Raw genomic sequence first — 288,358 nt, 5'->3', positions numbered from 1 at the left:
GAAATACTGGCACTCAACCTCAGTTTGCACCTTAGCCACTCCCAGGCACCTCCTGCCCAGAACAAGTAGAAACCATTTGAAGATCACTTTGTAGCTCATACCAAGTGACCACAGGCAGAGTATAGGCAATGGTTGAACTTGTTCTGCACTAGAGCCCCTCCCAGAAGTCCCAGTGCAAACATACCCTGTGGCCAGCTTTAGAACACACTGGAGCACCATGCAACTACATCCTCAAACAACACACCCTAAGGGCTGACTAAACTGGCACAAGAGCACCACTAAGCAAATCTTTCACTGAAAGGTCAGAACCATGCAAAACAGCTGATCCATTGTAGTCACCACTGGTCCTCAGAAACAATTAACCTGAGAGTCAATCCCTCCAATTGATGTGCCAACTTCAATCAAGACTCAACTGCAACAGGAGGGCACAAACAAACCACACAAGAAATTAACCTGGAGCACCTGATTTAAGTGACCAGGGAGACTGCACCACAGGGCCCTATAGGACACCTGCTACATAAGGTTATTCTACCAAGACCAGGAGACATAGCAGCTCATAATAAACATGGAAACAAACACAGGGAGGTATCCAAAATGAGGAGATGAAGCAATATGTCCCAAATGAAAGAGCAAGACAAAACTCTAGAAAAAGAACTAAACAAAATTGACACAAGCAAATTTACCAGATGCAGAGTTCAAACACTGGTTATAAGGATGTTGAATGAATGAGCTGAGGGGAAGACTAGAGGAACTTAAGTAGAATTTCAAAAAAGAGATACAAAACATAACAAAATGATAAAAAACATTAAAACAAACAGAAAAGATTTAAAAAGTAACTGAAATGATGAATACATTAGAGGGGATTGACAGTAGTTTGTAGGAAGCAGAAGATCAAATCGGTGATTTTGAAGACAAGGTAGAAGAAAATACCCAATCAGAACAGAAAAAAAAAAAAAAAAGAATCCAAAAGATGGGGATACTTTAAGGTGTAGATCTGGGACAACATTAAGCATACCAACATTTGCATCATACTGATACCAGAAGTAGAAGAAAGAGAGCAAGGAAATAAAAATGTTTTTAAAAAATGATGGAGACCTTTTGTAACCTGGAAAAGGAAATAGACATATAATATTCAAGAAGTAGAGAGTCTCAAAGTGAACCTAAAGAGGCCCAGACCAATACACATCATAATTAAAACTCCAAAGGTTAAAAACAAAAAGAGAAGATTAAAAGGAGCCAAAGAAAGCAGTTAGCTACATATAAGGGAGATTTCATAAGACTGCTTTATCAACAGAAACTTTTCAGGTCAGAATGTATTGGCATAAAATACTCAAAGTGATGAAAAGCAAAACCTATAAAAAATAACAAAAATTATTCTACACAATAAAGCTAGCATTTAGAATTGAGGAAAGATAAAGAGCTTCACAGACAAGAAAAAGATAAACTAATTCAACATCAAATGAGTATTACAAGAAACATTAAAAAGATTCTTTAAGGAAAAAAAATAGATTTAAAAATATGAATAATAATGCTTGTTTCAGCAGTGCATACACTAAAATAAGAAAGATACAGAGGAGATTAGCATGGCCACTGAAGAAGGATGACACACAAATTCATGAAGCGTTTCATATTTTTAAATTAATGAGAAACACAAGACACTTAATGGGAAGATCCAGGAACTTAGTGAAAACATGAAAAAGGAGGTAGTTATGATGAATAAGAACCAGGCAGAAATGAAGAATACTATATCTAATATCAAGAATAAGCTGGAAGGAATTAAAAGCAGGCTCACTGAAGCAGAAGATAGAATAAGTGACTTAGAAGATAAGGTAGAAAAAAACACTGAAAGTAGCAAAAAGAAAAAACTTTAAAAAGCATGAGGACAGTCTAAGGGAGCTTTGGGACAACATGAAGTGAAACATTTGCATCATAAGGCTGGCAGAGGGGGAGGAAAGAGAGCAATGGATAGAAAAATTGGTGGAGAAAATAATGACAGAAAACTTCCCTATGCTGGTGAGGGAGAAAGTCATACAAGTTCAGGAAGTACAGAGGATTCCAAACAAGAGAAACCCAAAGAAATGCACTCCAAGAGACATCATAATTAAAATGGTAAATGTTAAGGACAAAGGTAAGGGCTGCAAGAGAGAGACAAGCAGTGATCTACAAGGGAACCCCAATAAGGCTGGCATCAGATCTCCCAACAGAAACTCTTCATGCCAGGAGGGAGTGGGGTGAAGTTCTCAAAGTAATGAAAACCAAGAACATGCAACCAAGATTGCTTTATCCAGCGAGGCTATCATTTAAAATTGCAAGTGACCCTGCTGGGCGTGGCGCAGCGCTTGAGCATCAACCTAGGATCAAAGAGATTGGGGTTCGATTCCCGGTCAGGGCACATACCCGGGTTGCAGGCTAGCCGATCAATGACTCTCTCATCATTGATGTTTCTCTCTCTCTCTCTCCCCCTCCTTTCCTCTCTCTGAAATCAATAAAGATATATTTTTTAAAAAAAACTTGAAAGTGAAATAAAGAACTTCCCAGACAAAAAAAGGTTAAAGGAGTTCAGTACCACGGAACAAGCGTTACAAGAAATGCTAAAAGGACTACTCTGAAAAAAAGAAGAAATAATGAGAGAAAGGTACATCAGTATAAGTGGGGAAAATGGCATTAAATAAGTATATGTATCAATAATAACCTTAAGTATAAACAGAATAAATGGTCCAATCAAAAGACATAGGGTAGCTGAATGGGTAAGAAAACAAGATCCAAATATATGCTATCTACAAGAGACCCAATTGAGAACAAAAGATTAACAAAGACTAAAAGTGAAGGGATGGAATAAAATATACTATGCAAATGGGGGAAAAATGCTGAAGTAGCAATACTTATTTCTGATAAAATAGAATTCAACATAAAGACCATAACAAGAGGCAAAGATGGTCACTACATAATATTAAAGGGATCAATCCAACAGGAGGATATAACCTTCATAAATACATATGTAAGTGAGGGAAGGTGGCAGCACTGTCAGAAGAAGCAGAGCACATCGCTCTCCCAGCCACAGACTCAATTTACTCCTAAAATACTTATTAAGGATTGGAAAAACCAGAGAAACATACCTGAGCGGACATATTGCAAGTAGGGAACACTGAAGAAATATCATAGAGTTTCATAAGGGGGGGGGTGTTGAAAGGGGGAGTCCCCCCTGAAGCCTGTGCTGGGCTCCGAGCCCCAAGGCTTAGGGGCTGCAAAGTTCCCTCCCTTCGGGAGTTTGGACCAGCATTCAAAAGCAGGAATCTCAAAGTAGAAACAGAGGAGAGAGGAAGGAGTTCCTTGAGCAGAGGGCAGAGGGACCCAAGAGATGGTGCCTTCCTAGCAAAAGAAAGCTTCTAATGGTAGCTGCAACCAGTTTCTAATGCTTTGGGTGCCAATCTTAAGAAAGGCTATCCCAAAGTGTGTGGCATCCAAGTAGTAAGGACCCTAAGGTCTACACTGAGCAGCCCCATACAGGGACCCTCTGCCCTCCTGTAAGGCATAGTGTTGAATCCCAGAAAGCATTTAATTCTGTGGCCCGGGGAAGGGGAGGAGAGCCCTCCTGCCTTGACATCCCAGTGGGGAAAGTTTGGGATTTTGGACCAGCCCTGAGGGGTGCCCTGGTGGCGCACATGGAGCCGCCCCAGCTTCACTGAGATCAATGGTACAGGGGAGCTGTGTGGACTTGACTTTGTGTCCCCTCCTGCTGAGTGCTTTCACTTGCTGGAGGCAGGACCTTGCAGGATGGACTCTCTGCTTGTGTGTTGCTTTGTGATCACTGAACTGGCTCCTACCTTCTTAGAGCGCACTGGGAGGACAGACCAGCCAAAGCTAGGATTTGGGTCTGCATAGCAGACTGACCAAGGGGCACGACTGGTGTGACCAGACAACCAGATATGGGAAGGGATGGGCAGAGCATGCCTGCTTCTCCTGCAGCCTGGGAGCACCGCCCCCAACAGGAAAGGGGCTAGTTCAACTCACTGAAGCCCCAGATATCCCCCACAGGGCACAGTCCTAAGGGGGAAGGGAGAACAGCTCACAGGAGGACATTACAAGAATAAGACACTAAGGGACTGTTGTTTGGGAACTGGAGGAAAAGCTTAAAACCCATGCTGGGGGCTGGGCAGCAAAAGAGCTCACTGGAATGTTTTTTAATTGAACCAACCAAGCATAGGCAGCTGAAACTGCCCATACAGAAAAGGCAACAGACTGAAATCAATCTGAAGCTGCAGCAGGCCAGTGCATGTGGAACTAGAATCAGAGGACAGGGTAGGGACTGAGGAGCTGACTGTGGAGCAGAGAATAACTCCCTCACAGTGAAATCTCTAAGTAAGTAAGTGATATTCTGATCTACACTAGCCATCCTGCACCCTAAAGACTCTACAGAAGACTCTGGAGTAGGTCCAGGCAACTACAAAGTTGCAAAATAGCTGACAAGAGGAGGTGGTCCACAGACAGCCTCAGATCAACCAGCTACCTAAGAACACCAGAGCCAGGCCTAGGCAGCTCCTCACATTGGCTGATACACAAGTACCTCCCAGGAGAAAAGAAATCAGCACACAAAAGAGAGAGCTTCCGGCAACATTAGCTGCCCAGAAGAAACTCACCTGATTGAATTTTTTGTTTGCTGGTTTCTTACTGTTGTTGTTTTTTCTTCTCTTTTCCCCTTAGTAAGAGAAAGGAGAAATAATTTATAATTTTTCTTCTTTTTAAATTTTATAACTTTTTTTGTAATTTAAAAAAAAAAAATTTAATTTTTTTTTAAAGAATTTTCTTTTGCTAAGTTTATTTTTTGTTTTGTTTCTCTGTTTTGTTTTGTATATTTGCTTTACATTGTTTTATCCTTGCTTCTACTATCAAGACTTTCTTGATATTCCCTGCTTAATTGCTGGGGCTTTATCAATATAATCAACAAGTTTACTGCTTTTCTCTATAGTTTCCCCCAAATCTCTTACTGGATTCCTTCCCTGCCTGGGCTTTATCTCTCTCTCTTCTCTCGATCCATTTGCATAACTTTGTTTCTTCTTCTTCTTTTCTTTCTTTCTTTTGTTTTCCTCCCTTTTATCTTCCTGTCTTTTATTTTGATTATTAGTTTCTCTTATTCTCTTTATTGTATTGTATTGTTTCCTGGAAGTTTAGTTTTGTATTGTCCTGCCTTACCAGCACCCATACAACAGCTTACATGATGAGGTTGGGGCTGAGACACACAGTTAGCCAACCTGAAATGAGAGTCTCCCCAAGGACTGGTCAACAACAATCTAGACCAAACAACAGGAGAGCCTAAAAAACCCACAAAAGGGAAATGCTTTGAGCAAAGAGCTCGGAAGAATAAAGAAAACACACCTCTGGGCTACACTGCAATCACAATACATAACCCCTCCTTGTAAGACTGGGAAACAACAAATATATATAAAATATAGATACAAACAATAAGAGCCACCAAAATGGGGAGACAAAGAAAAAACCCCCAAATTAAAGAAAAGAAAAAAAATCAACAGAAAAATACTTTGCTGAGACGGACTTAAGCAAGTTATTGGAAACAGAGTTCAGAGTAACGATTATAAATATGGTCAAGGAAATTAATGAGAAAAACAAGGTACTAAATGGTAAGATCGAAGATCTTAGTGAAAACAAGAGAAAAGAGATACATAACATAAACAAAAAATCAGACAGAAATAAAGAATGCTGTATCTGATATCAAGAATGCACTGGAAGGAATTAAAAGCAGGCTCAATGAAGCAGAGGATAGAATAAGTGAATTAGAAGACAAGGTAGAAAAAAATCACACAATCAGAGCAGCAAAAAGAAAAAACACTTAAAAAGCATGAGGACAGTCTAAGGGAGCTTTGGGACAACATGAAGGGAAACAACATTTGCATTATAGAAATGCCAGAGGGGGAGGAAAGAGAGCAAGGGATAGAGAATTTGATGGAGGAAATAATGACAGAAAACTTCCCTATGCTGGTGAGGGAGGAAGCCACATAAGTTTAGAAAGCACAGAGGGTTCCAAACAAGAGGGACCCAAAGAGACCCAGTCCAGGACACATCATAATTGAAATGGCAAATGTCAAGGACAAAGAAAGAATATTAAGGGCTGCAAGAGAGACAAGCAGTGACCTACAAGAAAACTCCCATAAGGCTGACATCAGATCTCTCAACAGAAACTCTTTAGGCCAGAAGGGAGTGGCATGAAATTCTCAAAATAATGAAAAGCAAGAACATGCAACCAACACTGCTTTATCCAGCAAGGGTATCATTTAAAATTGAAGGTGAAATAAAGAGCTTCTCAGACAAAAAAAAAAAAAAAGGCTAAAGGAGTTCAGTAACACCAAACCAGGATTACAAGTAATGCTAAAAGGACGGCTCTAAGAAAACAAAAGAATAGTGAGAGAAAGGTACATCAGCATAAAGGGAAAAAATGGCATTGAGTAGATATCAATAGTAGCTTTAAATGTAAACAGAATAAATGGTCTAATCAAAAGACATAGAATAGCTGAATGAATAAGAAAACAGGAGCCAAATTTATGCTGTCTACAAGAGACGCACCTGAAAGCAAAAGATTCACGAAGGATAAAAATGAAGGGATGGAATAAAATATTCCATGCAAATAGAAAGGGGAAAAAAAGCTGGAGTAGCAATACTTATTTCTGACAAAATAGACTTCAAAATAAAGGCCATAACAAGAGACAAAGATGGTCACTACATAATACTAAAGGGATCAATCCAACAGGAGGAAATAACCCTTATAAACATTTTTGCACCAATATAGGAGCACCTAAATATATAAAACTTTTCTCCATGGACTTTAAGGGAGAGATTGACAACATCACAATCATAGTGGGGGACTTTAACACCCCACTGTCAGCATTAAACAAATCATCAAGACAAAAAAACAACAGGGAAACACAAACCTTAAATGACTAACTAGACCTAATGGATTTAATGGACATTTACAGAACATTTCATCCCAAAGAAGCAGAATACACATTCTTCTCAAGTGCACATGGAACATTCTCAAAAATAGACCACACGTTAGGGCACAAGGCAAACCTCTACAAATTCAGGAAGATTGAAAGCCTTTCAAGCATCTTCTCAGATCACAATGCCATGAAACTAGAAATCAAGCAGTATAAAAAAACTCACAAATTTTCAAACACATGGAAGCTAAATAGAATGCTATTAAAGAATGAATGGGTTACCAATGAGATCAAGGAAGAAATCAAACACTTCATGGAAAGAAAAAATGAACAGAAACAACCCAAAACCTATGGGACACAGTGAAAGCAGTCTTGAAAGGAAAATTCATAGCTTTACAGGCCTATCTCAAGAAACAAGCAAAAGCTCTAATGAACCATCTAACACAACAACTAAAAGAACTACAACGAGAACAGCAAGAAAAGCCCAGAGGAAGTAGAAGGAAGGAAATAGTAAAGATCAGAGCAGAAATTAATGACATAGAGACTAAAAAAATAGTACAAAAAAAACAATGAAACCAAGAGCTGATTCTTTAAAAAAATAAATAAGACAAACAAAGAGAGAGGACCCAAATAAATATAATCAGAAATGAAAGAGGCAATATAACAGCCAACCCAACAGACATACAAAGAATTGTAAGAAAATACTACCAGCAACTATATGCCAACAAACTGGACAACATGGGGGAAATGGACAAATTTCTAGAAGAATACAACCTTCCAAAGCTGAATCAAGAAGAGGCAAAAAACCTGAATAGGCTGATAACAACTAATGAAATTGAAGCAGTAATCAAAAACTCCCAGCAAACAAAAGTCCTGGACCAGATAGATTTACAGGAGAGTTTTACCAAACATTCAAAGAAGAATTAACACCTATTCTATTCAAACTATTCCAGAAAATTCAAGAGGAGGGAAAACTCCCAAACTCTTTTTATGACGCCAGCATCATCCTAATCCCAAAACGAGATAAAAAGTGTACAAGGAAAGAAAATTACAGGCCAATATCTCTGATGAACATAGATGCTAAAATCCTAAGATACTAACAAACCGGATCCATCAATACATTAAAAAGATCATACTCCAAGACCAAGTGGGATTTATTCCAGAGATGCAAGGCTGGTATAACATCTGCAAATCAATAAATGTGATATGTCACATAAACAAAATGAAGGACAAAAATTATATGATCATATCAGTAGGTGCAGAAAAAGCACCTATTTGTGATAAAAAAAAATCTCAGCAAAGTCACAATAGAGGGATCACACCTCAATATATTCAAGGTCATATTTGCCAAACCTTCAGTCAACTTCATACTCAATGGTCAAAAACTATAACCACTTCCCTTAAAAACAGGAACAAGACAAGGATGTTCACTTTCACCACTCTTATTCAACATAGTACTGGAAGTCCTTGCCACAGCCATCAGACACGAAGAAAACATAAAAGGTATGCAAATTGGAAAGGAGGGAGTAAAACTGTCATTATTTGCAGATGACATGATATTGTACATAAAAAACCCTAAAGACTTTATCAAAGTACTACTAGATTTGATAAACAAATTTTGCAAGATAGCTGGGTACAAAATCAACATCCAGAAATCAATGTCATTCTTATATAGCAACAGTGAACTTTCAGAGAGAGCAGCTAAAACAACGATACCATTTACCATTGCAACTAAAAAAATAGGATACCTAGGAATTAACTTAACCAAGCATGTAAAAGACCCATACTCGGAAAACTCTGGGACACTGAAAAAAGAAATAGAGAAAGATATAAACAAGTGGAAGAATATACCATGCTCATAAATTAGAAGAATTAATATTAAAATATCCATACTACCCAAAGAAACTTATAAATCCAATGCGATCTCTATTAAAATACCACCAGCATATTTCACAGATCTAGAACAATCATTTCAAAAATTTATATGGAACCAAAAAAGACCCTGAATAGCCGCAGCCATCTTGAGAAAAAAGAACAGAGTGGGAGGGATCACGTTGCTGGACTTCAAACTGTACTACAAAGCCATTGTAATTAAAATAGCCTGGTATTGCTACAACAACAGACATATAGATCAATGGAACAGAACAGAGACCCGAGAAATAAACCCATTCCAATCACGGTGAGTTAATATTTGACAAAGGAGGGAAGAGCATACCATGGCATTAAGACAGTCTCTTAAATAAGTCGTGCTGGGAAAACTGGACAGATACACGCCAAAAAAATGAAGCTAGACCACCAACTTTCACCATACACAAAAATAAACTCAAAATGGATAAAAGACTTAAGTGTAAGTCACAAAACTATAAAAATCCTGGAAGAAAACATAGGCAGTAAAGTCACAGACATCCCACGTAGTGGAATTTTTACTGATACATCTCTTAGGGCAAGAGAAACAAAAGAAAAAATAAACATATGGGACTATCTCAAACTAAAAAGCTTCTGCACAGCAAAAGAAAACAGCCTCAAAATAGAAAGGAATGAACCTCACATCTATGAAAACATATTTGCCAAGGATATATCTGTTAAGAGGCTAATTTTCAATGTGTACAAAGAACACATACTACTTGGCAAGTGGAAGATAAACAATCCAATTAAAAAATGGCCAAAGGACCTGAATAGACACTTCTCCAAAGAGGACATGCCGTGGCCAAGAGACATACAAGAAAATGCTCAAGATAGCTAATCATCAGAGAGATGCAAATTAAAACCACAATGAGGTATCACTTCACACCTGTCAGAATGGCTGCCATCAACAAATCAACAAACATGACATGTGCTGGCGAGGGTGTGGAGAAAGGGGAACCCTAGTACACTGCTGGTGGGAATGCAGACTGGTGCAACCACTATGGAAAACAGTATGGAAGTTCCTTAAAAAATTAGTAATGGAGCTGCGTTTTAACCCAGTGATTCCACTTCTAGGAATATATCCTAAGAATCCTGAAACACTAATCAGAAGGAATATATGCACCCCTATGTTCATAGCAGCTCAATTTACAATAACTAAAATCTGGAAACAGCCCAAGTGCCCATCAGTAGATGACTGCATAAAAACGTGTGGGACATTTACACCATGGAATATTATGCAGCTGTAAAGAAGACAGACCTCAAACTCTTTGGGACAGTACGGGTGGACCTGGAGAATATTATGCTAAGTGAAATAAGCCAGGCAGAGAAAGACAAACATCACAGGGTCTTACTTATATGAGGAATCTAAAGAACTTAATAAACTAATGAACAAAATAGGTTCAGTGACATGGAAGCACTGCCAGACTGACAAATTTCAGAGGGAAGGTGGGGGTGGGTGGGGAGAGATTAACTCCCCAAAGAATTTATATGCATAACCCAAGGACATAGACAATAGTGTTGTGATGGACTGGGGAGAAGAATGAGTATGGGGTGGAAGGGGTCAATGGGGAGAAAGGGGGACATTTGTAATAGTTTGAACAACAGCAACAAAAAAAGATATACCCATAGTGCGGTTAGCCAGAATAGGAAAAATTCAGTATTACTCTCTTGTATTAGCCATAGGAAAGAGATTGGCCCTGCTACACAACAGCATACAATGGAAACAGTCTCAGTGAAATCATGTATACTCATACAAGATGACTTGTCTAATTTTGTCCCCATGTTATGGATTGTATTGTGTATGCACAACATTCATATGCCAAAGTAGTAAACCCTAGCACCTCTGAATGTGATTGTATTGGCAATAGAGCCTTTTAAGAGGTGATTAAGTTAAAATGAGGGCATCAAGATGGGCCTTAATTTAATCTGACTGGTATCCTTATAAGAAGAGAAAAGTTGGACACACAAGGGATGTGTGTACAAGGAAGAAATACATGTGAGAACACAGCAAGGAGTTGGCTATTTTCAAGCCAAGAGGAGAGTCCTCAGAAGAAACTAAACCTTCCAACACCTTGACCTTCCAGCCTCCAGAACTTTGAGAAAATAAATTTCTGTTGCTTAAGACACTCAGTATTTTGTTATGACAGCCATAGCAAACTAATATACCATGTGATTTAGAACATAGAAATAACCCAATCCTGGCCAATGGTGATACCTGTCTATAATAATATCTGATATATGGGCAAAGGTCAATTACATTGGGAAGATATGATAAATCTCTAATTCTTATTGACTTGTGGAACGAAACAGAACTGTACTATAACTATAGTGTGATATGGTATATTTTGGCATTGCTGATAAGATTCAATTACCTTACATAAATAATTCCTATAATATAAATATTAATAATTTATATTTATTCAGAAATTGAATTAAAGCCTCCTCAGTGTATGATATCAATGGAAAATGGTTGGTAGTAGGAGGAATTATATCTAGTTAATATCAATGAATTAATATGTTAAATAGAGTAGTCTCGGCCCTTATCCATAGTTTTGCTTTCAATGGTTTCAGTTACCACGATCAACTGCCATCCAAAAATATTAAATAGAAAATCCCCAAAATAACAATTCATGAGTTTTAGGTTGCAAGCCATTCTAAGTAGTGTAATAAAATCTTGCCATCCTGCTTTGGACATAAAGCATCCCTTTGCCTAAGGTATCCCTGCAGTATGCACTACCTGTCCATTAGTCACTTAGTATCCATCTCAGTTTTCATATTGTTGTGGTATTGCAATGCTTATGTTCAAGTCACCCTTACTTTACTCAATACTGGCCCCAAAGTGCAAGAGAATTGATGTTGGCAATTCTGATATGCCAAAGAGAAGCCATGAAGTGCTTCCTTTAAGTGAAAGGTGAAAGTTCACAGAAAAAAGTTGTATGCTGAGGTTGCTAAGATCTATGGTAATAACAAATCTTCTACCCATGAAATTGTAAAGGAAGAAAAAGAAATTCATGGTAGTTTTGCTGTCACATCTCAAACTGTAAAAGTTATGGCCATAGTGTGTAATAAATGCTTAGTTAAGATGAAAAAGGCATTAAATTTGTGGGTGGAAGATGTGAACAGAAACCATGTTCCAATTAATGACAATGTGTTGTGTCAAAAAACACTGAGTGTATTATGAAGACTTAAGCAAGGGATCCCCTAAAATGAGTGGCATTAAACCATTTACCATAAGGAATGGTAATACAAATTCAGGAATAAGTTTGGAATGACAAACAATAATTACTGGAAAGGTTGCATCTGCCTATGAGGATGCCACTGACACAATTCTTACAAAGTTGAAAAAGTTAAGGAAAAATGATACTATTCAAAACAAGTCTTCAATCGTGATGAAACTGGGCTCATCTGGAAGATGCCCAAGAGAACCCACATTCATAAAAATGGGAAGGAGGCACCAAAGCATAAAACAAGGAAGAACAGATTAATTTTGGTACTATGTGGTGACACTGCAGGGCATACAATAAAGCCCTTCATAATGTACAAAGAACCCATTTGCTTTCAAAAACAAAAATTATATGCCTGTGTTCTAGCAACACAATCAGAAAGCATGAGTGACAGCTATCTTGTTTATGGAATCGTTCCACCAAAGTTTCATCTTAGAAGAGAAAGGGTTGGGTTTTAGAGTCCTGTTAATAGCAGACAATTTACCTGATCATCCTGAATTTGTTTGTTATGAAAAGGAAAATGTCAAAGTTGTATTTTTACCTCCAAATACAACCTCATTGTTTGAGCCCCTTTAACCAGGGCATGACTGTCAAGGCCACATACACACACCTGAGATCTGATTGCATTCAATCAGCAATTAATGGATATCCTAATCCTAACATAATGTAGTACAAGAATTCATTCAAAAATGCTGATGCAGTAACATTCACCAAAGCTGCAATGAAGGAATTAAAGTGGAAAACTGTAAATGCCTCCTGGAAGAACAGGGACTGATGGAGAAATTAGGAAAATCATTCACAAAGCAAGACAAGTTGGTGGAGAAAATTTGCCGATATGTTTGATGAAGTTGAAGAACATATTGAAGGCCATCAAGTGTTAACAAATGAGGATTTGTAAGAACTTGTTGAGTCATCTACAGAAGAGAAAGAGCAATATGAGGAAACTGAAGCAGAACCAGCAATGTGGACATTGCCAACATTTGCTGAAGTGTTTCTAATTGCAGATATTAAAGGACAAAATTAAAGAATACGACCTTCAGATGGAACTCAGCATTAAAATCACCCACATGATCGCCAAAAGATTACCTGGGCAGCAACACTTTTATGAGTTAAAAGAAAAAGACAACTTAAGATTGCAATGATCTTCAAAAGATTTCAGGAAAAAACCTTCAAATATTGAAAATGCCCAACCATCGACATCATCTGCTTCTGATATGCATCGATGTCATGGCTCAGTGATCCAAGATCACTTAAAACAAATGGTTCTCCTTCTGATATATTGTCAGGTCAATAGTAGTCTAACACTACAACACAGTGTCTACATCATTCACCTCACTTCATCTCATCACATAGGCATTTTATCATCCCACATCATAAGAAGGGTCAGTACAATAAAGTATTTATGAGAAACTACATTAACATAACTTTTATTACAGTATAGTTATAGTTGTTCTATTTTATTAGTTATTGTTGTTAATCTCTTATTGTGCCTAATTTATAAATTAAATTTTATCATAGGTATGTATGTATAGGAAAAAACATGTATACAGGGTTTGGTGCTATTGGTGATTTCAGGCATCCACTGGGAGTCTTGGAAAGTATCCGCTATGGATAAGGGGAACCTACTATACTTCTATCACAGTTTATCATAAAGCACAAAAACTACAGATGAAGTGTAAATTAACAAAAATATGGAGACATACATAATGACTTTATAGTATGTATTAATTGCTACTTCATGTCTATCCCTATGCAGCACTGGCTCCTCCAAATGCTGGGCATACTCATGTTGATATTATTACTATATCTGTTATATAAATCCTATACTAAATGTAGGTGCTCAGAGAAATATAATTGTTTTCTTGTCAGAGAGCCTGGGTGAAAGGCCAGACAAGTGAATTGTGCAGGAAAGATTTGACTTAGCAGGTCTAAGTTGTTCATACCTTACACATTCCTAGAAGAGTCTATTTTCATGAATGGCCTTTGTCTAACAGCTAGACATTGAGCTCTTGGAATGTTTTAACTCATAAAAGATTTTTCACACACTTGGAGCTTCTTTGAACCACACTGTCTAGATAATGTGTGTAAATAATGTGATTTATGGTGAACATTTGCTTTCCTTAAGGTGGTTTGTTTTGATAACTGTGCCCTATCATGCAGGCAGTATGCCTTTGTGACCAAACCCAAATAAAAACTCTGGAATATTAGGCTAAAGCGAACTTCCTTGGTAGACTACACTTCACACCTATTGCTAGACATTCTAAGTAGAAGAACTAAGTATATCCTGTGTAGCTCCACTAGAAGAAGACTCTTGGAAGATTGTGCTGGTTTTCTCCAGATTTTGCCCTATGCACGTAATTCCCTTTGCTGATATTTTTTGTATCCTTTAGCTATAATAAATCATAACCATAAATATAATGAATTCTGAGTCATATTGAGTCCTGGGAGTGGTCATTGGGATCCCTAACACAAGTACACTACAAAATATTCAATTACCATGAAAGAAAGCAGCAATGGACAAATAGAGGAATGAAACAGGCATGTAAGACATAAAAATAGCAAAATTGCAGGTGTAAATCCTACTTTATCAGTAATTAAATGTAAATAAATAAATAACAGGAGAATTATCAAAAACATCCAACAAAGACAGTGGAACAATGTCTTTAAAGTACTGAAAGAAAAAAAGCTGACAACCTAGAATTCTATACTGATCATATGTCTTTCAAAAGTAGAGGTGAAATAAAGACTTTTGCTGACACAAAAGCTGAAAGACTCCATTACTAGGAAACGTGCACCATAAGAAATGTTAAAGGAAGTAACATGAGTAGAAGGAACATAATACCTAATGTAAATCTGGATCTACACAAAGAAAAGCACCAAAAAGATAAATAATAAAAACTTATTTCTTATTTTTTATATCTCTTTAATAGCACAAAGGCTGAGGGTGTGTGTGTGTGTGTGTGTGTGTGTGGAAAGATATTGTTTAAATTCTTACATTATACACGAAATAGACTGGGATAAGTTAAAGGTGTACTATAAACCCCCAAAAAAACCCCCAAAACCCCCACTAAAAACAAAGTATAATACTTAATAAGCCATTAAGCGATAAAATGGAATCATAAATAATATTCAATCCAAAAGAAGGTGGAAAAAGAGAATAAAGAACAAATGGGCCTAACAGAAGGCAAATACAAATAGCAAGATGGTAAGTTCAAAACCATTCATAACAATAATCACATTAAATTAAAATGATCTAAACATCCCAATTAAAAAGCAGACTGTCGAGAGAGGTAACAGCTGTACCTGCCACCTCCTGCAACGACATCAAAATTGCAACTAAAATACAGAAACATCATCACTCAGAAACTCCTGAAATCTGCCTAAACAGAAGCCCTAGAACCAGAGAACTGAAAAAGCATTGAGATCCGTAGGAGGGGCAAAGCTGGGGGCAGATCTGGGCTGAATCACGGAGACGTGGATGTAGGCCCACACCCAGTGCACAGTTTAAACATGGGAGGGATATCATAGCAGTGGAGGTTTCCAGGAGGAATGAGGGGGCCCACCCCAAAACAGGCCCCCAGCCCAGGGCTCCAGGGCTGGGAAGAGAAATCCCCACAAATTCAGGCTGTGAAAAACAGTGGGGACTGTCCCTGAGGGTCCTGGAGGATGCGAGAGTTCCAGACTTTCCTCTTAAAGGGCCAGTGCACCGACTCACTCAGACACACTCCCTCTAAGCTCCAGCACCAGGCTGCAGCTTGAAAGGAACCTGGGACATTTGGGGAGAAACTAACCTGCCTGAACTTGGGGCAAAAGGTGGAGGGGTGGCTTTCTCCCAAACAGAACTGACAGAGGCCATTGCTCCTTTGGCAAGCCCTCCCCCACAGTGCTGGCAGGGAGACACAATATTTAAATTTGCAGCATCTGACTCACACCTTTGGCCCCACCTCAGTGATTCGCAGAGGCCCCGCCCCTCCCTACCTGCAAGCTCATCCAAGCCATTTCCAGTGGCTTTTCCGTGCAAGTAGCATCTCTAGCCTTATGCCGACTTTTCTAAAATCTCTCAAACAAGCAGTAGTGTGCCTCATACGGCTTCATAAGTGGCCCCAGGCCTGGCACTAGTGGCAGCCTGCATTGGCTCATAGCCTGGCCTCTCCTAGACAACGCCAAGCCCAGCACAAGTAGCAGCCAACTACGGTTTGCTGTGTAGCTCATGCTGGGTGGCCCTGGGCAAGGTACTGACACAGGCTGACTTTGCACATCCTGGGAGGCCCCAGAGACAGTGCACCTGGTGGTCAGACTTGACCATGATGGATTACAACCCTACCACATCCACAAGTGACACTCAAGGGGCGCACTTGGTAAACACCAAACCTCCACTGAAGTAAATCATGCTCCATAGGGGTGTCTCCCGGACAGCAGCTCTTTGGCTATAGCTGCAGCTGGTCCTCACAGCCAATTGGCTTGAGGGTCAATTCCTCACAATGACACCAACAGCAACCAAGGCTGAACTACAACAGGACAGCGCACAAAGCCCGCACAGGGGAGCACCTAGAAGGCCCAGCTCAGGTGACTGGGGATACTGAGCCATTGGACCCTACAGGACACCTACTACACAAAGCCACTCTACCAATTCCAGGAGACATAGCAGCTCTACCTAATTCATAGAAAAAAACACCTGGAAGCAGCCAAAATGTGGAGGCAAAGAGACATGTCACAAAGGAAAGAACAGAAGAAATCTCTAGAAGAGGAATTAAATGAAATAGAACCAAGCAAGATAACATATACAGAGTTCAGAATTTTGTTTTCAAGGATGCTCAAGCATATTAGTAAGAGTATTACGAAAACAATTAAGACCATCGATGACATAATAAAGTACCAATTTGAAATGAAAGCTACATGGGCTGAAACAAAGAATAATTTACAAGGAATCAATAGAGTAGAGGACACTGAGAATCAAATCAGCAATTTGGAACATGAGGAAACAAAAAGCACCCAACCAGAAGAGAGAGAGAAAAGAAAAAGGAATCCAGAAATAAGAAGATTGTATACAGATCCTCTGGGACAACTTCAAGCGGCTCAACATTTGAATTATTGGGGTCCCAGGAGGACAAGAAAGAGAGCAAGAAATTGAAAATCTATTTGAAAAAATGGCAGAAAACTTCCTCTACCTGGGGAAAGAAATAGACTCACAAGTCTAGGAAGTACAGAGGGTCCCAAACAAGAGGAACCCAAAGAGGCCCACAGCAAGACACATCATAATTAAAATGGAAAACTGAATAAAAAAGCAAGACCCAACTCTAAGCTGCCTATAAGAAACAGGATAAATATGAATCCAAATACGTTAAAAATAAAAGGATGAAAAAAGACATGCCATACTAAACTATCAAGAAAAAAGCTATCTCTATGCCATATACCTGAAACTAATAGAAAATAATGTTGAATGTAATCTGTAACTGAAAACTAAGAAAAAAAGAAAGAAGTGAAAATAAATGCAGGGAAAAGATAATTTTTTAATTATTTTAATAAAATGGTAAACTTGGTTTGAAAACCATAGCTGGAATGTTTATATTAATTTCAGCCAAAGTAGATTTCAGAACAAAGAATATTACCAGGGATGAAAGAAAATATTTGGTAACAATACAGGGTCAATCTATCAGTCCTAAAAGTTTATGCACCTGATGTGAGCAGAGTAGGGGGATATTGCTCGCAAGGCCTCCCATAACCAAAGTGGAAGTTACCGTTAAATGGGAAAAATCACCCTGAAATACTAACTGGAATCTATCCAAAGAGGTGACATTTTTGTTCGTTTGTTTGTTGGTTTAAAAACTTAGAGATGTCCCTTTGTCTCCACAACGACCCATTCTACCCCATCCCACCCACCTCCCCAGTCCCTCTCCATATCATTGTCCATGTCCTTGGGTTGTGCAGATATGTGTATAAGTTCTTTGGTTAATCTCTTTACAGATACATCCTTGACAAATGTTTTCCCAGACTGAGGGGTTCCTTTATATTTTGAGGCTGTTTTCTTTTGCTGTGCAGCAGCTTTTTAGTTTGATGCAGTCCTATAAGTTTTTTTTTCTTTTGTTTCTCTTGCCATAGGATATGTATCAGTGAAAATTCCACTACGTCGGATGTCTGTGACTTTACTGCCTATGTTTTCTTCCAGGAGTTTTATAGTTTCGGGATTTACATTTAAGTCTTTTATCCATTTTGAGTTTATTTTTGTGTATGGTGAAAGTTGGTGGTCTAGTTTCATTTTTTTGCACATACCTGTCCAATTTCCCCAGCACCACTTATTGAAGAGACTGTCTTTACTCCATTGTATTGTCTTGCTTCCTTTGTCAAATATTAACTGACCATAATGGCTTTGGTCTATTCCTGGGGTCTCAGTTCAGTTCCAATGATTTATATGTCTGGTGCTGCACCAATACCAGGCTGTTTTGATTACAATGACTTTGTAGTACAGTTTGATATATGGTAAAGTGATTCCTCACAAGCTGATTTTTTCCCTCAAGATGACTGGAGCTATTCGGGGTCTTTTTGGTTCCATATAAATTTTTGAAATGTTTGTTCTAGGTCTGTGAAATATGCTGTTGGTATTTTAATAGGACTTGCATTGAATCTATAAATTGCTTTGGGTAGAATGGACATTTTATTGGCATTAATTATTCTAATCCATGAGCATGGTATATTCTCCCACTTGTTTATATCTTCCTGTATTTCTTTTTTCAGTGTTCCATAGTTTTCCAGGTATGGGTCTTTTACATCTTTGGTTAAGTTTATTCCTAGATAACTTATTTTTTTAGTTGCAATGGTAAATGGCATTGCTTTTTTAATTTCTCTCTTTAAATGTTCACTCTTGGTGAATAAGAATGCCATTGATTTCTGGATGTTGATTTCGTATCCAGCTACCTTGCCAAATTAGTTTATGAAATCTAGTAGTACTTTGATGGAGTCTTTACGGTTTTCTATGTACAATATCCTGTCATCTGCAAATAAAGACAGTTTTACTTCCTCCTTTTCAAATTAGATACCTTTTATGTTTTCTTCTTGTCTGATGGCTGTGGCAAGGATTTCCAGTACTATGTTGAATAAAAGTGTTGAAAATGGACATCCCTGTCATGTTTCTGTTTTTAAGGGAAATAGTCGTAGTTTTTGACCATTGAGTATGATGTTGTCTGTAGGTTTGTCATATATGGCCTTTATTATGTTGAGTGATGATCCCTCTATTCCCACTTTGCTGAGAGTTTTTATCAGAAATAGGTGCTGGATTTTGTAGAATGCTTTTTGTGCATCTATTGATATGATCATATGATTTTTGTTATTCCTTTTGTTCCTGTGATATATTAATTGATTTGTGGATGTTATACCAGCCTTGCGTCTCCAAAATAAATCTCTCTTGGTCATAGAGTATGATCTTTTTAATGTATTGCTGGATACGGTTTGAGAGTACCTTAGGGAGGATTTTAGCATGAATGTTCATCAGGGATATTGGTCTGTAATTTTCTTTCTTTGTAGTGTCTTTATCTGCGTTTGGGATTAGGATGATGGTGGGCTACATCAAAAGAGTTTGGGAGATTTCCCGCCTCTTGAATTTTCGGCAATAGTTTGAATAGAATAAGTGTCAATTTTTCTGTGAATGTTTGGTAAAACTCATCTTAATTCCATCTGGACCAGGACTTTTGTTTGCTGAGACTTTTTTGATTACTGCTTCAATTTCATTAGTTGTTATCGGCCTATTCAGGTTTTCTGCCTCTTCTTGATTCAGCTTTGGAAGATTGTATGCTTCTAGGGATTTGTCCATTTCACCCAGGTTGACCAGTTTGTTGGCAAATAGTTGCTGGTAATATTTTCTTGCAATCCTTTGTATTTCTGTTGGATCAGTTGTTATATTGCCTCTTTCGTTTCTGATTTTATTTGAGTCTTCTCTGTTTCTTAGTGAGTGTTGCTAAAGGTGCATCAATCTTATTTATCTTTACAAAGAACCAGCTCTTGGTTTCATTATTTTTTTTTGTATTTTTTTTAGTCCCTATGTCAGTAATTTCTGCTCTGATCTTTATTATTTCCCTCCCCTCTACTTCCTCGGGGACTTTCTTGCTATTCTTGTTCTAGTTCTTTTAGTTGTTGTGTTAGATGGTTCATTAGAGCTTTTTCTTGTCACTTAAAATAGCATGATACTAAACAATGATTGAGTTACCAATGAGATCAAGGAAGAAATCAAATACTTTATGGAAAAAAACAAAAATGGACAACAACCCCAATCTATGGGATACAGCAAAAGCAGTCCTGAGAGGAAAATTCATAGCATTACAGGCCTATCTGAAGAGCTGACTTTTAAACTAGTACTGCTGCAGCCACTTCAAGAATAAGGAAAGGCAGAGTTACGAAAAGTACCTACCCCACTTCCAAGGGTAGCAGGCTAGGCTAAAGACAGAAACCTCAGCTGCAGAAAGTTCCTCCTGAGAAGCAAGAAGCCTAGTCCCCACAGTGTGGTTTCCCCATTCCGAAGCCTGAAACAGGCACCCATATCTAGGTGCGAAAAGCACTGTGGTTATTGTCTGCAAAGGGAAGGTGAAGTGTCTGAAGTCTTAGCCATCCATTTAAAGGGCCAACACAAAAATATTTATTTGCAGACACTCACCTGGGGCACAGGAGGAGGCAGGGTGGTGAGGACTGGAGTCACCTGAGAGTTCGGGGTTGCTAGCATTGGGGAGAGGTCTAGGGGTGTACCCACCAGGAGCCTGGTGCTAGATCAGCCTCTGATACTGCAGCAGCCATTTTTCTTGGGATGAATAATAAATCGACTCCATGTGGCATCAGCCTAGGAAAAAGCAACTACCCCATTATGCTTGCCAAGTCTTCCAGAATCCTCATCACCCCACTTTTCATTTTAAGACCTGTTCAGGAGTCAGTAGCACAGGTTAAGGCTTAGAAAGTTGAGTGGTCTCAAGGGTTGTCAGTGACTTGCGTTGGGATGGGGCCATTCCTCTCACTTTCCAGAGAACCTTACCAGAGATCCAATAGAAACAACACCCTCAGCCTTTCTCAGATGAAACTTCTGGGTTTGTGGGTTCAACTCACCTGGCTACAAGGGGCTCTGCCCTACTGACGTCAGGGAAATATCCAGGGCAGACTCAGTCTGTGGCTGGAGGGAGAAGAAACACATCTACCATCTTCCCTGAAGATGCCACCTCCTCATTATGGGAAATACAGTGGCTCTATCATCCTGATTCCACCAGAGGCTCTTTCAGAGGCCTTTTCAGTGTCTAAGCGTAGCAGCTGTTCAGTAGAGAGAGACAGGCACAGACAGATCCCTGGGAGGCTTGAGATATTTGCTGGCATACCACAGGCCCCTGTACTGCTAAAAACCAGCCTTATAATGCAGCTTGTTTTTTCCTGAACATAGCAAAACCCAGCAGAGACAGCCACACAATGAGGATTGCTTGTAGCCGCGGACAGGTTACCAGGAGGCCAGGAACCTATTAACCAAGTGGTCGACTTTGGACAGCATTGGGGCAAAATCTAACAAGCTTCACTTTTTTATTTATATTTATTTTAATTTTTTAAACTTGTTTCTTTTCTTTTTTTTAAAAAAAATGTATCTATTGATTTCAGAGAGAGAAAGGGAGAGGGAGAGAGAAAAACATCAATGATGAGAAAGTCATTGATTGGCTACCTCCTGCATGCCCCCAACTGGGGATTGAGCCTGCAAACTGGGCATATGCCCTGACTGGGAATCAAACCGCTATCTCCTGGATCATAGGTCGATGCTCCACCGCTGAACCATGCCCAGCCAGGCTTCTGTTTTCTTTAGATTTCATATTTCCCTTTCCGTTTCTAATTCTATTAGCTTTTCGTTTATACATTTTTTTCTGGTTTTCTTTTCCTAATCTTTTTTTGTTCTTTTTTGTTTTCTTATTTTCTTCTTTTTTTTTCTCTTTTCATATATTTTCTCTTCTTATTTTTTTTTCTTTGACTTATTCTGTATTTCTTTTTTCTATTTTCCCTTCTTACTCTTTTTGTTGATGCTGTTGGTGGTGTGCTTTTGTTGTTTTTGTCTTGTTTTTTGTTTTCCTTTGTTTTGTTTTGTTCTGAGAACACCTGTGCACCAACTTGTACAACATGGTTGGAATTGAGCCTCACAGTCAGCCAGCCTGAGGGTTGATCTTACAAATGAACAAGCCAACAACAGCAACCAGCACCCAATTAAAAGAGGAGGGCTCACATAATCCACACAAGGGACATTCCTAGATCATCCAGCTCAGGAGATAAAGGAGATAGTGCCACTGGGTCCCACAGGACACTTACTACATAAGGCCGCCATACAAAGACTGGGAGACATAGCAGTCTACCTAATACATAAAAACAAAAACAAAGGCCTTGGCTGGTTTGGCCCACAGACTGAGGGGTCCTGGGTTCAATTCTGGCCAAGGCCATGTGCCTGGGTTGCGGGCTTGATCCCTTCCACTGGTCAGGGCATGTGCAGGAGGTGGTAAATCGATGTTTCTCTTTCACATTGATGTTTCTATCTCTCTCTCTCTCTCTCTCCCCCTTCCACTTGCTCTGAAAAGCAATGGAAAAGATATCCTTGAATGAGGATGAAAAACAAACAAGCAAACACAAAGAGACAACTAAAATGGGGAGACAAAGAAACAACACCCAAATGAAAGAAAAGGAACAATCTCCATAAAAAGCGATAAATGAAATAGAGGCAAGCAAGCAATCAGATATAGAGTTCAAAGTAATGGTTATAAGGATACTCAATAAACTTACTAAGAATTATAAGAAACTTAGTGGGAACTACAACAGCATGAAAAACTAAATAGAAACCATGAACCAGTCAGAAATGAAGAATACCATACTGACATTAAGAACACAATAGAAGGAACTGAAAGAAGATTGAAGTGGAGGATCACACCTGTGATTTGGAAGAGAAGGTAAAAATAAAAACACAATTACAGCAGCAAAAATAATTAAAAATCAGGATATAGTTTGAGGGAACTTAGGGACAACATGAAATATAACACCATGAAATATAAAACCACACAACTTCAAGAAGCACAGATAGTCCCAAGCAAGATGAACACAAAGACATGCAACAAGACATGTCATAATTAAAATGACAAATGTAAAGACAAAGAAAGAAGCTTAAAGGCAGCAAGAGAGACAGAGCATTATCTACATGGCAGTTCCCATTAGACTGTCAGCTGACTTCTCATCATAAACACTTTAGGCCAGAGAGACTGGCATAAAGTATTCAGAGTAATGAAAAACAAGGACCTGAATCTAAGATTACTCTATCCAGCAAGACTATCATTTAAAATTGAAGGCAACATAAAGTCTTTCCAAGAAAAAAATAGGCTAAAGGACTACATTACTAACAAGCCAGCATTGCAAGAAATGTTAAAGGGACTGCATTAAGAAGAGGAAGAAATCAAGAGAGACAGGAACATAGGTATAAAAAAAAAAAGAAGCAATTTATAAGTGCATATCAATAATAACCTTAAATGTAATGGGATTAAATGCTCCAATCAAAGGACTTAAGGAAGCTGAATGGACAAGAAAACATAACCCATATATATGCCACCTACAGGAGACCTACCCCAGAACAAAAGATTCACACAGACTGAAAGTAAAAGGATGTAAGAAAAATAGTTCATGCAAATGGAAGAGAGAAAAGTCTGGGGTAGCAATACTCATAGCTGACAAGATGGAGTTCAAAATAAAGGCCATAACATGAGAAACACAAGGTCACTGCATAATACTAAAGGGATCGATCCAACAAGAAAATATTACCCTTGTAAACACATATGCACCCAATATAGGAGCACCTAAAAATAAAAAACTTTTGGACTTTAAGGGAGAGATTGACAACAATATGGTCATAGCAGGGGTTTTAACACTGCACTGACATCACTGGATAGATTTCTAGAAAAAAACAACAACAAGGAAACAAAGGCCTTAAACAACTCACTACATCAGATGGATTTAATTGATATTTACATAACATTTCATTTCAAAGCTTCAGAATATACATTCTTCTCAAGTGCACAGGGAACATTCTCAAAGACAGACCACATGCTAGGACAAAAAGTCATAAAAAATTTAAAATGGAAATCATACCAAGCATCTCAGATCACAATGGCATGAAACTAGAAATCAACAAAACCCACAAAAACATTCAAGCACATGGACGTTAAACAGCATGTTATTAAACAATAAATGGGTTACCAATGAGATTAAGGAAGAAATCAAACACTTCATGGAAACAAGTGAAAATGAACAGAAACAACTCAAAATCTATGGGACAAAGCAATAGCAGTCCTACAAGGGTAGTTCAAAGCACTAAAGGCCTACATAAAAAAACAAAAAGAAAAATTCTAATAAACTATGTAACACTACAACTTAAAGAATAAGAAAGAGTACAACAAGCAAAGTCCAGAGTAATTAGAAGGAAGGAAATAATAAAGGACAGAGCGGAAATAATGACCTAGAGACTTAAAAAGCCATATAAAAGATCAATAAAACCAAGAGCTGGTTCTTTGATAAGATAAAAAAGATTGATAAATCTTTAGTCAGACTTATCAAGAAAAAAGAGAGAGGACCCAAATAAAAAATAAAAAAAATAAAAAAAATGAAAGTGGCGAAGTAACAACTGACATCACAGGAATACAAAGGATTGTAAGAAAATACTGTGAACAACTATAAGCCAACAAAATGGACAACCTGGGTAAAATGGACAAATTCCTAGAAACATATGGTCTTCCAAAATTCAATCAGGATGAATCAGAAAACCTAAATAGGCAGCTAACAATTAATGAAATTGAAGCAGTAATCAAAAAACTCCCAGCAAACAAAAGTCTTGGACCAGATAGCTTCACAGGGGAGTTCTACCAAACATTCAAAGAACTAACACCTATCCTCAAACTATTCCAAAAAAATTCAAGAGGAAGGAAAACTTCCAAGCTCTTTTTACGAGGACAGCATTATCTTAATTCCAAAACAAAATAAAGAAACTACAAAGAAAGAAAATAAGAGGCAAATATCTCTGATAAACACAGATGCTAAATTCTTCAATAAAATATTAGTAAATCGGATCCAGCAATATATTAAAAAGATCACACACGAAAACTAAGTGGGATATATATTCAGGGATGGAAGGTTCGTACAATATTTACAAATCAATAAATGTGATTTTTATATCACAGAAAAAAGGAAGGATAAAATTCACATGATCATATCAACGGATGCAGAAAAAGCATTAAAGAAAATACAGCACTAATTTCTGATAGAAATCTCAGCAAAGTGGGAACAAATTGTTCATACGTCAATATTATAAAGGCCATATATGACAAACCTATGGCCCAGATCATATTCAATGGGCAAAATCTAAAAGTGTTTCCCTTAAAATCAAAAACAAGACATGGAATTCTGCTTTCACCACTCTATTCAACATAATAGTGGAAGTTCTAGCCACAGCAATCAGACAAGAAAAAATAAAAGGCATCAAATTGGATGACATGATATTGTACAAAGAAATCCCTAAAGTCTCCATCAAAAATCCACAAGATTTATAAAAGAGACTCATCTCAGAACAAGAGACTCACACAGGATAAAAAACAAACAAACAAACAATTATAAAACAAACAAACAAAAAACTTCTGGAGGACTTTAAAGGAGAGATAGACAGCAATACATTCACAGTAGGGGACTTTAACAACCCACTGACTTTACAGGATAGATCTTCCAGACAAAAAATCAACAAGGAAACAGTGATTCTAAATGACACACTAGATAGGATGGATTTAATTGACATTTACAGAATGTTTCACCCCAACACTGCAGAATATACATTCTCCTCAAGTGCACATGGGACATTATCAAAGATAGACCACATGTTAGGAGACAAACAAGTCCCTACAAGTAAAAGAAGATTGAAATCATATCAAGCATCTTCTCAGATATTCACACCACGGAATACTATGCAGCTGTAATAACGAAGAATCACTTTCCCTTTGAGAGAGCATGGTGGGACCTGGAGAGTATTATGCTAAGCAAAATAAGCCAGTAAGAGCAAGACAAGTATCACATGATCTTACTCATTTATGGAATCTAATGAACAAAATAGATCCAGAGACATAGAAGCAGACTGACAAATCTCAGAGGAAAGGCAGGGGTGGGTGGGTGGGGAAAGATAAATCTAAGAACTTATATGCATATATGTATGACCCATGGACAGAAACAATAGTGTGGTGAAGGCCTGGGGGAGGGGTGCCGGGGGGAGTGAATCAATGGGGAAAAAGGAGACATTTGTAATACTTTCAACAATAAAGATAAATTTTTAAAAATCCACTAGATTTAAAAAATGAATTGGGCAAATGAGCAGAATACAAAATTAACATCCAGAAATCAATGGCATTTTTATACACCAATAATAAACTCTCAAAAAGAAAAACTAAAAAAACAGTACTATTTACCACTGCAACAACAAAAATAAGATACCTAGAAATAAACTTAATCAAAGGGGTAAAAGTCCTGTACTCAGAAACCTATAGGATAGTGAAAAGAGAAATAAAGGAAGATATAAACAAGTGGAAGCATATACTATGCTAATGGAATGGAAGAATTAACATCATTAAACTGTCCATAGTTCCCAAAGAAATCTACAGATTCAACACAATCTTGATTAAAATACCAATGACATTTTTTCACAGATCTAAAACAAATTTTCCAATAATTTACACGAAACCAAAAAATACTCTGAATAGCCACAGCAATCTTGAGAAAGAAGAACAAAGTTGGAGGTATCACAATACTGGATATCAACCTAATCTACAAAGCCACTGTAATCAAAACAGCCTGGTACTGGCACAAGCACAAGCACTTAGACAAATAGTACAGAACAGATACCCCAGAAATTGACCCATGCCAATATGGTCAATTAATATTTGACAAAGGAGGCAAGTGCATACAATGGAGTAAATACATTCTCTTCAGTAAATGGTGTTGGGAAAATTGGACAGGTACATGCAAAAAAATGAAACTAGACCATCAACTTACACCACACACAAGAATAAACTCAAAATGGATAAGACTTAAGTTGCAAAACCATAAAAATCCTAGAAAAAAAACATAAGCAGTAAAATCTCAGACATCTCACATAGTAGTATTTTCACTGAAACATCTCCTAGGGCAAGAGAAACAAAGAAAAAATGAGCAAATGGGACTGCATCCCACTAAAAAGCTTCCGCACAGCAAAACAAACCATCAACAAAATGAAAAGGGAGTCCCACTGTATGGTAGAATATATTCACCACTGATGCATCTGATAAGGGGTTATTTTCCAAAATATATAAAGAACTCATACAACTTAACAAAAGGAAGACAAACAATCCATTAAAAAATGGACAAAGGACCTAAACAGACACTTCTCCAAAGAGGACATATAGATGGACAAGAGACCTATGAAAAAATGCTAAATCAGCCCTGGCTGGTGTGGCTTGGTGATTAGTTTCAGCCCACACACCTAAGGGACATAGGTTCAATTCCTGGTCAAGGGCATGTACCTGGGTTACTGTTCATTCCCCAGCACGGTCAGGGTGCATGCGGCAGGCAACCAATTAATGTGTCTCTCTTACATCAATGTTTCTCTCTCCCTCCCTCCTTTCCACTCTATCTAAAAGCAAAGGAAAAATATCTTCAGGTGAGTATTATCAAAAAAATGCTAAATCATCAGAAAGATGCAAATTAAAACTATGAGTTATCACCTCACACCTGCCAGAATGGCTACCAACAATAAATCAACAAACAATAATTGCTGGCAAGGATGTGGAGAAAAGGGAGAGTGGTACCCTGCTGGTGGGAATGCAAGCTAGTGCAGACATTGTGAAAAACAGTACAGAATTTCCTCAAAAAATTAAAAATGGAACTGCCATTTGAGCCAGCAATACCACTTCTGGGAATATATCCTTAGAATCTGAAACACTAATCAGAAAGAATATATGCATACCTTTGTTCATAGCAGTGTCATTTACAATAGCTAAGATCTGGAAACAGCCCAAGTGCCCATCAGTAGATGACTGGATAAAAAAGCTGTGGTACATTTACATAATAGAATACTACGCAGCTATAAAAAAGAAGGGTATTTTACCGTTTTGGACAGCATGGATGGACCTCGACATTATGCTAAGAGAAATAATCCTGACAGAGAAAGACAAATATCGCATGATCTCACTTATAGGTAGACTCTAATGAACAAAAAATACTGACAAACTAAATCAATCCAGAGGCATGGATGTATGGAACAGACTGACAGACCTTAAGATCGGCAGGTAGCAAAGAGATTAACCAAAGGACATATATGCATAGTCCATGGATACAGACAATAGTGCAGTTAAGGCCTGGGGAGGGGAGGTGGCTTGGTGGAACATGGTAAAGGGGAAAAAACAGGGGACATTTGTAATACTGTCAACAATAAAAAATAGTTTATGCACCTAACAACAGAACTGAGAGGAGAAACAGACAAATCCAAAATTTTAGTCTGAGATTTCAACACCCTTCTCTCAACAATTAAGACAACAACAAAAAGCCCCAGAAAATCTGTAAAGGAATAAAACATTTGTTGATAGTGAACAACACTATCAACCAACCAAATGAACCTAACTAACATTTATAGAACACTTCACCCATCAACAGTAGGATAAGCATACTTTTTAAGTGCACAGGGAAGATTTACTAAGAGAGGATATATTCTGGGCCATAAAACAAATCTCAATAAATTTAAAATAATTCAAATTATATAAAGTATATTTTCTTCATTAAATTAAGAATCAATACCAAAAACGAATCTATAAATGCTATAAATAAGTGGAAAATAAATAAAACATTTAAATAACTCTAAATAGAAGAAATCAAAAGGGAAATGAGAAAGCATTTTGACCCAAAAGAAAACAAAAATACAACATATAAAAATTTGAGGATTACAACTAAATCAGTATTTACAAGGAAATTTGTATCATTCAGTCTTTACATTATAAAAGAATGTCTGAAATCAAAGTATGGCCACCAGACCAGCACCATGAACATCACCTGGGAACTCAGAAATATATGTCGTCAGTCCCTACTCCAGACCTACTGAATCAGGAACTATAGGGATGAGGCCTAGTCATCTGTCACCCCCTAAGTGATTGTGATCAACATTCAAGTTTTAGAAACACTGATACAGATTTATTTAGACTTGATGTGTCTTTGCTCCTTTTCATCATTTAACATGATGGGAAGTTTACTGTATTTGGTTCCCACATGTAGGGAATTCCTGTAAACAGGAATTATTCAACAGTAAGAATTATAAAAATAATTTGCTTAAAATATGATTTTATACCTACACTTGACTATGTACTTGCCTGATGTTCTAGAAAGCCACTTCAAAGGAAATACTGAAGCCCTAACATCAGCACTAACTCAGTTGCACTGACTACTATAGTGGTAGATATCACTTTTCTAACTAACTCTATGTATCAATCTAAAGCAAATCCAGTCTCTATCTAATTTACTGGCTCACATCTTTCCTGGGACAGGGAGGTAACGATTTTGGTTTCAATGGGCTTCAGTTACAGCTTCTGCTAACCAGGAATAAACAAAATCAACATACGTAGCAAATATAAATGATAATTTCAATAACATGAAAGCAACATTTGCCATGGAATAACTACAATATGGGTAATCTATCAATTAATCTCACTTTATTATGGCAGTGTCTTCAAACATAAAAGAAAAAATATAGTGAAGTCCTTCTAGTATGCCTAGGCTCCAAAGGGAAAATGCAGTCGATTCCATTCTACACTAGCTTTCTTTCTTTACCTCAATCTTTGCTGACTTTCATCAGCTTTGGTTCTTTCAAACATACTGCCATCTGCTGTTTTCTGTTTTTGTTTTTCTTTTAAACAGAATTCAACAAAAGCGGTATATGGGGCTATGAGAGAGTATAATTAATCAAATAATCAGCCAGCAGCCACTGTTAAAATATTTTAATATCAATGTAAAATGAGACCACAGTTTCACAAGCAAATTTCAAAACAGAAACACCGATTTTGAAAAAGATTTATCTTCCTTTCAGAAACCTAAATATGAATACATAAAGTTTAGGGATTTTAAAAAATACCATGGTATCTTCCCCATGTTAATTTGTCTACAGTTGACAAATATGCAAAAAAAACTAACTTCCAAATCAAAAGCCTCTAGTAGAAACATGCAAATTAAAAATCAAGCATTTTAATTTAATTTTTGGCCATAAAACCCAGCAAGAAACCAGGCTTTCCTCCCCCAACTCTTTCTAGGACATTGATGGCATTAACAGTACTTAGCCCTCCCTTGTCTGCATCCAGACATCCCTAGTTTGACCTATGTAAGTTAATGTTACAGTTCCAGTTGCAGGAAATGCCCTATTTTTTCCCCCACTGCATTACACTTGGTAAGGCACCCACCAGCACTATACAGAGTAGGAAATGAGTCAGGAAGAACATAATAGCTTGACTGAAAAGCTACATATAATTTATATATATCCTGGGTCTGCCAATTGAGTGAGGATATTAAGTTACCAGAATGTATAGTACTAGGAAGTAAATAGTAGAGGAAGGTGAAAACAGTCACATAAATGAAAACTCCCTAGAACTTAAAGCAAACTACACAAAATGCAAACTACAGTGGGCCAAATAACTTAGCCCCATTTGGGTTTATTTGTGGCTGAAAGACAGGTTCATAAATTAGGGGACAGTTTCAATGTAATGAGGGATCAGCAACTGGAATAAGATATTATTAAAATATTTTCTAAGAGTTGTGTGCTTCATTGTTGAATTTGGTGCCAACAGTCAAAAAATAACCAAATAAAATAAATAAACCTCAAACATTTTCTTTTTACTATACCCTCTTCCAAAAGTTACAAAGCATCTTTAACACAATTTTCTCTGCCAGTCCTTAAGTGAATCAGTAAAACAAATAGAATTTCAAAATATAACTGTAACATTACACAAGATAATTAATTTTCCTTTAATAACTTAGTCTGTTCCAAAGTATTTTTGTCCAAAATGTGTAGGTGCAACAGGATGAACTTCAGTAGTTAAAATTGTGATCTCTGGGAACTCCTGAATGATTGATTTGGCACCTTCAAAAAAATAAAAGGAAGAAAATTATTAATGCAGGATTTTTGGTAACATTAATTTGAATTCAGGAATTTTATGGTCAGTCACTAGGACTCATATTGACAGAGGACAGAGCAATGACCTTTGAGTACCTAGTGAGACTTGGTTAATCTTTTAGTTTTTAAATGTCTGATATCTGAAAAGCTTTAGTAGTCAGATTACACTCCCGCCCACTCACTAATAAATTCTTACAGTCAACTGTTTTATACCCATGATTTGAAAAATATATTCAGTTATAGCAACTTTCCCCTGCCAGAGTATTTTGTTTTATTTTAAAGGCATCTGGAATAGAGAAAATAGTTCTTTCTGACAACAGGATCATACATAAGATGATGGTTTCTCAACTGGAACATTGTGAAAGAAGTACAAAGACTTCTTTGTTATGTTAGAGCAAACTAGCTTTTAAGAAATTAGTACTCTAGCTTTTGCAGGGGAGGGTGTGGGAGCAGGGAAAGAGAATAGCTAGTACTCCACTCAAACTAAAAAGCCATAGCAAGGCTGCCAAAGAATATGATATTTTCATCTATACTGTCAAGGAATAGTATAATATTATAATGTATAGTATTAGAACTAACACAGTTTCTTTTCTACTCCCAAAGGCAGACAAGCCAATAATTACTTGTTTATCTCAATGTTTACAATGCCACCTGTTATATAAAAATGGATGACCAAGCAAATCACCCTTTGTCACCATCAATGTCTGAACTACAGGCAATTTCTTTTATTATGAAACAGCAAAATAATCAATGAACATAGCCTACTGAACACAGCCCTCCCAAAATGGTTATTGTGTAGCCAATTCAGGGTTGGATGAAACTTGGAACCTTTGGAAATGAGGAAATGTCCTAACTAGAAGCCATATATTTCTCTTTCTTTTCAATTATGAAACAAATAAAAATTCACTGTAGAATATTTTGAAAATATAAAAAATTTTCAAAACAAAATAAGTCACTTAGAATCCTACCATCCTAAGATAACTATTATTAATATTGTATGTGTATTTTAAAATGAAAATTGAAATAGTATTATGCATATGTTTAGCCTCTCTTGCTGAAGAAGGATTTATTAGGTTTCATGTTAAATCCAAGTCTGATTTTGGTAGTCATAATAGTCATAATTTGTATTAGTCATTTCTGAACTTGGTAATAACATTTAACACTATTTTAATGCTGTTATTTTTTTATCCTGCTCTTTTACATTCACCACATAGATTTTTTGATGTCATTATTTTTTGAAAACATGATTTAACAGTTAAATAATATTACATCCTTTGAATATACATATTTGTTTAAGCATTTCTTTATTGTAAGTCATTTACTTACATACATTCAAATTTTTTCTTATGCTACATAATTCTATATGCATCATACTTTCAGGATTGTACTAGTTTGCAAGGCAAAAAAAAGTAGGGTCTTAAATTAGGCTTACCTTCCTCAGGAAGTGGAGAACAGACAGTTTTCTCACAAGGCCCTTTGAACAGACAGTCTAACTTCAAAATTTTTTGCTCTGCTTCACACTGCAAAGCTTACTTAAGACCACAGGGCTAGCTAGAATCTCTAATTTATTGCTGCTTGGGAGCAGTTCTTGGGCTCAGATGAGGAAACAGGAGAAACAGAGAACTTTTGGCGATTTACTGCTTTACGCAAAAAGAGCCACCAAGAAAACAATCTCAATACCTTTCCATGGGGTTAGTTCATACTTTTCCATTTGAATTTAAACAACATCAGAATGGTGTTAAATATTATCACTAGGCTTACAGATAAAAAACACAAGTTTTAACTACAAAAATCAGGTTTAGATTTAATGTGGAAGCAAATGAACTTTTTGTCAGGATGAGAGGCTGGACAGATGCACACTTACCCACCCAATGACCACCATCCAGAGCCCCAGTTACTGGCTCATGCTGAACTTACCACGAGGAGTGGAGAACAGACTGAGTAGGATGATAACACTGGGTTGAACTCCATGTTCTATAAGAACCTTTACAGCTTCAATTACAGTATTTCCAGTGCCTGAAATCAAATGACAACCAATTAAATTGCCAACTTCATTTATCTCAAAATGTATTTGATGCTTATTTGAAGTAAAGGCACTTTAGTAATCTAACATAAGACGCCACTAGGCAAAGCTTCATTATTTTCAATAATGGACACGAAACATAAACTTTACAGTTTTCAAAGGCACAACAAGCCCAAAATTCATTCAGTATTTGGGATATCAAATTTAACACCCATCCTCCACACCCAAGCCCAGGAGACCATGCCAAGTATAATCTGAGTAAGCTTAGATAAAAAAATACAATGAGAAAAAAATTACCTCTGGAGATGATACATACTTGAGAAAATTATTGCTATAACTCATTGGGCTACAGAGGGGACATATTTCAATATATTTTCTGTGTTTTATACATATTGCCTCATTAAATTCTTTGCTTCAATGGGTTCATTTTAAGAAAGAAGTTCTTTGGAATTGATAAAGTTTGACAAATGTATATTCTCTTATTACTCAATAAAATTCTCCAGTGAACTGCCCAGGGTAACTCCAAACTCAAGTAAGAAAAAAAATTTAGAAACAGTTTCACCTTATAAACGGTATGCAGAAGGCAGGCACTAAGTTGAATTTAAATTCTAACCAAAGGTTACAAATTAAACTCAAGCCACTCACTGAGAATTGGGTACATCAGAAGGACTTTTCTCCTATAAATGTCTGGAGGGAACTTAGCATAATATACTTTGGCTCTCTGTGTCTCCTCATCACTCTGAATCAGGATCTTTCCAATACGTATGGATCGACAACAATCTCGTAAACCTTGTTCCATCGCCTCACCTTGAAAATGATAATAAAAAAGAAGAAAAAAAGGGTTAGGGGAGATAAAGTGATTATCCGAGACTAGGCCAAAGCAGTATTTGTGACTGTTATTAATATAAAAAAGGGCATTGTCAAGATGGAAGCAATTCTTCTTAAACTAACAGATTTAATTCTGATACGTTTATATTTTATACTTAGTGCAGGTAAATGAAACTAGGCTAAAAGCTAGTCAATGAAACTAGAATAAGCTAGTTTTATTGCTGTACTGAAAATTTTAGAGCTGTCATGCTTACATGATTACAGGGGGGAAAAAAGTGTTTTGTTAAGCTGCTCCCTGAGCTTCTCCAACATCAGGAACATTTTACTCTTATTACTTGAGGGAGCCATTAAACCACTTAAAGTTGTTACTTTCATCTGAAAAAAATATAAAGGGTTTATGGAAGAATGAAGGCTACAGACCAAAGGATATACATTTAAATCAAGGTGGCATCAGGAGACATGACTTAGCCCCAGCAATGACTTCAGTGGCAAAGGTTTTGCTGGCAAATATTGAAAAATAGTGTATTGTTACCTCTCACCCCAGAGACCACAATCAACAACACCGCCCGCCCCCCCCCTTGGTTTCAAAACATGGAGCTATTCTGAGTCTGAATTCTTTTAAGGAAGTGTTTGACAAAAGTCAATCATTGTCATACCACCTTCATGATTTTAAGCTACAACAGAATTTTATTTGTATTACTATTTACTCAATATTTTTCTTTAATCATTTTTGTTTACACTATACTTTAAGAAGAAACCTTATCACTACTGTAAACATAGGAACACATTATAATATATATTAAAATTGACCAATAGCTCTTAAGGTTAAAAACAAGGCTGTCTATGTATCACCCCATGCTCATCTGGTATACACTAGGCATCCGAGGACCATGCTGATGCCTTTAGGGCAGGAGTAGAACTGAAACAGAAGAAATTCTAACTAAAAATCCTATCTACATTGTCTTACCCAATTTTAAAAGGTTGAACAAGAGATTCCAAGATGGTGGCGGAATAAGTGGAAGCTACACTGAGACACTCCCAGGAATTACAACTAAAACATAGAAAAACCATCCTGAATAATCAACTGCAACTGAAGACTAGCTGGGGAGCACCCTCACATCCAAGAACATAAAGTGGAGACCACATAGAGACTGGTAGGAAGTGTGGAGATTCTAAAGGGCTGGCTGGGCTCCCACAGGCGGCAGCTGAAGGTCCGGAGGGATATCTCAGCTGTGGGCGGTTCCCACTGAGAACTCTGGGAACTAAATCCCAAGCTGGGCTCCCCAGCCCAGAGCACCAGAAGGGAGAAAGATGCTGACATTAACAATGGGCTGGGAAAAGCCCATTAACAATGGGCTGGGAAAAGCAGGGTTTTTATCTAACAGGAAGAGACTGCTGGAAATGCAGGCACCATCTTAAAGGGAAAATGAACAAAATTTTGTCTGGAGCCACTCACCTTGGGCTCCAGAGGAGGGTGGGTAGAGTGGACTACAGCTATGTGAGGAGAACCCAGAGTTGTTGGCTCTAGGGATATAGCTCGGAGGGCACCTGCCTGGATTCCTATGGTGAGTCATTCACCCAGAGTGCAGAGGACATATTTCTCAGGTAGACATTTGCCAGTGAGGCACCTTTTGCCTGGGGGGAGAGCAACTGCCCCACCTGTTAGAAAACCTCTCACTCCAACCTGTGGAGTTTCCACAATGCTGTGGTCTGTAGCTTGAGGCTCATTAAGAGACTGAGAATAAAAATCAACCTGCAGGCAGAGGCAGATTTCTGGGTGCTTTGTCTTTTCCTGATCTGATGTAACTGCGGCTAGGAAAAGTAGACCTTAGTGGGCATCCTGGTCCTTTCCAAATGCACCAAGGCCCAGCAGAGGGGACCACAGCTGTGAATTGCTGATAGGTCTAAACAGGTTACTCAAGGCCAGTAACAAACAACATCTGATACTGTCCTGAACCAGAGGACCTCCAAAAAGACTAAGAGTCATATGAGATCTACTTAGTACATAGAAACAAACCCTAAAAAGCAGCCAAAAAGGGCAGAAAAAGAAAATAAGCCCCAAATGAAAGAAGAGAATTCTCCAGAAGGACAGGTAAATGAAATGGAGATAAGCAATGTACCAAATATAGAGTTAACAAGAATAATTATAAGGATGCTCAAAAACATGAGAAAAGTTACAGAAACTATGAAAAATAACCAGTCGGAAATGAAGAATGAAATACCAGTAATAAAGAATATATTGGAAGGAATAAACAGCAGTTTAGAGTAAGCCAAGAATTGGATCAGCGAGTTAGAAAAGAGGGTAGAAAAAAAAAATCACTCAGAGAACTAAAAATAAAAAAACAATTGAAAAAAAAAAAGACAGTTTAAGGGAGCTGTGGGAAAACATATATAATGTAACAATATCCACATCATAGGAAATCATAAGGTGAAGAAAGTGAGCAAGGCACGGAAAACCTGTTTGAAAAAATAATGGCAGAAAACTTCCCTAACATGGTGAAGGAAAATGTCACACAAGTACAGGAGGCACAGAGAGTCACAAGCAAAAAGAACCCGAAGTTCGTGCTCAGACACATCATAATTAAAATGCTAAATATTAAGGACAAATGGAGAATCTTAAAAGCAGCAAGAGAAAAGCAATATGTGACCTACAAATGAGTTCGCATAAAGCTATCAGCTAATTTCTCATCAGAAATTCTACAGGCCAGGCCCAGCTGGGCGTGGCTCAGCGGTTGAGCATCAACCTGGGATCCAGGTGATCAGGGTTTGATTCCCGGTCGGGGCACATGCCCAGGTTGTGGGCTCGATCAATGACTCTCTCATCATTGATGTTTCTCTCTCTCTCCCTCTCCTTTCCTTTCTCTGAAATCAATAAAGATATCTTTAAAATAAAATAAAAAGAAATTCTACAGGCCAGAAGGGAATGGCATGAAGTATTCAAGGTAATGCAAAACAAAGATCTGAAACCAAGAATACTCTATCCAGCAAGGCTATCATTGAAGATAGATGATGAAATAAAGAGCTTCCCAGACAAAAAGGGTTAAAGGAGTTTATAACCACCAAACTAGCATTGCAAGAAATGTTAAAGAGACTGCAGTCATAATAAGAAGAAATAGAGAAAGAGAGAAACGTAGGCATGAAGAATTGACAGGGCAATAAATAAGTACCTATCAATAATAACCTTAAATGTAAACGGATTAAATGCTTCACCAAGACATAAGGTAGCTAAATGGATAAGGAAATGTGACAAAATACATGCTGTCTACATGAGACCCACCAAAAAACAAAAGACTAACACAGGATGAGAGCAAAGGAATGGGAAAAAAATTTCCATGCAAATAGAAATGAAAAAATGCAGGGGTACCAATACTCATATCTGACAAAATAGACTTCAAAATGAAGGCGATCCCAAGACACAATGAAGGTCACTACATAATACTACAGGGATTGATCCAACAAGAGGCTATAACCCTGGTAAACATATGTGTACCCAATATAGAATCACCTAAATATATATATTAAAAAACCTTCTGGAGTACTTAAGAAAGAAACTGACACGAATACAGTCACAGTAGGGTATTTTAACACCTCAGTGACATTACTGGATGGATCTTCCAGACAAAAAAAATCAACATAAAACAATGACTGTAAATTACGAACTAGATCAGATGGATTTAATCGACATTTACAGAACATTTCGCCCAAAAGCTGCAGAGTATACATTCTTCTAAAGTGCACATGGGAAACTCTCAAAGACCACCTGTTAACACACAAAACAAGAATCTACAAGTTCAAGAAGACTGAAATTATATCAAGGACCTTCTCAAATCACAAGGGCATAAAATTAGAAATCAACTACAATAAAAACACTCAAAACCATTCAAACACATGGAGGCTAAATAGCATGGTTACCAATGAGATCATGGAAGAAATAAAAAACTACCTGGAAACAAATTAAAATGAGCACAAAGCAACCCAAATCTATGGGACACAGTAAAAACAGTCCTAAGAGGGAAGTTCATAGCACTACAGCCCTACCTCAAAAAACAAGAAATTGTGGACAAAATGGACAAATTTGTAGAAAAATACAGTCTTCCAAAACTGAATCAGGAAGAATCAGAAAACCTGAATAGACCAATAACAACTGATGCAATTGACGCAGTAATTAAAACACTCCAAAAAAACGAAAGCCCTGGTCCAGACGGATTCACAGGGGAGTTTTTCCAAACATTCAAAGAACTAACATGTAAACTCCTCAAACTATTCCAAAACATCCAAGAGGAATGAACACTTCCAAGCTCTTTTTATGCGGCAAGCATTATCCTAACTCCAAAACTAGATAAAGGCACTAATAAAGAAAGAGAATTACAGGCCAATATCTTTGATGAACATAGATGCTAAAATCCTCAACAAAATATTACCAAATTGGATCCTGGAAAATATTAAAAAGATCATACATCATAACCAAGTGGGATTTATTCCAGGCATGCAAGGCTGGTACAACATGCACAAATTAATAAATGTGATACATCACATAAACAAACTGAAAGACAAAAATCACATGATCATATCAACAGATGCAGAAAAAGCATTTAAAAAAATCATCAACCATTTCTGATAAAAACTCTCAGCAAAGTGGGCACAAAAGGATCATACTTCAACATAATAAAGGCCATATATGACAAATATACAGTCAACATCATACTCGGGCAAAAAATTAAAACCATTTCCCCTAAGAACTGGAACAAGATAGGGGTGTCTGCCTTCACTGTCCTTATTCAACATAGTACCAGAAGTCTTAGCCACGGTGATCAGACAAGAAGAAAAAATAAAAGGCATCCAATTTGGAAAGGAGGAAGTAAAACTGTTATTATTCACAGATGACATTATACTGTACATAGAAAACCCTAGAGAGTCCACCAAAAAACTACTAGATTTAATAACTGAATTCAGTAACGTAGCAGGATACAAAATTTATACCCAGAAATCTATGGTATTTTTATACAGCAATAATGAATTTTCAAAAAGAGAAATTAAAAAATAGTTCCATTTACCATTGGGAATAAACTTAACCAAGGAGGCAAAAGACCTGTTCTCGGAAAACTACAGGACATTAAAAAAAGAGACAGAGGAAGACATAAACAAGTGGAAGAATATACCATATTCCTGGATTGGTAGAATTAACAACATTAAAATGTCCATACTACCCAAAGCAATCTATAAATTCAAAGCAATCCCTATTATAATAACTACGGCACACTTCACAGATTTAGAACAAACACTCCAAAAATTTATATAGAAGCAAAAAGACGCAAAATAGCCACAGCATTCTTAAGAAAGAACAAAGTTGGAGGGATGATAATACCAGATATTAAGTTATACAACACAAAGCCACTGTAATCAAAACAGCCTGGTACTGGCACAAGAACAGACATATAGATCAGTGGAACAGAACAGAGAACCCAGAAATCAACCCAAGCCGTAACGTTCAATTAATATTTGACAAAGGAGGAAAGAACATATGCTGGAGTAAAGATAGTCTCTTCAATAAATAGTGCTGGGAAAATTGGACAGGTACATGTCAAAATATGAAACTAATCTATCAACTCACACCATACACAAGAATAAACTCAAAATGTATAAAAGACTTAAATGTAAGTCATAAAACCATAAAAATCTTAGAAGAACAATAGGAAGCAAAATCTCAGGTGTCTCTCATAGCAATATGTTTGTTCACACATTTTCTAGGGCAAGGGAAACAAAAGAGAAAATAAACAAATGGGACTACGTCAAAATAAAAAGCATCTGCATAGCAAAAGAAACCATCAACAAAATGAAAGGGGAGCCCACTGTATGGGAGAACATATTTGTCAATGATACATGTAATAAAAGGTTAATTTCCAAAATATATAAGGAACTCATACAACTTTAGAAAAGGAAGTAGGATGGTGGCGTAGGTAACAGCTGAACCCACTGCCTCCCGCAAACACATCAAAATCACAACCAAAACACGGAACAACCATCACTCAGAGCCTCCTGAAATGTGGCTGAACAGAAGCCCTACAACCAGGGAACTGAAAGAGCATGGAGAGCAATAGGAGGGGCAGAGACGCAGGCGGATCTGGGCTGAATCTCGGAGATGCGGTCGCGGGCCCACACCTGGTGCCACAGTTGAAACCTGGGAGGGACATCTCGGAGGTGGGGGTCTTCCGGAGGAGTGAGGGGTCCCAGCCCCACAGCAGGCCCCAGCCCAGGGCTCCAGGACCGTGAAGAGATGTTCCCACAACTCCGGACTGTGAAACCAGCGGGGACTGTCCCTGAGGGTCGCAGAGGCTGTGGAAGCCCCAGGCAGCTCCTCTTAAAGGGTGGGCGCATGGAATCACTCAGACAAGCTCCGTCTGAGCCCCAGCGCCAGGAACCAGCTTGAAAGAAACCTGGGACACTTGGGAAGAAATTAACCTGCCTGAAATCCAGGAGAGAGGTGGAAGGGTAGCTTTCTCCCAGGCAGAAGAGCTGGCAGAGGCCATTGCTCTTTTGGCGAGTCCTCTCCACAAACAGCCGGCAGGCAGGTGCCATATTTGAATCACCAGCACCTGACCCACACCTTTGGAACCGCCCTGGTGATTCCTGGGGGCCCCGCCCCTCCCTACTTGCAAGATCATTTCCAGTGGCTTTTCTGTAAACGTGGCCTCTCGAGTCTCATGCTTAGGACTTTCCTAAAAGTGTGCCCCACACGGCTTCATAAGTGGCCCTAGGCCTGATACTGGCAGCAGCCTGCATTGGCTCACAGCTTGGCCTCTCCTGGACACCTCCAAGCCCAGCACAAGTAGCAGCCAACTACGGTTTGCTGTGAAGCTCATGATGGGTGGCCCTGGGCAAGGCACTGGCAGAGGCTGACTTTGCACCTCACTGGAGCCCACAGAGACAGTGCACTGGGTGGTCAGACTCGACCATGCTGGACGACAACCCTACCACATCCACGAGTGACACACTCAAGGAGCGCACTTGGTGAACACCAAAGCTCCACTGAAGAAAATCCTGCTCCACAGGGGTGTCTGCACCACAGCAGCTCTCTGGCTGTATTTACAGCTGGTCCTCACAGCTGATTGGCCTGGAGGTCAATTCCTTCAGTGACACCAACAGCAACCAAGGCTGAACTACAACAGGACAGTGCACACAGCCCACACAGGGGAGCACCTAGAAGGCCCAACTCAGGTGACTGGGGAGGCTGAGCCACTGGACCCTACAGGACACCTACTACACAAAGACACTCTACAAATTCCAGGAGACATAGCAGCTCTACCTAATACATAGAAACAAATACCTGGAAGCAGCCAAAATGTGGAGGCAAAGAAACATGTCACAAAGGAAAGAACAGAAGAAATCTCCAGAAAAGGAACTAAATGAAATAGATCCAAGCAAGCTAACAGATAGAGTTCAGAATCATGGTTATAAGGATGCTCAAGGATATTAGTAAGAGTATGAAGAAAATAATTGAGAAAATCAATGACATAATAAAGTACCAATTTGAAATGAAGGCTACATGAACTGAAATGAAGAATAATTTACAGGGAATCAACAGTAGAGTAGAGGATGCTGAGAATCAAATCAGCAATTTGGAACATGAAGAAACAAAAACACCCAACCAGAGAGCAAAAAAAAAAAAAAAAAGAATCTAGAAATATGAAGATAGCATACGGAGCCTCTGGGACAACTTCAAGAGGCCCATCATTCATATTATTGGGGTGCCAGAAGGAGAGGAAAGAGAGCAAGAAATTGAAAACCTATTTGAAAAAATAATTACATAAAACTTCCCGTACCTGGGGAAAGAAAAAGACTTACAAGTCCAGGAAGCACAGAGGGCCCCAAACAAGAGGAATCCAAAGAGGCCCACAGCAAGACACATCATAATTAAAATGCCAAAGGTTAAAGACAAAGAGAATCTTAAAAGCAGCAAGAGAAAAGCAATTAGTTACCTACAAGGGAGCACCCATACGACTGTCAGCTGATTTCTCAACAGAAACTTTGCAGGCCAGAAGGGAGTGGCAAGAAATATTCAGCCCAGCCGGGCGTGGCTCAGAGCTTGAGCATGGACCTAGGATCCAGGTGATCAGGGTGCGATTCCCGGTCAGGGCACATGCATGGGTTGCGGGTTGCAGCCGATCAATGACTCTCTCATCATTGATGTTTCTATCTCTCTCTCCTTCTCCCTTCCTCTCTCTGAAATCAATAAAGATATATTTAAAAAAAAAGAAAAAAGAAAAAGAAATATTCACAGTGAGGAAAAACATGGAACTACAGCCAAGATTACTCTACCCAGCAAAGCTATCATTTAGAATTGAAGGTCAGATAAAGAGCTTTTCAGACAAGGAAAAGCTAAAGGATTTCATTACCACCAAACCAGCAACTACAGGAAATGTTGAAGGGTCTTTAACAAGAAGCTAATGAACAAAAGAATCTGATGAACTAAATAGATCCAGAGACATTGACGCATGTAACAGATGATCATATTTCAGAGGGAAGAGAGAAGGGGGTTGGAGGGTGGGAAGAAATTAACCAAAGAAGGAAAATTCATATATGCATAACCCATGGACACAGACAATGACGGGGTGAAAGCCTGGGGATGGGGTGGGAGCGAGGTGGAGGGGGTCAATTGGGGGGAAAAATGGAACACCTGTAATACTTTCAACAATAAAGATAAATTTAAAAAAAAGAAAGAAAAGGAAGACAAATAATCCAATTAAAAAATGGGCAAAGGACCTTAATAGATACTTCTCCAAAGTGGACATATAGATGGCCAAGAGACATATGAAAAAATGCTAAAAGTCACTAATCAGCAGAGATGCAAATTAATACCACAGAATGGCTGTCAGAATGGCTACCATCAACAAATCAACAAATGACAAGTGCTAGCAAGGATGTTGAGAAATGGGAACCCTAGTACACTGCTGGTGGGAATGCAGACTGCTGCAGCCACTATGGAAAACAGTATGGAGCTGCCTCAAAAAATGAAAGGTGGAACAGCCATTTGACCCAGTGATCACACTTCTAAGAATTCTGAAACACCAATCAGAAAGAATGTATGCACCCCAACGTTCATAGCAGCATTACTTGCAATAGTTAAGATCTGGAAACAGCCCAAGTGCCCATCAGTAGATGAGCGGATAAAAAAGTTGTGGTACATTTATAGCATGGAATTCTATGTAGCTGTAAAAAAAAACGATCTCTTGCCCGTTGAGACAGCATGGATGGAACTAGAAAGTATTACTCAAAGTGAAATAAACCAGTCAGAGAAAAACAAATATCACATGATCTGACTCATATGTTGAAACTAATGAATAAAATAAAGGGATGAACAAAATAGAGCCAAAGACATAGAAGCATGCAACAGACTGATGAATCTCAGAGGGAATGGCAAGGTGGGGGATTGGTTGGGGAGAGATTAATCAAAGAACTTATATGCATAACCCATGGACACAGACAATAGTGTGGTGATGGCCTGAGGAGGGAGGGCTTGAGGTGGAAGGGGTCAATGGAGGAAAAGAGGGGATACCTATAATAGTTTCAACAATAAAGATAAATTAAAATAAATAAATAAATAAAATGTTGAACAATATTGTCTTGAAAACCTATCAGTGTTTAAGAGCTACCTTCTAATGCAAAGGGATCTTAAAGCTCCTATTTTACTTCAAGTATTCTGTTATTCACAAACAGAACATAAGGAGAAAAGAGAATGTTTATATGTTTTAAAGAAATTAATAGTCCATCTGTTTCCAGTGCAAGCAAATGGGGTTCCCACTGTACCCTGGATCTTGTGAAAAAAAATAATTAAGTTGCTGAATAGAAATAATCATCCCTATATAACACATATAGGTTCTAATTATAGGCGTTTGGTTTTGCTGCACAACGGTTACTTTAGAAGGGTAATCAGTTGGAATCAAACACAATACAAAATTTATGTGACCAGCAACTGGAAATACCTAGAGTTAATGACAGTTAAGTGCTTTTGCTTACATGGTCACATACTCATCTAATATAAAACTAAAATTATCAAACAGGTCATTCAGTCCAGCTCAAAAGAAATAAAAACAGAACAAATATTTTCTCCAGACAGGTATGCAGAGGTCTGCAGGCCTGAACTTTCGCCATATTCCCTCAGTCTTCAAGCTGCCCTGTTCTCCCCAAGACACATTATCGCATCCTCCTATCCTCCTTTGAATCTTTTTTTAAAATATTTACTGTTGAGAGTACTACAGATATCTCCCTCTTTTTACCCCTTGCCCCACCCCACCCGGCTCCCACCCTGCCCCAGGCCTTCACCACCCTATTGTCTGTGTCCACGGGCAATGCATATATGCATATAAATTCTTTGGTTAATCTCTCCCCGTCCCTCCTACCCCTCACCCCTCTGAGATTTATCAGTCTGTTCCATGTATCCATGCCTCTGGTTCTACTTTATTCATCAGTTTACTGTGTTCATTAGATCCCACATATACGTGAGATCATGTGATATTTGTCTTTCTCTGACTGGCTTATTTTGCTTAGCATAATCATCTCCAGGTCGATCCATGGTCTCTCAAACGGCAAGAGATCCTTCTTTTTCACAGCTGCATAGAATTCCATGGTATAAATTTCCTACAGCTTTATAATCCATTCATCTACTGATGGGCACTTGGGCTATTTCCAGATCTTAGCTATTGTAAATTGCGCTGCTAGGAACATAGGGGTGCATATATTCCCTCTGATTGGTGTTTTGGGTTTCTTAGAATATATTCATAGAAGTGGAATCACTGGGTCAAATGGATGTCCCATCTTTAATTTTTTGAGGCAACTCCATACTGTTTTCCATACTGGCCACACCAGTCTGCATTCCCACCAGCTGTCTTGCCCATGGGTCAGGCCACTAGGAAAGATGCTCTGCTGTTAAAACTAGCCAAACTCAGTAACACACATGCCACAGTTCCAATTCACCATGAGGATAAACAACACAGGTAGTGAGATTTAAGCTAAAGCAGGCTGTAATTATGACAGGCAAGCTCACTTCTCTCCTGGGAAACAACTGTTTCTATGCATGCAAAAACAGTATCACACATATGAGAACCTACCGCTTCTCATTATGCTGACGCCACAGTTTCCCTTCTCAAATTTCACTCCTTCATATTTGTACCCTGTTGAAAAACAAATCCAAAGAATGTATCTTTCATCATTGGAACAACCTACTTATTTTATAAAGTGCCTATTATTTAAAGTAGATGGGTACTGAGCAACCCTTGTCCAGACACACTATATAATGTCTTATGTTCCCTGTGAAAGTAATGCAAAGAATCAAGATGTTTCATAGTTATTTCTTAATTCTTCATAAGAAACTTGTGTGGATAATTGGGAGAGGTGGACTTCATTCATCAAGTGGGAACAGAACATATGATAGCATGATATTCATAAACATATTTCTCAAATTGAATTCAGAGAATTACTGCACTTGGAGAATGCTATAAACACCATCAATTCAAACTAGCTCCCAATGTAAGCCACAGCAGAGAGCCTTCTCATTCTGTCCCTTTTATGAACCTCCATTCTGCCTTAAAAAGCAAAAGAAAGAGATTGAAGTAGTTACCAAGATAGATTCAACTCTTGGTCTCATCCCGAATTTATTTCAATTATGCAGTAAACTCAGCTCCCAATTTAAAGTATCAAACTTTGAATAGAACAGCTTCCATTATTTACTAAAAAACAAAATCATAGTTTCAAATCCCTGAAACACAGATCTTTGGCTGCTTTCTGTTTGAGTACTACAAAGCACGTTCTCCAATTCTCATCATTTTTAGTTTTTGTTTTCTTTTTTACTTTTCACCCTTTTATTTGGAGTTTGAATGCCAGACCAGCCCACCCATTTGCTTCCTCACAGAGGTGAAGATATACTGCCAGTAATTCTTAACTCTGGTCCCAGTGAGCTGTCATCAAAAGCATCACCGGCATGGAGAAGAACATTTGTTCATCTTTAATTTGAATTGACAAGCAAGCCATTAACAAAAAGTCATCCATATAAATTTCTTCACTAAATGTCTCTAGGTTTATTAAGCTGTTTAAAACAACAGCTCCACCTAGACTCCACATTCTGCATACTAATTTATGCAGATTGCTTTCTTGCCATTTCCCAGAAATTCTAACTCAGAATTTTTATGAGAAAAATATGACAGTAACAGCTCCGGTTACCTGTTGGAGTTGTCACCATGCATTCTTTATATGGCAGCTGATTCAATCCCTCTTCCACAACAAGTCTGATCTAGAAAGTAAAATGAAATAATAAGATGAAAATCTGCTAAGATTCATACATTACTTGTTAGCTTCCAGAGCTGAACACTAGGAAAAATTCAGTAACACACTAAGCAAGGATTTTACTCATGGAGGAAGGAAGGGGGCCCCTATCATGTGTCAGATACAGAGATCGATCCAAATGCCAGGCTGCTTAACTCTTGGTTAAGCACCTGATTGCCAAAAAATAAAAAACTCAAGTATGCCTTATGATTCTCATTCAGTCAATTCAGGCTATATTCAAAGAGATGTAAAACTACAGTAAGTGACAAGAGTCATGATAGACAGCCTTGGAAGTAATAAACTTCTGGTTACTCTGGAAATAGTACCCTGAGGGAACTTCTTTGTCTTGTTCGGTACTTTGATATTGTTTAGTTAGATTGTTTTTAACACGGCCCACCAAAGTGCAAATAAAGCCTGAGACTTCTTAGTAAGAAATAAATGAGTGGATAGGGTTAAACCAATGAATGGTAGGAAGCAGGTGGAAGTACTGGGGCTTCTCAGCTAAACAACAAAGGCTCCTAATGATCTTAATGTGTGGTACAGAAGAAAGAATCCATCATAACTACAAGAAACAGCCTCCCAAAACCAGACATGGTATTCCTTCCTATGAGCACCTGGAGTCTACTACCATAAAGGCAGTGCTGAGCCTTGCAATGTACATTTTCTACAATCAAGAGTACATTACTGACTGAAAATCAGGAACAGCAGGGAGAGACGGCAGGCCCGTCTTCTGTTATCACAATACAACACTGTTGTCAAAAAAATGATCAATGCTAAATGAGCCAGTACTTTGTCAGCCTGCAGCACCACACAGAGGGTACAGGAACCTCATGAATACTGTGCGTGTGCACACTTACTTCTAACCACGAGCAAATTGCAAATTGTTATGAGAAAATTGCAAGGGAAGAAGAGGGTCTTTGATTTTGAAGAGCCAAGATCTCCTCCTAGAAACATTCCTCTAAAGAATCTTACTTCTGCAACCCTGAGACTGAAATTTGTGTGTCCAAGCCTTATACAAGAACATAAAACCGGAAGAAGGGTGACTAAAATACAAAGAATACAAGATCTGAGTGCCAGGGAAGCCAATCCTGATAAATTCATGATAGAATTAATGTCAACTATAATGGGATCTTTATCCTAGATGAGACAGTGTACTAGAAATCCTCAACACTAGAAACCTAAACAGCTTCAGACCCTACCACAACCACACAGATCCTCTACCACCCACCTCCCAATATCAGGACCTACACAGCCAATTGCAGAGAAGAGAGAGGACCCAATTATCATCCCTTCAGGTGAGTTTTGCCCTTGGTATTATCTCCTTTGATTGAGATATACTGCCTGATCTTCTAGGCAAAGATTTTATAATAAGCAGAAACTTAACTCCTATTTTCTGTAGAAAAGAAGCATAAGAAAAGCAAAAAAAGACAGAGAATGGGTCCCAGGAGTGGATTTTTGCTCTATGAACAGTGATGCTACATACATTCTTACACATATGTGGGGACCATGCTTTTCTTCTCTGTATCATTCCAAATTTAATATGTGTTATGCCAGATTCCAAGATGGCGGCAGATTAAGTGGAAGTTACGCTGATACTCTCCCAGAGCCAAACGGAAATTACATCTAAAATATAGAAAAACCATTGAGAAAACTCAACTGAAGACTAGCTGGAGAAACCCTTCATAACCAAGGACCTAAAGCAGAGAATGCATAGAGACTGGTAGGAAATGCGGAGGCAGGAGAGGGCTGGCTGGGCACCCACAGACAGGGAGCTCTCCAAATAGTCTTCAGTTGATTATTCTATGTGGTTTACCTATATTTCAGTTATAATTCCCATTTCATCCTGGAAGAGTCCCAGTGTAGATTCCACTCAATATGCCGCCATTGTTCTATCACCTGATTTCTCATCAGAAACTACGGGCCAGAAGGGAACGCCATGAAGTATTCAAGGTAATGCAAAGGAAGGATATGAAACCATGAATACTCTATCAAGGTGGGCTATCATACAAAACAGAAGGTGAGAGGAGGGAAGATGGTGGCACTATACAAGAAGCAGAGAGCCTTTGCTCCCAACCACAGACTGGATTTGTCACTAAAATACTACGTAAACAGCTTAGAAAAAAAATATCTGAGTGGAAATATTTTGAGTAAGGAGCACAAAAGAAACAGTAGTCTGGTAAGAGAGGGGAGCACATAAAAAGGGGAAGACCCCCTTGAAGCCAGTGCTGGGTTGCGAGGCTCAAGGTTTAGAGGCTACAAAGGTTTCATCCCTTGGGATTGTGGCCTGGCATCCAAAAGCTGTGATCTCAAACGCACAACAGAAGAGAAGGGAAGGAGAGCATATGCAAGGGGATGCAGGGAAGTAGTGTGGCTGTGAGGAGGAGACTACACCTTGTCAGTGAAACAATGAGCCTAATGGTGGTAGTCCGGAGAGGGGACTTTCACTTCAAGTGCTGACCCCAGGAAAGGTTGTTCCAAAAGGTGTGGCTTCCAAATAAGATAGGAGTAGAGGGCTGCTCTCACCAGCCACCTACAGGGACCCTATGCTTTCCTGTAAAGCATTGTGTAGAAACCCAGAAAGCATTTGATGCTCAATAAGAGCACCCAAAAGAAAAAAAACAGTTAAAGAGCATGAGGATAGTTTAAGGGAACTTTGGGACAACATGAAGGAAAACAACATTTGCATCATAGTGGTCCCAGATGGGGAGGAAAGTCAGCAAGGAATAGAGAACCTGGTGGAAGAAATAATGACAGAAAACTTACTTAACCTGGTGAAGGAGAGAGCCAAACAAGTTCAGGAAGAAAAGAGGATTCTAAACAAGAGGAACCCAAAGACACCCACTCCAAGACACATCATAATTAAAATGGTAAATGTTAAGGACAAAGAGAGAATATCAACGGCTGCAAGAGACAAGCAGTGACCTACCAGGGAGCCCCCATAAGGCTGAAATCAGATTTCTCGACACAAACACTTCAAGCCCGAAGGGAGTGGCATGAAGTTCTCAAGGTAATGAAAGCAAGAACCTGCAACCAAGACTGCTTTATTCGGGAAGGCTATCATTTAAAATTGAAGGTGAAATAAAGAGCTTCCCAGACAAAGGAAGGATAAAGGAGTTCAGTACCACCAAACCAGCATTGAAATAAATTCTCAAAGGACTGCTTTAAGAAGAAGAATGAATATTGAGAGAAAGGTACATCAAGGTAAAGGGGAAAATAGCATTAAGTAAGTATATATTTATCAACAACAACATTAGCCGGGCCAGGCAAGGTTCAGCAGTTGAGCATCAACCTAGGATCCAGGAGGTCGAGATTCGATTCCTGGTTGGGGCACGTGCCCAGGTTGCGGGCTTGATCCCCAGTCAGGGGCTTGCAGGAGGCAGCCGATCAATGAATCTCTCATCATCGATGTTTCCCTCCCTCCCTCCCTCCCTCTCCCTCCCTCTCTCTCTCCCTCTCTCTCTCTCTCTCCTTTCCTTTCTCTGAAATCAATAAAGATATAATATAAAAGGTAATAATAATAACCTTAAATGTAAATGGATTAACTGCTCAAATCAAAAGACATGAGGTAGCTGAATGGATAAAAAAAAAAAAAGGATCCAAATATATGCTGTCTACAGTTGACCTCCCTGAGTCCTCCCTGAAGCTGAAAGTGAAGGGATAGAAAAATATATTCCATGCAAACGGAAATGAAAAAAAAGCTAGAGTAGCAGTACTTACTTAAAACAAAATAGACTTCAAAATCAACACCATGACAAGAAACAAAGAAGGTGACTACATAATGCTAAAGGGATAAATCCAACAGGAGGAATTAACCCTATAAATATATATGCACCAATATTGGAGCACCTAGATATATAAAAAATTTCTTAGTGGAATTTAAGAGGGAGATAGATAGCAACACAATCAGATTGGGGACTTAAACACCCCACTGTCATCATTAGACAGATTATCAAAACAAAAAATCAACAGGGAAACAGAGACCTTAAATAACACACTGTATCTAATGGATTTAATTGACATTAACAGAACATTTCATCCTAAAGAAGCAGAATACACATTCTACTCAAGTGCACATGGAACATTATCAAAAGTAGTCCACATGTTAAGGCAGAAGACAAGTCTCCAGAAGTTCAAGCATCATATCATATCATAATAGCATGAAAATAGAAATCAACCACTATAAAAAGACTGAAAAGTATTCAAATACATGGAGGCTAAAAAGGAGGTTATTAAACAATGAATGGGTTACCAATGTGATCAAGGAAGAAATAAAAAACTTACTGGAAATCAAACAAACAAACGAAAAAAACAGACAATAACAGAAAACAGTCCTGGACACAGCGAAAACAGTCCTGAGGGGAAAGTACATAGCATGACAGGCATATCTCTCAAAACAGAAAAAGCTCTAATAAACCACCTAAGAAAACAATTAAAACAATTAGAAAGAGAAGAGCAAGAAAAGCCCTGAGGAAGTAGAAGAAAGGAAATAATAAAGATCAGAGCAGAAATTAATGACATAGAAACTAAAAAAATAATACAAAAGATCAATGAAACCAAGAGCTCGTTTTTTCAAAAGATAAATTAGATTGATGAACCTTTAGCCAGATTCACCAAGAAACAAAGAGGTGGACCCAGAAAAAGAAAATGAGAAATGAAAGCACCTATATAACAACTGAACCAACAATCATACAAGGGATTGTAAGAAAATATTATGAGCAAATATATGCCAACAAACTGGAAACCTAAGTGAAACGGAGCAGTTCCTAGAAGCATACATTCTTCAAAAGCAGAATCAGAAAACATGAATAGATCGATAACAACTAATGAAATTGAAGCAGTAATAAAAAAACTCGCAGCAAACAAAAGTCCATGACCAGATGGATTTACAAATGAGTTTTACCAAACATTCAAAGAATTAACACCTATTGTCCTCAAACTATTCCACAAAATTCTAGAGGAGGGAATAATTCCTAAGCTCTTTTCATGGGGCCACCATCATCCTAATCCCCAAACCAGATAAAGACACTACAAATAAAGAGAATTACAGGCCAATATCCCTGATGAGCATAGATGCTAAAATCCTCAACAAAAAAATAGCAAACCAGACCCAACAATACATTAAAAATATCAACCACAACCAAGTGGGATTTATTCCGGGGATGCAAAGCTGCTATAATATACACAAATCAATAAATGTGATACATCACATAAACAAAATGAAGGACAAAAATCAAATGATCATATCAATTCATGCAGAAAAAGCTCTGAACAAAATCCAGCACCCATTTTTGATAAAAACTTTCAACAGTGTGGGAATAGAGGGAATATACCTCAACATAATAAAGGCCGTATGTGTCAAACCTACTACCTACATTATACTAAACGGTGAAAAACTACAACCATTTCCCTTAAAAACATGGACAAGACAGGGTTGTCTGCTTTCACCCTTCTTATTCAACATAGTACTGGAGGTCCTTGCCACAGCCATCAGACAGAAAGAAAACATAAAATGTATCCAAATTGGACAGAAGGAAGTAAAACTGTTAATACTGGCAAATGACATGATATTGTATATAGAAAACCCTAAAGACTCCACCAGAGTACTACTAGATTTGATCAATGAATTCAGCAACACAGCAAGATACAAAATTAACACCCCAAAATCGACAAATTTTTATACACCAACAATGAACTATCCGGAAGAGAAACTAAAAAAACAATACCATGTACCATTGTGACTAAAAAATAAGATACCTAGGAATAAACTTAACCGAGGATATACAAGATCAGTACTCGGAAAACTACAGAACACTGAAAAAAGAAACAGAAGATATAAACAAGTGAAAGAATATACCATGTTCATGGATTGTAAGAATTAAAATCATTAAAATGTCCATACTACCCAAAGGAATCTATACATTCAATGCAATTCCTATTAAAATACCAAGAGCATATTTCACAGATCTAGAACAAACATTTCGAAAATTTATATGGAACCAAAAAAGACCCCGAATAGCTGCAGCCATCTTGAGAAAAAAGAACAGAGTGGGAGAGATCACTTCACTGGATATCAAAACCTACTACAAAGCCTTTGTAATCAAAACAGCCTGGTATTGGTACAACACCATACATACAGATAAACGCAACAGAACAGAGACTCCAGAAATAGATCCACGCCATTATGGTCAGTTAATATTTCACAAAGGAGTCAAGAGCATACAATGGAGTAAAGACAGTATCTTCAATAAATGGTGCTGGGAAAACTGGACAGATACATGCAAAAAAATGAAACTCGATCACCAACTTACTCCATACACAAGAATAAAATCAAAATGGATAAAAGACTTAAAAGTAAGCGGTGAAACCATAAAAACAGCAAAAGAAATCAGCCTCGAAATACAAATAAACCCCACTGTATAGGCAAACATATTTGCCAAGGATGTATCTGATAAGGGGATAAGATTCAAAGTGTACAAAGAATTCATACAACACAACAAGAAGACAATCCAATTAAAAAATGGGCAAAGGACCTAAACAGACACTTCTCCAATGGGGACATACAGATGGACAAGAGACATATGAAAAAATGATAATCATCAGAGAAATGCAAATGAAAACCACAAGGAGGTATCACTTCACACCTGTCTGAATGGCTACCATCAACAAATCAACAAATGACATGTGCTGGTGAGGATGTAGAGAAAAAGGAACCTTGGTACATTGCTAAAGGGAATGCATACTGGTGCAGCCACTATGGAAAACAGTATGGAGGTTCCTCAGAAAATTAAAAATGGAACTGCGTTTTGAACCAGTGATCCCACTTGTAGGAATATATCCTTAGAATCCTAAAACACTAATCAGAAAGAATATATGCACCCCTATGTTCATAGCAGTGCAATTTACAATAGCTAAGATCTTGAAACAGCCCAAGTGCTCATCAGTAGATGACTGGATAAAAACGCTGTGGGACATTTACACCATGGAATACTATGCAGCTGTGAAGAAGGATCCCGTGCCCTTATGGAAAGTATGGATGAACCTGGAGAATATTATGCTAAATGAAATAAGCCAGGCAGAGAAAGACAAATATCAGATGACCTCACTTATATGTGGAATCTAAAGAATATAATAAACTGATGAACAAAATAGATTCAGTGATATTGATTAATGGAACAGATCGACAAATCTCAGAGGGAAGTCAGGGATGGGTGGGTGGGGAAATATTAACCAAAGAATTTATATGTATACATGCAAAACCCATGGACACAGACAATAGTGTGGTGGAGGCCTGGGGCAGGGAGTGGGTGTGGGGTGGAAGGGGTCAATGGGGGAAAAAAGGGGACATCTGTAATATTTTGAACAATAAAAAAATAAAAAATAAATAGATGGTGAAATAAAGAGCTTCCCAGACAAAAAAAAAAGGCTAAAGGAGTTTATCACCACCAAATCAGCATTGCAAGAAATGTTAAAGAGACTGCTGTACTAAGAAGTAGAAATATGTAGAGAGAGAAACAGGCATGAAGAATTGGCATGGCAATAGATACGTACCTTTCAATAAGAACTTTATATAAATGGATTAAATACTTCAAACGAAAGACAGTGGGTAGCTGAATGGATAAGAAAACATGACCTAAATATATGATGTCTACAAGAGACCCACCTCAGAAAAAAAGACTCACACAGAATGAGAGTAAAGGGATGGAAAAAAAATTCCATAGAAATGGAAATAAAAAAATCTGGGGTTGCAATATTCATATTTGACAAAATAAGACTTCAAACTGAAGGGTATAACGAGAGACAATAAAGGTCACTACATAATACTAAAAGAATTTATCCAAAAAGATGATATAACCCTGGTAAGCGTATATGCACCCAATATAGGAACACCTGCATACATAAAAAAACTTTTGGAGAACTTTAAGGAAGACATGGACAACAATACAGTCATAGTAGGGGACTGTAACACCCCCTGATTTCACTGGATAGATTTCCAGACAAAAAATCAACATGGAATCAGTGTCCCTAAAAGACACACTCGATCACATGGATTTAATTGACATTTACAGAACATTTTACCCCATAGATGCGGAATATGCATTCTTCTCAAGTGCACATGGGACATTCTCAAATATGGACCACATATTAGGACACTCAACAAGTCTCTACAAGTTCAAGAAGATTCAGATCATATCTCGGATATGATTCTGAGATCACAATGGCATGAAATTAGAAATCAACAAGAGTAAAATCACTCAAAAATATTCAAGCACGTGGAGGCTCAATGGCATGTTCAAACAATGAATGGGTTTACCAATGACTTCAAGGATTAAATTAAAAACTTCCTGGAAACAAATGAAAATGAACACAAGCAACCCAAAATATATAGGACACAGAGAAAGCAGTCTTGAGAGGGAAGTTCATAGCACGACAGGTCTACGTGAAAAAACAAGAAAAACTTTTAATAAACTATCTGACCCTGCAATTTATAGACTTAGAGAACGACAAGAAAATCCCAGAGTAAGTAGAGGGAAGGAAATAATTAAAATCAGAGGAGAAATACATGACATAGTGACTAAAGAAACAATACAAAAGATCAGTGAAACCTACTTCAAAAATTTATATGGAACCAAAAAAGACCTCGAATAGCAATGGCAATCTTGAGAAGAAAGAACAAAATTGGACGGATCACAATACCAGATATCAAGTTATACTACAAAGCCACTGTAATTAAAACAGCCTGGTAATGGCACAAGAACAGGCATATAATCAATGGAACAGAGTAGAGAACCCAGAAATGGACCCAAGCCATTATGCTCAATTAATATTTGACAATGGAGGCAAGAGCATACAGTGGAGTAAAAACAGTCCCTTCAATAAATGGTGTTGGGAAAATTGACAGGTAAATGCACAAAAATGAAACTAGACCGCCAACTTACACCATATACAAGAATAAGCTCAAAAATGGATAAAAGACTTAAATATAAGCTGTGAAACCATAAAAATCCTAGAAGAAACCATAGGCAGCAAAATCTCAGTCATGTCTCATAGCAGTATGTTTGCTAATACATCTCCTAGGGCAATGAAAACAAAGGAGAAAATAAGCAAATGGGACTACATAAAAAAAGAGGCTCATTCATATAACTCAACAAGAGGAAGACAAACAATCCAATTAAGAAATGGGCAAAGGATCTAAATAGATGCTTCTCTAAAGAGGGCATACAGATAGCCAAGAGACATGAAAAAATGCTCAAAGTCATTAATCATCAGAGATGCAAATTAAAAACACAATGAGATATCCCCTCACACCTGCCAGGATGGCTGCCATTAACAAATCAACAAATGACACGTGCTGGCGAAGATGCAGAGAAAAGGAAACCCTAGTACACTGCTGGTGGGAATGCAGACTGGTTCAGCCACTATGGAAAACAGTATGGAGGTTCCTCAAAAAATTAAATATGAAACTGCCATTTGACCCAGTGATCACACTTCTAGGAATATATCCTAAAAAACCCAAAATACCAAGCAAGAAAAATTTATGTACCCCTATGTTCATAGCAACGCAATTTACAAAAGCTAAGATCTGGAAACAGCCCAAGTGCCCATCATTAGATGAGTGGATAAAAACACTGTGGTACATTTACACCATGGAATTCTATGCAGCTGTAAAAAAGAAGGATCTCTTACCCCCTGAGAGAGGGAACTGGAAAGGATTATCCTAAGCGAAATAAGCCAGTCAGAGAAAGTCAAGTATCACATGATCTTACTTATACGTGGAATCTAATGAACAAAATAAACTGATGAACAAAAATAGACGCAGAGACATAGAAGCATGAAACAGTCTGAGGAATCTCAGAGGGAAGGTGCAGGTGGGGGTTAAAGTGGAGAGAGAGAGATTTATCAAAGAACTTATATGCATAATGCATAACCTATAGACACAGACAATAGTGTGGAAAAGGCCTGGGGTGGCGCGAATGTGGGGTGGAGGAGATCAATGGGGGGAAAATAGGGACATTTGTAATACTTTCAACAATAAAGATAAAGTTAAAAAATAAAAATAAAGAAAGAAAGCAGGAGGAAGCATTTTCTACCAATGAACACCGACACTTCTGTTTTCCCCACAGCAGCCACTGACACAAGTTCCTTCCTCCTTGAACCTACTCCTTTAGGTTGATAAAAGCATAATGACATAATGACCTAACCAGCACTCCAGGAATGTCAATTACATTTATCTTCATGAAATCCAAGGGTTATTATTGCCCTTACAAACTCAAATAACTGTAAATAGAAGTTGCCTCTGAACCAAGAATATTTAAAGCCAAAAGTAGAATAGTTGTCTACACTCTTTTGACATAAATATTTTCCCATGAAAACTCTAAATGAAAAGTAATAAAGCACTTTTCTCTCTTTTCCAAACTAACTACTAACAACATTATTTAGATTGCAAATTCCATGAGAGCAGGGATCATGTGTCTGTATTATTTACTGCTGGGAGATCCCAAGATGGCCACAGATTAAATGGAAACTACAGTGACCTTCTCCCAGGTCCAAACTAGAATTACAACTAAAACATAGAAAAATCATCCTGAATAAGCAACTAAAGACTAGCTGGAGAGAACCCTTGTATTCTTTACTGCTATATCTCCTCCCCCAGCAACACAGCCTAGCACATGAATGGATGAACATTAATGATCACAGCAGAAAATTTGTCAACCTCATTGTAAGCACTGAGCACACTTAGATATAAACACAAAAAGGAAACACAGTGTTTACCCTGAAGACAACACAATCTGGTCTGAGATCCTATTGGATCACACTAACTAAAAAGAATTGAGCTTGGTCAAGCCTTAACAGAAAATCCCTGAGCAAATCGTAGGTAGTCAGACTTAATATTTGACATGTGAGGATAGTACAGAAGAGGCAAAATAAATACCTTCCATGTAATCTACAAGAGTTATTAAGATTTGTGCATTAGATGTTTATCACAGGGTAACTACTAGGTCTTCTAAAACCATCTTGGTTTTCTTTTACTGTACTTCACTGCCCTAACATGAGGCATTTAAGGGTTACTTATGACCAGGTTACTGAGATCCATTTGAGAGGTAGGTATATCTGAAAGCTACAGAAAATGAGTTTGTGGGCAATGCTTTGAGGTGAAAGGGATTGAGACAGAACTTTAATACAACAGTAGAAACAATACTTCAGAAGTTTAGCAAGGTGATGGTTACTTGGTATAATCTCTCTCACCCCCAGAATGCTCAAAATAAAATAAAAAAACCCTTGGCCTACTATGGTTATATCGCTAAGCACAACAATGAAATAAAAATGGAAAGCCTCCACCTACCAAACGATCCGCAGAAAACATGAAGTCCCCTCTACTGGCTGTCCTAAAAAATAAAAATAAAATAAAAAAATAAAATAAAAAATAGTAGTACAAGTTTTAGTCTAGATTAAGAGCTTTAAGGTAAAATATTACTCATTACATATAGCAACACTGATATTACAACCTATTACATACTAAAAGTTTAAAAGTTTACATGTACAGACATTTTTCACTAGGAGCTTTAATGGAACGACTTGGTAAGTATTATTGAGAATACTTATTTGATATCAACATTAGAGTTAGGGATTAGAAAGATTATGCAGTTACCCACTGAGCTTCCCAAATATGTTGTTATTCAACTAGAATGATGAACAAGACGGCAGCAGGCCCACAACTTAAGAAAAAACTTTGTAGTAAGAAAATCAGGTTCTCCCTTTCCTCCCCTTCCATTCATCTTGCCTTATTACCAAGATAAGTAACCCATCTACGTTATCTCTAATCCTTTTTGGAAAGAGAATGGTACAAACAAATAAGCCCTATACTTTTGCCACTGCTTTCAAGAATGCATAACTTAATTTCTAAGATCTCTTTCCCAAATTATTGACTGGTAATTTGTTCCTTTTGCCTATTTTTCAATCAAATATTTTGTTCCGTAGATCTTTCTGCCATTTTCCTGTACATTTCTTTCTGGTCAATCCTTTCATATCTTGAGGTATCCAAGTAATAATAATCCAGGATTGCACCTTCCCACAAGTGTTAACTGGTCAAAAAAGGGAATGTTAAAAGGCTGACTTTTTTTTCAGCACATAAAAATCAAGTATTGTTCCTCCTCCTTCTCCCATACAAGTTAAATGATTTGACTGAACAGACTGAGTTACAGTTTATGTACTTAAAAATCCCCATCTGCGTATACATAGCATACCTAAAACATTCCCCAACACAGCATCAAAATGGCATATGCAAACATATATTATCTCAGTATACCATTAACCATGACTTTTTTTTTCAAATTGCATTTACTTTCTCTGAAAGGAAAAAGCAATGAAATATTCCTAGTACAATTCCTAAGTTTCTTAGAGTAACCAGAGTTCTATCATATTATAATAATAATGAAACAGCAAATCATAATAGACTAGATATATTAGAATATAGCTTTTAGTTAAAATGATTAAATTAGTCCTTCTCAAGAGACATAGTTGCACTGGAATGCAGTCATGTTTTGGGTCCTGCAGGCCTATAAAGCAAGTTTCAGAAAGTATTCTCTACTTAAGATAACAGAATAATGTAGCCTGGTAAGCATGAAATATATAGCTTTGTTCTTTGCTTTCTGCTCTTAAGACAATGTAACTGACACACAATCAATCACATGATGTTTTACAGAACTCTCTGTTCAAGACCACCTGGTCATAGTTAAGTAGACCAGGACAAGATGCTGCCAGGAGCTGAATAAATCAGACTGCTGAAGCTTGCATAAGAATTGACCAATCAACAGAGCCCATGACCCTGAACCCCTTACTCCTGACTTTTGCCCTTAAAATCCCTTAAAGTCATTGGGGAGTTACGGCTTTAATATAGCTTCCCATTCTCCTTGCTTAGCGTTCTGCAAAAAAAGTGACTGTGCTTTCTCTACTGCAAAACTGGGTGTTTGGCTCTGCTGCGTGCCAAGAGGGATGAACTCTTGTCCTGTTCAGTTACATTAATTCTCTAAAATATGAACCATAATTGAGCAATAGCAAGAATATAGGTCTATATTCTTTATATATAAATATTCCTTAAATTCAGAAAACCCTATTCACACACACCTACTACATACACAGAGAGCCCACTTAAAACAGGCTCTATATTATGTACTGTGGTTTTCAAATGAAACCATACTATTACACTAGCACCTTCCATTTCTGTAACTAATGTTCACAACAATGCTTGCCAAGAGAGAAAAAATTAGTGAACTATAAAAGAAATACTGAAGCCTACTGCCCTGTTTGCTAGACCTGTACAAAGTTGTTTGTGTCTACGCAGCCAGAACACAGTTTTTCAATAGGGAAGAAAAGTCTTATTGGTCTTAAAGAAATATCCAGTAACATATCTTGGGAACACATCTGCAATATTTGGTTTTAATTTTTGAACAGTTACACATAAATGTATTACACAGAGTTGACCAAATCTGTTACTTTATTTTGGAATTACATTTTAGCACCTTTCACATTCTCCCCCAAAATATCATCTTCGGCTGATAACTTTCACATAATTACCTTCTCTACATTCCTAAAAAGGTACACATTATGAACTAATATGAACTGCCATCTCTTTATAGCTATTTGACTTCCAATTAAAGCATTCATTGCTCCAAATCATCTACTACAAGCAGTAATTACTAACATATCTCCTGCTATTTTAGACAGATTTCAGACTCAAACTATTTAATTTAAATCAATTTTGAAATTAAAGTACAGCCAGAATACAGTAAGTTGGTTGAATTTTTTTAAAAAATGCACAGTGGTTTTCAATAGCCACATCTAAATCCTTAACGCTATTTAACACTAGTTTCGTAAAGCAGATATTTACTTGTTAGATCAATCAAGTTACACATTTTCTCCAAGTCCCTAATTTAGGCCCAACATTGGACTAAAGTATTTGTTAATAAAGGTGTTTTACTGTAAACTAGACCTCAGGTTTTATTAATCCCATGCAATTTATTTCACATCATATCTTTATTCACTTTTGTCTTAAAACCATTTTTAAAAAATATCTCATATTAAAAACAAAGCTTTGAGAGACATTTTAACCACCCTCTATCTAATAACAGTCCCAAATTAAAATCTAATGTAAAATTATTACAAAGCAACAAACACGCCAACACACATCTCTGGAATATTCTAAAATATATATATACATGTGACCAAATGTCAAATATTTAAAAAGTGATATACAGACACTCGTAATTCAGAGCATGAAAATCTAATTAATGTTAAGCTGAGCATCTTTTAAATTGTACAAACTCCAAACGGGATTAACGATGCAGACTTAACCCTCTCTGAGAACATAACTTTTCTTGACATTCCCCCCAAATATGTCACACATCTGTAGCAACAAAATGAAAGCCAAAGGCAGCCATTAAAAAAAAAATGACCTTCACACTGAAACAACAAAAGAATGAGAATCATACTGGAAGTTAAATCATTTTAATGCGGACTTGATCAAACTAAGTTTGTACGGGTCCAGCAAACAGGGTAGTAGGCTTCAGCATTTTCTGTTGTTCACTGACTTTTCCCTACCTAAGAATGTCTATAAAGCAGTTCAAAATTCTCAGAGAGGCTTCAGCAATATTTAGAAACATGTATATCGCAATCCAAACCCCAACCAAGATGAAAAACCTTGAATTTCACTGACCTTTCTTTCAAATGGTTAATAGGTATTTACTTATCATCCATAAGATATAGAAATATAAGAGAGGAATGTTTTTATAATATTAACAATTTAAGATTTTAGATAGATTCTTTCCCCTTTTTCTTTCTAGGCCTCACTGCTGCTGCTGCTAGAGGGATCCCCTAGTTGGTAAAAGACACTGTTGACCTTAAACAAATAGATAATTCTCCAGCAAAATGGGTTTATTTGGGAACAAGAAAGAATTGCAATTTAGGACATGTGATCCAAGGGTGAACCATGGCAAGCCCAGAGAAGAAAGGAGAGGAACTTTTTTTATAGAGAAAAATGGGGGAGGGGATGGAGTTCAGAGGGGCGTTGTAAATAAAGAGTCCATTGGAGGAAACTGGGAGTTCAAAGTGTAGTGACTTTTTACTGGCTGAGTCTTTCATTGGCTAAGTGGGTGCCTGGGAGAAGATCCTCCTTCTTTGTAATGGTGTAGTAGAGTAGAAAAACATCTTCCTATTGGAGATGGGAAGTACATCTTTGCAAGTTTGAGGTAATTGACACTGAGTGGTAGGGCATAAGTGCTCCATTTACAAGCCCTCCCAACTGAAATTTAAAAGACATTTCTGTTCATTAATCTTCACAACATCCTCCCCTGGGACAATTACAACTTGAATTTCTACAGCAGAAATGCCCACTTGATCACTCTCTGCTACTTCTCTCTATTCAGAATGAACTTGACAATCCTTCCTTTTTTCCTACAAAAAATATTTTTATAACTCTTGCTCTCTCTATTTATATATACATATATATGCCAAGTGTACAAAGATTTAACTATAAAGCTTTTCTAAAGAGGTCCAAAAGTTACAGCAGGTAACTAATATTATACATATATTACTCCCTTCTTTCCCACAGGTCACCATTTATTAAAAGCCTCCTTGGTGCCAAGTAATAAGCACTTTTGGTGCATTACCTCATCCAATCCTCACAAAACCTTAAGAGGTAGATTCTGCTATTATCACCATTAAAGTGATAAAAATATGGAGGCTTACATAGGTAGAGTATTTCAAAGTTCTTCCCAGCCTGAAGCTGTCTGACTTGAAGTCCTTGAGTAAAGCAATTATTTATATTTGCTCTAATAAGGGAATGTTTACTAAAATGTAACCAATTTTTAGATGTAATTTAATGATATTTCTCTCACTGTGAATCATACTGGCATGTACATACAATGCAAATAATAAAATAAAGTCTAGAAGCAAATAAAACATGAAATGTTCCTTCTGAAGAGGGAGCACCTAACACTATAATATGGCTTGTAAATAGTATATACTAAGGTTAATGCATACAGGAATACAGCCTTTCCAAAGATGATTACATGAAAGCTTCTGTTCCATTATTTAAAACAATTTAATTTAAATAAAATCCCAGTAGCACTGAATTAGGTGACATTTCAAAAATGAGGATTATGACTCAAGGAGTGTTTTCGGCATTTGGTGTGGGAGGAATTAGGGTTGGGCCTAGGGTTGCCAGATTTAGCAAAGAAAAATTCAGGAAACCTAGTTAAATTTATATTTCAGAAATATGTCCCATTCAAAGTTTAGGATATACTTATATGAAAAAAGAATTCACTGTTTATCTGAATTCACATTTAATTGAGTATCCTGTATTTTACCTGGCATCCAGAGTAAAGGAGGAAGAAGTAAACAGACTCAAATTCAGCTCTAATATGTTTTATTTGTTACTTGGTATTTTTTTGCATATTTTTAAAAACATTTATTTATAAACACATACAAATGTAGGCAGAACAGAATAATGATTTCCCTTTTCAACTCTCTTCCAAAATGATGAACTAATGGCCAATCTTGTTTCATAAATTTCCCTACTCAATCTCACTCCATTTCCAGTTTACTTTTTAAGTCAAGTTTATTTAAGTATAATTTGCATACAATAAAACCCATTACTTTAGGCAAGGCTTACAGTTGTGTAATCTACACTACTATCAAGATATAGAATTTTCAAGGGTGGAGAAGATGGCAGTAGATTAAGTGGAAGCTACACTGACATTCTCCCAGCATGAAACTAGAACTATAACTAAAATATAAAAAAATTATTCTTAAGAACCAGCTGAAGTCTAGCTGGAGAGAACTCTTATAGCCAAGGATGTAAAGAGGAGACCACATCGAGAGTGGCAGGAATTATGGAGGCATGAAGGAGCTGGCTGGGCTCCCGCAGGCAACAACTGAAGTTTTGGAGGGATATCTCAACTGCGGGGGTTCCTACTGAGAAGTCTGGAGTCTAAACCCCAAACAGCGATCCCCAGCCCATAGCACCAAAACTGGTAAAGGTGCCCACATGACATCTGGTTGTGAAAAGCACCAAGGGTTCTGTCAGGCAGGGACAGATGACTAGATACACAGACATTCCCTTAAAGAGCCAATGCACTGAATTTAATTTGCAGCAACTCATCTTGGGCTCTGGCAGGGGGAGGGCAGAGTGGACTATTGTTGTTTGAGGAGAATCTGGGGTAGGTGGCTTGGTGAGGAGAGCTGAGAGGATAACCATCAGGGTCCCTGTGCTGAGTCATTGCTCCATACTGCAGAAAGCATCTTTTTCAGGCTGCATCCCATCAATGCAGCTTTTGCTGGGGGGAAGAAATATCCCCACCCACTGGAAACCTTCTCTTCCCACCCTATGAAGTTTATACCCAGCTGAGCTCTACAGTCTGAGGCTCATTAAGTGACTGAGACTAACAATCAGGCTGCAGGCAGAGGCAGATCTCTGGATGCTTTGAGTCTTTGCCTGACCTGCCTCTGGGCCGAAAGAACGGAAAAGCAGACCTTCTTGCAGAGCTGGGTCCTTCCCAAATGCATTCAGCCCCAGCAGAGCGATCCACTGTGGATAGTTGATACCTCTAAACAGGGTACTCAAGGCCAGTCACAAACAGTCTGATATTTGTTTGCTCCAGAGACACTCTGAATAGGTCCTAAACCAATAAACCCAGTGGTCAGCATCAGAATACAACAGAACAAGATCCAATAAGCACCACAAGCAGTATATACATAGCGAGATACTGAGAGATTCCAAAACCTGCAGAGGAGAATTTTGCTTCATATGATAAGCAACTGCACAGCAGCCTGCATGCTGTGTTGGGGGTTGAGCCTCACTGTCAGCCAGCCTGAGGGTCGAGCCCACACACGAATGAGGTAAGAGCAATCAAGACTCAATTACAACAGGAGGGCTGACACAATGAGCACAAAAGACATTATTCGATCACCCAGGTCTGGTGATCAGCGAGACTCTGCCATTGGGTCCCACAGGTCAACCACTACATAAGGTCACATACCAGGACTGGGCATCATAGCAGATCCACCTAATACATAGAAACAAACCCAAACAGGCAGCCAAAGTGGGGAGACAAAGAAACAGACTCTGAATGAAAGAACAAGAGAATTCTCCAGAAGAGCTAAATGAAATGGAGATAAGCAATTTACCAGATATAGAGTTCAGAGTATGGATTATAAGGATGTTCAACAGCATGAAAAAAAGATAAAGAAACTATGAAAAATGACCAGTGGGATATGAATGACATAGGAGAAATAAAGACTATCCTGGAAGAAATAAACAGCAGATTAGAGGAAGCTGTGTATCAGATCAGAGAATTAGAAGACAGGGTAGAAAAAAACATTCAGAGAACCAAAAAGAAAAATCAATTAAAAAACAGGAGGACAGTTTAAGGGAGCTGTGGGACAACATGAAATGTAATAATATCCATATCATATTTCTTCACAAGAAGGTGAATAAAGTGAGCAAGGGATACAGATTATTTCTGTTTGAAGAAATAATGGCAGAAAGCTTCCTTAGCCTGGTCAAGAAAAAAGTTCCACAAGTTCAGGAACCACAACGAGTCGCAAGCAAGAAGAACCCAAAGCGGCCCAAGTAAACACACATCATAATCAAAATGCCAAAAATTAAAAACAAAGAGAGAATCTTAAAGGCAGCAAGAGAAAAGAAATTTGTTACCTACAAAGGCGCCCCCATGAGGCTGTCACCTGATCTCTCATCAGAAACTCTACAAGCCAAAAAGGAATGACATGAAGTATTCAAGGTAATGAAAAGCAAGGATCTGAAACCAAGACAAGGCTAGAGAGCTTCCCAGACAAAAAAGGATTAAAAGAGTTTATAGCCACCAAACCAGCAGTGGAAAAAATGATAAAGAGATTGGATAAGAAGAAATAAAGAGAAAGAAACATAGGCAAAAAGAATAAAAATGGCAATAAACAAGAACATCAAAAATAACCTTAAATGTAAATGGATTAAATGCTCCATCAAAAGGCATAAGGTAACTGAATGGAGAAGAAAACATGACCTATATAAATGCTGTCTATAAAAGACCCACCTCAAAACAAAAGACTCACACAGCATGAATGAAGGGATGGAAAAAAATTATCCATGAAAATAGAAATGAAAAAAAGCAGGGGTAGTAATACTCATATCTGACAAAAAATACTTCAAAATGAAGACCATAACAAGAGAGAATGAAGAAGATAACAGGAGACAATGAAGGTCACTACATATTACTAAAGTGATCGATCCTACAAGAGGATATAACCCTGATAAACATATATGCACCCAATATAGAACCACCTAAATATATTTTTTAAAAACTTCTGGAGGACTTTAAGAACGAAATCAACAGGAACACAGTCATAGTAGAGGACTTTAACACCCCACTGATGTTACTGGATAGATCTTACAGAAAAAAATAAACAAGGAAACAGTGACCCTAAATGACACACTAGACCAGAAAGAGTTAATTGACAATGACAGAACATTTCACCTCAAAGCTACAAAATATACTTTCTTCTCAAGTGCACATGGGATACTCTCAAAGACAGACAACATGTTAGGATACAAAACAATTCTCTACAAGTTCAAGAAAATTGAAATCACACCTTTTGGGTGACACGGAAAGAAACCAGAAATTAACTACAATAAAAACACTCGCCCAGCCGGATGTGGCTCAGTGACTGAGCATCGACCTGGGATCCAGGCGATCAGGGTTTGATTCCCGGTCAGGGCACATGCCTGGGTTACGGGCTTGATCCCCTGTCGGGGGTGTGAGGGAGACAGCCAATCAGTGACTCTCTCATCACTGATGTTTCTCTTTCTCTCCCTCTCCTTTCCTCTCACTGAAATCAATAAAGATATATTTTTTAAAAAACAAAAAACAAAACACTCAAAAATATTCAAAAACATGAAGCTAAATAGCATGTTATTAAACAATAAATGGGTTACTAGTGAAATTAAGGAAGAAATTAAAAGACTTCCTGGAAACGAATGAAAATGAACACACAACAACCCAAAATATATGGGACACAGTAAAAGCAGTCTTGAGAGGGAAGTTCCTAGCACTACAGGCCTACTTCAGGAAACAAGGAAAATCTCTAATAATCTATCTAACCCTACAACTAAAAGGATTAAAAAGAGAACAAGAAAAGCTTAGAATAAGTTAAAGAAAGGAAATAATAAAGATCAGAGTGGAAATAAATGACATAGATACTAAAAAATATATAAAAGATCAATGAAACCAAGAGGTGGTTCTTTGAAAAGATAAACAAGATTGACGAACTGCTAGCCAGACTCATCAGGAAACAAGAAAGGAAACAAATAAAATCAAAAGCAAAAGAGGTGAAGTAACAACTGACACCATAGAAATACAAAGGATTGTAAGAAAATATTACAAACAACTACGTGGCAACAAATTGGACAACCTGGGCAAAATGGACAAATTTCTAGAAACATACAATCTTCTAAAACTGACTTAGGAAGAATCAGAAACTCGGAACAGACCTATAACAACTAATGAAATTGAAGCAGTAATAAAAAAAAACCTCTAAGCAAACAAAAGTTGAGAAATGGACAGCATCTCAGGGGAGTTTCACCAAATATTCAAAGAACTAACACCCATCCTCCGGAAGCTATTACAAAAATTTGAAGAGGAAAGAGGACTTCCAAGCTCTTTTTATGAGGCCAGCATTATCCTAATTCCAAAACCAGATAAAGAAACTACAAAAAGAGAATTACAGGCCAATATCCCTGATGAACATAGATGTTGAAATGCTCAACAAAATATTACCAAATCGGATCCAGCAACATATTAAAAAGATTATTCACCATTACCATGTGGGAATTATCCCAGGGATGAAATAAATCTATAATACTGGCAAATCAATAACTGTGATACACCACATAAACAAAATGAAAAGTAAAAATCATATGATCATATCAATAGATGCAGAAAAAGTATTCAAAAAATCCAGCACCCATTTTTTATGTTTTTATAAATTGATTTCAGAGGGAGGAAGGGAGAGGGACAGAGAGATAGAAACATCAATGATGAGAATCAATGATCAGCAGCCTCTTGCACATCCCCTAATGGGGATCTAGCCCACAACCCGGGCATGTGCCCTGACCAGGGATCGAATCATGACCTCTTGGTTCACGGGCTGATGTTCAACCACTAAGCCACACCAGCCAGGCTAGCACCCATTTTTTATAAAAACTCTCAAAAATGTGGGAATAGAGAGATCATACCTCAACATAATAAAGGCTATGTATGACAAATCTACAGCTAACATTATCCTTAATGGGCAAAAACTAAAAGCACTACCCCTAAGAATAGGAACAAGACAGTGATGTCCCCTTTCACACACTTATTCAACATTGTACTGGAAGTCTTAGCTACAGCAATCAAACAAGAAAAAATAAAAGGCATCCAAATTGGAAAAAGAGGTGAAACTGTCAATATTCGCAGATGACATGATATTGTACACAGAAAAACCTATAGATTCCATCAAAAAACTACTAGATTTAACACCTGAATTCAGCAAAGTAGCAGGATACAAAATTAACATCCAGAAATCAATGCCATTTTTATACACCAATAATGAACTCTCAGAAAGGGAAACTAAAAACGAATCTTATTTACCATTGCAACACACACAAAACTTTAAAAAAGATACCTTGGAATAAACTTAATTAAGGAAGTAAAAGACCTGTATTCAAAAAACTACAGGACATAGAAAAAAAAATAGGGGAAGATACAAACAAAGGGAAGATTATACCATGTTCATGGACTGGAAGAATTAACATCATCAAAATTTCCATATTACACAAAGCAAAATACACATTCAAAGAAATTCTTATAAAAATACCAATGGCATATTTCATAGATCTAAAAAACTCCAAAAATTTAGATGGAACCAAAAAAGATCCCGAATAGCCATGGCAACCTTGAGAAAGAAGAACAAAGTAGGAGGGATCACAATACTGCATATCAAACTAGACTACAAATCCACTAAAATCAAAACAGCTTGGTACAGGCATATAGATAAGTGGAACAGAACAAGAGAAACCAGAAATTAACCCAAACCATAATGCTCAAATAATACTTGATAAAGGAGGCAAGAGCATACAGTGGAAGAGACAGTCACTTTCAATAAATGGTGTTAGGAAAAGTGGACAGGTACATGCAAAAAATGAAACTAGACCACCAACTTACACCATACACATGAATAAACACAAAATGGATAAAAGACTTAAATGTAAGTTGTGAAACCATAAAAATCCTAGAAGAAAACATAGGCAGCAAAATCTCAGACAACTCTTGGAGCAATATGTTTGCCAATACATCTCCTAGAGCAATAGAAACTAAGGAGACAAAGGAGAAAGTAAACAAATGGGATTACATCAAACTAACAATCTTCTGCACAGCAAAATAAACCATCAACAAAAATGAAAAGGGAGCCCACTGTATGGGAGAACATATTTGTCAATGATACATCTGATAAGGGGTTAATTTCTAAAATATATAAAGAACTCATAAAACTCAACACCAAACAAAAAACCCAATCAAACAGTGGGCAGAGGGCCTGAACAGACATCTCTTCCAAGAAGCCAAAAAGACATACAAACAGCCAATAGATATATGAAAAGATGCTCAACCTCACTGGCAACTAGGGAAAGGCAAATCAAAACTACAATGAGATACTACCTCACAACTGTTAGAGTGGCTGTTATCAAAAAGACAAGTAATAACAAGTGTTGGAGAGGTTGTGAAGAAAAGGAAACCCTCATTCACTGCTGGTGGGAATGCAGACTGGTACAACCACTATGAAAGCAACCTGGTAATTCCTCAAAAATTTAAATTAGAGCTACCATACAACCCAGCACTCCCTTACTGGGTATATACTTGAAAAACTCAAAAACATGTATTCACAAAGATATATGCACCCCTATGTTCTTTGCAGCATTATTCACGGTGACCAAGATGTGGAGACAACCAGTGTCCTGTGATAGAGGACTGGATAAAGATGTGGTGCATGTGCACAATGGACTACTACTGAGCCATAAGAAAGAATGAAATACAGCCATTTTCAACAACATGGATGGACCTTGAGAATACTATGCTAAGTGAAGTCAGTCAGAAAAAGCTAAGAACCATATGATTTCACTCATATGTGGGATACAAAACTGAAACTCATATACACAAACAGCAGTGTGGTGGCTGCCAGAAGGAAGAGGGTCAGGGTGAAGGGGGACTTAATATATGGTGATGGGAGAAGATATGACATCGGGTGGTGGGCACACACAGCAATATACAGATCTTGTAACATAGAAAGCCACACCTGAAACCTATATGTTCATATTAACCAGTTACCCCAATAAATTTAATAAAAAAATAGTGTCATTAATTATTTCCTTGTACCTCAAAGCAAAGTTCAATATACATATTCAAAATCAGGTAAAAAAATAAAGAGAAACTATCATTTTCCCTTAGAATCCAGGATTCAGTCATTCAGAAGTTTATTTTTTATAATGTTTGCAACATTAATGCCCCTATGTGCCAGGTACTGTGAGAGGCCAGACCTTCTTTCTGCCTCTTTGGGGTCCAGACTTGCTCCCAAAACATTATTAAAATATGCCCAATAAATATTATAACAGAAGTATGTATAGTTAGAATAGTGACTTCCTCCCTCCTATCTTAGAAACAGTAAGAAAATCCACATGAAATACCCAAGGAAACCAAAAACTTGTCCATGTTTTAAACAATTTGCAGGTGACAGGTGTTTTTTCTGTGGTGGATATTCTGGTTTTGTACAAGTTGAAAGGAAAAGTTCTGAGATTTCTCCATTCTCAGGGAGATGCCAGGCTCTCTAGGCTAGTTTGTTTCGTGTGTGGAATCCCTGGCTCAGCCTATATCCCAAATCTGAAGTGAAGCCAGGCATACCACTATACACAGGGCAGTGGCCCAGCCTGAGTACCACATAATCACCCCTGTTTGTAAAGCTATAGATGCTCAGGTTCCATCCAAGACTACTCTTAAGAATGGGAAGTAAAAACTGAGAGGAGAAAAAGGACTCCCCAGGCAATTCAGACGCACAGCTTTGGTTAAAAATATTACATTACCTAGTCAGATGACTCAGATCACATTAGACTGTACTCACATTAGGGCTGCACAGGATGTTCATCCATCCTAAGGTTAATTTTCTCTGCTCTAGGGGACTAAAAAAAAGTCACAAGACTGAATGCACTCTTTCTTTAGTGCTAGTTCATGGACTAAAATTGCTAAGATTGTTCAACTTTCATACAAGCTTCAAACTGAGGCCATGGCAAACTCTCTTTGAGAACAAGTATATAGGAAATATTCAAATATTTGACAGCTCATGAAACAGCTTTACTTTAATGTTTCAGGAGACAAAACAAAACAACAACAAAAAAACGGGAAGATGATCTTTTAAATACACTGCGTTGCCTTAAATAAGAGGTCATGAACAATAAGGGATAAGTGCACTACACTCAGATTTTATTGTGTTTAGGACATAAAGGTGGCAGCAGGAGAAGTATATGTGGTTTATTCCATTGCAACAATAGAAACTGGAAATGAAGGAGTCATTTCTCTTGTGTGACCCATGTATGACTGAGTAAATTATCTGACCATTGATGTTTTTAGATTACTCCATTCTCAGTGAGAGTAAACCATTTCCTTGAAATTCCACAATAGAACCAATATACTATGTTTCAAATATTGCACATTTAAAAAAAAACAAAAACTTTTTAAATCAGTCCAATTTTCTCAATCTTGCCTGCTTTATATAGTTACAGAAACATGCAGTCCTGCTGACTCAACCCCCATTTCCCCATGGCAAACTCAATTCAGAAAGCAATCCCTTCACTAGACAGACACTAAAGATCAAAGACAATAAAAGAAATAACTAGTCCTCCAATGTCTTCTATTATCAGACAGCCCCATATACATGCACATATATGATGTCACACCAAAATAGAGAAGAGTATAAAGCCCTGAGGAAGACAGGATATGATTAAGTGATGGCACCTTCCATAACTAGCCCTACATAAATATAGTTCCTCTTACCATAGGCACCCTTTACAAGCCCCTAAAGGGGATGGAACAGGTCTTTTTTGTGGGGGTGGATGCCAATTTTTAAAGATAAAAGCAAAAGAGGCCTCTGTTAACAGATTTGATTAACAAATACAAAACTAAAACACTGTTTCCAGCCTAAATAACTAAGCATCAGTTACCAAAAACCAGTGAGTCTTTCCATACTATGTCATAGCATGATAAAAACTATCTAGAATCTCTCAGTGTTTTTAAAATAACAATGTAAGTTGTATGTACGATTTAAATTATTTTATTATCTTCTGGACACTCAAGAAACCAGCACTTATGGATGCAATCAGAACCATGCACAAATCCAAACATGAAGGCTTGAAATGCCTTCAATGCGCACAGTTCTTCATTGTTTATAACAAATATTCTGACAGTAAAGTATCTTGTTTTGGCCTCCCAGGAGCTTCGTGAGATACTGCCAACATCCTCATTTTACAAATGATAAAGTTGAACCACAGAGATGCTAAACATCTTGCCTAAGATCACTGTGGATCCCCATGTCTCCTTCCACACTCAGAAAAAAAAAAAAATGATTTCACTTATACCCAGGTTGACCATACCACCCAGGCTTTTCTAAGTAATGCAATAAAATCAGGTATTGATATTGTCATATATGAATGCTGAATGTCATACCCTCTCCAAGTTCTACAGCATGGGTTTACTCTTACATTGTCATGTAAAATATAATGAAATCTAAGGAACCCTTTCCCCATAAAAAAAGCATATATGCAAATGTTCATAGCAGCGTTATTCATAATAACCAGCGAGTAGAAACCACCCAAATGTCCGTCACTTGATGAATGGATAAAAAATGTGGTATATCCATACCATGGAATATCATTCAGCCAAAAAAGGAATGGGGTACTGATACAACATGAATAAGCCTTGAAAACAGTATGCTAAACAACAACAACAAAAAAGAACTAGTCACAAAACACCACATATTGTATGATTCCACTTGTATGAAATGTCCAGAACAGGCAAATCAATAGAGACAGAAAGTACTCTAAGGTTTTGGATGGGCTGAGGGGAAATGGGGACTGGCTGCTAATGAGTATGGGGTTTCTTGCTGGAGTGATAACAATGTTCTAAAATTGATTGTGTGATGATTGAACAGCCATGATTATACTAAAAAGCCACTGAATTGTACACTTTAAACAGCATATTATATGGCATGTGAATTATATATCAATAAAGATGTTATTTAAAAAACAACCATTAAAAATGCACATTAAAAATAACATTTTCCAGATAATTTCTGAAGGTTTGCTAAAGCACCTAAGCCCATCTGCAGGTACAGAGGGAGTCAAGACTCAAGGTCAGCAACTCTTGCTCTATCAGAAACAAGAACCATCATCCTATTTCTTTGTTTTATAGTTAATTTTATTTCAGCTTCCCTCACAACTACCAAGCCTATGCTTGCTACATTTTAAGATCACTACTTCAGCCCTAGCCAGTTTGGCTCAGTGGTTAGTGTCGGCCTGTGGACTTAAGGGTCCTGGGTTCCATTCCAGCCAAGGGCACATACCTCAGTTGCAGGCTTGATCCCTGGCCCGGTTGAGGCATGTGCAGGAGGCAAACAATCAATGTATCTCTCACATCGATGTTTCTCTCCTCCTCTCCCTCTCTCCCCTTCTCTTTCTCTCTCCCCCTTCCACTCTCTCTGAAAAGCAATGGAAAAAATATCCTCAGGCAAAGATTAAAAAAAAAAAAAAAAGATTACTACTTCACCTATTAGATGACATGACCACAGTGGTTTACAGTATGGATTCATTAAAAAGCAGTTAAATAGTGTAGTTTCATAACTACAATTTTTAAGAGCTTTAGAAAGAACTTTTATTAATCGAGTATCTATTATTTGCAAGGCACGATTGGAATGATCGGAATGATAGGAATTCAAATATGTAAAAGATACATTTTTTTGTCCTCAAGGAGCTTAAAATCTAATAAGTGAGATAATATCAGTACACAAATAACAATATACAAAACAGAAGGTGAATCATGCACTAAAAAGGCCAGGGAAGATCAGCAGAGGAAGAATGATTAAAGAAAAGCTTTTTGGCAGAGGGGGACATTTAATGCTGGGTTGACCTTAAGAATAAGTAGGATTTGAACATACAGAGGAGTAAAAAGAATTTCAGATGAGAGCAGAAGCAGGATTTTATATGGTAGGCTCTGGGAAGCTAAAGAGAGATGCTAAGTAGGGCAGTTACCTAATCAAAGCGGTATATTAATAGGATTGATTGTTCATTAATGTGTGGGTGAATGTGGAAGAGAGAAAAATTGGAGCAGGGAAACAAATTAGGCTTATTACAATAGTATGGAAAAAAAGTTATTAGTATGATTTAGGGAGTGGCATCCTGAGTCAGTAGTCATTTTAAAAGATCAAAGCATCCACCAAAAAATTAGATTGAAGGAATTCATTTAAAGTGCTGCCAATATAGAAGCCAGCTACAGTTCCACCATGATACATATATCCCTTGAGAAATCCCATCTACAGCATAAATTTTGAGATCCTAAAATAGCATTTAACATGAAGTTTTTGCTACCTTAGCTTGTGGGATTAGGAAGAGCGTCAAAGGCTCCTTTAGGCTCCCTTTCCTCCATTAACTATACAGGAAACAGTTGATGCTCTAGAAGTTTACAATAAAACAATCCTGAGTTGGATGACAGGCTTGCACGTGACCAAGTAAACCTCAACTCCAAGACTAAAAGACCTTAGACAAATGATAACAGCAATAGCAAACACCAAAGGGACAGATGGCCTGTTGAGCACAACAGAATTTCCTTGAAATTGCTTTACTTATATTTGTGAGCCTGAGGTGATTGCAGGCGGAGTATAACCTTGGGTAGTATTATAGATTTACCACGTAGATAGGTACCAGACGAGCAGTATAGGCGCGTTTACCAGCTTGGAATGTCTTAGGATTCTTCATTGCTCAGAAAAGACAAAGAGGAAGCCGGAGGCTACCTACAAGGTTTCATTCCGCTGGAACACAAAGCGAGGTTAAAAGAGGAAGAAGAGGGTGGGAGGTATGAGTCACGAGATACTTCCTTTCAAAGAAAAAAACCCTCCCAGATCTCCACAAACCAGTTTCCGCAGGCCAAGAAAATTACCCCTTAGCCCTTTTACTTCTAATTCCCGCCCACCTCCAGAGAGACCCTCCAACTCCCATTCCCCTTCAGCTCTTGGCTCACTTGTCCCGGATGATGGTCTGCAGCTCCCGGATCTGCTCATTCATGGGTAGCAGCTTAAGCTGAGCCCCAATCTGCCAGGAGAGTTGGAAGTCCCTTGGGAGGGAGTCGCCTGACGACGCGTCGTAGTCGCCACTGCCATGGCTGCTCTCAGAGTTGAGGCTGGCGGCACCGCAGGCCTGAGGGCTCCCTTCCCCCGAAACGCTAGAATGGGCACGACTGGTGAGGGGAGTCGGCTTGGCCTTGGAGACGCTGTTTCCCCCGACATTATCCGGGATCAGGTCGCCAGGTCGCGGCGGCTCGGGGCTTGGGGTAGAGGCAGAGTTTACTTGTTGGTTGCGACAGGGCATGGAGTCCGGACACCGTAACTCCGTGGCCATACACCGACCCCGGGCTGTCCCCGCACCTACCAACCCCTAAGATAAAAGAGAGCTGGAAGAAAGGGTTGGATGCTCACGTGCTCTCCTGATCGCCCCAGCTTCCTCGGAACCTCTAGATTCTGCTGCCCTCTCACCCCCTAAGCTTCCTTTGGTTCCCTTTGGCCACGCCCCTTCCCAGCCCACCCCACCAGATGTACAGACTGACTAGACACTCTATTGGCTTCTCTCCCTGCCACTCTGCAGAGCACTGTTTGTTAACCCTTTGAGTCACTCCAGCGGTATGAGTTCCCACACCTAGGGAGGCAGATCCTTTGAGGCTAGGGACGCTTAGTTGCAGGATCTTCTGGAAGCCCCTAGGTATTCTGTATGCAGAACTTTGGGTGAGTGGTAGAGCCGCGAAAAACTAGGGGTAGAGGGTGATAAAATGACGACACACACAATGCCCATGTTTTCAGAATTTGTTTCTTGGCAGAGACTATATTTCAGTAACTGCATCTTCAGTTAGCTTTTCTGTGTAACTGAAGAAACCAAAGTTCTGCCACCCTGAAGCTGCTTTTCGGGATATTGATTTTAAGCTGTTTATTAAAAAACAAAAGACTCAGAAAGAACCTGCCCAAGAAATTCAGACAGAGAACCTGCTTCAGGAAATAGAATTTAGGACTTAAGATGCTCCCTTTAGCCTAATTTGAATTAATTATGATAAACAAGAGGGCTTCAGGCAGGGCGTATTAGCAAGATATCCCCTGTGTCCCAATGTTTCTGTTACCTAGCTAGGATGTTTTTGCTATATGTATTCTGCTCTTCCTCAACTACCTGGAAACCCCCTATTCTCACTTCTGAAATCTAATGCCCTGTTCCCCCCTTTTCTCCTTTGTCCAAAATGTCTTATATACCCAATGTTGCCTCACTGTCTTTGAAATTTTTATGGATTTATTATGTCTATGTGAACCCCCCATGTGATGTATTAAACTTTGATTTTCTCCTGTCAATCTGTCTGTTAATTTGATTATTAACCCAGCCAGAAGAACTTAGAAGGTGGGAGGAATAGTATTAATATATTTTAGCCCCCACATAACCAAAAGAGGAATTAAAATATGCCTAGCAGGCTGCCCAAGAACCTGCCCTTTACTAGACTGCTCAACAAGTTGCAGCTTCCCAAGTGTGCTTGACTGCTAGAGTTTTCCATATCTGTTTTGGTTCAACCCTACACTGTAGAGTTACCAAGGGGATTCTGATAGCATTTTAGATCCACTACTGAGGCATGATAGTAAGAAGCCAGGAAAATTCCTTGACATGTGATACGGGGAAACTGAGACAGCTGATCCAAACTGGCTTCATCCAGCACCCTGCCTCAACTGCCCCCTTCTCCCTTGCATGACCACTCCCTTAAGCCCTCAAGACAATGAGGTTCTGATCAGCATCAAATCTTAGGGACAAAGCCTCACTTTTGTTGACAATAGAGACAGAGTTTTGCTTAAACTAGAGATAACATCTAGGCTTCCATTATGTTTCAGCTCCAGGCCCAGAAAAGCAGCAAAACCAGAAGCAACAACATGGCTGACATCAGGACCAGCTGCAATGATTAATGACCCCCTACCTTAGCGCGACCAATCAGTAGAGATCACTACCCTGAAAGTATACTCATAGAGAGCTGATTAACATTCTATTGAGATCCTCCCCTCAGACCTCTCCTAAAATTCCTGCCTTTACCAAACAGATGACCCCTTAAGACAGAGGACCCAGTGCACATACTCCCTCTCTAGAGCATGCCCCTGCCTTTCCCCCACTTCTTTCCTAAGGTGCATATCTTTGCTTTCTCTCTCCTAAGCCCTAAAAGTTCCCAGGAGACTTAAAACCAAGGAGCAGTGGGCAGCAGCAACTCGTCCAGGGCTAAGCCCCTGAACCTGTAAGGGCCCTTCTTTTGCCACTGTAACTTGTTTGTTGAGTCCATGCAGCCCAGCTGGCTCACTTCTGCCTCTGTGACTTTCTAAAAGTCTAAATGAACTTCTTGTGCTAGAGTTGTTGGCTATGAATTCTTTCTTTGCTCAGTTGAAGAACTGAGGTCTAACATCACCACTAACACTACCACTTTGTTTCTTTTAAATGCTTGAAAACGCATTTTTTTAATGTGTGAACTTAGTATAAATACTTAAAGTAAGCAGTACTTTTTAACATCAGTGTGTATTACAATTATAGAGCTTGATAAATTGCAGGTTCTCATGGACTACTTTTGAGATTCTGTTTCAGTAAACCTGAGATGGAACCCAAGAATCTTTATCCTTAACAACTAACCCAGCAAATTGACTTTTTTTACATGGAACTCTTTGAAACAGTGCTTAATAGGCTCCATTTTTAAAGAGCTACAACTTGAAAGTCAGAAACCTGATAATTCTGCTAAAAAATTATTGAGCAGCATTTAACAAGTCCCTTCCCCATCTATAAGTGAGATGCATTGACAATTTGATCCCTATTCTTCCAATTTAGACATTCTATAATTCTATTTGCTTTCCAAACAGTCAATTCTTAAAATTTCTTGTTCTACACAGGAACATAAGCAACAAATGCAGAGATTCAGAGAAATATAAATAACAGATAACAGGAATATCCAGGCCTTTGGTGGGAATTGATCAATTTCATGTTTGTTTGTTTGTTGATTGGGTATTAATATTATTTTTCTCCCTTTCTCTCCCATTGTCTCTAGTTTGTGTCTGACCCTTTAGGTCAGTACACTACTAGCTGTAATTACAGAGTTTAAATTTTATTGGATGGTAAGAATTGCAGCCTGGAATTGTAATGTGACTCACTTTTTAAAGCCTGTGCATCTTTTCAACTAGCACAGAGTGCAATCCAAAAGATATATTTTAACCTTACAGAAAACACCCATGCATACATTTACCTATATTAACCAATAATCATTAGCAAATTTATCTAGTAAGATTAAGTATTTAAGATGCTATTAAAGCAAAATTCACTAATGATTAATCATAACACCTTAAATTTGGTGGTTTATAATTTACAAAGATCTTCTATACACTTTCTCATTTAATTCTCAAAAAAAAAAAAAAAAAAAAGCTTGAGGATAACCAATCCCAGTTTATAGGTGACATATGCATAATTTTTCTTCTTAAAGTGATTGTCCAAGGTTACCCATCCGAAAAGGAAAAGAAACAAGAGAGTAACCCCAGTCTTTTGAATTTAAATTCAGTCTTCTTTACACACAGCTACATATTCATAAAATCAGTAAATTAACAAATACTGGCTTAGCCCTTAACTATTTGCCAAGCATGTCGCTAGGTACTAAAATAGATACAAAGAAAAATGAGTCAAGATATTGACATTCACTATAGTTATAGAGGTCTTGGAAGTTATGGATATTATGGATCTTTGAAAATCAAAAGATAATGTTAGACATCATGGAAACTTACACCAAAGACACTAACAGCAGAATTGACAAATTTCAATTTAGTTCTCTTGAGAAAAAGCAACCTATTGATGGGAGAAGATATTTGCAATTGATACATCTCCTAAGAGGTTAATATACAAGTATACAAAGAAGTCATACAACTCAACATAAAAGAACAAACAATCCAATTAAAAAGTAAGCAGAAGACATTTTTCTAAAGGCACATGAAAAAATGCTCCACATCAGTAATCATCAGGGGAATGCAAATCAAAGCCACATTGAGATATCCCCTCACACATCAGAATGGCAATTATCAAAAAGACAATAAGTAATAAGTGTTGGTGAGGATATGAAGAGAAGGGAAACCTTGTGCTCTGTTGGTGGGATTGTAAATTAGTGCATCCACAATGGAAAACAGTATGAAGATTACCTAAAAATTTAAAACAGAACTACAGTATGACCCAGCAATTCCAATTCTGGATATTGATTCTAAGAAGACAAAAGCACTAATTGAAAAAGATATGTATTATGCTAAGTGAAATAAGCCAGGCAGCGAAAGACAAATATCACATGATCTTGCTTATACGTGGAATCCAAAGAACTCAATAAACTGAGGAGCAGAATAGATTCAATGACATGGAAGCATAGTTGAGACTGACGAAATGTCAGAGGGAAGGGGGAGAGGGGGTGGAGGGGGAGAGAGTAACCAAAGAATTTATATGCATATATGCACAACCCAAGGACATGGACAATGGTGGGGAGAGTGACTGGGGAGGGGGAAGGAACGGGGGGAAAGGGTCATTGGGGAGAAAAAGGGACATCTGTAATACTTTAAACAAAAATAAAAATTATAAAATAGAAAAGAAAAAAATAAAGATATATGCATCCCTATGTTTACTGCAGCAATGTTTACAATAGGCAAGATATGGAAGCAACCTAGGGGTCCATTGGTACATGAATGGATAAAGAAGATATGAGCTATATAAAAAAAAAAAATGGATTCTTGCCATATGAAACTACATGGATGGACCTAGGGATTAAGTAAAATATGTTGGACAAAGATAGACAAATATCAAATGACTTCACTTATATGTGGAATCTAAAAAACAAAACAAACAAAATGGAACTGAAGCAAACTCATAGATACAAAGAATAAATTGATAGTTGCCAGAGGAGAAGAGGATGGAGGGAGGAGCAGAAAAGGGAAAAGAGAATAAGAAGCACAAATTTCCAGTTATTAAATTAGTCATGGAGTAGTGACATCAGAAGACTGGTGTCAGAGACATAGAAGCATGAAACAGACTGAGAGACCTCAGAGGAAAAGGGGGGAGTGGGTGGGGAGAGATTAGTCAAAGAACTTATATGCTTATGTGCATAACCTATGGACAAAAACATTGGCATGAGGAAGGCCTGGGGGTGGAGTGAAGGGGATCAATGGGGAGGGGGGGAAAGGGGAACATCTGTAATACATTCTCTTTTTTTAAATTTATCTTTATTGTTGAAAGTATTACAGATATCCCCCATTTTTTCCCACTGATCCCCTCCAACCTGCATCTGCCCCCCCCCCAACCAGGTGTCCACCACATTACTGTCTGTGTGCATGGGTTATGCATATATGCACATAAGTTCTTTGATTAATCTATCCCCACCCACTCCCCTCCCCCCCACCTTTCCACTGAGATTCATCAGTCTGTTCCATGCTTCTATATCTCTGGGTTTATTTTGTTCCTCAGTATATTTTATTAGATTCCACATATGAGTGAGATCATGTAAAACTGAATCAGGAAGAATCAGAAAACCTGAATAAGCTAATAACAACCCATGAAATCAAAACAGTAATTAAAAAAAAAAAAAAGACTCCCAGCAAACAAAAGCCCAGGTCCGGACAGCTTCACAGGAGAGCTTTCTAATTCTTTAAGTTGTAGAGCTAGATAGTTTACTAAAAATGTTTCTTCCTTTTTAAGAAAAGACTGTAGTGGTATGAACTTTCCTCTTAGGATTGCTTTTGCTATGTCCCATAGATTTTGGGTTGTTGTGGTTTCATTTTCATTTGTTTCCAGGAAGTTTTTTATTTCTTTCTTGATCTTAAGGTAACCCATTCATTGTTTAATAACATGCTATTTAGCCTCCATGTGTTTGAATGTTTTTGAGTGTTTTTACTGTAGCTGATTTCTAATTTCATGTCATTGTGACCTGAGATGCTTGATATGATTTTAATCTTCTTAAACTTGTAGAGAGTTGTTTTACATTTAAGGTCTTATCTATTGCCATTTTAATTCATTATGCCTATGTTTTTCTCTCTCTCTCTTTCTACTTCTAATTACAGCAGTTCCTTTAAAATTTCCTGCAGTACTGGTTTGATGGTGATAAACTCCTTTAACCTTTTTTTGTCTAGAAAGCTCTTTATTTCCCCATCTATCTTGAATGATAGTCTTGCTGGATAGAGTACTCTTAGTTTCATATTCTTGTTTTGCATTACCTTGAATACATCATGTCATTCCCTTCTGGCCTGTAGGGTTTCTGATGAGAAGTCAGCTGACAACCTTATGGGAGATCCTTTGTAGGTAACAGATTGCTTTTCTCTAGCTGCCTTTCATATTCTCTCTTTTTCTTGAATTCTTGGCATTTTAATTATGATGTGTCTGGGTGTGGAACTCTTTGGATTCTTCTTGCTTGGGACTCTGTGTGCCTCCTGAACTTGTGTGACTTTTTCCTTCACCAGGATAGGGAAGTTTTCTGCCATTATTTCTTGAAACAAATTCTCTATACCTTGCTTTTTCTTTTCCCTTTCTGGAACTGCTATAATGTGAATATTGTTACATTTCATGTTGTCCTCCTGTTTTTTCATTGTTTTTTCTTTTTGGATCTTTGATTGAGTGATTTTTTTTTACCCTGTCTTTTAATTTGTTGATCCGATCCTCAGCTTCCTCTAATCTGCTGTTTATTTCTTCCAATGTATTCTTTATTTCTGCTATGTCATTTTTAATTTCCTTCATAGTTTCCATATCTTTCTTCATGCTGTTGAGCATCCTTACAATCAGTATTCTGAACTCTATATCTGATATATTGCTTATCTTCATTTCATTTAGCTCTTTTTCTGGAGACTTCTCTTGTTTTTTCATTTGGGGCTTGTTTTTTGTTTCCCCATTTTGGCTGCCTGTTTTGGTTTGTTTTTGTGTTTAGGTAGGCCTGATAGGACTCTCAGTGTTTTTGGAGGGTCTCTGCTTCAGGCCAGTATCAGATGCTGTTTGTGACTGGCCTTGAGTACCTTGTTTGGAGCTATCAACAACCCACAGTTGAGGTTCCCTCTGTTGGGCTTGGTGAATTTCGACAGGACCAAGATGCACACTAAAGTCTGCTTTCCTAAGACCTGGGTCCAGAAGCACCCAAAGACTCAAAGCACTCTGAGGTCTGCCTCTGCCCAAAGGCTGATTAATCTGACTCTCTTAATGAGCCTCAGGCTTTAGGAACTTCTTAGGTTAAGGTGAGAGGTTTTCCAGAGGAGTAGGACAATTGCTTCCCCCACAGGCAAAAGCAGTAGTTGTCTGCCTGAGAAAGACGTTCTCTGCAGTATGGGGGAATGATTTGGCACAGGAATCCAGAGGAGTGTCCTCTGAGTTCTATCTCCAGAGCCCACAACTCTAGATTCTCCTTACACAGCTCCAGTCCATTCTGCCCTCCCTCTGCTGGTGCCCAAGGTGAGTAGCTGCACATGAAACTTTGTCTGTTGGCTCCTTAAGGGGGTGCCTGCGTTTCCAGCCATCTCTTCCTGGCTAATAGAAACATGACTGCTTTTCACAGCCAGATGCTATGTGAGCCCTTTTCTCAGTTCTGGTGCTCTTCGCTGGGAGGCCAAGCCTGGGGTTTTGTCCCCAGAGTCTTCAGTGGGACCTCCAGCAGCTGAGATATCCTTTTGGACCTTCAGCTGCTCCTTGTGGGAGCCCAGCCAGCCCTCTCATGCTTCTGCACTTCCTACCAGTCTCCATGGGGTCTCCACTTTTCCTCCTTGGTTATGAGGGTGCTCTCCAGCTTGACTTCAGTTGCAGTTAATTATTTAGGATATTTTTTCTGTATTTTAGTTATAATTCCAGTTTGGTCCAGGGGAAGTATCAGTGTAGCTTCCACTTAGTCCACCACCATTTTTAATCTCTCCAGTAATACTTTCAAAAATAAAGATAAATTAAAAAAAAAAAGATTCATTATTACAAGTAAAATCAGTGGGGCATTCAGAATTCACATTTTCAAGGCTTTGATTAATGTTGCAAATTTCCCTCTAGAAATGCAATTTACACTCCTGCCCAAACTGAAAATTTTTATTTAAAAATAAAATGTGTTTATTCCTGAACACCAAGCTTAAATTCAAGTTTGCATGACTAGTTTTCCTAATAAGTCCAGCTAAAATCAACATGATGTGTTGAATTTTATATGTATAATTGCGTGTCTGTGTGTTTTGTTATATCAATTAAATTGTAAAATTCTGGAGAGAAAAAAAGTAGAATGGTGGCATGAGAGATCCCCTTGCCCTCTCCCCCTGAAACTTCAACTTAATCAACTATAACTCAACAAAGATTCCCTGCTCAATATAAAAACATGTCTGAGAGAACCACACATTGAAGCTTCTGAAGGTTGGCAACTGGGAATAAATGGAGAGGCAAGAAGGGAGGAGAGCATAGACAGACACAGATGCAGTGCTACCCCTGGGAGCTGGTGTCCAGCTTGTGCCAGAGAGGAGGAAGCCAGTGGTAGCAGGCGAGTCCATGGGCTGGGAGGAACAGAGAGTCTCAGTGGGCTCTCCAACAGGACAAGTGTTGTGAACAGTGACTGAGTAAGCTGAGATTCCTGGTCAAGGACACAGCATAGGGGTTCTGCTGTGGCTGTCCACTGTCAGGCAGCCTGTGTTACAAACAAAGACTCTGAACTACAGAGCTCCGATGCCCCTTGGATTACCAAACTTGTCTCCACTTACCTACCCTTGGTTTTGGGTCCAGGAGTGCATTATCTGTGAACAAAGAACTATTTCAGTAGAATTGTCATTTCCCTATGTGACTGATCCCTAGGAGGGGCATGTGGGAGAACCCCACAGAGGTCCCAGGTCGCCATTATGGGGACAGGAAAACAGACCCCCACCCCTAAGCAGTGTGGCTGTGGTAGCTGATGGAAGCCCAGGAGGTTAGCTCTGTGAGCTCACAGAAGTAAAAATCTTGTGATTCAGCACCACTGATGGGAAAACAGTAGAAAGACCTTTTCAAAGAAAGCTGCTAGAGAAAGGTCAACAATAGATAGATGCCTAGACAGCGGAAACCAGCAAATACCAAGAATAAACACAGTAATGAGGAAGCTCAGAAAGAAAAATTTTAAATCTCCAGAAAGCAAGCTAGAAGACATGGAAATATGTGATATAAGTCACAGAAAATTCAACTTGCATTCTGAAAATACTCAACGAGATATGATAAAATAAAGACAGACAATTCAGTGCACTCAGAAAATAAATTAATGAACAAAATGAGTATGTTTTTGCAGCAAGAAAAGAGAGACCTAAGCATAAAAAAAAGAGCTATCTGACTCCCTCAGAATAAGCAATATAAGAATAATAGGCATACCAGAGAGGAAGAGAGGGAGAAGGGAACAGAGAGCCTATTCAAACAAATAGTGGATGACAACTACCCAAACCTATGGAAAGAATGAGATCCTTGAATCCAAGAAGCAAACAAAACACAAAGTTACCTGAGACCAAAGAGGCCCTCTCCAAGGCACACTGTATTAAAACTGTCAAATTTAATGACAAGGAAAAAATTCACAAAACAGGGAAAAGAAGGAAGTGACCTACAAAGGAAAACACATCAGAGTATTGTCTGGCTTCTCAGCAGAAAATTTACAAGCCAGAAGAGACTGGAACCAAATATTCAAATATCTGAAAGAGAGAAATCACCAGCCAAAAATAATATATCCAGCAAAGTTATCCTTTAAATATGAAGGAGAAATATAGACTTTCCAAGACATACAAAAGCTAAAGAATTTAATCACTAGAAAACCTCCACTGCAAAAAAAAAAAAAAAACAACTCAGCTGCAAAAAATACTCAAGGCATTTATTCCACCTGAAAAAAGAACATAAGGTCACAGCACTACGAGTAAGATCACCAAAAACAGTATAAACAGAGATACTTTGTGACAACCAAAACATAAAAGAGAAGGGGGTAAAAATCTGATCTGGCAAAGGAGGATGGAGAATAGACACACTCAAAATAAAAAAAAACTACTGTATATATGCAACTTTATTTTTCATAAACCTAGTGGAAACCACACACAAAAATGACAACATTAAGACACATGGCTTTAAAAAAAGGAAAGAAATATGGAATACCACCAAACAAAAAAAAAAAACAGATAGACACACAAAGAAAAGGAACCAATGGAGGCACAGAGCTACCAGAAAACAAAAGATAAAATGGTTATAGGAAATCTTCATATATCAATAATTACCCTAAATGTAAATGGACTGAATTCAACAATAAAGAAACACAGAGTAGCAGAGTGGATCATAAAACAAAACCTATCCATATGCTGCCTTCAAGAGACACATCTAAGCCAGCCAGTGTGGCTCAGTTGTTGAGATTCAACCCATGAACCAGAAGGTCCTGGATAGATTCCAAGTCAGGGCACATACCCATGTTGCAGGCTCATTATTCAGCAGGAGGTGTGCAGGAGGCAGCTGATAGATGTTATTTTTGATGTTTCAATCTCTCTCTCGCTCTCCCTTCCTCTGTCTCTAAAATAAATAAAACATTTCTTTAAAAGAGTCACATTTAAGCTGAAAAGACAGAAGTAGATTCAAAGTGAAAGGGTGGAAAATGATTATCCAAGTAAATAACATCCACAGAAAAGCAGGTGTATCTCTACCTATATCTGACAAAACAGATCTCAAGATTAAAAAAAAAAAAAAGTTGACATTTTCTAATCATAAAGGGGACACTACAGAAAGAAAACATTACACTTCTTAATGTACATGCATCCAATCAGGGAGCACCAAAATATAGAAAGAAACTACTCACAGAACTGAAGGAGAAACAGATCACATCACAATGATAGTTGGGGACCTTAATACTCCATTGACAGCTCTAGACACGTCAAACAAACAGAAAATCACTAAAGAAATAGCCTTAAATACACTAAAATAAATGAACATAGTAAACATTTACAGAGTATTTCAACAAAGAATATCAGATTATATATTCTTCTCTAGTGCACGTGGAACATTCTCAAGGATAGACCATATGTTGGGTCACAAAACTAGCATCAACAATTTGAGAAAATTGAAATTATACCAAGCATATTCTCATATACCAGAAAGCTTTGAAATTAGAAATCAACTGCAAAAAGGAAGTAATGAAACCCACAAATATATGGAGACTAAACAACATACTACTAAAAAAATGACTAGATCAAAGAAGAAATAAAAGATGAGATCAAAAGATATATAGACACAAATGAGAATGATAAGATGTCATGTCAAAACTTCTGGGATGCAGCAAAAGCAGAAAGAAGAGGGAAGTTTATATTATTACAGGCCTATCTCAAGAAACAAGAGAAATCTCAAGTAAACAACCTAATATTACATTTTAAAGTACTAGAAAAAGAAGAACAAAAGCAACCCAGAGTCAGCAAAAGAAGGAAAATAATGAAAATTAGAGCAGAATTGAATGAAATAGAGAACAAAAAGACTGTACAAAAAATTAATACAATAAAAAGCTGGTTCTTTGAAAAGATTAATAAAATTTACAAACCCCTGACTAGACTCACTAAGGAGAAAAGATAAAAGACCCATATAAACAAGAACAGAAATGAAAGAGGAAAAGTCAACACAGACATCACAGATATCACAGATATACAAAGGATCATACTAGAATATTACGAAGGACCATATGCCACCAAAATCAATAACCTAGAAGAAACAGATAAATTTCTAGAAATATATAACCTTCCCAGACTAAATTATGAAGAACTGGAAAATCTAAATAGACAGATTAGCAGTGAGGAAATTGAAACAATCATCAAAAATCTCCAAAAACTAAAAGTCCAGGACTAGATGGCTTCACCAGTGAATTCTATCAAACATTCAAAGAATATTTGAAACCTAGCCTTCACAAATCTTCCAAAAAATTGAAGAGGCAATACTTCTTAAAAAATTTTATGAGGCCAACATAACCCTGATACCAAAACCTGGCAAGAAAAATACAAAAAAAGAAACTACAAACCAACATCTCTGATGAATACAGATGCAAAAATTTTAAACAAAATACTAGCAAATCAAATACAGCAGTACATGAAAAACAAAACAAAACAAAAAAAACACATCACGATTAAGAAGAATTCATTCCAAGGTCAAAAGAATGCTTCAACATACATAAACCAATCAATGTAACATACATAAATCAATGTTATATATCAAAGTAACAAAAGAAAGGGTAAAAATCATATGATCTTCTCAATAGATGCAGAAAAAGCACTTGAAAAGACTCAACATCCATTTATGATTAAAACACTCAATAAAATAAGAATAGAAGGAAAGTACCTTAACATAATAAAGGCCATATATGATAAACCCTCAGCTAATATTATATTCAATGGTAAGAAATTGAAAGCTTTTCTTCTAAAATCAGGAACAAGACAAGGATGTGCACTCTCACCACTATTATTCAACATAGTTCTGGAAGTCTTAGTCAGAACAATAAAGAAAGAGAAATAAATAAAAGCACCCAAATAAGGAAGGAACAAGTAAAACTGTCACTTTTTGCAGAAGACATGGTTCTGTATATAGAAAACCCTAAATACTCCACCTAAAAACTATCAGAAACAACAAAAAAATTCAGTATAGTTGCAAGATACAAAATCAATGTACAAAAATCCATTGTTTTCCTGTAAACTAACAACAAAATTTCAGAAAAAGAAACGAAAAAAACAATTCCTTTTGCAAGTGCAACCCAAAGAATAAAATACCTAGGAATAAACTTAACAAAGAACATGAAAGAACTCTATACTGAAAATTACAAAGCATTATTAAAAGAGGGAAAAGGAGAGAGAGATTGAAAAAGACACAACAAAATGGAAAAATATGCATGTTCATGGATTGGAAGAATCAACATAGTGAAAATGGTCATATTATCCACAGCAATATACAGATTTAATGCAATCCTCATCAAAATGCCAATGTCAGTTTTTAAAGAAGTAGAAGGAGAGATCATCAGATTTGTATGGAACCACAAAAGACCCTGAATAGTCAAAGCAAAAAGAATGAATCTGGAGGTATCATGCTACCTAACTTCAAATCATGCTACAGAGCTACGATAATCAAAACAGCATGGTATTGGCATAGAACTAGACACCCAGATCAGTGGAACAGAATAGAGAGCCCAGATATAAAACCACATGTATATGGGCAGATAATTTTCAAAAAAGGAGCCAGAAACACAAAATGGAGTAAAGATAGTCTCTTCAATAAATGGTGCTGGGAAAATTGGAAAGCCACACGCAAAAGAATGAAACTGGGTTATAGTTTATTCCCATGCACAAAAAAGAACACAAAATGGATTAAAGACCTAAATATGAGACCTGAAACAATAAGTTACATAGAAGAAAACATGGGTACCAAACTTATGGACCATGGCTGTAGAGAATATTTTATTATCTTGACCCTAATGGTGAGTGAAGTAAAGGCAAAAATAAATGAATGGGACTATATCAAACTCAAAAGCTTCTGCACAGCAAAAGAAACTGACAATAAAACAAACAGGCAGCCAACCAGATGGGAGAAGATATTTGCTAACAGTAGCTCCAACAAAGGTTTAATTTCCAAAATATATAAAGAACTCATAAAACTCAACACCAAACAAACAACCCAATCAAACAGTAGGCAGAGGACCTGAACAGACACTTCTCTCAAGAAGACATACAAACAGCTAACAGATACCTGAAAAGGTGTTCGATCTCACTAGCAAGTAGGGAAATGCAAATCAAAACTACAATGAGATACGACCTCACATATGTTAGAGTGGCTATTATCAAAGAGATAAGTAATAACAAGTTTTGGAGAGGTTGTGGAGAAAAGGAACCCCTCAGTCACTGCTGGTGGGAATGTAAATCGGTACAACCACTATGGAAAGCAGTCTGGTGATTCCTCAAAGAATTAAGAATAGAGCTACCATACAACCCAGCACTCCCTTACTAGGTATATACCCGAAAAACTTGAAAACATGTGTTCACAAAGTAATATGGACCATTATGTTCATTGCAGCATAATCCATGATGGCCAAAACATGGAAACAATCAGTGTCCTATTACAGAGGACTGGATAAGGAAAAAGTGGTACATGTACACATGGAATACTACTCAGCCATAAGAAAGGATGAAATACTGCCATTTGTAACAACATGGTTGGACCTTGAAAATATGATGTTAAATGAAATAAGTCAGTCTGAAAGGTAAGAATCATATGATTTCACTCTTATGTGGGATATAAAACTGAAACTCATGGACACACAGCTGTGTGGTGGTTGCCAGAGGGAAGGGGTGGGGGTATGCGGGGTGAAGGGGAGTCTTAATACATGGTGATAGGAGAAGATATGAATTGGGGTGGCAGACACAGAGTGCAATATACAGATCTTGTAACATAGAAACCCACACCTAAAAACTATATGTTCATATTAACCACCGTCACGCCAATACATTTAATATAGTGTTAAAAAATATATCATAAAAAAGACATAGTGTAGCTCAGTGAATAAGAAAACATGACTCATATACATTCTGTCTACAAGAGACCCACTCTCAGCAGGAGGAGAGTGAAGGGATTGAAAATATTTTCCATGCAAATAGAAATGCAAAGAAAAAAAAAAAAAGCTGGGGTAGCAATTCTCATATTTGACTAAATCAATTTCAAAATGAAGGCCATAAAAAGAAACAAGAAAGGTCACTACATAATACCAAAGAGATTGATCCAATTAAGTAGATATAACCCTGGTAAACATATAAACACCCAGTATAGGCGATCCTAAATATATTTTTAAAAAAACTCTTGGAGGACTTAAAGGGAGAGAGCGACAGCAATTCAATCACTGGATAGATCTTCCAGAGAAAAAATCGACAATGAAACCGTGACACTAAATGACACACTCGATCTGATGGATTTGACATTTATAGAACATTTCACCCCAAAGCTGCAGAATATACATTCTTCTCAAGTGCACATGGCACATTCTCAAAAATAGACCACATGTTATGATACAGAACAAGTCTCTACAGGTTGAAGAAGATTGAAGTTATATTAATCATTTTCTCAGATCACAATGGCATGAAATTAGAAATGAACTACAAAAAAAACTCACACTCAAAAACATTCAAACACATGCAGGTGTTATTAAACAATGAATGGGTTACCAATGAGATCAAGGAAGAAATCAAAAACTTTCTGGAAATAAATGAAAATTAACACACAACAGAAAATGTATGGTGCAAAATGAAAGCCGTCTTGAGAGGGACATTCATAGCAGTACAGGCCTACCTCACAAAACAAAAAAATTTTGAACAAACTATCTAACCTTATAACTTAAGACTTACAAAGAGAACAATAAGAAAAGCCCAGAGTAAGCAAAAGGAAATAATAAAGATCAGAACAGAAATAAATAACATAGAGTCTAAAAAAATAATACGAAAGATCAAAACCAAAAGATGGTTCTTTGAAAAGATAAACAAGATTGATGAACCTTTAGCCAGACTTATCAAGAAACAATGAGAGAGGACCCAAATAAGTAAAACCAAAAATGAAAGCAGTGAAGTAACAACTAACACCACAGAAATGCAACGGATTGTAAGCAAATCTTATGAACAACTATATGCAAACAAGCTGGACAACATGGAAAAATTGGCAAATTCCTAGAAAATTACAATCTTTCAAAACTGAAGCAGGAAGAATGAGAAAATCTGAATAAGCCTATTACAACTCATAAAATTTAAGTATTAAAAAACAAACAAACAAAAAACCTCCCAGAAAGCAAAAGTCCTTGTCCCAGTGGATTTACAGGGAAGTTTTAGCAAACATTAAAAGAAGAATTAATATCTATCCTCCTCAAACTATTCCAAAAAATCCAAGAGAAAAAAATACTTCTAAGGTCTTTTTATGAGGTAAGCATTATCTTAATCTCAAAGCCAGATAAAGACACAGCAAAGAAAGAATTACAGGTCACTATCCCTAATGAACATAGATGCTAAAATCTTTAAAAAATATATTAGCAAATCAGATCCAACAAAATATTATAAAGATCATAGACCATGACCAAGTGAGATTTATTCCAGGCATGCAAGGCTGGTAAAATATTTGAAAATTAATAAATGTGATATATCACATAAACAAATTGAAAGACAAAAGTCACATGATCATGTCAATAGATGCAGAAAAAGTATTTCAGAAAATCCAACACCTATTTTTGTAAAAACTCTCAACAAAGTGGGAACAGAGAGATCATACCTCACCATAATAAAGAACATATATGACATCATACTCAATGATCAAAAACTAAAAGCATTTACCCTATGAACAAAAACAAGACACCACTCTTATTCAACACAGTACCAGAAGTCCTAGCTACAGTGATGAGACAAGATGAAATAAATGGCATCAAAATTGGAAAGGAAGAAGTAAAACTGTCATTCCCAGATGACATGATATTGTACATAGAAAATCCTAAAGACTCTACCAAAGTTCTACTAGATTTGATAAATGAATTTGACAAGGTAGCAGGATACAAAATTAATATCCAGAAATTGATGACATTTTAATAAAAGAATAATGAACTCTTAGAAAGAGAAACTAAAAAAAATCTGATTTACCATTGCATCAAATATATTAAGGCACTTAGGAATAAACTTAACCAAGGAGGTAAAAGACCTGCATACAAAAAACAACAGGATGATGAAAAAAGAGATAGAAACAAATATAAACAAGCAGAAGAATATACTATGTATTTGGTACTTTTTCTAAGCCTTTAAGTAATAAGGTTTTAAAATTTATTATTTTATTGTTTTTTGAGGTAGGTCTGTACTGCTATGAACTTCCCTGTCAGGACAGTTTTCATTTTGTCTCATACCGTATAGAACCAAAAAAGATCCCGAATAGCCACAACAATCTTGAAAGAGAAGAACAAAGTTGGAGGGATCACAATACCAGATATCAAGTTATACTACAAAGCCACTGTAATCACAACAGCCTGGTACTGGCACAAGAACAAGCATATATATCAGTGGAACAGAACAGAGAACCCAGAAATTGACCCAAGTCATTATGCTCAATTAATATTTGACAAGGAGACAAAAGCATACAATAGAGTAAAGACAGTCTCTTCAATAAATGGTGATGGGAAAATTGGTCAGGTACATGCAAAAAAATGAAACAAGACCAGCAACTTACACCATACATGAGAATAAACTCAAAATGGTTAAGACACTTAAATGCAAAACAAGAAACCGTAAAAATCCTAGAAGAAACCATAGGCAGCAAAATCTCAGACATGTCTCATAGCAGTACGTTTGCTAATACATCTCCTAAGGCAATGGAAACAAAGGAGAAAATAAACAAATGGACTGCAGCAAAGTAAGAGGCTTCTGCACAGCAAAAAGTCACCCAACAAAATGAAAAGGGAGCTCACTGTATGCCAGAACATATTTCCCAATGATACATCTGATAAGGGGTTAATATCCAAAATATATAATGAACTCACACAGCTTAACAAAAAGAAGACAAACTAATTAATAAATGGGCAAAGGACCTAAATAGACACTTCTCCAAAGTGGACATACAGGTGACCAAGAGATATGAAAAAATGCTCAAAGTCACTAATCATCAGAGAGATGCAAATTAAAACCACAATGAAATATCCCCTCACATCTATCAGAATGGCTGCCATCAACAAATCAACAAATGACAAGTGCTGGTGAGGTTGTGGAGAAAAGGGAGCTCTAGTACACTGCTGGCAGGAATGCAGACTGGTGCAGCCAATATGGAAAACAGTACGGAGTTTCCTCACAAAATTAAAGATGGAACTTCCTTTTTGCCCAGTGATCCCATTTCTAGGTATATATCCTAGGAAACCCATAACATCAATCTGAAGAGATTTATGTACACCTATATTCATAGCAGCACTATTTACAATAGCTAATATCTGGAAATAGCCCAAGTGCCCATCAATAGATGAGTGGATAAAAAAGCTGTGGGATATTTACACCATGGAATACTATGCAGCTGTAAAAAGGGATCTCTTACCTTTTGAGACATCAGGGATATACTGGAGAGTATTATGATAAGCAAAATGAGCCAGTCAGAGAAAGACAAGTATCACATGATCTTACTCATTTGTGGAATCTATGAACAAAATAAACTGATGAACAAAATAGATCCAGAGACATAGAAGCATGGAACAGTCTGATGAATCTCAGAGGTAGGGCAGGGGAAGGGGAGGGAGGTGGGGAGAGTTTAACCAAAGAACTTATGTGCATGCATGCATAACCCATGGACACAGACAATAGTTTGCTGAAGGCCTGAGGTTTGTGGCGGTGGGGTGGTTAATGGGGATAAAAAGTGTATATCTATAATACTTTCAATATTAAAGATAAATGTTTTAGAAAAGCAAGACAAGCAAGAACAAGTGTTGGAGGCTTTATGGAAAAAAAAATGTAGCCCTCCTACATTTCTGGTGAGAATGGCTACTGGTACAGCCACTATGTAAAACAGTCTGGTGATTTTTACCAAAAATTAATAATCTAGCTACCATATAGCCCAGCAATCCCTCTCTTGGTTTTATATCTGAAAAACTCAAAAACATGTATCCACAAAGATCTACGGCCCCTCCCCTATGTTCATTGCAGCATTATGCACAGTGGCCAGGACATGGAATCAACCAAAGTGTCCTGCGACAGAGGATTGGATAAGGAAAATGTGATATATGTACACAATGTAATACTACTCAACCTTAAGAAAATACAAAATACTGCCTTTTGCACCAACATGGTTGGACCTTGAGGCTATTATGTTAAGTCAAATAACTCAGGCAGAAAGAGCTAAGAACCATATGATTTCACTCATATATAGGATATAAAACTGAAATTCATGGACACAAACAGCAGTGTGGTGGTTGCCAGAGGGAAGGGGCTGGGAGGTGAATGGTGCCTAATATATCGTGAAGGAAGGTAATTTGACTTTGGGTGGTGGGCACACAGTACATTATTCAGATCTTGTAACATAGAAATCAACACCTGAAACCTATATGATCCTATTAACTTATGTCACCACAATAAATTTAATAATAATTTTAAAAACTGGAAAAAAAATAAAATTAGTCATGGGAAAGTAAAGTTCTGCATAGGGGAGGTCCAAGATGGCAGCAGATTGAGTGGAAGCTACGCTGACACTCTCCCAGGACCAAACTAGAATTATGACTAAAATACAGAAAAACCACTCTGAATAACCAGGGATGAAAAGTGGAGACGGCATACAGACTGGTAAAGACTGTGGAGGCACGAGAGGGCTGACTGGTCTCTGACAGGCAGCAGCTGAAGGTCCCAAGGGATATCTCAGCTGTTGGGGTTTCCCACTGAGAACTCTTGGGTTTAAACCCCAACTGGGCTCCCCAACCCAGAGCACCAGAACTGAGAAAGGTGCCCACATAACATCTGGCTGTGGAAAGCAGTGGGTTTTCTGTTTCTCGCTAAGAGACTGCTGGAAATGCAGCCACCCTCTTAAAGGGCCAACCCACAAAGTTTTGTGTGCAGACACTCACCTTGGGTTCAGGCGGAGGCAGAGTGAACTACAGCTGTGTGAGGAGAATCCAGGAGTGCTGGCTGGGGTAAAAAATCTCAGAGGGCATCCATCTGGATCCCGGTGCTGAATCATTCAGCCTTACTGCAGAGGGCATCTTTCTCAGGCAGATATTTACCTTCCAAGCAGACTTTGCTGGGGGGAAGTGATTGCCCCACCCTGCTGGAAAACATCTGGCCCCACCCTTTGGAGTTTCTACAGACTAAACCTCCTTAAAAGACTAATCACCATCAGCCAAGCCGCCCTGTGGAGTTTCTACAGCATGAGGTTCATTAAGAGACTGAATAACAGCCTCTGGGTGCTTTGAGTCTAATTTACTTCTGGACCAAGGGCTTGAAAAAGCAGACCTTGATGCACATCTTGGTCCTGTCCAAACACACACAGCCCTAGAAGTGGAAACTAGAAACTGTGGAGTCGGGAGAACTTCAAACAGGGTACTCAAGGCCACTCACAAACAGCATCTGACATTGGCCTACACCAGAGACCATCCAAAAGACTGGGAGTCCTAGCAGATCTACCTAATACATAGAAACAAATCCAAACAGGTAGCCAAAATGGGGAGACCAAAAAACAAGCCCCAAATGAAACAACAAGAGAATTCACAAGAAGAAGAGGTAAATGAAGTGGAGATAAGCAATCTGTCAGATATAGAGTTCAGAATACTGATGATAAAGATGCTCAACAGCATGAAAAAGATATGGAAACTATGAAGGAAATTAAGAATGACGTAGTAGAAAAAAAACACATTGGAAAGAGTCAACAGTTGATTAGGGGAATCTGACGATCATACAGCAAATTAGAAGACAGGGTAGAAAAAAAATCACTCAATCAGAGATCCAAAAAGAAAAACAATTAAAAAATTGGAGAACAGTTTAAGGGAGCTGTGGGACAACATGAAACATAACAATATTTGCATCATAGGAGTGCCAACAGTACAGGAGAGGTTAAAAGTAAGCATGGATTAGAGAATATGTTTGAAGAAATAATGGCAAAAAATTTCCCTAACCTGAAGGAAAAAGTCACACAAGTTCAGGAGGCACAGAGAGTCTTAAGCAAGAAGAACACAAAGAGGCCCATGCCCAGACACATCTTAATTAAAATGCCAAAAATTCAAGACAAAGAGAGAATATTAAAGGTAGAAAGGGAAGGCAAGCTCCCGCAAGGCTGTCAGGTGATTTCCCATCAAAAACTCTACAGGCCAGAAGGGAATGGCATGAAGTATTCAAGGTAATGCAAAACAAGAATCTGAAACCAAGAATACTTTATCCAGTGAAATAAAGCTGGTGAAATAAAGAGCTTTCCAGGCAAAAAAAGGCTAAAGGAATTTATCACCACCAAACCAGCACTGCAAGAAATGTTAAAGAAACTGCTGCATTAAGAAGTTGAAATAGAGAGAATGAGAAACATATGCATTAAGAAATAAAATGGCAATAGATAAGCACCTATCAATAATAACCTTAAATATAAATGGATTAAAAGTTCCAATCAAAACACATAGGTAGATTATCAGGCAGTGGAAGATAGCGGCCCTGTGAGAAGCAGCAGTGCCCCCACTCCAGCCACGGACTTGATTTCCTCCTAAAATCCTATGTAACCAGCTTGAAAAAAAACAGAGAAACATACCTGAGTGGACGAAGTGTGAGTGGGGAGCACTGAGGAACGATCACGGAGTCCGGTAAGAGAGGGGGCCCTTGGAAGGGGGAGTCCCCTGAAGCCTGTGCTGGGCACCAAGCCTGAAGGCTTGGAGGCTACAAAGCCCCGTGGACAGCATCCAAAAGCAGGGATCCCACACCCGGAGCAGAGAGGGGTAGGAGCGCCCCGAGCACAGGGCAGAGGGACGCAGGGGAGCTGTGAGTCCAGGAGGAGATGGCGCCTTCCTAGGAAACAAAGACTCTAGGGGTGGCTGTGATCGGGCGTCTGGTGCTCGGGGTGCTGACCATAGGGAAGGCTGTCCCAAGGCCTGTGGCACCCAAGTAGTGAGGGACCAGAGGACTGCGCTGAGCACCCGCACACGGGGGCCCTCTGCCTCCCTGTGGGGCACTGTGTTGAGCCCCAGAAAGCGCTGAATCTGCGTGGCATGGGGGAGGGGAGGAGCCCTCCCACCCAGAGCTCCCGGTGCCCGGTGCCCGGAGGCTGGGTTCTGCGACCAGCCCTGAGGGTGTCCTCACGCCCGGAGCTCCAGGGTGCCCAGAGATTGGGATCTGTGACCGGCCCTGAGGGGCCACGTGGTGGCGAGTGAAGCTGCCCCAGCTTTGCTCAGACCAGCGGTGTGGAGAGCTGCGTGGAGCTGAGTTTGGCTCCTCTCCTGCTGGGTGCCTTGGAGCAAGGGCGGCGTGACCTTGCAGGGCAGATTCTGCCTGTGTGTTGCTTTGGGCGTTTGTGAGTTTGATTGCTGAACTGGTTCCCACCTTCCCGGCTTGCACTGCAAGGACAGACCAGCAGAGGCTGCCATTGGGGTCTGCACAGTGGACGGTCTGAGGGGTGGGCCTGGTGCGGCCAGCCAACCAGAGCTGAGCAGGGAGGGGCGGAGCCTGTCAGCCTCTCCTGCAGCTGGGAGCACCACCCCCACTCATGAAAGGGGCGGGTCCCGATCACTGAAGCCCCAGACACACCCGCAAGGCACAGTCCTGAGGGGGAAGGGAGAGCAGCTCACAGGAGGACTCTGCAAGAATAAGACTCTCGGACACTGTTGTTTGGGATATGGAGGAAACGCAGAAAACCCCTGCTGGGGGCTGGGCAGGCAAAGTGCCCCCCAGAATGTGTTCTTAATGGAACCCACTGGGCCCTGGCTGCTGAAACGGCCCATACAGAAAAGGGAACAGGCTAAGATCAATCTGAAGCTGCACCAGGACAGAGACTGGGGAGCTAGAATCAGAGGACAGGGTAGGGACTGAGGAGCTGGCGGTGGAGCAGAGACTAACTCCCGCAGAGTGAGCCCCTGACAGCGACACCTATAAGGGGAGTGATACCTTGGGCTACACTAGCCACCCTGTACCCTAAAGACTCTACAGAAGATTCTGGAGCAAGGCGAGGCAACTACAAGGTTACAAAATATCTGACAAGAGGAGGTGGCCCACAGAGAGCCTCAGATCAACCATCTAACTAAGGACACCAGAGCCAAAACTAGACGTCTCCTCACATTGGAGTGATACACAAATACCTCCCAGGAGAACTGAAATCACAAAAAACTGACCCTCAGACAACATAAGTTGCCCAGAAGAAACGCACCTGATTGACTACCTTTTTCTCTGCTGTTTTTTTGTTTTGTTTGGTTTTGGGTTTTGTGGGTTTTGGGTTTTTTTTGTTTTTGGCTTTGTTTCTTTTTTCTCTTTGTTCCTTAGGAAGAAGAGAAAGGAGAGAAAATTTGTTTTTTCTTCTTTTTTAAATTTTATAAAAATCTTTGGTTTTCTTTTTTCTTTTTTTTTTAAACATTTTTTTAACTAAATTTTTTTTATATATAAAATAATTTTGTCTTGCTTAGCTTGTTTTTGGTTTTGTTTTGGTTATTTGCTTTGTTTTGTTTTATCCTTGCTTCTACTATCAAGACTTTCTTGATATCCCTACTTAATGACTGGGACTTTTTCATTATAACCAAGTTTACTGCTTTCCTCTATAGTTTCTCCCAAATCTCTTACCAGATTCCCTGCCTGCCTGGGCTTTGTCTCTCTCTCTCAATCCATTGGCATACCTTATTTCTTCTCTTTCTTCTTTCTTTTTCTACTTTTCTTTCATTCTTTCATTTTGCCCCCTTCAGTTTTCCTGTCTGATTGTTAGTTTCTCTTATTCTCTTTATAGTATTTTTGTTTTCTCATTTTCAACTATTATTCTATTCCTATTCTCTCCCGTAATTTTGTGCTGGCCCTGCTTTGAGAATCTTTCTCTGCTTCTGTTATCTCCCAGTACCTTCTCTATTTTTTATATTTTAGTTTATTATTATTTTCTAAATTTTCACCAGTGTTAACAACATACACCTCTGGGCTCCACTGGGCCCACAAGACAAAATCCCATGCCACAACACTGGGACACAGCAAATATATCTAATATATAGATATAAGCACTAAGACCTACCAAAATGGGGAGACAAAGAAACAACCCCCAAATTAAAGAAAAGGAAACATCGCCAGAAAAAGACATTGATGAGATGGAGTTGAGCAAGTTATCAGAAACGGAGTTCAGAGTATTGATGATGAATATGTTCAAGGAACTTAAGAAGACTCTAGATGATAAGACCGAGAAAATTAGTGAAAACATGAAAAAAGAGATACATACCATAAATACAACTCAGACAGAGATAAAGAATGCTGTATCTGATATCAAGAATGCACTGGAAGGAATTAAAAGCAGGCTCAATGAAGCAGAGGATAGAATAAGTGACTTAGAAGACAAAATAGAGAAAATCACACAATCAGAGCAGCAAAAAGAAAAAACACTTAAAAACCATGGGGACAGTCTAAGGGAGCTTTGGGACAACATGAAGCTAAACAACATTCACATTATAGGAGAACCAGAGGGGGAGGAAAGAGAGCAAGGGATAGAGAACTTGGTGGAAGAAATAATTATAGAAAACTTCCCTAGGCTGGCAAAAGAGAAAGCCACACAAGTTCAGGAAGCACAGAGGGTTCCAAACAAGAGGGACCCAAAGAGACCCACTCCAAGACACATCATAATTAAAATGGCAAATGTCAAGGACAAAGAGAAAATGTTAAGGGCTACAAGTGAGAGACAAGCAGCAACCTACAAGGGAACCCCCATAAGGCTGACAGCTGATTTCTCAACAGAGACTCTTCAGGCCAGAAGGGAGTGGCATCAAGCTCTGCAAGTAATGAAAAGCAAGAACATGCAACCAAGACTGCTCTATCCAGCAAGGCTATCATTTAAATTTGAAGGTGGAATAAAGAGCTTCCCAGACAAAAAAAGGCTAAAAGAATTCAGTACCACCAAACCAGCATTGCAAGAAATGCTAAAAGGACTGCTTTAAGAAAAAGGAGGAATAGTGAGAGAAAGGTATATCAGCATAAAGGGGAAAAATGGCATTAAATAAGTTGATATCAATAGTAACTTTAAATGTAAATGGAAAATATGGGCCAATCAAAAGACAAAGGGTAGCTGAATGGATAAGAAAACAGGACCCAAATATATGCTGTCTACAAGAGACCCACCTGAGAGCAAAAGACACACACAGGCTAAAAGTGAAGGGATGGAGTAAAATATTCCATGCAAATGGAAAGGAAAGGAAAGCTGGAGTAGCAATTCTTATTTCTGACAAAACAGACATCAAAATAAAGACCATAACAAGAGACAAAGATGGTCACTACATATTATTAAAGGGATCAATCCAACAGGAGGAAATAACCCTTATGAACATTTATGCACCCAATACAGGAGCACCTAAATATATAAAAAAATCTCTTGGGGGACTTCAAAGGGGAGATTGACAGTAGCACAATCAGAATGGGGGACTTTAACACCCCATTGTCAGCAGTGGACAGATCATCAAGAGAAAAAGTCAACAGGGAAACACAGACCTTAAATGAATCACTGGACCTAATGGATTGAATTGACATTTATAGAACATTTCACCCCAAAGCAGCACAATACACATTCTTCTCAAGTGCACATGGAACATTCTCAAAAATAGACCACATGTTAGGGCACAAGGCAAGTCTCTACAAATATAAGGAGATTGAAATCATATCAAGCATCTTCTCAGATCACAATGACATGAAACTAGAAATCAACCACTATAAAAATACTCAAAAATATTCAAACAAATGGAGGCTAAATAGCATGTTATTAAACAATGAATGGGCTACCAAAGAGATCAAGGAAGAAATCAAACACTTCATGGAAAGTAACGAAAATGAACAGAAAACAACCTAATATCTATGGGACACGGCGAAAGCAGTCTTGAGAGGAAAATTCATATCATTACAGGCCTATCTCAAGAAACAAGAAAAAGATCTAATGAACCATCTAACACAACAACCTAAAGAACTAGAATGAGAACAGAAAGAAAAGCCCCGAGGAAGTAGAAGGAAGGAAATAATAAAAATCAGAGCAGAGATTAATGCCACAGAGACTAAAGAAACAATACAAAAAATCAATGAAACCAAGAGCTGGTTCTTTGAAAAGGTAAATAAGATTGATGCACATTTAGCCAGACTCACTAAGAAACAAAGAGAGAGGACCCAAATAAATAAAATCAGAAATGAAAGAGGGGATATAACAACTGATCCAACAGAAATACAAAGGATTTTAAGAAAATATTATGATCAACTGTATGCCAACAAATTGGACAACATAGGGGAAATGGACAATTTTCCTAGAAGCATACAACCTTCCAAAGCTGAATCAAGAAGAGGCAGAAAACCTGAATAAGCTGATAACAACTAATGAAATTGAAGCAGTAATCAAAAAACTCCCAGCAAACAAAAGTCCTGGACCAGATGGATTTACAGGAGAGTTTTACCAAACATTCAAAGAAGAATTAACACCTATTCTATTCAAACTATTCCAGAAAATTCAAGAGGAGGGAAAACTCCCAATTTCTTTTTATGAGGCCAGCATCACCCTAATCCCAAAACCAGATAAAGACACTACAAAGAAAGAAAATTACAGGCCAATATCCCTGATGAACATAGATGCTAAAATCCTCATTAAAATACTAGCAAACTACATCCAGCAATACATTAAAAAGATCATACATCATGACCAAGTGGGATTTATTGCAGGGATGCAAGGCTGGTACAACATCCGCAAATCAATAAATGTGATACATCACATAAACAAAATGAAGGACAAAAATCATATGATCATACCAATAGATGCAGGAAAATTATTTCTCAAAATCCAGCACCCATTCTGATAAAAACTGTCAGCAAAGTGGGAATAGAGGGATCATACCTCAACATAATAAAGGCCATATATGACAGACCTACAGCCACCATCATACTCAATGGGCAAAAACTAAAACCATTTCCGTTAAAAACCAGAACAAGATAGGGATGTCCACTTTCACCACTCTTATTCAACATAGTACTGGAAGTCCTCCCCATAGCCATCAGACAGGAGGCAGGAGGAAAACAAAAAGGTATCCAAATTGGAAAGGAGGAAGTAAAACTGTCATTATTTGCAGATGACATGATACTGTACATAGAAAACCCTAAATACTCCATCAAAGTACTACTAGATTTGATAAAGGAATTTGGCAAGGTAGCTGGATACAAAATCAACATCCGGAAATCAATGGCATTCTTATACACCAACAATGAACTTTCAGAGGGAGAATCTAAAAAAGCAATACCATTTACCATTGCAACTAAAAAAATAAGATACCTAGGAATAAACTTAACGAAGGATGTAAAAGACCTGTACTCAGAAAACTACATGACACTGAAAAAAGAAATAGAGGAAGATTTAAACAGGTGGAAGAAGATAGCATGCTCATGGATTGGGAGAATTAATATCATTAAAATGTCCATACTACCCAAAGCAATTTATAAATTTAATGCAATTCTTATGAAAATACCAACAGCATATTTCACAGACCTAGAACAAACATTTCAAAAATTTATATGAAACCAAAAAAGACCCTGAATAGCTGCAGCCATCTTGAGAAAAAAGGACGGAGTGGGAGGGATCACATTACCAGACTTCAAACTTTATTACAAAGCCACTGTAATCAAAACGGCCTGGTATTGATACAACAACAGGCATATAGGTCAATGGAACAGAACAGAGACCCCAGAAATAGACCCACGCCACTATGGTCAGTTAATATTTAACAAAGGAGGCAAAAGTATCCAATGGAGTAAGGACAGTCTCTTCAATAAGTGGTGCTGGGAAAATTGGACAGATACATGCAAAAGAATAAAACTAGACCACCAACTTTCACCATACACAAAAATAAACTCAAAATGGATAAAAGACTTAAATGTAAGTCAGGAAACCATAAAAATCCTGGAAGAAAACATAGGCAGTAAAGTCACAGACATCCCACGTAGTGGACTTTTCACTGACACATCTCCTAGGGCAAGAGAAACAAAGGAAAAAATAAACATATGGGACTACATCAAACTAAAAATCTTCTGTACAGCAAAAGAAAACAGCCTCAAAATACAAAGGAACCCCATGGTCTGGGAAAACATATTTGCCAAGGATGAATCTGATAAGGGGCTAATTTCCAAAGTGTACAAAGAACTCATAGCACTCAGCAAGAGAAAGACAAACAACCCAATTAAGAAATGGGCAAAGGACTTAAATAGACACTTCTCCAAAGAGGACATACGGATGGCCAAGAGACACATGAGAAAATGCTCGACATCGCTAATCATCAGAGAGATGCAAATTAAAACCACAATGAGGTATCACTTCACACCTGCCAGAATGGCTGCCATCAATACATCAACAAACAACATGTGCTGGCGAGGGTGTGGAGAAAGGGGAACCCTAGTACACTGCTGGTGGGAATGCAGACTGGTGTAGCCACTATGGAAAACAGTATGGAGGTTCTTCAAAAAATTAAAAATGGAGCTGCCGTTCGACCCAGTGATTCCACTCCTAGGAATGTATCCTAAGAATCCTGAAACATTCATCAGAAAGGATATATGTACCCCAATGTTCATAGCAGCGCAGTTTACAATAGCTAAGATCTGGAAACACCTCAAGTGCTCATCAGTAGATGAGTGGATAAAAAAGCTGTGGGACATTTACACCATGGAATACTACGCAGCTGTAAAGAAGAAGAATCTCGTACCCTTTGGGACAGTATGGATGGACCTGGAGAATATTATGCTAAGTGAAATAAGCCAGGCAGTGAAAGACAAATATCACATGATCTCGCTTATACGTGGAATCTAAAGAACTTATTAAACTGATGAACAGAATAGATTCAATGACATGGAAGCATAGATGAGACTGATGAATGTCAGAGGGATGGAGGAGGGCGGGTGGGTGGAGGGGGAGAGAGTAACCAAAGAATTTATGTGCATATATATACAACCCAAGGACATGGACAATGGTGGGGAAAAGGACTGGGGAGGGGGAAGTAACAGGGTGGAATGGATCATGGATCATTGGGGAGAAAAAGGGACATCTGTAATATTTTAAACAATAATAAAACTTTAAAAAAAAATAGTCAAAAAAAAAATAGAATGGTCATTCCTGAACATAATAAAGGCCATATATGACAAACCTACAGAGAACATCATACTCAATGGGGAAAAACTAAAACCTCTTCCTCTAAGAACAGGAATAAGACAGGGATTTCCTCTTTCACCACTCTTATTCCTTGCCACAGCGATCAGACAAGAAAATAAAATAAAAGCCAACCAAAATTGGAAAGGAGGAAGTAAAACTGTCATTATTTGCAGATGACATGATATTGTACTTAGAAAGCCCTAAAGAGTCCACCAAAACACTACTAGATTTAATGAATTAATTTGTAAATGTAGAAGGATACAATTTAACACCCAGAAATCCTTGGCATTTTTATATACCAGTAGTGAACTCACAGAAAAGGAAACTACAAAAGCAATCCAATTTACCATTGCAAGAAAAAAATTAAGATAATTCTAGAATTAGAATTTGAATAATTCTAAACAAGGAGGTAAAAACCTGTACCCAGATAACTACAGGATATTGAAAACAGAGATAGAGGAACATATAAACATATGGAAGAATATACTGTGTTCATAGATTGGTAGAATTAACATCATTAAAATGTCCATACTACTCAAAGCAATCTATAAATTCAAAGCAATCCCCATTAAAATACCAACAGCATATTTCACAGATCTAGAATAAATACTCCAAAAATGTATATGGGACCAAAGAAGACCCTGACTGGCCACAGCAATCTTGAGAAAGGACAAAGTTGGAAAGATCACAATACCGGATATCAAATTATACTACAAAGCCACTGTAATCAAAACAGCTTGGTACTGCACAACAACAGACATATAGATGAATGGAACAGAACAGAGAACCCAGAAATTGAACCAGACCTTTACACTCAATTAATATTTGACAAAGGAGGCAAAAGCATACAGTGGAGTAAAGACAGTTTCTTCAAGAAACCAGTGTTTGGAAAATTGGGGAGGTATATACAAAAAAAAAAAAAATGAAGCTAGACCACAACTCACACCATACAGAAGAATAAACTCAAAATGGATAAAAGACTTTAATGTAAGTTGTAAAACCATAAAAATCATAGAAAAAAATGTAGATGGCAACACCTGACATCTCTTGTAGCAATATGTTTGCAGATACACCTCCTAGGGCAAGGGAAACAAATGAGAAAATAAACAAGTGGGACTGTATCAAAATAAAAAAAAAACTTCTGCACAGTGAAAGAAACCATCAACAAAACGAAAAGGGAGCCCACTGTACAGGAGAATATATTTGCCAATGATACATCTGATAAAGGGTTAATTTCCAAAATATATAATGAACTCATACAACTTAACAAAAAGAAGACAAACAATCCAATTAAAAAATGGGTAAGGGACCTAAATAGACACTTCTCTGTGTTGCCATCTGGAAACACAGATGGCAAGTCACTAATTATCAGAAAAATGCAAATGAAAACAACAGTCAGATATCACCTAACACCTGTCAGAATGGCTGCCATCAACAAATCATCAAATGACAAGTGCTGGAGAGGATGTGGAGAAAAGGTAACCTTAGTACCCTGCTAGTGGGAATGCAGGTTGGTGCAGCCACAATGGAAAACAGTATGGAGTTTCCTCAAAAAATTAAAAATGGAACTGCCATTTGACCCAGTGATCCCACTTCTAGGAATATATCTTAAGAAACCCAAAACACCAATTAGAATTTATGCACCCTTATGTTCATAGCAGCACAATTCGCAATTGCTGAGATCTGGAAACAACCCAAGTGTCCATCAGTAGATGAGTGGATAAAAAAGCTGTGGTACATTTATACCATGGAATGCTATGCAGCTGTAAAAAATAAGGATCTCTTACCCTTTGGGACAGCATGGATGGACCTGGAAAGGGTTATGCTAAGTGAAATCAGCCAATCATAGAAAGACAAGTGCCACATCTCACTCATATGTGGAATCTATAGAACAAATTAAACTGATGAACAAGATAGATACAGAGATATAGAACCATGCAGTAATCAGACAAATTTCTGAGTGAAGGTGGGGGTGGGGATGGGGGCAGAGACTGGTTAATCAAGGAATTTAAATGGGTATGTACATGACCTCTGGACACAGACAATAGTGTGAAGAAGATCTGGGTAGGGGGCAGGGGTGGGTGCCTGGTGGGGGGGGATTCATTAAGGGGGGAAGTGGACATCTGTAATACTTTCAACAATAAAGAAAAATTTTTTTTTAAATCACATTACTTTTAATTATTATACATTATAAATGCAAAAGAGTAAATAATGACAAACCAATTTTGGACAAATTTACTGTAAGACTAAACTAGGGTAACTAACCATTCCATTTTGCTAAGGGCTGTTCTGGCTTAGTATTGAAAGTCCTACATCATGTAAATACTAAATTTAAGATGTTTTTTATTTATTGTGTGTTAGGGTGATAATATTTCACCTTGATCTTAGTAATAATCTGCCTCCAGAATCACACAATAGAATGACTTATATTTCAGGAACTTTCCGTGATATGTGAATACTTCATCATTTTTTAATTTGTTGTTTAAAAACAAAACATTAGATAACTATTAAAATTTCAGAAATTGAATAATCAAAAAATTGACCAATGATGTTTTTATTTTTCAATTTTTTCCACACAAATACACTGTATCTACAATTATTTAATACACTGTATATTTCCCTTTAGTATTATATTGCAAACACTGAACTATGTCATTGACATGCCTGTCAACTTTTTCCTTTGTGATTTCATCCGCTTCTTCAAACCCTAGATAATTGTAATCTCTGTGGAGTCCTTCTAAATTTCAATCAAATAGAGTCCTCCTTTTCGCATCCTTTCCTTGATCTTTGTTTTAAACATTGTTTTAGATACAGCTCAAGGCAGATTTACTTTTAAGCCTTAATTTCTTATTTATTTCCTTCATATAAAGGAATGATATGTGGGGTAATCATATTTTAAATTATGAGGATTTATGGGTAAAGGCTATAGAAACTGTGCTTGTTCAAGTCTGACACTGAATTAGTTTATTGCTGTGGGTGAAAAGATTGATGAACTTTTTAAATAAAAGACTTAAAGTAGATGAAACAATAGATACTATTCAGCTACTGTTCTCCATTTCTGTTGAGAGTTAAAGGAAATGCATATACTAGGGCAGGAACAATTTAGGTTTGAAAATATAGAATTGATAACGAGCTATCAGAATTAATATGTTGAATGCTATTTTATTTTATTTTTTATAAAACATATCTTTATTGATTTCAGAGAGAGGAAAGGAGGGGGAGAGAAAGAGATAGAAACATCAATGATGAGAGAGTCATTGATCGGCTGCCTAGCCCGCAACCCGGGCATGTACCCTGACTGGGAATTGAACCCCGATCTCCTGGATCCTAGGTTGATGCTCAACCGCTGAGCCACACCTGGCTGAAAAAAAGAATTAAGTTGATCTTGCCTTGATTGCAAAATTACAAACTATCTAATAATAATTATAAAGATTTATATAGCATTTTGCAGTTTACAAAATAATTCTCCATAATTTTTTTATCTGATTCTCACAGCAGCCTTGTGAAGTAGGCATTATATCCATTTAACGATAAGGAAACTGAGTTTGAATTACTAAATTTCAGTTAGAAATTTGTACAACATGCTCTTTTTTTAAAAATGTTTTTTATTGCTTTGTTTTTTTAGAGAGAGAGGAAGGGAGAGGGAGGGAGAGAGAAACATTGATGTGAGATAGAAACATTGTTTGGCTGCCTCCTACACATGCCCTGACCAGGGCTTGAGTCCACAACCTGGGCATGTGCCCTGATCAGGAATTGAACAAGGACATTTCTGTGCATGGGATGATGCACAACCAAATGAGCCACACCTGCCAGGGCAACTTGCTCTTTTATTAACAGCTTTTTTGAAATATAATTCATATACCATACAATTCACCTATTAAAGGGTATAACTTAATGGCTTTTAGTTTATTTATAGAGTTGTGCAACCATCAGCACAATCAACTTTTGAAAGTTTTCTCATCCCAGAAAGAAAACTGCATACCCATAAGCAGCCACTCCCACCACTTACCCCAAAACCCCCACTTTTAGGCAACCGTTAATTTACATTCTCTTATAGAAGTGCTTATTCTAAGCATTTCATATAAATAAAGCCATGCAATATACGGCCCTTTGGATTTGTTTGTTTAGCATGCTTAGTATGTTTTCAAGGTCCATCTGTGTTGTAAATGTATATTTGTATGGCCAAATAATATTCCATTTTATGGCTATACCACATTATGTTTATCCAGTCACTAGTTGATGAACATCTGGGTAGTTTCCATTGTTTGGCTATTAGAATAATGCTGCTATGAATATTCATGCACAGGTTTTTGTGTGGACATGTTTACATTAACACCTTGATCTTGAGCCCCACTTTTTTATCATAGGCAAAACTATAAGATGGCCCCTAAGATTTCTGTTCCCTAGTGTATATACCCATTGTAATCCTTTCCCCTTGAATGTGGGAAGAATTTGTGAATATGATTGTATCACTCCCTTCATCCTTCATTTGTTATATTATATATCAATGATGAAGGAATTGACAGATGTAATTAAGGACCCTAATTAGTGGCTCAGCGGTTGAGCGTCAACCTTTTTTTTTGAGCATCAACCTTTGATCCAGGAGATTGCCGTTTGATTCCTGGTCAGGGCACATGCCCGGGTTGCAGGCTCGATCCCCAGTAGGGGGCGTGCGGGAGGGAGCCTATCAATGATGACTCTCTCATTATTGATATTTCAACTCCCTCTCTCCCTCTCCCTTCCTCTTTCTGGAATCAATAAAGATATATTAATAAATAAATAAATAAATAAATAAATAAATAAATAAGGGTCTAGGCCTTTCCTGATTCAAAGTAAAAGGGTGATCAATAGGTACAGACTTCCGTTTATAAGGGGAATAAGTTTTGAGGATGTAATGTACAGCATTATAATAGATATCAATACTGTGTTTTATGTTTGAAAGTTACTAAGAGAGTAAATCTTAAAAGTTCTAATAACAAGAAAAGAAATTTATAATTATGTGTGGTGATGGATGTTTACTAAATTTATTGTGGTAATCATGTTTGTGACATATACATATATAAATTATCATTTTGTACACCTAAAACTAATACAATGTTATATGTAAATTATATTTCTATTAAAACAAATAAGTAAAAGAGATTCTCTTGCTGGTCTTGAAGAAGTAACCAACTAAGTTAATTGCCTGTGAAAGGGGTCATATGGCAAGACCTGAGGATGCCTCTGGAAGCTGAGAGTAGTCCCCAGCCAACATCCAGCCAAAAAAAAAAAAAAAAAATCACAACCAAAAAGAAAAAAACAATAAACCCCAATGCTTTCAGTCCTACAACTGCAAGGAAGTTAGTTTTGCCAGCAAACAGTGAGCTGGGAAGAAGGATCTCAAGTCTCAGATGAGATTGCAGCTCTGACTTGATTTTATCTTGGTAATACCCTCAGCAGAGGATGCAGCTAATTTTTACCCAGATTCTTGACTGATAGAAATTGTGAGATAATATATATTGTCTTAAGCTGCCAAGTGTGTGCTAATTTGTTGTTTAACAACAGAAAGTGAATATAACGTCTTACTGATTCTTTTTACATCACACTATCAAGTACTTCCTTTGTGTACCTGCATTTTCTTCCTTCTCTATGATTATTAATAATGTGTCATAATTATTGCAGTTGCCTGGGCAATAATATATATTTTTTTAAATCTCATTTTGCCAGAAAGCCTCACTCAAACATAAAGAAAATAATGGTTCTGATTATCAAGAAATCACAGAATCATGAGTTTTTATAGCCAGAGGGATCTTAGAGATGTTACATCAATAGTTTAATATGAATCATGATCAGGTTTTGCCTAAAGATTGATGTCATATACTAGGCTATCAACCCTTTTGCAAACTTCCTCATGAAAATCATTTCCCAGAAAACTCTGCTTTTTAAATTCTCATTCTCATTCTCTCACTCCACTTCACTGGCCTTTATATCATCTTTTTGAAATCATCACTGACTTTTAAGGGAGAGTTTAAGATGGAAACTGAAGTGAACTCTGAGAGATTAAAAACATCATGCTATGTACAGCTTCATTGCGGATGTACATGCTACACCTTTTCACAGTTCAGTGGCTCTTTCACACCAGAGTGGAACCGTGGAGCTATGGAAGCACATGCTAATTATATCTTCCAGAAACTGGAAATCAGAGTGTACCTAGCAACATATCCAAGGGAGCTACTTGTTTAATTTCTTTTTTTTTCATATTTTTAGAATTGTAATTAGGTACTACCAAATAAAGTAAACAAACAACTCTTAAATTGGAGTACAAAATGAAAGCACCTTATTTCTTTAAAGATGCAAAAACAAGAAAATACAATATAAACTTATCCACATTTAAAAATAGTTGTTTGTGTATTAGTAAATGTGATTTTAAAACATTTTCAATAGAAGAATGATTTATAAGTCATTTTACAGAAGATGAAAAACATCAGTATCAGTGCCTGTTGTACACCTGAAAACAATACAAAATAATACTGAAAGTAAACTGTAATTGAAAAATTAATAAATAAAAATTTAAAAACCTTAATAATGAATACAACTGTAATATAAATTGCTGAGTTTTTCAAGAAATAAGAATGGGGGAATGGTAGCCAATAATTTAGTCAGTTACATAAATAAAAGTTTTATAGAATACTAATTTAATTGATAAGAATCAATCAGGTTGGAGGAAATCATACAGGTAAATTATTCCACATCATAAGATAACCTTTCTCATAAAAAAGCTCATTGTTCAAGAATTATACTAAAATTTGTCCTTCTTTTCCCCCACCGGAGAATATTTTTTCATTGCTTTTTAGAGTAGAATGAAGAGAGAAAGAGAGAGAGAAACATCGATGTGAGAGACACATTGTTCGGTAGCCTCAGGCGTGAGCCCTAGAGGGATTGAGCCTGCAACTGAGGTACGTGCTCTTGGCTGGAATCAAACCTGGGACCCTTCAGTCCACAGGCTGACGTTCTAACCACTGAACAAAACAAGCTAGGGCTTAAAATTTGTCCTTCTTGATGGGTTAAAATTATTTTGGCTCTGGTCATATCTAGTTCAAAATAAGTAATCCATATTTAGCATGCTTCTACTTTAGCCTTTAATAAAGAATTAAAGATTTTTGTTTTCATTTGGAAAAAAATCAGTGCCATTTGATTAATTTCTGAGCAATGGTATGCATAGGCTCAGAAAGAGATAATTCCTATTGTGCCATCTGCATGGGGTATCACAGTCCCATGGAAAGTTCCAAAAGATCATTCTTTACCAAAAGAAAGCTTGGTTGCTGCATTACAATACATAGGATTGTCCATGCTATTAGGGTCTAAAAACAGCTTTGACATGCTCCTTAAACTCTATAGGTTATATTGACAAATATGTGAAGAGGCAGTAGTTTAGGTTGATGGCACAGACATTGGGGTCAGGCTTAGGTTTGAGCTCTGGCTCTGCTGCTTACTAGGTAAGTAATCTTGGGTAAGTTCCTAAACATCTGCAAGTCTCAGTTTATCTAAGCAGGAAAAAAAAAAGGTGATTATAATATTAGTTATCTCATATAACATTTGAACAGATTATATGAGCTCATGTACATGAGTAGCAAGTCCCTATTACAAACTAAGCACTCAATAACTGTTATTATAATACATGAGAAGGATTAAGATATGATTATTCTGTATAACATGCAAATGAACCAGCTCATTTATAAATTTGCAGAATATTTTTTCACCTGAAGGTAAAGCAATAAAATTGACTAAAATCTCTAAATTTTTATTAGGTTAAAAAGTAACAAAAACTTTATGTGAGTTTTTAAATTTTTTTATACAACTATAATTAAAACACTCTATAGCATAGTACTAGGAGCATGGGCTTTGGAGTGAGACCCTCTCAGTGTGGATGAGTTATATCACTTCCAAGCTATGTGCCCTTGGGCAGCCCTTAAGCTTCCTTTTCCTGATTTGAAAAGTAGGGGGTTATAAGGGAACCTACTTTATATGGTCTTTGGAGAGGATAAAATTAAGATTATTCAAGTTAAATCTCAGTGCAGTGCTTACAAGAGAATGAATGCTCTCAAGGAAGGGGGGGGGGTGACATCAGAGCAATGGTGGCATGAGAGATACCCTTGGCCTCTCCCCCCTGAAACTTCAACAAATTAACCAACTATAATTCAACAAAGAATTCCCTACTCAACACAGAGGAATGCGTAAAAGACCTGTGCACTGAAACATCTAAAGGTGGGCAACTGGGAATAAGAGGGGAGACAAGAAGGGAGGAGACCTCAGAAGCAGCCCTGCAGCCAGGAGTTCAAGGCCTGGCTGGGAAAGAGGAAGAAGCAGGTGCTTCCTTTAGCAGGCCAGGAGGAAGAGAGATCTGAGTGGGACAGCCCAGCAGGGCAAGGGGAGTGAAAAATGATTGAGCCAGCAGACCCCTGACAGAGCACAGGGGTTCTGTCTTGCACTAGTCCACTCTCAGGTGGCGGGGGGTGTTTCTGACAAAGAAACAGAACCACAGAGCCCTGCTGCCCCTTGCCCTTGGTGTCAGGTCGAGGAACATTTTATCTGTAAATGAAGAGCTATTACAATAGAACAGCTGTTTCCCTCTGTGACTGATCCCCAGGTTTGGTGCTTGGGACTGGACCCCACGAAGTTCAGGGCTTCCTTACAGTGAGGCAAAACAAACCCTACTCTCAAGCAGCACTATTGTACTGTGCTACAAAAGCCCCTGGAGGTCAAGTCTAGGAGATTACATAGGTAAAAAAATCTTGCAATTCAGCACCACCTATTGGAAAATAGTAGAAAGACCTCTTCAGAGAAAGCTGCTATAGAAGGGATATTTATGCCTAGACAAAGGAGGGGAGCAAATACCATGAACAACTATGGTAACGAAGATGATCAGAAAGAAAATGAAAATCCCCAGAGAGCAGGCTGGAACACATGGAAATATGTGATATAAATGACAAAGATTTCAAGATTGCAGTTCTGAAAGTACTAAGTGAGATGTGAGAAAATACAGACAGGCAATTCAGTGCACTCAGAAAACAAATCAATGAACAAGACAAGTACTTTACCAAAGATATTGAAACTTTAAAAAAAACAAAACAATCAGAAATCCTGGAAATGAAGCATGCAATTAAGGAGATTAGGAATGAGCTACTGAGCATAGAAAACAGAGCCACCCAGATGGAGGAAAGAATTAGTGATATTAAAGATAGGAATCTAGAAATGACACAGAGGGAAGAAGAGAGAGACCTGAGCATAAGGAAAAATTAAAGAGCTCTACGAGAACAATCTGACTCCATCAGAAAAAACAATATTAGAATTATAGGCATTAGTGAAGAAGAAACTAAAAAGGGAACAGAGAGTCAATTTAAATAAAGAGTGGAAGAGCTTCCCAAACCTAATGAAAGAACTAGATCCTCAAATACAAGACACAAACAGAACACCTAGTTACTTCAATCCAAAGAGCACTTCAATGTGCTCCAAAGCACACTGTATTAAAACTGTAAAAAATTAATGACCAAAAAAAATTTATCAAAGCAGCCAGGGAAAAGAAAGAAGTGACCTACAAAGGAAAACCCATCAGAATTTCATCCAGCTTCTCAGCAGAAAATCTACAAGCCAGAAGAGAGTGGAAACAAATATTCAAATGTCTAAAAGAGATAAATTACCAGCCACGAATAGTATATCCAACAAAATTATCCTTTAAATATGAAGGAAAAATAAAGACGTTCCCAGACATAAAGAAGCTGAGAGATTTTATCAACAGAAAACCTCCATTGCAGGAAATACTCAAGGGAGTTATTCTACCTGAAACAAAGAACATAAGATCACAACACTAAAGAGAGATAGTTTGTGACAACACATAAAAGGGGAAGGGGAAATGACAGAACTGGCAAAGCAGGATGAACATCAAATGCATTTGAAAGAAAATAAACTATTGTATATATGCAACTTTGTTTTTATAAAACTAATGGTAACCATACTCAAAAATTCCCAAACCAGGACACCTAGCTTAAAAAAAGAGGATACAGGGAAAAGAAGTATGATACACCACCAAACAAAAACAATGCACAGAAGTACAAAGCAAAAGAACCAATGGAGACACAGAGCTACAAGAAAACAGAAGATAGAATGGCTATAGGAAATCCTCAGACATCAATAATTACCCTAAATGTAAATGGTCTGAATTCACCAATAAAGAGGCACAGAGTAGCAGAGTGGATCAAAAAATAAAATCCAACCATATGCTGCCTACAAGAGCACATCCAAGCTGCAAAGAAAAAGCTAGATTCAAAGTAAAGGGGTGAAAAATGATTCTCCAAGCAAATAACAGCCACCAAAAATGCTTACACCATATAAGTATAGCATACCCATATTTATATCTGACAAAATAGATTTCAATACAACAAAGATAATGAGACAAAGATTGACACTTTATGATAATAAAGGGGACACTACATTAAGAAAACACAACACTTCTTAATATATTTGCACCCAACCAAGGAGCAACAAAATATATAAAGCAACTACTCATAGAACTAAAATGAGAAACAGATGAAAATACAATCATAGTTGGGGACCTTAATACTCCATTGATGGCTCTAGACAGATCAACCAAACCAAAAAAAAATCAATAAAGAAATATTGGCCTTAAATGAAATGCTAGACCAAATGGACATAATTGACATTTACAAAACTTTTCATCTTAGAACATCAGATTATACGTTCTTCTCCAGTGCACATGAAAAACTCTCAAAGATTGACTATATGTTGGGTCACAGAACTAGCATTAACAAATTCAAAAAGAATGAAATTATACCAAGCATATTCTCTGACCATGACGCCTTGAAATTAGAAGTCAACTGCAAAAAGGAAGTAAAGAAACCCACAAACACATGGAGGTTAAAGAACATACTACTAAAAAATGACTAGGTGAAAGAAGAAATAAAATATGAGCTCAAAAGATGTATAGAGGCAAATGAGAATGACAATACAACATATCAAAACTTCTGGGATACAGTGAAAGCAGTACTAAGAGGGAAGCTTATATCATTACAGGCCTATCTCAAGAAACAAGAGAAATCCCAAGTAAACAATCTAACATCACATCTTGAAGAACTAGAAAAAGAACAAAAGCAACCCAAAGTGAGCAGAAGAAAGAAAATAATAAAAATTAGAGAAGAACTGAATGAGAGAACAAAAAACTATACAAAACATTAATAAAACAAAGAGCTGGTTCATTGAAAAGATTAATAAAATTGACAACCCCCTGGCTAGACTCACTAAGGAAAAGCGGGAAAAGACCCATATAAACAAAATCAGAACTGAGAGAGGGGAAGTCATCACAGACATCACAGATATATAAAAGATCATACTAGAACATTATGAAAGACTATATACCACCAAATTCCATAACCCAGAAGAAATGGATAAGTTCCTAGAAATATATAAGTTTCCTAGACTAAATCATGAAGAATTGGAAAATCTAAGTAGACCAATCAGCAGCAAGGAAATTGGAACAAACATCAAAAACCTACCAAAAAACAAAAGTCCAGGACCAGATGGCTTCACCAGTGAATTCTACCAAAGGTTCAAAGAAGAGTTAAAACCTATCCTCCTCAAACTCTTCAAAAAGTTGAAGAAGAGGCAATACTACCTAACACATTTTATGAGGCCAATATAACCCTGATGCCTAAACCTGGCAAGGATAACATAAAAAAAAAAAGAAAACTACAGACCAATATCTCTGATGAATACAGATGCAGAAATCCTAAACAAAATACTAGCAAATCAAATACAGCAGTATGTCAAAAAAATAATACATCATGATCAAGTGGGGTTCATTCCAGGGGCACAAGAATGGTTCAACATATGTAAATTGATCAATGTAATACACCAAATTAACAAAAGAAAGGATAAAAATCATATGATCTTATCAATAGGTACAAAAAATCATTTGATAAGATACAACATCCATTTATGATTAAAACACTCAATAAAATAGGAATAGAAGGAAAGAACCTTAACATAATAAAGACCATATAAGATAAGCCCTCTGCCAGCATCATACTCAATGGTGAAAAACTGAAAGCTTTCCCTCTAAGATTAGGAACAAGACAAGGATGTCCACTCTCACCACTCTTATTCAACATAGTTCTGGAAGTCCTAGACAGAGCAATAAGGCAAGAGAAAGAAATAAAAGGCATCCAAATAGGGAAGAAAGAAGTAAAACTGTCACTTTTTGCAGATGACATGATTCTGTATATAGAAAACCCTAAAGAATCCACCAAAAAAATATTAGAAACAATAAACAAATGCAGTAAAGTTGCAGAATACAAAATCAATGTACATAAATCCATTGTCTTCCTGTATACTAACAACAAAACTTCAGAAAAACACACACACAATTCCTTTTGCAATTGCAACCATAAGAATAAAATACTTAGGAATAAACTTAACAAAGAAAGTGAAAGACCTATATACTGAAAATTACAAAGCATTACTAAAAGAGATTGAAAAAGACACAATAAAATGGAAAAATATCCCATGTTTATGGATTGGAAGAATCAACCTAGTTAAAATGGTCATATTATCCAAAGCAATATACAGATTTAAGGCAATCCCCATCAAAATGCCAATTTCATTATTTAAAGAAATAGAACGAGAGATCTGCAGATTTTTATGGAATCACAAAAGACCTTGAATAGCCAAAGCAATCCTGAGAAAAAAGAATGAAGCTGGAGGTATGATGCTACCAAACTTCACATTATACTATAGAGCTACAATAATCAAAACAGCATGGTATTGATACTTATATGCTTATATATGTAACCTATGGACATAGACATTGGAATGGGGAAGGCCTGGGGTGGGGTAGATGTGGGGTGGAGGGTATCAATGGGAGAAAAAGGGGGACATCTGTAATACTTTCAACAATAAAGATAAATTAAAAAAAAAAAAAAAACGGCAAATGTTGCCCTAGCCACTTTGGCTCAGTGGCTAGAGCGTCAGCCATTGGACTGAAGGGTCCTGAGTTCAATACTGGCCAAGGTCACATACCTTGGTTATAGGCTCGATCCCCAACTCCAGTCAGGGTGCATGTGGGAGGCAACCAATCGATATGTCTCACATTGATGTTCCTCCCCCCAAAAAGCAATGGAAAAAATGTCCTCATGTGAGGATTAAAAAAAAAAAAAAAAAGGCAAATGTTAAAGACAAAGACAAAGAATCTTAAAGGCAGCAAGAGAGAGGGAGAAAGTTACCTATAGGGATGTTTACATTAGACTGTTAGCTGATTCCTCAACAGAAACACCAGGCCAGCAGGGATTGGCATGAAATATTCAAATGAAAATGAAAATCAAGGACCTGAAAACAAGACTACTATATCGAGCAAGGCTATCATTCAAAATAGATGGTGACGGTGAAATAAGGAGCTTCCCCAAAAGAAAAGGCTAAAGGAGCTTATCACCACCAAACCAGCATTGCAGGAAATGTTAAAGGAACTGCTATAATAGGAAGAAGAAATAGAGAGAGAAACATAACCATAAAGAATAAAATTGGTAATAAGTATGTACCGATCAATAATAACCTTAAATGTAAACAGATTAAATGCTCCAATCAAAAGATATAGGGTAGGTGAATGGATAAGAAAACATGACCCACCTCAAAACAAAAGATTGACATAGACTGAAAATAAAAGGATGGGGAAAAAAAATCCATGCAAGTGAAAAGGAAAAAAATATCTGGGGTAGCAATAATCATATCTGACCAAATAGACTTAAAAAAAAAAAAAGGCCATAAAAAGAAACAATGAATGTCACTACATAATACTAAAGGGTTTAATCCAAAAAGAATATTTAATGCTTATAAACATATATGCACCCAATATAGGAGCACCTAAATATATAAAAAGAACTCTTGGTGAACTTAAAGGAGAGATCAATAGGAATACAATCATAGTAGATGACTTTCACACCCCATTGACATCACTGGATACATCTTACAGACAAAAAAATCAACAAGGAAACAGAGACACTAAATGACACACTAGATCATATGGATTTGACAGATATTTGCAGAACATCTCATCCCAATGTGGCAGAATATACATTCTTCTCAAGTGCACATGAAACATTCTCAAAGATAGACCACATGTAAGGACACAAAATAAGACTTAAGTTCAAGAAGATTGAAATCATATCAAGCATCTCCTCAGGTCACAATGACATGAAACTAGAAATCAACTACAGCAGAAAAACTCAAGAACATTTACACACACATAGGCTACATAGCATGTCATAAAACAATGAATGGATTACCAATGAGATCAAGGTAGAAATAAAAAACTTACTGGAAACAAACAAAAATGAACACACAACAATGTAAAATCTGTGTGAAACCCGTCTTGAGAGGGAAGTTCATAGCATTTAGGACTACCTCAAGAAACACGAAAAAGCTCTAATAAACTAACTAACCCTACTACTAAAAGAATCAGAAAAAGAACAAGCCAAGAGTATGTAAAAGGAAGGAAATAGTAATGATCAGAGCAGAAATAGATGACATAGACACTGTGAAAACAATACAAAAGATCAAAGAAACCAAGAGCTGATTTTTTGAAAGGATAAACAAGATTGATGAACCTTTAGTCAGACTGATCAAAAATCAAAGACAGAGGTCCTAAATAAATAAAATCAGAAACAAAAGAGGAGAGGTGACAACTGACATCACAGAAATACGAAGGATTACAAGAAAGTACTATGAACAACTCTATGCCAACAAATGGGACAACTTGGGTGAAACGGACAAATTCCTAGAAACATACAATCTTCCAACACTCAATCAGGAAGAATCAGAAAACCTAAATAGACTAAAAACAACTAATGGAACTGAAGCACTAATAAAAAAAAAATAAAACTCCAGCAAACAAAAGGCTGCACCAGAGGGTTTCAGAGGCAAGTTTTACTAAACATTCAAAGAAGTAACACCTATCCTACTCAAACTATACCAAAAAATTCAAGAGCAAGGAAGACTTCCAAGCTCTTTTTACAAGGCCAACATTATCCTAATTCCAAAACCAAATGAATACACTACAAAGAAAGAAAATTACAGGCCAATATCCCTGAAGAACACCGATGCTAAAATTCTCAACAAAATATTAGTAAATCAGATTCAGCAATACATTACAAATATCATATACTATGACCAAGTAGGATTTATTTCAGGGATGCAAGTCTGGTACAATATTTGCAAATCAATAAAGGTGATACATCACATAAACAAAATTAAAAATAAAAATCCCATGATCATATAAATAGATGCAGAAAAAACTCTAAAAATTCAGCACCCATTTCTGATACTCTAAGCAAAGTGAGAATAAAGGAAACATACCTTAACATAAAAAAGCTCATATATGACAAATCTATAGCCTACATCATACTCAATGGGCAAAATGTAAAAGTGTTTCCCTTAAGATCAGGACCTAGACAGGGATGTCTGCTTTCCCTACTCTTATTCAACATAGTACTGAAAGTCTTAGCCACAGCAATCAGACAAGAAGGAAGAATAAAAAGGCATCCAAATTGGGAAGGAGGAAGTAAAACTGTCATTATTCGCAGATGATATGATATTTTACATAGAAAGCCCTAAAGATTCCATCATAGAAAAACAAAAACCAGCCAGATTTAACAAATGAATTTGGCAAAGTAGCAGGATACAAAATTAACATCTGGAAATCAATGGCATTTTTATATACCAGTAATAAACTCTCAGAAAAAGAAACTAAAGAAACAATTCCATTTATCATTTTATTAACAACAAAAAAAGATACCTGGGAATAAACTTAACTAAAGAGATAAAAGACCTGTACTCAGAAAACTATAGGACACTTAAAAAAGAAAAAGAGGAATATACAAACCAGTGGAAGCATATACTGTATTCATGAATTGGAAAAATTAATGTCATTAAAATGTCCATACTACACATAGCTATCTACAGATTCAACACAATCCTTATTAAAATACCATTTTAAAATGGCAAATATTTCAAAAATGTATATAGAGCCAAAAAGACCATAAACAGCCTCAGCAATCTTGAGAAAGAAGAACAGAGTTGTAGTGATCACAATACTGGATTTCAAATTGTACTACAAAGTCTGGTATTGGCCCAAGAACCGGCATATAGAAAAATAAAACAGAACGGAGATGCCAGAAATCGACCTATGACAGTATGATCAATTAATATATATTTTTAAAATTATGTTTTCTTTAAAATTGATTTCAAAGAGAGGAAGGGAGGGAGAGAGAGAGATAGAAACATCAATGATAAGAAAGAGTCATTGATGGGCTGCCTTCTGAATGGCCCCCACCAGGAATCAAGCTCACAACCCAGGCATGTGCCTTGACCAGGAATCGAACCATGACTTACTAGTTCATAGGTCGAACCTCAAGCACCAAGCCACGGTGGCTGGGCCTGTCAATTAACATTTGACAAAGGTGGCAAGAGCATACAATGGAGTAAAGATAGGTACTTCAATAAATGGTGTTGGGGATATTAGACAGGTACATGTAAAAAAAGAAAAACAGACCATCAACTTACACAATACACTGGAATAAACTCAAAATGGATAAAAGTCGCAAAATCATAAAAATCCTAGAAGAAAACATAGGCAGTAAAATCTCAGGAATCTCACATAGCAGTATTTTCACTGATACATCTCTTAAGGCAAGGGAAACAAAGGAAAAAATAAACAAATGGGACTATGTCAAATTAAAAAGCTTTTGTATAGCAAGAGAATTCACCCACAAAATGAAAAGGGAACTCTCTGTATGGGAGAACGTATTTGCCAAGCCAGTGATACATCTGATAAGGGGTTATTTTCTAAAATATACAAAGAACTTATACAGGAGGGGGGAAGATGGAGGCACTGTGACAAGAAGCAGAGTGCCCTTACTTTCAGACATGGACTCAACTTACCACAAAAATACAGCATAACCAGCTTGGAAAAAACAGAGAAATATACCTGAGTGGACATATTTAGAGTAGGGAGCACTGAAGAAACATCATAGAGTCTAGTAAGGGGGGGATAGAAAGGGGGAGTCCCCTCTGAAACCTGTGCTAGGCTCCTAGGCCCTACTGCTAGAGGCTGCAAAGCTCCCTCCCCTTGGCAGTGTGGACTGGCATCCAAAAGCTGAGATCTCAAACCCCGAGGGGAGGAGAGCCCTGTGCAGAGAGTAGAGGGACCCAGGGGAACACTGTGCCTGTGAAGAGAAGACTATGCCTTACCAGTGAAACAAAGCTTCTAATGGGAGTGGCAACAGGTGTTTTTTCACACCAGGTGCTGACCATAGGAAAGGCAGTCCCACAGTATGTGGCTCCCCAATAGAAAGGGGCCGGAGGGCTGCACTGAGCAGCCACATACAGGGACTCTCTGCCTTCCTGTAAGGCACTGTGTAAAACCCCAGAAAGCATTTGACCTGTGTGGTGCACGCAAGGGGAAGATAGCCCTCCTGCCACCACAGAGGGACAGGAGCTGCCTGTGGGGTGGATCTGGTCTCCAGTTGCCTGAGCTCCCAGAGGGGCAGTTCTAGGATTTTTGACCCGCCTGAGGGGTGCTGAGATAGCTTGAAAGGAGCTGCCCCAGCTTTATTGAGATAAGCTGTGCAGGGGAGCTGTGGGGGGTTGACCTTATAACCCCCTCCTCCTTGGTGCTGAGGCATGGGGGTGGTGGGACCTTGCAGGAAAGATTCCCTGCTTGTGTGTTGCTTTGTGCACTTTTGAGTTTTTGATTACTGAACTGGCACCCACCTTCCTGCCTTGCATTGGGGAGACAGACCAGAAAAAGCTGGGATTTGTGTCTGCATTATGAGGAGTTTGAAATAAGAGCCCCATAGAATTAGCCAACCAGACCAGGGAAAGGAGCATGCCTACCTCTCCTGCAGGCTAAGAGCACCACCCCCAACAGGAAAGGGGCTGGTTCAGCTCACTGAAGCCCCAGATATCCCCCACAGGGCACAGTCCAGAGGGAAAAGGGAGAACAGCTCACAGGAGGACATTACAAGAATAAGACTCTCAGGGACTATTGTTTGGGAACTGAAGGAAAAGCTTAAAACCCCTGCTGGGGGCTTGGCAGGCAAAGTGCTCACTGGAATGTTTTTCAATCGAACCCACTGAGCCCAGGCTGCTGAAATTGCCCATACAGAAAAGGCAACAGACTGAAGTCAATATGAAACTGCAGCAGACTATTGTATGAGGAAGTAGAATTGGATGATTTGGTAGAAACAGAGGAGCTGGCTTTGAAGCAGAGATTAGCTTCCCCACAGTGAGCGCCTTACAGTGAAACTTCTAATTAAAGAGAGGAATATCCGGAGCTACACTAGTTGGGATGCATCATAAAGACTCTTCAGAAGACTCTGGAGTAAGACCAGGCAACCATAAGGGGGAGCCAAGATAGCTGACAAGTGTAGGTGATCCACAGAGAGCCTGGGATCAGCCAACTACCAAAGGACACCAGAGCGAAACCAAGACAGCTCCTGACATTGGCTGATACACAAGTACCTCCCAGGAGACGTGAAATCAGAATACAAAACAGTGAGCCTCAGACAACTTAAGCTGCCCAGATGAAACTCACCTGATTGACATTCCCCCCACCCACCTCAGGAAAGAAAAAAATTTCCTTTGTAAATTTCTAAATTAAATTTTTTTTGAAAAAATTGTTTTGCTTTGCTTTTTTTTGTTTCTTTTCTTTTACTTCCTTCTGTCTTCCTGTCTTCTTGTTTCTTTCTGTCTCTTTATTGTATTTTCATTTTTTCATATTCAAGTATTTTCCTATTCTTATGCTCTACAATTAATTTTTTGCTCGCCCTTCTTTCAGAATCTTCTCTCTGCCTCTTTTATCTCCCAGTAGCTTCTCTATTTTTTACTTTTTTAGTTTATTATTTTTTGTTACTATTAGCAATAACATCATTTTCTCTATTTTTTTCTTCTTTTTTGCTTTAGAATTTGTGTTCTCACTTCACACTCCCAATTCTACTTCCACTTGGGATGTATTCATTGTGCTTGTCAGAATATTTTGTCAGATACTGCTTGTGCCTTGGCAGCTTGGTCGTGTATTATCTTGCCTTGCGGGCACCCGTACAACAGCTCAGATGACGTGGTTTCGGCTGAGACACACAGGTAGCAAACCTGAGAAAAGAGTCCTCCCAAGAAGGGGTCAAAAACAATCTAGACTGAATCAGAACAGGAGAGCCCAAAGAACTCACAAAAGGGACACCCACAAAAAGGACACGCATGGAAAAAATAGCTCAGAAATATAAGGAAAATACAACTCTGGGCTCCACTGGACACACACTATAAAATCCCACCCCACAAGGCTGGGAGACAGCAAATATATCTAATATACAAATACAAATACTAAAAGCCACCAAAATGGGGGGACAAAGAAACACCCCCCAAACAAAGGAAAGGAAAAATTGCCAGAAAAAGTCCTTAAGGAGATGGAGTTAAGCAAATAGATCAGAAATAGAGTTCAGAATAATGGTTATAAAGATGCTCAAGGAAATTAATAAGAACCACAAACACTTAATGGAAAGGTCCAGGAACGTAGTGAAAACATGAAAAAAGAGCTAGATATGATAAATAAGAACCAGGTAGAAATGAAGTATAATATATCTGATATGAAGAATATACTGGATGGAATTAAAGCATGCTGAATAAAGCAGAGAACAGAATAAGTGATTTAAAAGATAAGGTAAAAAAAGGCCACTGAATCAGAGCAACATAAAGAAAAAACACTTAAAAAGCATGAGGACAGTTTAATGGAGCTTTAGGACAACATGAAGTCAAACAAGATTCGCATCACAGGGGGAAAGGGGAAGAAAACTGAGCAAGGAATAGAGAACTTGGTGGAGGAAATAATGACAGAAAACTTCCCTAAGTTGGGGATGGAGAAAGCCACAAAAATTCAGGAAGCACAGAGGTTTCCAAACAAGAGGAACCTACAGAGGCCCACTCAAAGACACATCATAATTAAAATGACAAATGTTAAGGAAAAAGAGAGAATATTAAGAGCTGCAAGAGACAGACAAGCAATGACCTATAAGGGAACCCCCATAAGGCTGACATCAGATTTCTCAACAGAAACACTTTAGGCCAGAAGGGAGTGGCATGAAGTTCTTAAAGGAATGAAAAGCAAGAACATGGAACCAAGACTGCTTTATCCAGCAAGGCTATCACTTAAAATTGAAGGTGAAATAAAGAGCTTCCGAGACAAAAGAAGCCTAAAGGAGTTCAGTACCACCAAACCAGCATTGCAAGAAATGCTAAAAGGACTGCGTTAAGAAGAAGAAGAAATATTGAGAGAAATGTACATCAGCAAAAAGGGGGAAATGGCATTAAATAAGTATCTATCAATAGTAACCTTAAATGTAAAGGGAATAAATGCTCCAATCAAAAGACATAAGATAGCTGAATGGATAAGAAAACAGGACTCAAATACAAGCTGTCTACAAGAGATTCACCTAAGAGTAAAAGATTCACACAAGCTAAAAGTGAAGGGATGGAAAAAAATATTCCATGCAAATGGAAACAAAAGAAAAGCTGGAGTATCAATAGTTATTCCTGAAAATATAGGCTTCAAAATAAAGACCATAACATGAGACAAAGATGGTCACTACATAATACTGAAGGGATCAATCCAACAGGACAAAATAACCCTTATAAACATATATGCACCCAATATAGGAGCACCTAAATATATAAAAAAATGTTTTGGTGGACCTTAATGGGGACATTGACTGCCACACAATCACAGTGGGGGACTTTAACAACACACTGTCATCACTGGACAAATCATTAAGACAAAAAATCAACAGGGAAGCACAGACCTTAAATGACACACTAGATCTAATAGATTTAATTGACATTTAAAGAACATTTCATCCCAAAGCAGCAGAATACACATTCTTCTCAAGTGCACATGGAACATTCTCAAAAATAAACTACATGTAAGGGCACAAAGCAAGTCTCCACAAATTCAAGAAGACTGAAATCATATCAAGCATCTTCTCTGATCACAATGCCATGAAACTAAAAATCAACCAGTATTAAAAAACTCAACAATATTCAAACACATGGAGGCTAAATACCATGTAATGAGACAGTGAATGGGTTACCAATGAGATCAAGGAAGATCAAACACTTCCTGGATAAAAATGAAAATGAACAGACAACAACCCAAAATCTATGGGACACAGCGAAAGCAGTCCTGAGAGGAAATTTCATAACACTACAGGCATACCTCAGGGAAAAAAAAAAAAGCTCTATGAAAACATCTAACAACTAAAATAACTAGAACAAGAATAGCAATAAAAGCTTCAGGGAAGTAGAAGGAAGGAAATAACAAAGATAAGAGCAGAAATTAATGACATAGACACTAAATACACAATATAAAAATCAATGAAACCAAGAGTTGGTTCTTTGAAAAGATAAATAAGATTGATGCACCTTTAGCCAGACTCAACAAGAAAGAGAGAGGACCTAAATAAATAAAATCAGAAATGAAAGAGGTGATATAACAACTGGTCCAAAAGAAATACAAAAGATTGTAAGAAAATACTATGAACAACTATATGCCAACAAACTGGACAACATGGGTGAAATGGACAAATTCATAGAAGCATACAATCTTCCAAAGCTGAATCACGAAGAGGCAGAAAACCTGAATAGGCTGATAACAACTGATGAAATTGAAGCAGTAATCAAAAAATTGTCAGGAAACAAAAGTCCTGGCTCAGATGGATTTACAGGTGAGTTTTACCAAACATTCAAAGAAGAATTAACACCTATTCTATTCAAATTATTCTAGAAAATTCAAGAGGAGGGAAACTCCCAAATTCTTTTTATGAGGCCAGCATCATCCTAATCCCAAAACCAGATAAAGACACCACAAAGAAAGAAAATTACAGGCCAATATCCCTGATGAACATAGATGTAAAATACTCAACAAAATACTAGCAAAATGGATCCAGCAATATATTAAAGAGATTATATAGCACAACCAAGTGGAATTTATTCTGGGGATGCAAGGCTCGTATAATATCCTCAAATCAAAAAAATGTGATATATCACATAAACGAAATGAACAAAAATAGTATGACAATATCAACAGATGCAAAAAAAAGCATTCGTCAAAATCCAGCACCCATTTTTGATAAAAGCCCTCAAGAAAGTGGGAATAAAGGGAACATACCTCTACATAATAAAGGCCATATATGACAAACCTAAAGGCAACATCATATTCTATGGTCAAAAACTAAAATCATTTCCCTTAAAAACAGGAGCAAGACACAATGTCCACTTTCACCACTCTTTTTTTTTTTTTTAATTTTATTATTGTTTAAAATAATACAGATGTCCCTTTTTCTCCCCAGTGACCCGTTCCACCCCGTTCCTTCCCCCTCCCCAGTCCCTCTCCCCACCATTGTCCATGTCCTTGGGTTGTGCGTATATGCACATAAATTCTTTGGTTACTCTCTCCCCCTCCACCCACCCGCCCTCCTCCATCCCTCTGACATTCATCAGTCTCATCTATGCTTCCATGTCATTGAATCTATTCTGTTCATCAGTTTATTAAGTTCTTTAGATTCCACGTATAAGCGAGATCATGTGATATTTGTCTTTCGCTGCCTGGCTTATTTCACTTAGCATAGTATTCTCCAGGTCCATCCATACTGTCCCAAAGGGTACGAGATTCTTCTTTTTTACAGCTGTGTAGTATTCCATGGTGTAAATGTCCCACAGCTTTTTTATCCACTCTTATTCAACATAGTATTGGAAATCCTTGCCACAGCCATCACAAAGGAAGAAAGTCCAAAAGGTATCAAAAGTGGAAAGGAGGGAGTAGAACTCATTATTTGCAGATGACATAACATTGTACATAGAAAACCTTGAAGACTCCATCAAAGTACTACTAGATTTGAAATATGAATTCGGCAAGGTAGCTGGATACAAAATTAACATCCAGAAACTTGACGACATTCTTATACACCAACAATGAACTCGCAGAAAGAGAAACTATAAAAAAATACCATTTACCATTGCAACTAAAAAAATAAGATATCTAGGAATAAACTTAACCAAGGATGTAAAAGACCTGTACTCGGAAAACTACAGGACACTGAAAAGAGAAGTAGAGGAAGATATAAACAAGTGGGAGAATATACCATGTTCATGGATAGGAGGAACTGATATCATTAAAATGTCCATACTACCCAAAGTAATTTATAGATTCAATGCAATTCCTATTAAAATACCAACAGCATATTTCTCAGGGCTAGAAAAAATATTCCAAAAATTTATATGGACCCAAAAAAGACCCTGAATAGCTGCAGCCATCTTGAGAAAGAAGAACAGAGTGGGAGGGATCACCTTACCAGATATCAAACTGTACTGCAAAGCCCTTGTAATCAAAACAGCCTGGTATTGGTACAACAGCTGACATATAGATCAATGGAACAGAAAAGAGATCGCAGAAATAGACTCACGCAATTATGGTCGGTTAATATTTGACAAAGGAGGCAAGAGTATACAATGGAGTAAAGAGAGTCTCTTTAGGAAATGGTGCTGGGAAAACTGGACAGCTACATGCAGAAAAAAAAAAAAAAGAAACTAGACCACCAAATTACACCATACACAAGAATAAACTCAAAATGGATAAAATACTTAAATGTAAGTCACAAAACTATAAAATTCCTGGAAGAAAATATAGGCAGTAAAGTCACAGACATCTCATATAATGGGATTTTCACCAATACATCTCCTAGGGCAACAGAAACAAAAGAAAAAAAATAAACAAGTGGGGCTACATCAAACTAAATAGCTTCTGTACAGCAAAAGAAACCAGCCTCGACGTACAAAGGAAACCCATGGTATGGGAGAACATATTTGCTGAGGATGTATCTGATAAGGGGCTAATTTCCAAAGTGTACAAAGAAACTCATACAACTCAACAAGAGGAAGAAAAACAATCCTATTTTAAAAATGGGCAAAAGCCTGAATAGGCACCTCTCCAAAGAGGATGTACAGATGGCCAAGAAACATATGAAAAAATGCTCAATGTCTCTAATCATCACAGAGGTGCAAATTAAAACCACAATGAAGTATCACTTCACACCTGTAAGAATGGCTACTATCAACAAATCAACAAATGACATGTGCTGGAGAGGAAGTGGAGAAAGGGGAACCCTGGTACACTGCTGGTGGGAATGCAGACTGGTCCAGCCACTATGGAAAACATTAAAAATGGAACTGCCTTTTGACCCAGTGATCCTACTTCTGGGAATATATCCTAAGAATCTTGAGCCACTAATTAGAAAGAATATATGCACCTCTATGTTCTTAGCAGCATTATTTACAATAGCTAAAATCTGGAAATAGCCAAATGCCCATTAGTAGAAGAGTGGATAAAAAAGCTGTGGTACATTTATACAATGGAATACTATGCAGGTGTAGAAAGGAAGGATCTCTTACCCTTTGAGACAAGATGGAGGGACATGGGGAATATTGTGGTAAGCAAAATAAGCTGGTCAGAGAAAGCCAAATATCTCTTGATCTCATTTACCTGTGGAATGTATTGAACAAAAGAAACTGATGAACAAAATAGGTCCCGAAGGATGGATGCATGGATCAGACTGACAGATCTCAGAGGTTCATTGGGTAGAGAGGGCAGGAAGAAATTAACCAAAGAACATATATGTATATATGCATAGCTCATGGACACAGACATTAGTTTGGGGAAGGCCTGGGGTGAGGCGGGGGCTGGGCAGAGAGAGGCAAAATGTGGGACAACTGTAATATTGTAAACAATAAATAAATAAATAAGTAAAATGTGAATAAGAAAAGGAGAAACAATGATGAACAGCACTTTAAAACATCAAATATTTATTTTGTCATGTGTTCTTTTGAAATCCTTATAAACATGGATCTGTATGCATGTGTATATAAGTACTCATGGTACTTTGGGATCCATACACTTATGTGTAGGTGTACGCATATGTGTGTGTCTTTGTGTTCTGCTTTGGTAAACATTATTTCATATATCAATATAAGTCCATAGACTTTTCATATAATTGTTGAGGTTTTTCATTAAACCTCAAAAGTTGGTATTATGAAAAACATTGATATAAGCATCTTTATGCATTTTTCCTTCCTTTTTTCTTTTGTTTTAATTCTTGGGCTTTATTTCGTTAAAGTATAAATACCAGGTAAAAAAGTATGCAATGCAGTCAACAGGGTTAACTGACAAGATGTGAGATATATTTCTCTATACACTTCAAACAAGCAGAAAAGTTGGATAAATATTATAACACTTCCCCTCCAACATTTAAAAGAATGCATAATTGAGCTTGAAATCAAACAAAGAAACTCTCTAAGGGTCAGAAATGAAAAGTAAAGTAATAAAACAGTAAATAGAGTTAAGTCCGATACCTCATAGAGGAATCAGATATAGACATAAAACAATCTGGGGTATTCTTCTTTTTTCTTTTTAAAATTAAGGTATAAAGTAAAATCATTCTTTTGATGTTTAGTTCTGCATGTTTTAATATGTGCATATAGTAGTGTAATAACTACCACAATCAAGATATGAAACAGTTCTATCATCCTCTCAAAATCTTCAGTCCTCCTTTGTAGTCAAACCCTTTCTCCAACCCTATGTGGCTGGAGTTTAATGTCCTGCTGAAATGGTTGAGAGGCGACAGACCTAGTACGTGGGTAGTGAGCTGGAATTGAGCTTTCTGGAATAAGAAGTACGACTAAGACTATGATCATTGGCCTATGAATGTATGTAAAAAATCCATTCTCAGCTGTGAGTCCCCCATGAAATATATGCACTGTCTGCACTGTGGGGTCCATATATGTTGTGGAAAACAAAATCTAAAAAAATAAATAAAAACCAGTCCCAAACTGGTAAATTTTATAGGGATACTGCAAAAGCAAACACAAAACTATACCATTAGTGATACCTCTACAATCTAGTGTACATGCAAAACTTTTAGGGCAGACAATTCTCTCTCTTTCTAAATTTTATTTGAGAGAGAGAGAGAGAGAGAGGGAGAGAGAGAGAGATTAGTTTGCTGTTCCACTTATCTATGCATTCATTGGTTGCTTCTATTATGTGCCCTGACCAGGGATCAAACCCGCAATCTTGGCATATCCAGACAATGCTCTAATCCACTGAGCTACCTGGCCAGGGCAAGAAAACAACTCTCTCTAAAAATGAGATTATAACAAAATACAGGGTGTCCCCCCAAACTGTATACACACTTTAACAGCTGATAGCTCAATTTTGAAAATAAAATGTATTTTAATAAACACTGTCTTTTATAATTTTTCAAAGCATGTGTATACATTTTTTGGGACACCCTATATTATAAAGCATTCAAGGAATTTTACCACCAAAAAAGAAAATCAGAATATGTAAGAGGAAAATTTAGGCTCAAGGAAATCTAATCCAGTAATTATCATCTTAGAATGTGATAATCACTTGAATTATTATGCAAAACTGAGGATGAAATAAAAATATTTTCAGGGGGAGAGGAGAGAGAGAGCTGACTAGGCAGGGCTGGAATAAGTGGCTGGCAACCAGGAACCCAGTGAACAGAACAAGCAAGCTTAGGAAAGAGAGTGAACTAGAAGGAGTAGGGGAGACCGAGATTGACAGGTAGCCAGGCAGGTGGACAGATGGAGGCCAGGGTAGATAGACCGAGCAGGCCCTGGAGAACCTCTCACTGGTTCCTCCTGCCTCTCCTTTTGAAAGCTAGGATTTTGCCTTTTCCATGGTGCTTAAGAGAGAATACTGGTCTCTGCCAACTTCAGTGCAAGCTAAGATTTCTCAGCTACGGAAGAAAATCAGCTCAATCATGGAAAGGGGGTAAACAAGCTCTCCTGTCCTCACTCCCACTTCCTCCATACCAATCTCAGGAACCAAACCCAACCCTTTCCTAACCATCTGATTTCCTCCTCTCCTTTCTAGAATGGTGGCTGTATGGACAGTCTGACAGAACAGAGACTGACATCTTCCCATCTGCTGGACCCCCACCTGGAACACTACAGTATTCTGCATTGCACCATGATCCTGGATGTGCAAACTGTAGTTGTTTTGCTGTGATTGTAGTCTTCCTGCTTGTCAATGTGATACTCATGTTTTTCCTAGGAATACACTGAATGGAGTCCAGCCATCTGAGCGTTTGTTAACTCTTGATTTTATTTTATCCAGAGAGCCACTAAGAAAAAAAAAGTCAAGAGAGACAGAGACAGGAAAAGAGAGGGAGAGAAAGAGCAGGGGGTAAATGTTTTGAGCTTCCACATGGCCTTGCTGTGATATGCATGACGTTCCTCTGGGTGAACCAGGAGGACAGGGTAGAGGAAGGGCCCAGTGACATGCAGAATGGGCACCTGGACCCCAACTCAGACTGCCTCTGTCTGGACCAGCCACTACAGAATGGGGACCAGATGCAGACCAATACCATCAATGAAATCATGAGCACTGAGCATCATTACATCAAGCATCTCAAAGACATTTGTGAAGGTTACCCGAAGCAATGCCGAAAGAGATAGGACATGTTCAACCATAAGCAACTGAAGGTCATCTCTGGGAACATTGAAGACATCTATGGTTTTCGGATGGGCTTTGTGAGAAACCTGGAGAAACAGTACAATAATAATGACCCCCACTTCAGTGAGATAGGACCCTGCTTCCTGGAGCACCAAGATGGGTTCTAGATATACTCTGAGTACTGTAACAACCACCTGGATGCCTGTATGGAGCTCTTCAAACTGGTAGAGAGCCGCTATCAGCATTTCTTTGAGGACTGTTGCCTCTAGCAGCAGATCATTGACATTGCTATTGATGGTTTCCTTTTGACTCCAGTCCAGAAGATCTGTAAGTATCCTTTACAGTTGGCTGAGCTCCTCAAGTATACCTCCCAGGACCATAGTGACTACAGGTACATGGCAGCTGCTTTGGCTGTCATGAGAAATGTGATTCAGCAGATCAATGAACGCAAGCAGCATTTGGAGAATATTGACAAGATTGCCCAGTGGCAGTCCTCTGTCCTAGACTGGGAGGGCGAGGACATCCTAGGCAGGAGCTCGGAGTTAATCTACACTGGGGAGATGGCCTGGATCTACCAGCCCTATGGCCACAACCAGCAGCGGGTCTTCTTCATGCTTGACCACCAGATGGTCCTTTGGAAGAAGGACCTGATTCGGAAAGACATCCTATACTATAAAGGCTGCAATAACATGGATAAATATGAGGTAGTGGACATTGAAGATGGCAGAGATAATGACTTTAATGTCAGCATGAGTACCGTTAAGCTTCACAACACGGAGACTGAGGAGGTGCATCTCTTCTTTGCCATGAAACTGAAGGAGAAGATATGCTGGCTCAGGACTTTCAGAGAAGAGAAAAAATTGTCTTTGAAATTTCTGAAAATCAGAAGAGGCAGGCTGCAATGACTGTGAGAAAAGTCTCTAAACAAAAAGGTGTCAACTCTGCCCGCTCAGTTCCTCCTTCCTACCCACCGCTACAGGACCCATTAAAGCAGGGCCAGTACCTGGTCCCGGATGGCACTGCTCAGTCACAGGTCTTTGAGTTCACAGAACCCAAGTGCAGCCATTCACCATTCTGGCAAAACTTTAGCAGGTTAACACCCTTCAAAAAATGATATCTACAGGGAGGCAGATAATTTTAAAATAAAGTAAATAAAATTATTTAAAAATATATATTTTCAGGTACCCCTTGACTCAAAGTTTACTATATACAGAACTTCATTAGAAGAACTACTAAAAAATTCATCCCAGCCAAACTGAAACTGAAACCAAAAATAAGAAGTGTGATGTAATTAATCAATGTTGAGCAAAGAAATCAGTAAACCGTGTTGAAAATCCAGGTAAGTATTGACTGTAAAAAAATCATGATGATAATTAATTGAAGAGATTTATAGAATTAAAAGCTAACCTATTATAACATGGAGGATAGAAGGATAAGGTTGTTTTAAGATTCTTCTTTTTGTAAAGAGAATGCCAGAAATGTTACCTGTAGACCGTGTTAGAAAAATGTATAGTAACGTATGTATTTTTAAAATTATAAATGTAATCACTGATAGAATGTAAATAACATGCATAACTTTCATACCCATAGGAGGAAAAACTCAATCAATCAGCTGAAGGTGGAAAAGGAGGGATAAAGAAGTAAACAAACAATGGCACAAATAAAATATAAAATAACATAAAAACAAGCACAAATATGTTTATAATTAAAATATAAATGTAAATTAATCATAGGTGTCTATGAAACAACTCATATTGGATATGAAAATGAAATCCAGGAAAATTTGGGTTACAAAAGACACACCTAAAACATAACCATACAAAAAAGCTAACAATAAAGGAGTATAAAAAGATACACTAGGTAAAGATATGGCAATATTATATCAGACAAAAGAGAATTAATGGTGAAAATTATTAATATAAAAGAAATGACTTTATAATCTTTAATTAGCCATCACAAAGTTATAACAATCATGAACTTGTATCCACCTCATAATATCAACTTATATAAAAATAATAGTTGACCAAATTACAAGGGGAAATCAATAAATTCACATTTATAGTGGGACATTTTGATGCTGATAGAACAAAACCCACAAATAAGTAGTAAAGGTATAGAAAATTTGGACAAGTTAACACACATGGACACAGACAACTGTATGGTGATTGCCAGAGGAAAGGGAAGGTGGGGAGAGGTAGAAGAAGGTTAAGGGGAATAAATGGTGATGAAAAGAGAGTTGACTTGGAATAGTAACCAAACAATACAATATATAGATGTTGTAATATAGAATTGTACACTTGAAACCTACATAATTTTATTATCCAATGTCATCCCAATACATTCAATAAAAAATAAATTTAGCCCTACCAGGCACGGCTCAGCAGTTGAGCGTCGACCTAGGATCCAGGCGATCGGGGTTCGATTCCCGGTCTGGGCACATGCATGGGTTGTGGGCTCGATCCCTAGTCCAGAGCATGCAGGGGGCAGCCGATCAATGACTCTCTCATCATTGATGTTTCTATCTCTCTCTCTCTCCCTCTCCTTTCCTCTCTCTGAAATCAATAAATATATATTTAAAAAAAATAAATAAAAAATAAATTAAAAAATTTATATCCTCTATAGGGTACTGATATTTTTGGGTTGACCTTCTACATAGCAACCTTATTTAACTTTCTTGTTTTTAAATTAGTTTATCTATAGATTATTTTTTATCTGGAAAATGATCTAATCTACAAACTACTACTATTTTGCTCTTTCAATCCTAATACCTTTTATTTCTATTTTTTATCTTATTGCATTGACTATTACTTCCATTCAATACAATGTCAAACAGTAGGTGGGTAAGTGGGCATCCTTGGCATATTACCATCTTTAAGGAGAACACTACTAAAAGTGTCATCATTCAGTAAAATGCTTGAAATAGATTTTTTTTTTATGGTGGGAGAGTTACCTCTTGTTAATTTAGAGAAGATCCTTTATATTCCTAGTTAACTAAGAGTTTTCAAAATTTTGAATGAGTGTTAAATTTCATTGAATATCTTTTCTGAATTATGATTTTTCTATAGATAGTTATTCTTTAAAAGTTGTCTGTCATATGGATAATTAACAATGTTAATATAAGGGACATATAGGTAAACTACTCCCAATAGCTATAGAATACATCAGTATATGTGCATATATTCAGCCATGTTTGTATTTCTGGGATAAAGCCTACTTGGTCTTGATATATTATTTTATACAATGCTGGATTGAGTTCACTATTTATTTCTCTAGTTTTTCATTTATGGTCATAAGTAGGATTGACATATAATTTTCTTGTATAATTCTTGTCTATGTTTGGTATTAAGTTTATTCTAGCCTCATAAAATATGCAGGACATCTAGATAATCATGGTGGGTTAATCAAATTTATTTGTCTTCTCTTCTTTCCAAACTCCAACAAAAGTAACATAAAGGAATAAAACAGGAAAAAACCTAGAAAAACAAAGAGACTAGGATTAGAGAGTGGTAACACAGGGGTCTTCACTACATTATCATTTTTAAGATCTAAAACAAATATAATAAAATATTAAGATATAACTAAGCTGGGTTGCAGGTACATGGGTATCCATTATCTTTTTCTTTATTTCAGTTGTGATAAAATATTTCTTAATGTTAAAAATGCACAAAAAATAAAGAATTTAGTTTTAGAAAGTAATATGTGCTCTAAAACTGCTTCTCAAAATTTAATGTGCATATGAATAACCTGGGAAATTCTTATTAAAATGTACATTCTGAATCATCAGGTCCTGAGTGGGCTGAGATTCTACATTTCTTATAAACTCTTAGGTGATGCCAATGCTGGTGGTGTGTGGACCACACTTTAAGTAGCAAGATTTTAAGGGAATTAAAACAAGGCAATGTGACAGTGTGGCAGGAACCACGAGTGGCTTCTTTAGATAAGGTGTAGTAGAAAAGCTTCTCTAAGCAGGTGATATCTAAGTCATTAAAAAGTCTCCAGCAGAGACTTTTGTCAAGTAGAGGGAAAGCAAGTGCAAAGGCACTGAGGCAATAAGTTCTGGAATAAGTTCTAGAAACAGAAAAGATCACTGTGGCCTTCTTGAAGTACTCAAGTGTTTCTTCCACATTTCAGATGTAATTAAGTGAAAAGAGCACGTACTTGGAGTCATAAAACCTAGGTTTAGTTCTTCATCCTGTTAGCTTTGCGACCTCTGCCAAGTCACAACCAGACTCAAGCTTTTTCCTCATAAATATGGGAATATTAATAAATAATACCCAATCCCCAAGGTTGATGTATTAAGTAAGGCATGAAAAAGCACTTGGTAAATTAAAAAATACTATATCCATACATAAGTACAATAATTGCTTAAATAAAGTGCTTTCATGTGATCTGTATCTGCAAAAGCTATTTATAGAAGCTTTTATTGTGTGCTCTTCTGTTTCTTATTTATTTCTGACACTTATATATCAAGTTGCCACAGCCCAAGTTTGTCTGTCTGTTGCTGATGTTCTTCAGCAGTGCACAAGTCTCACCATGCTTCATGTTCTATTTCTGGGTGCAGAGGAAACTTTCTTTGGCTTACTTGGCTCATGTTTGCACACTTCAGCTCATCATACAGTAACTACTTGTGTATTCCAATGTTATTCACATTTCTTAATCAGAAGACTTGGTTTACAATGAGCAGTACTTCAGTAAAAATATGTTTATTCCATTAAAAAACCACACAACTGTTGTCCCATGCCAATAATGCCTATAAGCGATTCTAATGAAATTTCTCAAGAATCCTGAGAAATCACCTGTAGGGTCTGGTGTTTCAGAATTCTGAGGTCTTGCCTGATTAAAAATCTTATGATTCTATATAACCTCTAGAGACTTTCAATTAAATCTTTAGTGTAAAGAACAGTGGAAGAGCAGCCAGAATACCAGGGTTCTCTTTTTAACTCTATCATCACGTAGTTCTGGTCACCTTCATCTACTAGAAATGAGAAATGCCCCCAAAAAACTGTTACTAACATCCTGCAAGATAACGTGTATGAGAGTTTCTGAAAGTATAAAAGATTTCATTTTGTCACATTATATCTGACAATTTCCCACAGAATATATATGGTATAGGTTCCTACATTTTTAAAAAGTTACAGCATTACTGGACAATGCCTTACCTGGGTAGAAAGATTCAGTGGCAATATTCAGCCCTAATCATTGGAAGAATCTAGGGTTTCTCTACTGTAGAGTGTTGCTCTCTAACAGAACAGATGCTGAATATATTGATGATATAGGCATTAATAAAAGAGGCCATTACTTATTTGTTAAGAAGACAATAATAAGCCAGAAATGTCCAATTGGTCACTAACTCCTTTCAATTCCAGATCCATAATATCTTAGGAATTGATCTACTGCCACTGTTACTGCCAGGTTAAAGACTTTATTTTATGACTGAATTTAACCTCATGACTCCAATCTGAACTCCCTCCAGTCCAACCTTCCCACTTAAGCCAGAGGGGTTTAATGGACATGCAAATTTGATCATGTAACTCTCCTGATTTAAACCTTTCACTTGCTATAGGACCAGGTATTAACTTCTTAGAGGCCTTTTCACCATTAGGTCACTGCTCACCTAGGCTCATCTCCTATTACTCTGCCATACACTCCCTAAATTCCTGAACCTGGAAAAGTTTTCTTATGCCTTCTTGTTTTTAGCATGCAATTTCATTTACATGGAATTACCTTATATTGGAAAATTTATTCTTATTTAAATAACTCCACTCAAACATCCTCTTATCTGGAAACCTGAAGTATAATATGAATCTTGAAACAAAGTAAATCTAACTTCCTGGATCAGGCATATTCTTTGTCTTCATTGGACTTATTATTCCAGGGTGCTTCTACATAAGGAGTTCATAATAATTATTTGCCTGTGTTGTCTAACAGGTTTGACAGTGAGCAGCAATGAATATAAAATTGCAATTGCATTACTGTCTCCAGGGTTTCAAGTAACATTTACACTTGGAAATGCAGTTTCCTAGATAACTGTAAACATTTCAACATCATTTTGTTTGATGATAGTGGTGTCAAAAGAATATACCCTTGTCTTTAAACATAGATTTCTCATACACTTACACTTTACTATTCCTCAGCCAATCTAGCTATTTTGAAAATTAAGGAGGCTGCAGAAAACAAAGGGAAGAGTTAGAGAGGCAAAATATCAGAGTAAAGCTGTGTGTAAAACTGTCCCAAAAGCAACAGACCAGAGGAAAACCGCCACCAGGTTTGCGCAATCAGCCAAGTAAAAGTGCTTACAATATGGAAAGGCAGTTAATCTCTTGGATGAAGCCTCCTCCCTGGGTAAATTAATATTTGTAGTTTAGCCCAAGCGTTAGTGCACAGGAGAGTGAAGATACGAATATGCAAAGGGAAAATGCAGAGCGGAGTGTGGCACTTAGTTGGAGGTAGTAAGAAAAGAGTGAAATGATGGACAAAATAAGGTTGCCAGATTTAGCAAATTCAGTATCGGAGACATACCTATATTAAAAAATGATACATTGTTTAACTGAAATTCAAATTTAACTGCGCATCCTGCATTTTATCTGGCAAATCTACGAAAAGAGAAAAAGACAATAATATTCTGACGTTCCCGGTTATGTAAGAAAAACTCGCAAAGGCTAGCCCCAGAAGAAGAAAAGCGGTCGCACCAAAGTACCCGAATCTTACGAGAAGCTATTTCCGGTCTTGGGCCCTGGGAAAACGAGGGGGAGGGGAGAAAGACATGAGGTAGTACAGTTAGGTCCGCCAGTGTCCCACAATCCCCTGCTCTCGGTTCCTCTTTCCTCGCTCAAGATGGCGCTGCTCCCGGTACGTTCCTGGCGCTGGGCTGCCGCGGCGGCTGCTTTCGAAAAGCGTCTGCGCCTCGCCATCCTGATCCGGCCTCTAGTCTCTGTGCGCGGGTCAGGTCCGCAATGGGGGTCACGTCAGCTCCGCGTCCCAGAAACCGCTCGAATCTCCCAGGTGAGATGCTGTTCACATGGAAGAGTGGGGTGAAGGACAAGGGGACCTGTGGGGGAAACGTTGCCCTCTTAACGCCGGGTCAGAGAAAGAGCCAAGAAGAAAGGTTGCCAGGGCTAACTTGGAGTAGCAGTAAGTGAAGGAAATTAGGGATAGTAATTTGAGAAAGGGGTGAAGAAAACCTTTGAGAGTACAGCAAATGGGAATGGGACGGGAGGTTCCGGACAGAGGTCATCCGAAACACCGGTGACTCTCGCAGGATTTACACGGTGTTCTCTTAGTTTAAGAGATGCGGTAGACACCATATTACCTTGGTAAATGCAAGGAAAACTGGGCTGCTTTCCAAAGTTAGTAATGGAATTTGGGACGAATTTGCCAATGGTTCTGATTCTACTCAGTCGGAAGTAGCATTTGGAGAGTACTTTAAGAAGACAGCAAGTAGGTATAAACAAGCGGCAAATTGATTTTACACCAGTTATTCCTCTTGTTGGCAGGGCTCCTTAATAAGCGAAAATGGTAATTATCTTGCTCTCCAAAACATAGATCATCCTAAATTTATATGTAAACACAATTGCCCTTTGATCCGAAAATAGTGTTCTTCTGTGTACACAGGTTGCTTTGGAAGCTATAAGGCTACTTATCTTAACGAATGTAGCTATGGTTATAGTGTATCTTAATATTTGTGCCCATCATTATCTCTCAAGAACAGTTTTGTTTTTTTTAATTTGTACTTGCTCTACTTCAGTGTATCTTTTTATTATATATCGACACTACTTGCTCATCAGTATTACTAAAGTATTGTCAGCTTTGTATGAGAAACAACCTCTTAAAATTTTGATTCTTCATCAACAAATATTTAATGTCTACTGTGTATAGTATTATGCTACATAATGGAGTACCAAGAGAAATAGATATGTTAATGCCTTCAAGATTGGTCAATTTCGTTGAGATTGGATCTATGCATTACAAGAGTAACTAAAAAACAAGGTATTAGGTTAAATTTCAAATGAATATTATAAGCAATAAGGGCTGTAATCATCCAGAGGAGATTGTGATAATGAAGGGCCAGATTATAGAGTAGATCTCATACTGGTGATAGAACTGGGAGAACATTCCAAGCAGGGAGAATAGGGATTGATGCTAGACATGTGTAATGAGTGCATTCATTCAGTAATTAATGAACATCTTTACAGCAGTGAACAACAGAACAAAATATGGGCCCTGTCCTTAAAGAGTTTAAAATCTAATAGGGGAAATAAATTAAGTAAACAGGTAAGTATAATATAATAGTGCAATGATGAGGAAGGTCCAAAATACTGTAAGATATACATGAGGGGCATCAAGTCTAATCTTGCTTGAGGTGGGGAAAATTGTCTTCAGCGATGGATAAGTAAGCAAAGACCTGAAACGTTAGGAGAAGTTAGCTAGTTAAAGAGGTAATAGCATGTGCAAAGGCCCAAGGAGAAATTAGCTAGTTAAAGAGGGAATAGCAAGTGCAAAGGCCCAAAGGTAAGAGAGAACGTGGAACCTATTGTAGAACTCCATATGGTTTAGATTAGTGAGGAGATAGGAAGTGGCAGATTAGGCTAGAGAAGCAAATCCAGATCATTTTATTAAGGTTTTAAAAACACTTTATCGTTGAAAGTTTGTAACACATGGTCTCCTGGGAAACATTCTTGTTCTGTAGTCCTCTAATAAGCCAAATGAAGTTAAGATAAAATTTGTAGAACTTTGTCAGCCTAGAAGAATGAGGGGGAAAAGAAATCATTATGCGTTTCACAGGTGGTGATGGTGGTAAAATGTTAGCTTTCTGTCTTTTCATGAACACTATCCCCACAATTTATTTCCTCCACTCTGTCCTCTACACCCTACCATTTCCTTTGATTACCATTTCTGTAATGTGAAAAACAAGGGAAAGATGTTCCCTTTGCTTTCTACTTCTTAGAGGCATGCAACTCTTGCCACCTTTTAAAAAAATGCATTAAACGGAGATGAAGGAATGATTATAAGGCTTTTAAAGTAGAACCTGATACAAAGTGATGCACATTCAAATTAATTAGAGACTTGTGATTAAGATTACAAAGTAAATATTGAATGCATACTTTTAGGACAATCATTAGTATATAGCATAATGTTCTAGAGCTGGAAAGAAACCTTAATGTAGTGTTATAAAATCATGTTAGTGGGTTGGGTCAGCACTTTTTTAAAGATGAAATTCAGTAGAATAGGAAAGGAGGTATCATTGCTTTGTACATATTAAGGGAAGTATTGTTTTATGTACTTTTGTCTTATATGTTTATATACACAGATAAACACACATGTATATGATTAATGGGATGCTTTGTAAATATGTTTTTCACACTAGAGCATATGTGCAACCTGGTAGTAATTAGCTTCATGTGGCTGTTTAAATTTAAATTAAATTAAAAACTTAATTTCTCAGTTGCATTAGCCACATTCTAAAGTCTGAATAGCCACATAGATATGGAACATTTCCATAATTGCAGAAAGCTCTATTGAACAGTGCTGCTATGGAGAGAATACCATATCTGGCCCTTCTAATTTTTATATGAGGAAACTAAGTCCTAGATAATTGACAACCTTTAAGGCCATTCATTCATTTATTGTCTTCTATGTGTCAGATATTTATAGAAGCTTAGATAAGACTCTGGCAGACACTAGGCACACAGTAAATATTTATTGAATTGTAAAGATACTGGTCTGATAATTACTAGAGCACTATTAATAGAGGGAAACACCTTAAACATAAGTTTTTCTTAAAATTGGAAGATTTTTGTGTGATAAAATTTAAATTGTAATGATTTATTATAGTTGCCTCTTTGCTATGTTAATAATAAAAGGACTTACGAGTTTTGAATGATAGAATTTGGGTTCATTTTATTAATATTTAAATAGTAGAAACTGAGTTAATCTATAGGACCTTTTATCTAAGTTTAAAGTGTCTGTGTCTCTGGATCCTGGCATTGATCATATACTTCACTTTTAAAATTAAATTTATTAGGGTGACATTGGTTAATAAAATTATATGGGTTTCAAGTGTACAATTCTATAAATTCTATAATACATCATCTATATATATATATATATATATATATATATATATATATATATATATATATATAGCATTGTGTGTTTAACCGCTCAAAGTCAAATCTTCCATCACGATATATTTGACCCCCTTTACCCTTTACTACCTCTCTCTCACACCCCTTCCCCTCTGGTAGCCACTATACTTTTGTATGGTCTATGAGTTTTGTTGTCTTGTTTATTCATTTGTTGCTTTCAGTTTTATATCCCATATGAGTGGAATCATATGGTTCTTGTCTTTTTCTGTCTGACTTATTTCGCTTAGCATGATAGTCTCAGGATCCATCCATGTTGTCGAAAATGGCAATATTTCATCTTTTCTTATGGCTGAGTAGTATTCCATTGTATATATGTACCACATTTTTTAAAACAAATTTATTGAGATGAATTCAGATATACAGTTCACCCACTTAAAGTGTGCAATTCAATAGATTTTAGTATATTCAATGATATGTGCCACCATCACCATAGTTGACTTACATTTTCATTACTTCAAATATCATATGATTTCATTAATATGTGGAATGTAATGAATAAAATGACGACCAAACTGGCGAGTGCTAGAGGGGAGGGAGCGGGGGTGATTTGATAAAGAAAGTGAAGGGATTAGCTAAAGAACATATACGTATAACCCATGGATAGGGACAATAGTGTGTTGAAGGCCAAGGGAGGGGGAGGCAGAGGTGGGTGGAGGTGGACAAAGCGGGGGAGGAAATGGAGGACATCTGCAATAGTGTCAACATTAAACATTTTTAATAGTAAAAACAAAACAAAACCTGTTACCATTTTGGCTATCATCTCCCATCCCTCTCCCCCACCTGCTCTAAGCAACCACTAATCTATGTTCATTCTCTCTAGATTTGTCCTTTCCGGACATTTCATATACATGGAATTGAGACTGGCTTCTTTCACTTAGCATTATGTTTTCAAGGATCATTCATGTTGGGCATGTATTAAGTACTTTATAGTTTTTCATTGCATATAGTATTCCATGATATGGATATATAAGATTTTATGCATTCCTAAGTTGATGGACATTTGGGTTGTTTCCATCTTTTGGCTGTTATGAATAATGTAGCAATAAACATTCATGTACAAGTTTTTTATGGACATAAGTTTTCATTTTTTTGGGTGTATACTTAGGAAAAAAATTGCTGGGTCATATGGTAACCCTATATTTAATTAAGGAACTGCCGGACTCATTTTCAAAGTGACTACACCATTTTGCATTACCATAAGAAGTGTATGAGGGTTCCAGTTTTTCCACATCCTTGCCAATAGTTGTTATCTGACTGTTAGTCAAGCCATCCTAGTGAATGTGAAGTGTTATTTCATTATGGTTTTGATTTGTATTTCCCTGATGACTAAAGATGTTGATCATCTATCCATGTGCTTATTGGCCATTTGTATATCTTTGAAGAAATGTCCACTCAGGTTGTTTGTACATTTTTAAATTGGATTATTGGTCTTTTATTACTGAGATGTCAGTTAGTTATATATTCCAGATTTAATTCCCATATCAGATATATGATTTACAAATATTTCTCTAATTCTGTTGGTTATTTTTTTACTCTTTTGATAGTGTCTTTTGAAGTACATTTTTTTTTTTTTCATTTTGAGGAAGTCAAATTTATGTTTTTCTTTTGTTAGTTAGACTTTTGGTGTTATAGCTAAGAATCCATCGCCAAATATGAAGTCATGAATATTTACCCATGTGTTTTCTTTTAAGGATTTTATAACTTAATTCTACTGAGATGTAGAAGCATTACTCTTGTATAGCTGTAGTTCCTTTTTCTCTGCTTTATTTATATATAGTATAATTATAAACATTATAATCCTAATAGTACATTGTTATAATTATTACATTTTATGACTTTTAAAGAAGCAGAGATAAGAAAGGACAAATAAATATTTATGGCTTTTGCTATGTTCTCTACGTTTGTTCTCTTGTATTTGAGTTACCATGTGGAGTCATTTGTTCATCCCAAAATAGCTGTGCTCCCACCAATCTCCTTTGTGATGTTATTGGCAAATATATTGCATTTCTATATGTTATAGGCTCAACAGTACATTATATACCTCTTATTTTATGGACGTAAGAACATCCAAACTTGTAGAGAACGTTTACAAAAATTTACTTAAGCCAAACTAGTGACAATTGCTGGGAAGCAAGATCTCAAATGCTCCTGAGAATGACAATTTTGCAGTTTCTTTTATAGTTTTGGAATTAAGGAGGGAACATAAAGATTACATGAAAGTGGGAGAAAGCAAGTTGGGACTTGGATTACAGGATAGTTAACTATATAATGTGTACTCAGGGTGATTACCTTTCTGAGGGTTCTGAAAAACATGATTTCTCTGGCATTTAAAAGGTTTATTAAACTAGATGCACAAGAACAATGGACAATGGCTTGCTTAAGGCAAATATAAACTTTTTACTAAAGAAGCTTTATTCCTGGGGCATGCATGACCTGCCCAGTTAAGAATTTAGGATCAGATCACACCTCCGTTAGACTTATTAAAGCACCCCCCCACAGTTTTATACAATTGCTTTCTAAATCAGTGCAAAGAAGAAACTAGAAAAACATGCATTTATAGGGTTATTTATTTATTTATTTATTTAACCCTCACCCGATATTTTTTCTATTGCTTTTCAGAGAGAGTGAAAGGGAGGGAGGGTGGGAGGGGGAGAGAGAGAAACATCAATATGAGAGAGACACATCGATTAGTTGCCTCCTGCAGGCACCTCGACTGGGGCGGGGTATCCAGCCTACAACCCAAGTACATGCCCTTGCCTGGAATCGAACCTCGGACCCTTCAGTCCACAGGCTGATGCTCTAACCACTGAGCCAAACCAGCCAGGGCTATAGGGTCTTTTATACTCATATACAGTCATGTGCTGCTTAAGTATAAGATATGTCTTGAGAAATGCATTATGTTGACCAAAAAATGTTCAAACCTATAGAGAATTTTTGTGTGTGTGTTAATCCTCACCTGAGGATATTTTTTTCATTGATTTTTAGAGAGTGGAAGGGAGAGGGGGCAATAGAGAGAAAGAAACATCGATGTGAGACACATCGATTGGTTGCCTCCTGCATGGGGCAGGGGATCAAACCTGCAACCCAGGTGGGTGCCCCTGATCGGGAATTGAGCCCATGACCCTTTGGTGCATGAGCCGATACTCGAACCATTGAGCCACACAGGCCTGTAGAGAATTTTTATAAAAATGTATTGGAGCCAAAAAGACGATGCACCTAGAAGCAAGACCTCAACAGGCTGAGGTAAGTGCTTCTTAGAATAGCAGTTTTCAGTTTCTTTTATGCATTTAAGATTAATGAGGGAACTAAGGAAGATTACATGAAGGTAGGAGGAAGCAATTTGGGGATGGGATTACAGGATAGTTAAGACTATGCTCTCTTGAGGAGTCTGAAAGGGGGCATTTCAAAGGTGAGTCAACCTAGGTGCACAGAAATAATAGATAGGGTTTGCTTAAGGCAGAGAGATAAGACTTAGTAAAGAAATTGTATCCCTGTGGCATGACTACCCCCCATGACCTTCACAATTATGAATTAAGGTCAGATCACCCTGTGAGGTTACTTTCCACAGAACCCCCTTTTTCATCAACAGTTGTTAGACTATGTTGATATCAACAATGTCCAAAGCTGTAGAGAATTTTTGTGAGTTTTTGAGCCAAACTGATGACAGTTTCCAGGAAGCAAAATCTCAGCAGATTGAGAAAATGCTCTAGAGGATGGCAGTTTTACAGCTTATTTTATACATTAGAATCAAAGGAGGAGACATAAGGAAGGTTACATGAAATTCATTGGTGGAAGATGAGGGACACAGGAGAAAGCAAAGTGGGGGAAGTCTCTGTGGTTGGATAAAGAGTAAAATGGAGAGATACTTTTACATTGGAGGGTACAGGATAGTTAATAAACATTTACAGCACATAGAGATGGTATGTCGGGAACAAGATAACAATGAAGGTACTGTGGTTTCTGCTCTGGTGTGGTGGGTGTGCCCTGAGTGGTCTGGAAAACTAGTACTCTGACATTCCAAAGATGCAAAATGACAATTGTTAGGCTTCCGAGAAGGACCACACAAGGCCAGATGAGAAGGTAAAGGCAATTTTATTAAGGCATCTGAATACAGATGGTTCAAGTATCTGAATACAGATGGGCTGAGCTCCAAGTGTCATCATCGCCCAGTGGTTGGGAGGAAGTCTCTTTATAGGGTGTAGGGAGGGAACTTTTTTTGCATGCACACGGTTTTTCTGAGTCAGAGTAGAAAGTTATTGAATGTAAGGAACAGGTTGTTGCTTGAGATCATCTAAAAGTTACTTTCTCATGCAGGGAATGCAAGTTACCAAGCGTAAGGACAAAATGTGGCTAGCGGAATGAATTCATCTAAAAGTTACATTCTCATGCTGGGGAGGGGTGGGCTCTGAGGAACATTAAGTTTTTGTCCAAACCTAACAATAAAACAGACTTAAGATACAGATTGACCTTTGTCAAGGAAGCTACAGGCCCAGGATGTGACTACCTGCCATGATTCCCTTTTAGTTAGGAATTTTTATGTTCAGACCATCCTATGTGGTTACTTTCGGTCTCTGAGTTTGTAAGGCTCACTATGCAGGCCTCTTCTGAGCTTGTCAGGTTTAGTATGTGGGCCTTTTTTCATCTATTGTGATTTTCTTGTTGGGCAAACATGGAGTGTGCTTTATAGCCTATTGCACACCTAGGTTATATGGTATAGCCTATTTATTGTTCTGCAGAGGATGAATAATAATTTTTCCTTTCCCTTCTGGGTTCTTGGCTGAGACGTCCCTGTACTAAAGGACAGATTAACAGGAGAAAAACAAAAGTTTAGTAACATGTTTGCCTCCTGTATACAAGGGAGAGACCTAGGAAACTGAGTAACTCACCAAAATGGCTGAAGTCAACACCGTAAATATCTTCAGCTGAAGACAAAAGATGTTGGGAGTGGGGCAGTCAGTTGTGGGAGGTTACCAGGAAAAGCGTAGTAAACAAGTGTAAGGGTTTTAGGGTTTGGCCAGTGACTTGGGCTGTGAAAGAATTCACAACTAAGAGAAGAGAGACATTTTACTTTCCAGTAGAGGAAAGGGCCAGTGTATTGCTATTCATTACAGGTCAGGGAAGAAAGAGTGGCTTGCATTTTTAAAGAACAAGCAGTTGCTGTTGCTAAGGGACAAGGAAGGGAGGGGGATTGTGTTGAAGTTGACCAGATATTGGGTGGGGGTGGGGTATCTTGAAAAGTTAGAGTTTGTTTGCTTTCCAGGAGGCAGTCCAGCAGATGCCCTAAAGAGGTGTCTAATCAGTATTTTTCCCAAGCCAAACAGGTTTAGTACAAAAGTTATGAATAGTTCAAAAGAGACTTGTCTGAAGAGGAGGGTGAAGGGAACTTTTGAACTAGAGATTCCTGGTGAGAATTATCCCTGAGTAGGAAAAACAGCAGGGAGGAAGGGGTTGTGGGGGAAGTGTTGCAACCCTTATCTACCCGGCTGTTTGAATGGAGAGGCAGCTTGAATTAGGGGAACTAGCAACCTCTTGGTTTAATTACCAGGTGTTTCTTATAAATTGTGGAAGGCTATAGCAAAGAAAAGGAGAGGCCTTTTTCTGTCCTTACAAATTTTTTATGCAAATTTAAGCCTCTGTCTTTTGCCTTTATAATAGTTCCTAGAGATAAAGTTATCTACCTCTTCCTAGTACAGTCCAGGAAGACCTCTTACAACTGGAGATCTCCCTTACAAATGTAAATGTAAAAGTACAAGATAGAGTACCTTTCTTCCGGACTTCTATTAACTGAAGTGGGAATATAATTAACCTAGGGAAATTATCTTTATTCTGTTTTAGATACCCTAGTTTTGAAGTATAGCACTCCCATTTTAGCACTCCCATTTTCTCCCCTTACAATCGCTACTTTGAACATAAGCAAGAGCAACAAAATTTGATAGAAAACAATGACCTCTTTCCCTCCCCTGGCTCTTTGTAAAAGATTTCTGCCCACAAAATTCCAGGGAATAGCTAACTGAAGAAGGTTAATTAATGCTTATCTTAGCTTCTCTATATCTCTTTGATAGTCCCCCCCTACTCCCCTTGGCCAAATAGAATGTAGTTTTTGCCTTTATATTCTCCCTGTGAGGACTGTTCGGGGCTGCGAGTTTGTTAGGGCAGAAGCCCGCTCACATTTGCTGGCTAATAAATCTCCAAATGGTCAATTTGGTCTCTGTGTGAATTAGTCTCGCGTAAGAGGGGTGTAACAGTTTTAAGATTTAGATTTCAAAGTAGAAGATGCATATCAAGGAACTACAGCAATTGCTGAGAAGACACTGAATGTAGTAAGTGAAAGGGTAAGGTTGGTGGTGCACGGACACTCTAAATAGCCATCTCAGACAGTATATAAAGAAAAATTGAATTTATTTAAGGAAAGGGGTTGGGGGATGGGATACCCAAAGGAAAGGACTACACAGCACTGAGTCAAAGGGTATTGGGTCCGTGATGGCAGCAAAAATATACTTGTGACAGTGAAATAAGGAAGAGGATAGAGGCAACTGGAGAACCTAGGCTGGGCTGCTTTGGCTCACTGAGAAGTCAGAGAGAAGGGGGTAAGCCTGGGACAAGCTGTCGCTGTAGAGCATGCACTGGGTCTTTTGTCCTGAGCTTGTTTATGTCTTTCTTGCAGGTGGAAATCTTAGGGGAGGTTTCAGGGAAGTGTCTCAAGAGAATATTCATCAGCTTTCCTAGTGCCCTCTCTCAGGGTCCTGGTCTCCACTGATTGGTCAGTGCTAGGGCAGGGGGTCATTAGTCAATGTAGCAGATTCTAAGGTAGCCACAGCACCACTTGTTTGGTTTTTCTGCTTATCTGAACCTGGAGCTGAAATACAACTGAGGCCTAGATGTTATCTTTAGGGAGGAATGCTCAGAGTGTCTAAACTGCATGACTAGCTGTAGGCTAGGGAGAATAGATTACCCTGGGGACAAGGTTCTTGTTTTCCTAATTTTGCCCCTTGCTTTCTGCCCTGGTGAATCTCTGTACCCAGGTTTCTGTACCTGGGTTTCTGTACCTGGCCCATCTAACAACAAGAGAATGAAAAACAGACCTTAGGAAAAAATTGAGGATGTTTTTAAGTGGATTATTTTGCATGGAAATGAAGAGGGTGAGAGGTGATTCAATGACATTTAAAATTCACAGTAATCCCTTATGATACTCTTTATTTCTGAGGCATCTGTTTTATTGTCTATTCTTTCATTTCTGATTTTATTTGAGTCTTTCTTTTATTCATAGTCTAGCTAAAGGTTTGTTGATTATCTTTCCAAAAAATCAACAAACCAACAAATAACTTGTTTTGTTGTTTTTCCCCCCTCTATTTATTGCTGCTCTACTCTTAATTATTTCCTTCCTTCCTCTGTCTTCCGGTTTAGTTTGTTGTTCTTTAACCACCTTGAAATGAAAAGTAAGGTTGTTTGAGATTTTCTTAGTTCAGGCTACTTTAATAAAGTACTGGTGGCTTCTAAACAACTGAAATTTATTTTTTGTAGTTCTGAAGGCTGAGTAGTCTAAGTCTAAGATCAAGGTGCCCCAGGAGATTTAGTGTCTGGTGAGGGCCTATTTCTTGGTTCATAGATGGCTGATTTATATCTTTACTTGGTGGAATTGCCCAGGGATCTCTCTGCTTATGATGGCAGTAATCCCATTAATGAGGCAATCCCTTCCTTACCTAATCACCTCTCAAAGGCCCCACCTCCAGATATGACTGCATTGTGGATTAGAACTCAGCATACGAATTTTGGAGGAGGGGACACATTAAGTCTATTGCAGAGATCTTTCTCTTTTTCACTTAGCGTTCATCACTATAAACTTCACTCTTATTTTGCTGCATTCCATACATTTTGGTATATTGTGTTTTACTGTTCACTTATCTCAAGATATTTTTTACACATCCTTTTGATATCCTCTTTGACCCAGTGGTTGTTTAAGATTGTGTTGTTTAGTTTCCAAGTATTTATCACTTCTTGTTTTGTGGCTGTTAAACTGATTTCTAGTTTTATTCTGTTGTGGTTGGAGAATATACTTGGGGATGATTTCCATCTTCTTAAACTTGTTAAGACTTGTTTTGTGACCTAACACGTTCTCTATCCTGGAGAATGTTGTGTGTGAGCTTGAGAAGATTGTGTATCCTGCTGCTGTTGGGTGGAAAGTTGTGCATATGTCTGTTAAGTCTATTTGCTTTATAGTATTGTTCAATTCAGCTGTTTCTTTATTGTCTGTATATCCATTATTATAAGGAGAGTACTAAAGTCCTCTACTGCCCTTAGGTCTGTCAATATCTGCTTTGTATATTTGGATGCTCTAATGTTGGGTGTGTATATATTTAAAATGTTATATCTTCCTGTTGAATTAGCCCTTTTATCATTATATAATGACTTTTTTTTTTGGTCTCTAGAGAGAAGTTTAGTCTATTTTGTCTGATATAATTATGGCCATCCTTGCCCTCTTTTGGTTACCAATTGCATGTAATATTTTCTTTCATTCCTTCATTTGCAGCTTATGCTTGTTGTCTTTTTTACTTATGTTCATTATTTTGCAGAGTAATCACGTCTTGGAGTCAGGGGCTACAGGGGCAGATGCTGGGTCCTAGTTGACAGTCTGGCTACAATAGCTGAGTGATGAGTGAATGGCTTGAAACATGGATGTGGGCCCAGGCTCTCTTAGTTATATCTTTGCATAGAGGTATCTGTACAAACATGGATATTTATGACTGTCTTGAGGCAGCAGTGGATCTGAGGGTTTGAGGAACAGAAAGAAGCTGGTGTGGCAACAGGAGCCCAGCAAGCAGTGAGATGAGTCCAGAGAGATGGGCCAAGGCCAGTCAACCAGGGACTTGACGGACATGGTAAGGCATTTGGATTTTGTCTTGAGAAATGAGAAACCACTGAAGTTTTGATGCAGAGTGCCACGTTCCTGTGGCTCCCATGTCACCATGTTTTGCTGTCTGTTTCTTGAACCGATAAACTTAACAGTCCTTTAAAAGACAAGAGCCCCCAAATCTTGGATGATTCAAATTAAATTATCCCAGTGCTCAGTTTACTGCTTTATAACATTTGGTGGTTTTTGTGATCAACTCCAAATAAACCACTGATTACACATGTGCACACTCAAACACATACATGTCAAAACTGGTTCTGGTTTTTAGTTGACTTTTAATCCTATGCAACTCTATACCTGAGCCTAACTTTGTTTTTGTTTGCTTATTTTGTTTTTAGTTTCCCAGTCTTACACTGTGATATAATTGACATAATATTGTACTAGCTTAAGGTATACAACATAATGATTTTGATATATGTACATATTGTAAAATGATTACCACAATATGTTTAGTTAATATGCATCACCTCATAGTTGCAATTTTTTTTCTTGTGATGAGAATTTAAGGTTTACTCTCTTATCAACATTCAAATATACAGTACAGTATTGCTAACTATAGTGACTGTATCATGTATTCTGAAGAACTTATTTTATAACTGGAAGTTATAAAATCCCATTCCCCCCACCCATTTCTCCCACCTCCCACCACTAACAACCACCAAGTCTATTCTGTTTCTATGAGTTTGGGTTTTTAGATTTCATATATAAGTGAGAACATACAGTATTTGTCTTTCTCGGTCTGTTTTTCACTTAGCATTATGTTTGCAAGTTCTATCCATGTTGTTGCAAATGGCAGGATTTCCTTTTATATGGCTTAATAATATTCCCTTTTGTATATAGAGTATATCACATTTTCTTTATCCAGTCATTTGTCGTTGGACACATAGGTTGTTCTCATGCCTTGGCTATTGTAAATAATTCTGCAATGACTTCAGAGTACAGATATCTCTTGAGACAGTGATTTTGTTTTCTTTGGATACCTAGAAGTGGAATTGCTGGATCTTATTGTAGTTCTGTTTTAATATTTTGAGGAACCTCCATACTGTTTTCCATACTGGCCGCATTAGTTTACATTCCTGCCAGCAGTGTACAAGGGTTCCCTTTTCTCCACATCACTTCCAACAAATATTGTCTCTTGTCTTTTTGATGATAGCCATTCTAACAGGTAAGAGGTGATATCTCATTGTGGTTTTGATTTGCATTTCCCTGCTAATTAACGATGTTGAGCCCCTTTTCATGGACCTGTTGGCAATTTGTGTCTTCTCTGGAGAAATATCTATTCATTTCTTCCATTTTTAAATTGCATTTTTATTTTTTGCTGATGAATTGTATGATTTCCATGTCTATATTTTAGATATTAACCCCTTATCAGATAGTTTGCAACTATTTTCTCCCACTCAGTGTTTCACTGCGTTGATTGTTTTCTGTGATGTGTAGAGTTTTAAAATTGAATGTACTTCCATTTGTCTATTTTTCCTTTTGTTACCTGTGTTTGGTTTTTTTAAAATATGTTTTTATTGATTTCAGAGAGAAAAAGGGAAAGAGAAACATCAATGATGAGTCATTGATCGGCTGCCTCCTGCACTCCCCCTACTGGGGATCGAGCCAGAAACCTGGGCATGTGCCCTGACTGGGAGTGGAACTGTGACCCCCTGGTTCGTAGGTTTACGCTCAACCACTAAGCTACGCAGGATGGGCTGTTGCTTGTGTTTTTGATGTCGTATGCAAGAAAACATTGCCAAAACCAATGTCATGACATTTTCCCTCTGTTTTGTTCTTGAAGTTTTATACTTTTTGTACTTGTTTTTAGATCTTTAATCCATTTTGAGTTTATTTTTGTGTATGGTGTAAGGTAAGTGCTTCATTCTCTTGCATGTGAATATCCAGTGTACCTTTACCATTTACTTAAGAGACTATCCTCCATTGTGTGGTTTTGGCACTCTTGTAAAAGACCATTTTGCCATATGGGCAGGAATATATTTCTGGGCTCTCTAAGTTCTATTGATCTATATGTCTGTCATTATGCTAGTCCTATACTGTTTTTATTACTATTGAGTTGTGATATGTTTTAAAATCAGAAATTGTGAGGCCTCCAACTTTTTTTCCCCCAAGATTGTTGTGGCTCTTCATGGACCCTTGAGTTTCCATATGAATTTTAGGATATTTTTTCCCCCCATTTCTGCAAAGAAATGCTACTGGGATTTTGAGTGGGATTGCACTGAATCTGTACTGCTATGGGAAGTATAGATTTTTTAAATTATTTTTTAGAGAGAGAGAGGAAAAGAGAGGGAGAGAGAGATAGAAACATTAATGTGAGAGTGAAACATTGATTGACTGCCTCCTACATACTGGGGATCGAGCCCACAACCTGGGCATGTGCCATGACTGGGAATCAAACCCATAACCTTTCAGTACTCAGGATGACACCCAACCAAATGAGCCACACTGGGCAGGACTATTCCTAAGTATTTTTTTAGTGCAATTGTAAATGTAACTGTTTTCCTAATTTCTCTTTCTGATAGTTTGTTATTGCTATATAAAATGCAACTAATTTCTGAATATGAACTTCGTATCCTGCTACTTTACTGAATTCATTTATCAGTCCTAATAGTTGTTTGGTGGAATCTTTAGGGTTCTCTACATACAGTTATCATGTCATCTGCAAATAATGACTGTTTCACTTCTTTCCAACTTGGATTCCATTTATTTGATTTTATTGTCTGAATGCTGTGCCTAGGACTTCCAATACTATGTTGAATAAAGTGGTGAAAGTGGTGATCTTTGTCTTTTTCCTCATCTTAAGGAAAACACTCAGTTTCTTCCTGTTGAGTATAATGTTAGCTGTGGGTTTGTCGTATATGGCCTTTATTATTTTCAGGTACTTTCCCTCTATTCCCATGTTGCTGATAGTTTTTATCATAAATGGATGCTGGATTTTATCAAATGCTTTTTCTGCTTCTACTGATATGATCATATGATTTTTTATCCTTTATTTTGTTTATGTGGTACATGACCTGAATTGATATGTGGATACTGTACCAACCTTGCATCCCAGGAATAAATCACAGTTGATCATTAATGTATTGCTGAATTTGGTTTGCTAATATTTTCTCAAGCATTTTTACAACTATGTTTATCAGGGATATTGGCTTAATATTTTTAATTTTTGTGATACCTTTGTCTGGTTTTGGAATCAGTAATGCTGGACTCATAAAATCAGTGTGGTAGCCTTTCCTTGTTTTGAAGTTGCTGAAATAATTTGAGAAGAGCAGGTGTTAGTTCTTTGCATGTTTGGTAAAATTCACATGTGAAGCCATTGGGTCTAGGACTTTGTTTGGAGTTTTTTGATTACTGATTTAATTTTGTTGGGAGCAATTGGTCTGCTCAGATTTTCTGTTTCTTCCTGATGCAGTCTTGGAACATCATATGTTTCTAGGAATTTATCCATTTATTTCAGATTGTCTTTTTGTTGGCATATAATTGTTCATAGTGTTTTCTTATAACCCTTTGTATTCCTGTGGTGACTTTCTCCCTTATCCTCTTTTATTTCTGATTTATTTATTTGGATCCTGTATCTTTTTGTCTTGATGAGTTTGGTTAAAGATTTATCCATCTTATTTATCTTTTCAAAGAACCAACTCTTGCTTTCTTTGATATTCTGTATTGTGTTTTTTTTTTTTAAACTGTATTTTGTTTAGTTCCACTCTTTATTATTTCCTTTCTTCTCACTTTGGGCTTTGTTGTTATTTTTATAGTTTCTTTAGGTGATCAGTTAGATTTTTTTTATTTGAGACTCTCTTGTTTCTTGAGGTTACCTGTATTGCTATGAATTTCCCTCTTAGGACGGCTTTCTCTGTGTCCAATAGATTTTTGGGTCATTGTGTTTTCATTTTCATTTGTTTCAAGGTATCATTTGATTTGTCCCTTGAATACATTGTTAACCCATTCATTGTTTAGTAGCATGTTATTTATACTCCATGTGTTTGTGTGTTTTTCAGTTTTCTTCCTGTAATAGATTTCTAGTTTCATACAATTGTGGTTGGAGAAGGTATTTGATATGATTTCAGTCTTCCTAAGGTTATTGAGACTTGTGTTTTGTCCTTACAACTCCCCTGTAAAATGTTCTATGTGCAGTTGAAAATAATATATATGCTTTGTGTTGAAATGCTCTAAAAATATCAAGTCTACTTGGTTTAATATGTCATTTTATAGGCTGTTGTTTCCCTATTTTTCTGTCTTGAAGATCTATCCATTGATGTCAGTGGAGTGCTGAAGTCCCCTGTTATGACTGTGTTACTTTGGATATCTCCTTGTTTGTCTGTCAGTAGTTTTATGTATTTAGGTATTCCTACATTGGATACATAAATATTTACAAGGGTTATAGCCTCTTGTTGAATTTATCCTTTTCTCATTATGAGATATCCTTCTTTGTCTTTATAATAGCCTTTTTTTTAAAGTCTATTTTGTCTAATAAAGGTATTGCTACCCCAGGTTTTTTTGTTACCATTTGCATGAAATATCTTTTTCATTTTTTTTAGTTTCAGTCTGTGTGTCTGTGAATCTGAAGTGGGTCTCTTGCAGACAGAATATGTATGAATCTTGATTTTTTTCATCCATGCAGTCACCTTATGCCTTTTGATTGGAGCATTTAATCCATTTACATTTAAAGTGATGTTTGATAGGTCCATATTTATCACCGTTTTATAATTCATGTATATGTTCTTTTTTTTCCCTTCTTATGGAAGTTCCTTTAACATTTCTTGTAATGCCTGTTTGGTGGTGAGGAACTCCTTTAGCTTTTACTTGTCTAGTAAGCTCTTTATCTCTCAATTTTATTTTATTTATTTATTTATTTTTTAAAATACATCTTTATTGATTTCAGAGAGAGGAAAGGAGAGGGAGAGAGGTAGAAACATCAATGATGAGAGAGTCATTGATCTGTTGCAGCCCGCAACCTGGGCATGTGCCCTTACCGGGAATCGAACCCCGATCGCCTGGATCCTAGGTCGACGCTTAACCACTGAGCCACGCCCGGCCGGGCTTTATCTCTCAATTTTAAATGATAGCCCTGTTTGGTCATCTTGGTTGTAGGTTTTTTCTTTTTATCACTTTGAATATTTTATTCTAATTCCTTCTGGCTTAAAACGTTTTTGTTGAGAAGTATGCTAGTAGTCTTAGGGGAGCCTCCTTGTAGGAAACGAAGTGTCTTTTCTTTACTGCTTTTAAGGTTTTTTTTCCTTTACCCTTCACCATTTTAATTATGGTGTGTCTCGGTTTGGGCCTCTTTGGGTTCATTTTGTTTTGGAATCTCTGTTCTTTCTGGACTTGTGTGTCCTTTCCATTCACCAACCTAGGGAAGTTTCCAGTCATTATTTCTTCAAATAGTTTTGCAATCTTTTGTTGCCCCTTCTCTTTCTGGCACCCCTATGATGTGAATGTTGTTAGACTTGATGTTATACCAGAGGTCCATTAAAATATCCTTATTTCTTTATACTTTTCTTTTTGCTGTTCTGATTGGGTGTTTTCTGCAACTTTATATTCCAAATTGCTAATTTGATCCTGTGCTTCATCTTATCTGTCCTTGATTCCTTCTAGAGTAGTCTTTATTTCATTTATTTTTTGTTCTGCCTACCTGACTTGGCATTTGACTAGTTCTGCCTGCCTGAGTTGGTAATCGACTACTGTTGCCTGCCTGGCTGGGTCATGGAGTTATATTGCCTGACTGATTACTTCTTTGACTTGTTTGCCCTGACTGGCTGCTTCATTGACTTATTTAACCCACGACTGACTTGGTCATCATAGACTTTTTTTTAATGTTTCAGTATATATTGTTGAAAGTCTTACAAATGTCCCCTTTTTTCCCCTATTGATCCTTTCCACCCTGCACTGCCCCATCCCTCCAGGCCTTCACCACACTGTTGTCTGGGTCCATGGGTTATGCATATATGCATGTAAGTTCTTAGGTTAATCTTTCCCCACCCACCCATCCCTGACTTCCCTCTGAGATTTGTCAGCCTGTTCCATGTTTATATGTCTCTGGATCTATTTTGTTCATCAGTTTATTTTGTTCATTAGATTCCACATATGAGTAAGATTGTGTGATAGTTGTCTTTCTCTGACTGACTTCTTTCACTTAGCATAATACTCTCCGGGTACCATCATGCTGTCTCAAAGGACATGGGATCCTTTTTTTTACAGCTGCATAGTATTTGAAGGTTTAAGTGTCTGAGAAGATGGTTGATATGATTTCAGTCTTCTTGACCTTGTACAAACTTGTTTTGTGTCCTAACATGTGGTCTCTCTTTGAGAATGTCCCATGTGCATTTGAGAAGAAGGCATATTCTTCAGCTTTGGGATGAAATGTTCTGTAAATGTCAATTAAATCCATCTGATCTAGTGTGATACTTAGAGTCACTGTTTCCTTGTTGATTTTTTGTCTGGAAGATCTAACCAGTGAAGTCAGTAGGGTGTTAAAGTGCCCTACTATGACTATTGCTTTTGATCTCTCCCTTAAAGTCTTCCAGAAGTAGTTATTGTTGTTTTTGGTTTTTTTTGAGCCAGTGTGAGTCTTTTGTTCTGAGGTGGGTCTCTTATAGACAGCATATATTTGGGTCTTACTTTCTTATCTATTTTGCTACCCTATGTCTTTTGATTGAAGCACCTAATCCATTTAAGGTTATTATTGATTGATACTTATCTATTGACATTTTATTACTTTATGCCTATGTTTCTTACTCTCTCTATTTCAACTTAGTACAGCGTTACCTTTAACACTTTTTGCAATGCTGTTTTGGTGGTGATCAACTCCTTTAGCCTTTTTTTTTTTTGTCTTGGAAGCTCTTTATTTCCCATCTATTTTGAATGATAGTCTTGGTTTCAGATCCTTGCTTTTCATTACTTTGAATACTTCATGCCATTCCCTTCTGACCTGTAGAGTTTCTGATGAGAAATCAGCTGACAGCCTTATGGGAGCTCCTTTGCAGGTAACAGATTGCTTAAAGGCTTGCTGCCTTTAAGATTGTCTCTTTGTCTTGAAATTTTGGCATTTTAATTATGATGTGTCTAGGCGTAGGCCTCTTTGGGTTCTTCTTGCTTGGGACTCTTTGTGCATTCTGAACTTGTGTGACTTTTTCCTTCACGAGGTGAGGGCAGATTTCTTCCATTATTTCTTCAAATTCTCTAATCTTTGCTTTTGTCCTTTTCTGGCACTTCTGTGATGCAAATATTGTTACATTTCATGTTGTCCCACAGTTCCTTTAAAACTGTCCTCCTGCGTTTTTTGTGTTTTTTTTTTAATATATCTTTTATTGATTTCAGAGAGAAAGGAGAGAGAGAGAGACAGACAGAGAGAGAGAGAGAGAGAGAGAGAGACATCAGTGATGAGAGCGTCATCATTGATCAGCTGCCTCCTGCACGCCCCCAACTCGTGATCGAGCCCGCAACCTGGGCATGGAATCGAACCTCTATCTCTTGCATCCTAGATCGATGCTCAGCTGCTGAGCCATGCCCGGCCGGGCTGTCCTCCTGTTTTTAAATTGTTTTTTCTTTTTGGTTCTCCGATTGACTAATTTTTTTTTTCTATCCTGTCTTCTAATTTGCTGATCCGATCCTCAGCTTCCCTTAATCTGCTATTTATTCCTTTTGATGTTGTGTTGTTGTTTTTTTATTTCTTCTGTGTCATTCTTAATTTCCTTCATAGTTTCCATTTCTTTTCTCATGCTGCTGAGCATCTTTATGATCAGTATTCTGAACACTATATCTGATAAATTGCTTATCTCCATTTCACTTAGCTCTTCTTCTGAAGAAGTCTTTTGTTTTTTCATTGGGGGCTTGGTTTATATTTATTTATTTATTTTTTTAAATTTATCTTTATTGTTGAAAGTATTACAGGTGTCCCATTTCCCCCCCCAATTGACCCCCTCCACTTCGCCCCCCACCCCGTCCCCAGGCCTTCACCTGGTTATTGTCTGTTTCTGTGGGTTATGCATATATGCATATATATAACTTCTTTGATTAATCTCTTCCCACCCTCCAACCCCCTTCCCTCTTTCCTCTGAAATATGATCGTCTGTTGCATGCATCAATGTCTCTGGATCTGTTTAGTTTGTAAGATTCTTCTGTTCATTAGCTTCTTCTTAAAGAAGACCCTTCAACATTTCCTGTAGTGCTGGTCTGGTGGTGATGAACTCCTTTAGCTTTTTCTTATCTGTGAAGCTCTTTATCTGACCTTCAATTCTAAATGATAGCTTTGCTGGGTAAAGCAATCTTGGTTGTAGTTCCATGTTTTTTATCACGTTGACTATTTCTTGCCACTCCCTTCTGGCCTGCAGAGTTTCTGTTGAGAAATCAGCTGACAGTTGTATGGATGCTCCCTTGTAGGTAACTAACTGCTTTTCTCTTGCTGCTTTTAAGGTTCTCTCTGTGTCTTTAACCTTTGGCATTTTAATTATGCTGTGTCTTGCTGTGGGCCTCTTTGGGTTCCCTTTGTTTGGGACCCTCTGTGCTTCCTGGACTTGTAAGTCGATTTCTTTCTCCAGGTAGGGGAAGTTTTCTGTAATTATATTTTCAAATAGGTTTTCAATTTCTTGGTCTCTTTCTTCCCGTTCTGCAACCCCAATAATATGAATGTTGGGCCTCTTGAAGTTGTCTCAGCGAGTCCTTATACTGTCTTCATATTTCTGGATTCTTTCTTCTTTTTGCTCTTCTGGTTGGGTGTTTTTTTGTTTCCTCTTGTTCCAAATTGCTCATTTGATTCTCAGTGTCCTCTACTCTATTGATTCCTTGTAAATTATTCTTCATTTCAGTTCCTGTAGCCTTCGTTTCAAATTGGTACATTACTATGTTATCAATTTTCTCAGTTATTTCCCTAATAGTCTGCTTAAACATCCTTATAAACAAAATTCTGAACTCTGTATCTGTTAGTTTGCTTGGATCTATTTAATTTAGTTCCCCTTCTAGAGATTTCTTCTCTTCTTTCCTTTGTAATATGTTTCTTTGCCTCCACATTTTGGCTGCTTCCAGGTATTTATTTCTATGTATTAGGTAGAGCTGCTATGTCTCCTGGAATTTGTAGAGTGGCTTTGTGTAGTAGGTGTCCTGTAGGGTTTAATGGCTCAACCTCCCAAGTTACCTGAGCTGGGCCTTCTAGGTGCTCCCCTGTGTGGACTGTGTGCACTGTCCTGTTGTAGTTGAGTTTGGTTGCTGTTGGCGTCTCTGGGAGGCATTGACCCCCAGGCCAATCAGTTTTGAGGACCAGCTGCAACTATAGCCAAAGAGCTGCTGTGCTGGAAAAAACACCCCTATGGAGCAGGATTTACTTTAGTGGAGCTTTGGCGTTCACCAAATGCACCCCTTGAGTATGACACTCGTGGATGAGGTAGGGTTGTAATCTCACGTGGTCGAGTCTAACCACCAGGTGCACTGTCTCTGAGGTCTACTAGGAAGTGCAAAGTCATCTTCTGCCTGTGCCATGCCCAGGGCCACACAGCATGAGCTACACAGCAAATCATAGTTGGCTGCTACTTGTGCTGGGCTTGTAATCGTCCAGGAGAGGCCATTGTATGAACCAATGCAGGCTTCCACTAGTGCCAGGCCTGGGGCCACTTATGAAGCTGTATGGGGCACGCTGCTGCTTGTTTGAGAGATTTTAGGAAAGTCCCTAAGCATGAGGCTGGAGAGGCCACTTGCATAGAAAAGCCACTGGAAATGGCTTGGATGAGGTTGCTGGTGGGGAGGAGGGAGCCTCCGGGAATCATGGGGCTGGGCCAAAGGTGTGAGTCAGGTGCTGGAGAGTCAAATATGGCGCCTTCCTGCCGGCTATGTGGGGAGGACTCGCCACAGGAGCAGTGATCTCTGCCATCTCTTCTGTCTGGGAGAAAGCCGCCCCTCCACCTCTTGTCCCAATTTCAGGCAGGTTAGTTTCAAGCTGCTGCGCGGCGCTGGGGCTCAGAGGGAGCACGTCTCAGTGAGTCTGTGTGCGGGCCCTTGCAGAGGAGCTGCCTGGGACTCCCGCAGCCTCCACTACCGTCCACGACAGTCCCCGCAGGTTTCACAGCCCGGAGTTGTGGGGACATCTCTTCCCAGCCCTGGAGCCCTGGGCTGGGGGCCTGCTGTGGGGCCGGGACCCCTCGCTCCTCCGGGAAACCTCTACCCAGAGATGTCCCTCCCCAATTTAAACTGCAGCACTGGGTTTGAGCCCACGGCCGCATCTCCGATTCAGTCCTGATCAGCCCCCGTCTCTGCCCCTCCTACCGGTCTTGGTGCTTCTTCAGTTCCCTGGTTGTAGGGCTTCTGTTCAGCCAGATTTCAGGAGGTTCTGAATGATGGTTGTTCTGTGTTTTAGTTGTAATTTTGATGTGGTTGTGGGAGGCGGTGGGTGCAGCTGTTACCTACGCCACCATCTTGTTTCTCTAGATCTATATTTTTTAAATCCTCACTGGAGGATATTTTCTCCATTGCTTTTCAGAGAGAGTGGAAGGGAGGGAAGGAGGAAGAGAGAGAAAGAGAGAACATCCATATGAGAGAGACACATGGATTGCTTGCCTTCTGCACATGCCCCGACTGGGGCTGGGGATCGAGCCTGCAACGGAGATATGTTCCCTTGGCCGGAATAGAACCCGCGGCCCTTCATTCCAAGGGCCGGCACTAACCACTGAGTCAAACCTGCTAGGGCAGGGCTTTTTTTGTTTTCCCATTTTGGCTCCCTGTTTGGGTTTGATTCTATGTATTAGGTAGATCTGCCAGGACTTCCATTCTTTTGGATTGTTTCTGGTGCAGGCCAATGTCAGATGCTGTTTGTGACTGGCCTTGAGTACCCTTTTTGAAGCTTTCTGCACTCCACAGCTTATGGTTCCCTCTGCTGGTGCTGGGTGCATTTGGAAAGGACCAAGATGTGCACAACGGTCTGCTTTTCCAAGCCCTGGGTCCAGAAGCAAATCAGGCAAAAACTATTTCACGTATTGTATTGTTCATTTCTGACTGGTTCTTTTTATGGTTACTATTTCTTTGTTGAAGATCTTTTAACGTTTACTATTTCTTTGTTGAAGTTCTCCCTGAGTTTCTTTAGCAACCTTATAACCAATGTTTTGAACTGTGTTTCAGGTAGATTGCTTGCCTTCATTTTGTTTGTTCTTTTTTGAAATTTTGTCTGTTTTTTTCATTTGGGACAATTTTTTTTGGCCCCTCATTTTGGCTCTGTCTCTGTGTTTTTTTCTATGTATTAGGTAAGTGAGCTATGTCTCCCAATCTTGGCAGGGTGGCCTTATGTAGCATGTGTCCTCTGTGCAGCCCAGTAACACTGTATCTCTGATAACTGAGCTGAGTGCTCCAGGAATGTCCCTTGTGAGGGTTGCGTGTACCCTCCTATTGCAGTTGAGCCTTGATTGCTGTTGGCTCTTCAGTAGGTTGTATTGATCCTCAGGCTGTTTTTCAAAATTGTCCATGACCACAGCACATGGGTTGCTGTGTGGGGACTAACCCCTTACTGTGCGATTCACCCCTGTGGGCTCTGGTGTCTGTTGAGACCACCTTTTGGTAGTGCCTTTTGTGGAGCTTATTAGGTAGTATTCTGTTGTCTTCTGAAGCCAGCCACCAGGTATCTTGGTTTGGGGCCTCTTGGGAGGGGCTTTGGTGAATGCCCATGTCAGCCACTTTCTGTGAGTGACTCTGGATCATCTGTTAGGAGCTTCAAAGTGCTGGACTTAGAAGTATGTGATTGAGGCCATGTTGCAAACTGAGTCTGGTTGCCTCTAGTGTTATGCCTGGGCCAGCTCATCATAAGATAAGGCACAGGGCACCCTGAGTCCTGTTACCACCTGCTGGCTGCCGGTAAGGCTTAGCTGTTGATAGAGCCTTGGTATGTACATGAGTTGGCTCTGTTGGGGGAGGGCTCAACATGGTTTCCTCACACTGGCCATGCAGGAGGAGGGCTCAACACTGTGAGAATGGTGGCTGTCCTTTCAGTCACTGTGCTAAAACCACACAAGTCAGTTTATCCCTGTATGTCTTTGGCACCTTCCGAGTTGCTGTCTCTCTGAGAGCCCAGAGTGAGTGCCTGCAAGTGAGCATATCTATGTGCAAGCTCTTTTAAGAGGACTCCTGGCTTCCCAGCAGTTCTCTTTCTCACCTGGATGGATGGAATCCCCACTCATTTTCACAGCTAGATGTTTTGGGGGCTCCTCTTCCCAGCACTGTTGCTCTTGGCTGGGTAGCTTGGTGTGGGGCTGGAACCTCTTGCTCCTCAGGGAAGGCCTGTGTAAGCTGAGATATCCTTGGGATTCTAAACGAACCACATGTGGGTTTTGAGCCAGCCAGTTTCCTGTCTTTGCCCCTCCCACCAGACTTGCCATGGCTTCTTGTTTATATCCTTAGTTTTAGGACTTATGTTCGGCTGGTTTTCAGATGGTTCTCCAGGTTGCTTGTTTATAATTTAGTTGTAATTTTGATGTCATGGGAGGAGGAGACCACAGCGTTCACTGACTCCACCATCTTGTCTAGAACCTCTCGTTCATTTTGGATTTTATTATATTTGAGTCTTCTTTCTTTTCCTACCTATTCTAGCTAAGAATTTTTTAGTTTTTGTTTTTTTTAAAGACAGTTTTAGCAATTTTTTCCTTTTGTTTTTCTCATCTCAATTTTTAAATCTATACTGTAATCTTTATAATTTTCTTTCTTGTATTAACTTTGGTTGTAGTTTTTTCTTGTCTTTCTGGTTCCTTAAGATGTAATGTTAAGTGGTCAATTTGAGGGTTTTTTTTTTCATTTTTAGTGTTAGCATTTATGCCTATAAATTTCCTTCTTGGTACCGATCTTGATGAATCTCTTAAGTTTTTGGTACGTTGTGTTTTCATTTTTATTTCTCTCAGGATATGTTCTAATTTCCCTTGTGATTTCATTGGTTAACAGTGTGTTCAATTTCCTCATATTTGTGAATGTTCCAGTTTTCCTTCCTCTATTGATTTCTAGTTTTACTCCATTTTGAAATTTGTTAAGTTTTGTTTTGTGGCCAAACATGTGGTCAGCCCTTGAGAATGTTTCACATATGTTTGGAAGAATAAGTATTCTGCTTTTATTGCATGTAGTGTTCTGTATGTTGCTCTATGGCATTTTTTAAATTCTTGGTTCTTCATTGATATTCTATGTGGTTGTTTTGTATTGACCTTATCATTCATTATATTACAGGGTTTGTCTGTTACTGGTTTTGCCACTCCAGGTCTCTTTTGGTGGTTATTTGCATGGAATATCTTTTTCCACCCTTTCACTTTCAACCCTTTTTTATCTTTGGATCTAAGGAGTGTCTCTTGAATTGTGTTTTTAAATCCATTCAGCCAATTCCTGCCTTTTGATTGGTGAGTTTAATTCATTTACTTTTGTAGTTATTTCTAATTAGGAAGAATTTCTGCCTTTGTTTCCACTATGTCATTAACCATTTTTGTCCTTCAAATCTTGCCCTTTTCAGGTTTAGTTGATTATTTTTGTATACCATTTTGATTTCCCTCTCATTTCATTTTGTGTGTGTGTGTATATACATATATATATATATATATATGTATGTATGTATGTATGTATATACACATATATATATATAGTGATTACTGTAGGGATTGCAATTAACATGCTAAATTTATGACAATGTGATTTGAATCAATACTAATTTAGCTTCACTAGCATACAAAAATGCTGCTGCTTTATAGGTGCGCTCTAACCCCATTACATTATTGTTATCATATATTACATCTTTATATTGTGTGCCCTTTAACACCGATTTATAAATATTTTTGTGCATTTGTCTTTTGAGTCAGGTGGAGAATAAATCTTGGAGTTATAATCCAATAATACTAAGTACTTTTATATTTACCTATGTAGTTAACTTTACTATAAACCTTTATTTCTTTATATGTCTTTGAGATACTGTCTGGTGTTGTTGTTTTTTTTATCTTTTTTACTTGAAATCTTTTTAGAATTTCTTGTAAGACAGGTCTACTAGCTACAAACTTCTGCTGATAAAGCTGGTTCTGACTGTTTCTGATTGTTTTACACTATTTCTGTGAAGGGAATGGGTGTTTTGAACTGTCTACTCCGCCATTTTTTCATTGTCACCTCATTAGCCAAGTTTCCTGGAGTTATAACTGAGGTTAGTTATTCTATTTACTCTTCTTTGAGCCTCCTTAGTTTATTTGTGATATTTAAACTCACCTGTGTCTGAGTCATTACATTATCAGTGTTTATTAATCTGTACACATTAACTTTCATGCTTTAATAATTTAGGTTGGCTCATATGGTAGAAAACCCCATGAATAGCAAGTGATAACTTTTCTTTTTTAGAGCTAGTGTGGTTTTCAAGTGATTAGTTATAGGATACACTATTTTAATATATTTAATTTTATTACAATGGCTGAAAATGTGCAATTATGTAATGTAGTTGTCTTTTAATAAATTTACTATCAATTTTGGTTTATTAACCTTTGAATAGCATAAGAATTACATGGAATATTTTTACTGTATAGAATAAAATTTCAGTGAATAAAAGTCAGATTTCAGTGATAGTCATATGATAAGGCCAAATATTATATTCTATCCAAATTTCATTCAAGTAAACTTTGTTTACTTTTGAATGATATTTCAAATGGCTTGTTAGCTAATATTTTAATTTCTAGCAAAGGCAGTTGCTTTAAGTATATGAAAGTGATTACACGTGCATCATAGATTCATTAGATGTTAGCATTCAAATAGACTTTAGGGGTAATCTGCTCCATTTTGCTAATCTTACATATGAGACACCGAAAAGTCAAATGTCTTGTAGCATAAAGCGATAATGAACAAATAATTTAAAACCGAGGTCTCCTAACTTCTAGTAGAATGACTGTCTAGGTACATCATTTTAAGATTTTTTTATTCAGTTCTCTTTGGCTTATTTTTATTATGTATATTAACACCTGCTCAACTTTTTTGGAATTTTGATGTAAGGACTACTGAAAGAGGAAAATCCACAGAGAATTTCAGAATAGTTGAAGCTGTCTTTCTCTTTTTTTTCTTGGTTTCTATGTCATCAGGACATTCAAAATCAACTGAAAAGTAGAGCCAATTTAAATGAGAGTTGCTAGTAACAAAAGTTTCAAATTACCTCAGATTTACTGTGGTGTTTTTTTTAATTGTTTACTTGGCAGTTACTTATAAAAGACTATAGTGAGTACCAGTAAGTATAGTAGGCTGTGGGTCACAATAGGAAACAGACATACTTGGTCTTTCCATTTGTGAACCAAATGGATGAGGATATAGGGATATAGACATTAAGTAATGACAGAAAAAGAAAAAGAAAAATTGGAAATATGGTTAAGAAGCCTGCTGTCATGATACTCTCTGGTGTGGCTATTTGACTGTATAAGGGAAAGGAAGATTTCCCTGAAATAGTTATGCCTGAGCTGAGATCCGAAGGATGAGTAGGAGTTAACTAGGCAAATAAGGAAGAGAGTTCCAGGCTGAGAGAAACACATGTCCAAAGGCTCTGTGGTGATAGGAGTATATAAACACATGGCAAGGTGCTATAAGATGAAGCTGGAGAGGTAGGTGGGAGCCTAAGTATGCAGGGCCTTCTGGGTTATATCACAAAGCCAATAATCTTAATAATTATAGCAATGTATTCTTAGGTATTTAGGAGGTAGTCAAATGTTCCAAGGAGTGTTGGCTTATGGCAGGAATGGGGGGGGGGAGAATGTATTCTTTAATAATTCTTCAAGTGATTCTGATAATATCTGCGCAAATTTCTACATATAAGTTTTTAATCTAGAAGTGTGTGATTGTACAGACTAGTACAATAGTTCTAAATATTTTCATGGATTGTGAAGATGCCCTTAGTTTACAGAAAATATAATGGTGAGAGGGGACTCACAATATCAATAGTATATGGACACATTAGGAATAAATTTATTTAAACTGTTTAAAACCCTTGTGGCCAAAGCTAGTAATTGTTACTGAAGATCATAAAAAAAATTGGAGTAAATGGAGAAAAATACTAGAATATTCAATATTACACTTGTTATAGTAGAAAAGCGTGGATGGGCTTTCTCTGTTGCTAGTGGGAGTGAGGTTCTTGGGGTACTGTTGGAATAAGCATTTCTGGAGGCCCCCACAGGAGGATGAGATGTGGTAGAAAGCTATTTACATGGAGTTACATCTCTGCATTTCCAAAGTCTCATTTCCCTTAATCCAGTCTTGGAAGATGTGCACCTGGGGATTCAGTAGAGCTAGAAGCAAAGCCAGCGTCCAAAGTTTTCATTCCATATTACAGCCGGGTCTGGTTTAGCATTAAGCGAGTTGAAGTCCATTAGTCCATCGTGTGTGGCTGTGGGCCATGTGGGCAAATGCAGGAGCGTGAGAGCCCTGCAAGCCAGGAGTCAAGCTTGAACTCCTTTGTTTAGGAGATTAAATATCTCAAATCCTCCAGCACTTGCAGTGGCCACGCCTACTCTGGCCAGTGACCTGTTCCTAGGTATGACTTACAGGCAAGTACCTTCCCTATGTCACCTGAACTTTACTGGGCATGCACCCATTCTTTCCCTGTCCAGTCCTGTCCCCAAGGGATCAGCAGGGGAATAGACCTGTGGCTTCCTGGGGAGTGTTAAACTGCAGCTTCCTGGCAAAGCTGCACAAATGAATGCCTATAATATTTGGCCTTTCCTTTGCTCCTTTTCAGCTATTCGTAACTAGGTTAAATTACAGTGGTATCACACTGATATTGATTCTTCTCAAATTAATTAATAGCTTTAATGGAATTCCAGTTGAAATCGCTACAGGATTTTTTGAGGAAACCCTCACGTAATTATCTTAGTAGCTTCTGTAGAAGAATAAACTGGTGAGAAAAGCAAAGAAGATTTTGGAGAAAAAGTACTACGTATGTTTTTGTAGGGAGGAACTTAGAATACCAGATACTATATTTTGTGTAAATTAAACAGTACTGGTATTGGCATATGAATAGACAGGGAGATTAATGAGACCAAATATCAAGTGTTGAAACAGACCTAAATATAAATTTAGTGTTTGACAAAATTGTCGTTCCGCCCCCCCTCCTCCCCCCCAAGGATATGCCTGGGCAAAATTTATTTTATTAAGTGCTTTTCTAAATAACAGAACTAAAGGAAACTGGCTTTAATGAATTTTGGTCGAGGTTTTCCTGAGGACTCAGGTAAGATTTCATATCTTGATTTCCTCAACCTTCGTGCTCATTCCAAGAGGATCTAAAAACCTGGTTTTGGGTAATTGTGGATTTTTTCATTGTCAGATCTGGACAAGGCATATACCCTTTTTGGATCTTCATTTATTTGTTTATTCATTTGTTTGTTCACTTAACAAATCTTTATTCAGTTATTATTTACCAAATCTTTTCATTTGTAAAAAAGCTTTAGCTGTTAAAATTCTATGAATTTATTGTGATTTAGTGATATTTAGGGCTTTCGCAGAGAGTAGAATTGCTTTTGAAGGAACTGAAGAAAGAAGCATTTAGAGTTTTGTGTTTATTTATTTATTTTTTAAATACAGTATTAATTTCTACCACCCCAACATGTTGCCTCTGTCAGTTACCAATCTGTTTTCTGTATCTGTGAGGTTGATTTTTTTTAGATGTGATACATAAGCATCTGGTATTTTTCTTTCTCAGTCTGAGTTATTTCGCTTAGCATAATGCCCTCAAAGTCCATGTTGTTGCAAATAACAGGATTTTATTCTTTTTTATGGCTGTATAATATTGTGTGTGTGTCCATTTATTTATTGATGAACTCCTAGGTTGTTCTCACATCTTTAAAATCTTTAAATTCTTTAAATTTCAAATCAGTAGGAGAAAAGACTGAGATGTTTACTTAATACTATATACAAAAATAAACTGAATGGATTAATGATTAAATATAAAATGAAACCTTATATCAGTGATTTTCAGTCAGTGTGCTGCAAAAATTTTTAAAACATGCAATTCCTGACTATTTAGTCAGGAGCATTGACCTCTTTTCCCTTAGATTGTCAAATAAAAAAATAACAACAGCCAATACAACAATAGCCCTTTGGTGTGAATGAATCAAAGTCATACCTGCTTTTCTTGTCAGATCAGTAAAAAATATATTTTTTGGTGTGCCACAGAGTTTTAGTAATTAGCTTATGTGTGCCATGAGATGAAAAAGGTTGAAAATTTCTGCCTTATATCAACAAAAATAAATGATATGACCATTTATCTACCCCCAAGGTAAGAGTGGATTTTCTAAGTATAAAAGCAAAGAAATAAGTAAAATAGATAAATTTGAAGATGTAAAATTACATATTTCTGTTTCAAAGATAGCATAAAAAGATCATTTTTTTGTAACATAATATTCCATAGTATGTATGTACATTTTCTTTATTCATCCGTTGATGGACATGTACGTTGCTTCTACATTTTTGCTCTTGTGAATAATGCTGCAATAAATATGGGAGTGCAGGAATGTTTTTGAGGTCCTGATTTCAATTCTTTTGGATAAATACCCAAATCTGGAATTGGTGGATCATATGTTCTATTTTTTAACATTTTGAGGAACCTTCATACCATTTGCCATAGCAGCTGCACGGAAATTTCTACCAACAGTGCACAGGGTCCCAATTTTTCCACATCTTCATCAACACTTATTTTTTTCATAATTGATCACCGTGATTTGATTTATATTTTCCTTCTATTAATTTCTAGTTTTATTATGTCTTTGGCAGAAACGATACTTTACATAATTTCATTCTTCTTAAATTTGTTTAAATTTGTTTTGTCACCTAATAAGTGATTATTTTCAGGAGAATGTTCTATGTGTACTTAAGAGGAATGGGTATTCTGCTGCTGTTAGATGGAACATTTCGTTAAGTCCATTTGGTTTACAGTATTGTTCAAGTTCTCTAATTTCCTATTGATCTTTTGTCTGTATTTTTTCTTTTACTGAAAGAGGGATATTAAGGTCTCCTACTGTTGTTGTGTTGCCGTGTATTTCTCCCTTTATTTCTGTCAGTTTCCTTCATATATTTAGGTACTCAGGTGTTGAATGCATGTGTATTTATAATTGTACTGTAGGAGCTCCAACCCCAGAAGCACCATATTGTTCTTTCCTAGTCCAAAAAAACCACTTGGGGTACCAGAGGGGAGAGACATAGCCTTTATTACTTACATCTGGGGAAGACCCAATGGTTGCCAGTCAGGTGAGTTTCAGCACTTGGCCAGGGTAGGCTAGGGGTTTATCTAGCCAGAGGGGAGAGGAAGAGGGAGGGAGCTGTGCTGGGAAAAGCCTGCATGCAGACCATGGACAAACAGCCTGGTGACAAACTTACTCTTGTTAACCTTCAGGGATGTGGGAAACACTTGGTTCTGTGCTGCTCTGCTCCTCATGAGTGCTGGCCAGGCAGACACCTTTCCACTGACTGGGCGGGGGGATTAAAACTTTTATCATTATATAATGTCCTTGTCTTGTGACACTTTTTGAAAAAATTATTTTTATTGTTGAAAATGTTACAGATTTCCCCTTTTCCCCCCCATTTACCCCTTCCACTCCTCACCCCAGCCTTCACCACACTATTGTCTGTGCCCATGGGTTATGTATATATGCATATAAATTCTTTGGTTTATCTCTCCCCACCCCCCCACCCCCAGATTCCCTCTGAGATTCATTAGTCTGTTCCATGCTTCTATGTCACTGAATCTGTTTTGTTCATCAGATTATTGTGTTTAGATTCTACATATAAGTGAGATCATGTGATATTTGTCTTTCTCTTATTTCGCTTAGCATAATATTCTCCAGGTCCATTCATACTGTCCCAAAGGGTAAGAGATCCTTCTTCTTTACAGCTACATAGTATTCTATGGTATAAATGTCCTACATTTTTTTTATCCACTCATCTACTGATGGGCACTTGGACTGTTTCCAGATCTTAGCTTGTGCTTCTATGAACATAGGGGTGTATATAGTCTTTCTAATTAGTGTTTCATGATTCTTAGGATATATATTCCTAGAAGTGGATCACTGGGTCAAAAGACAGTTCCATTTTTAGTTTCTTGAGGAACCTCCATACTGTTTTCCATAGTGGCTGCACCAGTCTGCATTCCTACCAGCAGTATACCAGGGTTCCCCATGTCCACATCTTTCCCAGCAAGTGTTATTTGTTGATTTGTTGATGGCAGCCATTCTGACAAGTGTGAAGTGATACTTCATTGTGGTTTTAATTTGCATCTCTCTGATGATTAGCGTTAAGGTATCTTGTGACACTTTTTGAGTTAACATCTATTTGTTCTCATGTGGTTACAATTTGCATGGAATATCTTTTTCTATCCTTTTACTTTTAGCCTGTGTGTCTTTTAAGTATAAAGTCTACAGACAGCATATTTTGATCTTGTTTTAAATCCATTTAGCCACTCTCTTTATTTTGGAGAACTTATCCTTTAAAGTTTAATTATTGATAGATAAGGACTTAACTATTGTCATTTTTGTTAATTGTGTTCTGTCTTGCAGCTCTGTCCTTCCTGCTTTTCCGTTCATGCTTTCTTTGTGTTCCATTGACCTTTTTTGTTTTTAGTGATATTATTTCTTTTTTTTTGGTTTTCTTTTGTGTATCTTTTATAGGTATTTCCTTTGTGGTTATCATGGAGCTGTCATAAAATATCTTATAACGATGTATTTTATGCTAATAACAACTTTGATCATTTATAAAAACACTATAGTTTTAATATACCCTCACATCTTATATTATTGATGTCACAATTATATCTTTTTATAATGTATTTCAGTTCAGTATTTCTAGTTCTAGTTATTGTTTTTGCTTTTATTTTTAACTTCTATACTAGGAAAAGTGGATTTTGTACCACTTTTAGATTATTATAGTATTCTTTATTTGTCTATATACAGAGTGGGGCAAAAGTAGGTTTACAGTTGTTCATATGGAAAATAATATGATAACTAAAAATAATAATACAGGAATAAACCCTGTTTCACATGCTCACAAGTGTAAACCTACTTTTGTCCCACCCTGTATTTACCTTTACTAGTTTGCTTCATACTTTCATATGCTTTTTTGTTGCTGTTTAGTTCCATTTCATTTCAACCAGAACAATCCCCTTTATCATATCTTATAAGGGCAGCTCTAGCATTGATGAATTTCCTCAACATGTGTTTATGTGAAAGTCTTTTAAAAAAATATATTGATTTTAGAGAGAGGGGAAGAGAGAGAGTTAGAAACATCGATGATGCATCAATCTGCTGCCTCCTGCACACCCTGTATTGGGGATCGAGCCCACATCCTGGGCATGTGCCCTGACCAGGAATTGAACCAGTGACCTCTTGGTTCATGGGTCAGCATTCAACCACTGAGCGACACTGGCCAGGCAAAAAGTCTTTGTCTCACCTTCATTTTTAAAGGACATTTTTGCTGGATAAAGTATTTTTGTCTGGCAATATTTTTCTTTTATCACTTTTAATATATCATTTCATTCCCTTACGTTGTACAGTATTTCTGATGAGAAGTCTATTATTAGTCTTATTGGGGCTCCCTTTTATGTGATGAGTGACTTTTTCTGCTTTTCAAAATTCTCATTTTGTCCTTGACTTTTGACAACTTAATTGTAAGGTATCTTGTGGATTTCTTTGGATTCATTTCTTTTAGTCTTGTTTGAGCTTCTTGGATCTGGTTATACATTTCTTTCTTCAGATTTTGGAAGTTTTCAGCCATTATAATCTTTATGTACCTTTCTCTCTCTCTTCTGAGACGCCTATAATATGAAGAGTGATTCATATTATGGTATCCCTTAAGTCCCTTAGGCTTTTTCACTGCTTTTCATTCTTATTCCTTTTTATTCTTCTGAGTGGATAATTTCAAATGATCTTTCATCAGGTTGGCTGATTCTTTGTTCTGTTTGATGAAGTCTTGTGTTGAACCCAGCTATTGAATTTTTCAGGTCAGTTTTTGTGTTATTTAGCTCCAAATTTTTCTTTTTTATATTTTCTGTCTCTCTCGATATTCTTATTTTGTTTGTGCACCATTTTCCCAAGCTCATTGAGAATCTTTAAGACAGTTATTAAAAAAATTTTGTCCTATCATTCATATACCTTCATTTCTTTAGTGTCAGTTTCTGGAGTTTATTTATTCCCCTTTGACTGTACCTTCTTTTCCTCTTTTCATGTTCCTTTTACCTTGTGTTGGTATCTGCACATTTAAAAAAATAGTGGTATCTCCTAGTCTTGACTCACTGGCTCTGACTTGGAAAAACCTTCACCAATCATTGCATCTAGAGATTTTGGGGGCCTGTGGGTGTATTTTCTCTAGACTTGTATTTATAGATTTGTAATTAGAGAGATTTGTTAGTTTCTTTTTTTGTCAGGGCCTTATAATTTCTCTCTTTCACTTGTGATTATCTGCTATACTTCTGGTTCTCTGAAATAGTAGTGCATCACTAAGGTATTTCTTGTTCTCAGCTGCCCTAGGCATCTATAATATGCCAGGTCTAATCAGTGCTCTGAATTGAGCAAGACAGAAACTGGTCCCTTAGACAGCCTCCTGAAAAACCAGAATGTTGGATGCATGCTTCACTTCTCCCCCCCCCCCCCATGGTATAAGCCTTGAGTTGTGCACCTTCTCCTGATCATGCTGAATATGCAAGCCACTCATTACTTTACATTGTTCTCAGTATCCCACAGGCATCCAAACTATGTTTGTTTTGTCAGAGGTTCAAGTGAGGCAGAAACTAACCCCTCAGGCAGCACCTGGAAAGGCTAGGATGTTGGACGCATGTTCCACTACTATCCCTCACTATCAGGAGGGAAGCCTTAAGTTGTGTGTCTCCTCCCAATTGTGCAAAGCCATGTTAACTGTAGCAACACACCAACTGCTTTTCCTTTGTTCTTTGCTGCTCCCAGGCATCCAAACTTTTCTGGTTTCATCAGTACTAATTAGTGAGCTGAGACAGAAACCAGTACCTTGTGTAGCTCTCTGTAATTCTGGGATGTTAGATACATGTTTCACTCTCTTTTTTCACCTGGTGGAGAAGTTGCAGGATGGGATGATCTTTCTTGGTGCTGAGCTCTGTCAGCTTAGGGGAGGGATTCATGTAGATAAAGTGAAATTGGTCTTTTTACCTTTTTCAGTGCAACTGTTCTTGACTTTGTCATTTGTCTAGGGCACTGTAGCGTCTTAACTGGGATGTGGAATTCTCATAAAGGTATTTTAGTCCATATATCATTGTTAGCTTGGTATTTCCTTGGAATAAAAAGTGCTGGGACTTCCTTTTCTGACATCTTGTAACATCACTCCTTCAACTCTTTTAAGTATGATATATATGCAGAAAAATGCAAATATATGTTTACAGCTTGATGACTTAACAAACTGACCAAACCCATGTAAATTTGTGTCCATAATGCCATCATATTCAAAAGACAATTTATTGTTGCATATAAAACTCCAGGCTAGACATTCTTTTCCTTCAGGACTTTGAAAGTCTTGCTCCATTTTCTTTTTGCGTCCAGTCTAACTTTTTGAAAATCCTGATGTCAATCTAATTCTTTTTACTTTATGTTATTTGTTCTTTCTAGCCTCTTGTAGAATATATTCTTTTACTTTGATATTTCTAAGTGAATATGTCTAGGTGGTAGGTTGGTTTTTTTATTTCCCCTCTTGGCATTCTGTGTGTTCTTCCAGTATGGGATCTTTCCTCTTTCATTTTGGTATATTTAATATCTCATTTTTATAAATGTTTGTTTCTCTACATTTTAAATTTTTCTAGGCATCATATTAAAAAGGTGTTAATACTTATACTTTTGTGTTCCTTTATTAAACTTATGCTGCTTTTAAAATCTAATATTGTTATTGTCTTTTCAAAGCCCTATTCTCCCATGTATCTCCTTCCTGGACTGTTCATTCTTAGGCTTTTTATTGTGTCTCCTGCTTGCCCCCTGTTATCCCTTGCCCTGGATGCCTTAATATATTTAAAAGCTAGTATATTCCTTTATATTCTTCCAACAAGCAACACTGAAGGCTGTTCCAACTCCAAGGTAGTTTTGATGGGTACAAAACAAGGTAAGCCAGGTGTTCGGGGAGGTGCCAAGCAAGTCAAAACACACAATCACAGTTCTTTGAGAACAAGACCCATGTTTCCTCCTCTGGTACCCGTAAGTCGTACCAGGAATAAGAGATGCCATCCATCCCCATGGCTACCTTTGGAACTGGGGAATGGCTTATGGTAGGTGAGTATGTACAAGTGTCCTAATGTTTTCTACTGAAATTTAGCAACTTCTTTCTTCATATATACTCCCTGGTTGTTATAAGTTTCATTAGATTCCATAGATCTAAAAAAAGTTGTTTCTGTCAGTTTTTGACAACTTAATCATTGCTTTAGTGGAGGTACACATTTCTGAAGTTCCTTATTCTGCCACTTTTGGTGGTGTCACTCTTTATTTTTAACATCACAGTTGCATTGATGATTTTGCCACAAATTAAACAACATCATGTGTGCCAAATTAACAGCAGCTAATGTTACTGATACTAATATCGATATTGTTAAGAACGTACATCTCCTTTCTACCACTTCCTGGCTATGTGAACTTGAGCAAGGCAGCCTCTCTCAGACTCAGTATCTAGTTTGTAAAATGGGAATAATAATAATAACAATAATAAGTACCTTGTAGGGTTGTAGTGAGAATGAATTTAGATAATGTAATGTTGAGCAGGAGGCCAGCCAAATAGTGCTTGGTGGATGGTTCTTACTAAAAATTATTATAGTATAGCTCTTTCTAATTCACATTGCTTTATAATGTAAAAATACCTTAGCAAAACAAGACCACAATGAAAATATGAAAACTGGATAAAATACTAACTACCCTGGCCTTCAGTGAATCTGTTCTTTTATTCTGGGCTAAGTATCTCCAGGGATTGAAGTTCATATTTTAGGTGAATGAGAGAGGGCAGTCCAGATATATCTTATCATTACATTTGTCTTACTGTCATATTTGTGCCTACATCTGTCAGTTTTAGGTTATAAACTGTTAAAACATAAAGGATCATGTATTTAAATTTTTGTTTGATAGTAATCAACCTTTTTGTATTGCAAACGTGAATCTAAGTTAAGATTGATATGGCAATTTAGAGCAAAGTTTGTTTACTCTTGAAACATTCTTAAGTGACTTTAAGGCTCTAGGTGCTTCTCTTAAAGGCATTTAGGGAAAAAAACAACAGTTTTTAAAATGCTTCTAAGAGAGCTGTTAGTTTTCTCCCTGGCATTATGTGAAAATAAGTGTTGCAGCCATTGTGTGATTTAGGTCATCTTATGGAATTTTCAAAGTGGTGTTGAAAAGAAGATTGATATTTTTAGAAAAAAACTGACAGATTTTCAGGGCTCAAGTACATAAATGGTATAAGTGAGAAGCAGCAAAATTAAGACATTTTTGTGTATGTTTGAAAGGGTGCAATATCTTTGAAAAGGGATGCTTTTCATTTGAAAAGCAAATGCAGTTATTTTGGGCAGTAATTGCGTTACCAGAAATACAGTTGCATTCTATATCTTGTCTCTGTTTATTAGACCATAAAGAGATAAGGGAATAGAGGTTAACAACCTTCTCAAGTTTGAGTGCCATTAACAGTACTAAACTGACAATTAAAAAATAGACATATGAAAAAATACTCAACATCACTAATCATCAGAAAGATGCAAATTAAAACCTCAATAAGATACCCTGTCACACCTGTCAGAATGGCTACCATCAATAAATCAAAAAATAACAAGTGCTAGTGAGGATATGGAGAAAGGGGAATCCTCATGTACTGTTGTTGAGAATGTAGACTGGTGCAGCCACTATGGAAAACAGTATGGAGTTTTCTCATAAAATTAAAAATGGAACTGCTGTTTCACCCAGTGATCCCACTTCTAGGAATATATCCTCAGAATCCTGAAACACCAGTCAGAAAGAATACGTGTACGCTTATGTTCAATGCAGTGTTATTTATAATAGCCAAGATCTGGAAACAGCCCAAGCGCCCATCAGTAGATGAGTGGATAAAAAAAACTGTGGTACATTTACACAGTGGAATACTACGCCGCTGTAAAAAAAAGAAGGAACTCTTATCTTTTGTGACAGCATGGATGGTCCTGGAGATTATTATGCTAAGTGAAATAAGCCAGTCAGAGAAAGACAAATACCATATGATCTCACTTATATGTGGAATCTAATGAACAAAATAAACTGAAGAACAAAATAGGACCGGAGGCATAGATACATGGAGCAGACTGAGAGCTGTCAGAAGGGAGGGGGGTGAGGGGACTGGATGAAAGCAGGTGAGGAAATTAGCCAAAGAACATATATGCCTATCCCCTAGACAAAGATGGAATGGGGGGTGGGGGCTGGGTGGAGGTGGGCAAAAGGGGGGGGGGGAATATCTGTAATAGTGTCAACAATAAAAATAAAGTTAAAATAAATTTTAAAAATTAAAATAAGTAGAAGAAAATGAGAAATCTATCATACATGAAAAAATTTTTTTCTTTAACCTGAGCAGTAGTAATCTTAAGGCCTTTAAAAAAATTATAATAGAAAAGGTGTTTATGTATTTTCAGAGCTAGTTGGAATATTTGTAGATAGCTCTATTTTATAAGCTAACCCAGCAAGCATTGAAATGTACCATACTCATGCACAAAATGCTGTGGTATGTTCCATTGGAGATATAAAGATAAAAGAGCCTGTCCTGAATCTTAAGAATTTTACCATGTAATAGAAGAGACAAAACTATGTGTGTAAGTTACTATAGCATAAGATAGAATGTGAAGTATTAAAAACTACTTTGTTTCTAAATGTATATATGTGAGGCAAAATGTTAAGTAAAATAATCACTTGTGTAAAATCAACTATATTAAATTGTAAAGCAAAACTGTATACACATGGAAAGCAAATGGGATATCATTAATTAACTATAATATACTTGACAATGATAAAGTAACAGATTACACAGTATTATAGTAGCAAATGACAGTTAAGAAAGCCAATATACTAAGTCACATTTTTAAAGATCTGGTATTCTGTAATGGCTAATGGATGGCTTGGTATCATCTTCAACTAGGCTCTCCAGGCATGGCCGCTGATAGAAAAGAGGACATGTTGGCATGGTCATGCAGGAGGAGGACTCCACACTGACCCGAAAGAAGGGGTAAGAGCCAATAACAAGTAACTGGAAATTCATAGATGATTGTGTTTGCATAAAAGGTATATCAAAGATTACCATATTCCAGAATATTTTGATTGACTCATGTAACTGTAGGTTTTCTAATACAAAACCATAGGAATTGACCATTGTTTTATAGAAGAGATTTTGTCAGGCTTAAAACAAACAAAATTCATGATTGAGTAAAACGGACAAAAAGTTATGAACCTAAACATTTTAGTGCTTTATTAAAATAGCATTGGTTGAGGTTATTTGTTATATAATTTGTCCTTATAAATAAATAGGTAAACTAGATATAACACAATTTGTGTGCACGTGTATGTGTATATTTTAAGATTAACATTTTCTCTTCTGTATAGTTATTTTAGAAAGATCCTAGAATGTCCCCTACCTTCATGGTAAATCCTCCATCTACTTGATCCATATTTAATTACCCATATTCTTTATCTTTATTATTATAATCAAACAGACAAGTTAAACAGTAAGGCCACTGAAATGAAAAGATTTAATTGTATTATATTTTTTCCATGTAAGTGAAAATGTCATTTGAATACTGTTATATAATTCTCCATGTGGTCCTCTTACCCTTAGCTTGCCTTTGTTTTTTCTTCTGACTTGATCCAACCAGGATATATATGGAATCTCTAAATGGAAATGACATTTTTAGGATTATTGGCAATTAACAAATTTTATGTAAAGGTGTTCTCTAAATTGTAGAGAGATAAATATTAGTTATTTTATTTGTGGGAAGAAAACCTTTCCAGTGCTTTTCTCCCAGTGTTTGTTTGATCTCCAAAATAGCTCCTTTCACAGAACTCAAAACACAGTGCTTTCATTTTCATATTTCTATCCCATTTTTTTATTTACTTCATGGCTGTCTTTAGAAGCAGCAAAATATTATAAAATAGAATTTTTAAAAATTAATAGAAGTATTGAAGTGTGTTTCTTCATGTATTCTTGGCATGGTATTTGCCAGCTTTCAGGATTGTCTGTCACCAAGGCCTCTTAAGGATAGTTGCAAATAATGCTCTAAACACACCAAAAGTATGTTGACTAATAAAGGAGAAGCCGTCATTCTGTTAGCCTCAGGCTTTATAAACTTCAAGATAGTTTCTTTATTCTCCAGTAAAATTAAACAAAGCAAAAATTATTGTAGCACTTTATATTTGGTCTCTCTAGCTTTTTTCCCTTCCAGCTTTGTGTTAGGTAAAGGGGATTATAGAATAATAGAGTTGAATGCCACACCAGAAAAGTGGCAGTATGGAGTTCTAGTTAAGAGCCTGAACTCTGGAGCCAGACTGCCTAGATTTGAATTTTGGCTCTACCACTTCCTGTAATGGAATGACCCTGAGCAAAGTTATTTAATTTCTGTGTGTATTAGTTTCTTCATCTGTAACATGGGGATTATAATCATACCAAATGGGATTTAAATGTGTTAAATCCTCACACCATGTAAAGCTCTTAAATAATGCCTGGTACATAGTAAGTGTTCACTAAACATTAGCTGCTGTTACTATAATGTGAGATTGTAAATCCTATTCCTCTACCATTATCCATTCATTTAAAAAGTATGTATTGAATACATACATGCTTTGTGCATAACTCTATGTTAAATACTGTAGAAACAATAATGAACAAGTCACAGTCTCTGCTCTCCAAAAACTTAACAGTTTAGATGGTAGAACATCTAAATTACCGTGGAGAAATTTTATCACTCCAACAAATCATAAATTTTACCTTATAACTAACTGAAATCTCTACTGCTTTTTTAAAATGCATTTCCACTTGTATGTTCTTAACAACCATTAATCAGCATTAATAATGCTGCTCAGAAGATCTTTAAAGAGTGGTAGTTTCAATATTTGGAAGCTTCTGTTTTTAAAATAGATGAATTAAGGAATTGTTTTATAATAGAATCTTCAGATTTTTAAAGGATTTTGGAGTTATTCTCCTACATTTAAACTTTTTTATGTGCCTCCTTTGAAGAAGTATCTGTTAGTAAACTTACTTAATTTTGTGCTCATAATAAGAATAATGCAGAACTTAATATTAGGGCTACTTCCCAGACTTTACTTGATATACTGTTTTTTAGTGTTAGAAACACGTCCTCATTGACTGGATATAGTCAGAAACTAGTAGTATTAAAAGAGAGATCAACAGTCAGAGAGATTTGGTATAAATCTTGATATAATAAAATGAAGTGAAACTTGGGGTATTAAAAATTGGAGGATTGGGGAGATACTGGAATAGTGAGTCTTCAAGCTTGTTAAAATGAGTGGACATGCAGACCAGTGGGCAAGAATACCTGGATGACATGGAAATACTTTTTTCTAGCTTTGATTTTTGTCCATCATCAAGTAGCCTTAACCTTTCTTTTATTTTATAAAAAGGAGTGACCTTTTTTTAATCCTTACCTCAGGATATATTTTTTAATTTAATTAATTTTTTTAGAGAGAGAGGAAGGGGGAGAGAGAGAGAAAAAACATCGATGTCAGAGAGAAACATTGATTGGTTTTCTCCTGTACGTGCCCCCACCGGGGATCCAACCTGCAACCTAGATATGTGCCCTGACTGGGAATCGAAGGACATTCCAACCAACTGAGCCACCCGGCCAGGGCATATGAGTGACTTTTTATACCTGCTACAACATGGATGAATCTCAGATACCTTTTGCTGAGCAAAAGTAGCCAGAATAAAAATGTTACATACTGTCAATCCCATTGATCTTTCTGGAAAAGGCAAAACTGTAGGAGTAAAGAGATCAGTGGTGGCCACGAGGTGAGAGGCCAATTGGCAGCAAAAGGTAGCAGAAGAGATGCTTAAGAGTGACATGATTGTTTTCCTGCCTGATTGCCATGAATCTGTCAAAACCCCTAGACCCTGATGCTTTTAAAAAGATTGAATCATATTGCATGTCAACTGTAGATAAATAAATAATTAAATTTTAAACAATGCACTGGCCAGCCAACTAGTACTAGGTTAGCACTGTAATGGGTGGAGAGGGGGTGGAGAGAGGTTGCTGGAGACCAGTGGACCTGTTGAAGTTTTGAGGGCTCTCCCTCCTTTCAGTTTCCTTAGCCTTGGATGTCTCCTTGCCCTGTACATTGCTCAGGCCTCCCTCTGGATGAACACCAGAACTACCCAACCAGAAACACCAGAGCTTGGCTCAACCTTGCCTCCAAGTGCGGGATAAGCAAAACTACAAAGTGCCAGTGCACACGGTGGGCTGGAAACCACAATAGCCTCCAACCACAGAGAACCCAAGCCAGGAGCCAACATGAGCTCCTGGTCGGTTCCTGCGTCCAGATCTTGTCTCCAAGAATGTTTTAAAAAAATTGACACACTCAGAGCCTGTGCAAGAAGGAGGGTGGTGCGGGCTTTTCTTGCTAGGTCCCCTGAAGGCCTTGTCCCCTCCGTGAGACCAGCATGTAAAAAGATGCTCCAAAGACAATTGTCCACTGCATCTTGCTGTGCTTTCCCTCCCAATGGCCCACTACCCTGTCGAGCATGGAAACAGGTCCACCAACATGCACCACACCACAACTCATTGGGAGAAGAGGCATGGACACCCACCGCATGTCTAAAACCACCCAGGGAATGCCTTTATAAGAGCGACCTTATGATCTTTGTATGATTTCTCAAATTAACTTCTCTTTAGGATAGAGAATTCACTAACTGGCAGTGTGAATATTAGTCACTTTTGCAGTTTGTTTTTTCATTATAAATGATTAACTGTTGGGTAGAAATCTATCTCGTGTAGCATAAGCCATTTTTTTCCCCTAGGGACTTTTCACTGCTAGGTAAGATCCTCGTGGTTTCAGACCAGCAGCTTGGAAAACAAACCTTGAGGTATAGAGAAAGTAACAATAATTGTAAAGTTTTTCCTTACAATATATCTTTCCTCTCCTACCCATAAATTCACTATACTTATATACCCACTATGGGGAAAATTTTTCAGTTACCCTTTGGGTTTTTCCATTATACATCTACTCAACTTACGTGTCTTAACCTAGCTTTCATCAAGCCACTGTTATTGAAGTAGTATTTAAAATTATTCCTTTAATTGCAGTTAGTTATCTTTAGCTTGAATGGAAGAGTTCTCTTCTCTGGGCAGTTTGCTTATGCCTGAAATTGTGAACACGTCCAAATTCTCTGCTAAATTAATTCTTTAGGGAGTGCTTCCTTTAGCAGCATGTATACTGAAATTCTTTAGGGAGAAAATATTCAGCCTATAGACCACATTTGTATAAAACAAATAGCATTCATGAATTTTTGGTATATATTTTTCTTATCACAAGTTTTGCCCCCAAGTAGTTTCTTTCTAAACCAATCCCTTGATTCTGTGAGTTAGAATTTTTCATACTATTAGAATTTAGGAATGTCTCTAAAAGTAGAATTCTTAAATTCCTCATCAGGAAAAGAAAAGGGGATTCTTCTATTTTTATCAAAAGATCATTTTTTTACTTTTTCATTTCCCCATCATAGCCCAATACCCTCTAATCTCTTGAAAGGAATGGGCTCATGGTGGAAAAAATTATTCTAGCTTCGGTGCTTTACAGTGTTTTCTCTCTCTTTTTTCTTGTTAATCCTCACCTGAGGATATTTTTTCTGTTGATTTTTAGAGAGAGTGGAAGAGTGGGAGAAAGAGGCAGAGAGAGAGGAAGAGAGAGAAACATCTATGTGAGAGAAACACATCAATTGGTTACCTCCCGCACGCACCCCGACTGGGGCTGAGGATAGAACCTGCAACCCAGGTATGTGCCCTTGACTGGGAATCATACCCACAACCCTTCAGTGCATGAACTGATGCTCTAAATACTGAGCAATAGCAGCCAGAGCTGTTTTCTCCTTTTTTAAAATTTAAATTCCAGTACAGTTTACATTCAATATTATTTTATATTAGTTTCAGGTATACAGCATGGTGGTTAGCCCTGGCTCCATATTTATTACAGTATTATTGACTATATTCTCTATGCTTTATTTTATATCCCCATGATTATTTTGTAACTACCAATCTGTACTTCTCAGTCTCTTCACCTTTTTCACCCAGTCCCCCAACCATCAGTCTGTTCTGTATATCAATTAGTTTGTTTTTTATTTTTTCTATTCATTTAGTTATTTAGATTCCACATATAATTTAAATCATATGGTATTTCTTTTTCCTGGACTGACACTTCATTTGGCATAATATCATCTAGGTACGTACATGCTGGTGCAAATGGTAAGATTTCATTCTTTTTGGCAGAGTAATATTCCATTGCATATATGTATCAACGCCTTGTTATCCACTCATCTGTTAATAGTCTGTCTGTTGAGTTGCTTTCATATCCTGTGTACTGTAAATAATGCTGCAGTGAACATACGGTTGCATATATTCTTTTGAATTAGTGTTTTCGGTTTCTTCGGATATATACTTAGAGATGGAATCGCTGGATCATAAGAAGCTTCCATTTTTAATATTTTCAGGATCCCCCACACTGTTTTCCCATAGTGGCTGTACCAAACTGCATTCTCATCAACAGTGCACAAGGGTTTCCTTTTCTCCACATCACTAAAACTTGTTGTTTGTTGATTTATTGAAAGCCATTTTGACAGACTTTAGATGATATCTCATTGTGGTTTTAATTTGCATTTCTCTGATAATCAGTGACGTTGAGCATCTTTTTATATGTCTACAGGCCATCTGTATGCACTTTTTGGAAAAGTATCTGTTCAGATCCTTTGCCCATTTTTTAATTGGATTGTTGGTTTTTTTGGTGTTGAGTTGTCTAAGATCTTTATAAATTTTAGATATTAATCTCTTATCAGATGTATCATTGGTGAATATGTTCTACTAAAGTAGGTTATCTTTTCATTTTGTTGATGGTTTCCTTTGCTGTCCAAAACCCTTTTAATTTGATGTAGCACCATTTGTTTATTTTTTTCTTTTGTTTCCCTTGCCCCAGGAGATATATTAGAAAAACATAGTGCTAAGAGAAATGTCAGAGATTTTACTGCCTATGTTTTCTTCTAGGAGTTTATGGTTTAGAACCTTATATTTCAGTCTTTAATCCTTTTTGAGATTATTCTTATACATACTATAAGAAGGTGGTCTACTTTCATTTTTTGCATGAATCTGTCCAATTTTTTCAACACTGTTTATTGACTAGACTGTCTTTACTCCATTGTATATTCTTTCCTCCTTTGTCAAATATTGAGTGACCATATTTTGGTTGTATTTTGTTCAAATGATCTAGGTGTCTATTTTGATGCCAGTACCATGCTGTGTTGATTACTTAGCCTTGTGATATAGATTGATATCAGGTAGCATGATAGCTCCAGCTTTGTTTTTGGGAAATAAGATTTCTGTGGCTATTGGGGATCTTTTTTGATTACCATATAAAATTTTGGATTATTGGTTCTAGTTGTATGAAATATGCAATTTGAATTTTCATAGTAATTGAGTTGTGGTTTTGTTGTTGTTGTTGTTTTCTGTTTTGTAATCCTCACTGAGGATATTTTTTCCATTCCTTTTCGGAGAGCATGGAAGGGGGGGAGAGAGAGATAGAGTGAGACAGACAGACAGACATCGATGTGAGAGAGACACATCGGTTAGTTGCCTCCCACAGAACCCCTGACTGGGGTGGGGATTGAGCCTACAACCTAGGCACATGACCTTGGCTAAAATCAAACGTGGGACCCTACAGTTTGTAGGCTGACGCTCTAACCACTGAGCCAGACTGGCCAGGGCTTGATAGAAATTGATTTTAATCTATAGATTGTTTGGGGTAGTATGTATATTTTAATGATGTTAATTCTATCCATGAACACTGTATATGCTTCCACTTCTTTCTTTTTAAATTTCTTTCTTTTTACAACCGTGGTTAAATTAATTCCAAAGTATTTTTTTAAATTTTTGATGCAATTCTAAGTATGATTGCTTTTTTAGTTTACCTTTCTGATAGTTCATTATTATTGGTATATTAAAATGTCACTGTTTTCTGAATTTTTGTTTTGTATCGTGCTACTTTACTAAATTCATGGATCAGTTCTCTAGTTTTTTGGTGGATTCTTTAGGGTTCTCTATGTATAGTACCATGTCATCTTTAAATAATGACACTTTTACTTCTTTCTTTCCAGTTTGGTTGCCTTATATTTCCTCACCTTTTCTGATTACTTTGGCTAGAAATTCCAGGACTATGTTGAATAAGAGTGGTGAAAGTGTATATCCCTGTCTTGTTTCTGATCTTAAAGGGAAACCCTTGTAGTTTTTGCCCATTGAGTATGACGTTAGCTGTAGGTTTGTCATTTATGGCCTTTATTATTTAGAAGTACCTTCTCTTCCCACACTGTTGAGAGTTTTTATCATAAATGTTTGCTAGATTTTGCCAAATGCTTTTTTCTGCATCAATTGATAAGATTTTATGATTTTTTCCCCTTTATTTTGTTTATGTGGAATATCAGGTTAATTGGTTTGTGGATATTGTATCAACCTTGCATCCCAGGAATAAATCCCACTTGATCATGGTGTATGATCTTTTCAATGTATTGCTGAATTTGGCTTGCTAATATTTGGTTGAGGATTTTTGTATCTTGTTCATCAGGGATATTGGGCTATAATTTTCTTTCTTTGTCATGTCTTTATCTGATTTGGAAATAGGATGATGCTTGCATCGTAAAATGGGCTTGGCAGTCTTCCCTTCTCCTGAATTTTTTGGAATAGTTTGAGAAGGATAGGTGTTAGTTCTTTGAATGTTTGGTAAAATGCACCTGTGAAGCTATCCAGTCGAGTATTTTTGTTTGTTGGGAGGTTTTTTTTTATTACTGCTACTATTTTGTTGATCTCAGCGTTAACAAAATTTATTTTTTAGCCTAATACAGGCCATATATGACAAACCTACAGCCAACATCATACTCAATGGGCAAAAACTAACACCATTTCCCCTAAGAACAGGAACAAGACAGGGTTGTCTGCTTTCACCATTCTTATTCAACATAGTACTGGAAGTCTTAGCCACAGTGATGAGACAAGAAGAAAAAATAAAAACCATCCAAATGGGAAAGGAGGAAGTAAAACTGTCATTATTTACAGATGACATGATATTGTACATAGAAAACTCTAAGGACTTCAACAAAAACTTACTAGATTTAATAAAGGAATTCAGCAATGTAGCAGGATACCAAATTAATACCCAGAAATATATCTCATTTTTATACACCAACAATGAACTCTCAGAAACTAAAAAATCAATTCCATTTACCATTTCATCAAAAAATTTAGGATACTTAGGAATAAACTTAACCAAAGAGGTAAAAGACCTGTACTTGGAAAACTACAAGACGATGAAAAAAAGAAAAAGATATAAACTGATTGAAGAATATACCGTGTTCATGGATTGGTAGAATTAGCATAATTAAAATGTCCATACTACCCAAAGCAATCTTTAGATTCAGTGCAATCCCTCTTAAAATACCAATGGCATATTTCACAGATCTAGAACAAACACTCCAAAAAAAACCCTGAATAGCTGCAGCCATCTTGAGAAAGAACAAATTAGAGGGATCACAATACCGGATATCAAGTTATACTACAAAGCCACTGTAATCAAAAGGGCCTGCTACTGGCACAAGAACAGGCATGCAGATTAGTGGAACAGAACAGAAAACCTAGAAATTGACCCAAGCCATTATGCTCAATTAATATTTGAAAATGGAGGCAAAAGCATACAATGGAGTAAAGACAGTCTCTTCAATAAATGGTGTTTGGGAAAGTTGGAGAGGTACATGCAAAAAAATGAAAGTAGACAACCAACTTACACCATACACAAGAATAAACTCAAAATGAATAAAAGACTTAAATGTAAGTTGTGAAACCATAAAAGTTGTAGAAGAAAACATAGGCAACAAAATAGATATCCCATGTAGGAGAATATTCACAGATGCATCGCCTATGGCAAGAGAAAGGAAAAAAATAAACAAGTGGGACTATATCAAACTAAAATCCTTTGCACAGCAACAGAAAGCAGCATCAAAGTGATAAAGGAACCCACTGTATGGCAGAACATATTTGCCAATTATACATCTGATAAAGGGTTAATTTCCAAAATATATAAAGTACTCATACAAGTCAACAAAAGGAAGTCCAATTAAAAAATGGGTAGAAGATGCCCTAGCTGTTTTGTCTCAGTGGTTAGAGTGTCAGTCAACGAACTAAAGAGTCCTGGTTTGACTCCGACCAAGGACACGTACTTTGGTTGCAGGCTCCATCTCCAGCCCCGATTGGGGCACGTGTGGTAGGTAACCAATCAATGTGTGTCTCTCATATTGCTGTCTCTCTCTCCCTCCCTCCCCCCCCTCCCTCCCCCCCCCCCTTCCTTCCACTCTCTCTGAAAAGCAATAGAAAAAATATCCTCAGGTGAGGATAAAAAAGGGGGGAGGGCAGAAGACCTGAATAGACACTTCTCCAAAGAGGATATACAAATGTTCAAGAGACATATGAAAAAATTTTCAATGTCACTAATCATCCCATAGATGCAAATTAAAACGACAGTGAGTTACCACCTTACACCTGCCAGAATGACTATCATCAAGAAATCAACGAACAAGTGCTGGCGAGGAGGTGGAGAAAAATGAACCCTAGTACACTGTTGTTGGGAATGCAGACTGGTACAACTGCTATTAGAAACAGTGTGGAGTGTCCTCAGAAAATTAGAAATGGAACTGCCTTTTGACCTGGTGATCCCACTTCTAGGTATATATCCCAAGAAGCCTGAAACACCAATCAGAAAGGATGTATGCACCCCTATGTTCATAACAGTGTTATTTACAATAGCTAAGATCTGGGGACAGTCCAAGTGCCCATCAGTAGATGAATAGATTAAAAAAATGTGGTACATTTACACCATGGAATACTATGCAGCTGTAAAAAAGAAGGATCTCTCACCCTTTGAGACAGCATGGTGGGACCTGGAGAGTATTATGCTAAGCGAAATAAGCCAGGCAGAGAATGATAAATATCACACGATCTCTCTCATATGTGGAATCTAAAGAACAAAACTGATGAACAAAATAGATCCAGTTACACAGAAGCATGGAACAGACTGGTGAGTCCTCCTTTTGTAGTTCAGTCTTTTTTTTTTTTTAATATATCTTTATTGATTTCAGAGAGAGGAAAGGAGAGGGGGAGAGAGATAGAAACATCAGTGATGAGAGAGTCATTGATCTACTGCCTCCTGCACGCCCCCAACTGGGGATCGAGCCTGCAACCTGGGCATGTGCCGTGACCGGGAATCGAACCCTGATCACCTGGATCCTAGGCCAACGCTCAACGGCTGAGCCACACCCAGCGGGGCTGTAGTTCAGTCTTTATTGCTGTTTTCCCATTTGTGGGTGAGGTGTCATACTGGCTGAGTATGAGGATCTACCCCAACCATGGTATGTGAGTTGTTGTGCGGGGGCTGACTCCATGAAGTGGTAATCACCTCAGTAGGGTCTGGTTTCTACAGAAATATATCTTCTTGGGTGTGCCATCTTTGGAGCTAATTGGGTTGTGCTATGATGTGACCCAAAGTCTGTTACTGGGTGTTTTGGTTCTGGGGCCTCCTGTGAGGGAGTCTCGTTCAGGTCCTTGTCAGCAGCTGCCTGGGACTGGACCTGGGCTTCCCTTTAGGAGCCACAAAGCAATCCTTACATTTTGTGGTTACTTCTGCTGGGCCTAGGTGTGTGGCAGAAGGTCTAAGCATTAAGGCTGGCTTCCACCAGCACCAAGCCCACGGGCAGGTCAGCAAAAGGCCTAAGGCTCTGAGATCTGCCTCCATCTGTGAGCTGCTTTCTAGGGTCAGTCACCGAAAGAACCTCTGGAAGTGCGAGAGTTGCATGAGGGAGGTTCTCAATGAGTCAGCAGGCAGGTGCAAGTGATGATCACCAGGTTGAGAGAGATTCAAACTTTGTGCCAGTGCTGTATCTGAGGCCACTCAGCAAAAGTCTGAGGGTACACCAAGGCCAGCTGTAATCTGTCAGGTGCTTTGGACCTTTCTGGTGGGGCAGGTTCTCAGGGAGTTGTCAACCTGGGGCCATCATAGTTTATCAGGCCCAAACAGACCAAGATGTTGCTGTAAGAAGGGAGGGCTCTACACAGGAATGGTGGAGTCTCTCAGGAATGGGAGGGAAAAACTGCACCTGCCCTAGAGCCACACAGCTCAGTCTCTTCCCAAGTCTGCCAGGACCTCATCGAGAGCCTTCCAAGAAAGTCTTCACCTAGTCCCCAGGCTAAGTGCAGCCAGCTGAGTCCCCTGCATGGTTCTTGCTTGGCAGAGTGGGGCTACCAGGAGTCATGAGGGTGGGGCTGGTTGATTTTCCATGGGGCAGTGGTGCCAGTCGGGTGGGCATTGGGAAAATGGACCCTTCCCTAGAGCCACTGCGCTTAGTCTCTGACACTCTATGAGTTCTTTAGGACTTTCTCAAGAGCCCTCGATGAAAATCTACACCATGAGATCAGGCAACTGATTCCTCATCAGTGGATCAACTCAGGCAGGCGTGCACAGGGAGTTGGGGTGGGTGGAGATACTGCATTCCCTCAGACTAACATGGCATCAAGGGGAGTGTTTGGCCCAGGAAAGATGGTGTTTGTGGGTGGTGTGTTAGAGGGAACACAGGAACCTTGGTGACTGTTCCTTTAGCTCTCTTCCTGGAGACTCACAACCTAGTCTCTGCATACAGGACCCCAGTTTGCTCTGAGCTGGTCTCCCTCTGCTGCAGCCCCGGGTGAGTGGCCATGGAGAAGATTTTGTGTACTGGCCCTTTAAGAGAGCACATAGGTTTCTAGCAGACTCCAGTTTCTCCCTGAGGGACAGAATCCCTGCAGATTTTCACAACCAGATGGTATGTGGGTGCCTCTTCCCAGCTATGGTGCTCTGGGCTGGGGAGCCTGGCATGGGGTTTGGAACCCACTCTTCTCAGGGGGAACCTTGGCAGCTGAGATGTCCCTCTGAAATCTCAGCGGCTGCCTGTGGGAGCATGGCCAGCCCTTTTCGCATCTCTTCCCTTCCTATCAGTCTCAATGTGGCGTCTGTAAATCCTTGGCTATGACATCTGTTTAGCTAGTCTTCAGTTGGTTATTCAGGTTGATTTTTCTGTAATTTAATTGTAATTCCAGTGTGGTCTTGGGAAGAGGTGAGTGTAACATCTATGTACTCTGCCACCATCTTGGATCCTCCAATAATCTTTTCTCACAAGAGATAGGAAGCTACAGTCCTGAGAAGCAAAATATGTATTCAATTTATCAATATACAGTTACCTTTAATACCTGAAAATTCTACCAAGTGAGCTGCTCCAGATGTGTTTTGATTTTTTTTTTTGAATTGGCCTTATTGTGTCCTGACCAAATGGTTATTAGCTATAGGTGTTTACTTACAGCACGAATAGTTGTGACTACATTGATCCAGGTCATGTTGTTTAATTGAACCCTGCTGCATATAAGCAGTACAATTTGTGGCCTTCCACTCTTACCCTATGGAGTCAGGTGCTCCCAGTTTTATTTATGTGTTTGATTTTGGCCCACCGTGCTATGATTGTGCTGTTTTAGCTTCTTGTATAGAAGTAGATATTATTTTCATTATTTTTATCTGTCCAGCCTCATAAGGCTTATGAAGCTATATATTAATACCAGAGAAATATTTTAAAATCTGTCAAAAGTTGTGATGACTTAATAAATCAAGTTATATATATATCTAGGTATTAAGAATTTGCCCTCATGTGTTTAAGAATAGATACATTCATTAATTGAATAAATATTTATTGAGTGTGTTTCTGTTATCAATCAAGTTTCTTTCTCTCAGGCACCTGCTTTTTTCTTTCTTGTTTTCAGTTACTTCCATCTCCTCTTTGACAGCAGCAGTCTGATGTTTCCAAACCTTTTCTTCCAAAATAATTTCTAGGGGGGAAAAATACAGCACAATTTTGTTATCATTCACAATTGTTAGTGTGCCTATTTGAATTCCTTTTATTGTTAACCTGTGTGTTTTCTTTCTGAATTTAATTGCTTTCCTTTATTATGGCTGGCTAATTCCAGTATAGAGGCGGGGAAAGTAGGTTTACAGTTGTTCTTATGGAAAATAACACAAAAATTAATAAATAATACAAGAATAAACTTTGTTTCATGTACTCACAGCTGTAACCCTACTTTTGCCTACTCCTGTATATAGTTAAAACCTGTTTAGAAATGTTTATTCCACATACTAACATAATACTGGTTTTATATTGTAATGGGACTTAAAATGCCAATTCCATGTTTAAATTTGAGTCTTTTAGCCATAGCAAGTTTTATATATTGTTAGCAGAGAAGGAAAATAGATTCACTACTACTTTTACAGGCCTTTTAATGATTTTCTATAGTGTTCAATTTTAAAGAGCTTTTGTTGTCATGATATAATCATCACAGTTCTGTTTTTAAAATAACTTTTGAATTCTACTTTACTGTAAAAATGATAAACAGAAAAGTTAAAGAATTTCATGTTTTCTTTTTATGTGTAAGCAAGGCTTAAAGAAAAACTGTTATTATATTAACTGTTGCTTACGTCTGGAATTTTGACCCTTGAGAAAGGCTTTCCTTTCCTTCTCTTTTTATCTCCCCCTATACTGTAATTACTCTTTATAATCACAGTGAATTTTCAAATAACCCAATTTCTTGTCATCCTACTCAACATTTCCTACATTTCCCACCCTTTCTTTAAGAATTCTATCTTAAAGGGGTATTGTACTATTTGTATTTCTTAGTCTGAAATATAAAGATTACTTGATGATGTGAAGGTTTTGTCTAATTCAGTCTTAAGCTTGTGTCTGGTCTCTTTTCAGCTTTAGTTAACCCTCTTGTCTTTCAGGATTACCATTGGGTGTCCAGTATGAATTAACTGCGATGATTTTGAAAGATGGTAGATTGTCTTTCAGGATTTGAATTGAGGCCTTCAATTTTATTTTACTCTCTTGTGCAGCAGGAATAAGTTGGTTTAAAATTCTTTAAAAATGTGCCTCAGCCTCTGAAATGCCTCTTTTATTTGGCTGTACTTTTAACAAAAGACATTACTTTTCAAACTTTATAATTTATCTAAACTATAACTGAAGGCATGTACTTGAACAACTTAATGGAATCATAATGCATGATTATACAACCAAGAACCTAGTTTGTTGTATGAAGTGGTGACATTTTATGTTCTGTTAAGCCAACTAGAATAATTTTCTTTCTCTTAGCTATAACTTCTCTGTGTCCCTATTGAAAAAATTGCGGGGTGTGTTGTTGAAGGTTTTGGCATGAGAAAGTATTTCTAACAATATGTGGAAATATTCCATCAAGAAAAATAAAACACTAAACTTTTGAAATGGAAAAGTGGTTAAAATCCCCTTGTTTGTGTTATAATATATTAAACTATATTTAGTTAGTAATAGTTTGATTGGAAAAGTGAATTTTAAAATTATAGCCTCATTCCCTTTTAAAAACACCTTATCAGTTAGGAGTGCATGTGTGAGTATATGCTAGTGCTGTTTTCAGTACAACATGAACACTTTTGTTTCTGTTATACTTTATGCAGTAAACTGACTAAAAGATGTTGTAAAAATAGTTTGCTGAGCCTTGGGGGAAATAACCATAATATAAAACTACTCTGTATTATATAATGTGTTGTCCTGGGTTTCTTATATAGTTTTCCCCCATTCCTTGTTGTGCAAATCTACTTGAAGTTATGTAACCTTCCCCCTCTCAAAATAATTACATATTTTTCTTGTTATATGTGAGCTACAGAAAATACAAGCAGGCAAAAAAAAGAACATAAAAAATCATCAATGATTCCTCTCACAGCCACTGATGTTAACACTCTTGGGGGGTCTTGCTTTGTAGATATATTTGTATGCATTTGTAAACTCTTACACACATTACATTTTTTTCCACAAAAAATAACTTTAACTCTTGTTTTTTTTTTTTTTAACTTACCACGTGTCTGTGTCACTACATATATTTCTGAATGGCTGTATTTTGTTGTACGCATTCACTGATTTCTTTACAAGGTTCTGCATTGTTGATCGTTTAGGCTGTTTCCAATTTTTTCCTATTAAAACAGCATGGGAATAAAGTATCCTTATAGCTAAATGTTTTATTCTTTTATTCAATAAATATTTGTTAAATACCTAATGTATGTCAGCCACTGTATTTGGTATTTGGTTATATTAGTGATCACAAAACACAAATTACTGATCACTTAGAATTTAAATTCTAGCAGGAGAGCAGATACTGATCAGATAACCACATTGTTCTGTATGTAGTTTATAACTGAAATGAATACTCTGAAAGAAAGTAATACTGTTCTGCGAGAAAATACAACCAAGAATCCTGTATGGAGTTAGAGAAACCATCATTGAGAAAGTGCTGCTTAATCTGGCAGTTAACTAGTTGTAAGAAGTTGTGGGTGGTATGGGTTGACATTGTAGAGAGAAAGATTTTTCCCTACAGAGTAAATGGTATTGTGCAAAGGTCTTGTGGCAGAGGGATTATGGCATATTTAAGAAACTTAAAGAAAGCCAGTGCTGCATGAACACCGAAAATAGTGGTATAAGATATGGCTAGAGAGGTAGTCGGGCCTGGCCAAGCAGAGCCTCAGCAACCATGTTATGGACTTTATTCTAAGAGTGATAGGATGCCTTCGAAGGGTTTTAAATTGGGAGTAATATCTGATTGCAGGGTGAACTAATTTTACAGGGAACAGAGTGGATGCAGGAAGATCAGATAGGAGGTTTAGGTAAGAAATGATAGCTTGGATTATGTTGGCGGAGGAAATAGAAAGAAGTAGACAGATTCCAGAGATTTTTAGGCAATAAAATTGATTCAACTTGGAACATATTCTGAAGTACTTTTTAAAGCATAAGTTTCCAGAAATGGAATTCTCAAGACAAAGGGTAGAATTATTTTAAAAGCTTATGGTAGATATCAAATTGCTTTCCAGAAATATTGTTTCAGTCTTCTCTCCCATTAACAATGTATCAGAGTGCTCATTTCCATACATCCCCACCAACAATGAGCATTAACATTTTTGTTTTCTTTTTAATACCTTTTCCAGAAATTGAGCAATTACTTCAAATTTTAATATGGGGATTATTTTACCAACTATAATAATATAGTATCTTTGGAATACAGTAGTCTTATCTACAGTTTTGCTTTCTGTGGTTTCAGTTACACAAGGTCAACCATGGTGCAAAAATATTAAATGGAAATTCCAGAAATAAATAATTCATAAGTTTTAAAGCGTGCACCATTCTGAGTACTGTGATGAAGTCTCGCACCCTTCTGCCCAAGATGTGAATCATCATTTGTCCAGCATATCCGTGCAGTATATGCTACCTGCCCGTTAGTCATTTAATAGCTGTCTTGGTTATCAGATCAACTGTGTGGTATAGCAGGGCTTGTGTTCAAGTAACACTTATTTAACTCAATAATGGCCTCAAGCCATTCACATAACTTTTATTACAGTATATTGTTATAATTGTTCTATTTTATTGTTATTAATTTCTTATGGTGCCTTATTAATACATTAAACTTTATCATAGGTATGTATGTATAGGAAATAACATAGTATATTTAAGGTTCGATACTATCCATGGTTTCAGGCATCTACTAGGGGTCATGGAACATATCCCTGTAGATAAGGGGGGCTAATTATATATATATATGTATGTATGTATATGTATATGTATATATATGTATGTCATCTTATTTTGGCTTTAGAAAGTGTGGTTTTGATTCTTAATATTCTACCTCTAAAAGCTGAAACTAAAACAAAAGGTTTAATGGGAATGTTGCCTCAGGAACATGGGTAAAAGAAATGTAAGGTAGATTTAAGTTAGATTAAGCATTATTGTAAAACTACATTTTTGTTGCAATTTCATAACCCGACCTCTGCCAAGACTCCTACCTTCCCAAACACTGTATTGTAACTCTGTTGTATCATGAGTTTGGACTTAGGGCTTCAAACCATTTTAAATAAATATACTGATAAAGACCCCAAAAGTATATAAAGATTTTAACCACAAAGATGGAAATATGGAAATGTTTAAATTTTATGTAATGTTTTAATAGTTTAATGGGTAAGAAATAAATGTATAGTACATGTCCCTCATCCCACTTAATAACTTTTTTGCAATATAAGGATAATTATAGCTGAAAGTAAGAAATTAAGAGAAATGAGTAGCTTTTTCAAAGTAATTGAAAGGTTTTTTTTCTCCAGAATAGTTTGAGTTTGAAAGATATTGACCTTAGATTCAGAATACAAGTTATGCTTATAATGTTTTTATCTTTTTCTCAAATAGGTACATAATTCTACATTATTGAAATATAGTTACATTTGAAATAACATGTTACTGCTTTGTTTTCTCTCAACAGTTAAAAGATGTTGATACTCGGAAAATCATAAAAGCAATGCTTTCTTACGTGTGGCCCAAAGACAGGCCAGATCTACGAGCTAGGGTTGCCATTTCCCTGGGATTTTTGGGTTGTGCAAAGGTAAGAATAAGAGAAATTATGTATTGTCTGTTGCTATAAGAAATGCTGTGATATTTTTTGTAATGAAACTTGGGCTGATGTAAGCAATTTTGAGGGGAGAATTGTCATATTTTAGGGCCCTTATTTATATAACTATTTTATACAGTCATCAGAAATTATATAGTAATGCCTGATTTATCTGTGGATCACACTTAGAACAGCTGCGACTTAATGGAATTCATTCCTGAAACCAGTGTAAGATACAAGATCATTTATTGGAGCAAAGCATAAGGAACTTTTATAAAAGAAACTCCTCAGAGCCTTGTTGGCTCTTGTTTAATACATATTTATGGTAAGCTTTGTTCTCAGTTCCCAGTAAATTGAAAAGAATAAGGACATTTTAGGCACATTGATAGTCATAAGTGGTAAATACCAATGTGACATCAAGGAAAAAAAGGGAAAGAAACAGCAACAAAAGCTGGGCATTTTGGTAACATTCAGAATAGGGGCTCTCTGCATCTTAGCAGCCTCATTTTCTTACTGTATTGTAAAACGTTTTAATAAGACAAACTTAGAATAATGACTGAGCTTTCAGTAAACATCCCTTATTTTCAATTTATTCACAATTTTTAAGTCAGTGATGTACATATCTGTAGGTACAATATACAGTAATGGTACATATTATATTGGCTCTGGAGTCAGACTTCCTGGGGTCTGCCCCTTGCTAACCTTGTAACCTTGGGCAAGTTGCTCAGTCTCTGTGCCTCAGTTTCTTAATTTTTAAAATAAAGCAAAATAGGGTTGTTATATGGATTAACATACAAAAGGCTTAGAACTGTGCCTGGCACATAGTGAAACATAATGTAAATGTTAAAATCAAAATAAATTCAGATTTCCATCAGAAATAATGGTAAAAAAAAAAAAAAAAAAGGCTGCTCAAAAGTGTAAGTGAGTTTGGCTATAATTTGGTTACTACTCTTACATATGTGTTAATATTTTGTTTTAAAACCCAGTTCTTATAATTTGCTTCTTCTCTATATCATGTATGTTCCTGTTTATTTACTCATTCTTTTTCCTACTCCAAAAGTATTTATTGAGAACTTGTCCTACAGAGTACTGAGTACTGTTCTTGGCCCTGCAGGGTATTCAAATATAAATAAAGCACAGGTCATAAAGGATTTAAAATAAGTGGTGAGGATATGTCAAAGGAAAGAGCCACAATGTTGGGGAGTCAGGCAAGTTTCCCAGAGGAGGTGATGTCGGAGATAGGCCTGGATTAATTAATAGGATTGGTATAGGTATAGGTATAGATATAGGAATAACAAGAATAAGATGAGAGGGATCATATAGCTTATGTAGAGAAGTGAGTAGTACAACTTTGCTCCAGTGTGGGGATAATGTTTCAGAGGAATTTGAAGTAATCTTGGAAAGATAAATAGACCTCCTAATGTGAAATACCTTAACTGTAAAACAAAAATTTATTTCATTATGTTGGAAGTAGGAAACTCTATCTTCAGTAGATAGGTAGTAAAGTTAGAGCTTTAGCTTAGGAAATTAATCTGACCTTGTTGTATAAAATGGATTAGGGTGGTGAGAGACCTAAAGTAGGGATACCATTCATTTTCAATTCATGCATTCATACAGCAAATATTTACTGACTAGTTATATTTATTTATTCATTCATTCATTCATTCATTTAAAAAATCTCTTGACTTCAGAGAGAGGAAAGAAGAGGGAGAGAGAGAGATAGAAACATCAATGATAAGAGAGTCATTGATCAGTTGCCTCCTGCATGCCCCTCAACTGAGGATCAAACTTGCAACCCAGGATGTGCCCTGACCGGGAACTGAACCTCGATCTCCTGGATCATAAGTCAATACTCAACCACTGAGCCACACTGACTGGGTTATGATACTAATTTAATAGTCTAGATGAAAAGTAATAGTTTGTACTGGAGTAGTGGTATAAATGGTAATATGGAGGGAAAAGATGCGAGAGACAGTGTAAGATAAGAGAGGTAGAATCACTAAGATTTAGCAACAGATCAAAAAGAAGAATAGGATTGAAAGATGTTGTCAAGAATTAGAAAATGATAATGCCTTTATAACAAAAGGAGGTAGTATATTAGGAGGTCTTCTTTGTGAAAATGAAAATTTTGGTTTTGAGCATGTTAAGTTTGAGGCGCTAGTTGAATATTGAGATAGAGATATTCAACTGGTAATACAAAATGTAAGACAAGCTGAGGAAGGAGCCCAGGGTTAGATTAAGAGGTAATAGTTGAAACAATGCAAGTTAATGAATTCACCAAGAAAAAGAACAGAAATGGAAGATGACTACAGACAGACCCTGTGATAAATGTGTTCCTATAGGAAAGTAAAGTAAATAATAATTGAAACATGGAAAGAGTGATTGGAGAGGTAAGAGTAAAACCAAGATAATTTAGTCAGACTCTGTTCATTTTTCTAGTTTCCTTTCTCATCTGTGGATTCTGTTGAGTACTCAATGAATCAGACCCTTCTCTGGAAGAGGACTGAAATTGAGATGCTGAGCAATAGATCAAGAATCCATACTTTATTCTGTTTGTTTAAGCTGAAGAGAGAGTATAGCACTACAAATTGAATGTTGAAATTTTAAAAACTCATATTTTTAACCCAGTTCTGGTTGCTGAATTATGTTCTATCCACAAATTACTTAAGGGTGAAACTTATTCTGAGCTCTTGTGCAAGGCAGAATTACCAAATTGGCCTTTATTCCTTCATTAGCTGAATGTAAGTACCTTGCTCACAAGTTAAAGGTAGACTTTTCTGGACTTACTTTTGAGTTGAAGAAAACAGGTTAGAACATGACTAATTTAGTCAAAGAGAGAAGTCTTAAATAATGGCATTTGTATAGACTATTTTTAGAGTAAATTCCAGTCTTTCTCGAAACACATATTTTTGTTGCTTGGTGATAGGTAACATCAGGGTATGAAATCTAGATCAATCTAATTTCCTTAAGGACGCAAATATTTTTTACAAGGCTAATATTTGATTCTCTGTCAACAAATATTTAGTACCTATAGAATGTAAACTGTTGTACTAACCTCGTGTAAATTACAAGTAAATAGAAATGAATATAGAAAAATCAATCCTCAGAGGGTTCCAAGATGGCGGAATAGGTGAAAGTTGCACTCACCTCCTCCCATGACTACATTAGAATTGCAACTAAATTACCTGGAGAACCATCTGAAGACTAGCTGAACAAAAATTTTATAACTGAAGATATAAAGTAGTCATGTCTAGACCTATAGGAAGGGCGGAGATGCGAAATGCCCCTGGATCAACGTGGAGCAGTTGAGAATCCGGAGGGATATCTTAGCCATGAGAACACCAGGTTCCCCAACTCGGAGCACCACTGCCAGGAAGAGTAACCCACAAAGCATCTGGCTTGGAAAATCGTCTGGGATTCGGTCCACTGGGCTGAGACAGAAGGCTGATGGAAACCGAGACACACTTAAAGGGCCAGTGCACAAAATCTTGCTTACAAGCACTCACCTTGGGCTTCCAAAGAGGAACAGCATCTCGAAGAGGATCAGAATCATACAGGGAGAGACTGAGTTTTGTGGCTTCGGGGACAGGGCTAGAGAGACAGTGCCAGTGTCCCTGTGTTGATTGCCTCACTCCCACTGCCAACAGACACCATCTTTTCTGGGCTGAGTACTCCTCCCATATGGCATTAGGCTAGGGAGATATACTAACTCCATCATGATGACTCCTGACACCCTGCTCTGCCAGTCTCACATACGGCTGTTGGCTTTGCCCATTCAGACTGGTGAGCATGGGCCCGTGTTGCAGTCTTTCTTAAAAACATGCTCAAGGAATTTAGGCAAGCACGAGGGCACCAGAGACACACAGGGAGAGACTGAGCTGTGTGGCTTTAGAGCGAAGGCCATCTTCCTGCACACAGGACAGTAATAAAAAAACTACCAACAAACAAAAGTCCTGGATGGCTTCACTTGTGAATTTTACCAGACATTCTAAAAAGAATTAATACCTATCCTTCCCAAAAATTTCAGAAGAGGGAAGACACCAAAGCTTATTTTAGGAGGCCAGCTTTATCCTGATTCCAAAACCAGATAAAGGCACTATAAAGAAAGAAAAGTACATGCCAGTATCCCAGATTAACATAGGTACAAAAACCCTGAACAAAATATTAGCAAACTGTATCTAGCAATACATTGAGAAATTCATACACCATGATCAAATGGGATTTATTCCTGGGATGCAAGGTGTGTACAGTATCTACAAATCAATTAACATGATATACCACATAAACAAATGAAGGATAAAAATCATGTGGTCATATTAATAGGTGCAGAAAAGGCATTTAACAAAATCCAGCACCCATTTGTGCTAAACACTCTCAGCCTAGTGGGAATAAAAGGAACTTATCTCAACACAATAAAGGCCATATATGACAAACCCACAGCTAAACAGGGAAAAGCTATAAGTTGTTTTACTTAAGATAAAGGGACAAGACAGGGTTGTCCACTTTCACCACTCTTATTCAACATAGTACTGGAAGTCCTAGCCATAGCAATCAGACAGGAAGCAGAAATAAAGGGCAACCAAATAGGAAAGGAAGAAGTAAAACTGTTGCTATTTGCAGATGACATGAGAACTCTAAAGATTCCATCAAAAACTTACTGGAACTGATAAAGGAATTCAGTAAAGTAGCAGGATACAAAATAAATATTCAGAAATTGATTGCATTTTTATATACCAATAATGAACTACCAGAAAGAGAAATTAAGTAAACTACCTCATTTATAATTGCATCAAAAAAATCTAGTAATAAATTCAACCAAGGAAGTAAAACACCTGTACAAAAAATTATGACATTGAAGAAAAACATTGAAGAACATTCAAATAATTGGAAGCATATACTCTGCTCCTGGATAGGAAGAATTAACATCATTAAAATGTCCACGCTAACCAAATTAATCTGTAGAGTCAGTGCACTTCCTGTCAAAATACCAATGGCGTATTTCCCAGAACTACAACAAATTACCCAAAGATTTATATGGAATCTCCAAAGACATTGAACAGCCTCAGCAATCTTGAGAAAGAACAAAGTTTGAGGTATCACATTACCTGATACCAGACTATACTACAGGACCATAGTAATCAAAACAGCATGGTACTGGCATAAAAACAGACATATAAATCAATGAAACAGAGCAGAGAGCCCAGAAATAAACCCATTCCTTTATAGTCAATATTTGACAAAGGAGGCAAAACATACAATGGGATAAACATAGTCTGTTCAGTAAATTGTGTTGGGAAAATTGGGCAGCTACATGCAGAAAACTAAAACTGGATCACTTTCTTACTTTATATACAAGAATAAACTCAAAATGGTTTAAAGACTTATGTGTAAGGCTTAAAACCATAAAATTTATAGAAGAAAACAGTAAAATCTCTGACATTGCTCTTTGTAATATTTTTTCTGATATACCTCCTAGGGCAAGGGAAACAAAAGAAAAATAAAGAAATGGGACTACATCAAACTAAAAAAGTTTAAACAGCAAAATTAATCAAAATGGAATGACAACGTACTGAATGGGAGAACCTATTCGCCAATACATCTGATAAGGGGTTAATATCCAAAATTTATAAAGAACTGGTCATAGTCAACACCAAAAAAATCAAACAGTCTAATGAAAAATTGGGCAGAAGATCTGAATAGACACTTCTAAGAGGACATACAGATGGGCAATATGTAAAGATGTTCAGCATCACTAATTGTCAGAGAAATGCAAATTAAAACCACAATGAAGTATCACCTCACAGGTGTTAGAATGGCTACCATCAATAAATCAACAAACAACAAATGTTGGCCAGGCTGTGGAGAATATGGAACTCTTGTGCACTGTTGGTGGGAATGCAGACTGGTGCAGCCACTGTGGAAATCAGTATGGAGTTACCTAGAAAAAAATTTAAAAAATGGAACTGCCTTGTGGCCCAGCAATTCCACTTTGAGAATATATTAGAAGAAACTCAAAACACTAATTTAAAAGTATATATGCTTCTGTATGTTTATTGCAGCATTATTTACAATAGCCGAGATATGGAAACAACCCAAGTACCCATCAGTAGTTGAGTGGATAAAAAAGTTCTGGTAGATATATTCTGTGGAATATTACTCAGCTATAAAAAGGAATGAAATCTTACCATTTGTGACAGCATGCTTTTCCCTAGAAATTATTATGCTAAGTGAAATAAGCCAGAGAAAGACAAATATCATATGATTTCACTCATATGTGGAATCTAAACAAAATAAACAAACAAACAAAATAGAAACAGACTCATAGATAGAACAGACTGATGGTTGCCAGAGGGGAGGGCAGATGGGGGACTGGTTGAAAAGGTGAAGGGATTAAGAAATACAAATTGGTAGTTACAAAGTAGTCACAGGTATATAAAGTATAGCTTAGGTAACATAGTAATATTGTAATAATTATGACTGGTTCCAGGTAGATACTTGAAGTATCAGGGGGACCACTTTCTAAATACATGATTGTTTAAAACACTATGCTGTATACTTGACAATAATACAAAATAATATTGAATGTAAACTTTAATTGAAAAATAAAATTTAAAAATAAGGAAAAAGAAAAATCAATATTCAAAATATATGTTTGATTCCTTTTGGTTCAGGAATAGGAAGAAATTGCCAGGTGTTATTATATGTGCTTGCTTAGTACTTTCAGATCCTATAGGAAAACAGTTTTCTTTTTTCTAGACAAGAACTAGAACAACTTTAGGAATATAGAGCATAGTAACATTTAGCCATTCCTGACACTGTTTTTCCATCTTCTGTACTGTCCTCACTTTAAAAGTGATCACTCTCCCAAATCTTTAAAAACCTGGTCATTGTTTATTTCTGAGTAGTACTGCAATTGTTATTTATAATTGGTGTGCAAAGATAGATTATTATTATTTTCATTCCTTGGATTCCTATTTTTTCCTGAACCTAATTACATGCTTTGGCATATAAGCACTTTGGACAAATCTGTTCTCCTTTATACTTTGGTCTTCTTTATCTCCTCTACATACTTCTGAGAACTTTAGGACAGGGTTCAGGATCCTTCTTAGCTCTAATGAATACTGCCCTGTCATCTGAACAGTGGGTGGTGATTTCATAATGAGACCTGAGGTATCCATTAGAGAGACAGAAGACAGAAAGTAAGGCATGTCAAATGAGAAAATGGAGGAGGATTTCATGTTTAACATACAGGGCCACAGCATACCATCTGCTTACTTATTTCCCTTGTAATGCTCTTTTTATTCTGAGGGTGTTTTATGCTATCATTGTCTCCACCAAAGAATTTTAAGATAAACTGTATTATATAGATAGGCCTTGCAGCCCAGAGGAAGACAAGAGTATGTGTTGATAAACTATCCAAGTTGTAGCAATTCTATTATAATACATTAGAGTTCTGTATGACATATATTTTAAGGGTTCTGCTGCCTGGAGAAAGACAGAGAGAACACTGTTTGCCTTCATTTCTTAAATTCCTACAAATAATATGCCATGCTTTTTCTTACCATCCACACAATATGCTATTGGAGCATCACATTATCCTTAATCTGGGTATTTTGAGATCATCTAAGGATTTTTTAAATGCAGCCCTTTTATGAGTATATTACATACAACTGTGCCAAGATTTAAAGAAAATATAAAACATATTTTCTGAAATCTGATTTCATAAGATAAATATTTATTTTACTATTATGAAAAGTTTATTGTTTATATTCTCTAACCACCACCTTGGGAAACTTAGTTGACAGAGAAATTGGGGGCACGTTAAAGTATCAAGTACCAAAAGATATTCTCAATTAATGATCTGTTGGGAATGAAAATAAACCATATTTAAAATTATGAAATAATTTTAGAAGAGGGTATGATTTATAAAAATACAATCAATACCTCTTTTCTCCAAGAATGAATTATATAAAATAAGATACAATATATGTGTCTTAGTCCATTTTGGCTGCTATAACAGAACACCAGAAACTGGGTGGTTTATCCATAGCTTTTTTTTTCTTCTTCTTTTTAACCTCACCTGATGTAAAGGGCAAAAAGGGCCTCTGGGGATTCTTTTATAAAGGTATTAATTCCAATTGTAAGGGCTCTGTTGTTTTGACCTAATCACCTCCCAGTGGCCCATCTCCTAATACCATCAAACTGGAGTTTAGAATTCAGCCTATGAATTGAGTGGGGGTGGCACAGGGGCAGTACACAAACATTCAGACTATAGTTATATGTGATGAGCAAACATTTGTTAGTCTACTGTTAAATATAAGGTACTGTACTATGCTTTGCAGCTGGGAATACAAAACTGAATAAAATGTGGTCTTTGCCCTTCTGAAGTTGTAGTGTATTGAAGGATAAAAATATATAAATAATGATAATATATATATATATAACATTAAAAACACCCAAAGAAAGTCACACATGAAGCTGTATGGGAATCTTAACAATTAGGCATTTAGGAAGGACTTCATGCAGGAGCTAGAGTTTTTCAGTAACTATGAACTTGACATTTGTAACTTCAAATAATTCATGCACATCTTGTTTAACTCTGGTTCTTTAAAATTCTATGAAAAAATTAAAAAATGGAACTGTTTTACATTAGGATTCACTATTTGTGTTGTAGTTTATGTGGGTTCATGGAAATGCATAATGTTATTTATCCACCATTAAAGTATTGTACAAAATAACTTTCAATGCCCCAAGAATTCCATGTGTTCCACCTATTCATCTATTTCTTCATCTTCCTATATCCCTGACAACCAGTGATCATTTTACTGTCTCTGAAGTTTTGCCTTTTTCAGACTGTCATATAATTGGAATCATATAACATGAGCCCTTTCAGTCTGGCTGATTTCACTTAGCAGTATGCATTTCAGAATCGTTCATGTCTTTTTGTGACTTGAGAGTTTGTTTCTTTTTATTGCTGAAAATATTCCATTGTATGGATCTACCGTAGTGTATTTATCTGTTCACCTGTTGAAAGACATCTTGGTTGCTTCCAGATATGATCAGTTGTAAATAAACTGCAATAAACATTTTGTTCAGGATTTTGTTTGACATAAATTTTCAATTCATTTGGGTAATTACCAAGGAGTGCAGTTGCTAGACTATATGGTAAGACTGTGGTTAGTTTTGTGAGAAACTGTCCAACTGTCTTCCAAAGTGTCTGTACCATTTTTCATTCCCACTAGCAATGAATGAGAGTTCCTGTTGCTCCACATCCTTGTCAGTATTTGTTGTTGTCTGTGTTCTGGATTTTAGCCATTCTAATAGGTGTGTAGTGTTATCTCATTTTTGTTCTAATTTGAAATTGCCTAATGTGACCTATAACTTTTCATATGCTTTTTTGGCCATCTGTATATATTCTTTAGTGAGATGTGTATCAGGTCTTTCACCCATTTTTTAATTGGGTTGTTCATTTTCTATTGAATTGTAAGAGGACATACAAATGGCTAAGAGACATATGAAAAAGTGGTCAACATCACTAATCATCAGTGAGATGCAAATTAAAACAATGAGGCACCACCTCACACCTGCCAGAATGACTACCATTAATAAATTAACAAACAACAAGTTCTGGCGAGGATGTGGAGAAAAAGGAACCCTGGTACACTGCTGGTGGGAATGCAGACTGGTACAACCACTATGGAAAACAGTGTGAAGTTTCCTCAAAAAATTTAAAATGGAACTGCCATTTGACCCAGTGATCCCGCTTACTGGAATATATCCTAAGAAGCCAGAAACACCAATCAGAAAGAATATATGCACCCCTGTGTTCATAGCAGCATTATTTACAGTAGCTAAGATCTGGAAACAGTCCAAGTGCCCATCAGTAGATGAGTGGATTAAAAAAATGTGATACATTTGCACAATGGGATATTAGGTAGCTATAAAAAGGAAGGATCTCTTACCCTTTGAGACAGCATGGAGGGACCAAGAGAGTATTATCCTAAGCAAAATAAGCCTGTCAGAGAAAGACAGGTATCACGTGTTCTCACTTATATATGGAATCTAATTTTAAAAAAACAACCTACAAACAAAATCCAGAGACATTGAAGCATGCAACAGACTGATGTACTTCAAAGGAGGGAAGGCAAGAAGAAATTAACCAATGAAATTATGTGCATATATGCATAGCCCATGGACAGACAATAGTGTGGGGAAGGCCTGGGGAGGGGGCGGAGGCAGGGTGGAGGGGTCATTGGGAGGAAAAAGGGGGCATCTGTAATACTTCGACAATAAAGATGAATTTTTTTAAAAAAGTTCTTTATATTACATTTTTGATACTGTTCCTTTATCAGATGTTTTGAAACTATTTTCACTCAATTTGTGGTTGTATTTTCTCTTAGCAGAAATTTAAATTTTCATGAAGTCCAGTTTATCAGGGTTTTGTGGATTGTGCCTTTAGTGTTGCATTTAAAGTCATTGCCAAATAAAAGGTCACCTAGATTTTTTTTTTATATTATCTTCTAGAATTTTTATAGATTCGTGCTTTACATTTAGGTCTGTGATCCATTTTGAGTTAATTTTTGGAAAAGGTAAAAGATCAGTTTCTAGAAGTTTTTAAAATTTGTTTCAGAATCATTTTTGAAATTTTTCCACAGGGCTGCCTTTGCTCTGTTGCCAAAGATCAGTTAACTATTTTTGTGTACATTTGTCTATTTCTGGACTCTCTATTCTGTTCCATTGATGTATTTGTGTATTCATTTGCCCTTATCACACTGTCTTGATTAGTGTAGTTTTATGGGAAATCTTGAAGTCAAGTAGTTAGAACCCTCTGACATTGTTTTCTTCAATATTGTGTTGGATATTTTAAATCTTTACTATGTAAAATTTAAAGTCAGTTTGTTCATTTCTACCAAATTACTTGCTGGGATTTTGATTGGGATTGCATTGACAATATAGATCAGGTTTGGGAAGAACTGATATTGTGACAATATTGAGTCATCCAGAAATGTGTAACATCTCTCCAATCATTTAGTTCTTCGATTTTTTTTTTCATCAGAGTTTTCTAGTTTTCCTTATATAGATCTTGTACAAGTTCTGTTAGATTTATACCTAATTGTTTCATTTTTTGGTACTCGTTTAAATGGTGTTATATTTTTTATTTTAAATTGTGTATTGTTTGCCCTAGCTGCTTTGACTCAGTGATTAGAGTGTTGGCCCGCAGACGGAAGGATCCTGGGTTCGATTCCAGCCAGGGTACATACTTTGTTTGCAGGCTCAATCCCCAGCCCCAGTTGGGGTGCATGCCGGAGGCAACTAATCGATGTGTCTCTCTCACATCAATGTTTCTCTCTCTCTTTCTCTCTCTCTACTCCCCTTCTACTCTCCCTGAAAAGCAGTGGAAAAAATGTCCTTGGGTGAGGATTAAAAAAATAATAAAAATAATTTAAAAAATTAAATTGTGTATTGCTCATTGCAGGAATATAAGAAAGCAGTTGACTTTTGTATATTACATCCTTAAATCTTGCTAGAGTTGTTTATTAATTTCAGGAGGTTTCTTTTTAACTTTTGAATTTTTCTATATAGATAATATCATCTGAAAAAATTCTTTTCTTTCTTTCTCTCTCTCTCTTTCTTTCTTTCTCTCTCTCTCCCTCCCTCCCTCCCTCCCTCCCTCCCTCCCTCCCTCCCTCCCTCCCTCCCTCCCAATATGTATACCTATTATTTCATTTTCTTGCTTTATTGTACTGTGTTCAACAATAGTGGTAAGATAGGACACCCTTTCCTTGTTCTTAATCTTAGAGGAAAACCATCTAGTTTTCCATTATTAAGTATATTATAAACTGTACGATTTTATGTAGATGTTCTTAAACAGGTTAAGGAAATTCCCCTCTCTTTCCAGCTTGCTGACAGTTTTCATCATGAATAGTTGTTGGATTTTGTCCCATGCTATTTTTGCATTTATTGATATCATTCTTCGATATATTTTCTTTAGCCTGTTAATGTGATAAATTACATTATAGCCAATGCATGTGCTGCTTATCAACAGGGATATATTTTAAGAAATGCATCGTTAGATGGTTTTGACATTGTGCAAACATTATAGAGTGCACTTACAGAAACCTAGATGGTATACCTTACTACATACCTGAGCTATATGATATAGTTTATTGCTCCTAGGCTACAAACCTGTACATGTTACTATACTGAATACTGTAGGCAATTGTAACACAATGATAAGTATTGTGTATATAAACATTTAAACATAGAAAAGGTACAGTGAAAATACAGTATAACAGATATAAAATGGTACACCTGTATAAGTCACTTACAACAAATGGAGCTTGCAGGACTAGAAGTTGCTCAGGGTGAGTCGGTGAGTGAGTGCTGAGTCAATGCGGAGTCCTAGGACATTACTGTAAACTACTGTAGACTTTATAAATACTCTACACATAGGCTACTCTAAATTTATTTTTTAAATTTGTCTTCAAATATAAATAAACCTTAGCTTACTTTAGTAGTTTTACTTTATAAACTTCTCAATTTTTTAAAAATTTGATTCTTTTATAATAACACTTAGCTTAAAACAGACACATTGGTGGTGATATAAGCATCATGGCAGAGTGAAAAGACTCCTTTGTTTCTCCTCTTAAAATTACAATAAAGAGTAACATCAGAGGAGTAGTGGTGTGAGAGATCCCCTCGGCCTCTCCCCCTGAAACTTCAACAAGTTAATCAACTATAACTCAACAAAAGATTCCCTGTTCAATATACAAATATGCCTGAGAGAACCACATGTTGAAGCATCTAAAGGTGAGCAACCAGGAATAAAAGGGGAGGCGAGAAGGCAGGAGAGCCTAGACGGCCAAGGATGCAGCCCTGCAGGTGAACAGCTCAGCTGGGGAGGGGAGGAAGCTGGTGGTAGCAGGTGCTTCTGTGGGCTGGAAGGAACAGAGAGTCTTGGTGGGTTCTCCAGCAGTTCGAGCGGTGTAAACAGGCTGAGCCAACAGAGATGCCTGGGCAAGGACACCACATAGGGGTACTGCTACAGCTGTCCGATCAGCAGGAGTGTTTCAGACAAACGAAGCCACAGAGCCCTGCCGCCCCATGGACTCCCAAAACTCACCTCCAGTTGCCCTTGGTGTGGGGTCGAGGAGCACATTATCTGCAAACAAAGAACTATTGCAGTAGAATCACTTTTTCCCCTCTGTGATTGATCCACAGGTGGGGTATGTGAGGGGGGCACCTGGCTGAGATCCCAGGTGGCCATTATGGTGAGGGCAAAACAAACCCCACCCCCAAGCAGGGAGGCTGTACTGACTGTACTGTCTGAGGGAAGCCAAGGAAGGCAGCTCTGGGAAATCAGGAAAGTCTTGTGAATCAGTGCCACCTCCTGGAAAATAAAAGAACTCTTCAAAGAAAGCTGCTAGAGGAAGGTCAGTAATACAGTAAATGCCCAGGCAAAGGAGACCAGCAAGTACCATGAATAACCACAGTAATGAGGATGCTCAGAAAGAAAATGAAAAAATCTCTAAAAAGCAAGCTGCAACACCTAGAAATATGGGATGTAAATAAAGAGCATTCACGATTGCCATTCTGAAAATACTCAACGATACGCAAGAAAATACAGACAGGCTATTCAGTGCACTCAGAAAAGAAATTAATGAATAAAATGAGTACTTTACCAAAGAAATTGAAACATTAAGAAAGAACCAATGAGAAATCCTGGAAATGAAGCATGCAGTTAAAGAGATTAGGAATGAAATACTGAGCATAGGAAACAGAGCCAACCAGATGAAGGAAAAGATTAGTGATATCAAAGATAGGAATCTAGAAATGATGCAGAGGGAAGAAGAGAGAGACCTGACTGTAAAAAGAAATGAAAGAGCTCTACAAGAACTGCCAGACTCCATCAGAAAAAGTAATATAGGAATTAGAGACATACCAAGAGGAGAGGGAGAAGGGAACAGAGAACCTATTCAAACAAATAATAGATGAGAATTTCCCAAATTTATGGAAAGAACTGGATCCTTGAATCCAAGAAGCAAACAGAATACCCAATTACCTCAATCCAAAGGGGTCCTTTCCAAAGCACATTGTATTAAAACTGTAAGAAGTTAATGACAAAATATTCTCAAACCAGCCAGGGAAAATAAAGAAGTGACCTACAAAGGAAAACCCATCAGAATATTATCTCACTTCTCAGCAGAAACTCTACAAGCCACAAGAGAGTGGAAACAACTATTTAAACGTCTGAAAGAGATAACCAGCCACGAATAATATATCCAGAAAAATTATCCTTTTAATATGACAGAGAAATGAAGACTTCCCCAGACATACATATGCTGAGGGATTTAATCACCAGAAAACCTCAATTGCAGGAAATATCTAAGGGAGTTATTCTACCTGAAACAAAAAGCAAAAGGTCACAACACTAAAAGTAAGATTACCAAAAACTTCCAGCATAAACAGGGATAATTTGTGACAACAAAAACATTAAATGGGAGGGGGTAAAGGTCTGAATTGGCATAGGAGGATGAACATCAGATGCACTCAAGGAAAAAAAAAACTATATGCAACTTTATTTTTCATAAACCTAAAGGTAACCACACACCAAAATCTGAAAATTAAGACACACAGTTTTAGAAATGAGGAAACAGGAAAGAATTATGGAATACCACCAAAGAGAAACAGACAAATTCACAAAGGAAAAGAACCAAAGAATGCACAGAGCTACCAGAAAACAAAGAATAAAATGGCTATAGGAAATCTTTATACATCAGTAATTACCCTAAATGTATATGGACTGAATTAATCAATAAAGAGGCACAGAGTAGCAGAGTAGATAAAAAACAACAGAAACAAAAACCAAAAATCCAACCATATGCTGCCTACAAGAGACACATTTAAGCTGCAAAAACAAAAGTAGATTCAAAGTGAAAGGTTGGAAAATGATTCTATAAACATATAACATCCATAGAAAAGCAGGTGTAGCCATACTTATATCTGACAAAATACATTTCAAGATAACAAAGATAGCAAAAGACAAAGATGGGCATTTTATAATGATAAAGAGGACACTACATCAAGAAAACATAACACTTCTTAATATATATACACCCAAGCAGGGAGCATCGAAATATATAAACCAACTGCTCACAGAACTGAAGGGAGAAACAGAACAAAACACAATCATAGTCGAGGACCTTAATACTCCATTGATAGTTCTAGACAGATCAACCAAACAGAAAATCAATAAAGTAATATTGACATTAAATGAAATGCTAGACTAAATGGACATAATTGACATTTACAGAGCCTTTCATCCGAGAACAGATTATACAGTCCTCTCCAATGCACATGGAACATTCTCAAGGATACATCATATGTTGAGTCACACAACTAGCATCAACAAATTCAAAAAGATTGAAATTATACCAGGCATATTGTGTGACCACAATGCCTTGAAATTAGAAATCAGCTGCAAAAAGGAATTAAAGAAACCCATAAATATGTGGAGATTAAACAGCATACTATTAAAAAATGACTGGGTCAAAGAAGAAATAAAAGATGAAATCAAAAGCTATATAGACACACGTGAGAATGATAATATGTCATGTCAAAACTTCTGGGATGCAGCCAAAGCAGTAATAAGAGAGAAGTTTATATCATTACAGCCCTAGCTCAAGAAACAAGAGAAATCCCCAGTAAACCTATAAACCTATCATAACATCTTAAAGAACTAGAAAAGGAAGAACAAAAGCAACCCAAAGTCAGCAGAAGAAAGGAAATAATAAAAGTTAGAGTAGAATTGAATGAAATAGAAAACAAAAGACTACAAAAAATTAATAAAACTAAGGGCTGGTTTTATGAAAAGGTTAAAATTGACAAACCCCTAGCTAGACTCACTAAGGGGAACGAACGATCCAAATAAAATCAGAAATGAAAGAGAAGTTACCACTGACATCACAGTTATACAAAGGATCATAGTAGAATACTGTGAATGACTATATGCCACCAAATTCAATAACCTAGAAGAAATGGATAAGTTACTAGAAACATACAACCTTCCTAGACTAATTCATTAATTGGAAAATCTAAATAGACTGATCAGCAGCCAGGAAATTGAAACATCCATGAAAAACCTTCCCAAAAATGAAAGCCCAGGACACGATGGCTTCACTAGTGAATTCTACCAAAGGTTCAAAGATGATTTAAAACCTGTCCTTCTCAACTCTTTGATAAAATTGAAGAAAAGGTGATATACAGCCTAACATGTTTTATGAGGCCAACATAACCCTGATACCAAAACTTGGCAAGGAAAACACAAAGAAAGGAAACTATAGAACAATATCTCTGATGAATACAGATGCAAAAATCCTAAACAAAATACTAGCAAATTGAATACAACAATATATCAAAAAATAATACCTCACGGTCAAGATGGGTTAATTCCAGGGGCACAAGGATGGTTCAACATACAAAAATCAATCAGTGTAATACACCACATCAACAAAATAATGGATCAAAACTACATGATAATATAGATGCAGAACAAGTATTTGGTAACATACAACATCTATTTATGATTAAAACACTCAATAAAATAGGAATAGAAGGAACGTACCTCAACGTAATAAAGGCAATATATCATAAACCCTGAACCAATATTATAGTCAATGGCGAAAAGCTGAAAACTTTTCCTCTAAAATCAGGAATAAGACAAAATGCCCACTCTCACCACTCTTTTTTAAAAATATATGTTTTCATTGATTTTTATAGAGAGGAAGGGAGAGGGATAGAGAGAAGCATCAATGAAAGAAACATCGTCGATTGGCTGCCTCCTGCACACCTCCTACTGGGCATCGAGCCAACAACCTGGGCATGTGCCCTGACCCGGAATTGAGCCAGAGACCTGTTGGTTCATGGATTGACGCCCAACCACTGAGCAACACTGGCTGGCCACCACTTTTATTCAACACAGTTCTGGAAATCCTAGCCAGAGCAATAAGGCAACAGAAAGAAAGAAAAGGCATCCAAATTGGGAAGGAAAAGTGTCACTTTTTCAGATGATTTGATTCTGAACATAGAAAACCCTAAAGGCTCCACCAAAAAACTATTAAAAACAAACAAAAAAATACAGTAAAGTTGCAGGATACAAAATCAATGTGCAAAAATCCACTGCCTTCCTGTATACCAGGGGTGGGGAACGTCTGGGCTGTGGGCCATATACAGCCTACAAAATCATTTGGTCTGTCCCTGCCAAGGCAACCACAGGCAGGACTCAAAATTCAATAAATCTAGGAGGTTTTTTCATAGCTAATTTTTAAGTTGATAATTTTGTATGGCCCACAGATGATGTTATAAATATCCAAATGGCCCTTGGCAGAAAGAAGGTTCCCCACCCATGCTGTATAGTAACAACGAAACTTCAGAAAAATAAATGGGAAAAAAAATTCCTTTTGCAGTTGCAACCAAAAGAAGAAAATACGTTGGAATAAACTGAACAAAGGATGTGAAAGACCTATATACAGAAAACTACAAATCATTATTAAACACCTTGCTGATCGGTCATGAGATAACTCGTGTCTGCACTTATATTAATTTCAGTAATTTTAAACTCCTTGTTGACTGATCTTGACGGAAAAGTAGCCAGCTGTACGGGCAAGTTCTGGCTCTAAATAGCTGGTCAGTAAGGCGTTAAAAAATTGAAAAAGACAACAAAATGGAAAAATATCCTGTGTTCATGGATGGGAAGAATCAACATAGTTCAAATGGCCATATTACCCAAAGCAATTACAGATTTAGTGCAATACCCATCAAAGTCCCAATGTCATTCTTTAAAGAAATAAAGGAAAAAAAAATTAGTTTTGTATGGAACCACAGAAGACCCCAAATAGTCAAAACTATCCTGAGGGGGGAACAATAAAATAAAGAACAAAGCCAGTGGTATCACACTACCTGACTTCACATTATACTACAGAGCTATGATAATCTAAACAGCATGTTATTGGCAGAAAAGCAGACACAGATCAATGGAACATAATTGAGAGCCCTGATATAAAACCATATGTATACGGGCAGATAATTTCCGCAGAAGGCCAGAAGCACAGAATAAAGAAAGCCTCTTCAATAAATGGTGCTGGGAAAATTGGAAAGCCACATACAAAAGAATGAAACTGGATTACAGTTTGTCCTCATGTACAAAAATTAAGTCAAAATGGATCAAACACCTAAATATAAGAGCTGAAACAATAAATTACATAGAGGAAAGCATAGGTACTAAACTTAGGGATCTTGGTTGTAAAGAACATTTTAAGAACTTGACTCCAAAGGCAAGGGAAGTAAAAGCAAAAATAAGTGAATTGGACTATTTCAAACTAAAAAGCTTCTGCACAACAAGAAACCGACAATAAAACAAAGAGGCAGCCGACCAAATGGTAGATATTTGCAAACACTAGCTCTGACAAAACTTTAATATCCAAAATATGTAAAGAACTCATAAAACTCAACACCAAACAACCTAATTAAAAGATGGACAGAGGACCGACCTGAACAGACACCTCTACCAAGAAGGCATACAAACAGCCAAGAGATATATGGAAAGATGTTTAACCTCACTAGCAATTAGAAAAATGCAAATGAAAATTACTGAGTTAAGACCACATATGTTAGAATGGCTATTATCAATATGATAAGTAATATGTGTTTGAGATGTGGAGAAAAGGGAATCCTCATTCACTGCTGTTGGGAATGTAAACTGGTACATACACTATGGTAAACAGTCTGGCGAGTCCTCCAAAAATTAAGAATAGAGCTACCATATGACCCAACAATCCCTCTCTTGGGTATGTACCCGAAAAACTTGAAACATGTGTTCCTAAAGATATATGTACCCCTATGTTCATTGCAGCATTATTCATGCTGGCTAAGACATGGAAACAACTAAAGTGTCCTGTGATAGAGGACTGTATAAAGAAGATGTGGTATATATACACAATGGAATACTACTCAGCCATAAGAAACCATGAAATACTGCCATTTGTAACAACATGGATGGACCTTGAGAATATTATGCTAAGTAAAATAAGTCAGTCAGAAAAAGCTAAGAACTATATGATTTCATTCATATAAAACTGAAACTCGTTGATAGTAACAGTAATCTGGTTGTTGCCAGAAGGGAGCTGGGGCATTGTGGGTTGAACGGTGCCTAATATACGGTGATAGAAGATGATTTGACTTTGGGTGGTGGGCATGCAGTGCAATATGCACATCTTGTAATTTAGGAATACACACCTGAATCCTATTTGATCCTATTAACCAATAAATAAATTTAATAAATTCAATACAATAAAATAAAAACTACAACTAATCGGATTTATATAACCCAACAATGGATCCCTTTCTTAACACACAAACACACCTGAAAAATCCAACTTGAGTAGATAGTAATGAACAGTGGAGGTTGTATGGAGAAAGGACAGAGACAGTTGCCTGAGATTCAGTTTGGTGCCCACTGTGGCTCCAGATAGCATGGGAGTAATAGAGAAATTGGGCTACAACTCTTACATTGTAGTCTGGAGCATAAGAGGGGCAGAAGTAGTGGTCCCCCAAGAAAAGATACTTCCCTTCCTCACTCCGCACCAAGTCAGACCACAAAAAGGGTGGCTCAGGATCTTGCTCCCTAGTTGCACCCTTTCCTCCAGTGCCTGGCAAATAAGCTAAGAAGCTGCGGATAGCCTGATGGCATCCAAGGTCATTGCTGGTGTGGTTTTGGGGTCTGGTAGTGGGAGTGGAGAAAGCAAATTTGTCTACCTAGCCTCATTCACCCCAGCAGAGCCCATGAAAGAAAGCTTTTACCCACAGACAGCACAGTTGGTGCCCAATTCTCATTGGCAGTGTGGCACAGCTGGGCCAGCACAAACTTGCTTCTCTTCCCTACTCACCTTGACAGAATCTAGTAGGAGCAGTGGAGAGATCTTCAAACACATAGTGGGAATAACAACATTTTAAAAAAGGAAGTTGCACTGGGAACTTGTAAAATCGATTCTTGACCACCCACATATTTCCCCACCACAGTGATGGTGCTCTATACGCCAGTCACAGAGGAGGCACTCAATCCCAGTGGGTACGTGGCATATTCCTTAACCTAAGATGCCACTTCACCTTGATCCCAGATTCGAAATTACTGCCAGTAAGAGAAAACAAAAACTTGCACTATAACACCATCCACTGGTAAACAAAATAAAGTGCCCTATCAATAAATATTCAACATTGTTGATAGCAAAATCATATCTAAACAAGAAAAGAGTTCACTATGTCAAATGTGAAGTCAGAAACATTCTGTTGAATACCCTGAACAACCAAGGTAACATGGGAGCACTGAAAGAAAATAAAAAGTCTCCAGAAACCAAACTCAAAGTGGTGGAAGACTGTGACTTAAATAACAGAATTTAAGATTGCAGTTATGAAGAAGCTCAGTGGCATACAAGAGAAGTAACAAAGGCAGTTCACTGAGTTCAGAAAGAAAATGTAGTTTCCGTCCTTTTAGCAAAGGGATGGAAACTAAAAAATACTACTAATAATAACCAAATAGAAATTCTGGAGCTGAAGAAATCAATAAATGAGATGAAGAATGTATGGAAGAGAGAATTAGTGAGCTCAAAGATAGAAACCTAGAAATTACCCTGGAGGATGAAGAGAGAGAACTAAGAGTTTAAAAACTGAAACAAATCTTCGAGAACTGACTCCACTAGAAAGAGCAACAGATGGTAGATATACCAGCAGGAGAAAAGAGGAAGAAGGGTACAGAGAGCCTATTCAAATAACTGATGAGAACTTCTTTAACCTGTGGGAAGAACTGGATCTGTGATTTCAAGAAACTAACAGAACACAAAATTATCAATGCAAAAAGTCATTTTTCAAGAGATTATTTTATTAAAACCGAAAAAGTTAATGACAATGTGTTCCATGCTTCTATGTCACTGGATCTATTTTGTTCATCAGTTTATTTTGTTCATTATATTCCACATATGAGTGAGATCATGTAATACTTGAATTTCTCTGACTGGTTTATTTTGCTTAGCATAATACTCTCCAGTTCCATTCATGCGCCCCAAAGGGTAAGACATCCTTCTTATTTTACAGCTGCACAGAATTCCATGGTGTAAATGTACCAGTTTTTTTTTTCCGCTCATCTACTGATGGGCACTTGGGCTGTTTCCAAATCTTAGCTATTGTAAATTGTGCTGCTGTGAACATAGAGGTGCATAAGTTCTTTCTGATTGGTGTTTCAGGTTTCTTAGGATATATTCCTAGAAGTGGGGTCACTGGGTCAAATGGCAGTTCAATATTTAATTTTGTGAGGAAACTCCATACTGTTTTTCATAGTGGCTGCACCAATCTGCATTCCCGCCAGCAGTGTACCAAGGTTCCCTTTTCTCCACACCCTCGCCAGTACTTGTGGTTCCTTGATTTGTTGATGGTAGCCATTCTGGAAGGTGTGAAGTAATATCTCATTGTCGTTTTAATTTGCATCTCTCTAATGATTAGTGACTTTCAGCATTTTTTTCATATGTCTCTTGGCCATCTGTATGTCTTCTTTGGAGAAGCATCTATTTAAGTCCTTTGCCCATTTTTAAATTGGATTGTTTGTCTTCCTTTTGTTAAGTTTTATGAGTTCCTTACTTATTTTGGATATTAGCCCTTTAACAGATGTGTCATTGGCAAATATGTTCTCCCATAGTGGGATTCGTTCTTTTTTCTTTCTTTTTTTTTTTTTCCTGATGGTTTCTTTGTGCAGAAGCTTTTTATTTTGATGTAGTCCCACTTGTTTATTTTCTCCTTTGTTTCCCTTGCCCTAGGAGATGTATCGGCAAACATATTTCTACAATAGATGTCTCAGATTTTGCTGCCTACATTTTATTTTCTTCTAGGATTTTTATGTTTTTCTGTCTTATATTTAAGTCTTTGGTCCACTTTGAGTTTATTTTTGTGTATGGTGTAAGTTCGTGCTCTAGTTTCATTGTTTTGCATATACCAGTCCAATATTCCCAGCACCATTTATTGAAGAGACTGTCTTTACTCCATTGTGTGCCCTTGCCTCCTTTGTTAAATATTAGTTGCGCATAGTGGCTTAGGTAGATTTCTGTATTCTCTGTTGTGTTCCACTGATCTACGTGTCTTTGTGCCAGTACCAGGCTATTTTGATTACACTTGCTTTGTAGAATAACTTGATATCTGGTATTGTGATCCCTCCAACTTTGTTCTTCTTTCTCATGATTGCCCTGGCTGTTTGGGCTCTTTTTAGGTTCCATATAAATATTTGAAGTGTTTATTCCACATCTGTGAAATATGCTGTAATATATTAATAGGGATTGTATTGAATTTATAAATTGCTTCAGGCAGTATGGATTTTAATGATGTAAATTCTTCCAGTCCATGAACACAGTATATTCTTCCACTTGTTTATATCTTCCTCTGTCTCTTTTTGCAACGTCCTATAGTTTTCCGAGTATGGGTCTTTAACATCTTGGTTAAGTTTATTCCTAAATATCTTATTTTTGTTGTTGTTGCAATGGTAAATGAGATTGATATTTTTTTAGTTTCTCTTTCTGAGAGTTCATTATTGGTGCATAAAAGTGCCATCAATTTCTGGGTGTTAATTTTGTATCCTGCTACCTTGCCAAATTAATTTATTAAAACCAGTAGTTTTTTGACGGAGTCTTTAGGATTTTCTATGTACAGCATCATGTCATCTGCAAATAATGACAGTTTTACTTCCTCCTTAGGAGAAATGCTTTTAGATTTTGCCCATTGACTATGATGTTGGCTATAGGTTTGACATATATGGCCTTTATGATGTTGAGGTATGATCCCTCTGTTCCCACTTTGTTGAGAGCTTTTATTAAAAATGGGTGCTGGATTTTGTCAAATGCTTTTTCTGCATCTATCGATATGATCATGTGATTTTTGGCATCCAGTTTGTTTATGTGATGTATCACATTTAGTGATTTGTGAATATTATACCAGCCTTGCATCCCTGAAATCTCACTTGGTTATGATGTATGTGATCTTTTTAATGTATTGCTGCATCCATTGTGCTAATATTTTGTTGAGGATTTTAGAATCTGTGTTCATCAGGGATATTTGCCTATAATTCTCTTTCTTTGTAATGTCTTTATCTGGTTTTGGAATTAGGCTAATGCTGGCCTCATGCAAAGAGCTTGGAAGTGTTCTTTCCTCTTGGATTTTTTGGAATAGTTTGAAGAGAATAGGTGTTAGTTTTTCTTTGAATGTTTGCTAAAACTCCCCTTTAAATTCGTCTGGACCAGGGATTGTGTGTGCTGGGAATTTTTTTTTATTACTGCTTCAATTTCATCAGTAGTTAACGGCCTATTCAGGTTTTCTGACTCTTCCTGATTGAGCTTTGAAATGTTGTATTTTTCTAGGAATTTGTCCATTTCATCCAGGTTGTCCAGCTTGGTGGCGTATAGTTCTTCATGATACTTTCTTACAATCCTTTGTATTTCTGTCGGGTCAGTTGTTACTTCAAATTTTTCATTTCTGATTTTCTTTATTTGGTTCTTCTGTATTTGTTTCTTGATGATTCTGTCTTAAGGTTCATCAGTCTTGTTTATCTTTTCAAAGAACCAGCTCTTGGTTTCATTGGTCTTTCGTATTGCTTTTCAAATCTCTATGTCATCTGTTTGCACTCTGATCTTTATTATTTCTGTCCTACTTCCTGCTGGCTTTTCATGTTCTTCTCTTTCTAAGTCTTTTAGTTGTAGCGTAGATAGTTTATTAGAAGTTCCTCTTGTTTTTTTAGGTAGTCCTGTAGTGCTGTAAACTTCTCTCTCAGGACTACTTTCATTGTGTCCCGTAGATTTTTGGGTTGTTGTGTATGCACTTTCATTTGTGTTAAGAAATCTTTGATTTTTTTTTCCCCCCTTCATTTTGTTGTTAACCCATTCATTGTTTAAAATGCTATTTAGGTTCCATGTGTTTCAATATTTTTTGGTGTTTTTATTGTAGTTGATCTCTAGTTTCCTGCTGTTGTCATTGGAGAAAATGCTTGATCAGATTTCAGTTTTCTTGAACTTGTAGAGGCTTATTTTGTGCCCTAACATATGGTCCATTTTTTAGAATGTCCCGTGTGCTCTTGAGAAGAATGTGTATTCGGCATCTCTTGGGTGGAATGTTCTGTAAATGTCAATTATATCTATCTGATTTAGTGTGTAATTTAGGGTCACTGTTTCTTTGTTGATTTTTTTCTCTGGAAGACCTATCCAGTGAAGTAGTGGGGTGTTAAACTCCCCTACTATGACTGTATTCCTGTTGATCTCTCCTTTATAGTCCTCCAGAAGTTTTTTTTAAAAATAAATTTAGGTGCTATTATATTAGTTGCATATATGTATATCAGGGTTATATTCTCTTGTTGGATCGATCCCTTTAGTATTATGTACTGACAATTCTTGTCTCTCGTTATGGTCTTCAGTTTGAAGTCTATTTTGTCAGATACGAGTGTTGCTACCCCAGTTTTGTGGGTGTTTTTGTTTTTTTCATTTCCATTTGCATGGAAATTTTTTTCCATCCCTTCACTTCTATCTGTGTGACTCTTGTTCTAAGGTCGGTCCCTTGTATACACCATATATTTGGGTCATGTTTTCTTATCCATTCAGCTACCATGTGTCTTTTTTTTTTTAAGATTTTATTTTTTTTATTTTTTAATTTTTTAAATATATCTCTATTGATTTCAGAGAGAGAAAGGGAGAGGGAGAGAGAGAGAGCTAGAAACATCAATGATGAGAGAGTCATTGATCAGCTGCAGCCCGCAACCCGGGCATGTGCTCTGACCGAGAATCAAACCCCAATCTCCTGGGTCCTAGGTTGATGCTCATCTGCTGAGCCATGCCCGGTTGGGTGACCATGTGTCTCTTAATTGTTGCATTTAATCCATTTATATTTAAGGCTATTGATAGGTACTTATCTATTGACATTTCAATTCTTTATGCCTGTGTGTCTCTCTCTCTATACTTCTTATTACAGCAGTCCCTTTAACATTTCCTGCACTGCTGGTTTGGTGGTAATAAATTCCTTTAGCATTTTTTTGTCTGAAAAGCTCTTTATTTCCCCATCTTCTTTGAATGATAGCCTTGCTGGATAGAGTAGTCTTGGTTTCAGATCTTTGCTTTTCATTACCTTGAATACTTCATGCCATTGCCTTCTGGCCTGTAGAGTTTCTGATTAGAAGTCAGCTGACAACCTTATGGGAGCTCCTTTGTAGGTAACGTATTGTTTTTCTCTTGCTGTCTTAAGATTCTCTCTTTGTGTTTAATTTTTGCCATTTTAAGTATGATGTGTCTGGGCGTGGGCCCCTTTGGTTTCTTCTTGGTTGGTACTCTCTGTGCCTCCTGAACTTGTGTGAATTTTTTCTTCACTAGGTTGAAGTTTTTTGCCATGGTTTCTTCAAACAAATTCTGTATCCCTTGCTTATTCTCTTCCCCTGTGGCATTTCTATGATGCAAATATTGTTATGTTTTATGATGTACCACAGCTCTCTTAAACTGCCCTGTTTTTTAATTGTTTTTTTTCTTTTTGGTTTTCTGATTGATTTTTTCTATCCTGTCTTCTAATTCACTGATCCAATCCTCAGCTTCCTCTAATCTGTTTATTCCTTCCATTGTATTCTTTATTTCTGTTATGTCATTCTTAATTTCCTTCATAGTTTCCATATCTTTCCTCAGTATCCTTTCAGTCAGTATTCTGAACTGTATGTCTTATACATTGCTTAGTTCCATTTCATTTAGCTCTTCTTCTGGAGAATACTCTTGTTATTTCATGTGGTTCTTGTTTTTTTGTCTCCCCATTTTGGTTGCCTATTTGGGTTTGTTTCTATGTTTTAGGTAGATCTGCTAGGACTTTTAGTCTTTTTTGAGGGTCTCTGGTGCATGCCAATGTCAAATGCTGTTTGTATCTGGCCTTGATACCCTATTTGGATCTATCAACAACCTGCAGCTTATGGTTACCTTTTCTGGGGCTGGGTGGGTTTGGAAAGGACCAAGATGCACACCAAAGTCTGCTTTTCCAATGGCCAGGTCCAGAAGCAAATCAGGCAAAGATTCAAAGCACCCAGAGGTCTGTCTCTGCCTGCAGGCTGATTAATGTGATTCTCTTAATGGGCCTCAGGCTATAGACCACAGCAGAGTGTAAACTCCACAGGGTGGGCTGAGTGGTTTTCCAGTTAGTGGGGCAATTGCTTCCCCCTCAGGCAAAAGCTGCCTGGCTGTCAGTGATCTGCCTGAGAAAGATGTCCTCTGCAGTATGTGGGAAGGACAGCACTGAAATCCAAATGGCTGTCCTCTGAGCTCTATCTCTAGAGCCCACCGCCCTACATTCTCCTCACACAGCTCCAGTCCACTCTCGCTGGAGCACAAGGTGAGTGGCTTCACACATAACTTTGTGCGTTAGCCCTTTAAGAAGGTGCCTGTATTTCCAGCAGTCCTTGTTAAACAGAAACCCTGCTGCTTTTCAAAGCCATATGTTATGTGGGCACATTTCTCAGTTCTGTTACCCTGGGCTGGGAGCCCAGCTTGGGGTTGAGACCCCGAAGTCCTCAGTGGGAACCCCCCACAGCTGAGATCTCCCTCTGGACCTTCAGCTGCTGTCTTTTGGGGCCCGGCCAGTGCTCTCATGCCTGCCCACTTCCTACCAGTCTCTCTGTGGTCTCCTCTTTAGGTGCTTGGTTATGATGGTACTCTCCAGCTAGTCTTCAGTTGATTTTTCATGATAGTTTTTCTATATTTTATTTATAATTTCAATTTGGTTCTGGGAGAGTGTCAGTGTAGCTTCCACTTAAATCTCCACCAGCTTGGAATCCCCTAATATCATTTATTATAGGGACTGTTTTTACTCCATTGTAAAAGGCTATAACTTCTGTAATTAAAGACTGTAACTTCTGCAATTTGGAAATGAACACAGAACATAAAAAGTGATAATGAGTCAGAACAAAAATATAAAAGGGGTGGTGTAAAAGGATAGAACTTGCATAGGTGCATGAAAATTAGATGCAATCAGAAGAAAACAGATTGCCGTGTATATGAAATGGTTTTTTGTATTTTTTTTTAAATAAACCTAATGGTATACATAAAGTTAAAATCTAGAGCTGAGACCATAACATAAAAAATAGGAAAAGGAGTCCTAGTCAGTTTTGCTCAATGGTTAGAGCGTTGGCCCTTGGACTGAAGTTTTTCGGGTTCGATTCGTATCAAGCCACGGTTACCTCAGTCTCAGACTCAATCCCTGTCTCTGACCAGGGTGATTGCTGGAGGCAACCAATCGATGTGTCTCTCACATCGATCTTTCGCGCGCTCTCTCTCTCTCTCTCTCTGTCTTTATCTCTATCTCTCTCCCTCCCTCTCTTCCACTCTCTTTGAAAAAAAGCAATGGAAAAAATATCCTCTGGTGATGATTAAAAAAAATAAATAAATGAAGAAAAAATAAGTAAAACCCACCCAGTTAAAACAGCAGACAGATGCACAAGGGAAACAATGAAGATAAAGAGCAACCATAAACAAAAGATAAAATGGCTCTCAAGTAAGTCCCCATATATTAGTAATCACCCTAATTGCAAATGGATTTAACTCACCAATAAAAAGACACAGAATAGCCTGGCTGGCATGGCTCAGTGGTTGAGCATTGACCCATGAACCAGTAGATCACAGTTTGATTCCTCCTAGTCAGTACAGCATGCTCGAGTTGCTGCCTCAGTCCCCAGTAGGGGGTTTGTAGGAGTCAGCTGATCATTGACTCTTATCATTGATATTTCTGTCTCTCCCTCTCTCTTCCTCTCTCTGAAATCAATAAAACATATTTTTTAAAAGGCGCAGAATAATGGGATGGATCACAAAACAAGACCCAAGTATGCTTCTTTCATTAGACCTATCTGAGCTCCAAAGACAAACATAGGCTCAAAGAGAAAGTGTGGAAGATAATTCTTCAAGCAAATGGCATCCAGAGGAAAGCGGGTATTGCTGTACTATGTCAGACAAAGTAAATTTCAAAATATATAGAGCAATAAGAGAGAAAGATGGATATTTTATAATGATAAATGGGACAATTCATCAAAAAGATGTAACACTTATCAATATATATGTACCCACCCTGAGAGTACCAAAATGTATAAATCAACTAGTAACAAACCTAAAGGGAGAAACTGACAGAAATACAATTATAGTAGGGAACCTTAATAAATATCCCATTGACAGCTCTGGATAGATCATCCAAACAAAATCAATAAGGGAATATTGGCCTTACTCATTAGACTACTACATGGACACAATCAGTATTTATAAAACTTTCCACCCCAAGATGACAGAATATGCACTCTCCTGAAGTGCACAGGGAAAATTCTGAAGGGAATATACCATATGTTGGAGCACAAAACTAGTCTTAACAAATTTTAAAAGATTGAAATCATGCCAAGCATTTTTTCTGACCATAATGATATGAAACGGGAAATTAACTACATGAACACAACTGGAAAAGATACAAATATGTGGATATTTAACAACATGCTACTGAACAACTATTGGATCAAAGAAGAAATAAAAAGAAGAGATAAAGAGATACGTAAATACAAATGAAAATGAAAATACGACATACCAAAATTTTGAGATGCAGGAGAAGTAGTATTAAGAGGGATGTTACTAATTTTTATATTAATAGAGACATACCTTAAAGAGCTATGAAGAGAACAAATGAAGCCCAAAGGCATTAGAAGGAAGGAAATAATAAAAAATTAATGTGGAAATAAATGAAATAGAGAGCAAAAAGACAATAGAAAAATTAAGGAAACAAAGAGATGGTTTTTTTAAAAAGATAAAGAAAATTGACAAACCTCTGGCTATACTCACTAGTGAAAAAAGAGAAAAGAACTAAAATCATAAAAGAAAGAGAAGTTGTGGACACCACAGAAAGATAAGATGACACCACAGAAATATAAGTTGATATCTTAGTTTTGGGTGTGATGAGTGATTTTTTTTTATTTTTATTGAAATCTGTTTGTTTTGTGTACTGTGTTATGAGACTATGAATTTTATTTAAATTTTCTGTTTAGCAAGCCTCCTGTGACACTGCTCCAAATAGTGATGGGCTGCTGCCCCATTACTGCAGGTAGAGATGAAAGTCCAGGTTCCATTGACTCTTAGGGGAGGGGACTGCTTATGACTGCTAGGTAATGTAGGAGTTCAGGCTCCTTATGTAGGATGCAAGACGAGCTATAAAATAGGAGAAGATATTTACAAATCACATATCCAGCAAAAGCCTATGTCTAGAATATACATAAAGAACTCTTAAAATTTCAACAGCAAAAAAAAAAAATCCAGTTATCAAATGTGCAAAAGACATGAACAAATATTTCACCAAGGGTAAACGGTGGCAAATAAGCACATGAAAAGATGTTCAACATCCTTGCCATTAGGGAAACACACAAATTTAAACCACAATGAGATACAATTTTACACCTATTGAAATGGTTTCAAATTTTAGAAATAATGATGATACCAAATATTGATGAGGATGCGGAGGAACTGGATCATTTATACTTTATTGTGGGATTGTAAAATGGTACAGCCACTCTGAAAGAGTATGGCGTTTTCTTAAAAAGTCAGTGTAGACTTAACATATGACTTAGCATATGCATTCTTGGATGTTTATCTTAAATGAAAACTTATGAGCATATGTATGAAAATGTCCATAACACCTTTATTTGTAATAGCACCAAACTAGAAACAACCAAAATGTCCTTCAGAGGTGAATGGCTGAAAAACATTTTACATGATGAGCTGTTGATACATGCATCATCTTCAGTGAACTTCAAGGACATGCTGAGTGAAAAGCCAATCTCAAAAGGTTGCATAATGTTATGATTTCATGTATATAATATTCTCAAAATCACTAAAATACAGAGATTATGAACAGATTGGTGGTTCCCAGAGGACAGGGACTGGGGTGAGGCAAGGGGAGATGGGAGTGAATATGAAAGAAGTAGTACCAGGGAGTTCGTTTGTGGTGAAGCGATAGTTCTGCATCTTTTTTTTTTTTTTTTTTTTTAATTTGTCTTTGTGGAAAGGATTACAAATGTCCCCTTTTTCCCCCATTGATCCCCTCCACCCTGCACCACTCCTCCCAGGCCTTCACCACACTATTGTCTGTGTCCATGGGTTATGCATATATGCATATAAGTTCTTAGGTTAATCTCTCCCACCCACCCACCCACCCCTGCCTTCCCTCTGAGATTCATCAGTCTGTTCCATTGTCTCTGGAACTATTTTGTTCATTGGTTTATTTTGTTCATTAGGTTCCACATACGAATAAGATTGCGTGATACTTTTCTTTCTCTGACTGGCTTATTTCGCTTAGCATAATACTCTCCAGGTCCCACCATGTTGTCTCATAGTAAGGGATCCTTCTTTTTTTTACAGCTGCATAGTATTCCATGGTGTAAATGTCCGAGAAGATGGTTGTGGCCATGGATGTGAATATGAGATAACATTGTATAGAACCATATACATGACACAAACCACACACACTTACATGAATACACATTTTAAAATGGTGAAAACTGAGTTTTGTAATCTAATTAACAGTAAGGTGCCAACACAGTAAGGCTGTGAGTTATGAGAATTGTCTAAATGTCACTTTTTTTTCTCACTCAAGAGAGTATATTGAAATGCAAATGAGACGTGGCCTTATTACATGGAAAACCTGGAATCTGCTCAAATTTATCTAAATTACTTATATCATACTTTACAACTGTAGCTGTTTGAGAGCACCCATTTTAGGGTGCAAAGGTAGTAAAATATTATGGTCCCTGCCTTATATGCTATAGCATAATAGAAAAAAATCTGAATTTCAAGCCAGACCTGGATTTTAATCCTAGCTCTGCTGCTTACCAGACCTGAGTTTTCTCAATTGTAGGGATAATACCCATTTCATAGAATCGTTTTCATTTAACTCTCATTCAACCATTTGTGAAAAGGTGCCTAGCACCATATCCAACTCACATAGCTGTTATTCACAAATGTTTGCCACAAAAAGTCACTGAGTTAGAGATGATAGTATATTTATGCATATGCACCTATAGACAAAGTGAATGATAAATATATAATAAAAATGATAAATATTGAGGTATAATCTACAAAAAGGAAGAGCTGGAAAATGGCAAGTGCCAAGTGGGCTGTGGTTTTCAGAGAAGGCATCAGATAGGAATGGGATTCAAAGTGGGTTTGAAGAATGGAGAGGTCTGGAGACCATTATAAGCAAAAGCAAGAGCCTGAGGTTATATGGTTATGTGGGAATCACAATTGAGAATTAACACTACTTGAAACCTGCTATTCTATTAGGTTATAATTTAGAAGTTAGAAATCTTTAAAAGCTTTAAGCAATTTATCCCATAGTGTTACATTGTTAAAAGTATCCCAATATCTGCTGTAAATTTTAATGATAATGCTTGGTTGCTGAGACACTTGTGTACCTTACTATGATTTACATAGCTCCTGTCAGTTGTAGGTAAACTCAGGCCTGTTAACAATAAAGTCTTTTATGTTTAACAAAGATGAAAGACATAATAATGGAACATTAACAGGAGCTGGGTTTTCCGCAGTTTTGTTAACCCTTATACAATTGTTTTCACATGTTTTTAATGTATATGAATTTAATTTCTTCAAAGAAAACTTTGGCGGTTTAACCAACTTCCTATTTCTAAATGATGGTGGTGGTTTTGATGCTATAACTTTGCATAGAAACGTGAGTGGTTGAATATTTACCTTTAATATATGAAAGCATTATATTACTAATTTTCATATATTGTGGGTATTCTCATGGAGAAATAAGTTAGTTTTTGAAAGTTTGTTATTCAGTGGGTTTTATTTCGTATGGTATTAGAAGAAAGGAATCTTTGTGGGGCAGATAGATCTCTCATTGTTATTCGTTCTTCCAATAGTGAATCAGCCACATGTAATAGTAATTTATTTGCTTTTGAGATCCTTTTTGCTATGTAATTTCAGTTTTACCATTATTTTGGTGAATGAATAGTTTTATATGCATTTATTGCATACCTATTATATACAAAGCATTGTATTCAACATGGGTGGGACAGAAAGAGGAATATGATACAGACTATCAAGGATGTAGTAGGAAAGAAAAATATATACACAAATAACTGTAAGGCAGTTTGCCATAAGTGCCATGAGCTCTGTAGAATATCAGATAATAGAGAGAGCTTTTTTTGAGTGGATGATCAGGGATGGTTTCATGGAGGCACATAGCTTGTAAATGAATGTTAACATTTTGGTCATTGTGAGGTAGGAATCCTGAAATCACAGCTCTCCTAATGCCAAAGATTTTATCTTTATAAACTGGGAAAATCATTCCAATACTAGAAATGGTTAATATCTAAACATTCTTGTATTAATTTAAGGTAAATATTTATACTTTTATAAATAAATATATGTGATGGGTAATTGCTGCTTTTATGTTTTTAGGCCATGAATATTGTGGTTCCCTTCATGTTTAAATATGCTGTAGACAACCTCAACCAGATGTCAGGAAACATGCTGAACCTGAGTGATGCACCAAATACAGTTGCAACAATGGCAACGGCAGTTCTGATTGGCTGTATGTGTGATTCTTTAATCTGTCTATAAGTGTTGACTTTCTTCAAGACAGTTTCATCATATTTGAGCAGATGATGTTTTCACTACAAACACAATTTAGCATTTTTAAAAAATATATCTTTATTGATTTCAGAGAGAGGAAAGGAGAGGGAGAGAGAGATAGAAACATCAATGATGAGAGAGTCTGATCGGCTGCCTCCTGCACACTCCTGACTGGGGTTCGAGCCCGCAACCTGAGCATGTGCCCTGACCGGGAATCGAACCCCGATTGCCTGGATCCTAGGTCGACCCTCAACCGCTGAGCCCTGCCCAGCCAGGCAGCATTTTGGATATTTATTGTTTTATGTGAGATTTTTTTGGATATGTGGTTTTTAAAAATTTTTGTATGATATCTTTCCAAAAATTCTGTTAATAATAGTTTCATTCCCCAAATTCTAGAAAAAATAATTTCATTCTCCAAATTCTAGGAAAAAATAATATGAATGAGACATTAAAAATTTATTGCAACCACTTCTAATAATTAGTCTTCTTATAAGATACCTTTTCAGTAAGGCAAGTTATTTTCTTGATGTTTTTATTAGCTGTTAAATAGGAAATAGCTAAATAATGATTAATTAGTTAATGTGCATTAATGCTTTATTAAATTATATCCAATACTCATGATACAAATCTACAATTTGTAAAGAGAATATGATGCTTTGTGGCCCTTGTATTAGAAAAGACATATTATAAGACTCAGGAGACTTGAATAGGGCCATACTTTAGTCAGTGTACTTGATTTTTCAGTATCTCAATTTTATCGTTTGTTATTTGGGGGTATTTAATTAGATACAAAAAACTGAACATATACTGTATATTTATGCACAATAAGGCCATATGTGCTGTTGTGTATTAAAAGTATCTAGTTGGAAAAAAATCAACACCTGGAACCTATAGGGAGAATAACATTGAAAGGGATCCATGGTGGTGGAAAGATTGGTACTCACTAAGCTAGGCTAGATGCTTTCTAAGTTTCTTTTAGTGTAGGTATTCAGTGGCATATTCATTCATTGTACAAATACTTTCTGAGCCTTTATCATTTTTACACTCCTATGATTCTAGTGTTTTTACACAACATTTTTTCTTTTGAATATATCATTAGATGGTGTATCAAGAGCCGGAGCTGCCTTTTTTAATGAAGTTCGAAATGCAGTATTTGGCAAGGTAGCCCAAAATTCAATACGAAGAATAGCCAAAAATGTCTTTCTCCATCTTCACAACCTGGATCTGGCTTTCCACCTCAGCAGACAGACAGGAGCTTTATCGAAGGCTATTGACAGAGGGACAAGGGGTATCAGTTTTGTTCTGAGTGCTTTGGTATTTAATCTTCTTCCCATTATGTTTGAGGTCACTCTTGTCAGTGGTGTTTTGGTAAGTAAAACAGTTTTTATTACAAGCTTTTACATTCTCATTAGTAGCTATTTAGTACTTGAAACTATTGTGGTATGGTTTGAAAGCACAATTCCATGGTCCCAGAGGATTATGCAGTTCATTTGATTATTTACTACAAGTTTCAAGGGACTGTCCAAAATCTTTATTATGCTGTTATTTTAAAGAGCTGTTCAGTTCTAAATATTGATCAGTCATTTAGCTGGTGCTTGCAATTTTTATTAGCAGGGATTTTTAAAAATAGAACTTTAGACTGGTATACTCAGATTATCTGGGTTTCTAATTCACTATTCATAACATTTTAGACAGTTTCGCATTTTTAAATTATAATGTACGTGTGTGTGTGTGTAAATATATATATATTATTCTTCTTAAGGCTCTTTGCACTATTATTATCAACATTTGACAGTAGCATCAATGTGGCAAGTGCAACTTGGCTTTCTTCCCTTGTTACCTAAAGTAGATTTTCTAAGGTATTTGATTTCTTCCACAAATAATTATTCATTTATTCACCAACATATTTTTTTAAATCTTTTGACTAAGATTTGCTGTTGTATATTATAAACTATTTGACAAGAGCAATGACTATTTCTCTTTTCTTCTTTTGCCTTCTTCAGTATTACAGATGCGGTGCCCAGTTTGCATTGGTGACTCTTGGGACACTTGGTGCATATACAGTATTCACAGTTGCCATCACACGGTGGAGGTAAGGTATTCCCCAGAGGCCGGTCAAGGTTCAGAAATTAGTTATACGTCTTTAACAAACATTTCATACCCATGCAAATCTTTATCTTACAGAACTAGATTTAGAATAGAAATGAACAAAGCGGATAATGATGCAGGTAACGCTGCCATAGACTCGCTGCTGAATTATGAAACTGTGAAGGTACTATGTTTAATTATACTTGTCCTTGGCTTTTCATACTACACTAAGATTTGTCCTGCCATTTGATTTAATAGGTTCTATAAGTTAGAGCTTCGGATTCAGATAGTATCTATAGGTGTGATAGAACAATAGTACTTTGTTGTTTTTCTTTTATTTAGAAATTGTCCTTTATTTCCACCTCAATTTTTTTGTGACACCATCAGAAAGTGATAAGAATATGGTTAGCATTTTGATTCAGGATGAACACTAAGCTAATCAATTTAACCTGTAAGTTCTTGGCTCTCTATCCTTCGGAGTGCCTCACATAGTGCCTTCTTTCGCTTATTTGTTAATTTTTCCATTTAACAAATATTATTGAATGCCTCTTGTGTGCAAAGCATTATACTAAGTCCTATGATGGAGGAGGATGGTAAAAATTGGTTCATGTTTAATCCTTACCCTCCCAGAATTTACTAATCTACTGAGAGAGTTAAAGTAAGTATGCAGGTGACTATACAAGAAGGCATAGTGCGGCGGGAGCAATGACAACTGTCAATTCAGAGTTCCAGGGTATACAGGGAAGGCTTGTGAATGAAGAATGAAGTGCCATTGATGGCTTTTTAAGATATAGGTTTAATTAACTAGGCATTCAGTAAGTGTTTATGGAATGAATTTTATGGACTTTTCAAGAGTACCCATAGTCCAGTGTTTTGAAAGTCAGTTTTTTAAATGGAATGTGCACTACATAGTTTTTCCGTACATGAAGTCTGATAAAAAGGATAGTAATCACTTAAGAGAATAAAGTCTAATTATACTTGTATTTAGTTGCTATTTTTGTATATTTTGTAGTATTTTAATAATGAAAACTATGAAGCACAAAGATATGATGGATTTTTGAAGACATATGAGAATGCTTCATTGAAAAGTACCTCTACTCTGGCTATGCTGAACTTTGGTCAAAGTGCTATTTTCAGTGTTGGTTTAACAGCTATAATGGTGCTTGCCAGTCAGGGAATTGTGGCAGGTAATGGATCTTGTGGTTTTAACATTTACAGATGTTTTACTTAACCTTTATAAATAAAGATTAATTAATGTGTATATTAGTCTTAATTATAAAGCATATTCAGTAATGTGCTTTGACATACTTGGAGTACTTTCCTTTTTGTATCAGAATGTGTTTTCTTGATTGTATGGTAATGTTTTTTTACTTCTTTTGGTTTAACACTACAATTTTAGCTGGCTCTCTCATTGGTTGGAATTACTGTTTATATATTTTGTGGGGCTACAGTCTGATTGTTTCAGGAGTAACATTTTTCAGCATCTAAATATTTCTGATTTCACTAATTGACCTGAAAAGTAGTGTAACTAGTGTTTAGTCCAAAGGACTAAAACTCAAGCAATCTTTTCTTTAGAATTACTAGTAATCTTTTAACCTTTCTAATAGTCTTTCATTTGAAAAATATTTCAAAAATAAATAATGTCTGTGCCTTTTATTTGTTACCTGCCCACTCAAGTTAGGATTCATTTATTCACTGTAACCTTAATACATGGTTTATCACTTTCAATCATGACATGCATTTGCTCCAATCTTTTAATATATACTCTTTTTTAAATTTCTTTTTTATATTACAAAGAAACAGCTTAAGGAGAGATTTTTAGCCTTTAGTTTCTATCTTCACTTAAACCATTTTTGTGTGTGTATTATGTATAGTGTATGGATGGATTTTTCCCATTCTACTTAGTATATATCAAGTGCCCTGTATTCCTAAATTATGGAGTAAAGGATAAAGGGGGTCAAATATATGGTGACAGAAGGAGATTTGACTTTGGGCGTTGGACACAATGCCATATACAGATGGTATATCATAGAAATGTACACTTGAAACCTATGTAATTTTATTAACTAATGTCACCCCAATAAATTTAATTTAAAAATGCTTTGAAATATTAAGTAGGCTAAGAGTTGCTCATTTTGTACATTTTTTATTTTGTACATTTTGAACTGTATTCCAGAGTCATAGACTATAAACTTCTCTACTTTAAACTGGAACAGTTCATAACATCTAAAATATTCTTTTTTTCTTCTGTCAACTACATATTAAGGTACCCTTACTGTTGGAGATCTAGTAATGGTGAATGGACTGCTTTTTCAGCTTTCATTACCCCTGAACTTTCTGGGAACTGTATATAGAGAAACTAGACAAGCACTCATAGACATGAACACGTTGTTTACGTTACTCAAGGTAGACACCCGAATTAAAGTAAGTAATTTATTTAGTACCTTTTTAAAAGCATGTGAGCTTTGTCCCATTAATAGGATTATTCTTACATGACCATGTTAGGAAACCAATTTTTTTTTTGCAGAAATTGAGACTATCATGTCTATTAACAGGTCTCTATAGCTTTTATTTCTATGTTTAGAAACCTTACAATGTTAGCAAAGAATATTATGCCTAAAAGCCAAATTTTGTTATCTTGAATTATTTGAAGTACTTACACTTGATTTACTTTTTATTATAATGATATACAATGTGTAATTGACTCTTCTCACATCCTTGACTTCCTTATTCCCCTGTCCAGCATCCCTCTACTTCTCCCACCCAAATTACTGAAAAATTAAAGTATCCAGGATTTTTTACCTTAGCAGTGAGAAGTGAAAAAACAAATCTTTAAAAGCATGCTTGGAAGTGGTCTAACTTTACTTATAAACCCCCTTCTTCCCATTATTTTCCTTTTTCTCTCTGAATTAAAAAATTATCTACATAGTTTTACTCTAGGCAGTATGTAAAATGACTGGTTTTTTTCTTTCTTCTCTTTTCTGCTAGGACAAAGTGATGGCATCTTCCCTTCAGATCACACCACAAACAGCTACAGTCGCCTTTGATAATGTGCATTTTGAATACATTGAGGGGCAGAAAGTTCTTAGTGGAATATCTTTTGAAGTCCCTGCAGGAAAGAAAGTAGCCATTGTAGGAGGTAGTGGGTCAGGGTGGGTAATTTAGTTATTTATAAAATTCTGCATCGATTAATGATTCCCGATGTAATATTTTTTCTTTATCAAAATAGAATGATTACTGTGGTTTAAAACAGGGGTTCCCTAATACCGTTAGGAGCTAAATAACCTTTCCTTGTCTCCAATTTCAGGAAAAGCACAATAGTGAGGCTGCTGTTTCGCTTCTATGAGCCTCAAAAGGGTAACATTTACCTTGCTGGTCAAAATATACAAGATGTGAGTCTGGAGAGCCTTCGGAGGGCAGTGGGAGTAGTACCCCAGGTATTTAAATGAAAGAAGAAAACCACTTGGGGGAAGATTTATTGTGTTGGTGGCTCTTTTACTAGAATAATTTGAATTCAAGGAGTTGATATGTTCTAATTAGGAAACATTAGGCCCTATAGGTCAAATTCTGTTACTAAAAAGACTGAAAAAAAGTGAATCGAAAATCTGCATGATTGATAGATTTTTTAAGCCTTAGAAAGATAGCATAATATAGAGGAAAGAGCCAACACTGATATCAAGCAGAACCTGATTCTAACCTCAGCTCTAACCCTCATAAATTCTGTGGTCTTGAGCCTCAGCTTCCTCGTCTGTAAAACAAGGATACTATTTCTCTTATAGGAGAGAATTATTATGGATTAGAGATAATATGTATAAAACACCAAGCACAGTGTCCATTACGTAATTGTTCCCTAAATGAAAATTATTGTAATTTTGAACAGTTTAGATATAGTAAATTTATAAAAATTACAAAACAGTTTGGCTTCCAACTTCAAGTTTGTATGCCTTGTTCACCACGGTCCCCTCAGTACCAAGCACAGTTCCTGACCCATAGTAAGCATTTAACAAGTATTTGCTGAATGACTTTAGAGGGGGAAATAAATTCAGAGTAAGAATTTTGAAGACAAGGAGATAGCTTTATAGGATGTGAGATTTTCTTATGCTGAAAGCCAATAGAGAGACCTGGGAATTAGTTGCAGCCTAGAATCAGAATCAGATCTCTGGGAGAACTGTAGAGAAGGAATCGGACAGGGATGTGTAGCTTGCAAAAGGTCCCCAAATGATCTGATACATTGCATTCTGCTCTCCCCTCCCTTTCATTGAGAATCCCAAATGTCAATGTGCATGAATCACCTAGGGAGATTATTGAAATTCCAGCTCTCTCTCACACACCTTAGTTGTCGTTTAAGATGGCAATGTGGGGCTGAGAAACCTGTGTTTTTTAATATGCCATCTATGGGATTCTGATACAGATGATCCATAGACTATATGTTGGAAAACACTGACCTAAACTGTATATCAAGTAAATTGAATTCTGGGCTGTGCCTACTTAGGGCTCATTGTCTTCATCCATATAATTATATATAACAGATTCTTGTTCTTTTGAAAAATAAAACATTTTATTCATTAAGGAAAATATATATGTGGTCAGTAAAGGAAAGTTTTTTATCCTCATTGGAGGCCTTAGCAATATAAATTAAATCAATCATGGGATGCCATTTTTTACTTGCCAGATTGTCAAGGATTTTAAAATTCATGACATCCAATTTGGGCCAGGCTGTGTAAAATGGCCAGTCTGTTGTTTTGCTGGTGAAAGTATACAGCTTTCCTGATGAGCAAATTGGCAATATGTATCAAGAGCCTGGAAAGTACTCATATCCTTTATTCCAGTAATTCTGCCCCTAGGAAATTTTTAGTAAGGAAATAGATGTGAACAGATTTTTATATGCAAGGATATTCATTACAGCAGTATTTATAATAGAAGAAGTTAGAAACAATATAAATGTCTAACAGTAAGTAGATGGTTAAATTATCATAGTATCAAATGTCATATGTAAATACCATGTTTTTAAAGAATATTGAGTCTTGGCAAAATACTCAGATACGAAGTTTTTGAAAAAGAGGATACCAAAACAAAACATCATATCCCAATTTTTTAATATTAAATGAATACATGTCAATAGAAAAAAAAGATAGGAGAAACGTTTTGGTTAATAGTAGTTATTGCTGGATGGTAGGATTATAGATTATTTAATTAATTTTTATTTTACCTCATTTTTTGTATTTTCAGAGTTTCCAGTTCGCATTTCTTTGTTAACTTTTTTCTGAGTATAAAATATTTAAAAATAAGTATTTTCTCTTTATAGGACTTTACGTTCATTGGGTTTAAGTACCAACTCAATAATAGAATATTCTACATTAGTAGGAATATAAATGATTAAAATATTATTTAAATAGCATCTGAAATTTTGGGGTTGATTATGATGTTTAAGAAGTTTTAATTGAGTATCTTGGTTAATTTGAACTAATGGAGTAATTTTATTTCATCTTACTAACTATCGCCTTCCAATCATTTGGAGACTAAAGGGAAGTGGGAAACAGATGCTCAAATTAAATTGGGTTTAGTTTGCTATGTCAGAATAAGTTGAAATAGCAAATGAACATTTGCAGTGAACTTTCTCCAAAAAATACCTAAAATACATAAATTTTTTGTTTTCTGTGTTTTAAGTTCAATTTAAAAGCTTCAAGAAACATATGAAGGCATATTCTGCCTCAGTAGTATTAGGGAAATGCTAATTTAAACAAAAAGCACATTTTACCTCTAAAGTAGCAACAACTAAAACTTACTAATATCCAGGATTGCTGAGCATTTGGAGACTTGGCAAGACTCGTACTCTGTTGGTTGGAATTTATACTTGTCAGCACTTTAAGACAGTCAGGCAATACTATCAATGGACAAACATATGATTACGTTTTAACTCAGTCTACCTATAGGAATCCTTCTTACAGAAATACATGGGTGCACAAAGTCACATATACAATGATATTTTATTTCAACATTCTTTGTAGTAACAAAAATTTGGAAATGACATTAATGTCCATCAATAGAGGAATGGATAAATAAATCATGATGTATCCTTAGTATTATACAATTGTTAAAAAGAATGAAGTAGGTTTGTGTTACTGATATATACAATCTCTAGGATATGTTAAAAACGCAATTTGCAAAATAATAAAAGGGTGTATATTTAGACGTATAAATGCATTGGAAAAAGTCTGATGCATAACAAATTGTTCATGGTGATTATCTCTGAGAAGGGGAATGGGCTTGTAGGGATGAGGGAGGTGATAAAGGGGGTTATTATGTTTTACTCCTTATGCCTTTATATCTTTACTATTGTTTTAATAATCTTTATGATGAACATAAATGTGTGTGTGTATCTGCTCCAGGATGCTGTCCTCTTCCATAATACCATTTACTACAACCTGTTATATGGAAACATCAGTGCTTCACCTGAGGATGTGTATGCAGTGGCAAAATTAGCTGGACTCCATGATGCAATTCTCCGAATGCCACATGGATATGACACCCAAGTAGGGGAACGAGGGCTCAAGCTTTCAGGTAATCAAAGATTTTAGATCTGCCCCACCACCACACTTGGATACTCCCTTCAAACTTTGATTTGTCAGAGCCATCTTCTAGAAAATATAGTGACAGAATTCAAACGTAATGCTTATCCAAGTGCTTTAGACAAGGTCCCCAACCTCCTATCCATCACTGTAAACAATCTAATATGCTAGAAGTAAGTTCTCTTTTGCAGCTGCAAATTTAAGTGCTTAGTAGTAAGTTATGGATATATGCTCAAATCAGTATTAACTTATTATCCATATTCTTAATATTAAAAGAAAGCCAAGATCATTATTCTCCTGGGAAAGTAGTAAGAGTAGAGAGAAGTAATTTGATAGTTACTAGAGTATCTCATCATAATTTCCTAGATTATTATGTGATGTTTTCAATACTTTAGACTTCCTTGCACAAGATATACTTAACTGCTATACTTTCTTATTTTGTAACTTTTCAGTTACAGTTGACATGCAATATATATTAGTTTCATATGTATAATATAATGATTGGACTTTCAAATACCTTACAAAATGATCACCCCAATAAGTATAGCACTCATCTGACACCATACTTCCCTTACAGCAATCTTCATTTTCATGTCATTGTTGATTCAGTAGTCAAGTAAATTTTGGGGCTTTTACATCTCTATATAAGTGTCTAATTATGAGATTGATAAAGTTTAATAATGAGTTATTTCAAAATGACTGAATTTTTTGGAGGCTCCATAAATATGTTTCCTTGCCCCAAATTATTTGAATTCCAGAGTACAGCAATATCTAATGCCTGCGAGTTTTAATGTAACTCATATAAACATACTAAATCCTTTATATTTATTCTTCATTCTAATTTAGTTTGAGGAGAAAATTTATAGATTAGGGATGGGGTAAGGCAAAAAGGGAATAAAGAATAGTAAGCATGAATTTTAATGAATTCTCGTTCCTCTTTGTTACAAACTGGCTTTAATCATTCACAGCATTGATTAGGTACATACTAGGTGCAGTCTACTATGCTAAATGATTTGAGAGTTAAAAGATGAAGCATAGGCCAACTTTCTCTCAAGTAATTTGCAGCTTATTCAAAAGTTTTGATCTAGGTTTAGAAAATGTTAAGCAAAGATTATTTTCACATTAAGTTAGTTTGTAATAATTATCTGGTTATTAACCAGTAGTATAACGTACCTATATCATTCCAGTTCATTTTTATATTTTACCAGATTATTTGTCCATTTGGCTAATTCTGGAAATTCCCAATTTGTCACATAATATAGGCTAGCTCCCACAATTTATGACTTTGACTCAGCTATGCCACATTGCATTTCCCAATCATACTTTTCCTCTCAGCATGCCTTTGAGAGTAGGAATGGATGAAAAATTTTTATTCTTACCCAATAACCATCACCTTATAACCAGGCATCTCAAAATGAGCAGTGTATTAGCATCTATGCTGATATTCTGGTAGAGATAAACAAATGCTCTTCTTCAAGTTCTAGAATTCTATTCAATAAAATTGGAACTAGGTTGGTTTCCATTTGAAATTTTGGAGGCACATCAAAAACTTTGGGCGGTAAACACAATGCAATATACGTACGATGTATTATAGAATTGTACACTTGAAACCTATATAATTTTATTAACCGATGTCACTCCAATGAATTTAATTAAAAATCTCAAATTAAAAAACAAAACAAAATAAGTTCCTCCTGTGAGTGTCTACCCTTAGGAGCTTTCTGCTACTGAGTTGCTAGGTAGATAAACAGTTCTGTCATGGTACCTGCTTTGATAGAATTTTGATCTTATGAAATGGGGAAGAGTGCAGATAGTATTAATATAAACTTAGGCATTAATATAAGACATAAGGAGCTCCTTTTACAGGTTGGAGATAATAATTGCAGAACAAATAAAAATAAAATAATACTAGGTGTACTAGATAATAAAAAGTTGGAACTTGTTTCCTGAAGAGGTTATTGAAACTAAAAAATAATTTTTTTCAGACATTAATAAATTAATGGATAACAGAAAAGAAGCCAAAAGGGGCATATTCAGCAAAGCACCACCTTTTATACAGGCATACCTTGGAGATATTTTGGGTTTGGGTTCCAGAGTACCGCAATAAAACGAAATATCAGAATAAAGCAAGTCACACAAATTTTTTAGTTTTTCAGAGCATATAAAAGTTAAGAGTATATTATATTGTAGTATATTAAGTATATAATAGAATATGTCTAAAAATAATATATATACATTAATTTAAGAATATTTTATTGCTAAAAAATGCTAAGGACCATCTGAGCCTTCAGCGAGTCAATTTTTGCTGGTGGAACGTCTTTTTTTTATTGTTGAAATTATTATAGATGTCCCCCATTTTCTCCCCCTTTGTCCACCTCTGCTCAGACCATGCCCTCCTCTCCCTCTGGCCCTCACCATGTTATCTGTGTCCATGGACTATTCATATACGTTCTTTGGCTATTTTCTTCACCGTCTTTCATCCCATCTGCACCACCTACCTCCACCCTGACATTTGTCAGTCTATACCATATATCCATGTCTCTGGTTCTGTTTTTTTCATCAGTTTATTTTATTCATTAGATTTCACATATAAGTGAGATCTTACAATATTTCTTTCTCTAACTGGCTTATTTTGCTTAACATAATAATCTCCAGGTCCATCTATGCTGTCAGAAAAGATAAGAGTTCCTTTTTACAGCTAGGTAGTATTCCATTTTGTAAATGTACCACAGCTTTTTCATCCACTCATCTACTGATGGGCACTTGGGCTGTTTCCAGATCTTGGCTATTGTAAATAACACTGCTGTAAACATAGGGGTGCATATATTCTTTCTGATTGGTGTTTTGGGCTTTTCCTGCTGTTCTTTTTCCAGTTCTTTTATTTGTAGGGTTAGATTTTGTACTTGAGATTTTTCTTGTTTCTTGAGGTACACATGTAATGCTGTGAACTTTACTCTCAAGACTGCTTTCGTGTGTACATAGATTTTGGGTTCTTGTGTGTTCATTTTAATTTGTTTCCAGGTAACTTTTTTAAAATTTTTTTATCTCATTGGTAACTCATTGATTGTTTAATAACATGCTATTTAGCCTCTGTGTTGTGTTTGAATATTTTTGAGGTTTTTGTTTTCCGTGGTTGATTTCTAGTTTCATGCTGTTATGGTCAGAGGAGATACTGGATGTGATTTCAATGTTCTTAAATTTATTGAGACTTATTTTGTGTCCTAACATGTCTGTCTTTGAGAATATCCCATGTGCACTTGAGAAGAATGTATATTCTGCTGCTTTGGGATAAAATAGTCTGTAAATATCAATTAAATCCATCTTATATAGTGTGTTGTTTATGGTTTCTGTTTTCTGGCTGATAATTTTGTCTGGAAGATCTATCCATTGATGATAGTAGTGTGTTAAAGTCCCCTACTATGACCATATTGCCGTCAATCTCTCCTTAAAGTCAACCAGGAGTTTTTAAATATATTTTTGTGCTCTTATATTGGGTTTATATATGTTTTTTCTTTTTGGATCTCTGATTGAGTGATTTTTTTCTACCCTGTCTTCTGATTCTCTGATATGATCCTCAGTTTCCCCTAATCTGCTGTTTATTCCTTCCAATGTATTCTTTATTTCTGCTATGTCATTCTTCATTTCTTTCATAGTTTCCATATCTTTTTTCATGCTGTTGAGCATCCTTACAATCACTATTCTGAACTCTATATCTGAGAGATTGCTTATCTCTATTTCATATAGCTCTTTTTCTAGAGACTTCTCTTTTTCCTTCATTGGTGCTGGTTTTTTTTGTCTCCCCATTTTGTCTGCCTGTTTGGCTTTGTTTCTATGTATTAGGTAGATCTTCTAGGACTCTCATTCTTTTTGGAGGATCTCTGGTGCAGGCCAATGTCAGATTCAGTTTGTGACTGGCCCTCTGTACCCTGTTTGGAGCTATCCACAACCCTCGCTGAGGTCTCCTCTGCTGGGGCTGAGTATGGTTGGACAGGACCAAGATGCACACCAAAGTCTACTATTCCAAGGCCCAGGTCCAGGAGAAGATCAGGCAAAGAGTCAAAGCACTCTGAGGTCTCTCTCTGCCTACAGGCTGATTAATCTGATTATCTTCATTAGCCTCAGGCTGTAGAAACTCCTCTGGATAGGGCGAGAGGTTTTCCAGCAGGGTGGGGCAATTGCTTCCCTCTAAGGTAAAAGCTGCTTGGAAAGTAAATGTCTGTCTGTGAAAGATGTCCTCTGCAGTATGGGGAATGACTCGGCACAGGAATCCAGAGGGGTGCCCTCTGAGCTCTGTCTCCAGAGCCCATAACCCTAGATTCTCCTCACAAAGCTCCAGTCCACTCTGCCCTCCCTCAGCTGGAGCTCACAGTGAGTGGCTGCACACAAAACTTTGTGCATTGGCTCTTTAAGAGAGTGCCTGCCTTTCCAGCCGCCTCTCCCTGGCAGACAGAAACTCTGCTGCTTTTCACAGCCAGATGTTTTGTGGCCCCTTTTCTCAGTTCTGGTGCTCTTGGCTGAGAAGCCCAGCCTGGGGTTTAGACCCCGGAGTCCTCAGTGGGAATCCCCCACTACTGAGCTCTCCCCCTGGACCTTCAGCTGCTGCCTGTGGGAGCCCAGCCAGCCCTCTCACATCTCACTTCCTACCAGTCTCTATGTGATCTCCATTTTTCCACCTTGGTCATGAGGATTCTCTCCACCTCACCTTCAGTTGCATTTGATTATTCAGAATGGTTTTTCTATATTTTAGTTGCAATTCCAGTTTGGTCCTGGGATAGTGTAGCTTCCACTAAGTCAGCCGCCATCTTTAATCTCCCAGGAACTCCCTTTTCCCTGACTCTCTCTCTCTTGCTGAATTTAAGATTCTGTCCTTTTCTTTGACCTTGGCCATTTTAATTATGATATGTCTTGGTAAGGCCTCTGGGTTTATATTGATTGGGACTTTCTGTGCTTCCTGAACTTGTTTGATTTTTTCCTTTACCAGCTTAGGGAAGTTTTCTGTCATTACTTCTTTAAAAATGCTCTCTATCTCTTTCTTACTATCTTATCCTTCTGCTAATCCTATGATGTGGATGTTGTTACATTTCGTGTTCCAAAGGTGCCTTAAACTATCTTTGTTCATTATTATTATTAGTAGTAGTAGTATTATCATTATTAGTTTTGCTGCCCTTATTGGGTGATTTTTTTGTCCCTTATCTTCCAAATTGATGATTCCTTTCTCTGCTTTGTCCAGCCTACTGTTTATTCCTTCTAATGTGTTCTTCATGTCAGCTCTGGTGTTCTTCCTCTCTGCCTGATTATTTTTCATCATTTCTTCGTCTTTTTTCATGATGGTGAGGATCCGTAGGATCCTTATAACCACTACTTTGAGCTCTGTTTCTGATAAATTGCTTGCCTTCACTTCATTTAGCTCTTTTTCTGCAGATTATTCATGTTCTTTATTTGGGTCCTGTTTCTTTGTTTCCCCAATTTGGCTGTCTCTTTGTGTTTGTTCCTATGTATTAGATAGAACTACTATGACTCCCAGTCTTGGTGGGGTGGCCGCTGGTGGAGGATATTGCCTCAATGTTAATGGCTGCTGAGTGCTCAGGGTAGGTGGCTGCTGAATGTTGGGGTGGCTGTGGCAATTTCTTAAAGTAAAATAACAGTTTGCCTCATCAGTTAACTGTTCTTTCACAAACCATTTCTCTGTAGCATGTGGTGCTGTTTAATAGCATGTTACCCACAGATCTTCTTTCAAATTGGCGTCAGTCCTCTCAAACCCTGCTGCTGCTTTATCCACTAAATTTATGAAATACACTAAATCCTTGGTAGTCACTTCAAGTCTTCACAGCATTTTCACCAGGCATAGATTCTATTTCAAGAAACCAATTTCTTTGCTCATCCATAAGAAGTAATTTCCCATCCTTTATAGGTTTATCATGAGATTGCTGCAATCCAGTCACATCTTCAGGCTCCACTTCTAATTCTAGTTCTCTTACTATTTCCACTACATCTGCATTTACTTCCTCCACTGAAGTCTTGAACCCCTCTAAGTCATCCATGAGGTTTGTAATCAGCTTCTTCAAAAGTCCTGTTAATGTTGATATTTTTATCTCTTTCCATGAATCACAAATGTTCTTAATGATATCTAGAATGGTGAATCCTTTCCAAAAGGTTTTCAGTTCACTTTGCCCAGATCCTTCAGAAGAATCACTATGTATTTCTTAAATAATAAGACTTGAGAGTCGAAATTACTCTTTGATCCATAGGCTGAAGAATGGATGTTGTGTTAGCAGGCATGAAGACAACATTAATCTCATTGTACATCTCCATCAAAGCTCTTGGGTGACCAGGTGCATTGTCAATGAGCAGTATTTTTGAAAGAAATCTTTTTTTCCGTGGAATATGTGTCAACAGTGAGCTTAAAATATTCAGTAGGCCTGCTAGTGTTGCTCAGTGGTTGTGTTGACCTATTAACCTGGAGATAACAGTTCGATTCCTGGTCAGGGCACATTCCCAGATTGCGGGCTTGATCCCCAGTAGGGGGCATGCAGGAGGCAGCCTATCAATGATTCTCTCTCATCATTGATGTTTCTTTTTCTCCCTCTCCCTTCCTCTCTCTGAAATCAATAAAAATATATATATTTTTTAAATTCAGTAAACCATATTGTAAATATGTGTGTTGTCAGCCTGGCTTTGTTACATTTTTAGAATGTGGCAGAGTAGATTTAGCATAATTCTTAAGGGCCCTAGAGGATTTTCAGATGGTGAATGAACATTGGTTTCAACTTAAAGTCACCAGCTTTATTAGCCCCTAATAGGAGAGTCAGCCTCTCCTTTGAATCTTTGAAGCCAGGCATTGACTTCTCTTCTCTAGCTATGAAACTCTTAGATGTCGTCTTCCAATATATGACTGTTTTGTATACATTGAAAATATGTTGTTTAGTGTAGCCACCTTTATAAATTTTCCTAGCTAGATCCTCTGAATAACTTGCTGCTGCTTCTAAATCAGCACTTGATGCTTCAACTAACACTTTTATGTTATGGAGTTGGCTTCTTTCCTTAAAGTTTCAAACTTTTGTTCTGCAGCTTTCTCACATGTCTCAGACTTCATAGAATTGAAGAGAATTAGGGCCTTGCTCTGGATTAGGCTTCAGCATAACGGAATGTCATGGCTTGTTTGATTTTCTATCTATACCACTAAAACTTTCTCCATATCAGCAATAAGACTGTTTCATTTTCTTATCATTGTTATGTTCACTGGTATAGAACTTTTAATTTTCTTCATGAACTTTCCCTTTGCATTCACAACTTGGCCAACTGTTTGACACAATTGGCCTAGATTTCAGCCTCTCTCAGCTTTCAACATGCCTTCCTCACTAAGCTTAATCAGTGCTAGCTTTTCATTTAATGTGAGAGATGTACGACTCTTCCTTTCACTTGAACACTTAGAGGCCATTATAAGGTTATTAATGGACCTAATTTCAATGTTGTTGTGTCTCAGGGAATAGGGAGACCCAAGGAGGAGAGAAACGGATACAGCTGGTTGGTGCAGCAGTCAGAACGCACACATTTTTTAAATTAAATTCACTGTTTGATGTGGGCATAGTTTGTAGTGCCCCAAAACAATTACAATAGTAACAACAAAGATCACTGATCAGAGATCACCACAACAAATACAATAATTATAATATTAATGTAAAAGTTGGACATATTGGGAGAATTACCAAAATGTGACACAGAGATACAAAGTGAACAAATGCTGCTGGAAAAAGGAAGCCAACAGACTTGCTTGATGCACAGATGCCACAGACCTTCAATTTGTTAAAAAAATTATCTCTGAAGTGCAATAAAATAAGTGTGCCTGTACTTCCAACCATAGTTGTATACAAGACTGGTGATGACCTTAGACCTACAGGAGCCCCAGTAAAGAAAGAACTATTGCTTTATTTTCACTAGAGAATATTTAGGAATAAATGTGCTCTCGCACCTTGTGATAGGAAGAGCTTTGGACTGTAAGTCAATTAGGTTTAGTCTAGATTCCACTAGTGCTTCCTCTGTGACCTTGAGCAAATCACTTAACCTTTTTGGACCTCTGTTCTCTTTTTTTTGTCTGGTAAAGTAAGTCCTTTATTTTTTTTTCATTAAATTTATTGGGGTGACATTGGTTAATAAAATTATATAGGTCTCAAGTGTACAACTCTATGATACATCATCTGTATATTGCATTGTGTTTACTACCCAAAGCCCTTTTTTAAAAAATGTCTTTATTGATTTCAGAGAAAGGAAGGGAGAGGGGGAGAGAGAGAGCGAAGCATCAATGATGAGAGAGTTATTGATTGGCTGCCTCCTGCACGCCCCACTGGGGATTGAACCCATAATCTGGGCATGTGCCCTTACCGGGAATCGAACCATGATCTCCTGGATCATAGGTTGATGCTCAAACACTGAGCCACGCCGGCCGAGCTCAAAGCCCTTTCTTTTTTAAAATTCTGAAATGCAAGTAACTACAGTTAAATAAGAGGTATCAAATATATATCCTTAACTTATAAAAAATGCTGTGAAAATAATAGCTTTATGACAAAAAAATCCTTGAGAATACTGGCTGAATGGTGCTTTTTAATGGTAAGAGATAAATTTAGATAGCCATAGTTTTGTGTCTTCAGGTTTCAGCTATTGAATTTGTATTTGGCTTTTTCAGTTCTCTAATAGTGAAATTTTTCTATCTGAGATTGCTACTCATGGGGAAGTAATATAAAGTACATTTAAAGTAACATGTTATGAGCATATTTCTGGTGAGAGGAATAATTGTGGAATCAAAGTTTTTACCTCCCCTCTTCATTGTTTCACCTGCCATGAAGTCAGAATCCAGAACTACATTTATGTTCCAGAGAATATAGTTTGTCAAAGGATATCACATGTAAACTTAGACGCTTAGAACTGAGTAAAATGAACAGTGATCACAGTAAAGGAAAATGTTGAAGGTATTACTTGGTTAAATTCAATGCAAATACTAGAAACATAAAATATGTCTTTATGCTATGCTTCCTTAAACTATTTTGTTTTTACCAGGAGGAGAAAAGCAAAGAGTAGCAATTGCAAGAGCCATTTTGAAGGACCCTCCAGTCATTCTCTATGATGAAGCCACTTCATCGTTAGATTCAATTACTGAAGAGGTAAAGGATGGTGAAAATACAAAGCTCAGTTATCAATGCTTAATTTTTCTCCTTGGAAATTTCAGTAAAATGGCTACATTCTTTTGTATTTTGAGTGAACTTCAGTGGGAGGTGCTATAGAGCAAAATTCCTAGCCATTTTTCCCCAGATAGCAAGTGTTGATAGTAAGAATGCCAGATTGCTTTGAAAGATCACACTGTTAACTTCATTTGCAAATATGCCTTCTTTTGGAACCGTAAGACACCTTATGCTCTTGTTGTATTACCCTTCCATTTTGCAAAGCTGCAGTGATTCTCTAGTCTACTGACAAAGGAAGAAGGTTCTAGTCTTTCTACTGTCACTTAGCACTCATTAAAACAATTCATGTAAATGATTGGTACAGTATACACCAGAAAGCCTTTCACTTATCATGGAGCAACTCACTGAGGTGCAAATCAGGCACACAGAGCCTGTCAGCCTGTGGTGCTGGTATCAATTTATATTCATTTCTCAAGTACTGTGAAATACCAAGATGTTGTGACACTGATGTCATGGTATTACTCATCAACTACATTAGATTTCATAACAACATCTTTCTATTAAATACAGAAGTCTTAACAATAATGACAATTTAATTAATGAATCCCCTTAGTCTACAATTTAAGATAGATAGATGTTAACTGTCAATTGCTTCCATTCACCGATATTTTATTTGAATCCATAGTTAAATCCTAGTGTTGAAGGATAGGCCTAATTTCAGTTTTACAGCATGTATGACATAATATTTGCATATGGAATTAAGATTCAGGGCACATTATTTGATTTGCCATCTGTTTCAAACAGTTTAATTTCTAAATGAATAGTTTATCATAAGGATTTGTTATATTTAAAGGGAACCTTAAGCAGGACCAGACCCCAGTCATAGGCAGAGTAGGAATCTGTTTATAAGAACCTAAAAATATATCCTCCACATTTACTACAAATTAAGATTCGCAACAGTCATTATTTGAGCCATGTAGCTTTATTATCTCACAGAGCATAACCCATTAAGAGGTTACAGAGACAACGCTCCCCCCCTCCAGTGAATGAGTTACCAGCAGATTTGGTAAATTTTAATGGCCCTTTTTAATAGGTCCAGAGAGCACATCAGAGTTTAATTTCTTAAGGGTTAGGAAGTGGGAGTCCCCACAAACATCACCATTTTTCTTAGAATTGACCCTGCACTTTCTTTTCAGTCTACAAATAGTAAAATATAAGGTCTTCTTTTCCTGGGTAACCATGTACTCTTGATAATTTTATTTCTTTAGTAAATACAATGTTTAGAAATATCTGTAGGAAGTCATTTGGTATATCCCCATCTCCCACATGGCTATTTCCATTTAGCTAGCTGTACTTAGACCCAGGTTTCCAAATATAACCATATATATAATATATATATATATTATATATATATATGGCCTAAGATACACACACACTTTACAAGCAGTAAACAAAAATGTATTTTCCAGAATGCATTAAGAAGTCAAAATGGTTTTAAAAAGAAGTTTCCTCAAGTTATACCTTCACAGTTGTCTTTGTCCTTCATTCTGTCCTCTGAGTTTGAACTAAGGAAAAGCAGATGCTCATGTACCCATTGAGTCTTCTATTTTTCTCTTGATCTTTTTTTTTTAAATTTCTGCATTCTACCATTTGAGTCCCTCCTCATTTCATTTTTGCTCTCATTGACCAGATAAACATCATATCTGGATATGCTCCTAATGTCAGTGTATTCAAAGTTATGATTTGTTTGTTTTTAAATATAGAAAATATCCACCTTCTCCTAGACTTTAAAATCTACAGAAATGTTGCTTATCTTAAAGGTATTTTTTTTCATGATAGTATGGTCATATTCGCCTTCCCTTTTTGATCGTTTTTCTCTTATTAGTTATTATTAGATTAAGTCAAATACTTGGTAGTGGTATAAAGTTTATATAATATAAAATTAATTTACATTTACCTAATAGATCTTTTTTTCCTCTTACTCTTCTTGTTGCCAAACTTGCAGACTATTCTTGGTGCCATGAGGGATGCAGTCAAACACAGAACTTCTATTTTCATTGCACACAGATTGTCAACAGTAGTTGATGCAGATGAAATCATTGTCTTGGACAAGGTAAGAGATTTAACTTTAAAGTTTAGTATTTGAAGAACATTGGGAATTTTAATAAACACAAGTGAATGAAATATTTTTTCTAAAGAAATATACAGAATTTGTATTCTTTGAATGAGATTGAATTTTGATAGGGTTCTCTTTTTACCTCCTTTTGATAATAAATAATGGATGTCACATCCAAGAAGGAATAAACTGTATTAACTCACTCTTTGTTGAAGTATTAAAAGCAAAGTTAGATTGGGAAAGCATTAAGTCTTCATATGATAGAAGCAGGTTTTAAAGGGTATATATATTATAAAATAATTTTTCAGCATTCATTTTTTTTCTGTACAGAATCTTTGCTCAGCATCTTTTGCTGTATTTTATATTTTCATTTTTTCTAATATCTGCCCATACATACCCTATGTCTAAAATAAAGTTATCATAAAACAAAGTGGTCATTTTATCTTTTTCCTCATGGGGAAAATAATAAAATGGACAGCCTGCTTTCTCTCTCCTGAGGGAATTACTATAAAAGTGTACTGTCTAAATGTCCTAAACAAATCAGAGTACCACTATTGTGATTAGTGGATTTGAAATTTGTAATAGTTTTTCTTCTTTCTGAAAGGACTTCTCCCCACCCCCTGGTACTTAATGGCTAACATTATTCAAGTTTTCACCTTTCATTCTGCCTTTTCTATGCTTATCTTTCCCTTGTAATAAATAAACCTTCAATTTTTTTATCATTTTGAAAGCTTCAGTATTTCGAGTTATGAGAGAAAAAACATTCTCATATACTTTCTAGATTAAGTTACTGAGAGAGAATTTTTCACACTAAATTTTTTATAGGATGTTCAGTTCTGTGGTGTATATATTATTCCCTTTATAAGTTACCTGTGTACTGGAGACACTAGGTCTTTTTCTTTATTGGTTCATCACTGTTTACATTCATTAGAAAATAAAGTGATTTTTTTCCCCCAGTATGATTCTACCAGAATGTCTTAAATGGGAAATTTTGTGAATATGCTTTATTATCTCATTGATGTTCAAAAATCTAAAATAAAATCTGCTATTTTGTGCTTTTTACTAAACTTTTCCATTTTATTATATTATACAAATAGAGCCTTATAAATATAAAATGTTAGAAGTACTTTAGCAGAGGCATGTGCTTACCTGCCTCTTGCCATGGAGTTGGTTCACAGTATCTAAACAGTTATATCACAACATTGCCACTTGGAGTTTGTATTATAATTGGAACTTATTTATTTATTTTTCTTAATTTTATTCTTGTTTAAAATATTATAGATGTCCTTTTTCCTCCCCAGTGACCCATTCACGCCATCCCATCCCCCTCCCCAGTCCCTCTCCCCACCATTGTCTGTGTCCTTGGGTTGTGTATATATGCATATAAATTCCTTGGTTACTCTCTTCCCCTCCACCCACCCTCCCTTTTCCATTCCTCTGACTTTTCTGATCTATGCTTCCATGTCATTGAATCTATTCTGTTCATCAGTTTATTAAGTTCTTTAGATTCCAAATATAAGCGAGATCATGTGTTGTTTGTCTTTCTCTGCCTGGCTTATTTCACTTAGCATAATTTTCTCCAGATCCATCCATACTGTCCCAAAGGGTACGAGATCCTTCTTCTTTACAGCTGCATAGTATTCCATGGTATAAATGTCTTTTTTATCCACTCATCTACTGATGGGAACTTGGGCTGTTTCCAGATCTTAGCTATTGTAAACTGTGCTGCTATGAACATCGGGGTACATATATTCTTTCAGATTAGTGTTTCAGGATTCTTAGGATATAGTCCTAGAAGTGGGATCACTGGGTCAAAAGGCAGCTCCATTTCTAATTTTTTGAGGAACCTCTATACTGTTTTCCATAGTGGCTACACCAGTCTACATTCCCACCAGCAGTGTAACTAGGGTTCCCCTTTATCTACATCCTCGCCAGCACAAGTCATTTGTTGATTTGTTGATGGTAGCGATTCTTACAGGTGTGAAGTGATACCTCACTGTGGTTTTAATTTGCATCTCTCTGATGATTAGCCATGTTGAACATTTTCTCATGTGTCTCTTGGCCATCCGTATGTCCTCTTTGGAGAAGTGTCTATTCAGGCCCTTTGCCCATTTCTTAATTGGGTTGTTTGTCTTTCCCTTGCTGAATAGTATGAGTTCTTTGTGCACTTTGGAAATTAGCCCCTTTTCAGATACATCTTTGGCAAATATGTTTTCCCAGACCGTGGGGTTCCTTTGTATTTTGAGGCTGTTTTTTGTTTGTTTGTTTGTTTGTTTGTTTGTTTTGTGTGTTTTTTTTGCTATGCAAAAGCTTTTTAGTTTCATGTAGTCCCATATGTTTATTTTTTCTTTTGTTTCTATTGGACTAGGAGATGTATCAGTGAAAATTCCACTACATGGGATCTCTGTGACTTTACTGCCTATGTTTTCTTCCATGATTTTTATGGTTTTATGACTTACGTTTAAGTCTTTTAACCATTTTGAGTTTATTTTTGTGTATGGTGAAAGTTGGAGGTCCAGTTTCATTTTTTGCATGTAGCTGTCCAATTTTCCCAGCACCATTTCTTGAAGAGGCTCTCTTTACTCCATTGTATGCTCTTGCCTCCTTTGTCAGATATTAACCGACCATAATTGCATGAGTCTGTTTCTGCAATCTCTTTTCTGTTCCATTGATCTGTATGTCTGTTGTTGTATCAGTACCAGGCCGTTTTGATTACAGTGGCTTTGTAATATAGTTCGAAGTCTGGTAATGTGATCCCTCCCACTCTGTTCTTTTTTCTCAAGATGGCTGCAGGTATTCCGGGTCTTTTTTGGTTCCATATAAATTTTCGAAATGTTTGTTCTAGGTCTGTGAAATATGCTGTTGGTATTTTCATAAGAATTGCATTAAATTTATAAATTGCTTTGGGTAGTATGGACATTTTAATGATATTAATTCTTCCAGTCCATGAGCATGGTATCTTCTTCCACATGTTTAAATCTTCCTCTATTTCTTTTCTCAGTGTCACGTAGTTTTCTGAGTACAGGTCTTTTACATCCTTCGTTAAGTTTATTCCTAGGTATCTTATTTTTTTAGTTGCAATGGTAAATGGTATTGCTTTTTCAGTTTCTCTCTCTGAAAGTTCATTGTTGGTGTATAAGAATGCCATTGATTTCCAGATGTTGATTTTGTATCCAGCTACCTTGCCAGATTCATTTATCAAATCTAGTAGTACTTTGATGGAGTCTTTAGGGTTTTCTATGTACAGTATCATGTCATCTGCAAATAATGACAGTTTTACTTCCTCCTTTCCAATTTGCATACCTTTTATATTTTCTTCCTGTCTGATGTCTATGGCAAGGACTTCCAGTACTATGTTGAATAAGAGTGGTGAAAGTGGACATCCCTGTCTTGTTCCGGTTTTTAATGGAAATGGTTTCAGTTTTTGCCTATCGAGTATGATGTTGGCTGTAGGTCTGTCGTATATGGCCTTTATTATGTTGAAGTATGATCCCTCTATTCCCACTTTGCTGAGAGTTTTTATTAGAAATGGGTGCTGGATTTTGTCAAATGCTTTTTCTGCATCTATTGGTATGATCATATGATTTTTGTCCTTCATTTTGTTTATGTGATGTATCACATTTATTGATTTGCGTATGTTGTACCAGCCTTGCATCCCTGGAATAAATCCCACTTGCTCATGATGTATGATCTTTTTAATGTATTGCTGGATCCGGCTTGCTAGTATTTTAGTGAGGATTGTAGCATCTATGTTCATCAGGGATATTGGCCTGTAATTTTCTTTCTTTGTAGCATCTTTATCTGGTTTTGGGATTAGGGTGATGCTGATCTCGTAAAAAGAGTTTGGGAGTTTTCCTCTTGAATTTTCTGGAATAGTTTGAATAGAATAGGTGTTAATTCTTCTTTGAATGTTTGGTAAAACTCGCCTGTAAATCCATCTGGTCCAGGACTTTTGTTTGCTGGGAGTTTTTTTGATTACTGCTTCAATTTCATTCATTGTTATCGGCCTATTCAGGTTTTCTGCCTCTTCTTGATTCAGCTTTGGAAGGTTGTATGCTTCTAGGAATTTGTCCATTTTTCCTATGTTGTCCAATTTGTTGGCATATAGTTGCTCATAATATTTTCTTACAATCCTTTGTATTTATGTTGGGTCAGTTGTTATATCGCCTCTTTCATTTCTGATTTTATTTATTTGAGTCCTCTCTCTTTGTTTCTTAGTGAGTCTGGCTAAAGGTGCATCAATCTTACTTACCTTTTCAAAGAACCAGCTCTTGGTTTCATTGATTTTTTTTTTTGTATTGTTTTTTTAGTCTCTATGTCATTAATCTCTGCTCTGATTTTTATTATTTTCTTCCTTTTACTTCCTTGGGGCTTTTCTTGTTCTTCTCGTAGTTCTTTTAGTTGTTCTGTTAGATCGTTCATTAGATTTTTTTTTCTTATTTCTTGAGATAGGCCTGTAATGCTATGTATTTTCCTCTCAGGACTGCTTTCGCCATGTCCCATAGGTTTTGGGTTGTTTTCTGTTCATTTTCGTTACTTTCCATGAAGTGTTTGATTTCTTCCTTGATCTCCTTGGTAACCCATTCATCGTTTAATAACATGCTATTTAGCCTCCATTTGTTTGAATATTTTTGAGTTTTTTTTATAGTGGTTGATTTCTAGTTCCATGGCATTGTGATCCAAGAAGATGCTTGATATGATTTCAATCTTCTTATATTTGTAGAGACTTGCCTTGTGCCCTAACATGTGGTCTGTTTTTGAGAATGTTCCATGTACACTTGAGAAGAATGTGTATTCTGCTGCTTTGGGGTGAAATGTTCTATAAATGTCAATTAAATCCTTTAGGTCCAGTGATTCATTTAAGATCTGCATTTTCCTGTTGATTTTTTGTCTTGATGATCTGTCCAATGCTGACAGTGGGGTGTTAAAGTCCCCCACTATGATTGTGTTGCTGTCAATCTCCCCTTTGAAGTCCCCTAAGAATTTTTTTATATATTTAGGTGCTCCTGTATTCGGTGCATAAATGTTCATAAGGGTTATTTCCTCCTGTTGGATGGATCCCTTTAGTAATATGTAGTGACCATCTTTGTCTCTTGTTATGGTCTTTAGTTTGAAGTCTGTTTTGTCTGAAATAACAATTGCTACTCCAGCTTTCTGTTCCTTTCCATTTGCATGGAATATTTTACTCCATCCCTTCACTTTTAGCCTGTGTGAGTCTTTTGCACTCAGGTGGGTCTCTTGTAGACAGCATATATTTGGGTCCTGTTTTCTTATCCATTCAGCTACCCTGTGTTTTTTGATTGGACCATTTATTCCATTTACATTTAAGGTTACTATTGATATCAACTTATTTAATGCTGGTTTCCCCCTTTATGCTGATGTACCTTTCTCTCGCTATTCCTTCTTTTTCTTAAAGCAGTCCTTTTAGCATTTCTTGCAGTGCAGGTTTGGTTGTACTGAACTCCTTTAGCCTTTTTTTGACTGGGAAGCTCTTTATTTCACCTTCAATTTTAAATGATAGCCTTGCTGGATAAAGCAATCTTGGTTGCATGTTCTTGCTTTTCATTACTTGCAGAGCTTGATGCCACTCCCTTCTGGCCTGAAGAGTCTCTGTTGAGAAATCAGCTGTCAGCCTTATGGGGGTTCCCTTGTAGGTTGCTGCTTGTCTCTCACTTGTAGCCCTTAACATTTTCTCTTTGTCCTTGACATTTGCCATTTTAATTATGATGTGTCTTGGAGCGGGTCTCTTTGGGTCCCTCTTGTTTGGAACCTTCTGTGCTTCCTGAACTTGTGTGGCTTTCCCTTTGCCAGGGTAGGGATGTTTTCTGTCATTATTTCCTCCACCAAGTTCTCTATCTCTTGCTCTCTTTCCCCCCCTTCTGGTTGTCCTATAATGTGAATGTTGTTTCGTTTCATGTTGTTCCAAAGCTCCCTTAGACTGTCCTCATGCTTTTTAAGTGTTTTTGCTACTCTCATTGAATGATTTTTTTTCTATCTTGTCTTCTAAATCACTTATTCTATCCTCTGCTTCATTGAGCCTGCTTATAATTCCATTGTATTTTTAGTATCAGATACAGCATTCTTTATTTCTGTCTGATTTTTGTTCATGTTATATATCTCTTTTTTAATGTTTTCCCTTAAGTCCTCGATCTGATCCTCTATTGCCTTTCTTTTCTCAATAGGTTCCTTGAGCATCTTCATAATCAGCACTCTGTACTCTGTTTCTGATAGCTTACTTAACTCCATCTCATCATAGACACTTTCTGGTGATATTTCCTTTTCTTTCATTTAGGGGTTATTTCTTTGTCTCCTTATTTAAAAGTCTTAGTGTGTTTATCTATTTATTAGATATATTTGCTGTCTCCGCATCTCTTAGGGTGGAATTTTGTCTAGTAAGTCCAGTGGAGCCCAGGGGGGTGTTCTCCTTATACTTCTGAGCTCTTTGCTCTAGGCATGTCCCTTTTATGGTTGTTCCTTTTGTGGTTTCTTTATGTTCTCCTGTTGTGGTTGCATCTAGATTGTCGTTAACCGGTCCTTGGGAGCACTCTCCTCTCAGGTTGGCTAACGATGTTTCTCAGCCCCAACTTTGTCTTGTTAGCTGTTGTACGGGTGCTGGCAAGGCAGTACAATACACAATTCAGCTTTCAGGAAACAAGGGGTATCTTACAAAATATCTTGACAGTCACAATGAAAACAACTGGAACTAATTTATTAATGATTATAGCACATATATTTAAAATCTCTTTGGGTTCATAATTTGATGGTTCTGTAATTGCATGATCATGAAGATCAGGGATCTTTATTTTCTAGTGAAACTAATGTCACCTCATTTGTTCTGTCAGTAGTCTCTTATAGTATTAATGTTGAGTCTATGTAATAAATAGCATTCCCACCGTGGCCAGTGTTGCTCAGTGGTTAGAGTGGTGGCCTGTACACCAAAGGGTCCAGGATTCGATTTCTGGTCAAGGGCACATGCCTGGGTGGCAGGTTTATGAGGTAACCAATTGAAGCGTCTCTTATATCAGTGTTTCTCTTCTCCTTCCCTTCCACTGTCTAAAAATCAATGGAAAAACTATCCTCAGGAGAGGATTAATGCAAAAAGAGGAAATAGCATTTGCAGTGTCCTACCTCACCCCACACAACCTGGTGATTACCCCTTCCCAGCCGTGGCAAGAGGCTAGGTTTTTGTTTGTCTGGAAGTTGAGTCAGAGAGGCTCTGGACATATGAAAGTTACTAAGCAAATTAACAAAGGGGGTGAGATTAACTGAGAATCAAAACAAAGCAAAAGAACTAGACCACAGACCCTCTTGTGCCACTGGCTCCAAGAACCTTTCCAACCTGTTGTTTACTTCTACTATTATCACTCCTTCCCTCTTTATCAGATAGTTGGAGGATTGTTCTCTGGAGGCAAAAAAGCAGCTCCATAATAAGATATTTGAATTTGAGTACCCCAACAAAATGACTGTTGAAAAAGCCAGTCCCATGCACACAGTTTCCAGTCAGCTTTTTAATGCAAAATTTTTAAGTGTCAGTGGATAATAAAGGAAGACCTACAAGACAAGCAAAAAGAAAAAAAGAAAAAAAACGAACTCAGTAGAAAATGTAAACAATGCAGTGAGCATAAGAAAACAAATATATAGTTACTCTTAGAGATCATGGAAAATACAGCATTTCTCAAATAAGGAAAATGCTATAAAGAAAAAAGTAAAGGAGATTTCAATGGGACTAGTTTTGGAATGTTATTAATTGAAAGACAAAATGATGCAAAAGAGGAGATAGTATGCTACTTATTTTAGGGAGGATAGGGGGAAATGAACAAATGTATATTTACTTATTTCTTCAAAAAGAAACTCATGGAGGATAAACTAGAAACTAAAGAAATTGGCTCCCTACAGGGTGGGGACAGAAAAGGGGTAGGAGAGAAAGGGATGAGAACAAGAGTTCTGATTTTACTTTTCATATTATTTTTACTTTTGAACCATGCTAATATTTTCATATATTCAGAATTTTTAAATCAACCATTATGGGGGGAAACGAAAACTGTATACAAACAGAAAGAAGTGAAAATAATTGCATAACACGATTCAGGTCCAGGGTGGTGGCATAGGAGTACAGTGAGCTCTCCCTTTCCCATAAACACACTGAGTGTACACCTATATTTATAGCAGTTCCTCCTGAGACAGCTGAGGGTTAATTGAACATTTTCTGAACAATAAAGGAGAGAGACCACGTAGAGAAGGTTGGGGAACTGTGAGACCTTTCTAGGATCTGAGCAAACTTCAGGATAAGAGGAATCTGTGAGTGCCATTGTTTTGTCTCCCTCCACTTGGATAATGCAGGCAGGAGCTCTATCTATGTGCTCTGACTGACCTATAAGGCCACCTTAGTGTATTCCTGGCCACCCCACCTGGAGCTGGATCCAGCAGTAACAACAGGGTGCTTTCATGTGCATACACAGGTTCCCCCACCTGGAGTTTGATTCAGTGGGTCCTACAGGGTGCTGTGGTACATGTATTAGGCCACTGCTATGTGTTCCCACAGTTCTGCCCTGCTATGACTGTTCAGTAGGCAAACAGCTGGAACAGCAGGGAGCTATTGCACATGTGTGCACACCAGGCTGTCTTGCCCCTATCCCACTCTGGCCAGGCTACAACCCAGGTGCCACGTATACCGGTCCCGACTTGAACACCCTACCTAAACCTCTGGCACCCTGTCTACATAAAGGCCACTTCTACACAAGACCAGATTGGGAAAGGTACCTATCTTATCTATAATATAAGAACAAACAGAGAATTTCAAGCAAAATAAGAGTAATATGCTCCAAATGAAGGAAGAGTAAAACCCAGAAAAAATGCGTAATGAAATGGAGATAAATAATTCCCCTTATAAAGAATTCAAAAGAATGACATTAAGGACACTGAGAAAACTTGGGAGTACAATAGAGAAACTCAGAAAGAACTTCAGAAGAGAGTTAGAAAATATAATAAAGAACCAATCAAAAATACAGAATACCAGAACTGAAATGGAAAGCACATTAAAAGGAATTGACAGCAGATTTAATAAAGAAGAACAGAGTAGTGACTGGAAGACTAAGAACAGTGAAAAGACAAAAGGATTTTTTCTATCAGAATAGCAAAAAGAAAAAAGGATTTTCAAAAACATGGATAGTATAAGGGGCCTTTAGGACCACATCAAGCCCCCTCTGATACACGCATTATAGGGATACCAGAAGGAGAAGAGAGAGAAAGGGGCAGAAAGTATATTTCAAGAAATAATGGCTGAGAGCATTCCTAATCTGGCAAAGGAAACAGACATTCAGGTCTCAGAAGCACAGAGTTCCAAACAAGATGAACCCAAAGGCCCACACCAAGACATATTGTAATTAAAGTGGCAGAAGTTAAGGATAAAGAGAGTCTTGAAGACAGCAAGAGGAAAACAAGTCACATACAAGGGAAGACCCATAAGTCTATATCAGCTGATTTCTCAAGCCAGAAGGGAATGTCAGGGAATGGTTAAAGTGCTGAAAGAAAGGAAGTTGCAACCTAGAAATACTGTACCCAGCAAGTTTATTGTTCATAATTGAAGAAGAGATAGTTTTCCAGACAAGCAAAACGAAAGGAGTTCATCACCACTTACCCTGCTTTACAAGTCATCTTAAAGGGCCTTTATGCAGGAAAGGCCATAACCAGAAATAAGAAACTACAGGAAAGAAAAAAATCTGACAAGTAAAAGCAAATAGAGAATTAACAGTGAATGAGTCACTTAAAAAGTTGAAGGTTAAAAGACAGAAATAGCAAAATTAACTGTAACTACAATAAATAATTAGAGGATATACAAAACCAAAAGATACACAATATGACGTCAAAAACATAAATGGTGGAATGATGAGTAAATTGCTGGTGCTTTCAGGATGTGTTTGAACTTAAATGCCTATCAGCTTAAAATAGACTGTGATAGGTATAGATGTATATATATGCACCTCATGGTAACCTCAGATCAAAAACCTAGAAAATACACAAAAAATAAAGAGAAAGGACCCCCCCCTCCGAAAAAAACACACAAAACACTAAAGAAAACTAGCAAGTCTAATGGAAAGAGACTGAAGGAACAGAGAACTGCAAAACAACCAAAAAACAAACAACAATAAGCACATTCCTATCAATTACTTTAAATGTAAAGGGACATTAAATGCCCCAGAGACATAGGGTAGCTGAATGGATTTAAAAACAAGACCCACTTATATGTTGCCTACTAGAGACTCATTCCAGATATAAAGACACACAGACTGAAAGTGAAGGGATAGAGAAATATATTCCATACAAATAGAAATGAAAAGAAAGCTGGGGTAGCAATACTCACATCAGACAAAATAGACTTGAAAACTAAGTTTGTAAAAGGAGACAAAGCCATTACATAATGATAAAGGGGTCAATCCAAGAACATATAACTATCATTAATATCTATATACCTAACATAGGAGTACCTAAATATGTAAAGCAAGTAATAACAGACATGAAGTTGACAGCAATACAATAATAGTAGGGGCCTTCAATACCCCACTATCAATATTAGATCAGATAAAAAATCAATAAAGAAATGGTCTTAAACGTCACATTAGATCATATCAACTTAATAGATTTTAAAGAACACTTCACTCAAAAACTGCAGAATATACATTCTTCTCAAGTACACATGGAACATTCTCCACAGTTGATCACGTTAGGCCACAAAACAAGTCTCAGTTAATTCAATAATATTGAAATCATATCAAGCATATTTTCCAATCTAAATTGTTTGAGACTAGAAATCAACTACAAGAACAAAAAGAAAAAACAATCACATGGAGACTAAACCACATGCTACTAAACAACCAATGGGTCAAAATGGAAATCAAACAGGAAATCAAAACTACCTTGAACCAAATGAAAATGAAAAATACTGCTCTGAAAAGTTTTTGTAATACAGCAAAAGCAGTTCCAAGAGGGAGGTTTATAGCTATACCAGCCTACCTCAGGAAACATGAAAAATCCCAAATAAACAACTTACCTTTATACTTAAAGGAACTAGAAAAAGAATAATAATCAAAACCCCAAGTAAATAAAAGGAAGTAAATAATAAAGATTAGAGCAGAAATAAATGAATTAGATACTAATAAGCAATAGAAATGATCAATGAAACTAAGAGATGGATCTTTAAAGGATAAACAGAAATGACAAAACTTTAGCCATCCTCATCAAGAAACAAAACAAAAACCCAAATAAAATCAGAAATGAAAGAGGGCAGGTTACAGCCAACACCACAGAAATACAAAGGGTTTTTATTAAAGAATACTATAAATACAATAAGTAATATGCCAGCAAATTGCAGAAGCTAGAATAAATAAATACATTTCTAGAACATACAACCTCCCAAGACTGAACCATGAAGAAACAGAAAATCTGAACAGACCTATAACTAGCAAGGAAATTGATGCAATAATGAAAAAACTTCCAACAAGCAAAAGTACAAGATCAACATAATATTGGAAGCCTTATAGCCACACAATCACACAAGAAAAAGAAACAAAAGGCATCCAAATTGGCAAGTCAGAAGTAAAACTGTCACTATTTGTAGAGCCCATGATACTATATATAGAAAACCCTAAAGACTCCACAAAAAAATAATGGAATTAATAAATGAATTCAGTCAAGTAACAGGATACAAAATTAATATACAGGAATCTTTCATAACTCTGTACACTAATAACAGATGATCAGGAGAAATGAAGAAAACAATCACATTTACAATTGTAGCAAAAAGAATAAAATACCTAGGAATAAATTTAAACAAGGAGGTGAAAGATCTGTACTCTGAAAACATTGAAGAAAGAAAGAAATTAAAGAAGACACAAATAATGGAAGGATATACCATGCTGATCGATTGGAAGGATTCATATCATTAAAATATATTTACTACCCAAAGTAATCTGTTGATTCAATGCTGTGTTATCCTCACTAAAATACCAATGGCATTCTTTTCAAAACCAGAACAATTAAATTGAACTACCAAAGACCCCAAATAGTCAATACAATCTTAAGAAGAACAAAGTTGGATGTATCGTGCTCCCTAGTTTCAAACTATATTATAAAACCATAATAATCAAAACAGTGTGGCATTGGCACCAAAGCAGACACATCAGTGGAGCAGAATAGAGAATCCAGAAATAAACCCTCACTTATACGGTCAATTAATCTTTGACAAATGGGCATGAATATACAATGGAGAAATGGCAGTCTCTTCAGTAAGTAGTGCTGGGAAAACTAGACAGATACATGCAAAAAATGAAACTGGATTCTTTTCTTACACCATATACAAAAATAAACTCAAAATGGATTAAAGACTTATGTAAGACCTGAGATCATAAAACTTCTGCAATGAAACATAAGTAATAAACTATTTGTCTTCATTTATAATCATATATTTTTGGATATGTCTCCTTGAGCAAGAGAAACAAGAAAAAAAGAACAAATGGGAGTCCATCAAACTAAAAACCATCTGCACAGTGAAGGAAACCATCAACAAGACGAAAAGGCAACCTACTAAATGGGAAAAGATATTTGAAAATGGTATATCCTATTAGGCATTGATATACAAAATATATAAGGAGCTCATACAACTCCATACCAAAAAAGAATCCAATCAAAAATCATTACAGGACACGGATTCTTTCTCCAGAGAAGTCATACAGATGGTCAACAGACATGAAAACATCCTCAACGTCACCAATCATTAGGAAAATGCAAATTAAAACCACAATGAAATATCACCTCATACCTGTCAAAATAGGTATTATAAAAAAGTCAACAATTAGCAAGTGTTGGCAAGGATGTGGAGAAAAGGGAACCCTCGTACACTGTTGGTAGGATTATAAATTGTTGCAGCCATTATGGAAAACAGTATTGAGATTTCTCAAAAATTTAAAAATAGAACCACCATATAAATCAGCAATTTCACTTGTGTTTTTATCCAAGGAAAACAAATACTGATTTGAAAATATATATGCATCCCTATGTTCATTTAGCATTATTTACAGTAGACAAAATATGGAAGCAACCTAGGTGTCCATCAGTAGCTGAATAGATAAAAAAGATGTGATCTTTAGTTAGAAAATATGTATTTTCAGTTATTTTGCTAGTTGTATGACTTTTCTCTATGTTTCTCTTGTTTTCGCTTTTTTAGGGTAAAGTAGCTGAACGTGGTACCCACCATGGTTTGCTTGCTAATCCTGGCAGTATCTATTCAGAAATGTGGCATACCCAGAGCAGTCATGTGCAGAACCATGTTAATTCCAAATGGCATGCAAAGAAAGAAAATGTGTCCAAAGAAGAGGAAAGAAAGAAACTACAGGAAGAAATTGTGAACAGTGTGAAAGGCTGTGGAAACTGTTCCTGCTAAGTCACATGAGACACTTTTTCTTGTCTTTTTTTTTGACTGCACATTGGCTGTACTGAAGCAAAATTGTTTTATTAGAAAAATTATATATTCCCATCATCTTATACTCCTGCTTTTAGATAAGATTTATTTGAAAGGGGATTTGAGTTTTATATCTTTCACAATATTTTAAACTATATTTAGCCCCAGATTGTTTCCTTGTTACAGCCTTCATTTTGCTCAAATCATAATTTTTGTTACTATTTGTTTTTATCCCATTTCCATTTTTGAGGCCTGATAGCCATTTGATGATATCCATAAGCAGATCAATCAGATTGGTTTCCATATTTTATAGTTTTTAAAACCTCCTTTATGCTGACAATTTAGGTGGGCAGTGTCTGATTTTTAACATTTAAAAAAAAAAGGTTAGTTGCTTTTCTTCCCCACCATCCCCATTGAAATACTTCTATGATAGATATCTATACTTACATTTTCAGTGTTTTCCGCTATAACCTTTTTGAGGAAAAACTTCAATTCTCATGTTATGTAGAATGTTCTTTGTCATTAACCAGAATTGTAACTATCATCTAGTGGTGAGAATTTTATTTTTTCCACCAAAATGAGATACTGCTTTTGTTTTGGACCAAAATTTACATATTTCTCTTTAAAGACTTAAAAACCCTGATGTAATTTGAGATTTGCCATACTGGGAGTGATTGCTTAGAAAGTTAATTGCCTTTTCTGTTTCCATCTTAAATATACTGCTTTTGTTATCCAAAGTTATACAAAGAAACATGTAAATGAGATATGTGCATGCATGTGTGTGTATGCACTCACACATGAATATAGCAACATCCACTTAAAAATTCTTAGAGACCTTTAGATAAATAGAAGAGGGTTAGATGAACAGGACTCTAATCTGTATTTACACTTCCGAGTTACTTTATTTCCAGATCTTCTCTTCCTTTTTCAGTAATTTAATGAGTCCCTTTAAGCTTGATTTAACAAGAAGGAGCCCAAATGAAATATTCGTTTTACCTGCTGGAAAGAATTAATAAAATGTTGATATATATTCACTGAGAAAGCTCTTCTTTTATAATTTGAATTTGCTTTTATTTGTTTGGTAGTAATCATTCAGTTTGAAAAACTGTGTATCTCTTGACCAACCACATGACTGTATAAAATAAGGGCTTTATTTCTCAGAAAAGATTTTACAGCAGTTATTTTATTGGTTTATGGTTTCAATGTGTTTTAAATGATAATTTAGTATGGGTGAGACTAATGTTTTTTTGTTTTGCATTGTCATTTGTAGGTGGATAAACTTATCTAATTTGAGTATCCAGTTTTGTTATATAAAGGCAATTTGATAAGTAGCTTGCAGCCAGTATTCACAGTTAGTCTTTGACACCAGAGTAAGTGATGCAGGATCTTGCTTTTGAAGTTGTAGTTAACACTGAGATGCATAATTAACTGTAAAATGGGGGGTGGGGTGGATATTTCTTACTCTGAAGTCATAGACATCATTGATCTTCTGAAGGAAAAAAAAAGCAATTCCTTTGAATAAATCAGCTGTGTTACTAGAAATGTGGTTAGTCTAGATAGAAATTTTGCTTTTGTTAATTCCTTCTATACATTTCCAATGATGCCAATGGAGAAGATTTTCAAGCAGGTAAGATTGAAGTAATCATTAGAAATACTCATTTTGAGTGTGAATAGTGATATTCAAAGTAAGTGATTCTGCAATATGTGAAACATTTAGTCAAAGAAAGATAGGAATATTTTTAGGGTGGGGATAATTTCCCCAGTAAGAGATTTGAAGCATTTTTCCCCCCATATGATTAGAGGTGGTTTCTAGACCATTGGGTCATTGTGATCGTTAACCAGTATTTTCAGCTAATAAAAAAGTTACATGAAACACAGATTTCATACGGGTCATAACTAAGTCTTAAACATTTTTCTCTTACTTTTGTCATATTAAGGTGATTCCATACAGTGAAACAAGTTAAAATGAAAGAAAAGCTTTCTAGGATGATTCACTCGGAAGAAATGCCAAGAAAAGGGCCTTTATTATAATTACATTACAATATTACACATTACACAAAAGGATAAAGTGTGTAAATTTCTAAATCAGCACTGCAACATAATTTTTTTATGTATTGGGACAAACTGCAGTTTTGGAAAAGATGCTCTTAAAATGGAGCATGATGATAAGGTTTTATCTCTTATATATCATTATTTTAAAGATTGAAACATTTACTTTCTTCTTAAGGGAATTCCAGTTTGTAAAACTTAAATTGAAACCAAGGTAATTTTGGGATCATAAAAACTGGACTAGATGTCTTCCTGAAGGTTTTTAACATAGAAATATCTTGGTGAGCAGATGAACTCATTTGGAAATTGAGGGTCATTTCTTAAAATGAGAAAGAAATCTTAGCATTTGAACAAACTCAAAATATGTATTTACTTTTCCTCTGCAGGGATTTGTACCGTTTATACACCTTAAGATAAATATTTTCCCTTTTCCCTTAGATACTGGCAAAGCTCAGTTTGTAAAGAGGGCTAGTTCAAAAAATATTTTGCTTTAAAGACAAGCTATTTAAAGATTATATGATTCCTTGTTTCTGGATCACTTTGCTCATACTGCCATCTTGCTCCTATATTTCCTAATTACTAGATGTGTCAGTGAGTAAGAACTTTTGCCGGTGTATATTCATAATTCTCTTACCTTGTATCTTTTTTTTTTACATTCTTTTTTTTTTCTTTTATAATTTTTATTTTTGTTTAAAGTATTACAGATGTCCCTTTTTCTCCCCAATGACCCTTTCCCCCCCATTCCTTCCCCCTTCCCAGACCCTCTCCCCACCATTGACCGTGTCCTTGGGTTGTGCATATATGCATATAAATTCTTTGGTTACTCTCTCCCCCTCCACCCCCTCTCCCCCTTCCCTCTGACATTTTGTCAGTCTCAACTATGCTTCCATGTCATTGAATCTATTCTGCTCATCAGTTTATTAAGTTCTTTAGATTCCACGTATAAGCGAGATCATGTGATATTTTTCTTTCGCTGCCTGGCTTATTTCACTTAGCATAATATTCTACAGGACCTATCTTTATCATAGGACTGTTCTTGTGGATTAATAGTTGCAAAGATTTAAATGTTTGTAATGGCAGCTTTCTTAAATTATAGAAAGGTCCCTTTTCTCCTTGCTTTAAGTATGTAGATTTTGAATGTAAATGGTATATTAAGTGGCAATATTAAGCCAAAGAAGCTGGTTGAAACTGATTAGTTACGACAAAATTAGTTGAGAGTTAGTGAGAGAGGCCCTTTACAACAGTTTACTCTTATAGCAATATGTGCAGATAATCAGTACTAAATAAATAATGTCTTTGTGGCTAGCAATAGGTGTCCCAATGAAGCAACTTTTTCTGCAATGCATAGGAAGAACTAATATTTTGTCATTCACACACTTAAAATAAGTACAGATAATTAATAGAACCTCTGGGAGTATGTCCTTACAGCCTTATGCAGAAGGTGAGAACTAGGAATTATTTCAGAAAGAAAGTAATTGCTTGAATAGCTTATAATATGGCTTAAATGATAGCAAATTATACTTTTTTACTTAGCATTGAGCTGTCATATTTTTTATTACAAATCAGTGAAAGGTAACTTTCTGCTGTCCTCAGTTTCTCAGTTCTAAATGATCAAGAAGGAAGCCTTTGGGGTGGAAAAATGTCTTAACTGCAAACCATTCATAAACTAGCATTTTGACTAGTTAGGGGGAGTTGAGATGAAGTATGTGTTCTAATTACAAACGGGTTAGAACATTTTTTTATTTAAAAAGGCAGCGGAGTCCGGCCAGGCGTGGCTCAGCAGTTGAGCATCGACCTAGGATCCAGGAGATTGGGGTTCGATTCCTGGTTGGGGCACATGCCCGGGGTGCGGGCTAGGTGGCCGATCAATGACTCTCATCATTGATGTTTCTCTCTCTCTCTCACCCCCCTCCTTTCCTCTCCCTGAAATCAATAAAGATATGTTTGTTTGTTTTTTTTTTAAAAAAAAAGGCAGCGGATTATTTCCATATTTTCTGTTCTCACACAGCTATGGTAGAATGTTTTTCACCAATATCTTTCTATTCAATTTCTATTTCATACAACCATAGGATTTTAGAGTTGGAGTGAATTTAGAGGCCCTTTAATACAATTTCCTTATTCTACAAATGTAGAAACTGAACTTCAAAAGAAATCACTGAGCTTGCTAGAAACCACATTGGAATGAAAACCCTGGCTCCTGAACAACCATTCCATTTCTCTTTTTGCTGGACCACATTTTTACTCAGATGTTATGTTCAAAAATACAGGGGACATCTGTAATACTTTCAACAATAAAGATGAATTTGAAAAAATACAGTTGACCCTTGAACAGCATGATCTGTGTATAAGTGGACCCACACTCATGACAACAGAATGTGAGACAGACTTAAAAGCATTTTCTGATACATGCAGACCCATAACAGGGCAGTAGGTTTGCTGGCACAAGAAACTGCCAAACTGAACAAAAAGTTGCTCTGACCCAGAGGTGACTCCTAGAAACACAGGCTTAAGTAATATCATACTCATCCCTGGCAATCTGGAAGACAATGGTATGACCAAGGCTGTACCTTCTCAGAACAGAAGGAACCACCAAGCTACAAGTCCCTGCCTGAACATCAGTCAAAAGTAAACTCCCTGAAATATGTTAGTGGCCTCCAAACACACACATCCAATGGTAAAGGGTAAAAATCTTACTGACCAGTAAGTGTTATGCTGACTGTAATGCCAAAGATCAAATGTGGCAACAACTAGGACTGGGGAGGTTCACTCTAGATCCAGATAATCCGAAGAAGACTGTGGAGCCGAAGGAGGATGAGACATTTCCTTTATTTAGCTGTGGCAGGTCAAACATGCAAGATGACAAACCCACACACTCTCCTGGTGGTGGCCAGATGGGCATACACAGGGGACACACTACAGTGTGGGGGACAAATCCGCCCAGGGGGAACATTCCACCTTATTTGTCCTGGTGGCGGCCAGCCAGACAAACGGAACAAATGCTCACCCTGGGGGACAGACTGCACCTCTGAAAGTCTCAGGCCAGTCTTATAGGAACCAGGACAATAGTGGCTCTCAGCCATCTATGGGTCAGACGTTAGTCAACTAACAAGGCATCTGTTATGACTGTGCTCTATCATGTTTACGTAACTGGGGCCTTGGCCTGGAGAAGGTGGTGAGAAAGCCTAAGTGTTTTCATTTTCCCTACACTGACTCAGGGGCAATCATTAGGGAATAAAAGAACATCAGACTGCACACTGCAGGGGAAATAAACAACCAAGCAAATAATGATCCCCCAAAGGAGGAGGATCATTGTCCAGAGTTGTTACAATGTATAAATGTCCGGTTTATAACAACAACAAAACACAAGACATGCAAAGAAACAGGAAAGTGGCACCCATACACAGGAAAAATAAAAGTAAACTACCTTAGAAGGGTATAGCAGACAAAGACCAGGTGGAGGGTATAGCATACAAAGATCAGTAAAGAAACATTTTTTAAAAATAGAAGTTTTGAAGTTGAGAAGTATAATAAATGAGAAATTTACTAGAGGAGCTTAATGCTATATTTGAGCTAGCTGAACAATCAACAAACTTGAAGATAGATCAATAGAGGTTATTCAATCTGGAGAAGAGAGAAAAAATAATGAAGAAAATAACCTCAGAGAAATGTGGAACATCATTAAGTATACCTATACCAGCATAGGCATAATGAGAGCACCAGTAAAAAAGGAAAGGAACAGAAAAATATTCAAATGTATGGATGGAAATGTTTAATTTGATGAAAAGCATTAATCTACACATCAAAAACCTCAAGAAACACCAAGTAGGGTTAAAACAGATCATACCCAAACACATGAGTCAAAAGTTGAAAGCTAAAAATGAGAAAATTATGAAAGCAGTAAGAGAAAAATGACTCCAGACATACAGGAGAAACCCAATATGATTAACAGGTAAAGTTGCATCAGGGACAGTGAAAGAGATGATCTTTTCAAATTGCTGAAATTAAAAAAAATATCAACCAGGAATAATCCAAAACTGTCATTCAAAAATGACGGTGAAATAAAGGTGGTACCAGGTAAATAAAAAGAACATGCATTATTAGTAGACCTATATTATTAGAAGATTTAATACCTATCCTCAAACTCTTCCAAAAAAATTGAAAAAGCAATACTTCCTAACATTACCCTGATAGCAAAACCTGACAAAGATGACAAAAAAAGAAACTACAGACCAACAGCTCTGATGAATACAGATATAAAAATCCTAAACAAAATACTAGCAAAACAAATGCAACAGTACATTTAAAAGACAATATATCATGAACAAGTGGGATTCATTCCAGGGACACAAGGATGGTTCAATATATGCAAATCAATCGATGTGATACACCATATTGACAAAGGATAAAAATCATGTTCAAATCAATGGGTGCAGGAAAAGCATTTGACAAAACACAACATCCCTTTATGATTAAAACACTCAATAAAATGGGTATACAATGAGCCCTGGTCAGTGTGACTCAGTTGATCCTCCCATGCACAAAAAGGTCTAAGGTTTGATTCCTGGTCAGGGCACGTGCCCAGGTTGCAGCTGGATCCTTGGTCAGGATGCATGTAGAAAGCAGCAGATCTGTTTCTCTTTCTTTTTCTCTCTAAAATGAATAAAAACTTTTTTTTTTTTTTTGAAAAAAAGAAAGGTTTAGGGCACCTCAACTGGGAAGCCAGAAGGAAGGTGTGGCAAGCACAGCTACTGCCCCCTGGGAGTGGAGTCTCAGCCATACACAGGGATCCCCAAACCAGAGCAACAGAGAAGGGAAGGGGAACTCCGACGTAGCATCAGACAGTGGGAATCAATGGTAATTCAGTCCACCAGGTGAACTCAGACCCCATGATCCCAGGCAAAAAATGAGTGCTGGGTTACAATAACAGCCTGGGAAAGCTCACCCAGACCCCTGTCTGCGGGAGGGGCTGCTACACAGAATTCCTCACAGCAAGGGCGGGGGGGTTGCTCAGAGTGGACCACCCAGCAGTAAATCTGAGGGGTTGATTGTTCTCTGAAAGAACTTTTGGCAGAGAGCATGACAAGGATCAGCCTGAGTGTCCTTGGAAAGAGGCTCGATCCTCCCCACCTCCAGCGAAGAGGAGGCGTCCCTTCTCCTGCCTGCAGAATGGCTCTGAGTTGGAAATCTCCACGAGAGGGCCTGGGCCTGGCCTCGACATCTGGCCCAGTGGGAGCCTGAGCAGAAGCCACACCCAGTGAGAGCAGGCCGTGCTGAGGGTGAATGTTTTTTTTCTTTTGTTTTTTATTTATTTTGTTTTGTTTTGTCTAACTCCCTGACTGCAAGAAGTAGCGACAAAGGGGTGCCAGTGACCCAGACAGAGCTGAAGCTTTGGAAAAACAAGAAGCACCCGCCCCGGGCCCTTCCTATAACCTATGAGCACCATCCCCAGTGCAAATTTGTTGCAACCATCCAGACCTGGACCAAATACCCCGCAGAGCCCAGTCCTGGGGTGGGGGGTGAAACAGTCCAGACAACTACATTCAAGAGGTGAGGCAAAAGCAGACCCAGTGCCTGGGAGAGGGAGGCCCTGCCAGCTGGAATACTTGGGGTCCCACCCTGCAGGACTTCAGTGAGGCTGTCCAGGGCCAGGCAGAGACAGCGGCTCACATTGGCCTGCACCAAGAGAACTGCCCAAGAGGCCCGGGAACCACGCACCAAGGGGCAGAGGCCACAGCATTGAAGCAAAATCCAGCGAGCTCCACAAATAGCAGACCAAACGTTTTATGGATTTTTTTGTTGTTGTTGTTTGTTTGCTTTTCCTTGTTTTGGTTTGTTTGTTTTTGTTTGGTTTGGATTTTCTTTCTCTCTTTTCTCTATTTCTTCCCATATTCTCTAATTGCTTTTATTTTAGTCTAATTTTTTTCTTTATCATTCTCTTTACTTTGAGTTATTTTTAATTCAATTTTTTTCTTTTCTCTTTTCCCATTTTTCTTCTATATTTTATTTTATTCAGTATTATTACTTGAAATTATTATTATTATATTCATTATTTTCTATGTTTTATTTTTATACTTACCCTATTTGGCGTCTATTCTTTGCTTTCATATTATCTTTTATTTATTTATTTTAGGTTTTTTTCTTTCCTCCTCTAATTCTTCTGGTCTCATGTCTTCTAGTATTCTTTCTTTGTGTCTGTTTTGGTTTGTTTGTTTTTTAGTCTTGGGATTGAAGCTATTGTTTTTATTACTGTTGGTGTTTTGTTGTTTCATTTTGCTATTTTGTTTAGTTTGTTTCCTGTTCTTTTTTATTTGGTTTGTTTTTGTCTTGTTTTGTTCTGTCAGCACATGTATAACAGTTGGCACAATGTGGTGGGGTTGAGACTCATAGTCAACAAGCTTGAGGGCTGAGCCCATCCACAAACAGAACAATAGTAATCACCCAAATTCAACAGGAGAAACCATATAACCCACATAAAGGTTGTTCCTAGAGCACCCAGCTCAGATTATCAAGGAGACTACACAAGTGGGTCGCACAGGAAGGCCACCCCACCGAGACTAGGAGGCATAGCAGTCTTCTGTGACACACAGAAACAAACACAAAGGAACAAAAAAATAATGGGGAGAAAAAACAGGCCCCAAATAAAAAAAACAGTAGGAATCTCCGGATAAAGAGATAAATGAAATGGAGGCAAGCAATTTATCAGATATAGAGTTGAAAGTAATGGTCATGAGAATGCTCAAAGAACTTAATGAGAACTATGAGAAACTTAGCATGAAAACAGATGTAGAAACCATGAGCAAGAATCAATCGAAAATGAAGAATGACACAGCTGAAATAAAGAATACCGTGGAAGGAATCAATAGTAGATTAAAGGAAGCTGAAGACAGAACCAGCGAATTAGGAGACAAGGTAGAAAAAAAACACCCAAACAGAGCAGCAATTAGACAAAAAAATAAAAAAGCAGGAATATAGTTTAAGGGAGCTTTGGGACAACATGAAATGTAACAACATCCACATCATAGGGTACAAGGAGGAAAAGATTCTGAGCAAGGAGTAGAGAACCTGTTTGAAGAAATAATGACAAAAAACTTCCCTAACCTGGTAAAGGAAATAGTCACTCAGGTTGAGGAAATGAGAATCCCTTTCAAGATGAACCCAAAAAGATCCAAACGTAGACACGTAATAATTAAAATAAAAACATTGCCCTGGTTGGTTTGGCTCAGAGGTTAGAGTGGCAGTCTAGGGCATGTACCTCAGTGGCAAGTTCAATCCCAGCCCCATTCAGGGCTCATACAAGAGGCAACCAATTGATGTGTCTCTCTCATATCAATGTTTCTTTCTCTCTCTCTCTCCCACTCTCTCTGAAAAGTAATGGAAAAAATATCCTCAGGTTAGGGTGTTAAAAAAAAGGCAAATGTTAAAGACAAAGAATGTATCTTAAAGGCAACAAGAGAGAGAAAGTTAGCTGCAAGGGAGCTCTCATTAGACTGTCACCTGATTTCTGAATAGAAACACTTCAGGCCAGAAGGGAGTGGAATGAAGTATACAAAATATTGGAAAGCAATGGACTGAATCAAAGACTACTCTATACGGCAAAGCTACCATTCAAAACTGAAGATGAAATAGATTCATAGACAAAAAAGGGCTAAGAGATTTTATCACCAACAGACCAGCACTGCAAGAAATGCTAAAAGGAGTGGTGTAAGAAGAAGAAATAGAAAGAGAGGAACACAGGCATAAAGAATAAAATGCAAATAAGTACTTATCATTAATATCTTTCAATGTAAATGGCTTAAATGTGCTAATCAGGATATAAGGTAGCTGAATGGAAAAGAAAATCTGGCTCGTATATATGTTGTCTGCAAGAGACCCATGTCAAAACAAAAGACAGAGGATGAAAGTGAAGGGATGAAAATTTGTTTCCACGAAAATTGAAATACCTGACAAAATAGACTTTAAAAAGAAGGCTATAACAAGAGAAAATGAAGGTAATTACATAGTACTAAAGGGGTCAATCCAACAAGAGGATATAACCCTGATGAACATATATGCACTGAATATAGGAGAACAAAAATATGTGAAGTAAAATTCTGGAGTACTTTAAGGGAGAGATTGACAGCAATACAATCATAGTAGGGGACTTGAACACCCCACAGGCATTACTGGTTATATCTTCTAGACAAAAAATCAACTAGAAAACAATGATCCTAAACAACACACTAGATCAGATGGAATTAATTTACATTTACAAAAGATTTCACCCCAAAGCTGCAGATTATACATTCTTCTCAAGTGCACACAGGTCATTCTCAATGATAGGCCACATGTTAGGACACAAACTAAGCCTCTACAAGTTCAAGAAGATTGAAATCATATCAAGCATCATCTCAGATTACAATGGCATGAAACTAGAAATCAACTACAATGAAAACACTTAAAACATTCAAGTACATGGAGGCTAAATAGCATGTTATTAAACAATGAATGGTTAGCAATGAGATCAAGCAAGAAATAAGAAAACTTCCCGGAAACAAATGAAAACACAACAACCCAAAATCTATGGAACACAGCAAAAGCAGTCCTGAGAGGGAAGTTCATAGCACTATAAGCCTATCTTCAAATACAATAAAGGTTTCTAATAAACTATCTAATCCTACAACTTAAAGAATTAGAAATAGAACAACAAGAAAAGCCCAGAGTAAGTAGATGGACGAAAATAACTATCAGAGTAGAAATGAGTGACACAGGGACCAAAAAAAAAAAAAAAATGAACAAAGCAAACAAACAAACAAAAAAACAAAGAAAAGATCAATGAAACCAAGAGCTTGTTTTTTGAAAAGATAAACAAGATTGATGTACCTTTGGCCAGACTTACCAAGAAACAAACAGAGGACCTAAATAAATGAAATCAGAAATGAAAGTGAAGTAACAACTGATACCACAGAAACCGAAAGGATTCTAAGAAAATACTATGAACAACTATATGCCAACAAGTTGCACAACTTGGACGACATTGACAAATTCCTAGAAACATACAATCTTCCAAAATTCAATCAAGAAGTATCAAAAAACATGAATAGCCCTATAACAACTGATGAAGTTGAAGGAGTAATAAAAAAGAAAGAAAGAAACAAACAAAACTCCCAGGAAACAAAAGCCCTTGCCCAGAAATCCAAAACAAAGGAACACTTCCAAGCTCTTTTTATGAAGCCAGCATTATCCTAGTTCCAAAACCAGATAAATACACTACAAAGAAAGAGAATTGTAGGTCAATATCCCTGGTGAACATAGATGCTAAAATACTCAACAAAATACTAGCACATTGGATCCAGTGATATATTAAAAAAAAATCATACACCATGACCAAGTGGGATTTATTCCAGGGATGCAAGGCTTGTACCATATTTGAAAAGCAATGAATGTGATACATCACATAAACAAATTAAAAGATGAAAATCACATGATCATATCAATAGATGCAGAAAAAGGATTTGACAAAATTTAACACCCATTTAAAATATATATATACCTTTATTGATTTCAAAGAGAGGAAGGGAGAAGGAGAGAGAGAGTTGAAACATCAATGATGAGGGAGTCGTCAGTGATCGGCTGCCTCCTGCATGCCCCCAACTGGGGATCAAGCCTGCAACCTGGGCATGTGCCCTGACGGAATGGAACTGCCATCTCCTGGATCTTGGGTCAGTGCTCAACCACTGAGCCACACCTGGCCGGGCTAACACCCATTTTTGATAAAAACTCTCAGCAAAGTGGGAATAGAGGGATCATACCTCAACATAACAAAGACCATATATGACAAACACAGCCAACAGCATACTCAATGGGCAAAAACTGAAGTCATTTCCCATAAGAACAAGAATAAGACAGGGATGTCCACATTCACCACTCTTATTCAGCATAGTACTGGAAGTCCTAGCCACAGTGATCAGAAAAAGGCATAAAAGGCATCCAAATTGGAAAGGAGGAAGTAAAACTGTCCTTATTTGCAGATGACATGATATTATACATAGAAAACCCTAAAGATTCCACCAAAGTACTACTAGATTTGATCAATGAATTCGGCAAGGTAGCTGGATACAAAATTAACACCCAGAAATTGATGGCATTTTAATACATCAATAATGAACTCTCAGAAAGAGAAACTAAAAATCCCATTTACCATTGTGACAAAAAATTGAGATATTGAGGCATAAGTCATAAATTTAACCAAGGAGGTAAAAGACCCCTACTCAGAAAAGTACAAATCATTGAAAAAAGAGATAGAGGAAGATATAAACAAGTGGAAAAATATACCATGTTCATGCTTTGGTAGCATTAACATCATTAAAAAGTCCATACTACCCAAGGCAATCTATAGATTCAATTCAATCCCTATTAAGATACCAACAGCATATTTCACAGATCTAAAACAGATACTTGAAAAGTTTGTATGGAACCAAAGAAGACCTCACATAGCCTCAACAGTATTGAGAACAAAGAACAAAGTTGCAGGGCTCGCAATACAAGATATCAAGTTATACTACCAAGCCACTAAAATTAAAACAGGCATATAGGTACTGGCACAACAACAGGCATATAGATCAATGGAACATAACAGAGAACCCAGAAATTGATAAATTTATTAATTGTCCAATTAATATTTGACAAAGGAAGCAATAGCAAACAGTGGAGTAAAGACAGTATCTTCAACAAATGTTGTTGGGAAAATTGGACTGGTACATGCAAAAAAAAAAAAGAACTAGATCACCAACTTTCACCATACACAAGAATGATCTCAAAATGGATAAAAGACTTAAATGTAAGTTGTCAAACCATAAAAATCCTAGAAGAAAACATAAGCAGCAAAATCTCAGACATCTCATGTAGTAGAATTTTGACTGATACATCACCTAGGGGAAGAGAAACAAAGGAAAAAATTAACAAATGGGACTACATCAAAATAAAAAGCTTCTACACAGTAAAAGAGACCAGCATCAAAATGAAAAAGGAACCTCCTTATGGGAGAACATATTTGCTAATGGTACATGTGATAAGGGGTTAATTTCCAAAATTGATAAAGTAGTCATACAACTCAACAAAAGAAAGACAATCCAATTAAACAAGAGGCAGAGGAACAGAATAGACACTTCTCTGAAGAGGACATACAAATGACTGAGACATATGAAAAAGTGCTCAGTGTTACTAATCATGTAAGAGATGCAAATTAAAACAACAATGAGGTATCACCTCACACCTGCCAGAATGGCTATCATCAATAAATCAACAAACAACAAGTGTTGGTGAGGATGTGGAGAAAAAGCAACCCTAGTACACTGCTGGTGGGAATGCAGACTGGTACAACCACTGTGGAAAACAGTGTGAAGTTTTCTCAAAAATTAAAAATGGAACTGTGCCCAGCCGGGCGTGGCTCAGCGGTTGAGCATCGACCAGGCGATCAGGGTTCGATTCCCAGTCAGGGCACATGCCCGGTTGCGGGCTTGATCAATGACTCTCTCATCATTGATGTTTCTATCTCTCTCTCTCTCCCTCTCTTTTCCTCTCTCTGAAATCAATGAAGATATATTTAAAAAAAAAAAAAAAAATGGAACTGCTATTTCTTTCAGCCAGTGATCCCACTTCCAGGAATATATCCTAAAAAGCCTTAAGCACCAATCAGAAAGAATATATGCACCCAGATGTTCATAGCAGTGTTAATTACAATGGCTAAGATCTGGAAAAAGCCCAAGTGCCCATCAGTAGATGAGTGGATAAAAATGTGGTACATCTACACAATGGAATACTATACAGCTGTAAAAAAGAAGGATCTATTACTCTTTGAGACAACTTGGAGGGACCTGGAGATTATTATGCTAAGTGAAATAAGCCAGGCAGATAAAGACAAATATCACATGATCTCACTTATATGTGGAATCTAATGAACAAAATAAACTGACAAACAAAATAGTTCCATAAACTTAGAAGCATGCAACAGACTGATGAATCTCAGAGGGAAGTGGGTGGGGGTGGGAAGAGACTAACCCAAGAACTTATATGCATATATGCATAACCCATGAACACAGACAATAGTGTGGTGAAGACCTGGGGAGGGGGTGCAGTTGGGGAGGAAGGGGTGAATAGGGAAAAAGGGGGGGATATCTGTAATACTTTCAACAGTGAAGATAAATTAAAAAATAAACATATCCTTGGGTGATGTTTAAAAATTTTTTTAAATGCCTGAGGTTTAAAATGATGCATAAAATAATGCATATACAATGAAAGTACCTCAACATAATACATATTGAGGTGATGCTCAACGTATATGACAAATCCTCAGCTAATACACTTTATGGAAAAACTGCAAGCTTTTTCTCTTAGTTAGATCAGGAACAAGACAAGGATGTCCACACTCACCACTGTTATTCAGGATAGTACTGGAAGTACTAGCCAGAGCAATCAGGCAGGAGAAAGAAATAAAAAAACATCAAAATTGGGAATGAAGAAGTAAAAGTGTTTGCGGAGGACATGATTTATTATATAGAAAACCCTAAAGATTCCACCAAAAACTATTAGAAACAATAAACAAATACAGTGAAGTTGCAGGATACAAAATCAATGTACCAAAATCCATTGTGTTCCTATATACTAACAACAAAACTTCAGAAAAAGAAATGAAGAGTGACCGGCATGTGTTCTGCAGCAGATATTGACTGCAGTCTCCATCATTGACTGATCCCTGGCCTCTCTGTGCTGCTGTATTGCCAAGATGTCCCTTTCTAACAAGCTGATTCTGGACAAGCTGGACCTGAAGGGGAAGCGGGTCATCATGAGAGTGGACTTTGTTGTTTCTATGAAGAACAACCAGATAAAAAAACAACCAGAGAATCAAGGCTTCCATCCCAAATATCAAATTCTGCTTGGACAATGTAGCCAAGTCTGTTGTTATTATGAGCCACCTGGGTTGGCCCAATGGTGTCCGTATGCCTGACAAGTACTCCTTGGAGCCAGTTGCTGTAGAACTCCAATCTCTGCTGGGCAAGGATGTTTTGTTTTTGAAGGACTGCATGAGCCCTGAAGTGGAGAAAGCTTGTGCTAACCCAGCTGATGGGTCTGTCATCCTGCTGGAGAACCTTCACTTTTATGTGGAGGAAGAAGGGAAGGGAAAAAATACTTCTGGGAACAAAGTTAAAGCCAAGCCAGCTAAAGTAGAAGCTTTCCAAGCTTCACTTTCCAAGCTGGGGGATGTCTGTGTCAATGATGCTTTTGGCAATGTTCACTGAGTCCGCAGCTCTATGGTGGGAGTCTGTCTGCCACAGAAAGCTGGAGGTTTTTTGATGAAGAAGGAAATGAACTACTTTGCTAAGTCATTGGAAAGCCCGGAGTGGCCCTTCCTGGCTATCCTGGGCAGAGCTAAAGTTGCAGACAAGGTACAGCTGATTAATAATATGCTAGATAAGCAATGAGATGATTATTGGTGGTGGAATGGCTTTTACCTTCCTTAAGGTGCTCAACAACATGGAGACTGCACATCTCTGTTTGATGAAGAGGGAGTCAAGAGCGTCAAAGACCTGATGTCCAAAGCTGTGAAGAATGGTGTGAAGATTACCTTGCCAGTTGACTTTGTCACTGCTGACAAGTTTGATGAGAATGTCAATACTGGCCAAACCACTGTGGCCTCTGGCATACCTGCTGGCTTGATGGGCTTGGACTGTGGTCCTGAGAGCAGCAAGAAGTACAATGAGGATTTCGCTAGGGCTAAGTAGATTGTGTGAAATGGATCTATGGGCATATTTGAATGAGAAGCTTTTGCCCCAGGGACCAAAGCCCTCATGGATGAGTCGGTGAAAGCCACTTCCAGGGGCTGCATCACCATCATAGGTGGTGGAGACACTGCCACTTGCTGTGCCAAATGGAATACAGAGGATAAAGTCAGCCATGTGAGTCCTGGGGATGGTGCCAGTTTAGAGCTCTTGGAAGGTAAAGTCCTTCCTGGGGTGGGTGCTCTCAGCAACGTTTAGTAATTTTTCTGCCTTTTGGTTCCTGTGCACATCCCCTAAGTCAGCTTAGTGCTTCCCACATTTCTACTTGATATTGGCTAAAATTTTCCCCCATGTCAAGATTCAGCTACTGCCCAAGAGATGCAACCCAGAAACACTTAAACAGTTGCACAGCATCTCAGTTTATCTTCATTGCATGCTGAACTTACCTCCTTTCTTCAGGATCTTATTTGAATTTCTTAATGAATAAGCCATTGTGCATTCTAGAGTATATATATTTATAGTGCGCCTATTAAAAGAAAGTAAGCTGTTAGCTTAGTTCTCTTATTGGAGTAGCTTATTCTGATTAGCTTTGTCATTGTTTCGCTACCCAGCATGAAAATGAGGTGAAATTCCACTTGGAGGGAGGGAGGGAGACAAAAAGTTGGTGATCTGTTAAATAAATAATAAAAGTATTCATTGGACCTGGAAAAAAAAAGAAAAAGAAATGCAAGACAAAATTTCATTTGCAATTGCAACATAAAGAAAAAAATACCTAGGACCAACCATAACAAAGTATGTGAAAGATCTGTGAACTAAAAACTGTAAGACATTGTTAAAAGAAATTGAAGAAGACACAAAGAAGTGAAGAGATACTCTGTGTTAATGGATTTGAAGAATTAATATAGCTAAAATGGCCATATTACTCAAAGCAATATACAGATATAATGCAATCCCCATCAAAATCCTAATGACATTTTTTAAAGGAATAAAGCTAAAAATTATCAGATTTTTATAAAACCTCAAAAGACCCCAAATAGCCAAAGCAATCCTGAGAAAAAAAGAACAAAGCTGGAGGTTTCACACATCCTGACTTCAAAGTATACTACAAAGCTACAATAATCAATACAGCATGGTATTGGCAGAAAAGAACAGATACACAGATCAATGGAATATAATTGAGGGCCCAAAATAAACCCACATGTATACGAGCAAATAATCTTTAACAAAGGACCCAAAAACATACAATAGAGAAAAGAAAGCCTCTTCAATAAATGGTGCTGGGAAAATTGGAAAGCCACATGCAAAAGTATGAAACTAGGCTGCTATTTGTCACCATACACAAAAATTAACTCAAAATGAATCAAAGACCTAAATGTAAGACCTGAGACAATAAATTACATAGAAGAAAACACAGGTACTAAACTTATGGACCTTGTTCTTAGAGGATTTTATGAATCTGACCTCATGGGCAAGGAAAGTAAAAGCAAAAATATAAATGAATGGGGCTATAACAAACTAAAAAATTTCTGCACAGCAAAAGAACCCATCCACTAAACAAAATGCAACCAAACACATGGGAGAAGACATTTGCAAGCAACACCTCCAATAATGGTTTAAGATCCAAAATATATAAAGAATTCATATAACTCAACACGAAACAAACAAAAAATTCAATATAAAATGGGCAGAGGACCTGAACAGACATACAAATGGCCAACAGATATATGAAAAGATGTTCAACCTCACTAACAACTAGGGAAATGCAAATAAAAACTACAATGAGATACCACCTCACATCTGTTAGAATGGCTATTATCAACAAGACAAGTAATAACAAGTATTGAAGAGGTTGTGGAAAAAAAGGAAAACTCATTCCCTGCTGGTGAGAATATAAACTGGCACAGCCACTATGGGAAACAGTATGAAGGTACCTCAAAAAATTAAGAACAGAGTTACCATATGACCCAACCCCTCTGAGGGTATCTACCTGGAAAAATTGACATTTATTTGCAATGATATATGTGTCCCTATCTATGTTCATTGCAGCATTATTCATGGTGGCCAAGACATGGAAACAACCAAAGTGTCCTTCGACAGATGATTGGATAAAGAAGACGTGGTTCATATATACAATGGAATACTACACAGCCATAAGCAAAGACGAAATCCTGCCACTGGCAACAACATGGGTGGACCTTGAGAATATCAAGCTAAGTGAAATTAGTCAGAAAGAAAAAGTCAAGAAACATGGTTTTAATCATGCAAGATTTAAAACTGAAAGTAACAAATAAACAAACAGCAAAAGCAAACAAAAACTCATAGACATGATTAAAAGTATGGTGGTAACCAGAGGGAAAGTGGGTAGGGGGAAGTAGTAAAGGATAAAGGAGGTGAAATATATGGTGAAGGAAAAATATTTGACTTTGGGTTTAAACACAAAACGCAATATACAGATTATGTGTTATACAATTTTGCACTTGAATCCTATGTAATTTTATTAACCAATGTCACCCCAATAAGTTTAATAGAGTTTTAAAAGAATGAAAGAGAGGGTATTACTACCTACTTTACAGAAGTAGAAAAACACTGTAAAAGACTGTGAACAATTGTATGCCAACAAAGTAAATAAATAGATGAAATGGACAAATTCTTAGAAAAATACAAACTACTGTACCTAACCTGAAATAGCCAAGCCGAATAAGTCTATAACAAGTAAACAGATTGTTACTTATCCAAAAACTACCCTCAAAGAAAAGCCCAGGCTTAGATGGCTTTATCACTTAATTCTACCACACATTTAAAGAAGGATTAATACCAATACTTCACAAACTTTTCCAAAAACTAAGAGGGTAGACTTTTTCTTACTTGCCAATTACAGATGACATTCAATATTATTTTATGTTACTTTGAGGTGTAGGTCAGAGTGGTTAGACATTTATATAATTTATGAAATGATCCCCCTAATAAGACTGATATCCATCTGACACCATACATAGTTATAATATTATTGATTATATTCCCTATGCTGTATTTTATATCTTCATTACTATTTTTTAACTGCCAATTTGTACTTCTTAATACCTTCACCTTTCTCACTCAACCCCTCATCCCATTCCCATCTGGCAACTATCAGTTTTTTCGCTGTATCTATGAGTCTGTTTCTGTTTTGTTTGTTCATTTATTTTGTTCTTTAGATATAAGTGAAATTATATGGTACTTGTCTTTCTCTGACTTATTTCACTTACTATAACACCATCTAGGTACATTTCTCTTGTTGCAAATGGTTAGATTTCATATTTTTATGGCTTAGTAATATTCCATTGTATATATGTACCACATTATTTTATCCAGTCATCTATTGATAGGCATTTTGGTTGCTTCCATATCTTGGCTATTGTAAATAATGCTGCAATGAACATAGGGTTGCATATGTCTTTTTGAATTAGTGTTTTGGATTTCTTTTGATAAATACCCAGAAGTGGAATTGCTGTGTCTTAAGGTAGTCTCATTTTTAATTTTTTGAGGAACCTTCATGCTATTTTTCATAGTGGTTGCACCAATTTGCAATCTCATCAACAATGCATGAGAGTTACCTTTTCATCACATCCTCACTATCGCTTGTTGTTTGCTGATTTATTGTTGATAGCCATTCTGACAGGTGTGAGGTGATATCTTGTTGTGGTTTTAATTTGCATTTCTCTGTGGTTTTAATTCGCATTAGTAATGTTGGTTATATTTTTATGTCTATTTGATATCTGTATATTCTCTTTGGATAAAAGTTTATTAAGGTCTCTGCCAATTTTATAATTGGATTGTTTGTGTTTTTGGTGTTGAGTTGTATGAGTTCTTTTTGAATTTTGTATATTAACCCATTTTTAGGTATATCATTGACAGATATCTTCTCCCAATCAGTATTTTAGATGGTTTCCATTGCTGTACAGTAAATTTTTAGTTATAGTTTAATTTGTTCATTTTTTTCTTTTATTTTTCTTGCCCCAGGTGGTATATCAGGAAAAAATATTGCTAAGAGAAATGTCAGAGATTTCAGTACCCATATTTTCTTCTAGGAGTGTTATGGTTTTGAGTCTTACATTTAATTTTTAATCCATTTTGAATTTATTCTTGTATATGGTATAAGAAGGTGGTCTAGTTTCATTTTTTTGCATGTATCTATCCAGTTTTCACAACACCATTTATTGAGTAGACTGTTTTTACCACCATTGAATAGTCTTGCCTATTTTTGTCAAATATTAATTGACCATACAGGCATGGGTTTATTTCTGGCTCTCTATTCTGTTCCATGGATCTATGTGACTGTTTTTATGCCAGGGTCATGCTGTTTTGATTACTATAGCCTTTTAGTATAACTTGATATCAGGTAGTATGATAACCTCAATTTTGTTCTTTCTCAAGGTTGCTGAAACTATTTGAGGTCTTTTGTGGTTCCATATAAATTTTATTTTATTTTTTAAAATTTATATTTATTGTTGAAAGTATTACAGGTGTCCCATTTTTTACTCCATTATTGTCTGTGTCCATGGATTATACATATATGCATATAACTTCTTTGGTTAATCTCTTCCCAAGCCCCACATCCATTTCCTCTTTGATACAACAGTCTGTTGCAAGCTTCAGTGTCTCGGGGACTATTTTGTTTATCAGTTTCTTTTGTTCATTAGCTTCTTCTTAAATAAGAACCTTCAACATTTCATGGTTTGGTGATGATGAACTCCTTTAGCTTTTTCTTATCTGTGAAGCTTTTTATCTGAACTTCAATTCTAAATGACAGCTTCGCTGTGTAGAGTAATCTTGGTTGTAAGTTCTTGCTTTTAATCACTTTGAATGTTTCTTGCCACTCCCTTCTGGCCCACAAAGTTTATGTTGGGAAATCAGCTGACAGTCGTATGGATGCTCCCTTGTAGGTAACTAACTGCTTTTCTCTCACTACTTTTAAGATTCTCTTTTTGTCTTTAAACTTTGGCATTTTAATTATGATGTGTCCTTGCTGTGGGCCTCTTTGGGTTCCTCTTGTTTGGGACTCTGTGCTTCCTGGACTTGAAAGTCTATTTCTTTCCCCAGGTAGGGGAAGTTTTCTGTTATTATTTCTTCAAATAGATTTTCAATTTCTTGCCTCTTTCTTCTCCTTCTGTATCCCCATAATATGAATGTTATGCCACTTGAAGTTGTCCCAGAGGCTCTTTATACTATCTTCATGTTTCTGTATTCTTTTTTTCTATTTGCTCTTCTGATTGGGTATTTTTTTGCTTCCTCATAACCCAGCTTGCTGATTTGATTCTCGGTGTCCCCTACTCTACTGTTGATTCCCTGTAAATTATTCTTCCTTTCAGTTAGTGTAGCCTTCCTTTCTGACTGGTTCTTTATTATGTCATTGATGATCTCACTAGTTTCCTTAATAGTCTTACTAAAATCCTTGAACATCCTTATAAACATTGTATTTATCTCTAAATCTAGTAGCTTGCTTGGCTCTATTTCATTTAGTTCTTTTTCTGGAGATTTTTTCTGTTCTCTCATTTATGTCATGCTTCTTTGCCTCCACATTTTGGCTGCTTCCAGGTGTTGGTTTCTCTGTGTTAGGTAGAGCTGCTATGTCTCCTGGAATTGGTAGAGTGTCTTTGCGTAGTAGGTATACTGTAGGGCTCAGTTGCTCAGTCTCTTCAGTTACCTGCACTGGGCCTTCTAAGTGCTCCCCTGTGTGTGCTGTGTGCACTGTCTTGTTATTGTTGAGCCTTGGTTGCTATTGGCATCACTTGGAGGAATTGACCCCCAAGCCAATCTGCTCTGAGAATCAGCTGCAACTACAGCCAAAGAGCTGCTGTGTTGGAGACTCCCTTATGGAGCAGGATTTGCTTCAGTGGGGCTTTGGTGCTCACCAAGTCTGCCCATTGAGTGTGTCACTCATGGATGTGGTAGGGTTGTAATCCAGTGTGGTTGAAGCCGACTACCAGGTGCACTGTATCTGAGGCCTCCCAGGAGGTGCAAAGTCAGCCTCTGCCAGTGCCTTGCCCAGGGCCACCCAGCATGAACTACACAGCAATCTTTACATGGCTGCTACTTGTGCTGGGCTTGGAGGTGCCCAGGAGAGGCCAAGCTATGAAAACAATGCAGGCTGCCACTAGTGCTGTGCCTGGGGACACTTATCAAGAGGTATGGGGCACGCTGAGTTCAGCTGCTGCTTGTTTGAGAGATTTTCAGAAAGTCCCAAGCATGAGGCTAGAGATGCCACTTGCATAGAAAAGCCATTGGAAATGACTTGGATGAGCTTGCAAGTGGGGAGGGGTGGGGCCTCCAGGAATCACCAGGGCAGGGCATAAGGTGTGAGTGAGGATGGTGGAAATTCAAATATGGCTCTTGCTGGCTCTGTGGGGGTTGAGCTCGTCAAAGAAGGAATGGCCTCTGCCAGCTCTTCTGTCTGGGAGTAAGCTGTCCCTCCAGCTCTTTTTCTGATTCCAGGAAAGTTATTTCCTCCATGAATGTCCCAGATTCCTTTCAAGCTGCTGCACAGTGCTGGAGCTTAGAAGGAGTGTGTCTGCCTAAGTCCATGTGTTGGCCCCTTAAGAGGAACTGCCTGGGACTCCAGCAGCCTCCGAGTCACTCAGCCACAGTCCTTCTTGGTTTTTACAGCCCGAAGTTGTGGGGACTTCTCTTCCTGGTAATGGAACCCTGGGCTGGGGGGGCCTGATGTGGGGCTGGGACCCCTTGCTCCTCTGGGAAACCTCCACCAGCTGAGATATCCCACCTGGGTATGGGATGGGCCCCTCTCCTTGATTCAGCCCAGATTCTGCGCTACGGCCTCTGCTCCTCCTACTGGTCTAGATGTGCTTCTTCAGTTCCCTAGTTGTAGGACTTCTGTTCAGCTAGATTTCAGGAGGTTCTCAGTGATGGTTGTTCTGTATTTTAGTTGTAATTTTGATGTGGTTGTAGGATGCGGTGAATACCTTGGTTACCTATGCCACCATCTTGTTGTCTCTTCTCCATATAAATTTTAGAATTATTTGTTTTAGTTCTGTGAAAATACCATTGTTCTTTTGATAGAGTTTACATTAAGCCTATATATAGATTGCTTTGGTTAATATGGACATTTTAACAATGTTACTTCTTCTTATTTATGAGCATGATATATGCTTTCATTTATTTGTATCTTCAATTTCTTTCTTGAACACCTTATAATTTTCCAAATACAAGTCTTTTACCTCCTTGATTTAATTTATTTCTAGGTATTTTTGGTGCAATTTTATATGGGATTGTTTTTTAATTTTTTTTTTTCTGATAGTTTGTTATTTGTGTATATAAATACACCTGATTTCTGAATTTGAAATTTTAATCATGCTACTTTACTGAATTAATTTATAAGTTCTAATAGTTCTTTGGTGGAATCTTTAGAGTTCTCATCTGCCAGTAATGACAGTTTTACTTCTTTTTTCCAATTTGTGTTTTATTTATTTTCCTTTTCTGATTGCTGTGGCTAGGACTTTCAATATTATGATGAATAAAGGTGGTGAAGGTGGACATCCTTGCCTTGCTCCAGATTTAAGAAACACACATTTATCTTTTCCCCTGCTTACATTAGCTGTGGGTTTGTCATATATGGCCTTAATTATGTTGAGATAGGTGCCCTCTGTTCCCACTTTGTTGAGAGTTTTTATTATAAATTTATTCTGTATTTTCTCAAATGTTTTTTCTTTCTCTATTGATATAACCATGTAGTTCTTATTCTTAATGTTTTATGGGCTATCACGGTAATTTACTTGCAGATATTGAACCTACCTTACATTCCAAGAATAAATCCCACTTGATTATGGTTTATGATCTTTTTACTGTATTGCTGAATTTGATTTGCTCAAATTTTGTTGAGGATTTTTGCATCTACATTGATCAGGGACAATGGCCTATAATTTCTTTTTTTTGTAATATCTTTGTTTGGTTTGCAATCAAGGTAATGATAGCCTCTTAAAATGAGCTTGGAAGCCTGCCCTCCTCTTGAATTTTTTTGAATGCTTTGAGAAGGATAGGTTATATTCACCTGTGAAGCCATCTGGTCTAGGACATTTTTGGGGGGTTATTTTGATTATTGATTAAATTTTATAAATACTTATCTGTCTGTTGACATTGTTTATTTCTTTTTTTTTTCTTTTTTAAATATATCTTTATTGATTTCAGAGAGAGGAAAGGAGAGGGAGAGAGAGATAGAAACATCAATGATGAAAGAGTCATTGATGGAGCCCACACATCGGTCATGTGCCCTGATTGGGAATCAAACCCCGATCGCCTGGATCCTAGGTCGACACTCAACCGCTGAGCCATGCCCGGCTGGGCCACATTGTCTATTTCTTATTGACTCAGTCTTAAAAGTTTCATATTTCTAGAAATTTATCCATTTGTCTAAGACTGTCCAATTTGTTGGCATATAATTATTCATAGTATTTTTAAACCCTTTGTTTTACTGTTATTTCAGTTGTCAGTTTTCTGTCACTTATTATTCTATTTATTTCCATCCTTTATCTTTTTTCTTGATGAGTCTAATTAAAGGTTTATCAATTTTGTTTATTTTTTAAAAACTTACTCTTGGTTCATTGATGTTTTGTACTGTTTTTAGACTTCATATTTTATTTTCTACTTTAATCTTTATTATTTTCTTCCTTCTACTCACTTTGGGCTTTGGTTGTTCTTCTTTTACTATTTTTATGTGTAATATTAAGTTACTTATTTGAGATTATTTTATTTCTTGAGGTGGGCCTGTATTATTATGAATTTCCCTCTTTAAACTGCTTTGGCTGTGTTTCATACATCTGGATAGTTATATTTTCATTTTCATTTGTCTCAAGGTATATTTTGACTTTTCCTTCATCTCATTAACTCATTTGTTGTTTAATAGCTTGTTATTTAGCCTCTATGTGTGTGTATGCGTATTTTCAGTTTTCTTATTGTAATTGATTTCTATTTTCATACCATTGTGGTTGTTGAAAATTTTTGATATGATTTCAAAATTATTCAATTTATTGAGTCTTGTTTTGTGGTATAACATGTGGTCTGTCCTGGAAAATATTCTATATGTGTTTGAAAAGGATGTATATTCTGCTGCTTTGGGTTTAAATGCTCTAAAAATATCAATTAAATCCATCTGGTCAATGTGTCATATAGGGTTGCTGTTTCCTTGTTGATTTTTTTTTTTGTCTGGATAATCTATATATTGATGTTGATGTGGTGTGAAAATCCCCTACTCTGAATGTATTACTGTGGATTTCTCCCTTTATGTCTGACAATGTTTGCTTTATATATTTAGATGCCCCCACGTTAAATGCATAGATATTTATAAGTGTTATGTCCTCTTGTTAGATTGACCTTTTATTATTATGAAATGCCCTTCTTTGTCTCTTGTTGCAGCTTTTGTTTTTAAGGCTAATTTGTCTCATATAAGTATTTTTACTTCAGCTGTTTTTTCAAAATTTCCATGTGCATGAAATATCTTTTTGTTGTTGTTGTTAATCTTCACCCAAGGATATTTTTTCCATTGATTCTTCAGAGAGAATGGAAAGGAGGGGGGAGACAAAGAGAAACATTGATGTGAAAGAGACACAAAGATTGGTTTCCTCCTGCAAATGCCCAAACCGGGGCCGGGGATGGAGCTTGCAACCAAAGTATGTGCCCTTGACCAGAATAGAACTTGTGATCTTTCAGTCAGTAGGCTGACACTCCAACCACTGAGCAAAACTGGCTAAGTCTGAAATATCTTTTTTCATCCCTTTATTTTCAGTCTGTTTGTTTCTTTTTATCTGAGGTAGGTCTTACAGGCAGCATCTATACTTGTTTTGCTTTTTAAACCATTCAGTTGCACTGTGTTTTCTGATTGGGTCACTTACTCCACTATGATGCAAGCTGAGGCCAGCCACCACCTGTGCTAAGCTTGTAGCTCCTTAGTTGGAGCTACATTACAATCCAAGCCTGGCCACCCTTATGCCAGCTTTGGAGCCACCTGATGTGAGTATTAATGGAAATTGAGACTGGTCACTGCTTGTTCTGGGCCTGGGGCCATTTGGAGAGACCTTTAATGTACACTGAGACCAGCATCTTTTTATGTGGGTTTGTGTACCTTGGAGAGAGTCTGTAGAGTGAACCAAGTGTGGCCTCCACTTGTGTGGGATTATAGACCTTTGAGAAAGTCTGCAATGTAAGCCTAGCCTAGCCACTACTTGTGTGGGGTTTGCAGCGCTTAGAGTGAATCTGCAACATGAATCTAGGCAGGCTGATTGTGTGGAGGAGCCACTGAAAGGGTATCAGGATGGATGAGTCAGTTGGATGGGATGGGGTATCAGGGAATCACTAGGGCAGGGCAAGCAGTGTTAGCCAGGTTAATGGAGAGCTCAGATTTGGTCCCTTCCTGCACCTAGCTGGTGGATTTAAGGAGCTCAACAAAGAAATAATGGCACCTGACAGCACTTATGTCTCCTGAGAGGATGGACCTGAACCACTTCCCTCTAGCCCTTGCCCTAAATATAGTAAATTTAGTTCCTCCCCATATGCCCCTGACACTTTTTGAGCTGCTTCCCTTGTACTTGAGCTTAGAGTGTTAGTGTATGAGCAAATGAGTTTGTGTGCCAGCGCTTTAAGAGTAGTATGTCCTGGTCTCCTGAAGCCCTATGTCTCTCAGGGACACAATTCTCACTAATTTTCATACCCAGAGGTTATGGGAAGTCCTCTTCCTGGCACTGGTGGAGCCTAGTATGGAGCTGGGACTCCTCACTCCTTAGGGGTTCCTCCACAGCTGAGATATTCCTCCCAATTTCAATCACCACAACATGTATGTGGACCTGCTTGGTTCACATCTCTACTCCACCTACCAGTTTGGAAGTGGATTATTCTTTATATCTTTAGTTAAAGTAATTTTGTTCAGCTAGTCTTCCTGTAGTTCTCAGCAATGGTTGTTCTGTAATTTATTGGTAATTTTGATGTGATTGTGGAAGGAGGCTGAGAGTTTAATTACTCTACCATCTTGACTGGAAGTCCCTGGTGTTCTTTCTGTTATTGATTTTTTGTTTTAACACATTATAATTGGAGAACATTTTTGTATGATTTGTCTTTTAAAATTTATTCATATGTGTTTTGTAAATGTGGTCTCTCCCGGATTATTTCCATGTGCGCATGGGAAGAATGAATATTCTACTGTTGTTGTATGGAGGATTCTGTATGTGTCTGTTTCTATTAGGTCTAGTTGGTTTAAAGTGTTATTTGAGTCATCTATTTACTTATTATCTTATATCTAGCTGTTTTATCCATTAGTAAAAGTAGAGTATTGAAGTCTTCAACCACTATTGTAGAAATTTCTATCTCTTCCTTCAGTTTTGTCAATTTTTGCTTCTTATACTTGAGGTCTCTGTTGTTAAATATGTGTATGTTTATAATTTTTGTATCTTCTTGATTTAT

The 288,358-nt window shown here is 37.2% G+C and overlaps 2 protein-coding genes and 3 pseudogenes across 17 annotated transcripts; 4 read left to right on the top strand and 1 right to left on the bottom strand.

The window, feature by feature from the left end:
• Positions 1-30,087: 30,087 nt before the first annotated feature.
• On the bottom strand, positions 30,088-75,345 carry UPRT (uracil phosphoribosyltransferase homolog). 12 transcript variants are annotated; one of them, XM_081126728.1, is made up of 8 exons: positions 75,247-75,335; positions 74,793-74,993; positions 57,776-57,818; positions 46,333-46,402; positions 45,225-45,287; positions 33,937-34,098; positions 33,186-33,284; positions 30,088-31,235 (listed from the first exon to the last, which is right to left on the bottom strand). In XM_081126728.1, the coding sequence occupies exons 2-8, from the start codon at positions 74,834-74,836 to the stop codon at positions 31,129-31,131; spliced, it is 588 nt and encodes a 195-aa protein (XP_080982854.1). In that variant the 5' UTR covers positions 74,837-74,993; positions 75,247-75,335; the 3' UTR covers positions 30,088-31,128. The 12 variants fall into 12 exon arrangements, with proteins under 12 accessions (XP_080982854.1, XP_080982853.1, XP_080982848.1 ...); XM_081126727.1 differs by having other exon boundaries at positions 74,793-75,095; positions 75,247-75,326; XM_081126722.1 differs by having other exon boundaries at positions 74,793-75,345.
• Positions 75,346-130,676: 55,331 nt separating this feature from the next.
• LOC308550982 lies at positions 130,677-130,855 on the top strand (annotated as a pseudogene). The gene has a single exon. The product of its transcript is annotated as an uncharacterized misc_RNA (transcript).
• A 162-nt stretch (positions 130,856-131,017) lies between these two features.
• LOC308551442 (rho guanine nucleotide exchange factor 9 pseudogene) lies at positions 131,018-132,360 on the top strand (annotated as a pseudogene). The gene has a single exon. The product of its transcript is annotated as a rho guanine nucleotide exchange factor 9 pseudogene (transcript).
• Positions 132,361-138,000: 5,640 nt separating this feature from the next.
• Positions 138,001-262,150, top strand: ABCB7 (ATP binding cassette subfamily B member 7). 2 transcript variants are annotated; one of them, XM_081125833.1, is made up of 15 exons: positions 138,001-138,248; positions 177,378-177,464; positions 194,878-194,997; positions 227,544-227,676; positions 228,817-229,085; positions 229,721-229,809; positions 229,902-229,989; positions 230,818-230,992; positions 232,072-232,229; positions 232,794-232,957; positions 233,113-233,242; positions 236,195-236,366; positions 245,426-245,529; positions 247,553-247,660; positions 260,883-262,150. In XM_081125833.1, the coding sequence occupies exons 1-15, from the start codon at positions 138,081-138,083 to the stop codon at positions 261,096-261,098; spliced, it is 2,181 nt and encodes a 726-aa protein (XP_080981959.1). In that variant the 5' UTR covers positions 138,001-138,080; the 3' UTR covers positions 261,099-262,150. The 2 variants fall into 2 exon arrangements, with proteins under 2 accessions (XP_080981959.1, XP_080981960.1); XM_081125834.1 differs by lacking the exon at positions 177,378-177,464 and having other exon boundaries at positions 138,063-138,248.
• Positions 262,151-275,925: 13,775 nt separating this feature from the next.
• Positions 275,926-277,202, top strand: LOC308551391 (phosphoglycerate kinase 1 pseudogene; annotated as a pseudogene). Its single transcript has one exon. The product of its transcript is annotated as a phosphoglycerate kinase 1 pseudogene (transcript).
• Positions 277,203-288,358: the final 11,156 nt, after the last annotated feature.

The sequence above is a fragment of the Miniopterus schreibersii genome (assembly GCF_964146895.1).
Source record: "Miniopterus schreibersii genome assembly, chromosome: X".
NCBI classification, from domain to species: domain Eukaryota; kingdom Metazoa; phylum Chordata; class Mammalia; order Chiroptera; family Miniopteridae; genus Miniopterus; species Miniopterus schreibersii.
This window is presented reverse-complemented; position numbering and strand designations above follow the sequence as displayed.

Coding starts and splice junctions, on each gene's coding strand:
- ABCB7 (XM_081125833.1), top strand. CDS start 138,081: ATGGCGCTGCTCCCGGTACGTTCCTGGCGCTGGGCTGCCGCGGCGGCT. Junction 227,677..228,816: donor AACGGCAGTTCTGATTGGCT/GTATGTGTGATT, acceptor ATATATCATTAG/ATGGTGTATCAAGAGCCGGA. Junction 232,230..232,793: donor AGGTAGACACCCGAATTAAA/GTAAGTAATTTA, acceptor CTTTTCTGCTAG/GACAAAGTGATGGCATCTTC.
- UPRT (XM_081126722.1), bottom strand. CDS start 75,169: ATGGCCACGGAGTTACGGTGTCCGGACTCCATGCCCTGTCGCAACCAA. Junction 57,819..74,792: donor CAGACCATCATCCGGGACAA/GTGAGCCAAGAG, acceptor TTTATTTTTTAG/GACAGCCAGTAGAGGGGACT. Junction 46,403..57,775: donor TGTTTTCTGCGGATCGTTTG/GTAGGTGGAGGC, acceptor TTTACTTTCTAG/ATCAGACTTGTTGTGGAAGA.